This window comes from Chionomys nivalis, chromosome 14 (genome assembly GCF_950005125.1).
Source record: "Chionomys nivalis chromosome 14, mChiNiv1.1, whole genome shotgun sequence".
Lineage (NCBI taxonomy): Eukaryota > Metazoa > Chordata > Mammalia > Rodentia > Cricetidae > Chionomys > Chionomys nivalis.
The window spans coordinates 27010662-27299019 of record NC_080099.1 but is presented as its reverse complement, the minus strand read 5'-3'; the positions used below and the strand labels follow the sequence as shown (position 1 = coordinate 27299019).

Below are 288358 nucleotides of genomic sequence, written 5' to 3'. Positions count from 1 at the left end.
CTCTCTGAACTGCTTCTGGTCATGATGTTTTATCTTAGCAATAACAAGGACAGCTCCTATAATCTATGATGGCAGGTCAATAGTCTGTGTGTGTGTGTGTGTGTGTGAGAGAGAGAGAGAGAGAGAGAGAGAGAGAGAGAGAGAGAGAATGTCTGTGTGTGTGTGTGAGAGAGAGAGAGAGAGAGAGAGAGAGAGAGAGAGAGAGAGAGAGAGAGAGAGAGAAGAGCTAGGTCATTACTACTCAGGAGATTTCATGACACACCTACGTATTTTATTTTTAATACTGAATAAGAAGTCCTCAAGGAGCTAGGTGATAAAGCTGGTCTAGCTGCTACCAGCATAGAAAACTGTGTTTGGACATTCCTATCTTGGCCTTCCGGAAGCAGGCTCTTCTCCACATTTAACAATGCCCTTGAAGGCCAGGCTTCTCCCTAGCTTATTTACAGGAGCATGCCCAGGATTTTCCTGAGAAATGCCCTTCAGCCTGGTTTCTCAGAGGAAGACGGCAGGTGGATCTCTTCTGTGTTATTAACCCATCCTCTCAATTCTGAAAACTGTCACTTTGGTCATTTTCCTCTTCAGACAGTGCCAGTTCCCTGGAGATTTTTCACTCGGCGTCATTTATTGACCTTCCTCCCAGAGGTCATTTCTCATTTCCCCGCCAGCTCGCTACATGGCCCTTTCGCACTTGCTGGTTTTTAGGGGGAGTTCTTCCTTGTGTGAGCTCTGCGCCTCGGGCTGAATTTTACTCTGAGGCCAAGTCTTCCCTGTGAAAGAGCATCTTAAAGCCAGGATAAGATGAAATAATAACCTCCTAGGTTGTACTGCAAGTTCTTGAGTTCTATGATTTGGGTTTTTGTATTTCAAGTCTCACACATTTAACCTTTCAGGACTTCTTTCTGTTTTGCAAGCACTCTCTCTAAAACTGAAGGAATATATATGCTGCACTGAAATTCCTGCAGAAATGTCGATTGGCATTCAGTGTCCTCCTTAGACAGGTCCCTTCCTTTGGTTGGTGCCTTGGAAGCCCTGCATTGATTCTCAAAACTGTGGAGCAATTATGGTTTATTCTCAGTTTGAAAGAGCACTGATCTAAGTGCATAAGACATTAAGGAAGAGTCCTGTTAGTGATGCTGTAAAAATAAGACAGAAAAATAGTGTAGAAGAAAGTTTGACCTTGAAGGTTTGACCTTGAAATTTTAATGCTAGAGGACATTATTTACCAAGTAACAATTTTCGTGGTTTTAGATTTCACTCAAATACTCAGTTCAGCCCAAAGTAAATAACAAACTGTGTATCTGATATGGTAAATAAATACAGTAAATATCTAAACAGGAAGATGGGGAAGCTGAATGAATTCTTTTTTTTTTTTGTTCTAGAAATGTCTATACAAACCAAAGGAAGAAGTAAGAAGGAGAGATCCTGGAAATTAGAATAGCATCCCAAAGGTGCTGGAGGGATGGCTCAGCAGTGAATTACTGCTTGTAGTGGCATTTCATTTGTATTTTAATAAATACAGCTTGCCTGAAGATCAGGAAACCACACTGGACAGCCTTACAGACCAGGCAGTGGTGACACACTCCTTTAATCCCAGTAGCCACACTAGTCTGCCATGGAAACCAGGCAGTAGTGGTGCACGCCCTTAATCCCAGAACTAGAGAGGATTGTAAAACAGGAGACAGCATTCAGTCTCAGTCTCATTCTGAGGATTCGTGGAGGCAGGATCAACATTTTCAGACTGTGGTTGAGGTAATCGCATTGAGGGGACCTACACATGTGAAATGCACATAGATTCGCACAGGCACACACACATATAAACAAACGGACAACTAAATAAAGGTAACATTCCAAGAAGCCTAGGGATTTATAAACTAGCAAGTTGTATGCACCCCGGAGGCTGTGCTACGTGTATGTAGCCACCAGGTTGCGAGTAGTCGCCCATTCTTTAACTGTATCTTTATTATGAAATATTATTCCAAAAAATTTTCATCATGCTAGTTTTCAGATCATTTGAGAAAGTAAGGCACAGTATCAACATCCATTTGGTTTTATTATAAAATGAATATAATTTGACAAGTATGACGGAGTATGATCAAGCTAGGGGATTGGTGTGGAACTCTACCTGTCCTAAGAATGAAACATACTCATCCCAAAACAAAGTGATACCATGGGCTCTGGCCTGTTCTTTGTGAAAAGAGTATGGAAAATGGGTGAGCATTCTCTTACTTCTGTACAAATTGCCAGAAACCATGGTTTAGACAACATGGCTTTGTTCTGTCATTGTTTGGGATACTAGAAGAAAGGAATCCGTCTACTGGTATAGCTCAGGGTGGCAGCCAGGCTGCTGCTGCTGGAGGCTGGAGGGTGGGACAGTCCCTCTTGTTTTCCAGCTTCTATAGGCCACCTCTTTCCTGGGTTCCATCTCCAGAAGCAGGGTCGGCAGCAAAACACAGCTCTCCTGTCTTTCCCCTGAATCAAGCTTCACTTCTGTTTCTTGGACTTTTCCTCTGTCCCTTGTAAAGACATTTACGATAGTCCTCCATCTTAAGTTAATCAGATCTGCCACATAAAGTAACATGTCATAAGATCTACAGATTAGAATGTGGGCACCTTTGGGACTGGTTCTCTGATTACCATAGGAAAAAAATGTTCAATAGTCTTTAAGATTCTTGAAGTTGTGCTTTTTTTTTTTTTTTTAAGCTATAACTTGTAGTTATATTCAACTCAAAAGCCACATGCAACGAAGGATAAATGCCTCCCAACACACAATTATAAACTCAAAACATTGTGAGACTTTTTAAAAAGAATTTTTATTTTTGGAACCTGATTGTGTATTATCCAGTGTGAACTTTTCAGATAACAGCTGGGTGTCACAATGTCAAAAGCATAGACAGGCCCACTAGAGTAGGCAGATTCCATCCTCACACGTGAGGAAGGAGGTTTGAGAGAGAGCATAAAAAGTTTAAGTTGGAGCCACTGCAATCATCCTAATATTTACCACATCCATACCAGAGTGGTCTCTGTCCTAAAAGGTTTATTTATGGAGTTTGGACTTAGGACTTTGGCTTTTAAACTTATACTACTGCTTGCAATGGAAAACGAGGGCAGAAAAATCTAAATGCTGTGGCATAAATCTTAGGAGTGTTTTACTTTTTCTGGACTTCTTCCCAGCAAAAACAACATTTTCCGTTTATAGTCTGTGCCATTTTGTAAATGACTTGTCAAGGTTTCTTGGGGCTGGTCAATGAATTTCAAATATTCTTACGGGTTGACTCGATTAATTTTATGCCTACCTTTTCAAACACATTAAATCAAGATGAAGATAGTTCGGTTCTTACTCAGACCCACATTCTGTACTGATGTTCTATTCGAAGGGAAAGAGAAAGAGAAAAATTAACAATAAAAAAGGGTAACAGGAACAAATGATTTCCTGAAACTGAGGTAAACACTAGTTTGCAAAGAACAAAACAGGCTGCATAGATATGGGCCACTCTGTGTCCCACAAAATGCCTGGGTAAAGGCACTCACCCCTATTATATAAAGTTATTTTACAAAGTAATATTTTTATTATTCTTTCAAAAATTCACATATTTGTGTAATATATTTTGATTATACTCATCCCCTACTACCTCCCTCCGACTTACCCTAGTGCCCTGGCCCTGTCTCCCTCCCAAATCCACTTCCTCAATTGTTTACTTGCTAATAACCTTGAGTCTTATTGGTGCTGCTTACAAGCACATGACAATGGGGCACGGGTAACTACTGGTGCTGTATCCCAGAGGACAGTGACTTTCTCTTCCTCAGCAGCTATTAACTGCCAATTGCCCCTCTGCCAAGGGTGGGGCCTTGGGGACCCATCTTCCATTCATGTTAGAATCTTGACCAGCTCAATCTTATGACGGTCTAGTGCCTTAACGGGTGCAACAGCCACGCCAAGTCCAGAAGTCAGTGTTTCACGGCTCTCCCCCCACCGTCTGACAGTTCTTGTATTCTTTCTGTCCCTGTTCCAAAATGCTCTCTGATCTTGGATTGGGGGAGGTTGTCATAGATGACTTACCTACAGCTAAGCGCTCATTTATACTTAGCATTTTGACCAGTTCTGAATCTCTGTATTAACCACAAATAGAAGCTTCCCTGACTAAAGTTGACAGCAATACAATTTTATGTTCCTAAACAGATTTAGGTGCTTTGACAATGTAGCTACGTAGCAAAACAATACTAATAGGTACAAGGTTGTCTATTTTGTCTAGGAGTGACGTCAAGGAGCCTCAAGAAGCACAATTGGCCATCACTGGCTCCAGAGAGTTCTATGTTGTACCTTTCTAGGTTTCCCATTGGACCCGTTTTTATCTAGACATCATTCCACTTGCGTGTGCCTGAGCTGCTCTCCCTCCACAGCCTGATTATGGAATCATAACAGGTAACCACTGACATCTTCAGAATAGAGATTCAGACTAGAACAGTATCTGCACATTAAATTGCCAAAGTTGCCACCACAACCCCACCCCCAACCCCGATGGTTTATCATGTTTTCTGTCATAATGAAATAAGTCTTGGGAAGGTCTCTTGCAAGAGTTTTAGCTCCTAATACATATGTCAACATTTTCATTCTTATAAACTATCTTCAAATTAGTTATCAAATTACTCATTAAAAATTAAATGTTTCTGAGTCTTAATTTAAAAGTTTAAGGCAAATACGATTTTTATTTTGTATTTCCTTTTTTTCAGCTTGTGAAAGTGGATAGGAATGCATTTTTATAAGTTATTTATTCTTTTATATTGAATGCATATTTAAGGTACTTTGATAATACCTTCCCATTATTCTCTTATTACTCTTCTCTCACTCTAGGCAAATCCTTATTTCTCCCAAGTCCCCTTCGTTTTGTGTATGTGTGTGTGTGTGTGTGTGTGTGAGAGAGAGAGAGAGAGAGAGAGAGAGAGAGAGAGAGAGAGAGAGAGATGGAGAGACACCACTGAGAAATGTTCCTCCTCCCCCTACAATCACTAACTGCCTCTAGATTCTCAAGGAATGGTTGGGCTGAGTGAATTCCTCCTCTCCTCCATGATGGACCCAGTCTTGAACGGGAATGGTACAGGTGACCACCATTTCTGGTATATCACGTGTGTAGCAGGATGTCATGTCTAGGAGATGGGTTTTCATGGCATTCTTCCCTACCTCTGCCTCTTTCTGCTCCCTCCTCCTGCGTGTTCCCCGAGTCTTAGGAGGGGCTGAGAGCTCAACACTCAACAGTCACCGTTCTCTGCACTTTGGAGGAATGTAACTTTTAAGTTGAATTCTGTTATCTTTGTACATTTGTTTCCTAAGAGTCACTGATGTTATTGATTGTCTGCACTGAGTTTACTACATGAATAGAGGTGTTTCCATTTTAGTGAGCCTAAGAATTCTATTTCACCTGATTTCATCAGTGTTTGCTAACTCTTGAAAGTACTTTTATTCAATCAAATGGTATTGATTTTGTGTGAAACTAACAGAAATATACACAATAGATGTATATTTATATGTTTTTCAAACACATTTTAATAAAACTAGTTTTCCTTTCTGTAGCTATAGATTATTGTCTATATCTTTATTGGAGTTTACTAAGAATCTAGTTATTAGGGTGCCAGAGTGATGTATCAATGGCTAAGAATATTTTCAGCCCTTGCGGAGGACCCAGGTTCAGTTCATGGCACTCACATGGCAACTAAAATCTACCTGTGGCTCCAGTTCCAGGGGAGGCTGAGGTCCTCTTCTGACTTCCACTGACACTGAACATATATGGTCCACTTACAAACATGTAGATAAAATCCTCATGCATATTAAATTAGATTAAATAACGCTTTAAAAAGAAGTAACTGCTTATTAGGACTCACTAATTTTATTTCACGACCAGCAGCATGAATAAGTATAACAAATACCATAAAGAGCTGGTCTTATATGGAAAGAGAAAATATGATGCAAAGAGCTAATTTTATTTCAGGTGAGAGAAAGAGCACACAGGCAACCTAAATTAATTGCTTGAACATATTCAATTATAAAAAGATTAAAAGTTAAATCATTGACTCATAAAGATTACAGCTCAAATTTTTGGGAAACTTAATTCTGGTGACTTTACAATGCCTTTTAGATAGACTAATGATGTTTGGTAATTCATTTTATCAGTAAAAATCAGATTTTCTAAAACTGCTGAGATGGTTCATCTTTCCATTGTGGATGAACTTCCCTTGTGTCTGGCACACTGCTTATCCTCCCTGCCCCCCAATACCTACCCTCCACCTTCCCCATCCTTACCCCCATCCCTGTGTCTAGTTAAGGCACACAGAGGTTTACAGCAAGGGCATGTACAGATTTACATCAAGGACACACATAGATTTACATCGAGGGCATCAGCGCAGGCTAAATGCAGGCCAAATATCTATGCCTTTTCGCTTTGCAACCGGAAGAAAAAAGCAGCCTCAAGGACTGAAGAGCTTTGGTTTAGGAGTGTTACATGGGGCTGGCAGAAGCTTCACCAAGTGAGGTGTGCCTGAGTGAGAGGAGAAGACATTAGTGGGAGAGGTAAGGTTTTCCCCAGGGGAAGATGAAGCTTACGTTTGCACGTGTGATGAGAGTCGGCTATAGATGCCTAAGTCCAGACAAGCTAGAGATGCTTCTTACTGCTATAATTCAAATGTCAAACAAGACTACATTATAAACCAGGCAAAAAGATCTAATCTCACTCATCTCTGCCCATAGCCACGTTTGAAAAACAGTGTGGCGAGCAGTGGCTCTCAACCTGTGGGTCGTGACTGTTGGGGCTGCATATCAGATACCCTGCATATCAGATATTTACATTACGATTCATAATAGTAGTAAGATTACAATTAAGAGCAATCTGGGGGTCACCACAACATTAAGAACTGTATTAAGGGGTCACAGCATTAGGAAGGTTGAGGACCACTGGTTTAGAACTTTCCCCTACGACTTTGGTGCCTCTGTTTTGGGAGTGCCTTAGGTATCCTTCATCCACCCACAGCCTGGTCCAGCCACTTGGAAGAAGTGAGTCATGTTGGCTGGCAGTTTGTGCCCATGGGCATTCCTTAACCATGTATAAAGCATTCCTTCTACGGAAACACATTTTTCTTACCTCATTCCTCAACACGTTTTTTCCTGAATATAAATAACTTCAATTCATCTTCACTTTTATACTGCTTTAGTTGCTGCTTCTAAATGCATTTCACTAAACTGAGCAGCATGCTAAGTGGGTGACCTTCACGTCCTTGGACATGAAAAACTCCAGAATGAGAGCTGCAGTTGCCCTTTAAGTGAGAAGCCAAAGCACGAAGACGGCCAGAGTGGTCGTTCATATCCACACTGCAGGCCCGGGGCCCCTCTCAGTGGGGCCCCACTCAGTTTCTTAACAGGTTTTAGATTCTAGGCTTTGGGAAGGAGGTCCCTGAGTATATGAGTGAGGGGTGAACATAACATTTGCTGAGTGTCAGGAACCATGCGTCCTCAGTCCTAAGGACACAATCGACCCCTTTCCTTCACTGACAAATCCCGACTGTGATACACTCTCTCATACATACTTTCCTCTCCTCCAACACATCTGTCTCCCAGGATTCATAGAGAATTGGCTTGGAGACCCCCAACTCCTGAGAATGCAAAATCAGGAGATGTTCAAGTCCCTAATATAAATAGCACCCTGTGCATGAACTCTATATATCTGCTGAGATCCTTAAAATACCTCTAACCCCTCAAATCCGTATTAACTGATACAAGACAAATGCTCCTGAAATACACATTTCTGTATTGTTTAGGGGAAATGAAAAGAGAGAAGCTTTTTATTTCATTCTAAAAAAGTATTTTGACTTATTCTCTGAGAATTTCATACATTTTTGTATTCACAGAGAAAGGCTATTTCCTCTTGGGAAGCATAGGATCACAAAAGGTACAAGACATAAGTTAAAGTAGAAAACCTAGTCATTGGGCTAGGGGAAAACATTTTAATAGCTAGCATTGCGCTAGAGACTCCCTTAGCAGTATAGAGCTTCCGCGAGGCCCTGGGTTGTGCTCTAGTTTAGAGGGAAAGAAAGGTACAAAGAGTGCTAATATAGTATCAGTGCTGATCTTGGAGAAGTCATTGTGTTTTGGCCACTAACGTGTACTAATTAAAGTAAATCTGAAATATTTTTTAGTTAAAAAATATTATTATTATTATTTTGGTTTTTTTTTTTTTTGGGACAGGGTTTTTCTGTGTAACTTTGGAGCCTGTCCTGGCACTTGTTTGATAGACCAGTCTGGCCTCGAACTTACAGAGATCCACCTGATTCTACATCCCAAGTGCTGAGATTAAAGGAATGGGCCAGCAATACCCAGCTTGCCAAAGAACTATTCTTTTTTTTTTTTTTTTGGTTTTTCGAGACAGGGTTTCTCTGTGGTTTTGGAGCCTGTCCTGGAACTAGCTCTTGTAGACCAGGCTGGTCTCGAACTCACAGAGATCCGCCTGCCTCTGCCTCCCAAGTGCTGGGATTAAAGGCGTGCGCCACCACCGCCCGGCCAAAGAACTATTCTTAACTCCCATTAATATACTCTTTCAGTTTGAAACAATCCCAAGAAAATATCATCTTTTAGACATAATCTTTAGTTATATATGGAAACTAAGAGTCACAACTTAGAAATTATTATAATTAATTAATTAAATATTTTCCAGTTATGACTACATTTAAAAAAATAATTCAACTCCCTGGGCTTTCCAGTAATATTCCATAACTTCTCTAAGTTGCTTTCAGTTCAAGAGAATCTAGAAGATTGCTTTGTAATCTATTTTTCATTATTTCCTCTGCTTGGATATTATTCACCAAAAGCTCTGTGTCCTGGTGTGGGAAACACCTTCATAAATTACACCTGAAATGCTCTGAGCATCTATAGGAAGCTCTATGGGAAGCAAATTACTTCAAATCTTCCTCCCTTAGATTGATGCCGTTGTCATTTCTTGGTAGCTTCTGTTGCTAGCATCCGTGGCAACTTTTGGAATTAGAACGCAGCATCCAACATGACTACCCAACAAATGACCTGAACCGAGTTCACTTTGCTTGGGGACATCAGGCTGAAATGATGGCTGTGGCAATTTAACTTTTATCTACGAGGTTTTAACACATTTTAAGGTATGAGATTGGTTTGCCCAGGAGGGTGACACCGTGTGCTTGGATAAAGTTGTGAAGGTGATGACATTTGTGCGTGAGAGACAGAAAAAAGGCACAGACACTAAAAAGTGAGACATAACTCACAGAAAATAGCCAGTGTTGGTCTCGCAGGATTCAGCCTGTGAGGGGCTAATTGGTCCTCTGTTTGTTTGCCTGTGGAGCACTATCTCCTGTATCCTAGACTGGCCCTGAGCTCTGAGTGGAGCCAATGCTGAGGATCACCTTGGACTGCTGGTCATCCTCCTGCCGTCACCTCCTTAGGGCCAGGGTAAGAGTTGTGTGCCACCATGCCCGGTTTATGAGGTTCTGGAGAGAAACCTAGGGCATTCTTTGTGCATACTGGGCAAGATCTCTACCCAATGACCACACTCCCAGATCCACTAATTAGTCCTTATTACTAATACAAGTATAGAGGAAAATATTAAAAAGATAACTCCTAAATATAAGCATAGGCTACTCCCTCCTCTCAGTCAGTGGGACCCTCATCTGGGGAAGCATTACTGCTCTGCTTCATCCAAGGCCTAGGCTTTCTTTACCCCACATCACCTCAAAATGGCGCCAGTTTGGAAGCAGAGGCTCGCAGATAGGACTGAAGAAAAACTGCTGACAACATGCATTGGCATGTCTTCCTTTCTCTGATATGCAAAAGAGAAGTGTGCCTCTTAAGCCCTTGGGTAATTCTTACAGATTCTGATAACTAAACCTGGCTGCATGGGATATTGGTTGCACTAGCCCTGGCCATCACAGGATCTGCATACCACACTCTCCAAATTAGTGGTTCTTGGGTGTCAGGCCTCCCCTGCCTAAGATTTTCTCCTGTGGCACTGGCTCTGCTGTCCTTCCTCACTCACTAGGTTTTGTGGGAAGGTCTTTCATGGTTGGTAGACAATTAGTCTGGCACATCTAGGAACACATAAGAGCGAAACTACCTTTGTACCTCTTGCTTGTTAGCTTCCTTGTTTTAAAAAACAGGCACTGAGGAGTCCAGCCTTAGGCTGTGAAGGGTGAGCATCAAGCTATTAAATCAGAGAGAGAGAGAGAGAGAGGGAGGGAGGGAGAGAGGGAGGGAGGGAGCAAGGAAGAGAGGAAGGGAGGGAGAGAGAGACAAAAAGAGAGAGATTGTGCCATGTACCCTACACCATAGTTTTGGGTTATAATTTAGATGTCGTTCAGGTATGTCCCCAAAAGTTTTGTATGTTTAAATCTAATTCCTATTGTGTTTCTAAAAGGTAGAAAAGGGGGACTTTGACAATTAAGTAGAGTTCAAGTTCAGTGAGGTCATTTGGAGAGAAGCGGGGGTGAGGGGAGAGAAAGAAGACAGCCAGTCATATGCTCTATCACTTGCTGTGTGGTGCCTTGTGCCACCTCAGGACTCCGTCAGTAAAAAGATCACTATCAGATGTTGTTCTTTGGCCTTGGACCTCCTTAATTATGAGTCAAAAGAAACCATAATTTATGAAGTTACTGTCTCAGGCACTTAATTATAGTGAAACAATAAGAACAATGCAGGCTCTGTTTAGTTGTCGTATGTTTTGAAAGGATCCATAGCAATCACTAGAACTATAACATGGGTGTTTATGGTGGTGAGTTCTGGGGAACACAACACAAGACCCTGAGGGCCTTCTTAAGACAATACATGTATAGTTAGGAGAGAAAAGGACCTACTCTCCACCTTGATATCTGTCATCACTGTCCCCACATCCCTAAATGGTGTGTGGCATCAGGAATTCAAGTCCTTGCTTTATGGATGGATTTAACAATGTGAAAATAAGCACTGACTGTTTAACTGAGGACAAATAAGTATATCTATCCAGAACTTGCTGCAGTGAGGGACTGGGTGCATTATTTGCATTTGCCAAACAGGCTGATGCAGGCCAAAGGTTTTCAGTGGGAGAAAATGGGAAGACTCAGGTGTGTCCCGTTGGAGGCTGTTGACGTGGGAGAAGCTGTGGGTGACCTCACTGTAACTAGGATGTCTTCTGTCACCCATGAGGGCTGTGTATCTGGTCTGCTCTGATTAGTTTAAACCAGGGCAGCTATGAGCTGCTAAGTAGTGGAAGTTTGGACAGTAATGCTACAGGGCCTTTGCTGATTGTTTAGGCTGGTTGTTGGGTGTTACAGGTCAGGGTTTTATTTTTATATGTGGCCTGATCATTTAGGTTGAAATATTCAGGCCCTCACCAAAGGCAATTATTTATTTACGGACTTTTTGCAGGACCCGAATAAGATCCTATTTGCCATTTCATACTGCAGAGTGGCTTTTCCTAGTCTGTAATATTTCATGTTGAAGTTTTATAGTTTTACACGGTCAAGTCTGTTTTTCTTTGTGATTTCAAGGATTTGGAGTTTTCCTTTAAAAAAAAAAAGACAGTCTCCTTTATGACATTATAAAACATGTCTCCTAAGTTTTCTCTTAATATCATTGCAGTTAAGCCTAGAATTTCAGTCTAGATACATTTCTACAGGGAGTGTGAAAGGAGCTGCAGTCTCGCTTCCTTTTCCAGACGGTCTGCTGCTGACGACCATATGTTCTTCCTGATTGACTTAAAGGGCCATCTTCAACACTCAGCTGTAGTAAGCACCTGTGCTTGCTCTGACCTCTGCTCCATGATGTGTTTTTCTGCTTTAATCACCAGAGCACATAGCTGTCTTGAGAGCAACAGTGCCTCTGCTTCCATCTTTAGTCTTTGTATCATTGAGAAAACGGTTCTCAAAGTTTGGTGTTCATAGACACAAGAGAAACTGTCCTATGTGGTTGTTGTGTCATTGGATAAGAGTATGATCTGTATAGTTTGTGCTTTTTGATTATTGAGAATTTTTAAAAAATTATCTGTTTAAGCATGTTTCATTAAACTTCAAGTCTCCCATGTTTCATACCTTATTTTAGACAGTAAAAAAAAAATCATGTTAAGTTCTCTTGGCATGATTTTAGTTTCTCCTGTGTTCTTTGTCTTCTAACCTTCTTTGTTTTTATTAAAAGAATGCTATTGGTTATGTAACTGTTCATGACTATTAAAATTGGCTTGGTGGATGTAATATCTAACATTCTGGAAGCCTCCTTCCTAGTATTGGGAGGAAAATCCACAAATATGAGGCTATTGGAAATCAAAATATATACCTACTAAACAAGCAATTTGTTCTGAAAGTCAAGTCATCCAGTTTTGGAGAAGCAACCACCCTTTTCAGAACAGATTTGAATCAATAGTGTGGAACCACAACTCTGTGCAATTTCTTCGGCCCTCCTGGCCATAGGGAACATAGTCATTATGTATGAGATACTGATGTGCATTTAGTGAAGACCATCTTGCTCCCAGGGCTTTTTGCCATAGTGATGGTCTTTGTTTTATGTTCTTATGACTGTACTGATAACTGGGTGAGGCTGTTATGGGTTGAGTACTTCTCTCCTATGCACTGCTTGCCCTGGCTCTCTAGGAGAAGGCTAAGATTGAAAAAAAAAAAAAAAAAAACACAAAAAACCCAACAAAACAAAACAAAAAAAAACAAACAAGGCTTATCAAATCGCTGTTAAATTCCTCTTTGAGTTAAAATTCCTTGAAGATTATTTTATTGAATTATCTTTTTGACAATCAAGCATTGTGTAAAAAGAAGAAAAAAAGGAGTGTTGGTTGCTAGGTGCTGATTAAAATGGGAACTTTCAGGAACTGGGCAAGAGCTAACCATGAATTTTATCCCTGACCCTAAAGATCTCTAGTGGCCAAATCTTTCAGGTAACTGTCTAACAACAATCGTTTCTTCTCCCTGGCATAAGGTCTTAGACAACACAAGAAAGAGGAGGGAACACGGACCATGTAGCGAGCTCCAATTTTTTTTATTTCCTAAACCGATTACAGGAGGCATCTTGTCATTTCCACACTGACTTTATTATGCTACAGAGTGATGTGTGTAATTTCAATTTGTAATGGCTGGCTGGTTAATGAGAAGACGCAAAAAATCAATCTTGAGAATTTGCTGAGATTCTCCACCTAACTAGGGGTAATTATACATGGAATGATGGACAGATTCGTTGCCAAGGTTGCTATGATGAGGGATGGGACTTTGCCTGTGGTTTTCAAACATAAAGTAAAACCGTTGAACATTTATTTTTAAGGACAAAACACTCTGTTGCCAATAGATTCTGGATGTTCTAGGAAGCATAAGTCATGAGAAAACATGAAGCGGGTCAGACACTAATAAAAGAGAATGAAGGTCTCTCTAACAGGCCCAAGCATTGTAATCACTAAGCGCTGTGCTGGCAGGTCTTCCCCTCTCCTTGCTAAACCATTAAGTGACATTCCTAAAGCTAGCCCCAAGGTCTATTCCCTTTTCTGACCACCCCATTATGCCTGACTAAAACTCCAAGGTCCAGCTAGCAAAACATGAAGGTCCAGCAATCATTATTTGGTTACACCAGCTATCCTGTCCAATCAAGACTCAGCAACTCATTCTACCACAGACTTCCCCTTTCTTTCCTTGAAACCCACTCCCGCAGACACACTTGCTGCTTGTTGTCTTTGCCTGAACTAAAGCTCCCCCCCTCCACACACACACACCGCACTTGTTCCTCTGGGTAATAAATCTCCTTTGTGCTGAGAATTTGGTGTCTGGTATGTTCTGTGCCAACTCAGAGGCCGCTCCAGAAAAGCCTTCAATTTTGGTCAAGATGTGCGTGTGCAAAACTATGTGCATTCCATCTACTGGGTGGCAAGTTTTCACTGTGCCCTGGACCCGTTTCTTCATCTTTAGCTAGCGTCACATATTTAACCAGTTGTTCCCTAGGAAGAATGTCAAGCTGATGGAAACCCTCCCTCCCTTTCTCTCTCCCTTCCTTAATCATTATTATTTTATGACCCAAAGTCTCACTCTGTATCAGACTGGGCTGGAACTCCAGGCTGGCATCAAGCTAATAGTAATCTTCCTGCCTCAGCTTCCAAGTACTGGGCTGACCGTGTGAGCCATTATGCCTGGGTTGACTTCTATATTTCTCATGTGTGGTCATCTTTTCTTAACAAAATAATACTCAGGGGACTCATTTAATTATCACCTTAAGTTTTCAGTAGACTAATTTATTAATTACAATTTTTTTTTTTTTTTTGGTTTTTCGAGACAGGGTTTCTCTGTGGTTTTGGAGCCTGTCCTGGAACTAGCTCTTGTAGGCCAGGCTGGTCTCGAACTCACAGAGATCCGCCTGCCTCTGCCTCCCAAGTGCTGGGATTAAAGGCGTGCGTCACCACCGCCCGGCTACAAATTTAAAATGAACTCTATTACTTAAAAAGTCTGACAAATAAAAATAAAATGGGTACAGATAACAGACATGAATTATGAAAGAAGTTATAGAATTAATGATTGTTCTAGTTCTGATTCTGTCACAGATTTTTTGGGGGTTGTGGTGTACAGGTGCATAAAATAGATACTGCATACAATTTAGTGTGAACTACAGCTTCTGTTGTGAATGCTTGTCTTAACTGTATGGAGGTTGGTAGAGTTATATAGACTTTGGGTCTGCTTAATTTTGGTGTGCCATGTTTTTATTTATTTGGACTAAGTTTTAAAGGTATTTACTCAATATTGAGGATAATAAAACAGAACACGGGCCCTGGAGTCATGAAAATAGATAGTACCGTTTTCCAGCCGTGTGCCTTTGGGCACAATATTAATCGGAAATCCAATTTTCCCATTTGTAAAATATGCAGAGTAATCATAAGCACTTCACAGAGATTGAAGAGATGAAAAATGATAATGCGTGTTCCTTATGCATTGCATGGCATGCAGTGGCTGCCCAATAAATATCAGCTATTACTGACATGCTTACAGTTTCAAAAGTATGTCTGTTCTGATTACATTCAAAATGGAAATTTGGCAGTTAAAAGGCAGAAGCTCAAACCCAAACCTATCCAGCATTATAACTGTTAATGATATTAATAGCATTAGGATGACATTGTATTCAGTAACACGCTGATGCTGTGAACTTGGGTGTCATGGGAAGCTAATCATCCCGAACAACGGCAATGTCACGACGAAGCACCAGCTGGAGGAACGTTAATCAGGGAAGCATCTTCCACTTTTTTTTTTTTTTTTTGGTTTTTTGAGACAGGGTTTCTCTGTAGTTTTTGGAGCCTGTTCTGGAACTAGCACTTGTAGACCAGGCTGGCCTTGAACTCACAGAGATCCGCCTGCCTCCCTTGTGCTAGGCATGCGCCACCACCACACAGCACATCTTTCACTCTTAAATGTTGTGTTTTATGTATATTTAAAGTGTATTGTATGGGAAAATATGGCAATCATAGAATATTCATGAAGGTGGCTTTTTGTATTTCTCATGCTGTATTTCCTGCATTTGTCCATTCTTCCATTATACTCCGACACACCCACACATGCCCACATAGGCACAATCACACATGCATACTCAGTCTCCTCAAAGGTTGAGTTACTATTAAATAGCAAATTCTTCAAATATTTGGATCTTCAGGTTCCATGTAAATAGGGATGGAATTTTATAGAAAAATAGTTTGGAAAGTAACAGACAAAAAACATTAAATATCACTAATAAAAAATTCCAAAGAGAGAAGAAAAATTGTAATAAATGAAGACTTGCAGAGCCGACCAAATCATAAGAAAACAAACATTTTTTGTGGAAAGGAAACAGAGCACAGACTCTTCAAGGATGGTCATTTACTTATGAGATCTCCCAAGCTCTCCAGCTACCTTTTATATTGCATCGTACTTCCTATAGGTCATTTCTTTAGGGATGAAAAGGCTACTGTTACGTAAGAACACTGAGAAGAAGTAGAAGTTTAGCTTAAATATTTACTGTGAACTTGTGCTAAATTTTACATCCACAAGCTTAATTCTAGTTTCTTAGCTCCAATTTTTGGGACATTGGAATCATAAAAGGGTTATATTTTGAATGGCAGGTTGCTTGCTTCAATTCCCAGAATTAAAGGAAGCTTGTTACTTAAGAGACTCTAAAATATCAATAAGACTAGGAATTTTCATCTAAATATAGAAATAATAGCATGTATCTTTTACCATATGTGAACATTGAATCAATGACTTCTCTAGCAAGTCAGTAGTATTTAGTGTACAGATGATGGTAGAGGCAGTAGAAAGGGAGGAGGATGAATAAGAACAAGTATACTGATACATATATATTCATATGCATATATAAATGTGGGTGTTGTTATAAATCCCAATAATTTGTATGCTAACTTTAAATATGAAACATTATTGTGTAGCACAGTCCTCTGAACTGAAATATTCCCTCCTAGAAATTGGCCCATTAATACTAATACACAGGAAGTAAATGAAACTCACAAGTCTCAGGAATCTCCTGAAATTTAGGAGCTTAACAAGTCTTCTCTCTGGGAGTAGACAAACAGTAAGTCATTGCTGTAGAGAAGAGCCCCAATTCATTGAGTAGCCTGCAGTTTGTACAGAGAGCTCCAAGGATGCTCTCTTGAGAGGACATTCATGTTAGGGTGAATTGTCTGGGGATGCAACTGTTTTGAAGTTATTCATACTTCAGTAAGAACCCCTTACTTATGCTTCTGTAAGTTGACCCAGGTCTCAGGTAGGGTTTCTATTGCTGTGATAAAATACTATGACCAAAAGCATCTTGGGGAGGAAAAAGTTTTTTTTTTTTCATTTTCTATGTCTCAACCATAATTCATCATGGAGGAAAGTCAGGACAGAAACTTGAGGCAGATACTTAAAAGCAAGAACTGATGTGGAGGATATGGAAAATTGCTGTTTATAGACTTGCTCATTATGGCTTGCTCAGCCCGATTTTTAATATAATCTGGAGCCACAAGTACAGAGGTGGTTCCACCCTTAATGGGCTGGGTCCATCAATCATTAATTAAGAAAAGAGTCTTAGAAACTTGCCTACAGATGGAGCTTTTGAGACATTTTTTCAGTTGAGTTTCCCTCCTCTTGGATGACTCTAGCTTGTGTCAAGTTGACATAAAAGTAGCCTGCACACTCCTTGACACTCATAGGTTCATTAAGTTAGACATACATGTAATGGTTAGTTCAGTTTGCTATTGGTTCCCTGTCTGGGGTGAGTAGATGTTTGTTTGTGTCGCCCCAGGAAAAGTCATACGATAATAACCATAACTTAAAAAGAAATTTCCAGTGGATTTTACAACATAGTGAGGAAACCAGGGAGAGGGCAGACATGAGCATCCCTATCAGGTTCCTGACGGAGATGACACCAAGAACAATGACAACATGCTCAAGTGAGTTCATGCTTGTCCTGGTTATTTGTTGACTTGATACACACAGACAGGACAATTGGAAAGAAGAAACCTCAACTGAGCAAATGTCTATATCAGATTGACTTGTAGACAAGACTATGGGAGCATTTTTTTGATTAATGATTGTTGTGGGAGGTTCCGCCCTTTGTGGGTAGTGCCACCCCAGGCAGAAGATTCAGGAGTATAAGAATGCAAGCTGAGAGAGCCACAAAGAGCAAACCAGTAACAAGTATTCCTTCAGTTCTTGCATCCGGGTTCCTGCTTGGACTTTTCTTCATAATGGATTACAACTGTAAGCTGAAATTAGCCATTTTCTCCCTAAGTTTCTTTTTGTCATGTTGCTTTATCACAGCAACAGAAAGCAAACTAAGATACTTATTGAATACTAAGTGATTAGACACCCACATGGGCTGCTGTATCACTCATGAGGAAGATTAGAGGATTCTCCTTTGGGGACTGGAGTAGACGGCAAGGTGAGAAGAGAATGTAATAACTGGCCCCAGGGCTGGAGAGATGGCTCAGCGGTTAAGAGAATTGCCTGCTCTTCCAAAGGTCCTGAGTTCAATTCGCAGCAACCACATGGTGGCTCACAACCATCTGTAATAAGGTCTGTTGTCCTCTTCTGGCCTTCAGGAATACATGTAGACAGAATATTGTATACATAATAAAAACATAATTTAAAAAAAAAAATAACTGGCCCCAGCAAACAGCCTATGTAGATCACCATGGTGAAGCTCAGTGCTGACCAGACTCATGTATGTATTCAGGTGCTTCAACCATGAAAGACCTTAGCATTGGAAAAAGATAGAACTATAAAACACAGGAAAAGGATGAGGCTGGCAAAGACACCTCAGATGAAAGAGAAATTTTCCAATGCTCATCACGAATATCTAGCAAGTCTAGGAAAAGACTGTACCCATGACCTGAGAATAGGAATCTGTAGGGAAGTCATTCAAAAACACTGAAGAATAAAGTAGAACAAAAAGATGTAAGAAAAAAATAGGGCAGAGGAGATAAGAAGCTTGAGAAATAGCCTGAAAAAAATTAATACATAATAGAAGTTCAAAAAGAGCAAGAACAGAGAAAATTGAGTATAGGAACTCATCAGGTAGGTAATTTTTAAGACATTTCCTCAGACTGAAGGCCATGAGTTTTTAGATTGAAAGGGCTCACAGGAAACATAAACAATGAATGAAAATAGACTCCTGGAGGGCAGAACTTCAGAGCTGGGTTACAAAGAGATGATTCTGAAAGCTTCTGGATGGAAGGACAAAGTCACACACAAAGCACTGAAAATCAAAGTCACTCTGTAAGCCAGGGCAACAGAGGATTCCTTTAAAATTAAAGGGAAAGAATCTATGTAAAATTCCATATAGATCCAAATCATCAGTCAAATAGGAAGGTAAAATGTCAATATTATTAAGTGAGCAAGATCCCCCTCACCCCCAGAGCACTCCTGACATATATAACCCACTAGGCTGGATAGTTTTGTGCCAACTTGACACATGCTAGAGTCATCTTGACCCTCAGTTGAGAAAATGTTCCTACCAGATTGACCTGTGAATGTTTTCTTAATTAATGATTGATGTTCATTAACTGGATTAATGACTCAGTTAATTATAGGTGGTGCCACCCTTTGGCTGGTGGTCCTGGATGCTATAAGAAAGCAGGCTGAGAAGCTTTGGGGAGTCAGACAGCAAGCAGTTTTCTCCATGGTTTCTGCTTCAGTTCCTGTCCCTAGTTGTGAGTTCCTGTGTGATTTAACTTGTTGATGGAGTGTGACCTGAGAGATGTAAGCAGAATCCCTTTGCTCCACAAGTTGCATTTAGTTGTGATGTTTTATCACGGAAATAGAAACACCAAGACACCTTCCAAACTGATGGGACAAACCAAGAAGGAGAAACACGTGGGGCACGGGAAAACAGAAGTCCAATTCGGGAGAGAGACAAAAAGAATTCCTCTAATTATAGCAGCTTGGAATTCACGATGACTGGCCTTCATGACCACAGAGGCCAAACAATCCATGGTGTAAGCAAGAAAATATGTAGCTAAGGCAGCATAAGGGTTCCTCTGCGGTCTGCCTCCTCCCCAGAATGAATAGAAAGGTTTTGTGTAAGTCAAAAAACCGTCGCATTTGTTGATGAAGGACAGTGACATATGGCCGAGAACAGATGATAAGAGTTTAAAAACAGAGTTATAGTCAAGACCTATTCTTTCTTTGTCTGTCTGTCGGTCTTTCTTACTTTCATTCCTTCAAGAGTGAAGAAACCATGAATCTGCCCATGGGAAAGTAAGTCTGCTTTTCTTTGTAAACATTCATTCAGGCTCTCTTCTTTCTACTAGTGGAAATGTGTGTATTGTATTAGTTACCCTTTATTTTTACAAAAGGTCTCAATAATTATCTTTCATTGATGCTTGAAATGCTAGCGGTTCAGTCAGAAATTGTCCTCTTTCTCCCTCCTTGAGTAGGGGATGGGAACAGATGCCTTGTAGGACAAATGGGTTGTTGGGTTGGCTTCACTGGGCAAAAGCAGGGTGGTCCTGATGTTGGATGAGATCAGCTCCTCAGTTTTGCTGTAAGGAATCCTCCGTCTCATATGCAGAGCTTTGTGGAAGAGCACCGAACTTCTGTTTTACACTGACTGTAACAGCCCAGAGCCTTGTATGTGAATCTATGATTCTCAGTCCAGTCATTGGAGTTCTGTGCAATGGAACCTCTCTATACAAGGGAATTTATACATGCCGGAGCATGCGCCTATTATGTGTGAATCCTCTTCAGTAGTTTCATGACTATAAAAGAAATACACAGTCACTAGATTGGTTTTGTAATGATTTTGATATAAATCAATGCTGCTTAGCTTAACTATGGCCAATTATTTAGAGAACATAAGTACTTAAATGGTAGCAGCATTGAGGAATGCCTTTTAGAATGTCATGGGCAGCATACTCTGTCTCCACACGTGAGAAAACATTGGTGCATCCATTCTGAGTAGGTCGATGTAGCTCCATCCCACCCACATGGGTATCTCCTCTCCTCCCCTAATTTTGATATCTGCCATCCCTCAAGAAAATTTGCACATTACTGTCAAAGTAAATCTTGTGTATTCACATATGTATAGGTGTGTGTGTGTGTGTGTGTGTCTGTGTGCGCGCGCGTGCATGAGCATATGTGTATATGTAGAAGCCAGAGCCCTACCTCAGGTATAGTTTCTAAGATTGTATTAATCTTATTTGTGGAGACATTGACCTGGGGTTTGTCAACACAGCTAAATTAGCTGGACAGCAAGTCTCATCTAGCTCCCACTCCACAGAACTTGTATTGCAACAACACCAGCATGTCCAGCTTCTTATGTAGGTGGTGGGGTTTAAAGTGAGGCCCGCATGGTTGCACATCACACTTTACTGACCAAGCAGTCTTTCTAGCACACAAAGTTCATCTTTTAGTCTATTAACATCATCTTATATCAGTTTTACAATGAGATTGGATAGATAAATGATAACAACCAGTGAAAAGGAAACCATTTCCTCTACTTCAGAAATATTTCATTTTACCAGAATTAATTGCTTTGGCAGAGAAGATGCATTTTCCCTATGACAAAGTAATTCCTGTTTTTTTTTGTTGTTGTTGTTTTGTTTTGTTTATATTTTCCTGTATGTCCCAAATCCCAATATCAATTTAAAAAGATGAATTTCTTAACTGGTGTTACTTGTGGAATATCCTTAAAAAAATTATTTGTCAGAAATGTTCCATATTGTCTTGTTGAATTGTCTAGAAACATATCTCCTAATTCTTTATTTTATTTTTTTACTCATAAATAAACAATACAGGCATGACCATTATGGCGATACCAGACAGGAACTTATCCAAGCACATGAATTAAAATACACACCTAACTTTGATTTAAAAGACATAAGCAATTTTAATGCAGTCTGCTTTACATTAAAAGGTTGTTCAGTTTTTCTTTTAGGAATAAATTATCCTAGAAAAAAAAAAACCTACACTAAAAGCAACACAGTAATTTTAGTATCATTTTATATTCCCAGTTTTTTTTTAATTATATGCTGTAAATGATAGTAGAATTCACAGAGTTGGCTATGTAATTAATAGTCAGAAGTCCAGGATATGCAAAATAACTGCTATTTTTATTTAGTTTCCAACTCTGAAGTCAGAGTACAATGACTTCTGTTTTGTATTCTAATAGCGGGAAGAAGCTAGTCACTACTAACAGTCTATGGTTCTTGGAAATTGACCACCACTCTCTTCTTTTTCGGATCAACAGTACAACCTGGGCTTTTCATGTCATCCTTCATCCTTCTCCGTCTCATGCCCTTCTTTCAGGTGGAGCTGCTCTCAGTAGTAGAACTGAAAGCAGTGGGGTTTTTTTCTGCCAGCGTGGGAAGGCCCTCCCGTGAGCATGCTCCCAATTGAGTGAGTATCAGTATTTTCACCTGAGTTTCTGCACCCACTGGGCGGGGGTGTTTCAGATGGAGGCTGCACTGTGAAGTGTGACTTCTGGGTCCTTCCAGCTGTCCTTCGCAGCAACACCCCCACCCTTGGCATCCTTTAAGAGCCCACAGCGCACCAGCTCACTGTGTCTTCATTTGCAGGAACACATTTTCGTGGTTTTTCTCTACTTTCGTGTGTGTGTGCCAAAGGAGCAACAGAAGCCCGAGTGACCCAAGCACAATGCGAGGATGACAGTCGGCGGCAGTGGAAAATTCCCTGCATCGCAGAGTCTCCCTTTTCTTCAGACCTAAGCAGAGCTTCAGGTGTGTGGAGAGCTGACCCGCTCTCCCCAGGCTCTGTGGCGTCTATGATCTTCTATAGTCAGGAGAAGCAGCACTGCAGACCACCCTATCTTTGTGGGCATTTCAAATATCAAATCCAGACTGGTAGCCGGCTTACAAGCTTACGTGTGACCGGAAGTGCCTTCCGCAGACTGTCTACTAGCGTTCTCCGGAGGGCAGGCTGACTTCCAGCTGTGTGTAATTCACAGGTACTCTGTGTGAGCAGGACTTTTGCTCTTCCCACTTTAAAAATCTAATAGGAGTCATTTGCTCTTATTAAAACAATATGGCTTTGGACATTTAATCAAGTCCACCAGTTGTTCTCGCTAATACAAGGGGTTTCACAGCGCTCTACTCCGGGTTTCTGTACCCCAAGAAAACACGGCCCCGTCTGATATGTATGCCGGGTTGCCCATGTGCACGGTCCTTCAAGGCATCTGTGTGCCAAAGCTGCGTGTCAGTTCCAACCTTGGTTCCCTCAGTGATGCACGGCCTTCTGAGGAGGAGTCTTAGAACATGACGGCTATGTTCAAGTCGGAACTTCTCTGATCTCTATGCACTTGGTTTTCCATCTGCAATTGCTAGCCACTGACAAGAAACAGCACATTTAAGTTGACACAAGGACCCCAAGAATGGGGCACAAGTCAATATCTGCTTCCTGGCAGATTTCAACAAGCCAGGGTTTCCTTCTTTGTTTTGCCCATTGTTTTGCTTTGTTACAGAGAGAAGGAGGGAGAGAGGAAGGCAGGGAGGGAAGGCGGAGGGAGGGAAGGAGGGAGAGAGGTACAGTGAACTTTTTTAGTTCCAGTATGTTGAATTATAAAATGATTACTAAGACAATTACTTCCTAAATTAATCTGAAAATGAATGAAAAAATAGTGAATTCTGGCAGAAATAGCTTCGCCAATCAGAGTGTTATTAAAAATGTGAGGCATTGTCTTCTTTAAATATTGTGGAGATATTGAAATGCGTGTATAGTTATAATTGCACTTTTTCCAAAGACATCTCTATGTCTTTTCTTAAAGATAGATACTAATAACTATAAGTTTATGTCAAGGGAGAAAGAAAATAGGCTCTTTTACTTGAATCTAAAAAACACTTTCTGCATTTGGGTTGATTTAATGCCTATATTTTTACTGCTAATCATTTGTTTATTTAATGAATTCACTAAAATATTCTGCATTCTTTAATCTTGAATGCTCACGGTGATTTAACAGTAGTGACCCAAGCAAGGCTAATACTCTGAAATCCTTATTCCTATAATGAAAGCATTCGGTTTCATCAACCTGAGCATGCTTCAGTCTTTGGACCACAGAAAGACACACTGGACACTGATTTATGAATCACTGGCTGTGTTTCCCTCGCAGGGTCCTGGCTCCTGGCTTTTTAAGCTTCAGCACGTATTTCAAAACATTTGTTTCTGCTTTTACTAGAGCTCAAGGGCAGACACCCATTGGTGAAGTTATCAGCTGCTGGAACCGCAAACATTCCTTTTCTTTTCTCATTGTGTCTAGTGGCATAATCAAGGTTAAGCTGGTGGGGTAAGAAAAATGATCTTAAATTGTTTTGATATTGGCAGAATAAATAGGCTGCAATTCACAAGTTGACTAATTACATTACTAAACCTGCAACCAACAAGATGAAATCGGAGCATGATATTGTTTAAATAAATTCCGTGTGGATTATAGATTTCTGATTATCTAACATCACGATTTAAGTCCCTTTCTAATCATACTCCTAAACATTTTGCCACCTACTTTCTATAACATTGATGATCAGTATGTGTAACTGTCTACACTGCCGGGGTTCTGTATCTAGTAGCTCTTTTGCCTATGCTGTTGAAGTACCTCTGGTGGGAGGGAATTCTTTGAGTGCTGGCATAGCTGTCAGGTCAAAAAAAAATCTGCAGCTGGAAATTATAGCGCTGATATAAATTAATTCCTGATATTCTGTTTTGTCGCCCTACTATCTTGATTAAAGTACAGTATTCCAGAAAAAGTGGCTTTTGTCATTAATGATGTTCATTAATGTCACTGAACTCAACCGTACCTCTTTCTGAACTGAGTTTGGGAGAAATAGGACTTAAGGTGCTACATTTTGTTGCAGAGAAATATAGAAGCATCTCCTTGGAAGGGTCATCCCCGAGGACAATGCCTAAGGACGACTCAGGAACACAAAATAAATTAAATGCAAGCCCTGCCTTATGCTAAGATATAAAAACTCTATCCAGATAAACACATTTAACATTTCCATAAAATGAATGGTTCGCATTTCTCAACAGATGGGAGCTAATGTACCCACTTCAGCAGATACCTGCCTGCTGCTGGGAGTCAACTGAAGACCCGGACAAAGAGCCTTCAGAGCCTGCAGCCCCACCCACCGCTCCCCCCCCCCCCCACCAAACAGCAGGCAGAGCTGATCAGAGCAGGTGTCCTCTTAAAGGGGCTATTTGTTAGGAAAGAGGAAATAGAGTTGTTTGGTTTAGGGCTGGGAAAATAAGAGCTATCTTTTTGTGAGAGGACAAACAGGAGCCGTGATGAACAAAACGCCAGAGGTACAAAATGACACGGAGCAAACAAAATCTGTTTTTCTTTTTAATGAGTAGATTAAAGGAGCATCTGGGAACCAGGTTTTCTGATTGGTTCTTGATGAGTCATCTTTATGACTTTCCTTAGACCGCCCCTTCCCCCAGCCTTTTGGTAATTACAAGAGCAGGAGGTACACAATTTCTACAAACACACCCATGTTTCCAGTCCCTCGGTGACTGGAATTGTAAACTGGCGTAATTATCAGTGGGGTTCCTGAGAAATGGGAAGTGATAACAGGTGGACAGCCTCTCAAGATGTAGATTAGACATAGAGATGAACTGGAGGGGCAGGGATCTGAGAGTTTGCCCCCACTCCTGGATGATGCCAGGTTATTCCAACATGCTGATCCTAAGAGCCCTGTCCTCACTGGAATGAACAACTACTTGACAGTTTATACCTTTTTTTGGGTGTTGCTCAAGATCTGGAGGCCTGAAGAATCGCAAATAGATACTCATTTTTCTTAATATCTTCTTTCTACTGTGCTCTGACGGGATCTATATTTTGCATTAGCTTTCCCAGGGATTTCTCCATTTGAGAAGAAAGTGGCTCCGGTGACATGGATGATGTAACATGCTGGAAACTTTCAGACCTGCCGCTGAGACTCTTTCTCCCTGGGGTACCAGAAACACTCAGCAGTGGTTATTAGCACATCACTGCTTGTGGTTAGAGTTATGCAACCGGACCTTGGTTCCAAGGTGTTTCTTAGGTTACAGAAGATGCAGCATTTTAGGAACGACTCTGAAAATCTTCCTCATCACTAAGGCTTAGATCAAAACCATAGAAGACATGAGATCTCTTTCCCTTTCTGTTTGGAGTCATCTCTGTTTGCCTGGACAGCATCAGCAGAAGGAAGCCCTTGCTTCCATTCACAATCATGGTTCATGGCTCCTGCTTTTTGTTCCTGATGCTAATCTCAGAAACGTCCCAGCATCTTTTTGAAGCACTGCTGAGCAATCCCTGCTCAACTGTGACCCAAACTGGAAAAGTGAAAATTGAAGGTAGTGTTGCCAAACAATTTGCCAAGAAATGTTTCTGCAGATAGTAGAGACCAATTTCAGAAAATTCTGAGAACACGACATGTTAGCTATTTCTTCATTCTTCCTCCCTTTCTCCTTTCTTGTACTTATCCATGGTCTCATAGCCCCATGGACCTGAGAACTGACATAGTTTACTGATGTTAAAAGTGTCCATTTGGTACTCACGGTTTCAATGAGCGAACATGCTTCTCCTCAAATATCTTCTAGATGGATGAACACAAAGAGACTTATGACCCATGGGCACTCTCTCAGCCCACCTCTTTTCAAATGGTCCATGATCAGCAGATGCTCTGTCTTCTTAAATAGAAGAAAAAAGAGGGAATTGTTGAGTAATACATAAAAAAGCGTATTTCATATGAAATCTAAGCAGACTGTGGTGGCATAAGACTGATACCTCTCAACTTGAGAGGTGGAGGTGGGAGAATTGTAAGTTTGAGGCTAGCCTGGGTAATATTGTTCCCCAAATCATGTTTAACATAATTTCATATATATATACAATTATGCATTCATGTCCATAAAAAAAGCTTCATTGGAACACAAACACCAGCTTGTTCATTTGCTTATATATTATTTATGACTTTCACGCCCTAGCAAAGCTGAGTAGAACACCAAGGTTACTTAGCTACAAAGCCTTTTACAAGAAACATTTATTGATCTCTGAATAGGAATCATACATTTTTAAATGTATATGTGAAGAAAGAATCATCCTGAGTTACTGCCTGGGGCAGTTACATTTTATCCAATCTATTATTAGTACTTAATACTTTGAAGATCTCTTGTATTGGTAGAGTTCTTTTCCACTGCTGGTATTTAACTATCACAAGCAGAGCAAGCTAAGGTTATTCCACAATTACAGAGAGTCAGATGGAAATTGCTATTCCCACGCTGAACAAGGCTTCAGAAGAGAACAGAATCCAGTGAAGAGGAAAAAATTGCTTTATGTGTAAAGCTCTTTTCCAAGTTTCAATGGTTATAAACACTTTGCAAATAGGATAGGGGAGCTGGCCCCTTAGGTATGGGTAAACATGGGAAGTCTATGAGATGGAAGAGCCTGGGCCTAGGGCTCCCATCTGTAAAGGAACAATAGGCGGGGAGAAAATCCTTTCCTGAGGCTCCTCCATATGGTAAGCTCCCAAATGCTCAGTCTTGTCCTCGGCTACTTCAGCCATCTAGAGTACAAGCCTCACCTATGGTCCACGCTGCCTCACATAGGGTCCAAGATGCCTCACCCATGGTTCAAGTGGCCTCACATAGGTACCAAATGCCTCACCTAAGGTTCAAGCTACCTCACCTAAGGTCTAAGTTGCCTCACATAGGGTCCGTGGCTGCCTTACCTAGGGTCCAACCCTGCTTTACCCAGGGTCCTGCTGGCTTACCCAGGGTACAAGCCTTACTCACCTAGGGTCCAAGGGACCTCATCTCAGGTTCAAGCTGCCTCACTTGGGGTCCAAGCTACCTCACCTAGGGTACAAACCTGCCTTACCTAGGGTCCAAGGCTGCCTCACCTAGGATACAAGCTGCCTCATCTCTGAGACTGTGGACACTGTTGATTATTGATATTATTCCTATTGTGTTATCCTCATTGATAGGGTTCTGAGCATCTAGGATTGCATGATTTTAGAAGAGAATGTCCCAAGATCTATGTTTTGTAAAGTTCCTAACTTTTCAGTCTCTCATGAGGGAAAATGCAGAGAAGGGTCGTTTTCCTCATGGCACTCTGACTCTCCATTCTTTCCTCACACTACTGTGTGCCTTTTAAGAGGAACGCAGAGTGTTAAAGTGCTTCCTGAACAGAAACATACACATACACACACACACACACACACACACACATACGTGGAGCAGGTATGGAAAGAGGGATAGTGCACTTACCTTCATTTTATACCTGAACTCAGGAAGGCTCACAGAAATTTATAGAAACTCAAGTTTATAAAATGAAAAATAAGGCAACATTGGAATTTCACTATTCAGTAGAAATCCTGGGCTTGTCAGCTGATTTTTTGGCTGCCCCTGTGAATATAATATAAGCTTCATGTTTTGCTGTGGAATAATCTTTGTACATTGTAAATCTGTATTACTCTCATTGGTTAATAAGGAGCTGACTGGCATAGCTGGCAGGAAAAGATTAGGTAGGAGAACCAGTCTCGGAGGGTGCTGGGAAGAAGAAAGGTGGAGCCAGACACAGAGGAAGTAGGATGTGTAGAAAATGAGGTAACAAGCCATGAGCCATGTGGTAGCACTTAGATTAGAAATATGGGTTAATTTAAGATGTAAGAGCTAGTTAAGCCTAAGCTATTGGCTGAGCATGTATAGCTAACATTAAGTCTCTGTGTGGCTATTTGGGAGCTGGCCAGTGGTCCTAATGAAAAACTCCACCTACAATGCTTTGATTTAGTTAGACTTGTTTAAATACATTAAACTTGGTGATTGTGTCCCAACAAGGAAGTGCCTTGAGACCCTAGGGTGACCCACATCACTCACAAAAGGATTCCTTGCAAGTTCATATCATCTTGTACTTGATTTTGATTCTTGTACTGAAATTGTCTGGAGATTCCCAGCTTATGTAAAAAGTGAGAGATGACTTTTGAAGGTAAGATAAAGGCAGATGACTCTGAGAAAGTGTTAGACAAATCCTTGCCAGGTGCGGTGCTTCAGCAGATTCAGGGAAGACTTGTTCACATGTGTGGGGCAGGAAGATACTGAAGTAGGGGGGAAAAGTGTTAGATCAGAGTAAAACAAATCTCATTCCAACTGAATCCTCTGATGTTTCTCATCCGACAGGGCAGTGTTGCCCACATCCAAGAACTTAGGTAAACTTTCTACACGCTATAATCAGTTGTGAACTTTTGGGCTGGTATAGGAGGTCAGAAAAATGGGAAATAGAACATATGTTCTGTGAAAGGTTATTTGTTGAGTAAAATCATGCTCCTTGCAAAAAATCTAAACTTGGGTGTTTTTTCTGAACTAGAGATGGCAATAATTTAATAGCGACTTGTCCATCATTGGGAAATGGTAGCTGCCAGCTCAAGAATTTAAACGTGGACTTTTCTGTCTGTAGCATGGAGAGTAAACCAGTGGTCTCTGGGTTCTGCCTCTCCCCTTCCAGTCTTACATTCGTCCCTTTCTGTCTGTATGATACCAGGAAAGGGTTCTTTGTTTCATTTTGTTTTCGTGCTTTGAGACAACGTCTTTCTGTATAGCCATGGCTGGCCTGGAACTCTGTGTAAACCAAGCTTGCCTCGAATTCACAAGAGATACATGTGCGTCTGCCTCAGGAATGCTCAATTAAAGGTGTGTGCCTCCAGTCTCAGGAAAGTCTTGTAAGCAAACTTTGTCTCAGTTTTGATAGTTATAAAATTATGAAAATAGTATGTAATATATTTATGAGACTTATTCAAATTGTATGTCAAATATCATAAGGTTTGTTGGAATATAGATAGAAGTTCAGTGAAAGTTATGATAATTCATACATGATGTATGATCCAAAACAGGCATTTGTTCACAACTCCAATCCTACTTCTAGCAGAGGCAGTAGACTTCAGGATTATATTTTCTCAACAAACAACAGTAAGTTCTAGTGAGGATGTGGGGTGCACTTACTATAACACTGTTCACAGCAGTCAATTCATGAGATCAGACAGGGTGTCCATCAGCAGGTGAACAGACCCAGAAACCATGGTATATGCACATAGTGGGACATTCACTCTCAAAGAATGAAGTACACATAGTGGGGCATCCACTCTCAGAGAATGAAGTGCACACAGTGGGGCATTCACTCTCATAGGATAAATTATGCCACTTGCTGGAGGAGCATGCAGCTGGAGATCACCACAGTATACAGACTGAGTCAGACATAGGAAGATAAATGCCACATGTGCTCTCTCATTTATAGGTTCTAAAATCCTTTATAGACACAAAAGCGTTCATGTGTGTATATGTATATTTCTTATATGAATCTATATTATATATGTTCATGCATGTGGATATAACAGAAACAGAAGAGAAACGGGAAGGGAAGAGACTGGTGCCAGGGGATGAAAGGGTAGAAAACTAAAGGGAGGGAACAGGAGGTGATGGATGTATGCAAAGTTGATGGTGTACTCAACTCTGTATGATAGTTACATATCAATACAAATATTAAAATATATTTTCTTTAGAAATTTTGCTGGATTTACGTAGAATTCAAAAAGTACAATTCTCTTTGTTACGGGAAGATATGCTGTGATTATTGGTGCCATAGGAATGAAAACTATAAGTAAGATACATGGTTTTAAAGTAATGTATAATTTGATACAAGAGGAATGGATCGAAGACCTCTGTAGGAATTTAACTAAACCCCTACAGCCCTAGGGCATCAGTAAATGCCATTATGCTCCTTGGTCTCATTTCACATATGCAAGAATACAGATACAGAGATTCTAGGGGGGAAAGGAATACAGATTTTTATGTTGTTTTATGTCTTCTATTGATGGTAATTATGGACTCCTGGCCTTCCATTAAATCTCATCCTTTTACATGTGTATAACCTAGTCACTTCATTTTAAAAGAAATTTTCTTATATGAATTATTTATATTAAGTTTTTGCTGATTGTGTATTCCATGGAGGGTCATTCTGGGACAGGGCCAAGCAGGTTGAGGACTGGCTGCAGTGGCTGAGTGGTTTCTGGATGTAGTAAGAGTAGGGTCAGTGAGCTAGCTATCACAAGTGACACTTGCTGACAATAGGCATACTTTAGAAATTACATTATCATTGAGTATGAAGCAAATCCAAATGCTGAATTTTAGCCTTTAGTCAGCTGTTGTCTGGTGAAACCCTAATGGTGAAAACCTCATGCAGCAAAACACAATGAGGAACTTTCCATTGGAAGCCCCCAGGAAAGTTGCCTGAAATGATTCACTATATAGATCTTCATGTATGCCTTGAAACCCATCAAACTCATTTCCAAACAAGGAAAATAATGATTCCTATTCCCACCACTGTATTTTAATTGAACCAGTTACTTAGATCACAGCGGGTCTGAATTAGGGTTTTATTTGTGTGTATGTTCTTAGGGAAACACGCCTGTGGGACTGTGCTTGTCATTCCTATCACTCACCAGCACGAAGATGCTCAAGTATTTGAGGATAGCAGCATAATTCCCCATGATCGGCATACAGACCAATGGAAGCAGCAGGACTGTGGATAAAAGACGATAGGAATTTCCTTACACGATCCTATCTTCCATCTTTCAAACTGAAAACCATCAACTACTAAGAAATACTTTCCATCATCCATGTATCAAAATAGCTCCACGTTGTCTACCCTGACAAGGTGGAGTCCTTAGAGGGAGTGGGTTCGCTCTCATTATCCTGATGGACACAGTGGGCGTTTTGGAAGACATGTTCAAGCATGGGTAGAGAAGGGAGATTGCAGGCATATTCCAGGAGTGAAATTATAGAATGTTAGATTTATTCAAGGTTTTCTTTCTTGTGTTGACGGGTGGGGGAAAGGGTCCCCAAAGTCAACTTTCTTAGGATGGGGTTGTCTCACCACCAGTGGGAGAATTCAGATCTCCAGGCTCCTTCTGCCACTTTGCTTCCCATGGAGTGTATTCCCAAGGTCCTAGAAATACTTGTTACTCCCAGTCCTCTTACTAAGCTGATGCCCCAAATGGGTTATGGGCAATACTGTGTATTTCCTCCAGATTTTGGCTAGCATGCCTTTCAGTTATAACTGGAGACTCCATAATATCCCCAATAAAGGAACTCATATTTTTCAAGTAGCCAAACACTGATTGCCTTGTTTATCAATGCCCCCTACAGTTGAGCATCATAGCGAGGGAATGTAAGTCTCTCCGGGTTCCACGCTAATTAGAGTACAGTTCAGAGAAGTGATTTTATAATTGAAAACATGAACATGGAGAATGTTGATGGAATTCTCTCTTATCACGTTACATTGATTTTTGTGGACTTAAAAGTTAGACAACTTATTTCCCAAGCCGCCGCTGACCCAGCATTAGGCTCAGTTAAGAATGATCTAGAAGCTGCTTGTGTAGCACTTTTATTCAAGAGAAGCTTCAACTGTCATATTGTAAGGGGTAGGTAGTAAGGGACCAAGGACAGATAATTGCCCATTGTGGTGTTAGTGAGTTTTGTCCAATAGTGGCCACCTCAAGATAGGCAATGACCTTAAGATGCTTAAGTCTTTGTAGCACCAAGGGAAGGCAGGTCCTGTTCTAACTTTTGTGCAGAGGTTTGTCCTTTTTATTTTTTTACTTATTTATTTTTATTTGCTTTGGTGTAGATATATTTTTCCTCTCTGTCCCAAGGAAAGCTTTAGCATATGTTCTCAGAGGACAGTGAAGAAGGAGAAACCCAAACAATGTTTATGTCCCTTGGATCCCACAGGAGTCTACATTTGTACTCACATCTTATTAGGGATGTTGCTCTTTGGATATCTGGCTTTTACATGTGTCTAGGGGAGTTGGCTAAGGTCACAACAGAAAAGAGTTCAGAGTCACTGCCTTATCAAATTAACAAGGCAGAAAAAAAACCAATAAAATATGACAAGAGAGAAAAGGCAAAAACAAACGGAAATAATGCAATCAAGACAAAAGTTATTCTCCAGTCCTTGCGAGCAGGTCAGAATCTGGGGGATGTTCTTTAAGATCACACAATGAGGGAGGGCTGGTTGCCTCCCTGTGGAGACCTGGTTCCCTTCCAGCCACCCACTCACTTTTCAGTTCTCAGACTCTATGCTTTGACCACCCTGGAGCAAGATGGTCTGGCATCTTAAACTCCACATCTGATGTGGTCCCTTTCAGTATTTGCAGTCACATTTTCTTCCAGAGGTCCTTATCAACCAATTTTTTTCGACATCCTGCTATGCTTATTATCTTAAACCCTGCAGAGAAATGAGAAGCGGGCAGAAATGTTTTGAATGTGATCATTGTGTTCCTAAGCAAATAGCTCAGTCTCCTCAAGCCTCGTCTATGTGATTACAAAGTTGGAATAATAATATTATGAGTTCTAGCATGGTATGTCTTCTGTGAGACACTGGACATGATAACTTATTATGGTTGTACCCAAGCTTTTGGAGCGCATCCAGAAATGTGCAACTGTGTTCTCCCCATAAGAAAAGCCTAGAGTTCTGGGGCAATGCCAGACGGTCAACAGCAGTTACGGCTGAACTACAAAGGTAGAAAGATAGACTTCAAGGGCGGACCTTAGTAGGAATAGGACTAAAGAAATCAAGTAAATCAGAGGATCCACAGCCAAGATGAAGTGAGAGACTGATGCAAGAGATCCAGCCAAGGGAAAGATGGAGCAAGGGCTTGATGTTGGACACGAGGAAGCTCAAGGATGCCTAGATGGGGGTTGTGCTAAAGAAATATCTTGTGAGACATTGTTTAGAGCTGGGCTCCCTGCAGTGAGTGGAACACTTGTCAAATGCAGTGGTAGACTGTGTGGCTGGCTGGTCGGCAGCATTCCATCCATGCCTTGTCTTTCTAGGGAACAATCATCATTCTCTCCATAACATTCAGATAAGGTCTCAAGCCTCGCTCTGTTGGGGACGGTCTGAACTACTTGAGAAGTACTCTCGTTTCGGTTTATAGCCATATCTGGCAGTGTCTAGCCTCTCGGTCTGGATGTGCCCGAGAATGAGGATGCTGATGACAGAGGAGCAGAGTCTCCAAAGGGCCTTCAAGAAGCACAAAGCAAGAAGTAAACGTTGGCTATTTTCTGCCACTAAAGTTTGCTATTTAAAAAAAAAATTACAAAATTGTGTAGCTTATTTTGTTTGACACAGATAAAGATTGCTGGTTAGAAGTTCGTAATTAACGGCTACGCCTCCTTAGACTGTTTTTACTATGACAGGCAAAGTATGACGATGATGTTGCAAGAGGGAAAAAAATGGGAGAAAATCCAATTACAGGGTTCATTTAGGAGAATTTATAACAGAGACTGGAGACTGCAGATACGTTTGCTACCTCTCCTAAAACCATTACCAGTGAAGTGAAAAAATAAATTAATAGGAGACCCAATCTTTTATTCTCATTCATTTCTGTAGCCAAACTGGAGGTCGGAACAAATGGAACCCACAGACAACTTTTGCTGAATACATCATGTAAGAGTCTCATTTTTGCCATTGTAAGAGCTTAAAGCCTGAGCAGAACAGAGATCTGTGAGCTTTGTCATTAGGCTATTAGACTTGTTTATCTATCAGAAAGCTGTAAAAAGAATAGCTGTTTATTGGAGCTGCAAAACTGTGCTTCATTTTTTTTGTTTGTTTGTTTGTTCTGATTACTCAGCCAGGTAGGTTTTGAATGAATAATCCTTGAAGAGAGAAAGACAATTCATTATTTTGATCAAACCAATGGCTTGGGGGGGACATTGCGATTCTGGGATGATGAGAAAAAGGAAATTTTGCTTTTGTTTTTATTTTTCAAGATGCAAGGGATTGTATTTATATTGGCAGATGCAGTTTCCATCCAGGGACCATTCATCATACTTCTGTTGATCACGTTTCCTCCGCCTCCTCTCCCACCATTTTTACAAGTTGGAGAATCAGAAGCGTAGCTTTTTGGTTCCTGTCCTGGAACTAGCTCTTCTAAACCAGGCTGGCCTCGAACTCACAAAGATCCGCCCGCCTTTGCCTCCCGAGTGCTGGGATTAAAGGCATGCGCCACCACGCCTGGCTCACATTTTTTTTTTTTTTAACAAGCATTTTTTTTTTTTTTTTTTTTAGTGCTCCAGCTGAAATTTCACCCTCTGGGTATTTTAAAATTGACTTGTTCAGTGAAACGACTTTCAGTTCTAGATTTTTGTCAGGTATTAAAGGAAAGCTAATCGGTCAGTTACTCCTGGGGTCATGGTATTTCACTTTCTCAGTCATCGTAACGCCCTGGGCTTCTCAGTGTGCTCACTGTTCCAGCAGTAACGCTTCCGTTCCAAAATACAGCTGTTGGACAGAACGGAAGCATGGGTCCAAATGATGGCACGAAAATACAGACGGGGAGAGAGGATAAAACCTTAATTGGCACTTTCTATGACATTTTGGAAGTCATTAAGTATTTCAAAGCCATTAACAAGATTGTTATTATTTTAAAAGTCATTTTAAAGGAATAAAATGGCCCACAATTCTGTTGACTGTGGGACATTTGAACGGTGACGGGTTCATAATGGGAGCCTTGATGCCTAAACTGTTGCGAATATTGTCTGTAAATAGAAGTGCTGCTGCGTCCTTTGTGAAAGTGTCCCTTAGGGTAACAGAACAACTTTTCCATTAGCCCATGGCCGGACCTTTCCATATGAGTTCTTAATTTAATTAATATAGGAGAAAGGAAGGACCAACGTAACATCTCTGGGCATTCAGTCGGTGTTTTATTTCTATCGGATACATTTCCACCAAGTTACAGTGTTGTTTGACCCTCATCTTTGTCGAGACTCCTTGCCAGCACTGGAGGCGTCGACTCCTAACTAAGATTGCACAACACATGTGTTGTGCCCAGAACCACATTCAAGAAAATATCAAACCATAGGACACCAGTGTGAGCTGCTTGCTTTCACTAACGCTCACCTATGGACTACCTAATCCATAAGAATGGAGTGTTATACTCTGAACCTTCCCAGAGTTGTAAAGATAGATGAATGGCTACCTAAACTCACACTAAAACTTGAGCAAATCAATCAGGTTTTAGAAATTACACCAATCTAGCTTTTCAAAAATATTTTTTTTATGTCACACAGTATACTTTTTTTAATTTGTTATTTTTTTAACCAAGGACACATTTATAAACTGGCCTGCATCTCTTGTATGGATTAAAAGAAGAGGAGTTGTGAGGCTGTGTCCCAGACTGCTTGCTTTTCCTTCTTCATGCCTCATTTACTGGTAGCTGCATGAGACACACTTGGCTTGGGTACCAGAAGGCTTAGAGGTTACGAGTAGAGGGATCACCAAAGGAGAAGCTCCCAGGGGCCCAGGCATCCGATCCTGCCAGTCACTTTAGCCCATGTGTTCTGAAATGAGTGGTCAGCCATGTCCAAAGCTACCACGAGCAAAGAAAATGAACACTAACGGAGTTCGTTTGCTTGAGGCAATGACGAACCTTGTGATCCTGTGAAATCGGATCAGTGGAGATGTGAAAACAGAAAGCCAATGTCTGTGGCATCAGCACTGAAGGGCGAGGTTAGAAATGCAATTTAGTGTAAGTGGGCTTGTCAGTGAGGAAGCTCAGTGACCATAGCTAGACATTGGCTTCCTCGGGCTCTGACTAGTTAGCCTCCCTCCCAGAGTTGTCTAGTGTACTCTCTAGTAAGCTTCAATAGGAACCGAGAACCCGCATCACCTCAGCATCCTGAGATCAGTGATTGCACGCATGCACCACCACACTTGGCTGTGCAAACTCTTCTTCGATACAGAATTTAGTAATAAGAACAATGATTATGTTTTAAAGATTTTGAAGAAAAACCAACAATTTACTCAATTTTGTTTTAAAAACATAATCAGAGCCAGGAAGAAGCACAATAATAGCAGTGTATATGAGCGTGCACCTGATGGCTTAGGAAGCTCTTTTTGCACATCCATTGTTTATATGGAGGAAAAACGCTGCACAGGACAGAGAAGAGGACTGAGATGGAAAATCTTCCCGGATGATGTCTGAAATCAGGATGTGGGCCATGTCCTTAAAGCAGATTTTTAACTAACAGGAGCCCATGATCTTTGTGGCCATTGAGGAACTGAATTCAAATCTCAGGCAGAAGTTTTGAAATTCCTGTGGTTATAAATGGAAGTATAAAAGATACAACAATTTGTGCATCTGGAAATCAGATTATCACATCCCAATCCCACAAGGTTGGACAGTCTTCTGAGGACCCTATTTAAAAACTAGACTAGGGGACTTAGAGTTTGGAAAGAATTCAGAGAAGAGCTTAAATAGTAAAGGCAAAAGGCATAGAGCTTACTCTGAACTATTTAAATAGCATTGGATAAACTCTTATTGTTTCAGAATTTATGATGATTCATACAGCATAGCTGCATGGAGAAATGAAGAGCTGATTGCAATCATTCAAATTGTACTTGTCTTGCCAAAGAAACAGTGAACCTTGTCTCTAAGTTAGAAGCCCAAAGCTTGAGCGGTGTTCTTTGGCTAATGCCTAACTTTTTGTAGCAAGAACTGAGGGAAAGAAATGTATCAATCCACTTAGACTAGGGAAGCGGAGAAAGAGTTAGATTACAGGGAGGTTGCCCCAGGGGGTGAGAATTAACTCCCCTGGAGAGTTGCAAACATAGGCCAAGGCTCATGCTCTAACAGAGATGATGGTTTCCACCTGTGGAGCTGCTGAAGGACAGCCCTGGGTCCTTTCAGATTCCACCTCTCAGCCTGTAGGCTATTAGCTATCTGAAGGCTTCTTTGGCAGGGCAAGCTACTGTAAGCAGGCTGTTTCTGGCCCCAGACTCTCTGACCACAAGGGCTGATTAAGTTCATGAGTGAGGGTGGGTCAGAATGTTCCCTGTATCATATTGTTAGCACTGCTGAGACAGGCCACACCCTCATCGCTGGGTGTCAGTGGGCTGAAGCAGAGGAGAAACCTTCAGAATAGAATTGTAGCTGTTGATTTTATCTCCCATATTGTTTCCTGGTGAGGGGAGAAGGGAGGGAGGAAGGGAAGAAGGAATTGAGAAACCATCAGTATGGAATTATAGCTCTCTGTTAGATTTTATCTTTAGTATTGTTTTATGGTGAGAGGAGAAGGGAGGGAGGGAGCGAGATCTGAAAGGGGGGTTAAGTAAAACTAATTGAAAAGAAAAAAAGCTTCAAATCAGGAGAAAGATTTTATGTTTTCTTGAGATGACACAGCCCACACATTGATTCTGGGGTTGAGCCCTAAAACGCTACCAGGATTCTGAGAGCCTTGGGGCCTTGGGCATCCTCAGGTCATTGCCTGATGCTCACAGATAAAGCTGTCTTCCACCGCAGGAGCTCCACCTCGATCTCTGGGGCTGCTTAGTAATGGTGTTGGCTCCCCAGGGATGAGGCAGCAGAACAGACAGGCACAGAGGTGGCTTGCTATTCTGCCATCATCACTTGGTGGTCAGCCGTGAAGCTGCTGACTGTGCCTCCACTTCAACGCGGAAAGGGGTGAGTTATCAAAAAAAAAAAAATTCAACAAGAACAAAAACCCAAAACTAAACAATGTTCCTCCTTAAGGATTATACTGAATGTTAGGAATTTTACACTCAAGTATTTCCAGAGAAGTGGTTTGGGTTTTTTGTTTTTTTTTTTTTTTGTCTGTTTTGTTTTCTCCTTAAAAAACAAGAATTTTGCCTAAAATATCAAGGAAATTAACTTGAGGACTGTGCCATGCATTTAGAGACTAAATTTGACAATTGCCTTCACGGAACCCTGTTTTATTCACCAAGTGTCCTCAGGTGGCCTGCTTGGGGGGGAAGGTGGGGCAGTCAAAGTCACCATTGTCCTGGCCGAAGAGATGTGGAGATGTGATACCTCCACACTAGCAAATTTATGGAGATGGTAAAAATATTATTTGGTCGTTTTAAGTCTTTCTCTCTCTCTCTCTCTCTCTCTCTCTCTCTAAGGCTGTTTTCTGGAAGTCATTTTATTTTCTTTAGGGAAAGGGATCTTAGTCTCTCGAATGCTATGCGATGCCCTTGCCTATGACAGAGTTGGCCTGAAGGTCAGACACCACGATCAATAGGAGGGCTGGTTGCTGCAAGGTGCTAATTGACATCCCCCAAGAGAAACAGTGTCAACAATCAATAGAGGAGACACTGGCGTAGGTAGATTTATGGCTTTGATTTTGAAAGGGTGCGGGAATGCCCAGTGATGCTCTGCCCTGCACTCGTTTTGAATGTTAATGTTTTCTTGAGGATGATTTCAGACTCTCTGCGAGGATACTGCCTCTACTCACTGAAGCAGAATCCTCTGAAGAGTTGCTGAGGCGGAACTGAAATCATGGCTTGCCTCAAAGAAGCAGCTGTAGTGGCCGCTAACCGTGCCTCACACGGGTGGAAGATGCCCCTTTCACTCGGGGTTTTAATGGGATATTTCTAAGCCTGAGACAACAGCTTTGGAGCTGGGGTGTGCCCTCGCTGCTCGCTGCTACCTCTGTCTACTGCTCGCACTCAGCCGGGCAGGAACGAATGGAAACGAGACAGGCTTCTAACTACCTGTAACTGTTTTCACCACGGAATGGATCAAGCGTCTGCCCAGCCAGATCCAGGTACTTGATCATAACTGTGTCTTTGAGCTAATTAGGCAATTTTTCTGTAACTTTGTAATTTATGCATGAGCCATAATCACAGACACCTTTTGGGTCTAAGTTCTGCATTTAAATTGAACTGTTAAAGTCTGTTTAATCACCAGCTAGGGAAAGTTAGTCCAGGAGGGTAGAATGTAACAGCGACTCTCTTCTGAAAGCATGTTTGAGTTTATCATAGTTCTGAGACTGCATAAAAAGTAGGAAAATAAGCTTTCCCCCTTTTCTAAGCTGCAGTAAATTATTCTGCAAAACTGTTTGCTCATTATTACAGTTTCTGCCTTCATTTGAAACACTCAGCCTTCTGAAAGGTAATAAGAATATTTTGATTTGTTTACAAAAGCTCACAACTCAGTAAAAAGTACTCAGCGCTGACTGCTCCCAGACAGTCTTTTGAGGTGCCCCTTCCGTACTTCTTTTCTACTCCAAAACACACAAGGAAAGAGACAGGAGGGCTCATTACTTGAAGTTTACAGTGCCCCTTTGCTAATGACGCCTTCAGGTTGCCCAGTTCTGGGCTGGAAACTGCATGGTCGACCTCTGATGTTCTCAACTGGGCTGCCCCCTTGCCTGGCAGTCTCTTCCAAACTCTCTCAGCTGGGTGTTAGGAGGAAGATGATGTTGAGAAAGAGCTACAAAGGAGACTGGGGCTCTGGCTAAAGAGTCGTATCCCCTGATGACCCAGAGGTGACAGCAGCAGTGACAGAGTCCACTCCCGAATCCAAACAGCCGTGTCTGCAGATCGGCTTTGCAGGGACAAGCAGAGAAGAAGCCTTCCAGTACAGCAGCGTGGACAGCCACTCTGCAGAAACTGCCTGTTGACATTCGGAGCTGACCAGTTTTGCATGCCTTAAAAAAAAAATACTGCTGCGAGCTCTCTAGTATGCTTGAGCATATTTTTCCAGAGTATAAAATAATATTCACCCTCAGCTGTCCTGTGAATTTTGAAGTTGGTAGGGATTGTGCTGGAACAGGAGGGTTATATTTAGAAAAAAAATACGTTGTCATGTATTTATGTCAACCAAAAATAAAGATGGATTGAGAGGATTTAAAACATATAACACACTCAGAAGTCCCAGGACATGTTTACCTGGCCTTCTCAGGTGATCACCTGGACCAGGAATTACTTGAACTTATAGGAAACACTTTGAATCCTTGTGTGTACACACAAGTGTGTGGGCCCTCTTCACTGGGATGCTATGCAGGGTTTCTGGAAGATTCACAGAACAGTGACTGGATCACACCCTCATAGTTACAGATCTCAGCACTTGAAAAACTGTTAGCCGTTCGGTCTTACTGAGTTAACAAGGAGTCCCTTATAGAATTTAGCTCACAGTTGTAGGAGGTGATAGACAGTAGACTCACCAGGGAGGTTCATGGATATGGAGTAAGTGCATGTGTCAGAGAGAGATGGAGGGGAGAAACTTCAGCTCTGAGAGTAAGAATGTGGCTGAGAGTTTAGCACAAAATATGGGCATTGAGTTTACTGAGCCTCAATCTTTGCAAAATCATGGCCCTGTTTCAGTAGTTAGCTCTGGTGCTATTGTGGAATACAGCAACACTTCAGGTAGTCTCTGCCAGACACTACAAATAAAGTCAGCCCTGCCTATCTAGCCAGCTCCCTTCCTGTTTGTCTAAACAGCTGTCTCTCAGCTCTGCCAGGTAAATATAAATGAAGTACATATGATCTTTTCATAGGACAGAGTGTCCTGTGAGCACAAACTGGACAAGCCAACCATTGCTCTTGTTTCAATGGATGGACTGTTTACACCAGCTTTTAAAAACATGTCAACCCACGAAATTAGATTTCTGGCCTAAGAAGTTTTAAAAACTAGTCACGGCAATTATGTGGTTTAGGAGTACCTAAAACACAGACAACCTTGCTTAACTATGAGACCGTTCCCAGAAGGGGATGAGGCTTTCAACTCATTCTAACACAGCCTCTGGAGGAAGGGGAGATGCTACTCTTTGGGTAACTGGACAGTTTATTCATTCTGCTCCATGCCTTTGTGTGCTATATTTACATAACAGAAACTAGAAATAAAACGCAATTTACTCAAAAATAGTAAAGAGAGAAAACACGATTCCCCTACTGCTTATTCACTGAACCCCTGGAACTTGCCAAGAAGAGCTGCCAAGGGGCCACAGCTGCCGTACCCACCACCACAGTGCATTCCAGGAGGGAAGGCATTTGGGCCCCAAGTCTGAGGCTCTAGAATCAAGGGTCTATGCATTTCTACACAGTGAGGTAACAAATGCACTTGGCTATGTGTGTCTCTGACACTTTAAAAATAAGTCACAGCTCTAAGCTATACTTTGCTCATAAAAAAGTATTTTTCCTTTTTGTGAAATTGCATAATGAGATGCAAATTGGATAGAATGTCCAAGGGCTTCCAGTCTTAGAAAGGTGCCTGTTGACATTAATAGTCCCTGTGTAAGACATTAAGGATTCAGGATATTGTAACAGGCTGGCTGAAATACTTCTTTAAGAGGAAGATTATGTAAGAATGACCTTTTCAGTGGAAGGGTAGTTGCCTATGCTTGGCTGAATGTTTTACTATGTTTTGGACCCCACCCATCAACACTGAAGCCAAGAAACTACCAGCTTTTCAAATTGTAAGATCTACAACTATGAATGTGTCATGGTGACTTGAACTGTCTGTGATTCTTTGAAACAAGACCTGTTTTTAACACAATGATCTCATATCTTAGCTCAGCTGAATGACATGTGTTTTTTATCTCTTCATTGACTAAGTTAGACAGAACCTTGCGTTTTAAGTTCAGGTTCCTGGACTATAAAGGGGCCAGAAATTTGATCCAATCTGTACTCAAAACAGGCAGAACCCCAGAACTGCGAGGAATTCTTCAGGTGCTTGTTGTATCCTAGGGGAGGAGGCACCCACACCATGCAGACTTGTCCTTGGGACGCATCTGGAGGCAGAATAGGGAGTGCCATCTTTGGGAAAGCAGAGCTGTGAGGGCTCAGCTGATAAAGACCCCGAGAACACGGAGCAATTCCACTGACGGAAAAGGGAGAGGGGTGTGTACTGTGTGCAGAGCCAGGAGGTGTTGTCGAGGACGTCCTAGGAGCTGTTTTAGGGGAGCAGGCAAAATCAGAACGCTGTCCTCAGGGTGCTTCTAGACTCTCCATCACCTGGGACTTTATTTTGACCACTGTGTTGGCCATTTTACTAGAAGTCAAATGTGATGTGATGTTTGTTCCATTTTGAACAGGAGAATAAATCGATATTATAGAAGACTCCATCACTGTAACATTTACTGCTCTGTGGTCCAGGAAGCATCAGAGCATCACATTCCACCCCCCCCCAACACACACCCCAGATCCATGGGCACAAGGGTACCCAGGTCTCTGGGGGGAAGAGTCGCTAGATTAAGAATGAACAGAATGCAGGTCTAAGAAGAGCACATACACAAAGAGAAGGATGCTTTGTGATTACTCAGGTGGGAAAGAGTGACCGACAGTGAGGACAGACCTGATTCCTCTGTCCGTGTCAGAGGCTCCATGGAGACTGACTTGAGAAGAGGGGTGTGTTATATAATTTCCCGTGGCATCTTTGAACTGAGGTTTTGTTTGCTTCGGTATTAAAATTAGACTTTATTTCTCGAGCGCACACAATTGGACCTGGCAGAGGGACGACACAGATGCTCCGAATGCTGGGGACAGCCCACCAGGGCCAGCCACTGCTGTGAGTAACCGTGGTCCTTCTTTCTACTTAAAACAACCGCCGTGTGCTATCAGTTAGACTTAGGATGGCTGTGCCAAAATCTTCCAGGATGATTTGTTTTCTCAGATGTCTTTATTCATCTAAAATAAAGAAAAAAAAGATTTGATTGTTTCTGTTTATAAAAGAAAGGCTTTATTACTTAGCTAAAAATAATGCTAGATATTTTGTAAGAATATTTTTTACTAAAACGGGGACATTTTACGAAGACAGGCTTTTGAAAACTTAGGTGTCTGAATGTTTGCCAGTGGTGGTAGTTAAAGTGATGAAGGTTATGTCTTCCTTCTCTCTCTTCTAGCCCATGTTTCCTTTAATTTACACATTCAGTTGAACATTTTAAATTTGTTAAGTTGCTAATTAGCTGATTGCCAGCTTCAAATTAAGCATCGTCTTTGAGAGATTTCAATCGATTCTAAGTGAGTTTATGAAGTGGTTGGCATTTGTTTCTGAATATCTCCCGGTCCCCCGATCCCTTGGTAATCATCTCTTTTCCACACACCATTTATCTACCTGCTAAGGGCACCCATGGCTGCTCCCCCTCCTCTCACATGGGCACATTGTCCCCTTAGGGAGCTTTACCCCAACCCCTGCATTTTTTGGCACTTTGACCGTGTCTCTTGCTTCTTTTCCTTTTCCTTGTAGGGACAGTCCTCATAGGGAAGTTACTGCTCATGGGGCTAGTGCATCATTTTCCTTACTGAAGTACTTAGTAAGAAGATTCGCTTATTTGAGTAAAATGTGTTATCTTAGTAAGAATTTGCTCACTGTGGTGTGCTGAAAGAGGAGGAGGGTTTTACAGTTCACAATATGCTAAAAAGTTATCAAAATTCTTTCACTTGTTTTTCTTATCGAACTGGTATCAATCTATCTGTCCATTATCATCATCATTGTCTATCTATATGCATGCAGCCTTCCCAAAGAAGGTGTCAGGTTCTAAACAAGGATTAACCAGGTTTTTGCCTCTTGCCTGTTCCTCCTTCCCTCCTTCGTGCTCCCACTTTCTTCCCTCTTTCAGGGGTGTAGGGGGTGAGGTTCTATGGATAGACCTGAGCCTGACTAGGTCACCTACACCTCCAGCTGCCTTTTGCCTTGTGACCAGCAAAGGGTACCAAACCACAAGTTAAAACTGGCTATTAAGCCACTCTAATAAGTTATCTGTGAGAAAACAAAGCACCAGAGTCCTTTACAGAGTGACTCAGGGCAGGGCGGCAGTTGGGGATGAGGGACAGGCAGAGTGAGGAGGAATGAGGCTAGATCCTAGAGGTTCCCATGGGGCTGCTTGTTGCTGCAGACACAATAGTGTGCGTGTTTGTGGTCTTGAGTTACGGGTAAAGCCTAAGGAAGTGAAACACTGATCCAGGGCAAAGGGATGGCCATTTGCCCCATTTGAAGAAGGCCAAAGAAAATGATTTATTGGCGTTAAGATGTCTCTCCCGTTGCTCAGACACCAGTAGTGGGAGAAGAAATGGGGCCTGAAGACAGCTTTTCTGCTCTGGTAAGCCAGCTTCTAGCTTGGGGTTCATCTTCCAGGCCAACGAGTTCTCTCTCTGGCTCTCCCTTGATTTGATTTGACATCACAGATCCCAGATATCTTTAATTTTATAAATTTATATAATTAGTTTTCTTTTCCTGCATTTACTTTTCGGATTGTGTGTTGTTCTCATAAAAGACATTCAAGAAATGCATACTTTGCTCTGTTGAGAACAAAGGAGAAGATGCTGACTTCGTTTGGGCCAGAGGGAAACTAGACACAGAATGGGATTCCGGCAAATAGCAAGGACAGGAGGGGTCACAGGGAGAGGAGCCCATAGGACAGGAAAAGGCGAGAAAGAACATGCCAGGGACAGTTAAACCACCATCAGATGGCTCTCCTTTGTGCCTTTGTGCTCTCCTGCTATTGGATAATTTTATATTTGGAGTGATTAAGTCCAATGTGGCTATAGATGGCCCTAGTCTTTTATGATAAGGAAATTGCATCGGAGGCTCTAGCTACTGTCCTGCCCTCTTCTTCTCCAGACCCAGTGAGAATTAACACCCGATAATGATACTTTAAAAACAAGTGAATTTGACCCAAATCCAACCTAGCAATATCTCCTGTATTTCTAAAGGGGTTATTTCTTTTTACAATACAGTTAAGTTTTATCTCACCCTTTCTTCAAAAGAGGCACGAATCATGAATGAGACTTCCAACTGTTTCAGCATTCAAGACAAAGAAAATTAAAATGTTTGAGCTATAAAAGGGTCCATTACCCCCAAACTGGTAACCACATCCTCCCAGACACTGGTAGCTCTCCCCTTTGTAAGCCTGCTTCTAAATAGAATAGGGATTTTGTTTTATATTTGTTGATGTGTCAAATTACATGCGCTCTGCTATTGTGATGACTAATGGGGCACTCAAGGGATGTGAACTGAAGAAGCTTTGTGTTGATGCTTTAGATCATAATTTTTCTTTTTATTTGGTTGCTTACTCTTATTGAGGATAATTTCTATGGACATGTGTTAATTTCTATAGCCAAACATTCTGTTATGTATTTTGTCTTACAGAAAAAAATCATAAGCAGTGTGTCATATCACTTTTGATATCGTCTTGTCTAGTATGTAGGCTTTTCTTTACAAAATGTAAGTTGATTTAACACAGTACCTGAAGATTTTAATTACCTTTATTCTGTTATTTGCTTTTAAAAGCAAATAGTAATATCTAAATGCCTCAGTTTTTACAGTGAAATGTAATAGCTCTCTCTCTCTCTCTCTCTCTATCTCTCTCTCTCTCTCTCTGCAATGGTGTTAAGTGATAGGAAGCCATCCACAGTTGAGAAAGCTACCCTTTTAGTTGTAGCAGATCAAACTCATTTCCCCTTGCTCAATTCTCTAGGTCCTCCCCAGGGTCAAGTATTGAACCTGGTCTTTGTTCATTGAAGAACAAAGATAAAACACTTTCCTTGATGGTTTAGGAATCTGCTCTACTCCTTCCCCCTCAGCTCGGGCAGCAGAAAGCAGTGTCTCTCTTAGACTTGTCTGAAATGAAGCAGCACTTTGATTTTTCTTCTTCTTGTTATACTTTTCAAATTTCAGACATTCATCTTTGTCCCAGTACTGAGAGATATACAGGGAATTCTGAATGCATTTTCACAACTTACTGACCTCTCTGAGGTCCCATGCTTGTTTAACAGCAAAGAGGAATCCAGACTCTGAAGCCCAGAGCCCAGTGCTTCCCGTGAGAGTTTCTGTACTAAATACCTTTTCTGGTCTCAGTTTCCTTGCCCTGGAGTTGTAGAGGTCCCTGCTTTCATGACTCACGGATGTCACGTGCATCACAGTGCTGGCACATAGGTGCTGCTCAACCGTTGATTGGCAACATTCTCATAACGGTGTGAAAATATCATGACTGTATGAAACTGGAGGAGTCCAGGGCAGAGAGGCTGCACATCTAGTTAACGGCACATGTTGAGCCAACATTGGTTTGCGTATGGATCTTCTTTGTTGTATGTGCACTCACTGCCCATCCCTCCTGGTCCCTGGTGGCCGTTCTAAGGACAATCTGGTAATTTTGTGCGAAAGGGCTATATTATTCTCCGCACTCAGGCAGAATTAAGCCTCCCTGGTGTAAAGGAAAGTTGGCTTATAGACTGTGTCTGAGAAGTATGGCTGTGATTCAAGGACGGGAGGTTCCATTCTGATCGTTACTTCCTCTTCTTTCCTTTCTTTCTCCCCAAAGATAAACGCAGCCTCTCCAGGAAGCAGCCACCATGTTCTCTGCAAACTGAGAATGGAAGAACAGGAAGCCAGGAAAGTCTGTGCTTTGGATTTCCTGGATGATGGATGGGGGACAGCCCATCCCTTCACCTCTGGTACCCCTCGGGAACTTATCAGATTCTAGCATGTCGCTGGAACAGAAAACAACATTTGTTTTTGTGATTTTGTTGTTCATCTTTCTGGGCATCCTCATTGTCAGATGCTTCCGGATTCTTCTAGACCCATATCGGAGCATGCCAACCTCAACCTGGGCTGATGGGCTTGAAGGCCTAGAGAAAGGGCAGTTTGATCATGCCCTTGCCTAGCGGGGACAAAGTAGGCTGCCCTCCTAAAGAGGCAAAGTGTTTTATGTCTGATCGAAGCTTCCTTTTTGTTAACATTCTCAACAAATCAAATTTTAGCCATATCTGACCTTAGGACAATGATTCGTTATTTCATAAACATGCTATTGTATTAAAGGTGTCTTATTTGAGGATAATGGAAAGTTTATATTATGTAGGAAGGTACAGACATTGGTGTTTACTCAATGAAGGGATATTGTTACAGATGTGATTGTAAAACCAAGACTTCTTTGTCAACTGAAGGATCTCTGATCAGAGCAGAGTACAAACAATAAGAGAAAATCTGATCTGTGTCAGAGGACCAAGCTGAGAAGAGACTACCTTGCTCAAATAGTGCCTCTCAGTTTTATTTTGTACACATTTAGGCCCTGGGCAGAGTGATGAAGCTGGGGCAGAGACAACCATAAGCCGGCACCCATTTTCTCCCAAAGCAGGGAGCACTAGGCCGCAGAAAGATAGATATTTACTTGGTAAATTTGGATGAGAAAGCTATCATTTTCATTTTTACATAACATTAAACTCAAAAGTCTACAGAGTCTTGAAATGACCAAGCCAAACCCAATCTCTGTATTCCTATGGCTAACACACGTAGATGCACTGATGTATAATCTGAATTCATTGTCTTTACCTTTCTAATGGAACTCACGGATTACAAGTGTAGCTTCAGGACTTTGTTTTAAAAGAAAGTTCACCGCTTAGCAAGAAGACTGTGGTTATAAGAGGATTATGTGTTTATATCTGTATATAGTTATCAAATAAAAAATTCAAAATGCACAATAGAGCCTCTCATTTTGCTGAGATAAATGCTGGTGGTGTGTGGTACTAAATGGGTTAACATCATCCCAGAAGAGGAGAATGGGAAAAGCCATCCCATTCATGGCGCCCCCCCCCCTTCATGAAGGGTGCCTACAACACAGTGCAGCCTATTCTAAATAGGGTTAGGAGAAAGGAAGGTTATCCAAGAAGGGGAAGGGGGTCCAAGAGAGGGAGATGGATACTATCGGTGTGCATGTGTGAACAGTCACGAGCCTGGAGAGAGAGTTAAGTGGGGAAAGCCTGTGACCCACTGTTGAAATGACACCTCAGAATCGTATGGGGAGCTTCATATGTATTCTGACTTCTCTCATAAATATCTCACAACACCACGGTGAGAATCTGTCTAACAATATGGAAGAACGTAAGAAGTAATAGTCTCGGGTGCGCAGTAAATTTGAAGCCAGTCTGGACTACATGATACCCTATATGAAATAAACAAACAGTAACTCTCAAAATCCTACCCGAGATTCTCCTAACTACTCAGTTTCTCCTCGGGATAGACTGCAGTCTTCCATCCTAGGACTTGAGCCTATAGATTTGAGCTGTTGAACAATGATCCGGAAGATAAAACATGGGTAGTGATGGGTGTGAGCAGAAACCACCAGTGTAGAGAGCGTTCCAAGAGACGGCTGCTCCCGTGCAGTCATTCACATCTGAGCTGTCGGTAAGTTATTGTTTTGACAGAATCTAGAACTTGACCTAGGAGGAGCGGGTGGCACGGATGTATTTAAAGAAGGGGAAGAGCGCAGGCAATATAACGAGTTGATGGTTTGAGTGGGGAATCTGAGCTGGGAGGGCCTGGCTGGAGGAGACAGTGGAGCTATCCTCATGAAAGACAAAATTAGGACTGGAAACCCACTGGTGATAGTGGGAGTCACTGTGGATTTATAATAAGGAAAATGACATGAAGAACCTGATGATAATTCCAGTTTCTGCCTCCTACCTTGGGGCAACCCCAACTTCTACTTCTATAAGGGAAATAAACAGAAATATCCACCCACCCTGTTTAATGCTTCTGAGTCCAGGCCTTGCCTGTAAGCTCACTGGGCCTCCCCAAGTCGGCTCCTCCAGGCTTTCTCCTTTTATTGCCTGTTCTATTTTTTCATTAGATTACAGCTCATTATTCTGTTGCCCTCACCAAGTCCCCATCCCCATCCTCTGTCCAAAGCAAGAGTACCACAACAAGTGATAAAAAGCTTTGAGCTCTTCAGAGTAAACTGACCCCTCACCCCCTGCTGAGACATACTCATAATTACTCTCAACTTTTTGGGGTAAGAAGCACATTCTCAAAATGTCTGGCAAGATGCCCACCCCTACCACCTGCTTTCCGGTTATAGGAGTTACAGGACAGCATTGCCTATCTTACAAGATATTTATAATGAGTCAACCTTTATCATCCTAGATCTGCATCTCAGGATAGGAAAAAAATGCTTCCCAATGTTGCTCCAGCTTTGCTTTTTGATTCAGAAAGAAACATAGCAACGCCATTTGTAGTCTGAGCTCTAAATTACAAGTACATGGTTTATGTCCTTCAAGACACCCCAAGTTTTAGATCAACATCTCTTCCTCCAAGATCCCTCTTTAAATATAAACAGGCATAAAACATGTTTAACTTAGGGTATGAAGGGGATGAACTCAACTCCTGCTGTTGGATTTGTAAGCATACCAGTATGGAGAATGCTATTTTCAAGGCTGAAAGAGATGAGGGAAGATACACAACTTTAGGAGGCAGCAGCTAGATTCTGCAGATATTTATATATGTAGAAAAAATAAATCTATAGAAGTTTCCTTTTTATTGTCCTCACTGCATGGTGTGATACTCAAACGCCTTCATAGTTTAAATATATTGATGCATTTGCTATGCCGAAGAAAATTCTCCATAAGTAATTAAAGCATGAACCTTGTAGTTTTAGGATGTCAGTTTTCACATCTGACAGGTGAAACATATGGAAACCTGGTTATATCAGAGAAGTACTGTAAGCCCCAAAGCAGTGTGAAAAGTCCGAGGTGGATGTCTCATTTGTTGACTTATAATGAAGTTTCCAGAAGTGGAGCCCAAAGCCCTGTGTACACACAATCCGGGCTCAATCTAGTCTGTGCCTGAAGGGATTATTTGCTTGAGAAATAGTCCAAGCTTTGTACATCTTGTTTCTGAAAAAGGAGAGATGAAATTTCCAGGTGAACATCCACGCGGCAGACGGGAGCTTGCCCTATCCTACAGTTACTTTGGCTGGAAGAGCCAGGACCCAGCCAGTCCTGAGGCCCTGTCCAAGGTGATTTTTTATTACTGTTTGTGTGTTTGTTTTTAGTATTAGAGGGCCCTGTTGGATTTATCATAGAGCAGAAATGTGCTCCAGTTTCCTGCTACCAATGAATACTCGTGCCACGTCCCAAAGAGTCACAAAACCCTCTGTGATTCTCTGTTCCACAGGCTTTCACGATGTCCAGACTGAAGGTCCTGGAAAAACACAATTTAGAGAAAGGGGACCTCATTTAAAGTGTGTTTCAAGAGAGATTTCCCCAAGCCCTGTCATCGACCCAGAATGCCCAGCTTATTTCTGTTTTGAAGGAAGCCAATTTCCATGGTTCTTGGGAACTTTAAGAACCACAAAGAAGGATGGTTGTTGCCCATCCTGGGTGTCCCACCTTACAGATAAAGAGGCAGAGGAACAGGTCCTGTGTTAGGACCAGAGGCATAGGATACAACATGCGTCCTTCTCTCCAGTTTCGCTTCCTTCGCCTGTGCTCCTGGATCTTGTTCTGTCCTTCTCCACTGTTTAGCATGCCATTACTGTCTGTATGCTATCCAGGGTCATCCAGACTAAAGGACCAGCTAAGAAATCCATGCATAGAAATATCCATTTGCTGATTAACCTGAAACATTACAGTTTTAGTTTCTTTCCGCAGCACGGAAGCACTTGTTTTGGAAAAAGAAGCCCTTTAGCCGAAGTATTATTTTCAAATATCCTGAAGCTTAGGTGTCAGCATCATTTCCGTTGAGACTGCAAGAGATTCTTTAGCAAAGATTCTTTCTTAAAATGCAACCTAATCAATCTAGGGTAAGGTTCCTTTAATCCAAACAGACTCCTGAGCTGTTTTTCTTAGCAGAAGGGGCATGACAGGCAAGGAAGAATCCCACAGTGTTCACAGAGCCTGTGGCTACTCTCCTGTCCTTGGGTCATCAAAGGCAAGCCTGGGAGCTCTGGGGACCCAGACAGAGCTTCTGAACACTTATCCTTCAAGAGGTCGCTGGAGTCTGAAAGCAGATTTTATCCTTCTCTGTTCTGCCTTTCTTCTTTGCCACAGCAGTCCCTCCCTGGCCACCTCATTTGAAGCTTGCTTTCAGCAGCGGGGTGGCAAGTGATCAACTGCAGTCTGAAAATGTTCTGGAAAATTCAGAAGTAAACAGAGCGATAACATTCACATCGTTTTCTTTTAAAAGCCGTATGTCATTATAACTATTCTACCATTGTTGACCCTTTAGTGGCCATAGTTTGTAAGTTAGAATTCAAGCACAGGAAAAATTTCAGTGTATGTGCGCCTTAAGCTTCTATTGGGGGGGGTCTCTCTTCAATATGGGGTGCTACTGGACTTGCTCTCTCCTCTGCTAATTTGAGTGCAGGAAGAAGCCTATGAAGCGATTAAATTTCTCTGTTACATGTATTTTTCCCCTTAACAACCAGTGACAAAGGACAGGCTGGCTTCTTCCTGACCTCACCTAACTTCTTAGAGCACTCTCATCAGCTAGCGTGTCTCTTCCTGAACTTTTCATCAGTGGATCTTGTTCTGCATCTGGAATGACAGAAATTTCTCTTATGCTTGCACGTGACTGCCCTCCAGCTATAGTTACTTCTGAAAGCCTGCTCCCTTCAGGCCTGTATTTCTGAGTGTTTTCCAGCAAAGGGCAAGATGCCTTTCTTGGGGAATAGCTTTGCTTCGAGATGGTACCTATTCCTCCAAGGAAAATTATTGAGCAGGGTTGCCTGCTGCCCATTATAAAAGACTGGTATTTCCCAAATTGAAGATTCCTCTCTGATTCAGTGACCCACTGTATGTGCATGCATGGTTCCAAACGTCATGGGGTTGTCCTGTGGGAACTGAGCAAGGGACCGAAAGATACTGCTATTGCATGTCCTTTGTGTCTGACCCAGGAGGGACAGCATGTCCACATCTATGAAACCGTGTCAGGCTGACCGAGGAGTCTGTAATTGCTGGAAGTTCTGGTTCTGGTTCCCCAGAACAAATACACCCAGTTTCTTCAATAATACTTCACATTATCAAATATTTTGAAACCATCTCTTGTTCTTATCAAACTTTGGACACTCATCAGATTCACACTGACTCTAGTATCTAGACAGGAAAAGAAAATTCCATACATAATTAATTAGGATGACTCGGATCAAAACAGACGAGCTTTTATTTCCCTAATTGGAGAAGTGATAGTTCATGAGGATGATGTCATCTAGCGTCTATTCTAACAAGCCTCTAAAAAAAACCCAAACAAACAAACAAAAAACAAAACAAAACAAAAAAACCCCACACAGTTAAAATATTACAGGAAAAGACAACTCTCCAAAAGTGGCTATTAAAGTGGTGTCTTTCTCTATTGCAGTTCTGTTTGGAGCTTTTGAGTTTGAAATCTTTGGGTTATTTTCTCTGGTAAGTTGAATTGGGTCTCTTTCTCAATAAAGTGAAAGTATTTTCAAAAATTAACTTTTTTTTTTTTTTACAATTTCATACACACATGCAGTATAATGCACTCAGATTATGCTCATCCATCTTTATGCGCCCCGCCCCGCCCCCCATTTTAGTTCCAAAAATCACTTGTACAATTGCCCAAGATAAAAGAATTCTCTGGGCATGAGCCTTTAATTCCAGCACTTGGGAGGCAGAGGCAGGCAGATCTCTGTGAGTTGGAGGCCAGCCTTTTCTACAAGAGCTAGCTCCAGGACAGGCACCAAAGCTACAGAGAAACCCTGTATAGAAAAAAACAAAACAAAACAAAACAAAAAAGAGGTTCTTTGGATAGTTACATATTGGCTGAATTACATAGAATCCCATAAGACCTTAATCATTTTTTCCTTCTCTGAAGTAGACACTTATGTCCCCAACACACAAGATCATATCAATACCCCACCCTATTCAATAGTTCCACACTGTTCCTCAGCAGACTTGTGTATCCCAGTCCAAGAGCTGAAAGTTCTCTTTCCTAAATTAATTATTTCCCTCTTGCTCCATTGTCTGAAGCTCATCATAACCTGATTGGACATGGTATATTCATTCATTGTGCCCTTATTTATGTATCAGAGAGAGCGAGAGCGAGAGCGAGAGAGAGAGAGAGAGAGAGAGAGGACTCCCTTTGTGGGAAATTCCAAGGAGATGCTCACAGGCAGTCCCAGGGAGCACGAAGACTTAACCGTAAGCTTGCAACAAGCATCAGAAGACAAGGAAACAACCTAAGTGACGCTTGTGTGCTGTCTTAGGGTTTTTATTACTGTGAAGAGACACCATGACCACAGCAGCTCTTATAAAGAAAACATATAACTGCGGAGGCTGGCTTGCTTACGGTTTCAGAGGTTCAGTCCATTATCATCATGACAAGGAGCATGGCAATGTGCAGGCAGATGGGGTGCTGGATCTGAGTGTCCTACACTTGCATGCAAGAGGAAGTCAACTGACTCCTTGGGCACTATCCTGAGCACAGGAAACCTCAAAGCCCACCCCCACAGTGGCATGCTTCCTCCAACAAAGGCCATACCCCCTCCAACAAAGCCACACCTCCTAATAATGCCACTCCTTATAAGATGATGGGGCCAATTACATTCAAATTACCACATGTACTTTTCAGAGGTCAGATAAGATGTTATATAGATTCAAACTGAACAGTGGTAGGCAGTGTGAATGACAGCTGGGAACTCTGCTCACATTGGCTTGGCCTCACTCCCTGTGTGACTCACTGTGACTCTGGTTAAACATGGGGAACATCTGGTAGCAGAGGCTACCCGTCAATTGTGAATCAGCTTGAGCAGTGACTGATGTTACACCTGGAGCTCCTGCACCCTGAGTTCTCCGGGTTGATCAGCATTCCGCGTGGAACTAGGTGGCAGGCTTCCTAAATTCATTTAAGGACTGGGGCGTGTGGTTCAGCGAGGCCCTGAGCTCAATCTGAAAGAAGAAAAATAATCAATTCCTCTCATGCTCACTTTCATAAGCTGTAAATTGAGACGTTTGGGCTCATTTCCAAATTCCTTTTACCTTTTGGTGAAACAGTCATAGTGAGGACTTTGGGGACCATTTACTGAATACGGTGGGAAAGAGGTTTGAAGAATTACACCTATGCCCTTATCAAATCCCGAGTGAAGTCGCATGAGGATTTGAATTTACTTTGCTGCCGATATTTTCGGAGCTGTAGAGTGGCCCTAGAGATACGGCCAATAGAAGACGCCACAGAAATAAGGAAAGCTCAAGAAATCAAAACTAACAAGACGCCACAGAAATAAGGAAAGCTCAAGAAATCAAAACTAATGCCAAGTCGAATCAACATTCTGTGAAAGCTGTTGTCATTGTTGTTATGCTCAATAGACTACCTGAGAGAGAGATTATTTTTTGTAAGAACCTGAAAAGCAGCCTTTGATAAGGATTATGGGGTTGATTAGCATGCGGATCTGTTGTATCTTGTTCTAGACAAGTGCTCAGTTTGTTCATACATAGCTTCTAACCCTCACTATTCTTTGTGACCTTGGGAAATCGATTAACATTTTTATATCAATTTCTTCATATATTCATCTGTATAGAGACTATACAGAGGCCATAGTGGTTAAGAGCCTTTGTTCCTCAAACAGGAGGCCCTGAGACCTCCACCACATTCAAGTAATTAGCTAGGCTTGTCTTCATGTTCACCTGTTGCTCCAGCCTGGGGGCGCAGGGCAGGAAGGTTGTTAGAGCTTGCTGATGCCAGACAGGTGTCAGGTTTAGTGAGAGCCTGTTACAAAGGAACAAGACAAAGGTGGTGGAGGAGGTCCTTCTGTATTTGTGTTGCTTTCATTGGTTAATAAAGAAACCACTTTGGGCCTACTGATAGGGCAGAACTTAAGTAGGTGGGGAGACAGAATTGAATTCTGGGAGGAAGAAAGCAAAGTCAGATACAGAGAGCCACCATGGAAACGCCAGGTCAGACATGCTAAATCTTTCCCCATCAGCCACGACCTCGTGGTGAACACAGATTAATAGAAATGGGTTAAATCAAGATGTGAGAGTTAGCCAATCAGAGGCTAGAGATAATGGGAGGCAGTGATTTAATTAATACAATTTCTGTGTGATTATTTCGAGTGTAAGCTAGCCAGACGGGACAAACAAAGGGCCCACTTGCTTCAACACAAAGGATGATGGAGCAGGACACCCAGCATCATCTCTAGGCCTTTTCATATGTGTGCGAACACATGTGACTTGTGTGTACACCACATACACACCACATACATATATACATACACATACACAGACACACACACACAAACACACACACACACGCATGAACTAAACTGAACCTAATATCAACAGCAATCCACTACCGTGATTTCTAAGGATTAAATGTGATGAGTCTAGCACCTAACAAGCTTACAGTAAATATTGACTGGTTCTGTCAGCGCCATGATGCAGAAGGTGCCTCTTAATGTATATGCCTCAGGAAACACTGCTATTTAAATATACTGTCAAATCAGGGAGCTCCCTTTAACAAATTAGACTCATTCAAGTCAATGTTATAAAAATTGTGCTTCTGTAATTGCCCCGTGTAGTTCTCCACGTTCAGAATGCAACAAGGAAAAAGTGAAGATCATACTTTGAGCTCTGCACCTAAAATAAAATCTTCATCTTTGGAGCTTGCACAAACCTCTAGGCATTGAAAGACAAGGCTTCTCTTTTTCATCCCCAAAGTTATCTTTCATCAGACTATTTTTCCCTTACATGAGCCAACTTTGAAAACACTTGGAAACAGAAAGCGCTCACTCTGAGGCTCCTCACTGCTTCCCTGACAACCTTGGTAATGTCAATTAAATCCCTTCATTTCTCCCACAAAATGTTAATACTACATGGGACTTTTGAGCACATGAATCAGCGACCTTTTGAGTGCTTTAAGCCCTTCAAAAGTATTAAATGCCAGAATCTGAATACTTGAAAGTAGAAAACGTCTGTTTGTTGCTCCAAAAGAGTCAAACTAATCACACCTTTTATTGCTAAAATGAGTCATACTGTCCAAGTAACAAATGCTGCCCCTGAAGTCTGCACCTTCCATGGCAACCCCACAGGCCCTACGGTGACTGCGCGTTAGTGGTTTAATCCCTGCCCCTTATAGCCTCTAGCTTAGGATAAGTAGAGGCGGTTGCTGCTATTTTTAGATGAAATCTCTTTTAAATGGGGAAAATATTCATCTTGAGATTACTCTCCCCAAAGAGTTCTGAGCCTGAGCTTTCATGGAGGTCACATCACTCTTCTGACTAATTTGTAACTGGAGCCTCAAAGAATTCGGAGCCAGAGAGCCCAGGACTGGAACTATGTGTTTATTTAAACCTCTCACCAAGGAGGGCAGGCTGTGAGAATGACATGTCCTCTAACTTTTGCAGAGGAATCTTTGGCCATAAATCCCGTTGACTCTTTGGAATCAGATAGCTCCGCCTGGTACACTGGACAGATTTCCCGGTGTCAAGTTATTGGCCCAAAGCTTTTAGTGGTGAGGTTTCCGTGCAGGAAGGACCTCTGAGGAGCGGCAGAGTCGCTTAAGGTATCACTTGAGTTTTAAGGCGGTAGCCTTATGGGCTGTTGCTCTTCAGAGTTAGCTTTCCATTGCTGTGATAAAGAACCTGAGAAAATAATGCTGTGATAAAGTATCTGAGAAAATAATTTATGAAGAAAAAGGATATCTTTTGGCTCATGATTCTGGAGTTTTTACTCAATGGTGGTTTGGCTGTGTTCCTCCAGGGCTGGGGCAGTATTATAGTACAGTGAGGTAGGGTCCATGTGACAAAGGAGACCTGTAGCCAGAAAGCAAAGACACAGATAAGAGAGGTGAGCGTGTGCATTCTGATAGCCAACTTCTTCTGCGTAGGTCCCACCCCTTAAAGGTCCCATCTCCTCTCAGTAGCTTCACAGGACATTTAAGATCCAAAGCATGACACACCTTCCCTGCAGTGCTTTTCCCTTCAGTCCTGGAAATCACACACTTTTTCCCCCTCTTGGATTCCACGTTACTGGATCATCTCCCAGCTTTGTAGACCGGTTAACAGACAGAAGTTTCTGTATAGGGAGGACATTTTCTTCCACCTCTTCACTCATTCATTCATCAGCATGCATAATTAACTCCTCTTGAGTACCAGGCACCATAAAGTTTATTAAACTTTACCAAGATTAATAAACACACTTCTTCCTCTCCGGGGGTTTGCATTTATGTTAGAGGCAAAAGATGTTCAAATGTCAGCTCTTTGTGACTAATAGCTTTTTGAAGAAGTGAACATTCTGATAAAATTTTACCTAAGATGCCTTCAAGTTTGCCTTGGGGTTCAATTGACCTTCTAGAGAAATAGTTTTTGTTCAGCTAGTTTTATAGTAAGTGTAATGTTAAATAAATGTGGTTGAAACATGTCAACATATTGAACTTGAGCGAGGCATCCGGAGTCCAGAACTATTCATTTCATGTAATGTTTTGAAGATGAATTTAAGGAAAATCCATGCGTTTAGACCTAATTAAAAAACCATAATTTTTAGAAGAATACATTTCAGAAGTGATCCAATTGGAAGGGAAGTGGCTGTGAAGATTCAGACCTTGGCCTCCCTACAGAGGAGCCAGTGCAGAGAGCTGACCAGGAACCATCATGGGCATTGCTCATGGAGAGGACAGGAACTCCCCTCTATTTTCAAGCTAGGATGACATGTCAAATATTTAATAGTTACATTTTACACAACATTAATAAACTGGCTTTTGTTAGATGTCTAGATATCTTCTGATCCCTAAAGCCACACAATGCTGGCTGTGGTAAACATTCGAGTTTGTGAGTCTTTGTGCTAAAAAATGGGAGGCTCATTGTTAAGTTGGGAGCACAGCCCCCAGCCCCAAGGCCTGAGAATTGTAATGGTCTGAACTCCAAATCCCAGGATGACAGGTCCTGACCCCTCCCACAGAGTATTCAAGTGAACTCCCAAAAGAGGATCACACGTCCCTTTTCCTTCCTCCTGGCCTCCCGGTTCCCCCTGGCGCCACCCGAGAGCACAGGAATCCCATTAAACCAGGATATTTCTTCATTTGGCTTGTTTTCATTTGGCTTGATTGGGAATTTGCGTCGGCAGAGAGCTTGCATTAAAAAAATTCCTAACACTCATTACTGTCTTTTTTTTTTTATTATAAAATTTTGGGAGATAGAGGGATGTGTGTGTGTGTGTGTGTGGTGGAAGTGTGTGTGTGTGTGTGTGTGTGTGTGTGTGAAGTATGCACATGTGTTTAAAACCAAAGGAGGACACTGTGTCAAATTTCTCTGTCACTGTCCATACACCTAGGCTGGTAGTCGGCAAGCCCAGGCCGTCTCTCCTGGTGTTACCACCCACAGCGCTGGAGTCACAAGTATGTTTGCTTGTGCCCACATTTTATATGGTGTTGGGATTTGAGTTCGGACTTCACACACACATGTGTTCAGCAAAACTCTTGGAGTCATATGTGAAGATCCCTTTGACTATCCTTTTCTTTTTTCTCACCTACCCTTTCTTGTTTTAAAAATGACTAGTGTTTCTCTGTAGAGGAATTTTCTTTGGATTAATTTTTCTTTCCTTTGGAGTAAATTTTGCTTTCTAATCCTCCTTTGATACACATGTAATTATACTTAAAACAGCAAGGCTTTTGTCGCTTTTAACATAATCCAATATATGAAAGATAAGTGGAAATCTTGGTTTTCCAGAGTCATACCCTTCTCCTTTCTTCTTCTCCAACTTGAAATGGAATTTAGTATAATAAACATTTACTTAATAAGCATACCCAAACAGAAGAATTGGAGTGATGGATTGTTTTACATATAAATATTCACTAACGAAAACTGGGCAACTCTTTGTTAGTTTAACTCACTAGCTCTTCATGGCCAGAAGTCTTTCTGACTCTACTGTATGAACGCTTGTATTTTAAAAAGATACATTGGGTCCCAAACTCAGTTGCTTAAGCCCTAATTCATTGGTCTCTCCTATGACTCAACAAGTCTATGTCCTTAAAGGAAAGACTTCAAAGGGAGAGGTGAAATGGATTTCAAAAAAGGAACAAATCTTGAAATCTAGACACAGGCATTTTGTTCACAAACAGAATGCATTGTACCGTGGATGGTGCTTTTTAGTGCTTGTAGGCAGCTACCTTCACATATTGTGAATTTAATGATGCAGAGTTCAGGTTGCTGCTGCCATCTGCCTACCTGGGGCAACAGGAAATGAAGAAATATATATAGAAAAACTGGGCTTTGGTGGATAGAGGGCTCTGATGGAGACACACCAGCATCCAGGAAACTCAGAAGCGGATGGGCCAGTTAATCTTTATAGGAGGTCTCTGTAGGGAATCCTGCTTGCAGTACAATCATCTTGGAGGAGAAAAGAAATCTAAGGTTGATTCTTTCTGTACATACTGTTTTTAGCTGAAGGCCAATTTAACACCTGTGCTGATCTTGGGGAAGCCTTTGCCTTTTCCTCTCCACCTGAGCAGGGATGGTCTTGCCATTACTATGAATTGGAGGCATTGGGGTACTTGGTGTGGCCATGCTCGTGATGATGATGATGATGATAATAATAATAACAACAACAACAATAATAATAATTTCACTCAGACTTTGCCTGCTCCCAACAGATTGCTTCATCATTCCTTTAGTGTGGTCTGTTACCTCACACCGATGTGCAGAGGGCTTTCTATTGGGAAGGACATTTCCTGAATAGTGTTGCTAGAACTCTGTTACCTTTAGTCTGCTCAACAGGTTACCGCCTGAGAATGGGCAAGCTGCCAGCCTGAGCTACAAGTCGTTGCTGTTTGGGCATCATAAGCAGGTACTATTTGTATTAGATCTTGAAAACTGGGAGGGGTTTTCAATATGTAAAATCAGGGGGTAATGAAAAACCAAGAATTTGGTGGAGAACAGTAGAACTGCATTCTGTCCATTCTCAGAAATTTATTTCATAAGCTCCCAACCTCAGGGTCTCTCTTACATAAGGAGGTGTCAGGATAGGTGGTGTCCAAGTTTCCTCCTAGCCCTGCTCCTGTGTAACTAGTGTAGACAGAGTTTCTGTCTCACCTGGTCCCGCAGCCATTCAATCCCAAAGAAACACACAGAGGCTTATATTAATTATAAACTGTTTGGCTTATTAGCTTAGGCATATTATTAACTAGCTTTTACAACTTAAATTAACCCATAATTCTTGACTATGTTTAGCCACGTGACATGGTACCTATAATCACTGAGGCATTCTCTTCTTGCTTCCTCTGCATCTAGCTGGCAACTGCGTCTCTCTGTCTTTCCTCTTCCCAGAATTCTCTTAGTCTGGTTGCCCCACCAATATTTCCTGCCTGGATACTGGTCAATCAGTGTTTTATCAAACCATTTGAAGCGACAGATCTCTACAGTGTACAAGAGCATTGTCCCATAGCAGACTAGTGTTTCCATTCAGTGGCACTGGCCTGAGCCGAGGCCTGGAAGGGGGAGTAAAGATCTCAGAGAGAGCAGGAACCAAAGGGAAGGGGTGCAGAGTGCACATGGAAAGAAATAGTAAGATTTGGTGCCGCATATCAAGTTTAGTAAATTATTCTATGAGAGCTATTAACAAGTCTAGCAAGGTCTAATAGCAACATATTATTTGAATTGAGTTGGAAGAGCAAAGCCTGTTGAGTTTGCTCTCTACATTGTCCAAAGCTCAGGAAATGCTTTTCAATAGCTGGGTGTGGCAGTTGTTTCTCTTCCATCTGCATTTCTGGTTGCTCCAGGAATTTTCACCAGGAAAGAGTATGTATAGTGACTTACATACTTTTTGATTAGAAAATCAAGTTCCAATGGCGAACACTGGGTTGAAAATGCACAGAAGATGCTTTTTTTTTTGGCTTGTGAGGTCATTGTGAAGAACAACTTTCTCTGAGCCAGACTGGACCAAGTCAAAAATTACTGGGCATGGGGTATGATACCGTCAACACACACACACACACACACACACCAGCATATGTGCACACATCCACACACCTGCACATACATGCACACACTCAAAAACAGGAAAGATTTTTCCACCCAAAATAACTTCATCTTGCTTTTTTTCCCCTCTTCTTAAAGCATTATGGGTAATATGCAAAGGAAAAAATAACCAGGGGCTGTAGCAGTTTGGACTTTTTTCATAAGCAGAGAAAAGTAATTTGCTTTATTTTTGAGGGTCGAGTGGTTTGATTGGAAGCGTTATGTTTTCAGTACTGACAATCAAATCCAGGTCCGGTGTAGGCCAGGCAAGTACTCTGCTAGTGAGCTACATTTGAAGTTCCCAAAATGATTTCTTTTTTTAAATTAAAGCTCTCTAATAAAACTTTCAAATGGTGAGCAAATGATTCCATGCATTTGACTTAAAGATGCCGGTAAAATACCTATAGTGAAATGTGTAGCAGACAGTTGTCACGGAAGAGTCAAATTTAGCACAACAGAACTGAGAATGGGGGCACAGCCTTGGGAGCTGGTTCTAGGGTGCAGTTAGGTGGTAGAACTGAGAATGGGGGCACAGCCTTGGGAGCTGGTTCTAGGGTGAAGTTAGGTGGTAGAACTGAGAATGGGGCACAGCCTTGGGAGCTGGTTCTAGGGTGAAGTTAGGTGGTGGTATTTAAAGAGTTCAAGAGACTAGGGCAGAGAAAGGCGAACACAACACTACAATCTTAGAGTATGAAGCTGAGTGTCACAGTCAGGGAGGAGACAAAGAGCCAGGCCTTGCCATGTTAAGTGGGAGACCATGGAGCTGCTACCAGCCCAGGATTCAGAAGACACAAAAAAAGAAGGGAAGTAGAAGTATAAAAAGGAAAATATGGAAATGAATGGGTAGTTCACTGTAGCCAATAATAGCATCACGTTAAGTGCATGTCACCAGATAAGTGGAATATGGATAGATAGGTAGATAGATAGATAGATAGATAGATAGATAGATAGATAGATAGATGATAGATAGATAGATAGATAGATAGAGATAGATAGATAGATAGATAGATAGATAGATAGATAGATAGATGGAGTAATAATACTTGGTAAGTATTATTCAGCCATTAAAAATGAAATTATGTAGACTGTGGAATAATGTGTGGAACTGAAGATTATCATGCTCAAATAAAGCACACTCAGAAATACAACTATTGCATGTTTATCTTATATAAAGAATCTAGATAAAAATAAAAATTAAACATGAAAACAGATGGGAACTAATTCGAGAGTTCCAACAGGAGGAGAAAGAGAGCAAGAGAGGGTGATGGAGGGGGCACATACTTGAAATATATAAAACCTATGTATAAAATGTCATAATGAATTCCACTTTCCTGTTCAATTAATCATAAAAAACAGAAATGGATAGTTGGATGGTTCAAGTTTGCTTAATTTTGCCATTAACAAAACAGGCTTTAGAAAAATGAGTTCCTAACTTTGAGTCTTCATATTGCAATTGTAAGACTAAAACAGGTGAAGTTAATACATGCTATTAATAACACATGAAGTTAATACAAGCTTGCTCTTATAGCAGATACATGCTAAGTAACCTTTACAATATATTCTTCAGGGGTTATCTTAACATAGAGTATTAAATTGCTATACAGCTCTGAGACATATTTGTAACCTGACCATAAATACCTTGGTTCTTAATGAAGCTCTCAAGAGGTCAATAGATATATAAGGAACACGAGAAATAACAGATATTGTGCCCTTTACATTAACCGGGTCTCTCTCCTGGAACTCCAATTCAGGGTTCTAATAGAAACCTAGGAGTCTTTCTGTTCTTTCTCCAGAGAAGACTGTCTGAGTGGGAGTTAAAGGACTTCACAGAGTGGCAGAATTCAACTTCGAAACAGGCCCATGTGATTCCTCAGCCTCTTAATAGATGAACAAACTCATTCCTTCGCAAGGAACTTGTTCCTGAAAATACTTTATTAGGAAATGGAATTTCTGCTCATGTATTTAGAGTTTAAGAATCCATATTGTGTTGGCTACACTCCACTCCCTGTGATCACTCCATTTCAGCAAAGCAAGCTGGTGTGGTCCGCTAACCCCGATGTCAAAACTTGGAGAGCAATCCCAGTGTGACGCTGCACTGTCTCCAAAAAATATTATTACCGCCACTTCTTGGCCTAGATTTTGCTTTTGTTCTTTTTTCCTAAATTTCAAATATACATGCAGATAATTACCTTTTATAGATCAATAAGTTTATGGCTATACTAATATACAAAATTACACCCTGCGTATAAATGTATACACATAGGCTTACTATTATATGTTTTCCCACTATAAGCTGCATTTCAGTCAGCTTAACAACACAATGCTTTAGGATATTAGGCAAATTAACTCCAGAATACTGGCTTCGATTTCAGGGTGAAAGCTCCTATAATCAATTTGACTTTTGTTAATCTGATATAAACATTACACAGTCAGTATCTGAAAAAAAGTCTATGATTTGGAACTCATATTACATATTAGACTTTTGGCATAGTCTAACTAACTTTAATCACCTTTGCTCGTGTTCAGAGCAAACCTTGTTCCTTTGTGTTCAGGCCTCTCTTCCCAGTTATCTTATACAGATTACACTATTTCTACAAGCTGATCTTAAAAGAACTTTATCTCTTTAAATCAATAGTAGTCAACTTTCTGTGTGAGTTGCCACCTTGGCCACGTAAGCTATGATTTCTATCCATATCAAAATAGTCATCTTCTATAGCCTGGGTTCTATGTGCCAGATATTGGCTATAATATTCACCAATCCCATCCACTTAATTATCACAGGAATCTCTCAATGAGATCTCACAATTGTCCTTGTTTGTTAGATCATAAATCCAGGTGGAAGATATCTGTTCAAAATCGCATGACTGGAGAAGGGGCATCTGGAATTCAGAAAGAGCATGTTGTCAGCCACTAAGCTGTGGGTGTATAACACAGAGAGCTTGGGTGTCTGCAAGGCTCAGAAACATCCCAAGGAATTTAGGCAACCATTTTAGGGCTGAACTAGAATTTTTTTCTTAAAGTGACAATATAAGTGAAAACGCTGTGTCTCAGTTGCTTTTCCATTGTTGTGATAAAACACTATGAGCAAGGCAGCTTAGAAAAAGAAGTGCTTGGGGCTGGAGAGATGGCTCAGAGGTTAAGAGCACTGGCTGCTCTTCCGGAGGTCCTGAGTTCAATTTCCAGCGACCACATGGTAGCTCACAACCATCTGTGCTGAGATCTGGCGCCCTCCTCAGGCGTGCGGGCATACATTGAGGCAGAATGTTGTATACATAATGAATAAATAAATCTTTAAAAAAAAAAAAAAGAAAAAAAGAAAAAAAAGAAAAAGAAGTGCTTGGTTGGGCTCACAGTTTCAGAAAGGTAAGAGTCCATCAGGAAGCCAGCAGCCGTCATGTTGGTTAGGGCAGCTAAGAGCACCTATTTTGGTGCAACAAAAGAAGAGTGTTGGGGGGGGAGGGTGGCATGAGTTTTTTGAAACCTCACAGCTTGCTTCTAGTGACAGACTTCTTCCAACAAGGCCGCATTTCTTAATCTTCCCCTTCCAAACAGTTCCAATGACTGGGGACCAGTATTCAAATCCATTAGTTTTGGGGGTCCTTCTCATTTACACTGCCACACTGTGTTATTTCAATCTCCGGTCGCCCTTTAATTTAGCATCCGTGAGGGAATCAGCAAAGGAAGACACGGTGATGCGTAAGGATAATTGAGAGTCCTTGCCCTTGCATCATTTAGTTAGGAGACAAAACTGACAGGTGGAACATTCAGAGAGCAACAAAAGTGTGTAGCTAAATGCTAAATCATGTGGTGCGTTAAATTACACCCCAGAAGGACACAGAGAACAAGGAGAATGCTGAGGGCTAACAGAGTCACGAGGAGTGGGAAAGGATCTTAAGTGTTAGGTAGAAAATAGACACGAAGTTGGAAAATGAAGATTGTCCAGTTAACATTGTCATGATGAGGATGGCCCGAAGATCAGGGAGGAGATGAATGCCCACTGTTTGGCCACTGTGCCCCTCATTCTTTCTCTCCGGCTCTTCCTTCTCTCTTGCTCTGTCCTTCTCTTCCCTTTATACACACACTTGTTTCTATAGCCTACACTTTCGCGTGCATGCACATGTTTGTGACTGTATAATATAGATATATAGTTACTGCTGCCTGGGGGACCAGCAGCACAGGGTTCTTGGTGAAGCTAAACTTTTCTATCTGGGGGGGGGGACCCCACTCACACTCTCTTGATGTTTTCCTTCTTTATTTCTTCTCTTTTATTCTTCTCTCTCTTTATTCCCTCTCCTTTATCTCATGTTGTTTTACAGTTTTCATACCCCAACAGAATCTTCCAGGCAGTACAGAGTCAAAACAGTTGCATCCCGTTTTCCAAGTAAATGATTATAGGTAAAAACATGTTTTTCATCTCCCTCACATGATTAAACATTTTATGTATTACAGCTGAAAAACAAATCACCCCAAGAAACGACATCCATTCATACCCAAGCAGCTTGCTATAGATTAACCAAGTGGCAAGCGAGGTGTTTGCCAGGTCTTTTACTGGCAGGCTGCATTTTGCAGTTACAAAGAAAGAGCCAATTACTTTATTACTTATCTTAAAAGGTAATCTTATAGGGAATCTTAAAGGAATCAAAAACCTAAACTTTATATGTGAAAAAGAATCAGGCAACTCTACAATAAATCTTTAGGGTACATATCCACTCATTAATCCTTTTGTATATTAAGAGATTGAGGACATAAATGGGTATAAGGAATTAATCATCACCTTTGATCATCAACCAAACCTAACAAGAAGAGCACACCAGCCAGTAATAACTGGGCTGCTTTGTTCTTGTTCCCTGAATTTAGAGAGCTCCGCATTCAACTGTGTGTCTTTCTCAAACTTTAGATTGTCTTCTTGGGTTTTTCATCTCAAAGTAGAATGGGATGTTATCAAGAGATAAACACACTATATTACAGGTGGTGGCGATCTCCCCACATCAACTCACACCATGCTAGATCCCAGAGAAAGAGAGCTGCAGCCAATATGTAAAGGCAGAGCAGAAGCAAAAGACATACCCGAGGTCTGCAGTCCTGTGGCCTTGCCTAAATGAGATTGTCCCATCTGAGGATCCCCTTCTGCTGGGCTGACACCGGAACCTCAATTGCAACTCGCTGCTCCTCTGGCATGGCCCACAGCATATAGTCATAGATTTACTTCCAAATAATGTTTATCTTACATTAATATTAAGTTGTTTCTGTTGGATTAAAAAATGATTGGCAGCTGGGAATTGATGATTCATAACTTTTAAATCTGCAATTACAAATTCATGAGGGAACAAGGTATTAGTTGACTTAGGGCAAGACCCACTAAAATACCCTGATTTTGGAAGCCAAGAATAGGTTAATACTTATTCCATGAAGACATACTGCTTTTATTAGAAAAAAGGAACTCTATAGATTGTAAAGTTGGCTGTTTTTTCGACCGATCCTACCTTCCTCTTGCTTGTCCATATTTTTGGTTTATCATTGGTGTAGGAAGCAGAGAGGAAATTGCTCTGTAATATTGTCCCTCTGCATTTGGCAATAAAATCTAAGAAAAAATAAAGTATTCCTTCAGTGTAGTAAGCTAGTGATTGAAATGAAACTTCCCAGTGTTGCAAGAGAAGGTGTAGCTGTGAATCATGATTGCTGTGATGAGAAAAGCCAGGTTTCTGAAACCATGCTACAGACCCGTACATAAAACAGCATTGTTCTCTGCAGCTTTGGTTGTATAAATAAAAGAAACACAGTTCCTGGGCTTTAAACTTAATTTGAGTCATTGTAAGTTGGATGTATTTCTTACGGGATTTTGTAACTCGCAGAAGGTGTATTCTTTCAGTCCAACTCTCATTTGGCTGGCAACTTCTATAATCCACAAGCTGGGACCAACACTCTCCTTCCTATACCAAGTGAATACAATATTCTTGGCCCATTATTGGATTGTTAATAGTCCACCTTAAGCAACTCATGGATAAATAAGCACAGTTATATTCTGCCGATACATAAAACAGGCAGCATCATATCTAAAGTTTCACTAATGCAGTAAAGCCAGATCTAAAGTTTCTAATCCTCTTCTTTTTCCTACAAGCATCATCACAATCTTATAGCTATTCCTAACAGGCATTAGTAGTTGTATTGTTCATGTTTCTAGCACAGCAAATGTGGATTAGTATGCTTTCTGATACTATAATGAAATATTGAGTTTACATGCTGCATAAATGATGCTCACAGTTCAATTGTATGGTGCCAGCATCAGCTCTGCTCGGGTGAGGTCCAAGGTGGATGACATCCAGTAGCAAGAGTGTGGGATGAGATCACAAGACCACTCCGCCAATCCCTTTCAGGGCACAACCAGAAGAGTCCTCAGTAGAGTCTAACTTTAAAGTTCCTCTTCACATTGCCACATTTGGACCCAGAACACGACACAGGAGCTTTACACTTAAACCACATCCAAATCATAACAAGTGTGTCTGTATACGAGTCGAGTCCGTGGATCTGGGTCTATGAACAAACAGTACTGTGGGGGATTCTTTCCTTTACAAATCTCATACACACTGTTGATTCCTAAAGTTACCTTTCCTTGTCTGTTAAAGCAAAACAGTCTGTTGACCCCTTTTCTCACATATTGTTGGAAGCCCGGCATTTTGACCAATTCTTTGATTCTTGCTGGGGGTAGGGGGTGTTGGGGAGGATGCCACTTCCATTTTGATGAATTCTGGCTTCCCATCCTTGGCCGTTGAGTTCTCAGGTTCTTCTCCGCTTTCACTTCCTATCTGTCAGGCCATTTTTTCTGCACTATTTCACAGTGGTTTATGTTGTTCAAGCTCTTTGCTCCCTAGTAGAGGTTTCTGAAGGACTTGGGGACCTGAAGGAGAGTTATGTAAAATGCACAGCACATTTGATGTCATCTAACCTTCACTGTTGAACAGTTTGCTATTAAAAGTCACTTGGTGTTGATGCACCAATGGTGAATAAACATACACACACACATACACACACACGCACCTGGGGAAGGGTAGAGAGAGGTAGAGATGATGAAGCATTGACCAAAGGTTGTTACATCAGTATTGTTATGTGTATTTAAGGTTGAGTGAAGGGTACGTGGGGCACATGCATTTTCCACGCTATGTTTGTGCACACCCAAAACATTGTAATAAGTTATTTTTTTCTCTTCGCTATGTATGGTATGGGAATACCTAATATAGATTATAATATATTACACAATTAATAATTGTATAAATCATAGCTATATTTACTTTTGACTCATATAGGGGTGAATTGACTAAAATATAGAGAAGTAAATATTAATTAAAAGAACTTAAGGGCACATTGGAGGTACTTTAAGAAGAGACACAGTGACGACAAAAGCCTGAGTTATTATTTGGAGCACAGGAAATGACCCTAGAGCTCAGTGGCCATCCACACCAAACATTCATTATCCCAAAGTCATGAGTCAAAAATCCAGGTGAGGTCAGGTAGATTTTTCTGGATCAAGATTTTTCATAAGGCTGTAATGAAGTTGTTGGCTGGGGCTCAGATCATATCAAGTTTTAAACAGTTGAATATCTGTCTCCAAATCCATTGATGTAGTGGTTGGCAAAACTCTGATCCCCAATGGCTATTAACCAGAGACATCAGTTACTGCCACTTGCTTTTTCCCAATATGTGACTCCACACAATGGAAGAGGTTACCTCAGAGCCACTGTAGGAAAAGCTCAAGACAGGAGCCATGCTCTTCCTGTCACCTAATTTCAGGTAAATGTCAGGTTCATCCTCGTGCAGTTTGTCAGCCTTGTGTCAATAAACCCAGTCATCCAAGGAGAAGGTTATACAGATTTAAGACTCTCGGGCTCAGGAAAGCATTGGCTGCCTACCACAATTTGCTCTCTGAGCCCTGGGAATTTACCTCCCTCCCACATCCCATGTGGGTCCATCGCCTGCTAAAGTCCCCCAAATATTATTCCGTCTTTGTATTAGCTCCAAGATCACAATCTCAGCATCTGAGTAAGGTGTGCATAGATCCTAAGGTTCAGGTTTGCACCCAGGTAACTCAGGTTTCAGGTTCATGTTTTCTCATGTGCCAACCCACAACGGTGGACACAGGAGAAGAACTGTACATGAGTGGGTTTTTTTTTTTTTTTGTCAGAGCATAAGAATGTGAAAGGTGAGGGGTGGTTAAAAAGTACGTAATGCATAGTACTTCTGAAATCTGCTTGTAAATGTTGAATGTTTCTTAATTATTTTTGGAGGCTTATTGATACTTTCTCAGGATTATTGACCCTCTTCGTTGACTTCAGTTGCCTAGGTCAGGCTGCTGGAATGAAACACCATAGGCTAGGCCATTTACAAAACAGACAGAAATTTATCTTATAATTCTGGAGGCCAGAGGTCCCAGATAAAGGTGTCATCAGAAAGACCTTTCCTTCTGGCTTGCAGATGGTTGCCCTCTTTATTTTTCCTTTTTAAATAGAATATCTTTTATGTACTCTTTGACAATTTCACATATGTAAACAATGTAATTCTAAAGATTTGTTTTTATTTTATTTTTATTTGTGTGTGCCTGTATGAGTACATGCCGTGTGTGTGTGTGTGTGTGTGTGTGTGTGCCCGCCCACAGAGGCCAGAAGAGGGCGCTGTGTTTTTCAGAACTAGAATGGGTGCTGGAATTGAAAGCAGGTCCTCTGAAAGAGCAGCAAGCACTGCTAACTGCTGAGCCACCTCTCCAACCCCCTACGCAATGCACCTTGATTACATATAGCCCGTCTCCCCTTTCTACTCACCTCAGACACCTCAACATGCCCCCACTTTGTGTCCTCTCCTATTTTTGGTTTGTTTTTTATAACCCACTCAGTGATTTGTGTTGGAATGTTGACTGATTTGTTGGCTTGATCCTCTGCAGGTCTTTATGCAGTAAGCATAGTTGCAATAAGTTCACGAACCTTTACTATCCAGAGGTCAGAGTTCCACAGCCTTCCTCCCCATCCTCTGGCTCTTACATTCTTCCTAGAACCTCTTCTCTAATGTTCTCTAAGTCCTTGGGTCAGGATAGTTGATGTGGATGTTTCATTTAGGGCTAAAAAATCAATAGTCACTTATTCTCAGCAACTTGACCAGTTAGCTATGAATCTCGTGCACTAACTGCTGGCCACTGCAGAGCGTGACTTCTTTAGCCAGGCTAAGGGCAGCACTAATCTATGGGTACAGAGGTAAATATTTTGTAGGTAGCTTGACAATGTGTCCATTTAGAAGACAGCAGTAGTAGTAGGATTCTCTTTAGGGGTGATGATTGCCTAAGCCATGAACTTTTGATTAGGATAATAGTGCAAGGCATGAATTTCTTCCTGGGGAGCGGGCCTCAAATCCAACCCACAAGTTGTTGGTTACCCACATAAGCTTTGTGCCATGTGACTGGCATGTGCGGGCCCCAACTTTGAAGTTTTAGATTTCTATGTTCAATCTGGAGCACGTATAGAACTGAGGAAACTAGAAAGAGACCATGAGAGGGCAAAGGTCAGTAGAACACATATGACGGTGAAAGTAGAGTCAGAGACGCTTGTGTGCAGGGTTGAATGTTGAAATTGGGAGTCCTCGCCATAGCCTGAAATGCAGGGAATGCAATTATTGAACTGAGAAGCCTACTATGAAATTTTCAGGCAAAAATATTAAGCTGCCTCCTGGTTTCTTCCTGTTATAAAGAGTAAAATTAAAACATAAGATAAACAACAAAGGTGAGGTCTGGGGAGCTGTGCAGAGCTAGAGCTTGTTGGGTTTTAGAATGGCAAATGGTAGAAAACAACTTTAAAGCAAAAGGTCAAATTAACAGCAACGCCAGAAGAACAAGGGCCAGATCTGGGGTGGGGATTGCAAAATCAGTCCTTAATCCTCAGGAAGATCAAAGGGGGGCATCAGAGAGCTGTTCAGTCATAGCAGAGACCCTTTAAGATCAAAGGTGTTCAAAAGGACAGGCAGAAAAGAAGAGAGAGGTGCTGGACTCCCCAAATTTCAGAAAGTGGGCTGCTCAAGCTCCTCATCTGTAAAGTGAGAAAGGAAGGAGAGTTTCACAGGAAGGGTGGGGGTCTTGTGTGGATGTGTTCTTTCTTGAAAGGGGCCTCAGCCTTCCATTGGGCTGTGCTTGGAGCTAGGGACTGTAAGGCATATACACATTTACTCAAAATCCATCCGCCTCCAACCTAGTCCCATTTACAAGGGGACTTCTTTTTATCCCACTTTTCAGGTACTTGTTACAGAAGCATTCAGTTAAAGCACAAAACAATTCTCAACTGGGTAGAGTGGAGGCATAATGTACGTGTACAGAGACATGCATGAGCACATGACTATGCACACACTGTTTGACCCTGAGCAACTGTGAGCACTCACTAGTCCGTGTGAGGTTTGTTGTCTTCACATTGAATACGAGGATTTGTTGTGAATCAGGTTGGAGATAAGGACTAAAGGGACTTTGGGGTAGGGTCGTACATAAACACAGAGATGGAACTTACCTTGAGAGCATGAGTGGTTTACAAAAGCCAGGACTTCTCATCCTAGAGCAAAACACAGACATGCAAACCAGAATGAGCAAAGCTGAAGACTGGTTCATGCACACATCAGCACTGCCTTGCCCTGTGATTGGCTGCACGGTGACAACAGTATGTGAGCTACAAATCAGCTCCCTTCCTTTTGCCTTCAGAATCTCCCACTAGGGTCCTGCCTAGAGCCTCACCTGGCTAGACTGTAGGGCTCCTCAGCAAAGGTAATTCTGAAGCCGTGTTATTCAATCTAGACAAGCTGACACATTCTAGAGCTCCCAGAAGAAAAGTGGCTTCTTGGTTTGTTGTTTTCCTGATATAATAAAGAACTCAGCAGAAGACAGTTTCTGTTGGAGAACAAAACTGAGGAATACTATGACTTTAACCACAGCATGAGAAACAGTAAACACAGACTCATCTGGACCAGACTATAAAGCGATGCAGAATCAAGGTTCATGTCCTCTAGAAGGAATTCTGACTTAGTCTCGGGAACTAATGGGGTGAACCGAAATGATTCCATCTTCCTCCAGAATAAGTGATAGTCAGAAGAGTTTGTTTGGAATAACTAGATAAAAGGAGGAATATCCAATAAATACCTTTAAGTTAGAATGAGAGGTCATCTTGGGGCAAAATTAGAGCCATGGTAATACTTTGTATATCCCCACACTGAATATTCAATACCAACAATGTAATGCTCATAACAAAGGACTATAAACATGTTATAAATGAATGGATTAGAAATAAGATCCAACCCAAGTAACTCTGAAGTGTGGTACCTTTTACTGTGTGCTGTAGCCTAGAGGCAGAAAACCCTGTCCGCAATCATTGTGGCCAGGTGAACTCCTTTCCAAGGGAATAAGCACTCCAGATTCCGAAACTACCCTCATATAAACCATAGGCTTAAGCAAATGAGCAAACCTGCTTGGAATAATGTGAACCAGAGTCTTCTCTGATGGGGAAAAGAATTACAAGCAAGGAGAGCAGGTGAGACATATGTGTGACACTGTGGTATCTACTGAGAATCAGAGATAAGTGTGTGATGTGTGCTGGCAAGTCCACCCAGATAGGTCTGTGTGTGTGTGTGTGTGTGTGTGTGTGTGTATGTAAGGTCTTTGCATGCTTACACTCATGTTTTGCTCCGTTTCCTGAGATGGCACAGAAATAATGCACACGTGGTACCTGGGTTCTGCTTCTTTGATGTAGTTCTCTGATAAGAGGAACCAAGGCTGGGGAAAGTTTAAGAGTAGCGGGGCCTCCACAAGGAAGCCTCTCCCATAAGACCATGTTCAAAAGCTGATGGAGACATGGCAAGAGGGCGCAGAAGTGTGCTGGTCAAATATTGAATGACTTTTAAAGAAAATTCAGAAACATGAGCTATAATCCACAGAATAAAATAAATATCAGCAAGTCCATTTATGAATAAATAAATAAAGGAAAAACCATATTAGAGTTTAGTTCTAATTAACACACGTAGAATGATTCCTGTTGGTTAAATATCATGACAATTAAATTCTGGCAAGGCCCATAATGGGCATTAGAACTGCTAGCTGAAAACCATGATTAAAACAAATCAGGATGTTTTATAAAGAACCAAAGTAACTTCTTTACACACGCCCTTCATTACAAGGTGCAAAGCAGAAGCTCCAGGCTGAAGAATATATCATCCTAGCAAAATGATCAGATTGGGCATCACCTGGAGCAAGATGTATTAATGTACTCAATAACAAGGACACAGAATCGGTATTAGCGACTTTTCTCACTGATGCAACTCAATGCCAGAGATGCAGCAACTTAAGGGAACAGTGTATTTCAGCTCCTGGCCCAACAGTGGACCTGCCCACCATGGTGTGGAGGGTGTGGAGGAGCTGCAACCGGCTGTGTGGTGGGAGTGTGAGCCCGCTTGCTCATACCTCAGGAAACCAGGAAACAGAAACGGGGAAGTAGCCAGGCCAGGCTAGAAATCTAAAGGACAACCCCTGGTAACCCACATATTTTTAGATGGGCCCCATTTCCCAAGCTTTTACAGCTTCCTGAAACATTACCAGTGGCTGGGTACTCAAGCCTGTGAGTTTGTGGGGAACATTTTATATCCAAACCATAACAGTTTCATATCTCTGGCATTTTTGTGAAAAACAAAACAAAAAAGCCACAACTGAATTTATTCAAGTGAGAACATGAGAAAAACCCGAAGTGAGAGACGTTTAAAACCAGCCAGGACTTTCCAGAGTGGATAAAAGTCTTAGGACTCTTCGGAACCATCCAGATGAAGGGAGATGTAACGGCTGAAGACACTGTGGGGCCATGGGTTTGAGTATAGGTCAGAAAGCCTGCATTTCAAAAATGCTGGCAAACTTGAATAAAATATATAGAATACTTAATAGTATAGTAACTGGAGTAATTTGGGAGAAGTTTGGGGAAAGATATGCAGCTATAACATGATGCTGGGATTTTTTATAACTTTTTATAACTGTGAGAATATTTAAAATATTTTAAAGGCTTAAATAATTGGCCAGACGGCAGTATGTGTGAAGCTGAAGAGCCTGGATCAGAGGGAAGGTGATGGCAGAAGAATCATGAAAAGCTGAAGGTAACAGAACATGCTGCACAGCCAATGCCATCTGTCTCAACACTGGGTGCCCATGTTATAGTTCTCGTGATTAGTAAAACATAGTTCATATTGTGCATTGATCATCCACGCTGACTTTCTCATTTTCTTTATTTTTATAGGTAGAAATATAAAGATAAAAATAGGTACCTCAAAGCTGGAACGATGACTCAGCATTTAAAAGCACTTTTCCTAAGGACCCAACACCCACATACAGCTCACAACCATCTATATAACTCTGGTCCCAGGGGCTCTACCATTCTTTTCTGGCTCCCACAGGCACTGTACATACAAGGGGCGCCATTATGCATACAGGCAAAATTCCCATACATGTAAAAATAAATATTGTAAAAGGTACCTCTTTTCAGTTAGATACAAATTGAATATTCCCAGAAGTTTGGGAAAATTAGTCACTTAGAGACCCCTTGGTTTTATTATTTTTAAGTAAGAAGCTGGTAACTATGCAGCATTTCATAGCCCCAAATGCTGTAATAACAGGGCTAATCCCTGTGAGATTGAACACTGGAATGCTGATGTATAAGCAGAGTACCAACACCAAGGTATTCTGTGAAGTCAGATAAAACTTTAAAGTATGGGCATATCTGGTAACAGAAGGTATAATCCAAGTTTAAGTCAGAGCACAGAGAGCAAAAGCCCTTGCAAAGTGTGCTTTGGAGATAAGAATGGGAATTCTCCAATTTAAATTGTCAAGGGAATGTTTAAGCAGGAGTGTAGCTGGGGTTTGGATTGATATCCGAGAATACATTTGTCTTCTATCCTGTTAAGTCTGCAAATACCCAAGTATTTCTGAACAATGCAGATTGAAAACTGGAAATATAGCAGAGGATTTAGAGCAACGTGTGCCATCCAGTTAGGCAATTTGTCAACATTCCTTGGATGAATGAGCAACTAGATGTTTGTTGGCTCTTAGACATTTCAGAGTGCCACTTGGGCATTGAAGCCTTGGCCAAACCTGGAAATATTAATTCAATTCTCCCCTTGGGTGTTAGTGGACCCAGCATGTTTATTTTACAGCAGAAGAAATGAAGCTCATTTGGTTATGATGATGTCCCCCAGCATCAGCATCAGCTGGTGTTCTGGGTGTGAAGTGCATTTGGTTATGGTGATGTCCCTCAGCATCAGCATCTCCCGGTGTTCTGGATCAAACCAATCTGAGTTATGGCCCCAAGAAAATAAATGTATCAGGATTTCTTGTCAAGGATATGGACATGTAAGACTATTTTCTGTAAGAAAAATACATTTATGACCTTAAGTCTTTTGTTCATGCAGAACTTGTTTTATTAGGTATAAACAGTTTACAGTACAATGATTTCTCAGACAGTCCTTGTTTCTAATCCAGGCATTGGGTAGAAAGCTTCCTCACTGGCTGTCTTTCCTCCCTTCTGCTGTGGGTGAGTGTAAGTCTGTAGGAGAAATGAGGTAAGGGATAAAGGTTTAGTCTTGCTGGGAGTGGAACCATTTGTTTTCAGGTTTTGATGCCATTTCAAAGTATGTTGGCATTCTTTGAGCTCTAAGTAACTTCATTTAATTTTTAAACACATCTTCATGTTGTTGTTGTTGTTGTTTAACCAGGACAAACACAGAACCCCACAGGGTCTTCTGGCATCAGCCTTCATCCTGGGATTATCTGCTTACAAGCTTGTCGTGGCACAACAGCCTTGGCTGTCACTCTAAAGTGACGTCACCACAGCCTCTAGCTGTCGCTCTACATTGTCCTTTGTCCAACCTCTAGGCTTCTTTTGGCCTTCTTCATGTCCTCTGTCCTTCCCCTTTGGGCATTCAGATTCAGGGAAGCTTGCAACACTCCTGCCACTCCATCCTGGCCACTCTGATTATTTCACCTGTGAACCTTTTTCCTGAAGGACATTGGCACAGGAGCTAAATAGGCACAGTTCACGCTGGACAACAGAAGCATTCACCAAGCTTCTTTGGTCATGATAGCATCAGGGACTCCTCTGTGTAGGCCATTTATTTATTAACTCTCACCTAGCACCAAGAAATACATCAGAAGACAAATGAAATGAGAATCTCAATGTATCCTTCCCTACCTTCAGATGTGGGATCACTGTGGGGGAGGGACAAGGGACAAGAGTAAACGGGGTGTACTTCACCACACTGCTTTATTCAAATATCTTTGATCATACATTACAGAAGCATCAATAGTCTTGAAATTAAGTGCCAAAAATTGAGTCATTAATCTCCAGTCCCATTGAAGAACATCTGGACAGCAATCCTTCTTCTAGGATGCAGTGAGGAGGATGAGGCCTTCATCTCAAGATGCCCTGTGGAGCAGACATGGGAAGCTGAAAGGGCAAACTGGTATCTCAGCTCAATTCCCTGATAATTGAACATATTTTATATCTAATGTACTTCTAAGGACAATCTGCCCACTCACAGTCCTACTAGAGGTACTCACATGAAGATGTGTTTAAAAATTAAATTATAAAGGAATATGGGGTCAGGTACACACTGGCCAAGCACCGTCTGTTGTTGAGGAATCAGTGACTCATGCCACCTGCACTCCACTCTCTACTCTACTGTGTCACATGTACCCCTCCTCCTCTTCTTCTCCTGGATCCTCCCCCCATAGAATATAAAGTTGGTCTCTCCGGAATGTCATTCCCAAGCATCTTTCTCTTCCTGGATAACCAGCACTCAATACTTTCTGTTTTGAGTTATTAAGTAATTATCCCACAATTGCTGGATATACTTTTCCCTGTTAGAAAACCATAACACTTGAACGTAGTGGTCATAACAGAATCTGTTGAGAATCTGCATGGGTGCTTAATATATGGTAGATATTTAATAGTGGTTCATAAGTATTCTCCATTGGTATGAAAAATACAGAAATTCAAGCATAGTTGTAAATTATTTTCTAAGATTTATAACAGTTTTGAGGCATGAAAGGATTCTGAGAAACAAAGAAGAAATGAAGTTGATTTTTCTAAATTTGTATAAGATGATTTATAATGGAATACTGGTCATGAATATGAGGAATTAATAGGAGTGCCAAGTAAGTGCAGGGCCTCCTCTGTGCATCTGCCATGGCTGCTTCCCAGGGGGACGTACCATTTCAGAGTCAGTTATTCTTCCTCTTCTGGGTTCCCTTCGGATGACACAAGTGTAAAACTTTAATTAAGAAACAAAGGAATGGGTGAATAGGAGTACGCGGGCTTGGAGAAATGGTTCAGTGGGTAGCATGCGGCCAAGCTTGATGAAGTCTAATAATGAATTTCTAGCTTATTAAATGTGTATGCAAAGACGCACAAGCCTGTGACCCCAGCATTGGTAAGTGGAGACACGTGGATCCCAGGAACTGGCAGAAATGGTAAAAAGTGGGTTCGGTGAGTGATCCTGTCTTAAGGGAATAAGGCAAAGGGAGGAGCCTGATTGCTTCATTTTCCACATGTACACAGGCACTCAGAAGGGTGTGTGTGTGTGTGTGTGTGCACATGCGCGTGCACACACATCCACACACATCAATATTACCAATACCACCAACCCCACTAATGACAACAAGGAAATCAAGAGTACAATATGAATACAGAAATCAGAGGAATGGGGCCATTTACTATAACTACTAACCATAAAAATAATTATTTACCAGAATCATGTTAGTGGATGAAGATAAATGTTCCAAGCCTTCCACTGGATAAAACAAAATTACCTTCATCTGCTGATGTAGAATTAAAGAATTCTCTGGTTTTCTTATTCCATTGTTTTCTTTCTTTAGCCAACCAACAAGACGTTGATTTGTTCTTTCCTGCCCACCATTCATGTATCCAGCAAACGTTTATGAGCCACTTAGCATGCTCTAGGTAGTGAGGCTCCAGTGGCCCCCATCATCATTTCCAGGATCCACACATTTGGGGCTGGCTGGATGACTCAGTGAGTGAATGTGTTCGCCACCAAGCCTGACAGGGTGGATTCAGCCCCTGGAGCCCACATAGTGGAAGAGAGAACTGACATTCACAAGTCGCACGAACACGCACACGAAACAAGCAAAAACAATTAAAAAATCTAAGACACCTGAGTTTCTATTTCTAGTTAGGATTTGATTTCCTTATAAGCAGACACTGTCAAATCAAGTAAGAACATTTTGGGGGCAACTCAGAAGCCCCCTAAAGTGACTCTATTTTAGAAACATTTTCAAAAATCATTTTTCCCATAAACACGTTTGAAAAATTTTAAAGGGAATTGGATTTTCTGAACATCTGAGAAATTTATTTAAGTTTTAAATTCCTCTTTGCCTTTTCCCTTGGGGTTGAGGAGGTACTTGTGGTTTATATTGAAAGAAGGAGCTGAGTGATTGGCACCTACAGAGGTGACTGCCCCACGCCAGGCTCTGCAAGAGGAGGGCGGAGCTGAACAACATGTGACTCACGGAGCCAAACTCGGGAGCTGCATTTTAATAGCAGTACTTAGAAGACAGATAAACACAGCGGCCTCCAAGGGAAGTGATCCTTTCTGGATATCATCTGACCACAAGTGTAAGACCAGAGCATCCACTGAGCTGCTGACAGGTGGAGGTCAATAAGTATTTATTCCAGAAACATGCCCAGTTCCCACAGCAGCCCTGTTCTGTTAGGCTGCTCTGCTAGGCAAGTAGAAATGTTAGATTCCTCCCTGGAATACAGTTTGTAGGATGGTCTATTATTTTTTAGCATCTTTCAGGAAGATATTAAAGAGACTCTCTGTGCAGACAAATACACCACATAGTAATCCTTCCTCGGCTAACCTGACAAGGCCACACCCTGTGTTCTCTGCTGTCAGACCGACATTTGAGAAGGCTGAAGTTCAGCCAGCACCTCGGATCTTGCCAGCATGCTCTACTCTGGAAATGGTAGCCTCAGAGTATCGTTCTGCTGAGCTGGGATAAAGTTAGTCCATGTTAGGGGTGACTTGATAGCCGGTGTTCACTTTGACAAATGAGTTACAGTCCTGGAGGAAAGAGTAGGCCTCTGTGCTCCACTTCGCAAGCTGTTTGTGAAGACGGGGCGCACAGAAGCAGTCACCGCCCCCTTCCCTTGCTAGCGACAGAGTATAAATGCGTGGCCAGAATCCCCAAATCCAGAAGCTACCCAACAATTAAAATCTCTCTCTCTCTCTTTTTTTTTTTTCTGAAGGCAAGAGATCTTCATGTCTCAGCAATTTTTCATTTCAAAATTGCCTTTGGTCCTTTTTACTCTGTAAGGCCTGGTCAGGATAGTTTAGTTTGTTTAGTAAAGCCCACATTATCGTTTTCCTGCTACAGAGAAAATGTCCTAGTTAATTAACTGCGTCCAGGAAACACATTCATTTCAATTATTTTTGAGATGTGATAAAATAGCAAATCCTCATTTTAAAATTACATGAAAGGCGCCAGACCCGAATGCTAAACCACTTTCAACAAAGCTCACTTCAGTGAATACACGCTGCCGGATGGAGGCTGAGGAATTGATTTCCTTGAATTGATAATCACTTACTAGGTTGCTTCTTGGGGAGTTCTAAGGTATCAAACTATGAGCGTCTCAGTGTGGCTACAACTTCTAAGAATCTTTCACCAAAATCTCAAGAACAAGTATGATGCTTGTGTGTGTCAAGTACTTGTTCATGTGTGTGTGCACATGTTTGTGTAGGGTTAGAGGCTTTTCCTGGGGAGAAGCAACATTTGCACAACTCTACTTGACCCTGACAGGAATACATGCAGATCTAAGTAAGCATTGCACTGAAGTTCTCCTGATGAACCAGTGAGTTTTATTGGCCTTACTAACAGGTAACTCCGATACAGGTAAGAGGCTACTTACAGGAATGAGGATAACTCAGAAGCTGCTGTGTCACCAAAACTCCACCCATATCTGGGTGGCAGCTGGAACTTGAAGTCAGCTCGACAGGCCCACAAATCTCCTCTCAGAAGCTTGGCTGGTGAGCTTCCTCCCCCAGCAGCTGTTTAAATGTCTATAAATCTGTGGAAGGGCCCTAGGGAGTCTTGTATGCGTTCACTTTCGCAGACATAAGACTCTGGAGTCTCACAAGCCGTCATCTCCTGAGTAGTTTTGCTGAGTTCTTAGAAAATAAGAAGACACAGAAATCTCAATTCAGAGGATACTGAAACACGGCAGCATACGCCTGTGCCTGTGAAGGCTAGAGAGAGTTCTGCTTCCTATTTAGGGGGGACAAGGCATCTTACTGAGCCCAGAGCTCATTGCTGGGACTAGGCTGGGGTTGTCCAATGAGCCTTGGGGATCTGCTTATCCATAGCACTGGGATTACAGCAACACCTTTAAGGCTTAATGTTCAATGTAGGTACTGGACATTCAAACTCAAGTTCTCATGTTTGCCCAGCAGCTATGTACAGGCTGAGCCATGCCTCTGGTTTCCAAAGGTGATTCTCTTTTAAATAAAAATGAGAACTTTGTACATGAACAATATATCTATATTGCTTCCACCCCTTGCTCCTTCATCAGACTCCTCCTTGAGTTCCTATTACCTCTTTTCCCCTTCCAACTCTTCCCATTCACACTCACAACTCATTGTCTCTTCATTATTATTGTTCTACACACACATACATACACACACACTCACAAATGCACACACACACATTTATACAACCAACAAAGTCTGTTTAGCACTGCTCATATGTGCACAAGTCCAGAGCTGCCCACTTGGACTTGGACATCTTATGCAAGAGCTCATTCCTGGAAGAATTTAATTTTCCCTCTCTCAGGAGCCATTGATCCCTGGAGTTCTTTATCTGGGATGGGACCCTGTGAAATTACCACTTTCCATGTTATCGTGGTAACTGCTGTTGTCACTATGCTAGCCTTATTCAAGCAATTTATATTGTTGAGATTTCACGGATACATTTTCCTTGTCATACCTAGGAGATACTATCTAGTGGCAAACATCCTGGGCCTCTGGCTCTTACAAGCTCTCTGCCCTCTCTTCCCTGATCTTGTCTCCAAAACCAATATGGTTGGTTACCATTCCATTGGTAGCCTTTCAAAACATGCAGGTAAGACCCTACTGCTGAAGAAAATGCACATTTCAGAGATAGAACTTGGAGGAATCAAAATGGAACTGACCTAAAAGCCTCCACCCCGAGGACTGACCCTCATAGCATACAAAGGTCTCAGCAATCTGCCAGTGACCAATGGAGAGGAGCAATCAATAGTCCTACCAAACTGTAGAGCCAATAAACCATAGCAATGACCCAGGAACAGCAAGATCTACTCAGTGCTGCAATAGTGAGACTTTTATTTTAGAGGTAACCAATAGTTCTCTAATTTGACACAAAATTCAGTAGAATTTGTGCCTGGTACTGAAGCATGATTAATAAAAACTCAGAAACAGAAATTGGGGTTCAACCTGAAGGTCAGAAAAGCAAAGCAGCCAGTCACTGGCTCTTAATTCTACCTCAGGGCAAAATGGCAATACTGCCTCCAGGAGTCTCAGAATAAGACTGAGACTGTGAACTGTCTCCTCCCGTCTTATATTCTTCTCTAGTTCTGGGAATAAGGACATGACCTACTACCGCCCGGTTTCTGTGGCAAGCTAGTGTGGCTACTGGGATTAAAGTGGTGTGTCACCACTGCCTGGTCTGTAAGACTGGCCAGTGTGACTATTTTACTTTTCTGGTCCTCAGGCAAATTTTATTTATGAAAATACAAATGAAATGCCACTCCATTGTACCGTAAATCTTACCAACTACCCACAGTTGGAGAGGTCACAGACCCAAGAAGAGAACCTAGTGCTTCCATTTTTCCAAACCAATATAATTTCTAACTGTGGTCTAAATACTCTTTGTACCCATAGGTAAGGATAGCTCTCACCCTTCATCAAGGAAGCTTCTTTTTGCACCAAATGGAGACCATTACAGAGATCCACAACTAAGCGATGCAGAGAATATGAGACTGTGGGTACCCAATCCCAACTGAGGCAGCTGCTATTCATGCTACTCAACACCTAATTAGCATGCGATGTTGACTTACCCTCCTCATCTTATTGAATAGGAAGTATTTTAGTTTTCCTTCAACCTCGTCTTCTCTTTTGTGAGATATCTGAGAACAAAAGAATAGTGCTCTGCAAGTTCAGGGGAAGAAGAATTTTTGAATAATAATTTTTTACATATAAATTGCTATGATATATATAACGATGGGAAGATTACAAGTTTGTCAGAAATTGTAAGCAAGGCAAAGTTTTTGGAAAGCTCTTCCAATACCTCAAATCATTTCAACTACTTTGTAACGAGTCAAAGTTCAATAATCAGCTGTTTCAAATGATGCCGAAAGAGCCACCGCTCCCAGGCACAGGGACCTCAGTTACAGAGAAGGAGAGGCCAACACCAAGCCTGTCTTTGCTGAGTGTCAGTCTAGCTTAATGCCAGAGAAAATCTGGGAAAGCATCAAGTTCAGAAGACAGTTGTGATGTCTAGTTTGTAGAGACGCTGGTGGGACTAGTAGATGTTCAGAGCATTTCAAGCTACTTTCTCATTTCTCTGTCGTAAATTCCCCTCCTGAAACTTTGAGAGAAACTCGTATTCAAGGACAAGGCACTGTGTAAAAACAAGATTTAATTAAGGACCCAGGAGGTGGTGAGGATTTGGCGTTATGCAATCAAATGAAATATTCTTCTGCAGTGTTTTGTTTTCTTAACAAATTACCAAAGTTACTCGGGAACAAATCTAATGGAGAATAAACCCAAGTGATTAAATCAAAGGTGGCAAAGTCTAAGTCTATGACCTTTTCAGAGGGCACCCACGTTTCTGTTGTTTTCTGAATCCATTTCAAGTACAACGAACTTCAAAAATAACACAGAGGGGGCTGGGTGTGGTGGCATTCAGGCGGCAGAAGCAGGTAGATCTCCCTGAATTCTATGTCAGCCTGGTCTACATGGCAAGCTCCTGGACAGCCAGGACTACACAGTAACACCCTGTCTCAAAGGAGGAGGAAGAAGAGCCCAGAGTTGCTAGTACATGCCTGTAATCCCCACTCTTGGGAGACCAAGGCAGGGAGATTTCAAGTTCAGTTCAGCCTGAGCTACATACTTTTTTTTTTTTTTTAAAGTGGAAATTGATTCAGAACAAAATTCAGAGTTCTTCCGAGGGTCGAATCTTGCTAATGTTTGCTAACCCAGCAAACATTACTCTGACTCTAATCTGGACATCTCTTCTGACTTCTGTGTGCATGCAGGCTCCTCCATCAATGCACACATGCAATGCACATATGCCCGCATACATAAATAAATCATATCCTTAAGAAAAAATAGAGCAAAGGGCTAACAGGACTAAAAACTTGGATTTCCCCGCCTGAATGAGAAGGGCTGAGCAGCAGTGCCCCAGTTAGAATTTAGTGTGATAATAGTCCCTGGGAGTGATATACAAATGACAGAGAATATAAGTTAATTTTCGTGGCTGTGTAATAGAGGACTAAAACATTGTTAGGTGAAATATCACAAATTGTCATCTTGCAATATCTAGACTGGAGGTTGGAGACTGTGTGAGGGAGTTCTCTGAAGAAGGCTGGGATGTCAGCTCGCTGTGTTCTACTCTAATAATCCAAAGTCCTCCTCAAGCTCACTCCTGCCAGAGGTGGAGTTCAGTTCTGTGTAACTCAGGACCAAAGCCATTCTAGCCTCTCTGGCTCTCAAAGGGGACAGCTCTTGGCCAGAGATATTATTACCCATAGTGCCTCCGTCACAGTACAGAGACCTTCCTTCACGTCTACTCCTCATGTTTTGAATCTTTCTCATCTGATAACATCTACAGAAACCTCTAGCTTTTATGTGAGGTAATGTGATTAGGGAAGGCCATCCCCAAAATACCTGCATTCTGTCTTTACTGGAGATTGACCCCAGGCCTCCTGTCCGGCAAGCATTCTACCAATGAATACTATTCCCGACCCAAATCCCCTTACTGTAAAGATGAACTTGATTAGTACATTAGTAATCTTAACTGCATTGCAACTACCCCCACTCCTCCTGCCCTCGTCATAGAACACGATCATGGAAGTCACGCTTTACAAAGGTAGTGAGACTGGCTCAGAAATGTCCCTACCACAGCCAGGAGAGGTGATTTGGAGTCCACAGTCAAACAAGGCAGGTGACAAATCATGACAGTCTGTCTCTTAGATCCCTGATGTAGAAGTTTAGGCATTTACAGTTTTGGTTTGAGACCGCCAATAGTGTCTAGCCCTGGCTTAGCTCTACTAAGCTACAGGCACAGTCAGAGAGCTTCTGGCTTACTCTGCATCTCTACTGCAGAGCCTATCACACTGTGAGGCTCAAAAGAGAAGGCGTGGGCAATGAGTAGCCAGTGACTGATTACATACAGCAGCCAAAGGCTTATTTCTCAGTCAAGTAATCAAAATCCCAGGGCTGGTCTCTCTGAGCCATTCTCCTAGAATAAGGCGGGTTAGGGTAGAAAACTGACAGTTAATTTCCAGTTCCCTTTTGATTAATGATATTACTGTATTTATAGAACCCAGAAGCACAATTTTAGGGCATAATTTTCCAAGACGGCTTAGAAAAGAGCCTTTTATTAGTAGAGGCGGTTAAAACGTTTAGCACAAAATATTTTACAGGGGTCTGCTGCTACAGTTAGCAGATTATGATGAGCCTAAGGCAGCATCTGCAAGAGGAGGGAATGTTTTGAAAATCATTCTATCAGTAGCTCTGTTGCTTTCTACATAAAATTAGAATCTGCCCATTCTGGTTTGTGTGTGTGGCTGTGATAAGCACGCAGACTAACAGCAACTCAAGGGAAAGAGTTTAATTGGCTCACAGGTTACAGTTCATCATCCAGGGAAGCCAAGACAGGAACGCCAGGTAGGGGCGTGGAGCAGAAATCATGGAGGAACACTGCTTCCTGGTTTCCTCTCTGGCTTGTCAAGATACCTCCCTGGTAGAATACAAGCCTCACCCCCTATGTAAGGAAGGCACCACCGACAGAGGACTGAGCCCTCTCATATAAACCAGCAACCAAGAAAACATTGCACAGCCATGCCCACAGGCCAGTCTGATGGAGGCAGGTACTCAATTGAGACTCCTTCTTCCTTGGTACATCTAGATTTGTAACAAGTCTGCAGAAAACTATGACAATGACAGTTTTTATTTTTTTTAAAAATGAAGCCTTCATTAGAAAACAAAAGATGGTCCATGATCCTATAAATTAAAAGTGATCATATTCTGAAAGATGTCTGTGCATTTAGCTTCTGTCACCTCAGCTGGTGACACACCAGTCCATGCACAAACAGCTCTATGTAGACAACACACAGTTCTGGGGCTTCCCTGCTTTATTTTAAACTACATCACAGGCATCTTTTTCATACCAATAAATGTAAATAGGAATTATCATTCGCGGAGCTGCATGGTGCCTTCTACCGTGTTGTTCACAAGGTATTTTGTTCAGGCAGCCTTTCCTGGGGAACCGCTACTGAATAATTCCCAGTCACCCTAGCAGGACACGCATCATGTTGGCCAGCATTCTGTTATGTCAGCCTTTGAATATTTTATATTTTCCAAATACATTAAATGTATGTTGCTTTATTTGCATATATTTTATATAGTATTATGCATCTTTATGTCTCTGAATTTTAAAATCTCTTTGAAGATGAGTTTATTAAAATGGCTTATAGACATTATTTTCTTTCTCATCCTGCCAAGAAAGGAGCTGTCCACTCTAGAATAAAAATACTTGTCTCTAAATATTCTGTGTAAATAAAGACTTAAGTTGTCTTACTAATATAAGGAAATCATGTATGTCTGGCTTGACCCCTCCTTTGATATGATCAAGGATGTAAAATTATAATTTGGGAAGAAAAAAGAGCCCTTTCCTCCCTTCCATTACCCTTCTACTGTTTTAAGTCTTGGGCTCCTGCCCCTCCTGGGTTAAGTACCATCTCAGGAGAAAATGAAGTACTTATATATGATGAAATATTATTTAGCCATAAGGAAGAATGGAATCCTGTCATTTGTAGCAAGATTGGTGGAAATGTTGAGAATTATATTCAATGAAATAAACCAGACATGGAAAGGTAAGTAATTCTTGTTTTCTTCTTATGTATGGAAACTTAAAAAAGGAAAGAAAATTCTACCTGTTATGTGGAGTGGATGAAGTACTGAGGAAATGTGTACTATTGGCATGGGCACGGCCATGTCAAATACCCCAGTGCCTATGTCAAATCCCCAATGCCTCATACCCATGCTAGGGTAAACCCTCCCTCACCATGAGGTTCAGAGAAACGGCAAAGCCTTCTTCTAGTTCAAGTATTGGTGTTTGCAAACAATTGACCACTGCATGCACAGGCTAAGAACCACAGCTTCCTCCTCCAGGAAGACTGCAGCTTGAGGCAACTCCCCTGCAGTGACCCTCTGCTGAGAGAGAGCAGCTAAATGCACCTCCTTGCTGCTACACTAGAAACTGGCCTGTTAATTGAGATGAATCAATGCACTAAGTCTTTCTATTTGCATAGTTGGTGCCCATCAAATAAGCACAACCTGCCCAATTCCAGGTTTTCTGTCCTTGTGGTGCCCTTTCTTCATTCTCTGGTCTCCTGAGTCAGGCTTCCAGGACCAAGCCATACACATAGCAGCAAACCTGGATATAAAATGGTGACTAACAGAGCCTGGGAAGGGGTGTGTGTAGATATGGTCAGGCTCAATTTGATCGGTGCATCCCGTGTGCATGCATTGCAGTGTCACACTGAGCACCATCAATATGTGTGCTTAATACGTGTTAATGAGAAACTTTAAGACATTTAAAACATTACTGCATTGCTGTTACAAACTTTTACTGTCACCTTTTCATTAAGAGAAGTCTCAATGTCAGTAGTAAAGGTCAAGAAAGTCCCAGCTTGGACAATTCCAACAAAATCAAGCATAAGATGCCTTCTGTGGGGGCCAGTCTACTCCAGACTAACCCCCTTCTGTGACTATGAAGAGGAACACTGTCTCCAACAAAGACTAACCATCTGCACTCCGGGAAGATGCCGGCTGTCCTACTTAGAGAAGCCGCACACTGCATGTGCAGAGTGGCAATAGGAAATTCAATGTCAGACCACCTTCCGGGATGGTCCCTGAGTGGAAGGTAAAGCTCAAGAAGGGACAGCTTAGGAGTTCTACCTCAGCCTTCTCTTTTTGAGCTATCAGAGTGACCAGGTTTATTGTGTTGCACCATGAAGAGAGGACACAGATAATTTGTAATCTGAACCTTTGGACGTCAGCCAGATCTGACACCTGTGTGAGCGCCAGTTAGTTACATCTGTTTCAACCTGGATTTCCTTGTAACACTCTCATGAGGCTGTTTGAAATCCCCTGAGATCAAAAGTGTAAACTACATCTTGCCACACTGTACTTGAGATTTTTATTGCCATATGTGCTTGTAAATTTCAGAACATTTTGAGAGTGGCAGCATGACATAATTGCCCAAACACAGATGCTCTGACGGAAATGTAGCTCTGTGACTGCTAAGTACCACTAGGAGCTGTCTCTTCATTCCACCCCTTTAGGGCACATCAAAGGTATGTCTCTATGTCCAGAGTGTCAGTGGAGAGTTGCTTTTCATTGGCATAAAGTTTTCTGTTTTCTTTTGGTTCTTGAGATTAGTTAAATTGTAGACTTCAACCAAAAATAATAAATACATGCATTTACCCACAGTAAAATATCTGGAGCCAGTCTTGCGACATAAGTGACAGTTTAATAACAGAAAGAGAAACCTATTCTTGAATCTTACTTGCAGATTAAGTAGCTATCCCTTTCTCATTCCTCTGACAGACAATGCAAGATGAACCACAGCAAAGATGGAGTGGCTACTGCTGATGTGTGTTCTGGAAAGAAATGAGGAAGTGGCTTGGGATGGATGGCACACTTTCCAGAAGGACAGATTCTGCCCTTTGATCCCAGGGGTGAACCTGAGTTCTGTGGCTTGAGAAAATCAAATACTATTTTGGGTGATGATGCGATATAGGGAACCGATGTAGCCCAGTAGTAAAAAGTATGGGTTTTAGTTTCCAAAGGACATGTGCCTGAATATTGGACTACGACTACTTCCTAGCTGTATGATCACATGAAAATGGTTTACCTTATATAGTCAGAGGAGGTAGTGATGAAGAACAGTTGTCAGAGTTATGAGTTAAACAAAACAATATGGACAGCACATGGAGGCTGGCATTGCTTGGCTCTCAGGAGATCACAGCTCTGTCTGTGTCTCTGTTTTCCACAAGCTCATATATATATATATATATATATATATATATATATATATATATATGCAGCCACATCCCTCACGGTGTTTCTCAGGCTCCGCATCCATTCTTCCTCACGTTCATCGCATCTATGTTTTTTTGCTTCTATGGTTTATCTTTTCTAATTCTTTCCTTTGATGTCCAACATTTTCTGACAAATTAAGCGGTCTTTGGACTTCAAAGCCTATTAGATAGGGAGTAGTGGGTATTATTCTTGAGAAATGAGAATTCTTCTAGTAGAATAATGTTTCAGTGTTTTGCAGTATGTATTTTGTTTAACAAGCTGATGGGAGGCGTTTATCTTCTGTCCAAATATACAATCTTTACATGTTCCAAACTTCATTTCTAAAAAAGTTCATCAGTCTTAAAATGTTTTTAATTAATGAAATGAATACATTTTTAATATGGAAAGGTAATCCAATCATTACCATTAACACATATATGTAGTGGGTTTTAATGCCAGATTCTATATAGAATTTGATATTTCATGCAATCTGATGCATTCATATGACACAGGGTTTTCTATTACAATTATTTTTAGCCTAAACTTAGGAACGCTGACGTCTCTAACAGTTGTAGATCCAAAGAGCAAACTGTCACTGGCGTCCCACAAACACTGGTGCTAGACCGTAACATCTAATTACACCATCTAACTAATTAACTTACGCTTTTTCTGCACCAAAGAACTATCAAACACGATGTCCCCCCCCCAGGACACACCTCTTTCAAATTCCAACTTCTCATAAGCATCTTTTGGACATTTCTACAAAGTACTCAATTTCTCATCAAGATCTTCTGGAAGTAAATAGATGTTTACATCTTAAAATGAGCCAGTAGGGTAGTAAGTTTGCCACTGGGTGTCCAGTCTCATCCCTGTAGGAGCTACTGCTACTGCATATAGTAGACGGACTGTAATAGTATGAATTTAGAATAACAAATGGCCAATAGACTCTAAAGGTTTCCCTGCTGGCTAAATTTGATATTTGTGCTAATAAAAATAAATCACACTGCCTTTTACATATATATTTAAAGATCAGTTTCTAAAGGCATGAAAAGTCTGAAGGCAATGACAGCTTTGGCATTTAATTAAAACTATAAATTGTTCGGGGAAGTAGCTGTTTCAAGGGAAAGCAGACGACCTGGAGAAAAGTACGCCACCCTTTCAGTTGTGACTTTCACCTGTGTGTCATCAACGTTCAGCTAATTGAGACTGCTTCTTTGATTCCCCCTTTCAAGCGGTGGGATTGTAAGAATCCATTTCCCGTGATCTCTCCATATGAGGCGGATGTCTGCTGTTGGTTTTAATGCCATGAGGTGAATCGCAGTCAAAAGGAAACGGTTCTGCTAGTGGAAGCAAGAAATAGTCTGTGCTGGTTGTTTGGTTGCCATGCTGATGCATCTGCTATGTGCAAAATGGCAGCAGGATCATTGAGGAAATTCAATATCCTCCCAGCGAGAAGCCGAATGAGATGGCTTATTTTGGGAACATTCTGACATGAGGATGTGTGTGTTCTTGGAACATCCTCAGAGAGCCTTTTATTGAACTTTCTCTTGATTAAAGGGACAGCTGATACGGATACATAGAGAATGAGAAGCTGCCTTTATTATTGTCAATATTTCTCTTACTGCCAGGAAGGTATTTTATTGCTAAGCATTTGCTGATCATCTGTTTTGAGCAGCACACGTTTGGTCCTTGAAGGCTGGGTACTTTGCAGGGAAACTGCCTACAGCACTGTTCACAATGGTCCACATAGACAACAGGCTTCGGAAGGAGCTCCGGCACTGTACCTAATATGTCACTTACATCCTTCATGTTTTAAGATCTGTATTTTTGGTACTTGTATCCTAGCTCACTAAATGTTTTCAATAATGAAAATTTAAAAATTAAGCTCCAATGTCATTGTGTGTTGTTAGCCAGAATATTTAGGTGGTAGCAAATAACAGCCTATTAACTGTTATTATCAATCACGCGTGGCATTTGTTAGGATGTAGTATCATGATTTGTGGTTTTTCTTCCCTTGAATTATGCTCTTTCCTTTAAGTGTAATTTCTGTTCAGGACTAGGGTTTGCTGCTCACGTAACTTGCTTTGCTAATGAGAGTCAGGATGGTCGGGACAATCATCTGGGGTGACAGATGACAGTGGTGATATATCGAAAGTCAATGCTGCCTCTACCGTCCTACTTCCCAGGGCTTCATGCCTGTGTTGCTTTTGGATTCAGTAAGCATCTCACTAACCTTGTGGAATAATAAAATCAAGATCAATAGTAATCATAGAACTATTAAATGATAAAATAGTGGTTGTCGGCTTGCAACGGTGAGTAATGACTAACGGGTCGAGCCGTGCTGGGGAAGCTGCGGGCAGCTTTTCCCAGTGTGTTGTAGGTTGAACACGCCTAATGAACACCAAGGACTCCAACAGTTGCTATCTCTTTGAGTGAACTCTCTAAAAAGCAATAAACTTTTAAAAATAAAAACTAATGAAACCATGTTTTAATAAATATTTGTGGACATTTTAGTATTTATTATAAAATAAAAATAAAGTAAAATAAATAATAAAAAGTTTTTAAATGAAAATCTTTTTTTTTCTTCTTTCTAGTCTGGCACACATTAAACCTTTCTGAGATCAGATTTCACTCCTTTTGGTTAATTATGGGTACTAATTCATTTCCTTCCCTAAATTAAAATAACTACCGAAATAATATTTCTAAATTAAAGCTACCGAAATAATATTTCTTTGCACCTTGCAGTTGTTTAGAACAAAGTCATTCTAATAGTTTCCACGTATTAGCTAAGAAGGCTGAGATGAGAGAGACTGCTTCTCTGAACTATGCCAATGAGCTCACTGTGGCTCAACACGGCTAACACTTTCAGAGCTCTGGAACATTCTCTGTAGTGAGAGATGCTGGCCAGTCATCTTTTCTACCTCTCTTAGCTTAGATTCACTTTGAGTCCTGAAGTGGTATCACCTAGGCCAAGGGTTCTCATCCTGCAGGTCACGACCCATTGGAGTGAACAAGCCTTTCACAGGGGTGGCCTGAAGCCGTCAGAAAACACTGATATTTACATTTTGATTCATGACATTAACAAAATTACAGTTATGAAGTAGCAATGAAAATAATTTTTATGGCTAGGATTCATCACAACATGAGGGGCTGTATTAAAGGCTTGCAGCATTGGGAAAGTTGGGAACTCACTGTCCCAAGTTAAGGATACAGGGCGTGACCTCCATGTTAAAGACGTGACTTGTCAGCTGTCTTCAGACTCCAGAGCTTCAAGCTGAGCTCTCTTCCCACTGCTCAGTCGGCTGGTGTGAGCATCTTTATAACATCACTCTTCTCCCTGAACTTCAGACATTGTCTTCATGGTATGCCCAAGAGACAGGATCTCGCCCATTCAGTCTGAAGATTTGGTAGAGGTAAAAAGTCTCCTTAGTGCTTGGCTGCTTTGCTTTTCTGATCTTCACCTTGAACCCCAATGTCTGTCTCTAGGTTTTTATTATTCATGCTCCGTTTATGATACCAGGTACTAAATTACATCATTTCTGAGCATCATGGCTTCCTCAGCTGCTGCTACCTGTTGCTGTGAATATCATCCTTATAGCTGGCAGGCATGTCCTAGTTCATAACCAAAGACATTTGCTTCATGTAGATGCCACAAGTCAGCAAGTCAGCAGAGATGGTTTGAAAACACTGTTCACTGCTGCCTCATAGACAATCACAACCTGCCCTGTGTACTAGAATCTTGTGTCAATGCTCTTAACAGACAGTAACTGCAGGCTTTGACACTGTGCCTTTAGCACTGAGTTCTTGAAGAAAGTCCCTGGTTTTATCCTTTTTTATAGACAGACTGTTGAAGTGGGTATAAAAGATAGGGGCTGGAAAATCTGTCTTTAGAAATGTATTACCTAGTTATGTAGAAACGATTATATTAGATGTTCCCTATCATTTAATAACATGTTGTTAACTAAAAGATGTGTCAACTATGATAAATTAGCATATCTATACTTATTGTGTTTATCACTACCCAGATGGAAAGGCCTTTAAAACCAGTTACTTTGGGCCAGAGGGTGGTGGCGCACGCCTTTAATCCCAGCACTTGGGAGGCAGAGGCAGGCGGATCTCTGTGAGTTCGAGACCAGCCTGGTCTACAAGAGCTAGTTCCAGACAGGCTCCAAAACCACAGAGAAATCCTGTCTCGAAAAACCAAAAAAAAAAAAAAAAAAAAAAAAAAAAACAGTTACTTTGGAAAGTATGTTTCCCTGTCCACCCTGAGTATACCCAGTCTCCCTTAGTAAGCATTTGAATGCATCATGTCGAGTATTTATTTTTTAAAGTATTGGTGTAACATAAAGATTATATATGTGTCAATACTCTATTATATTATATAGTCCCTGACTATATAAGCAACTGAAAAATATAAAGTATATACAGATTCTGTGAAAATGGTATCCTTTGCTGGACTGTGGTTAGATCTTCCTCAGTGTATTTCAGCCTTCCCCACTGAATGTTGGTCACATAACTTAAGTGAAATTGATCCTACTGATAATTCTAAAGCTGAATTCTGTGGGTCTTTCCCCCACCTATATATATATTTGGGGTAGGCATATATTTCAGGTTAAAGACAATGAACATTGACCTAGTGGTAGGGTTCTAGCTATTTCAGATTGCCAGATTAGAATACAATATAAGGCTTCAGTTCTAAGATTATGGGAGACAATCTTCTCTCCATCTTGGGCTATGAACAAAATCACTTCTAGTCCTAGACACTGCTAGAAGCTAGCTGCTAGCCCTGAGGAACCCAAGCCTTCAGAATAAGACACTGTTCTTCTCAGAACAGCAGCATGGAACAATGCTGCTTGATCATAACTTCAACAAGGCCTAGAAAACCTAAGCATTTTTAATGCCTGAGCCTTCCAGCTATGTGATTAGGCAAATTTCTTTGTGAGTTACTTACCATTAGCTGTCTTTTCTGTTACTTGTGAATTACAAGCATCATTCATGGTACACAAGTCCATTACAGACAGCATCTTTGTCCATCTGGCTGTGAGCCACGAGAAAACTCTGGAAGGAAAGATGACTTTTCTGAGGCTTCTTGGGTTTCCCTACTGTTAACGAGTTTGTCTTTACTTATCCGACACTAGATTCTCTACTGAAAGTTCATGGAAATTATCAAAGTGCACTATTTGGAGATATTAACATTGAATTATTCAGCTAATGAATCTCCGAGACACTTACTAAAGGCATAATTAGGGAACAAGGTTTCTACAGAGACTGAAGTAGCAAAGCATTGGAGATTTAAACAGTATCGCAGCAGGAACAACCTGGAGGATGTCTTCATAAAGTGTTTCCAAGTACCTTTCAGACTCACGAAGGTTTTGTTTGGGGGATTTTTTTTTTTGTTTTCTTTGTGTGTGTGTGTGTGTGTGTGTGTGTGTAGTTATGTAGGTAGGTCAGTCTTGCAAGGTTGGGGACCATCTCAGACAGAGTGGCCCATTAGGCTAAAAAAAAAATGACATCAGAATCATAAGTCTTCACCCCCTCCCCCTTTGTCATTGGCTAGCTCTTTAGGGAGGTACAGTCTTTCCTGTATGTTCCTTGCTTTTTTTTTTCCACCTCATCCCTTTTCGTCATGAACACTTAGTTACATAACACACTGCCTCTCCCATTCTGGGATAAACTTTTGGTTCGATTAAACAAGAGAGTAGCCAACAGACTCTGACAAGCAGGTGTCGGTGTGGGGGCAGGGTGCTCTGTGCCTCCTGCTCCTCTCCAACCTAAAGCCAACAGAAGGCTAATGAGGGTTCGGAGTGCACAGAACCAAGCCTCCTGGGTCAGAGCACTGTTCAGGGAGCCGGCAAGATGAGGCAGGTGAGGAGTTGACAAAGGGCATGCTAGTGGACTCTGTGGAGCAAGAGGAACGTGCAAGATGAACTCTTCTTTTATACAGATTTTGAATTAATTAACACAAGAAGATATGAGGTCAAGAGAGTAGTGCATGCCTGTGCCCCTGATGCTGGGACTGATGGAGTCCCAGGTCTGTTTACCTCCCCTACTCCATGCTCCAAATCATGTCACCTCCTGGTCCTGTTCTTCGCCCATTATTTTATGATCTTTCTAGTGCTTTTCCCTTTCTGAATGACTCAGTCTATAGGTATGCACTTGCCTCTATCAAGAAAAGTAAGGACTTCTGGATGGTAGCAACTTTGTCTTGCATAAACCCCTAGAAAACTAGCCCAGGTCCACGAATCGGTGCCAGTCCCATCCAGGGCCTCTGGACTTTCAAAACAAAAAGAGAACAAACGACTGTTAATCTAGGACTTCAAGAGTTTGGAGGCTTCAGATTCCGTCCTTGGATTCAGCGATGAACGCCGCCGTTCGCATGAGTGCGTGTGGTCGTCTTCTCCTGTTTTCTCTTAGCTTGTGTGATGAGGACCAGGTACCTGAACTTATTATCCCTGTAAAGCTACAGCATAGGGCATGAGGAAAAGATTATCGCTAGGGGCTTCTAACAACCAAGGCTCGCTTCAGTGCAGGGGCAGGGGTGGATGAACTCGCCTTCTCTGCCACAAACAAACCACACAGGGAAGGTTTACATCTTTGTTCCATAATAAAGGCTTTTATGTTTATTGTTGTTTTCTCCAGGCAAAGAGTTTAGGAACAAAATGGGTAGAGAAAAGTCTCTTCTCACACAGATAAACATTCCTCTCTATGAAAACAGATGGGAGCCTGGAGGTAATTAGACCCACTGTGTCAAGCAATCAGCTTCATGGGGAAGAGGGCCAAACAATGCTGACAAGGGAGCCAGCTCTCACCGGGACAGACAGTAAGCCTTTTAGTCAGTGGGCGATGTCTCCATTGTGCTGGCACGCATCTGGTCCTCTTTATGGGCTGTCACTCTGGTTTCTCTATCATATTTCCCTCCTCCCTCATCCTCCCCAAACACAAATACACGGACCTGAGTGCAGCCTCCAATCTCTAGACATGCCGTGAACATCACGAGAACTCGGAGAACATCTCCAGAACTGTTTCTAGAAATGGGACCACTCTGCAGGATTCTACCTATACAGGAGGTACCCCTCGAACAACTTCGGTGTGCGCCTTTCCTAGTTACTCCTACCTCTGCTGAGTGAGAACATACCTGGAATCCCAAACCCACTTTATTTATTTATGTTATAACAAGCTGGTTGTTGCTAGCTGACTGAGTCATCAGCTCTATGAGAGCTAGGGCAGGCCTGATTTTGTTCACAGTACCGCTACGTACAGCACACAGGGCTTTCAGTAAATATTTGGTAAATAACAAGTAAACAAATGAAAGATGAATGGCCACATGAGTGTAGCAGACTCCAAAGACTGCTACTGTAATATTCCTATTATAAAATAGAGTGTCAATGTCACCTCATCAAAATTTATTCTTGCTCGGCCTTGCTATTTTCTCAACCATTACTTTGTTCCTTCCCACCTGTCTTTTCGGTCCCTATTAAAACCGACTCATTTAACTCTAATTGGCAATAGTATATATGAAGCATATGTACTCCACAAGCACCTGTGCACACATATGTGAGTTCTGATTGCCAGAAAAGATACATATTTGAGGGCCAGCAAGATGGTCCAGTGGTTAAAGGTGCTTGCTGCCAACTCTGACATCCTGAGTTTGATCCCCTGGGCCCGTGATGGTAGAAGGAGAGAACTGAGTCTTGCAAGTTGTCCTCTGACCTGACCATGGCATGTGCTCATTCTTCTCCCACAGCTTAAAGTATTTTTTTAAAAAAACAAGAAAAAGAATAGGTATTTGACAGGCTATGAGGTAAGATTATATATGTATATATATCATATTCATATATATATATCAGTCTTTAACAGTTGTTCTGAGCTTACATTGATTTTGGCTTCAAGCAATAGTAATGATAACAATAGATGTCAGTTATGTCTTTAGACTTCAGAGAAAACGTGGATTTCCTTGAAATGTAGTTCAGATTTTCAAAATAGAAGTATTTTCATGATTTTAACTTAACTATGACAAGGAATATGATTGATCCTATTAGCCTGGCTAGTCTCGAGTTCTGTGTATAAATGTCTTCAGTGAACTCAAGCACTTCTTAACCATCTTGCCACGACCTTCCCGTATAGTGTTCTTTGGAGGAGCAAGAACGTAAAACTCAGGTTTCTTGTCAAGGACTTTTAAAGTTGCTTTGCACTGGCCACATTTTTTTCTGCCTTTCTTTTTGATCAGTGAGATAGATGCATTGAGATTAATAAGCATTATAAATAATTAATGCTCACAGTGCCTCTCACAAGTGACTCTGAGTTGACCCCCCTTTCTAAACTATTAGGGACTATCTACATGTAAGCATCTGCCCATGTCTACAGTGCATGGAAATACAACCCATTCTGTGGGCTTCGATGAGATGGGAGAAGGGAACAGCGGGTTGTTAGCTCTGGAAGACACCCAAACAATTCACATGGTCCCTTTAAAAAGAAGAAAGTCAAAATATGGGGGAAGGTGATGTATTTCTGATTCCCCCAAATGTTGTGAACCAGCTGTTTGTCCTCGACACTCATACACACCCAGTGTTGACTTCTTAGCCGGGCCCACCAAGTGCTCAACTCATTTTACTTTATTCATACCATTAGAAAAACTGTCCTATTAACCTGGTATGTTTTGGTATGAGCTGTGTGAGTAGTTTGTAGGCAGAATATATAGATCAAGACCTCAGGGCTCTTTTGTGGAATCTATCAAAGCAGGAGGTGGGGGCTGCAAACTCCTTGGTGGGAAGGTACAGTGACTGGCTGGGAGAAAGTAACTGCTAACTTCTGAGAAGCAGCGGGAACTGCAGGTACGCTGTGGCAGTGACCTGATGTAGCAGAATGTGCTACCTGCTTCAGCTTGTTAGGAAAGGACCGTGAAGATGCCCCTCAGCCAGATGGGACTCCCTGTGGGAAGGCATGGGGACAGCAGGCCAGCATGGCTTAAGCCAGTCTGTTTCTGAGTGTGTGCCTCTGCCAGACAGCAGAGTGACAACCGCGTCCTTGGCATTACACATCCTCTACTTTGAGTATTAATCCAGTGCTCCTCTTCTGCTTAGGGTAGGTTCGCAGAAATGGTGGCTCTGCGATGGTCCTCCATCTGTTCTCATGCCTGGATGGTTTGTGGGAAGTTTGTAGGGAAGTTAGTGACTTTGTAACTGTTTTTTTTCCATCCAAATTCTTCTTCTTCTCTTCTTCTTCTTCTTCTTCTTCTTCTTCTTCTTCTTCTTCTTCTTCTTCTTCTTCTTCTTCTTCTTCTTCTTCTTCTTCTTCTTCTTCTTCTTTCTCCTCCTCCTCCTCCTCCTCCTCCTCCTCCTCCTCCTCCTCCTCCTCCTCCTCCTCCTTCTTCTTCTTCTTCGTTTTGGGCAGTTAACTGTCCTTACCACAGTCATTGTGGTTGCCTAGCAACAATGGGCAGCAAAGCCGTGCCAGGGATTCCAAATCTCTAAGGAATGAGGTTGGTTGGTGTCTGTCCATGGACAGAGGATCCCAATGGGCTTGGCTTAAGATGGGAGGATGTCACAGTAAGAAAGTTGTAATCCCAGACTTTGAAACCCCAGGGAGATGCAGGTGAGTCTTCAGTTCCTTCTGTCCAAAAATAATCCATGGAAATTTCTGGATGAAGTAACCTTCACTCCAGACTTCAAAGGTAACCTTTCTTTAAAGTCTGGGGGGAAACATCAAAGAAACTTTTTTTCCTTTTCTGAGGAATGACCTTTTTCTATGTCCAACTCTGTCTTCCCAGATGCCAGAGCAAGGCCTGATGTAGGATGTGTTTCAATAAGTGCTCTTGTCAAATGAGTAAAAACGTTCTTCAGGTGCATTTGTCAGAATTAAAACTTGCCCATCCCTAGGATACTGAAGCAGCCAGCCTTCTTTTCAGAAACATAGAGAAACAGCAGTACTCTCCCCACGTTCCAGCTAGGATGCTCACAGATATGCCTGGGTGCTCCTTCTCAACCTGTTTCCTAAGTAGAAATTACCAACCAACTTTGAATACAGGAATGAACATAGAGATGGCCTCTTTCATTGATCTGCAGTCAATCACTGGAAAATTTACATATGGGCTCTCTACGCATAGCTTCTGCTTAGAATTGTCTTTTTTTTTTTTTTTTTTTTTTTTTTGGTTTTTCTAGACAGGGTTTCTCTGTGGTTTTGGAGCCTGTCCTGGAACTAGCTCTGTAAACCAGGCTGGTCTCGAACTCACAGAGATCCGCCTGCCTCTGTCTCCCGAGGGCTGGGATTAAAGGCATGCGCTTTTTATTTTTCGAGACAGGGTTTCTCTGTGTAGCTTTGGAGTCAGTCCTGGAGCTCACTCTGTAGACCAGGCTGGTCTTGAACTCACAGAGATCTGCCTGCCTCTGCCTGGCAAGTGCTGGGATTAAAGGCGTGCGCCACCACTGTCCAGCTTTGTCTTTCAAACCTCGAAGGAGACAATTGTGCCCTTTTTGTGGGAGTTGTCTCCTGAAGGGTAGTTTCCTGTGTGGGGTGTACAACTGTAGCCTTGGCTTCTCCCTCATTTGGCTTTAGACTGTGTCTTCCTTTTAGTGACTGTGAAAAGTGAGCTTTGCTTTTTCACTTTAGACTGAGGTTCCTGACTAGAATGGAGAACTCACTGCATTCCTGTATTTTTATGTAAAAAGTCTTGTTTCAATGTGTAATCTACAAACCTCCAAAGATACACCTCCTCATTTTATTTTCCACTTTGAAACAATAAAACGTAGCAAGCGTTCATTTTCTCTTCATTTCCCTGAAGAAATCACCTAATGGATTGATATTTTGAGGTGCAGACAATTAGCAGGGTGGACAACATGTCCAGTGGTTATCAGCTGTGACACGAACAAGCCAGTGTGAAGCAACAGTGATGCCCAGGGCAGAGCAGGAGCTGCTCTCATTGGCAGGTGCCCTGTGGGCTCTTGTTCTCTTATACAGAGCCAACTGTGGGGTGCAGGGGCCATCAGGGCTTCTGGGGTGAAGATAGGGAAGTGTTCTGCTGCCATCCTCGATCCTCACGCAGGTGGGTTCAATTTAGCAGTTTCTCTTCTGAGCTGATATGAACTGGTCTCCTGATTTTGCTTGCCATTCTCCTTTCCCCTCTTCCCATTCCCTGGAGAGAGACCCTCTCCTGCATTTTTTCAAACCAAATAGGAAACTTGATTCTAACTTCTCTAAACAAAGGAGGGTGAGACCCGGGGTGGCTACAAATCCAAGGACCAGAAAAGCATCTTTCGAGGACCTCCTGTGAGAACGGGGTGATCGCCTGCTGTCCTGATAAACCAGTTGTGCTGAAACCATGGATTCACATAGCCACCAATTACTGCTCCAATTTAAAAAGCATGGAGGAAAAGCCTAGCAATCAGACACGTTGTATTAAATGGAAAGAGATATTTATGCTCCGGTAAGGCATTGAGAAAAAATGAACTACTTCCAGCCTCGCGTGATATCACTAGACTCCATGCCATGCATATTTAATGAAGCTTTTCAGTTTTCTTGTGAATCCTGAAACAAGAAAAAAATGGAGACGAGAACGGACTCAAAAATATATTTGTTAATTCTACCTTGTTTTATCTCAAGGCTAATAGACTTGCTGGAGCTTTGTTTAATTATTATACATGTCTCCGGTGTGTATGCTGAGTTACTATGGTTACTCCGAGGCTATGACTCATGACCTTTAAATGTTATTGTCAGGTGGCCAAGGCTTTCTTGTTTTGAAGTCAGTAGTCTGGTTTCAATGCTTTATGAAATTAGGGTGGGTTTTGTTGTACATGCATGGCTCATCAGAGTAAACCCATTGAGTATGTTCTGCTCAAAAAAGCTTAACATGCTATTGGGTAAATAGAGCTTGGTACTTGCTTCCTATAAAGATGTCACTGAGAAATTAAGAAAACACAGGCACACAATTATATACATCTTTAAATGTAATGAGGGCTATAAGAGAACTATCTAAAAACTGCTTGTGGAACACGAAGGGTCCAAGAGGCTCCTGGAAGAGGGAGTGTTGAGTGTGGTGTAAAGAAGTGACATCCTTCAACAAGACAAGAGAACTCAAACATCTCTTAAGAAGAAATGGTGGAAGCTCGTACTCTGGAATCGTATGATACAGTTCCCAGGCCCCTCAGCTGGCTGAGGCACACTGCTCAAGGATGAGGAGAAATGAAAAGTGAAAATGCCTCCATCCTTAAGTTCATGCAATGCTACGTGTTGATGTTCCCAACGGCTGTAAAGAAGAGGCTACTCTCCACTCTGCCAGATAGGAAACACCCAAATACCATGGTTTACTGGTGTTTGCATCATTCAAGAGAAGTAATTACATTTTGTAGAACTCATGTCTTCTCCCATTAGGTGAAAATTGGATTAATTTCACCCATTAGTCATTGATTGCTTTGTGGACCTTTTTTAAATGGTGCTAATATCTTAGAAATGTTAGACAAGCAAGCAGTAAACATTCACACAAAGGTGAAAATGGAAAAAGATTTACTTCTTAAGGCAGAAACTGAGTAGGCTGGCATTCTAGAGGAAGGCTTGCCAGCTGGCAACTGTGCCATTGAATGTGCTAACAGCCGAAGCCTGTTGAAGTGCTCATCTGCCCATTGATTCTTCCCATCCGTGTTAACCAACCGTTCAGTCTCAGTGACTCATCAATAGGTTAGCACGTGCAAGATGCTAAATTTGATCCCCCAACACTTGAACATGAGAAGTTGCCAAGGACAGAATAACAAAGATAAGAAGAAATGATATCCTATACGTTTAAGGAATATACCCGGTCCATTGTTATGTAGGACACATAATAAGGAAGTAAGCCATGTACAATGTCGGGAAGTGGTGACATCAGCAGGGGACAGTCAAGTGCAGTGAGGTGAGACCTTGACTGTAAATCGGATGCACATGGCCGATCCAGGAAGAAGATGGTATTTGGGCAGAGACAGGAAAGAAAGGGCTATAAGGCACACGGATTTCGAAGGGTGAGAGATGCCTTGGGATCCAGGTGAAGAAAATGTTTCTAAGAAGAGGCGATGAATCGCATGAAAAGCTGTTAAGGTGATTTGCCACAGGAACACAGTGTAGATAGCAACGAGGGCAACTCTGGTGACATGCCACATTACCATGGATTGGTGCCAGGAGAAGCCTGATGGGAGTGGCTTTAGCGAAAGAATATGAAGAAAGGAATTGGGGGCAATGGAAAAAGAATATTTGCATTGAAGAAGGTTAGAAGTATGGAGTAGAAACTCAAGGCTCAAGCTAAAGCAAGTTATACATTTGTAAGCCCTGCGTTAGATGGTCAAGAGAGAGGAGATGAAAGGAAGAGAAGAGAGGAAGGGAGGGGCAACCACCCTGCCTGCTTTCCCACAGGGAGAATGCGCCTTCCTCCCTTTTCTTTTTTTAGTCGAAATAGGAGATTTGCAGGTTTTCAGAACAGATTGTACCGCTGTTCAGTCTGCTTATTCTCAAGGGAGCCTTTAAAGGCTGTTTTATCTTACAAGTAAAGTTTACATTTTGCTACTTTTACTTCCTTCTGAAATGGTCAGAACATTCAGGGGAAAATACTCTCTATTTTTTTTATTTTACATGTTACAGTGTAAAGACCTAGTCAGTGTGATCTCTCTCTCTCTCTCTCTCTCTCTCTCTCTCTCTCTCTCTCTCTCTCTCTCTCTCTCTCTCAATGTGTGTGTGTGTGTGTGTGTGTGGGTGTAGCTGCCCAAAATAAGATTTTGGAATTCTAAACTCCTACTCTCTTTCAGCATGTCATCCAGGTCGGTATGTAGGCCGATGTTTGGAAGTTGTCAGTCAGATACACGGCCACAAACCAGAACATCGGTAAGAAATAAACCTTGCCTGGTTTCTTTTCTGTTAAAAAAAAAAAGTAATTTAATTTAATATTGAAGTTTCTTGATAAAGTTCAGTTTTCATATCTTACTAGTAAATATTTTTAAACAAATGGTAGAATGGTCTTTCCCAAATGGGATACTGAAGGAAAGGGAATGGGACATTTCTGGACAAGCAGATGGGAGGAGAGATGGCAGCTAAAAGGGATGCGGTATGGCCTTTCCCATTTTAACGCATCATTGATGTCACATTGTCTTTGTGGCTCTCCGATAGCTTAAATGTCCTGGGCTATTTCAAGCATGTGTTTATATATGAGGAAGTCCTGAGTTGAGACATGAGATAAATTCAACTGAGCATATTATTTGGTTTAGTTAAGCTTGGGTTTAAAACACATTCAGTTCCAGTTTGGGTCTCGTTTGAAGCTATTGAAATCGCTGTTTCTGGCCTCTGAGGTCTTCCATGGTTTTGTCATATACTGGGTACACTGGCCCTTTCTTCCCCAACCCCATTATGTCACTCTCTGGTCTTTGAATAAATCTAGGTGGTCACTGAGAAGTGGAAGCTGGGTGAGGCTTGGGGTTGGAGGTTAGAATGACGCTATTTTTATGCAAGCGTAAGAGTTTTTCTGAAATTTCCTTCAGTCTCTCCTGGTTCATTTTTAAAACTTTCCAGACTCTACTCAAAGGCCTTCCTCAAACTATCTGAGCTCTGAGTTAGAGAGGGTGGTGTAGTGTAAAACTTCTTAAAACTGGGATTCAAAACATAGATCCAGGTTTAGTTTTCACCTCTAAGCTGTATGACTGCAGCCAATTCCTTTCGTCTCTGTGAGCCTTACCTTTCACCCACAGCACTGATGACAGCGTGGCTTGAGCAGTCAACTTCCGGTGAGATGGGTGGGATATGAAAGCAGCTCGGCAAGGACCTAGAAAACCACGTGTACCGCGGGGGCACATTCTGCTCCTTCAGCCAATAGCCTTTAAGATGCCAGCCCACTTGGGCGTGGTCTCTTATACTGTAAAAGCAGCTGTAAACGTGCCCCGCTCTCTCTTGCTTCTGGCTCCCGCTTCTGACTGCTAGACTCTGTTCCTGTTTGCACAGAGGACAGTGATCTGTAAGTTTTCCCGTTAAGTAAATAATCTTTTTATTATTAATAGTTCTGAACTGGTGTGTGATTGTTTTCTGACTTATGTCATCGTCTGACGCCCCAACACACGAGGATTCTGCCGAACTGACAGCACTCAGCATGCTGCAGTGCAGATCAGGAGGCTGTCTCCTTCCTACCATCTGCGCTCTTAGGACTCTCCCTGTGGTCCTGCTCTCTCTCTAGCACCATGTCTTAGAACAGACAATTCCCTTGAGGGATCCACATCCAGGACATCACCTTTGCACAAGTGGTTAAGTTCATAAAATGCTGACCTCTGTGCCTGGAGAGATGATTCAGTGGTTAAGAACACTTTCTACTATTGTAGAGGACTCTGGTTCAGTTTCCAGCACCCACATGGTGGCTCACAACCATCTGCAGTTCCAAAGAATCTGATGTTCTTTTCTGGACTATATAGGTACCAGGAATGTACATTGTACACAGACATGCATATAGACTCTGCACTCATACACATTAAATAATAGTAAAGGTATCTTTACAAAAACAGAATTAGCACACCTCTATTCTCTAGTGTTATAGTCCCAGACAAACTGAGCCTAGCTCTTAAATTTATAAACCATTGTCAGAAAGAAGGAGGTTGTTAGAAAAAAATGTTAAGTGAAAACCCAACTCAACTCATTAAATGATTTTAATTAAAAATATAGTCTATCTACATTGTCTTTTTCAGCTAGGTAGAAGAAACCTAATAATGAATTTTGATTTTAGTTAATGCAACAGTTTATGAATATATGACCAAAAATGTCTCCCCTATTGCCTTTCTGTTTGAAGGCAACCTCTGAGTCTGAGAAATGGGATACTTCATGGCCCCAATGTCTGTGAACACTGCCCTTCCCTCTAACTGTGTACATCCATCAGTATCTCTTTGGTTAGCATCCACACTAATAAAGACAATGACCACATTAGAATTCTGCCTGGGGCTCCCAATTAAGTTCCCAGAGTTCAGAATCTATTCCTTTCCAATTTAAAGTTGACATGATTGGGATGTCTAGGACTTGGAAGAGCCTGCTCTGCTTTCCTTCCTGTCTTTTTACATCTCTAGAAGGTTACACCTTTAGCTGGAGGAAGTTGGGCTCAGAGACCACAGAGGCCATGGCATATCCAGAGTTACTGCTGCCCCTTCTACTGCAGTGTTCTGTTAAGTCATGGAAAGTTTAGGACAGAATACCTCAGAACACATATGTAGCATGAGGCACAAAAAACACGGGTGACATTCAGATGCATCTATTATGTCATTCGTTTTAGTTTGGGCAGGGAAGAAGGTGGTAAGAAGGATGAAATCTTCCAGTTGTGTGAGGTCCTCTTGGCCATGTAGGCATATCGGCACATACTCTACCTGTCAGTCACACTGACATGGACATGTTGCTCTTCTTTGCTTTTAGGGGACTGTCCTTTCAAAGATTTTAAGTTCCACATCCTTTGGTGAGCCGTGAATTCAGAAAAGTATGGACTCTATTTATTAGTCTCCACAAATCTGTAACCCAGTTTCAGACATCTAAACTACTCTCTGTCGATTATCATTTGAAATGACAGTTGAGGGCTAAGGTGCAGGCCTAGAGCTGGGTGTGCCCCTCATACTGCTACGGCAGCACACGAACAGAGTCCAAGAATCATTGCCATTACAGTGGTGATTTTCTTTTTTATGCTGTTAACTCTTAAGAAATGGTGATTTGGGGAGGCTCAAGGAGCTTACAGGTGTGAACGGTGAAGTAGAATGTGTTCACATTTGATAGGGACATTACAGGACAATTCACTTCTAAGCTACCAGGAGGCCACCATGTATCTCAAACTATTCCTTTGAGCCAGTTAGACAATCAAGATGTTATAGAAAAGCAAGAGAAGAGAAGTAAAATGTCTTTGCTCCATTTTATCACCTGACAGAAAACACCGGAGTATGTAAAATATCTTGTTTGAAGCTGTTTAGGAAATAAGAATTCTATTGTACAGAGGGTTGGCCTAAAAATGATGGAGATTGTTCTCCTCCAGTTAGTCTTGAGAATCCTGGCAGTGGGGAATACTAACAGAGAGGCACACCCAGAAGCCAGAATATGACTGTGGGTTTAGGCACACTAAGATTATCATAGAGCTATTCACTTCCCAGCTGTAATTTAGTGACAACTTCGTTAAAGAATCATTAGTTTAGTGTCAAAGACACAAAAGATCTTTGGGGTTGGGTTTACAAGATGACCTAAAGTTATCTAAAGGAACCTGCATTGAGTGAAGACAGGAAGAGATGCTGTAAGTCATGTCAAGTCGTTGGCTCTGGGCTTCCTGTAACAGTTGGTCTGAGAGAGGCAGCAGCCAGTTTTCCAGTTCCTCCAAAATTTCACATTCTACAATGAGCTTTTATAAGATCCCTCCCTTTGATGAGCAGAAGTTCAAATCATTAACGAATCGAGGTGTCAACAGGACCCTGCACTTTGAAGGTACATTGTTCAAGGGATTTCAAGGCCCTTTCATTCTTCAAATGAGAGCAATACAGACCTGTAGTTCTATGTATATTAAAATAGAAAGATTTGCCAGGATTCTAGAAAATGGGCTAGATTTCAAAGTTTGCCACTTTAATAAGGAAAAAGTAATAGCTCAGGACACTTGCTCTGCCTGCTTCCTTCCTCCCTTTCTTTCTCCCTTCTGGTTTCTCTTCCAGAGTCATAATGGAGAAATGTAAAGAGCACAGGTTTTGGTGCATAGTTGGCCATGTGAGTTAGGATGATAGAGCTGTCCACCAACCCTAAAACCCCCCCTCCACCTCCAGCATTTCCCCAAGCTTCATATACAGGAAGCTGCACAGTAGGTACCTTTTCCAGCAAACTCTTTGACTCAGAAAAAAAAAAAAAGAAGTTACCTTGTGGTCCATTAGTGTTTCAGTATGTCAGCAGGACATTCTTACTGTGGACTCAGATTCCTTTGTGTGGGATGTGCATCTGTGTTTATCTTTTTGCCTGTCGACTGATGTTTGAGTTATTTCTAGGTTTGGGTTCTTGCAAATGACGCTAGGGATGGTCATGGCTGGTTCTTTGTATGCACATATGGTTTCATTTCTTTTGGGTGAACTCCTAGGACAGGAATGGTTGAATCATATGGTGAGCATTCCAGTCTTTGTACAGAAATGATTCCCCGCCCCCCTCTTGGGCAAATACCTAGGAGTGGAATAATTGAGTCAGATGATGTAGCTCTTGCTTATTTTGCTTAGCTGCTAAATTGTTTTGCAAAGTGGTTGCTGGCATTTTTGCACCTTCACGAGAGCCATGAGAAATTTCTATGCCTGTACATTGTTTCCAAACCCAGTAAAGTTAGCCCTTTTAATTTTTGTTTTTTAGATATTGAAATTATACTTCATTGTGGTTTTGAACTTGCATCTCCTTAAGTAACAAGTGATATTAATCATTTTATGTATCATTTTTCTATCTGGCACTTAAATATTTTGTTCACTTGTATATTGTATTGCTTGCTTCTCATCATTTGGTATTGAGAATTCTTTATTTTGTCATTCTGACAACTCTTTCTCCAGTCTTGGCTCATTCTCTTTGTTCAATTAACAGTGTTTTCAGAGGAGCAGAAGTTTTCAATTTGGTGAATTCTAATTTAATAATGGCTACTTTCATGGTTCATGCTTTTGGTATCTCATCTAAGGAATCTTTGCCCAAAGGCACAGATATTTGTTCCCAAGATTTTGTCTAAGGGTTTCATAGTTTGGGGTTTTATAATTAGGTCTAAGATCCATTATGAGTTCATCTGTCTGATAGCTGAGTTTCTCTTCAGGAATTCCCTTCCATTGGAAGCAGTTGCTTTAAGTTTAGAGACAGGTTTTCCATGACAACTTTATGCGGGGCCTCTGAGCTGTGGCTTCCACTCAGTCGTGATGGCTGACTTGCCAAGCTGCCCTTTGAAATGAGCTGGGACTCCATTGCCTTCCTTCCATCAGCACCATCTTCTATCAGACCTCTGTGGACAGATCTCTCTCTCTCTCTCTCTCTCTCTCTCTCTCTCTCTCTCTCTCTCTCCTCTCTCTATCTCTCCCTCTTCAGCTCAGTTTCTTTTGACCCTAACTTAACAAGGTCACAAAATCAAATTTAGTGGTCAGCTAATGATGGAGATTTTGTGAGTGAAAATTCATAAGAAGAGTTAATGTCTTTTTAAAACTTAATTTTTACATACCAACCCCAGTTCCTCCTTCCTCTCCTCCTGCTCCTCCCCTTTCCCCCACCCTACCCCTATCTGTTCCTCAGAGAGGTTAAGACCTCCCCTGGGAAGTCAACTAAGTCTGTCCCATCACCTTGTTGAAGCAGGACCAAGTCTGTGGTCCCCCCATGCCTAGGCTGAGCAAGGTATCTCCCCATAGAGAACAGGCTCCATGAAGTCAGTTCATGCAGTAGAGTTAGATCCTGGTCCCACTGCCAGTGGCCCCATACACTGCCCAAGCCACACCACTGTCACCTGTACTCAGGGGGCCTAGTTCGGTCCTATGCAGGCTTCCCAGTTGTCAGTCAGGAGTCAGTGACCTTCTACAAGTTTGGGTCAGCTGATTCGGTGGGTTTCCTCATCATGGTATCATGGTCTTGACTCCTTTGTTCATATTATCGCCTGTCCCTCTCTGCCTGGAGCTGGGCCTGGTGGTTAGTTGTGGATCTCTGCATCTGCTTCCATCTGTTTCTGGAAGAGGGTTCTAGCTTTTCTGGGGTCATGGACTGTAGGCTGGTTACCCTTGTCTAGGTGTGTGTGTGTGTGTGTCTGGTTTCCACTTATGACATACTATAGTTGTCTTTTCTGGTCTGGGTTACCTCACTCAGGATTTTTTTTCTGGTTCCATCCATTTGCCTTTTTTTTTTTTTTTTGCCACCAAATAGTTTTCTGCTGTGTAAATGTACCACATTTTCTTTATCCACTTTTCCCTCGAGAGGCATTTGGATTGTTTCTGGATTGTGGGCAAGAGGGAAATCAGGAAGAGGAACAAACTCTTGTTAACCATTTAGAGAAGTCTTTTTTAATGTTTTAATGAATACCTTTGTAAACTTGAAGCAAATAAGATATTTTATTAAAACAAACCATGGTGATATTCCTATATTTGATCCAAAACATTTTCCCACAGAAAGAACACAAATACACAGGGGAGTGAAAAAGGAGAGGTGTATTAGTTAGTTTTTATCAAAAGACACAAGCTAGAGTTACCTGAAAAGAGGGATCCTCAGTTGAGGGGTTGCCGCCATCGGATTGGCCTGAATAATGATTGATGGGAGGGCCCAACTCACTTTGAGCAGAGTCAGCCTGAGCAGGAGCTGGTTCTATGTTATCCTAGAGGGGTAGCCAAGGAAACAAGTAAACAGTGTTCCTCCATGGTCTGTGCTTGAGTTCCTCCGCCTAGGTTCCTGCTTGCAGGTACTCATTCCCTGGCATCCTTCACCGAGAGACTATGGTTGGGACATGATAGCCAAGTGGCTTCTGCTCACAGCAACAGAAAAGCAAGCAGGCAGAGAGTTAAGAATCATGATGGGGAATGCTTGGCATGGATGCTGTATCCATGTAGCCAGCAGAGGGTTAAGAAGCATGGTAGGGAATGATTGACATGGATGCTGTATCCACGTAGTCAGCAGAGGGTTAAGAAGCATGGTGGGGAATGCTTGGCATGGATCCTCTATCTCTGTAGAACAGTACTCCTACGTAATATGCAACTGTGTACAATAAATAGATACAAGGAAAACTTTCAAAGAATTCTTTAAAATCAACAAATAGCACATAAAATTCAACTTCCACTGCGAGAGACAATTGGTGTAGACAAGTATTATTTCCTCCCCAGATCCTGGAATTGGGATGTTAGTTAGAGTTTCCAGTCATTGTTCCGTCTTCTGCATACTGGTTTGCCCTCTGAGCTCTTGTCATCTGGAAGCAGCTGGTTCACAACATTCTCTCCTATCCCTAGCTCCAGCCCTGCCCCCACACTCGTCTCACTTCACTGGGTCTAGATTCTGTAGTCTGGATTCTATACAGAATGCACTATACAGCAATTTTGAATTCAGTGATGCATAGAAAAGCAAGCAGTACCTTTCGAATTGGTAGCTTCATCTTTGAGTTACTATGAATCAAGATTGAAATGCTAATTCGTTTTCATTTAATTTAACATTAAAGTTTTGAAAGTTATCTATTGCAAATTATTGATGTTTTAGTATTTTGTTTATCTAAGTAATGGTATTTTCTCACCACAAAACCCATCCAAAGTCCTGGACAGAGGGGTTCAGAAGAGCGCTAAAGGCCCCCTGGGCTGATGCTTCAGCTGAGCACACACTTCCAATAGCCACAGAAAAGAGGGGATAGATTGTCCATGAGAAGTGCTTCATCCAGCAGTCAGCATTGCTTCTGCCACTGGGCTGGAGAATAAAATCACGTGGTCCAAAACTACATCACAGGGTGAAGACCTAAGATCGTGTGAGGAGCCTGGGAGACATTTCAGCCATGTTTAGATGGACAGGAACTTCAACTCAAAACCAAGATAGATTTTTAGGACCAGAATTAAGCCTGAGAAAAGAAATATTGTTGAGAGACAAAGGAAAGAAGGAAGAAGAAAAGAAAAAGGAAAGCATTAGCTTTCTTATTAGCATTTCATCTTAATAATAAGTTCTGTTTAATTTGGGAATCATGGCTGTGAAAAAGACAGTTTAAAATGAAGGCAGACAAAGAACTGGAAAGGAAATGATCCTTCCTAGGCCTTTGTTAATTTCTTTGGTAGAGTAAATGTATAAGAACCAGAAGGTTCTGTCTTCACGCAAATATGTTTTCATTTTTTTAAAATGTCAACAAGCAAAGAAATTTAGAAAACATGTGTCTTTGGAACAGACTGTTTACACATAGATGTTTTTCAGAGTTCCCCCAGGAGGGTTCAGTGGAGCAAAGGACCTTTATAAACGGCAGCAGTGGATTGGCTGAGAAATTGTTCCGTCAGGTGCCCAGGCCATATTTTTCCATCATTTGCTTCCTTCAAATGACAAAATGTTCCAAATAACTGGTATTATTTGGGGGTGAAGGACACTAGTGTTGTGAAGTGCAGACGTGTTATTTTCTGTGAAAGTGGCAATGTTGAGACAGTTATACAGACAGAAGCAGGAGAGAAGTTGCTTCTGGGAGACTCAGGGTTCCTCTGTGTTAATGTTTTAGATAAGACCCAACTCCACATCTAACTTGCTCCTCTTCTGAAGCAGGCTGAGTAAGGGGAAGTGTCTTTGGGGACCGCAGAATCAGTCAACCTGATTTGAGAACACACTTCTGTTGCTGAAGAAAATTGAAAGTTGGCAAAGATTTTCTCAAGAGAGCCAGTCCTCCCGAAGCAGAAGCATTAGGACGTTATCCAACCCTGCTCTCCCGAAGGGGGAAAGTGGCCTTTGGTGAGGAGTGCTGCAATCTTGAGAGGTTGTGAGAAAGCTGGGGAGCCCTGAGGCAGGCAGTTAAGGATAAGAGACTTCAAGGGAAGGCACAGACAGGGTCACCCTCAGCCTCTGCAGGCAGATGGGAGCTCATCGGTCTAATTTATCTTAATAAGTTAGTTAAATTGAAACTAGCCGCTGGTGATAAGAGCCAGGACCTCTCAATGAGAGCTGAGGTGTTTATGTTCAATCAGCTAACAGAGAAAATTGGCTAATTTAAAGCATGTTTAATAATTCTGATTAGTGAGCCGTTATCTCTACTCAGTGAGGACTAAAGAAACGAAAGGATTCTCCAAGGTTGTCTAGTTGGTGGTCTCAAAGAGCTGACTTCTCAAAGCTGTGCGTGAATGAACACACATGATGACAAGATAAGTTAGTTTCTGGAAATTCCACTCTTACTAAAGAAGAACCTCATCACCTTCCACCCGCTCAATCCATTTAAGGAGCAGTTAGAAATATTCAAAATAAGTGACAGAAAAATTATTTGTGCTATTTATTGCAACATAATATCTTTAAATCTGAAGTTTTTATATACAGGGCTAGAGAGATGGCTTAATGCTTAGGTGCAATTGCTGCTGTTGCAGAGGATCGGGTTGGGTTCCCAGCACCCAGGTGAGGTGGCTCCTTGTACCTTCAGCTCCAGGGCATCCACAGAGAAATGATACCAAGAGTGTACTCTCTTTCCGCCTCTCCCATCCTCACAGTACTGACAACGGTTTTCTAAGAGTCTAGACTCCCATCCTCAACTTCCACCATTCTGTGGGAAATTCTGTTAGTTCATTTTTAGCCTCTGGGACTTTGTTCTAGGCCTTATAAACTAAATACGCTTGATAAACACCAGAACTATTCTTCTGAGTATGTTATTCAGTACCTGCATCCCTGTTTCTCTTCAGTTAGGAAAAAGAAAGAAAACTTTTCTTGATTGAGTCATAACTTCATACAAAGGGAAATTAAACTGGAAGGCGTTTTTAAATTAAATGTGATCTGAAAACATTTTTGGGATTAAAACATTAATGGAATTAAGTCCTGTTTGCTCTTTGTTGCTTGGTTGCTTTTACTTGCCTCAAATGCTGTGACTCTGTAACAGCCTTCTTCCTGTAGGGGCCAGAACTACCTACAATCAATCATCTTGCAGTAGGTCCCTGTGGACCATGACCTGAACCCCAGTGGGTCTCCCCTTCTGTGGAGAGTGGGTTGACTTCCACGGGTGTTCTGGCTGTCCTTTCCTGTTAAAAAAGACTGGAGAAAGAAAGTTATCCACAGTAATTTTCCTTGTTAAAGTGCCACGTGTCCTTCTGATATCTCAAAGGTCCAAGTGGTAGAACTGGTTTGTGATTCAGAGCAAATGAAGAAAGCAAACTGTGGAGTGCATGCAGATTTTCAAACCACTCAAGTCCTCATCCAGAGAGCTGTGACGCCATCACCATTCTACCTGAATCACATCAATCCTCCTCCTCCTTCTTCTTGTTTTTCCTCCTCCTCTTCCTTTTTTTTTAAAAAAAAGATTTATTTATTATGTATACAGTATTCTCAGTATTCTGTCTGCATGTATGCCTGCAAGCCAGAAGAGGGCACCAGACCCCTTTATAGATGGTTGTAAGCCACCATGTGGTTGCTGGGAATTGAACTCAGGACCTTTGGAAGAACAGGCAGTGCTCTTAACCACTGAGCCATCTCTCCAGCCCCACCCTCTTCCTCTTCCTCTTCCTTTTCTTCTTCTTCCTCCTCTTCCTCCTTCTTCTCCTCCTCCTCCTCCTTGTTATTCAGTCACTTCCAGTAGAATCTAGGAAAAAAATAAATAATTTGATAAAGTAAAATTTAAACTTAGAACATCTCTGTGTCAATGAAAATTTTGGCATCCATTCATTATCAAAGATGGGGAAACTCTGTTACACACCCTCTTGACAAAACAGAAAAATCTACATTCTTGTCCCCAAACAGCATGTGACATGTCTTTCTTTATTGCTTTTGGTTGGATTCTTGAGTTGAGAACATCCATAGAAAGCTGTGATCTGGAGACTCGATGCATTTCATGCATATGGGTAATTCCACTCTTGGCATTATTTTCTAAGCTTACCACCATCCAAGAGAAACAAACTGTAAGCTGTTCACGAAATTCAAACTCTTCTAGTTTAAATTTCCTGTTAACCAATTTCAAGTCTTAAAAGTTTAATTTAAATACATGATTCATTTTATTTAGCCTAATATAGTCAAATTCCCTTCACTTTGACACATAATCAATAAAAAAATATTTACAAGACACATTGCATTCTTGTGTGATGGACTAAGTTGCCAGAATCTGGAGAATATTTTCTACTTAAAACACATCTCAGGAAACAAAAAGAAAAAAAGAAAAAAGAAACAAGCAGTTTCAAGAATTGGAGAGCTGCGTTTGGTCAGGGCATCTTTTGGGAAATGGTGGCTGGTGTCAGGTGACCTCTGCTTCCACATGCATCTTCTGGTGTTTCTAAAACTTTGGAGATGTTTCCTCTGGGTAAGTGTTCTTCTTTTGTGCACAACTTTTGGGAAAGTTCTGGATTTAAAAAAAAAAAAAAAAAACGGAACTGACTTCAACAGAATCTGAAGCAGATCAATAGAGTGGTGGCTCCCCGTTAATGCCTTTCTGGAGATGCCACACACTGTTGGCAATAGAGAGGAGCTGAAGATGAAGATGGTTTTAAACCCATTTCGATGAACTGCCTGTTTAGACTTCTCTATCATTTACATTTCTGTTTTCTTCCTGGTATATTTTAAAAGTCATATCGTTTACTTGTTGAGTATCTGGCTATAGTTCAAAAAGTTACTTTCTTAAAAATTGCACCTGGTAATCTTCCAAAATTGCTTTTAAATAGAATTCTTAAACTGTAGGAATAAACAATACAGAAGGTGTACTTAAACACTTAAATAATACCATAGTTTATCAAAAACACATAAGAAATTTCAACTCTTATTCCTTGCCTTATTAGAACATATGTTTTTGCTACATTATAAACATGTTTTTCATGTAATTATTTACACAACTTTAGTAATGCAATTTAGTGGCTGTAGGATCAGAACTGATTCTTTTTTTAAAAAAAAAAAAACAACTTGAGTTCTATTTTATTTCATGTGTATGGGTGGTTTGCGTATGTGTGTATATGTGCACCACCTGTGTGTCCGGTGCCTGTGGAGGCAGAAGAGCATGAGTTTCCCTGAAGTGGAGTTTTGGGTGGTTGTGAGCCACCATGTGGTGCTTGTGACTAAATACCAGTTCTCTGCAGGAACAGCAAGTGTTTCTCCAGCCCCAAACTAATTCTTTTTTTTTTTAAATATTTATTTATTATGTATACAATATTCTTTCTGCATGTATGCCTGAAGGCCAGAAGAGGGCACCAGACCTCATTACAGATGGTTGTGAGCCACCATGTGGTTGCTGGGAATTGAACTCAGGACCTTTGGAAGAGCAGGCAATGCTCTTAACCACTGAGCCATCTCTCCAGCCCCCCCCCCCCAAACTAATTCTTTAGAAACACGAAAAGCACAGAAATATCTCTGTTTGTCTTTCCCTGTAGACTGTGTTAATTTTTGCTTGCAGTTCAGTAGTTGCTGCATCACTTACAATTTTAAAAATCACATCCAAAGGATGTAGCAAAACCCAGACAATTTGTCATGACCATTTATATTTTTCAACTTGTGAAATGCCCTTCATTTGTTGATGCTGCATAGGAGATAATCTGCTCTGCAATTCACGTCACAGCTCAGCTTCATACAGGCTACACGCTGTGCCTGAAAAATGTCTGACTGAGCTTCAAGTCTGAAATGCTGGAAAAGGAACAGTTTGCTACAGTTTATCTTATGTAACAATCGAGGCAATTGGGAGCCCTCAAGAGTTCCAAGGCAATTTCAGCAGCAGTTGGGATAGATAGCAGGAATGAGGTAGAGCTCTTCTTCAGTGTGCTTGAAACAATATTAAAATAAAGTTTTATACACACATATACTTAAGAGTATATAGATGAACATAAAAAAAAATATTTCTTCCTGTCTTTCTTGAGCACACATTTCCATCTCCCAGGATAGCTTCCCCCAAGTTGTCTCTGCACAATTTCCTGTGAAACCTGATTCTTTGGCCCTGGCCCGCTGTTCACTGTCTCTTCTCTCTACCTCCTCCCTTTCCTTAGTTGGCCCAGAGAACATGTCAATCAATCAATCAATCAATCAATCAATCAATCAATAAATGAAGAAATGGGTTGAGGCTACTGGGTGATGGGAGAAGAGACAGGCTGTGTGTCCATCAGGTCCTCACCCTACCCTCCAGCTGCAGTTCTAAACATTTGCTCATTCATGGTGCTTTCTTTTGCTGTCTGGAGAAGGTCAGATCACACAGGTCCATGGTACCATAATCACCACAGTCTGCGAGCCTTGTGTCCTTATAACCATCCCCTAGCCTCTGCTGGAGCTGTGAGCTCCAGAAGCTACATCCTAGAAATGCCAGCTTCAGAGCTTTCATTATTAATGGTTACCATCTTGCTTTCCACTGTGGGTCACCATGGAAGTCCTGGCCTGGAGGTATGGCCTCTCTTTTCACAGATGAGAAATGGGAGTTCAAAACAATCAGTGATGTGAAGTCACACAAATGAATGACACTTATTTCAAAGACCTCACACCAGTCATATTTATCCTTGATAGCAACAGGCTCCTTTTTGCTATAATGAAGAGGAAATGGGTTATTGAAGATAATCGGGTATTCTGAAGGTTCTTTAGGAAAGTCAGAAAATCCAGCCTGGAAACTGTGTCCATGACTCTGCAGTCTCATGACAAGCCTGGGACTTCTGCCTCTAGGCAGGACCTCAGCATTGCTTGTCACTTTGCCTGAGTATAGAATATACCCCCAATGCTGATGACGCTGCCACCTCTGGAAGCAGCATGCCCCTGCCTGGCTGACCATCTTCTAGTCCGCTTGCCATCTTTTCTCAACATCCCATCCACACTGGAGTCTCAAGAGGATGTGTCTGACGGCGTGGGTCCGTGTCACTCCGCTAAACCTTGCTGCAAAGGAAATTTGAGAGACCTTAGCTTCTCCTTCGGAGACCTAGAATTAGTGAGATGAGAAACTCTCCAAATACATGGGGAGACAAAAGGTGACCGAGCAGTATGGGGGATGGCCGCCCTGGGCTAAAGATGAAGGGATGCTAGAGCTTCGTTCCTCAAGCGAGGAAATTGAGGCTCACTCAGAAGCTGCATTTGTGTGAGCTGTATTTCCTGTTAGTATTCGTCTGCCTGTCTCTTAGAAGTAGTGGACTGGAAGACTTTGATAGAAGTGGAAATTTACAGTGAAAAAAAATGAGCTTTTGTGCCTGTCCTCTGCCTGCCTTATCAGCCTGGAATGCTCTATGGAAATTGTTGCTGAGCTTTTATCTGATACAAAAGGGTGCATAGCCCATTTCTCCTTCTGATCTCGGTTTTGAAAAGGAGAGAGAGTCTGTTCAGATGCCAGGCTTGGGAGAAAATCTTTCTCATTATTCACCAAGTTCAACTAAGGATTTCCTTTATGGGTTTGGGGAACAGCATCGTTGGAGTGTGGGCATTCTTATCAGTGCAGTTCACTTTCTTGAACATTTTTAAAATGTTTATATATTTATAATCTAAACACCATTGGCAGAAAAACATTTGTCACCCTCTGAACACTGTCAGTATACAGAATATAGTAATTTATACAACAAAACGAACTGGAAAGTTACAGGCATCTTGGGCACACAGTTGTATGACCTCACCTGCATAGTGACCTGACAACTGTCCTTTCTATAGGCACGTCTATTTCCTCAAATAGTGACGTTTAGTAGGGGGATGAATTGCTGGTTAATATGCCCATTTACTCAAAATGTAAACTTTTGTGTAATGTGTGAAAAAGTTTCTGTCTCCCAAATATCTTAACCATTCAAGGTGAATGATGTGTTTTGGATAATTTTAATTAGAGAAATCAAAATCCCCCTTCCCCCAAGAATATTTGAATTTTTTCCCTTTTAATCTTTTGTAGCTTTTATTGTGTTGCAGCTTCTTTTTCTCTACTCGATTCTGACAGCAGTCTTTCGAAGTAGGTATAGGACAGTTGAATTTATTTTAAAACAGACGTCTCATGTTTTATGGGCTGGTGTTAGAGGTCTGCTTTCATTTTCTTCCTGAATTTTGTTAGATACGTACAGATGTTACCATTGGGATTAGCTTTGAATTGACTAGCTTACCGTGTTAATCAAAACTCTCACTGTCGCAAGCACCCTGAACTTTCTCATCATATAAAGTCAAAACTCCAGGGTCAGGAGGTGATGGCGCACACCTTTAATCCCAGCACTTGGGAGGCAGAGGGAGGTGGATCTCTGAGAGTTCGAGGCTACCCTCATTTAAAGAGTGAGTTCCAGGACAGCCAAAGCTACATAAAGAAACCCTGCCTTGAAAGTAGAAACTCCACACTCATTTAACAGCTACCCATTTGTCTCTGTGTCCTTCATATTTTAAAGAAATGAAGTTTTCAGTAGCAGGATATTTTGCTGTTTTATTCCTTGCCTTATTGTGAAGAGAACATAGCCTCAGTAGGAAAGTCTTCAGTCTATGGACAACAAGCTTGACATGGGTGATTGGCAAGTTTTAGTTTTAAAAACCAAGCGTGGTTTGGAAGGTGTGCTGTTTACTGAGCAGAAAGTGAAAATAATTTTCTTCTTTTGCGTGTGGGCCATTTCCTGCAGAAGATTGTTTGTTTACTCACCTGTATAATTTATGATTATATTACCCAAATCATATTGATATGTTTGTCCAGAACTGCGTTTATTTTACATAAAAATTCAAAGCATATAAAATATAATATTCCTTTCGAACAAAGGATTTACAATTAGCTCTGACACTGTAACGGAACTCATCCTAAAATTATATGCAAAAGTGTGCATACATGTGATTCGAGTAGGTGGAATCTTGAGGTTCATCAAACACTTAAAGAAGTTTGTCAGGAGCAGGCTCCTTGGTGCTGTGGCGGTGTGGTTGACTAGGGTGCTACTTGGAGTCGTGTGGCCCTTGAAAACCCCGCGTATCCACCACTGCCTCCTCTGGTCCTCGCCATGTTCCTCACTCGGTCCGAGTACGACAGGGGTGTGAATACTTTTTCTCCGGAAGGAAGATTGTTTCAAGTGGAATATGCCATTGAGGCTATCAAGCTTGGTTCTACGGCCATTGGCATCCAGACATCAGAGGGTGTGTGTCTAGCTGTGGAGAAGAGAATTACCTCCCCACTAATGGAGCCTAGCAGCATCGAGAAAATTGTAGAGATTGATGCTCATATAGGTTGTGCCATGAGTGGGCTAATTGCTGATGCTAAAACTTTAATTGATAAAGCCAGAGTGGAGACACAGAACCATTGGTTCACCTATAATGAGACAATGACGGTGGAAAGTGTCACTCAGGCTGTGTCCAATCTGGCTTTGCAGTTTGGAGAAGAAGATGCAGATCCAGGTGCCATGTCTCGTCCCTTTGGAGTAGCATTGTTGTTTGGAGGAGTTGATGAGAAAGGACCTCAGCTGTTCCATATGGACCCATCTGGGACCTTTGTACAGTGTGATGCTCGAGCAATTGGCTCTGCTTCAGAGGGTGCCCAGAGCTCCTTGCAAGAAGTTTACCACAAGTCTATGACACTGAAAGAAGCCATTAAGTCCTCGCTCATCATTCTCAAACAAGTAATGGAGGAGAAGCTGAACGCCACGAACATAGAGCTAGCCACGGTGCAGCCTGGTCAGAATTTCCACATGTTCACAAAGGAAGAACTGGAGGAGGTGATCAAGGACATTTAAGGAGGAGCTATCCTCAGACATCTGTGGGACAATTTCAGTTCTCTTGATTGCCCTTAAACTTTATTTCCAGCTCTTATGTCATGGAAAATATCCAGTATATGTGTGTTTTTTTATGATGTCTGTACATTACAGCAATTCTGAAATAAAAGAATTTTAAAATAAAAAAAAAAGAAGTTTGTCAGTGTTTTAAATCAAAATGGCAGAGCACTGTGTTAGACCACAGATGTAACTGTGAAATAGACCTAATGAAACACAATGTGAATCCAGGTGTCCTTGCGGCCAGACCCTGTTTGTAGCAAAGTAAAGCATGGGAGGTAGGGACTTTATACAATCCCTCCTGCTTTCGTTTGAGGTCAACGTTATTTGAGAGCAAACAGGAACAGATTAGGGTGGCCGCTTATTGATTTAAATTTTTATAACTTTTCAAATTTTTTTTGAGCTTACGATTATATTTCTCTCTTCTCTTTCTCCTCTTCAAATTCCCCCATAGTACTCTCTCATAGATCGCCTTCAAATTCATGGTCTCGTCTTTCATTAATTGTTATTGCGTGTATGTATGTGTTCACATATTCAAGTATATTCCTACACAGAACCCTTGCTCAGTCCATATGGTGTTACTTGTATGTATGTTTTCAAGGTGGGTGATTTGTTATTGGATAACCAATTGGTGTGCTCTTCCCTGGGGAAAGCAAGTCTTAATCAAAGAAAAGAAAAAATAGCCCAAAGGTACAGAATGATATATTATGAATCAACATAAAAGTGTTAGAGTAACTACTAACTTTTTTTTATTGTTATGTACAACCAAAGCCCAGAATTTATGTATGGACAGAACTTCCAAAGTAACAAGTTCGGTGTGAGTATCAACCATGCCTGACTTAGCAATTTCCCAACCGCTCAATACGTAATCTAAAGTGGATGGGTTTTTGGGTAGAATTGAAATAAGAATGAGCATACAAAGAATTTGGTGCAGGCCATTGTACTACTGGCTGGTTTTGTGCGCCAACTAGACACAAGCTAGAGTCATCAGAGAGACAGGAGCCTCAGCTGAGGAAATGCCCCCATGAGATCCAACTGGAAGGCATTTTCTCAATTCTCTCCATTCCTCAGCGGGGGAGGGTCCAGCCCACAGTGGGTGGTGCCATCCCTGGGCTGATGGTCCTGGGTTCTATAAGAAAGCATGCTGAGCAGGCCGTGCGAAGCAAGCCAGTAAGCAGCACTGCTCCATGGCCTCTGCATCAGCTCCTGCCTCCAGGTTTCTGCCAGGCTTGAGTTCCTGTCCTGACTTCCTTCAGTGATGAACAGCAATGCTGGCCCTTTTCTCCCCAACTTGATTTTGGCCATGCTGTTTTGTTGCAGCAATAGAAACCTTAAGACAAATTGGTACCAGTGTAGTGGGGATGTTGCTGTGACAGACCTGACCATGTCTTTGGGAGATTGTGGAAGGACTTTGGGCTAGAAAAGCCAGCGAGCATTAAGAGCTCTGTGGGGTGTTCCATGGGAGCTTGGGGGAAAAGAATATTGAGAGCAGTGCAGGGGATGGATTCCTGGCTTGGGAAGTTTAAAGAGTCTATCAGGGCCATTTGTTATTTTGAATTAAGAGTTTGTGGTTCTGGTCGGCTGGGGCTGAAGAATCAGCTGTGAATGACAAGTATGATAACTACTAAAGCAAAAATTTGTTTTCCTGGGACACTGGATGCTGCGCAGCTGGAGCTAAGAAATTGGTGGTGATTAAGAAGAGACCGGCTTCGCTGAGGTGAAATCTTCTGAGAAGCTATATTCCAGAGGTGACCAAGGTTGCCCCTCATGTTGGCAGCTGGACTTGATAATGTGTAGGAATCATCCAGGTAGTACTGGTTTTGAAGGCATGAAGGGGTCATGGAGAGCAGCTGAAGCTTGGCACTGTGAGAGGTCAGGAGAGGCCATTGGTGAAGATGCAGCTTCAGTGGCAGTTGAAGGCCCAGGTCATAGAAAGAAGTTGAGGCTTGGCACCGTGAAGAGAGCCTATGAGAGGCTTTTGGTGAAAGTGCAGCTCAGGTACAGCAGAAGACCCAGCGTTTTGGAGATGCCAGCACCATGGGGTGACCACCATGATCGGCAGCTGCGGTGGAGTGGAGCCAGCTGGAGCCTAGAAGACAAGCTGTGTATGCCGAGGAGAGCAGAGCTGGAGAAGTGACCCCAGACCGTTGGAGGACCCAGAAGATGGTGAGAAGATCCCAGACATTGGACGGCTGGAATTTTGTTTTGCTTTGGTTTGATCGTGACTGTGCCTAGATTGTTCCCTCTCAAAGAAAGTATTTTCCTGGAGCCCACAGTGGAGAGACCTGGATTTTAAAGACTTTGGATTTTGTTTGTCTTTTTGAGACAGGGTTTTTATGTAGGTTTGGAGCCTGTACTGGAACTAGCTCTTGTAGACCAGGCTGTCCTCGAACTCACAGAGATTCACCTGCCTCTGCCTCCTGAGTGCTGGAATTAAGTGTGAGCCACCACCGCCCGGCTAGGACTAAGACTTTGGATTTTTAGAGATTGGCTTTTTTTTTTTTTTTTTTTTTTGGAACTGGAATTTTAATGTATTTGAATTTGTAAAGGCTGCGGGACCTTTAACATGATTTAAAATCTTGGGAATGGATAAGAATGGAACGGTTGTGACTTAATAGTATTGTTTGTGTGTCAAGTTGATGAGGGGTCAGTTGTACTGGCTGGCTTTGTATGTCAGCTTGACACAAGCTAGAATCATCAGAGAGGAAGGAGCCTCAGCTGAGAAAATGCTCCATGAGATCCAACTCTAAGGCATTTTCTCAATTTAGTGAGCACTGGCGGGGAGGAACCAGTCCAGGTGGGTGATGCCATCCTTGGACTGATGGTTCTATAACAAATCAGACTGAGCATGGGAAGCAAGCCAGTAAACAGCACCCCTACATGGCCTCTGCTTCAGCTCCTGCCCTGTTTGACTTCCCTCCATGATAAATAGCAATGCTGAGGTGTAAGCCAAGTTAACCCTTTCCTTTCCAACTTGCTTGTTGGTCATGGTGTTTCATTGCAGCAATAGAAAGTCTGAGACAGTCATTATTTAAAAGTTACTAATGAGGCTTCCAAATGATGCCATCTTCCATGGTAACAGTCTTCTTTAAATTGAAACATGAGCCCACAATTCCCTTATGACATCACTCTCCTCTGTTGGTGATGCTGTAGACTAGAACCACAGTCAAACCTGATACAGAACGCAAGGCTAATTAATCCTTAGAAATGGGTTTGGTTTGATTTATGAGAAACCAAGCATCCCACACACTCTGTCAGACAGATGTCCTCCAGAGAGGACAGGACCTCCCAGATGAGAAGAGCACCCCCTAGGTAGTGCCCTCCTAGCTGCTCCCTAGCCCACCCCAGCACCTGGAGCTCAGTCATGTTGATGAAGCTTCATGCGGCCTCCAGCTGTGTTCGCTGCGGGTTTGAACTTTAATATCTTATTGATTAGTTATAAGGCAACCCCAACACAGATGAACACTGCTTCACGGGAGACAGTGATGAAATTTCCACTGTGAGGGAATCCTGATCATGAAAAATGTGAGTGAAAGAGTGATTGAAAAGTGTCTGTAATGTAGGGCTCAGAAAAAGGGGCGGGTTAGGAAGGCAATGTCAGCAGGGGCAGACCTGAACCTGCAGGAATCTGAGCAGATGACAGATCGGTGAAGACATAGAAGCCCAGGGTGTCTACCAGGCAGAGAGAAAAAGAACCGATGGCATCAGTGAAGAGATGAGATGCCAGACTGGAGGCTCAAGCCCTGCAAACTTTGCTGAAACAGTTACTAATATGGAGGGAAGTGGCTGTACCTCCAAGCAGGAGCTCTGCCGGGCACCTGGCCTGTTAGACTTCTCAAATCTTAGGGACACTGTCTCTAAAACTGACCTGTATCAGAATACCTCTCTACAGAGGAGGAGTCTATGACCACTTACTTTTCAAGGACTGTGCATGCATGTGTTGGCTGCACTAGACAGCTTAATCCCATACCTGACAGAATTTTCCACCACTCTTGTAATAGCACAAAATGTACTGGTGAGAATTCTTTTTTAATGTTTTTCTTTTAAATCAACTAGAAGTTTTTAATACCAAACTGTTCTTTTTTCTTTATTTTATTTTTTATTACTTTAAAAATAACACCTATCAAAATTCCCACTTCCTCCCCTCCTCCTACTTCCCTCCTGCTCCCCCCCAACACCCTCCCCCCTCTCCCCTCCAGTCCTAAGAGAGGGCAAGGCACCCTGCCCTGTGGGAAGTCCAAGGCCCTCCCCACTACATCCAGGCTGAGCAAGGTATGCATCCAAATAGAATAAGATCCCCAAAAACCAGTACATGCAGTAGAGACAAATCCCAGTGCCATTGTCATTGGCCCCTCAGTCTGTGGCAACTGTCAACCACATTTAGAGGGTCCAGTTTGATCCCAGACTTGTTCACTCCCAGTCCAGTTGGAGCTGGTGAGCTCCTGTTAGCTCAGGCACACTGTCTCAGTGTGTGGACCAACCCCTCGTGGTCCTGACTTCCTTGCTCATATTCTCCCTCCTCCTGCTCTTCAACTGGACCTTGGGAGCTTAGTTCAGTGCTCCGATGTGAGTCTCTGTCTCTATCTCCATCCGTTGCCTGACGAAGGTTCCATGGTGATATTCAAGATCATCATCAGTCTGATTACAAGGATGGTTGAGATGGAGGAAGGACTGATATGGGAGCAGGGAAGGAGATATCTTGAGGGAGCCATTTTGGGGTTGACAAGAGGCTTGGCTCTGGAGGGCTTCCCAGGAGTCCAAGGGGATGACTCCAGCTAGGACCCTGAGCAGTGGAGGAGAGGGTGCCAAAACTATTAATATTTATTGAAGGTGTCATCTGTTGAAATGCTTGCCTATTTTACTTGATTAAAGCTTTTTCTTTCTAAAAGCCCCACCATCACCTAACCCCCAAGGCCATAACCTTGCCCTCTTCTACCTCCTCCCACCCCTGACCCCGGCAAGCAGAACTTCCTGGGGCCATGAACTGTGTTAGTGCCAGAGGCAGCATACATGGAAAGTATTGCTAAAAGAAGCCATCGTCAACACTCAGCATGAAGGACAGCTTGCTCTGGTATAGCCGTCTTTGAGCTGCTGAGCCTCTGTTCAATCAACAGTTATTTATTTGGCTTCGGTTAAGGGCTCAGCAAAGCCGTGTGACCTCTGCACACACAGCCAGGCTCGGAGTAGAAAAACCAAGTTGTGTCCAGGACCTTGAACCAGCTCTCAAGGTTTGAAGAAGTTTGACGGACAACACAGAGTTAAGTCATCTGAGGACACAGAAATAAAGTCAGTAAGAACTAGTGAGAGCGTAGAAAGTACCCAGATAGATTAGAGAAAACAAGGACAGACAGGGAGAGAAATTATAGATTTTCCTCTACTAAACTCAAGTGAGAAGCTTCTACAACCCCAAACAAGTCTCTACTCAGTTTCTGTATGTTTGTTCCATTAATAAACTTATCAATCCAAATACATGCTTACTTGTGTAATTGCTTGGCACTTGACTGTAATCAAAGAACATGTTTGATGATGAAAATTATTTACTAGTATTTTAGTTTAGTCATAACTCTATGTGTTTAGAGTGACTTGGCATTTATGTAGAGATATTTAAGACCTAAAATTAGAAATAGGAACTACTGAGTTGTTGGAACTTCTCCATTAGGAAATCGCACCGTCTTATGTAAACGGTGTTATAACTTGCAGTTTTGCAGTATGGAGTCATGCAGTCATCTCCTTTTTAATTGTCATTTCCATGCTTATTTATAACATGCTTTGATCACTTTCATCCCGTTACCTTTTTTTGTTCCCCCTCCAACTCCCCCTTTCCCCTTTCACAGCCCTAATGCCCCCTTTACTTTCAAGTCTCCCCTCCTTCCTCCACACGTGAGAGACAATGTGTCACACTTTGAGAAGGCCTTATGTGACATAATAAAATGATCTTCTTCCATTAATTTTCTATCGATGGCATGATTTCATTCTCCTTTATGGGAAAATAAAGCTCCACTGTGTATATATGCCACATTTTCTTTATTCGCTCATTCATTGATGACGTCTAAGCTGATTTAGTAGCATGGGTGTTGTGAACATCATTGCAATGAGCATGGATATGCAGGTCTCTCTGCGGTATGCTGACTTGGACTCTGGGTATCTACGCAAACTGGATGATGTGATAGTTCTAATTTTGTTTTGAGGACCCTCCATGCTGACTTTCCCAGTGTCTGGGCTAATTCCCATTTCTACTAGCAGGGTCTAAGTGTCCTCTTTTACTGCATTTTTGTCAGTTTTTTGTCTTCATAAAACAGATTGGTAATTAGTGTCATTCACCTGTCGGTTTTATGAGTAGTTCAGATGTATAGTGTTTACAAGGGCTTATCCTTGTAACTTAAGCCCCATCTCTGCTTTTCTGCCTTCCTAACCTATGAAATGAACAGCGACTAACTGCATCTTACCTTTGCAGGGCTTCTGAAACTCAGGGTGCCCCTCCAGTCAAATCTCATAACTTCATATAACTTCTCATAATTCTCCCCCTCTTCTCTCTCTGTCTCTCTGTCTCTCTCTCTGTCTCTCTCTCTGTCTCTCTCTCTCTGTCTCTCTCTGTCTCTCTCTCTCTGTCTCTCTCTCTCTGTCTCTCTCTCTGTCTCTCTGTCTCTGTCTCTCTCTGTCTCTCTCTCTGTCTCTCTGTCTCTGTCTCTCTCTGTCTCTCTCTCTGTCTCTCTGTCTCTGTCTCTCTCTGTCTCTCTCTGTCTCTCTCTCTCTCTCTGTCTCTCTCTCTGTCTCTCTCTCTCTGTCTCTCTCTGTCTCTCTCTCCTCTCCCTGAGTCTGTTTCCTGAGACTTAGATGGGGGTCTTGTAAAATGCACCCACTGTGACTAGGCCCCACACAATCAGTTCTTCTCTGTAGCTTGATCATTCATGAACCCATTCTTGAAAATAACTGAACCACCCTGGTGTAAGAGGGCCTGGTGACTCAGATGGCCTACACTATCACCATGCTAGCCTAAGATGGTCCCCCCCCCCCCCAGCTACAGGCAAATGGAGAGAGCTATGCAGCCGTGTACAGCAGACTTTGGTCTAGAAGACAGAGCTGTTGTATCCTGGAAACATTTTCTTGTCCTGTATCCTATGGTGGTCCCTTGATTTCACTAGGCCAGTGGCAGAGCCTCAAGATTCTATATCCAAACAGAATGGTTTTCTCTTAAATGACTGGTTCCATTTGCCACCAGATGGCACTATAGTATTACCAGGAAATGCACACATATTAAACCGATGGCGTCATCAACCAGAGGGAAAAACAAAGCCGCTATCTTTAGAATGTATAGGACCACAGTTTACCCTTTGTAAGCTTGATCCAAAACAGCTGTGCAGCCAGAGCATCAGCAGGAAAACAACACAGACCCCAAGAGGTCAGAGTGCTTGCTCCCATTGTGCTTTCTGTTCTAAGTTTTCAAATTGACCTGTGAATAGTGTTGCCACATTAGCTAGAGGATGGCTAGGACATTTCTCAAGGCTCAGTGTCCAGTCTATAACTGATTCTATACAAACTCTCTACTCATCCCATAGCTGGTAGAAAGTAACTTTGGAGTAATTTTTGAAAGGTTTGTGTCTGCTGGTTTGGATCTTATTAGCTAGGCTGTGTGTGGGAAGAGTGAGCTCATTCTCAACTGTGATAGCCCTTGCTCGTGCCTCTTGGAACAGACAGGCAAAATTCAAAGGGCACGCATATCCCTGAGTTCAAATGACCTTCCCGAAAGATGAGTGTTCAACACACAGCATGTAGGTGATGCTTCCCATCAGATGTGACAACACACAGCATTTAGATGACACTTCCCATCAGATGTGAAACTTTGATCCCAACCTCTTGGAGAACAAAAGTTGCAAATGAACCAAATTCTACCATGGGCAGTTTTATTCCCACGCTCTGAAGTTGTTCCTTGTTCCTTATTTTTTTTGCCTTCCCTTTAGAATGAGTTGTTGCTCATAACAATCTGTACTTTGTTAGTAATAAGAAAAGATTGGTATGAGTCTACAAACAAAACTTGTCCTTAGTTCAAAAAATTGTTCAAAAACGTTCTCAGGAAATTATTCCTACCAAAAACAAAAACAAAACAAAACAAAAAACTTGCTTCTTGCTTCTTGTTTTGAAGGAAGACTTACCAGTCAATAGACAGGCGGCGTTTACCTTGGAACAACTGGAACACTTGGAGACTTGCCTGAAGGAAGCAGAAGAGAAGGCTAGCGCTCTATTGGAACAGGTAATACCTGCCATGGGGACTGGAAAGATCTGCTGCTTGGGCTTCCAGACAGCAAGTTAAATGCTTTAGCCTCTGTCCCATTGACCCAACACAAGTACATACACACACACACACACACACACACACACACGTACATATATAAATCTACGCATAGACATACACACACAGGCAAACACATACATACAAATACAGTCACACACACAGACACGCACACACAGACACACACACAGACACACATGCACACACACAGACACGCACACCCACAGACATGCACACACAGACACAGACATGCACGCACACACACAGACACCACACACACACACACACACACACATCTCCTTTGTTTTAGTCTAACAACACTTCCTTTAATCTGTAGAGAGCTTTTTCAGCCTCTAAAGCCTTTTCATTTTCTGCACTTTTGTGCTTTATTTGGTTTTTCATTCACTGCAAGCCCCTCTGGGAACTGGGTGGGCTTTTCTTAAATAAGTGGTTTTCCTGAATAAGTAATGGATGTTCGCATTATAAATAGATAAACTCAGAGGTGAATGAAAACCTAGCAGAACCACACATTTTTTTTTTTTTGAATCGTTCTAGGAAAGTTTGCTCTGGAGAGAGGTCTTCAGGTAATGGCTTCCCTCTTGGGTTTTGTGGAATTAAGCAAAGCAGGTCATACGTGGTGTTTAGCTTATGTTGACTGGACATTGTAGAGCAGGTGTTCCCTGTATATGGCAGGCCTTGATTTTAGGCACAGTGGATGTGGCTATCATAAATTCTAAGTCCAGGGCTGGTACCATTTCCTAATGTATCACATTTTGAAAACAAACAAATAAATAAACAATGTAATGTTTGTTGTTGTAAACTTAGAATGCAAATCTTCCCAGAGCTGGGTCTCCCCACTTGGCACAAGTGACTGGAGAGAAAAGGACAGGGGACCCTGGAGGCTGGAAATCTGTATTAATTCTCATGGCTTGATGGACTTCAATAGACTTGGGGAGACGTTATTTCATGAGACTTCTAGGTTAACACAAGTACTTACACATCTAATTCTTACCGGGATGTTTCCAGGGGCTTGTAGGAAAGCGTGTCATTTCTTCTCAACCTACAAAGCAAATGTAGTGTCTGGGGGCTGCTCATGGAGCAGTGACTCAGTGTGATGGAAGCTGTGGTTCTTACAGGACTTTGGTCAATCAGGAGTGAAACTGTGGTACTCTTTAGGGAAAGTGTCCATCACAGATCCATGCCTTGTCAACTGCTGTTCCCCTAAAACAAACCTCAAACAACAGCAAAGTTATGAATTATATACATAGTAATGACGGACATGAAAGACTATTTCTAACTCCTCCCCAAGGAAGACCAGGATTCCAGAGACGTTTTGAATGAGTAACTAATGAAGAATTCCCTGCACTAAGATGTATGTGTATTTTACAATCAATTGCTTTCTATGAATAACTCCCTGTACTCTTCAAGACAAGTTGCTGCTATATAGTCCAAGTGGCCTCAAACTCACAATTTATCCAAGGCTGACCTCAAGTTCATGGTAATCCTTCTGTCTCAGTCTCCCGAATCCTGGGATTAAAAACGTGTCTCAACACATTCATCTCTGCTTTTTTATTATTAAAATAAGTGAGATTTGATTTATTCATAAAATGTGTTTTATAAAGTATTTTTATTGGACACAAATGACTCCTCATGCTTGAGCTGGTAACTGGAACATTCCCTTGATACAACACCAAATAATTAGCTGTAGTTTTTCAGCATCTAGAAATTTAAATGGAAGCTAAAATAGACATGATTTCATCTAAATTCTTTTTTCTACTCAGTAAGAGGCTAGTGAGCTACTTGGGGAAGAAATGTGTACAAGCCTGGTTCTGAAGTAGCTCACAGACAATAGAATCAGTGGACAGGTAGTGAGGGGAAATGGGTCCTCTTAGGACTCCGGGTGAGACGCAGGGCAGCATTAACTGTTGCTGTCCTAACATAGCTCTTGACATTTTAGACTTGTATGACAAAGTAGACTTAGCTAGAGTCTGGCAACACTGTGGGGAAAGGAAAGAATGATGTGTAAAATACATTACAGGGATATGCAATATTACATTTTTAATTAAGTTGAACATTTTATTGCATTTGGCTGCCTCTACTACTGCTGTTGAAACAGATCAATCAAATATAAACACGGCTCTCAAAGGGTTTAATCTGACATTTTTGGCTTTCTGCTCTAACTTTATCTTTGCAAAGAGAGAGAACTGTAGTTATCTGAATCTAGTAATAACCTAGTTGAAGTTGGAATTAGTTTTGGGTGACTTTTAGGTACTGTAACTTGAAACATGGGAGTTATGGTAATTAAGCGTACCATACACACTGGCTGTGGAAGAATAGTCATGATCCCATGCAACAGTTAGCTCAAAGGAAGGCAAACTGATGGCTCAACTTTTCCCAGTTATTGCTTCTGTCCAATAGAGATGAGGCATAGACAAGACACAGTCAGGGGCCTACAATGGCTTCCATAAAACAAGGCTTTTGGTAGAAGAAATGGAGAATGACAGAAACTGGAAGGAAGAAGCACGAATGATGCTTTCACTTTTTCCTTCCTTCCTTTATTTATTTATCCATTTATTTATTATCCAGTTCCGCCTCCCTCCACTCCTCCCACTACCCCCCCCCCATCTCACCTTTCATTTGCACCTCAGAGAGGTTAAGGCCTCCCCTTGGCAGAAAGCAGTGTGAGCTTTCAAACTTCCTGGTCCAGGTAGGCATCACTTTCCTTTAGCTGATGACATGGATGTTTTATAAGGCCCCGGATGACATTCCTAACCGCCACCCGGTAGCTTGTCAGACAGTTACAATACATGCAAAGAGAAGTATTCTCCTTTTTCTCCTGGAGTCTCCCTGCATGAAAATCTCTCATTGCAGAGAATAAAAGAGGCAATAATGAGGATGAAGCAGAAAGTGAATGCGAGGAGACCTAAGCTTGTGTGTACATCCAAGAGTGTGACAAGCTCTGCACCACACTGTAAACACTAGTCAGTGAGTGAACACAGCCTCTTCTCCTTTTTTATAATTAGACTTATTTTATTCATTTGTTATTCCTTTATTGTGGATGTGTATGCATGTATGTGTGTATATGTGTATGTATGTATATGTGCACATACATATGTGTATATACTTTTATGTGCATATGTGTGTATGTGTTTATATATGTGTGTGTGTTGGTCAGAGGACAGTTTGCAGATGTTTCTCTGCTTCCACTATGTGGGTCTCAAGATAAAACTTGTGTGATCAGCTTGGCTGTAAGCACCCTTACTCCTGAGCCATCTTTCTAGGTGGGAGTTAACTTCTTTCTTAATGTCCTTCCAGTATTTCAAGTGCAGAGCTTAGATTTGTAGCTATTTTCTTTGACGGACATAGTAGTCCTGTAAGGGACACTGTTATTATAATCCCCACTTATTAGTGAGGGCAATGAAACTCACAAATATCATTGCTTCCCCAATGTCATGTGGTCAGAAAACAGTGAATCTGGCGTTGAAACTCAAATATGTTTAACTGACCCTCAGTTTTTTTTTTTACTTGTTTGTAAGTTTTCTTCATACAATGCATTTGATCTTGTCCACTCTCTCTCAACAACTCCTCCCAGGTCCTCGTCACCTTCCTGCCCATCCTACTTTATACTCTCTTTCTTTCTAGCTCTTTCTCAAAAAGAAAACAAAAATGAAAAACTGAAATCAAGATGAATAAAAATCAATAAGACAAAAAAATATCAAAACAAAACAATCTTTACTCCTCCACACACACAGAATCCCACAGAGTTAGTGTTCTGTTGGGTGTGGGGTCTGCCTGGAGTGCGGTTGATATACCGAGTGATGCTCCATAAGAAAACTGATTTTCCCATTGGAGAAAACTCTTTTCCCTTTTCCAGATGGTATTGATTGCAAGTAGTTTCTTGGTTGGTGGTGGGATCCTGTATCTATCTCCTGTTCAGTGCTGAGCCCCATCTGACTTGAACCTGTGCAGTTATATGTGTGCTGCCGTAGTCTCTGAGAGTTCATGTGCGCATCAGTTCTCTTGAATTGCTGGCCAAAGGGGGACCAGAAGCCCACCCCACCACAAAAAGAAAAGAAAAACAAAACAAAACAAAACAAACAAACAAAACACCATCATGGGCTATTGCCAAGGCTGCTGGTTGCCCTCCAAAGCTTGATGTTGAGGTCCTTTTGCCGAAAATAGCCCTCCCAGTTCATAAGAGTATGTAGGTACAGTCCAATGACACTGAGATGATTCTCTACCCTGCAACACTGAATAAGAAGAATTTCTCTTGATTCCTTAGCCGGGGTTTCTAACTTGGAGGCCAGATTGGCAGGCCCTTCTTCCAGGGTTTCTGATTTGCTAGATATGGTGCAGGCCTTAATCATTTACATTTCTATCCAGACCCCATCTAGTTTCAAGGCAGCTGCTAACCCAGAACTCAAAAAGATTTTCTTCAGTGTTATCTTGCACTCTGCAGCTGTGTGGATTGACGCTGTGGCTTTGGATTCAGTTTGAGCGCACTAAAGAGACAACCTGGATAAAGTTGGCTTTTCCTCACATAAAATGTGGTGTCAGGTTCTCTAGGACCAAGAGGTCCTGCAACTGTGCTGAGGCAACTGCAAGGCAGGGATGGTTGTTCTATTTATTTATTTATTCATTCATTTATTTATTTATTTATTTATTTATTTAAGATTTCTGCCTCCTCCCCGCCACCGCCTCCCATTTCCCTCCCCCTCCCCCAATCAAGTCCCCCTCCCTCGTCAGCCCTAAGAGCAATCAGGGTTCTTTGCCCTGTGGGAAGTCCAAGGACCACCCAACTCCATCCAAGTCTAGTAAGGTGAGCATCCAAACTGCCTAGGCTCCCACAAAGCCAGTATGTGCAGTAGGATCAAAAACCCAGTGCCATTGTTTTTGACTTCTCAGTAGACCTCATTGTCAGCTATGTTCAGCGAGTCTGGTTTTATCCCATACTTTTTCAGACCCAGGCCAGCTGGCCTTGGTGAGTTCCCGACAGAACATCCCCCATTGTCTCAGTGTGTGGGTGCACCCCTCGCAGTCCTGAGTTCCTTGCTTGTGCTCTCTCTCCTTCTGCTCCTGATTTGGATCTTGAGATTTGTTGCTCTTGAGATATCTGTTAATCCTCCCGCGTCCTTCATGCTTGTATTTGCTTTAGAGAGGAGAAACACGAGTAATTAGCTGGATACATTGTCTCCACCACAATCGCTGGGATCCTTTCATTAAGAAAGGGAAAATGAATATCAGCACTCTCCGCCTCTGTATCTGACCCATCGACAGCACTGGCACATGCAGAGTTTTGTCCTGGTGGACTCTGCGCTTTTCTGGATAGAGACGCGGCGTTCCCAGCATCTCTTGTTGATGAGCGGACTCTTATCACTCGCTCATCTTGACACCACTGATAGAATCACTAGTTGTCCTAGATGTATTGATTAATTCCTGAACTCTAAATGCTGTCCCTTGGGCGCTACCTATGTGACATGAAGCAGGTGCTTCTCCCTGGAAGTCTTAGTCATCAAATTGTTCTGGGAAGATATTTATGCTCTTGGGGCATATTTGGGATATACGATGGTAGCTCACAGAAGAGTCATGTTTAGGATATGCTACAATAGCTCACAGTGGGGACACATTTGGGATGTGATAGCTCACAGCATAGACACATTTGGAACGTAGTATGATAGTTCACAGAATAGGCACATTTGGGACATGGTATGCTGAGTTATGCTACGGTAGTTCAGACTAAGACAAGTGAAGCTTTCTGTTTGCTGTTGGACGCACATACCTGACATAATAACTGCCCTGCAAAGACACGTTAGCCACTGGATGTCTCTTAAGCATAGAAAAGACTAGGGAGTATAACCAGAAAAAATATTGTCCTGGGAACTCTGTATGCCAGTGTTCAGAGGAAATGTCAGCAAAACAGAGCACTGTGTCTCTAGCCAGCAGAGAGAGAGTGACACAAACTGAACTCTAGAATACCCAACTTGTTGGCGTTGTGTGACAGCGAAGAGGTAGGCACAGATTCACTGCAATCTTAGTATAGTGTTTTCTTAGACTGAATAAGAAAGTTGAAAGTAACCTAAGAGGAGGCAAAATGGTAAAGGCAAAAAAGTCCAGTGTCTGCCCTGCTGCCTCTATATTCCTTCTCCCTGTGAACTCACCCTGATTTTATTTTTTTGCAAGATCCCAATGTGGACTCTAATGGCTTTGAAATATGCTAAAGTTAAATCACAACAAATTTAGTTAGCTAGTGTGCAGGCTTACTCGCTTTGGGTTTCCTGTTCGCTGCTGTTCTGCATAGCACTCGACTTCACAGATATTTACTGAGCACTTTGCTGAAAAGTGGAAACACCGCTTTGAACAGACTGGCAAATTCTCTCACTCAAAGAAGACAGGCAGGGAGAACACAGGCACTGAAGCACAGGACTTCCCCTGCTCTTGGGAATTTGCTGGGCCACACTAAAGAAACCTGAGGGGGCAGTGCTGGGTCTTAATTCTGCCTGGGAAGCCTACATGCTGAGATTAACCAGGAGTCTCCTGCCCTTGAGAAAATGGAGAGTGTAGTTCTTTCTCACTCTGTGTGTGTTTCTGCTGTCTCTGTGTCTGTCTGTCTGCCTCTCTCTCTCTCTCTCTCTGTCTCTCTCTCTCTCTCTCTCTCTCTCTCTCTCTCTCTCTGTGTGTGTGTGTGTGTGTGTGTATGTGTTATTCTTATGGTAGAACATGAACAATGAGAGCTACAGCCAAGTTAATGTCTTAGGCCATTGTTGGGGGCCTCAGGTTTTGTTTTCAGTGTGAGGCTTCTGAAGCAAAGCAGATGGGACATTTTCTTTCAGGACACCTTTGACAGAAGTGTGCAATAAACAAGGGAAAGGAGCTCAAGTGTAGGCTGTGAGTGGAAGGAAATAGATCGCAGGGGAATAGGGAGGATCCTGCAGTTTACTCTCTCTGGGGAGTTTCATCGACTTGACTAATTATTATTCTTGGTTCTCCAGGCATTTGTATGTGTGTTGTTATTTAGCTTGGACAAGAAAGAAATAGAAACCCAAAGGATTAGGTATGTCATGTTTGACTAATACCCAAGAAGTACTTAAGCATTTCACATCAAAGGCTCTTAATATCGTCCCATTATTTTTCCTCATCTTATACCTCAGTGTTGGATTTATATTTTCTTTCAGGGATAGAGGGAAGGTTGATCTCTAGCAAAGTTTTAGACAGTGAGATGTGTATTGGATGGCTAAAAATATCTTGATGTGTGCTGGATTATTCCCAAATAAAATAGTCCAAGTTCATCTTTACCGTTCAGATACAACAGCAGATCCCCTGATGCAGGCTTATTTGAAAAAAGCCATGCCAGCATGGTAGGAGTATTCATTCTGGAAGTGCTCAGAAGTCATGCTCCGTGTGCCAGTAGAAAGGCAGGAGGTTCTATGAATGAGTTTCTGTTTTCTGATCTAGTTTGAAGTCTACTTTTAATGTCACAAAGGCACACGCAGCCAGTTTGGCTTGGAATGGGTTCCTTAGCCACTAGGAAGTCTTGTTATATGGAGCCTCGTTGGGTCAGTCTGGGCTAATCAAAGTCCTGATTGATTTTAGAACCAGAGTTCCCTCTTTAATTATACAACCCAGACCCCTCCTTTCTAGGTGGATATTAATCTTCACTCTGTGACTGGGTTGTTGGGTATGAATTTGGACAATGTCCGGGCAAAATTTCAAGTCCCTGAAGAGATTTTGTTTTGTTTTGTTTTGTTTTGAATAGAATCAGGCACAGGACAGACTGGCTTCTGTTATTGTTGCAGGCTGGCTGAGGGGACTGCTAGCTTGTTACATAACTGAAGACTTCCTTTTGCTTGTAAATGTCAAGATCAAACTGAGGTCAGTTTTAAATAGCTGACTGGGTGCTAATTAATGCGATTTTCCTATACAAGGGAAAGCAAAAGGCCTTGTGCCCATAAGAGTCATGGCTTTGTCAATTGTAAACGGAGCCTGTGCTCTTGTTTCCTGGCCGCCCAGACCCAAACAATCACACAAAAACTATATTAATTATAACACTGTTGGGCCTATTAGCTCAGGTATCTTATTAATTAACTCTTACATCTTAAATTAACCCATTTCTATTATTTTATATTTTTACCACGAGGCTCGTGGTTTGTTACCAATTGCTTCTTGGGTAGTTACAAGGTGTCTGCCTGACTCTGCCTTCTTTCTCATTGCATTCAGTTTAGTTTTCCCACCTAGCTCTATTCTGCCCTGCCATAGACCAAAGCAACTGCTTTATTAACCAATGGTAATAAAACATATCCGTAGCATACAGAGGGGAATCCCATATCAGTTGATAAGATGGGGTGTCATTGGTACGGGCTTCATCTGCATTTTCTTTATATTGTTTCCTCTTAGTGTTTTCAAGTAAAATAGGAAGTGAATATCTTATTCTGCTACAATAAAATACTGGGGTGGGGTACTTTGCATACAGAAAGGATTATTTGGTTCCTAGTTTCAGGTGATCAGAAGCTTTGTATCAACATTTTTTAGCCCTGGTGAGACTCATGGTGGATGCTATCACAACAGCAAGAACTCATGGGAGAGCAGTGAGTGATGTTTACACTAGAGGGTTTGTGAGCAAATGCTTTGGCTGCTTATCACAACATTCTTGCAGGAATTCTCCACTTCTGCAGGACCTAAGCGCTAGTGTGAGGCAGGGTTAATGCAATCCCATCAGGAGATGTGGCTCCCAGACCCCAACTTTATAGTACCAGACCCCACTGCTGAACGGTCTCATTTCTCAGCACCCACTTTGGGGTCTGAGCTCCCAGAACATAGCTCTGTCAGGACCAAATCATATCTAAGCCATAACATTTAGGTCCATGATTTTATTTACTTATTTATTCTTTCAGGGAATATTTATTGAACCTGTGAGCTGGCATTCTTCTAAGAATCCCCATGAATAGCTCATGCACTTGTCCAAAGAGTCCTACACAGCTATATGCCATTTTGCTAATGCAAGAACCTCAATGGACTTGCAGGCCTTTTGTCTGTTCTTTTCCACTTTTGCTTGGTGACCTGACTTCAGGATACACGCTGCTGAGACTGTCCCAAGTCTTCACTGTCCCAGATCTTCTTCCTGTCCCTAAACATGACACCTGCTAAACAGCTTCACCAAGGTTACCAGAGTCAACTCAAGAGCCCCCTCTCTAGTATATCAGCTTCCCACCACAGACCTGTCCTTGTTCCACATCCCCTAGCGGTAAGAGCTACTAGATACCTCATGACTGTAATGAGAAGGCTCTGTCCTCTCTCTGTTCTGCTTCCTTCCCCTACACATCCAGTCAAATACTTTGAATGACCTTTTCCTCAGGAGACGCGAGCAAACCCTTCCTCATCTCAAACAGGGCACCAACAAAAGACTCGAAGAAACAATTCCATCCGGTGTACCTTTGTGAACCAATGAGTGAGGGATTCCTTACACAGGCAACTTGGAGGTGGTTGTGAACCAAAGAACAAGAAATCCCACCTCTTCAGGAACTTGAATTTTTGCCCTTACATTGTCCAATTTCTTCCTAACAAGCCAGTCCCAGAATGAAGATTGATAGCTTGGCGAAGGAAGAGGTTGTCAGGTTTTATAAATAAAAGGAGGCCTTGTAAGTCCCTCCTCCAGGAAAAGACTGTAACTGTCCATCAGTCTTGTAGAAGGAATGGAGCCCCCCCCACCCCCCCAGCGTGAAAGACAGTGAATGGTCCCAACCTTGTTTAGGTCACCAGTGAGGATTCTCGCCATTGACAGCTGAAGGGAGTAGGTAGCCATGTCAAGTCTGGAAAATTGCTGGTTCACATGCCTCCCTTATGGTTTCTGGATCCATCCTCCTTCTGTTTTCACCATCAATACCCTTTTCAGGCCGCCTTCTGTAGCAGGAACTCCTGACTTATCCATTATGGTCCTTGCTTAATGGCTTCACCAATACTACAGCTGGACTAAAACCTTTCACCACTTACCCCGCGTTTCAGGTTAAAACCCCCAATTTAGCACCCTCTGCTGTCAGAGTCAACTCTATTTCTTAACATACCTCACTTTTGTTTCTCCAGGTCTTACACCATTCCCTGCAAACTATTCTTAGCATTTTCTTTTCTTTTCCTATGGTCTTAGTTTTTCACGTGTATGAGTGCTTTGCCTGCATGTGTGTAAGTGTAGCATGTGTGCCTGGTACCTGGAAACATCAGAAGAGGACATCAGATCTCCTAGAACTAGAGTTACAGATGTTTCTGAACCACTGTGTGGCTGTTGGTAACCAAACCCGAGTCCTCTTCATAAGCAACAAGTTTGCTGAGTTGAGGAATTACACCATTTATACTTTCTTAAATAAAGAGAATGAACTGTTCTTTTTATTTAAGGGAAAAATCAAATGTTAATATACTCCTTCCCTTTGGCCCTGTTTAGAAGTTCTCTGCTCTGCTCCTATGTTTTTTTTCTCACCCTTACGTCTGATCTAAAAAGCCTCAAGAAAGTCCTCATTTCCAGATCTTTCAGATACCATTTCCTCCAAAATAAGAACATGAGCATTGGTATCAGGCAACCCTGACTGTTTCTTTCGGTCACAACAGTTGATGTTGACATGCATTACTCGGGATGGATGGAGAGGTGCAGGATAAAAGCAGTTACACAAATTCAGATCTGTATCCAAGAGTCAAGAGTGAGGCTCCTGAGAAGAACCAGTCAATGTATGGATACTTATTAAACTCTAGTTTTAAAATGGTTAAGGTTCTAAGATGGTGATAAAGAGAAGAAAGTGGAGACAAGAAGTACTAAGCAGTTGTGATTAAGAATTGGTGAAGTAGAAGCATGGTTCCAGTCTGGTCTCCTAGTTGCAGATGGCTGTATCTGAAGTTATCTATTGTAGATTTGAATTTTTACATGCTGAAGATTTTGTGCTTCCCAAGGAAGGCTCCATGGAGGCTTATTACCACTCATGCTAAGAGCTTTCTGTCTAACAAAGCTTGTAAGTTGGCTTACTTAGATCTTAGGAATTTCAGCCTTTGAAGTTATATGGTAGCCATAACCCATTCTTAGAAATTGTTCTTCTTCATCTTTTTTTTTTTCACGGTATAAGTTGTTACTTATTTTTATTTTATTTTATTTTTTATTTTTTTATTTTTTTGAAATTGTTCTTCTTATACTCATGTTCAGCCCCCAGAGTTCCAGGGCAAACATTTTGGATGAATTTGTGTTTTCTGTGTAAAGATCCCATTTCCTAGCCATGGAATCATTCAATGTTTACATCTGGAATTAAAGAAAGTCAATCATTTGAGGTTATTTAAGTGGATGCACAGTGACCAACAGTAGCCTAGAGTAGGCTTTTCAGAATGAGCTTCCAAGGACCCAAGAATGCGGCTATCTTCAAATGTAGAGCTATTGATTTAGCATTATTGATAAGTTATCACCTTTTTAATACTGCCATCTTCTTAGGAGTACCCGAGCGTCCAGTGTCTATACAACATTTCAATATAGAAGGGCATCTGAAAAATCTGTCTTCTGCAAAGAAAGATATTATGCTTTGGAAAATAGAAAACAATACCATTTGTTTAACATTGCTTTTTGTTGGTGGTGGTGCTGATTTTTGTTTTGTTTTGTTGTTTTGTTTGTTTTTGAGTGAGAACCTCACCACTTAGTCCTGGCTAGCAGGAAACTCTACTAAGTAGACCAGGTTGGTATTGAACTTGTAGTGAGCATCCTGCCTCTGAGAAATGAGATCAGAGGTACAAGCCACCATGCCCAGCTGTAAAAGCCTTTTTAAATTAAGGTATGTTATTATGTTAGCATATGTGAAATTTATTATTTTTAAATTAACTAATAGAAATGCCTTTTAAAAATGTTCTCACTCTTCATAGTAAACATCAATAGATACAACCAATATAGCAAAAGATCCTTATGGTCCTCAATACTTACATAGAATATTAAAAGTTCCAAGATTTTTTTTTAAAAAAATTTAAATTTATTTTAAGTTAAAATATAGTTACACTATTTACCACCCTTCCCCTTTTTTCCTACAGCCCTTTCCATGACTCCTTCCTCAATCTCTCCCATGTTCACCCCTCACTCTTCTCAAGTTCATGATCTCCTTTTCTTTATTATTGCTATACACCACACACACACACAAATACATCCTGGCAAGTCCACTTTTGTTACTTGTAGTATATGATTTCAGGCCTGATCACTTGTGTTAGATAACCAGTTAAGGGGCTCACCCTTGGAGAAGAGCAATTCTTTTCCATCTGTCCTTACTTGTCTGTAGAGGTGAGGTCCTGTGAGATTGCCCCCTTGATGATGGATGCTAAAAAGAAATCCCATACTAGCTCAGAATTGAGTATAATAAAGGGTTATTTATTTAGGGGTAGACTCACAGATTACAGTCCTCTGCTCGACCAGGGAACAGCAACCGAATCAGGCAGCTGAAGAAAGGCCGGACCACGCTTTACATCAGCATTTATAGTATAAGAGACTATGCCCAAGTAGGCAGATAACTTAAAGGCTACCGGCGTTGAGTACCTATTGGTGCTACCATTGTTCAGGTCTTGTGTAGGCTGCCTTATCATCTAGGTATTATGAGTGTAGCTTCTCTGTCACTTCTAGGAGAATCAATCTCAGGACAGCAGACTTCTTGTACTCTGGCTGTTACAATCTTTCTTGAGGTCTTCTGTGATGTTCTCTGAACCTTAAGTGCAAAAATTTGTGTTGAAGATGTAGCCAGTGGGACGGAGCAACTTCTGATACTTGGCCTCTGCATTCGGACCAGTTGTGGTTTTCTGTCATGGTTTGTCTGTGGCAAAGAGAGGTGTCTTTGATGATGGGTGAGAATTACATTTGGCTGGATAATGATAAGTTTTAGAATGTGGTTAGGAAATATGCTGGTCTAGTAAAGGGACAGTAATAGGTTCTTTTCTAAGATTCAGGACCTTACTAGCCCCAGGTAGTTGTTTTGATTTGCAAAACAAAACAAAAAAGATCTTCAGGTTAAAACATGTAAAAGCTGCTAGTTTTGTGACTCTGTAGCATAAAATTTAAGAATTTGTCTTGTTCAAGAACAAGACCCGTGATTGAAATCACTTTATGTAAAATGAAAAGTAAATTCAAGTAGGTTTTATGGATTTGCCAAATAATGCTAATCAGGACCCTTAAGTGATTGAATCCCCTCCACTGCTAATAAACATGGGTTCGTGATTACCATATCACAGGACAAGAAACACCCCTTCAATTAGGAGGAGAATAATGAGATGAAAAGGTTCCTATTCATTGTGCATGGACCACACATCTTAAAAGAACCGCCCACATTGGGAGACTATGCTCTCCCAAGCTGCTCTCCATCCCACGAGTGCTTGTGCATCTAAGTTTTCCCAGAGGCGGTTTTGTCTTCCCGCTTCAGAGAATTCTCCTCTCCCACTGCCTGTCTTCAGCTTCTTTTTTTTTTTCTTGCTGATTTTTTTTATTAATTAATTAATTTAATTATTAAAGATTTCTGCCTCTTCCCCGCCACCACCTCCCATTCCCTCCCCCTCCCCCAATCAAGTCTTCCTTCCTCCTCAGCCCAAAGAGCAAGCAGGTTTCTCTGCCCTGTGGGAGGTCCAAGGACCACCCACCTCCATCCAGGTCTATTAAGGTGAGCATCCAAACTACCTGGGCTCCCACAAAGCCATTACGTGCAATAGGATCAAGAACCCATTGCCATTGTTCTTCAGTTCTCAGTAGTCCTCATTGTCCATTATGTGGATTCAGCTTCTTAAGCACAGTTTCACAACCCTGGCCCACTCAGATCTGCCCTTAGTTGATACTGCACTGTTGAAACCGATGGAAGCATTTTCAGTTCAGAGATGACCTGTACCTCTTTCAGAATTGTGTGAGGTAAGAGGAGGTCAGGGCCATTCTGATTTAGCTGAAGATAACTGCCAGAGTCTTGGTTTCAATGGTGGTGGGGGAGGCTGTTCAAGGATAACGATCTCCATGAGATGTCCTTAATGCACCCCTGAAAAGATGGGGCGCTTGGTGAGAATGACTGACCGCAGACTGCTGTGCACAGGAGCCAAGGGTGAAAACTCCCGAGAGTACACACAGAGTATAAGATGAGGAAACAACAGAAAACCTTCGCCTGGTCATGCTAAGGCAGAAATGTTGGTCAGGTCTGTACTTTTATTTCAGGTCCTGGAACTTCTGTCTGCTCCATATTGTCTGTGTCCTCTGTCATCCAGGTTGGGATGTCTTCCCATTGCTTCCGTGCCTTTGCTATTTGTGTCTGTGTTTGTATCTGGTATCCAATAACAAAGGAACAAGCCCCCACAGACTGTCCTTTCCCGACTTTGTCTCCTCTTAATCTGTACCACCCCTGGTAACAAAAGCGCTGTGTCATCCTAAGACTATACAGAGGCTTCCCTACCTCATTCCTCACCTTTTATTAGTCAATCTTGGTTGTTCCCTTTTCTTAGATTCTCACAGACTCTGAGGAAGCAGTGAGTTGAACTTAAAGTCCATTCCAGGGGAAACAGTCCCTCCCAGCTTTAAAAATCATCCAGGACAGTTACCTTCTTCATTCAAAGAAGCCCACTCTGCATTTCTTGCCCCCGGAAGATATTTTTGAAATTATATAACTTTTATTTAAATCACTCAAGTCGGCTAACGGACTTTAGAGCACTGACTACTCCCCTTGGGGAGGGGACAGGACACATGTCAGACATAGCAAAAGACATTTTTCTCAATCTGGAGATCAGGGAGCCAAATCCATGAGCACCATTGGCAGAGAATGCCTGCTGCTTTATGCTCCATGAAATTGCTTTGAGAATGTGTCCAGCTTAGGGAGACTCTCTGTGCCCTAGAAATGGGCTCTTGGTCTCTGCAGTGAATCTGCAATCAGTTCACTTGTGGTGTATTGGCTTGGGGACAGGAGGTTTCTGAGTCATGGCCAGGGTGGGACCTGAGTGTCTTCCTTCTCCAATGCCTTGAAGTTTTTCAAGCTGCCAGATGGATGACTAGTCCTGGAGGTGGTGGATGTCCCTAGGGAACACATACATACATACATATGTCAGAAACATACATATATTTGTGTCTTTCCACAGTGTCCAAGTCTATTGAATAACAAGTTTACAAAGTATGGAATTTTCATTGGCGGTGATATGCCAAGTACCCCTAGTTTCATATTTGGCCACAACAAACACAGGTTTATTCCAGTCTTAATTGTTAGTATTAATTCTCAGATCACATAATATATAGCATACACTGATTTTATCTTTCTCTCTATATATATCACCTGTCATCTATCCATCTATCATCTATCAATCATCATCTATCTACCTATTTATCATCTGTCCATCTATCTACTTGTATCTATCTATCTATCTATCTATCTATCTATCTATCTATCTATCTATCTATCCTCTATCTATGTTACAGGATGGTTGCAAGGGGGTTAAAAAGGCTACAACAGAATTCAAGGAGTTTCAAAGAAGCCTGAGAGGCAGAAGCTTGTAGAGATGCAAAGGTAGTCTCTTCAGGGCCAGGATAACAAGCCGAGTCTGGGCTTTTCTTTGCTGCCTAAGAGTTGGATCACAGCATCAGAACTGAGTTGCAGATGCATGGTGTGAAGGAAACTGTAGAGGCAAATGGTGGGTCCAGGTCCAGATGATTGATTAGGCAGACATGAGAATGGCAGGTCCAAACAGATAAACAAGTAGGTAGATGGATGGATGGCGATTGAATAAACCATGACAGTGGCAGAGTGAATCAAGTTGAGCAGTTTTTATGAGGTGGTCAGAGATTGGTCAGTGGAAGGGTCGCCATCTTAGTAAGAGGTTCCCCTTCTTTGTGGGGTCCAAGTGAGGGTATCATTCTCTTTCCTTAATCTTGTGTGTCTGACAATTTAGTTGGCCTAATTTTCCCAATACGATTTTAATATGCTCATGTGCTTCTACACTTCCAATTTTCTTTGATCAATTTATAGGGTAGGGCCTCCTACTTTTCAGACTAAGTTATGTATCATTCTGTACTGCATGGGTGATGCCAGACATGTAGTACTTGCTGTTTGCAGGTCCACCCAGGTACAGAGCCATCTTCTGTTCTCAAAATGGAGTCCCTGTGGGCAAGGCAGAGCCTACGGACAAATCACTGTATTATAGTGCGGAGTTATAGGTAGGGCACACCCAGTTCTCAACAGAGGATCTTAAGAATTATTTGCCCAAAGGTGAGAATCTGTGGGTTGAAATAAATAGTAAGGTTTACAGGGGAAAAATGTTATTTCTAGTACATTCAAGTTGGTGTATTGGGCACTTTTTCCCTGGCAAGAGTAGCTTTGTGTTGTTGTTTTGTTGTTGTTGTTTTGAATTATGCCATGTCTAATATCGTGCTGACTTCAGTGTCCTACAACTCAATGCCACTTTTTTTTTAACTTTTGCTCCCAAGTACTGACCTTCATAGCTAAGTTGATGATTATTCTCCTCACCTTTTCCTGCATCTCTTCATTTCTGTCTAGTATCTGCACACACGAACATGCCTGTATGCATGTGCATGTGCACACACGTTAAATGAAAACTTGGAAGCTCTGCTCCTGGACCTCTATATTTCAATTATTAATTACCCTTTAAGTGACTATTTCATTATGTTTTCACCTAGGGCGTAAGCTTTCCTGTGTTGTGCAGGGATTCCATTCTCAGATAATTTGGGTGTGCTATGGGTTTCATTGTGCCCCCCCCAAAATTCATCTTCTGCTGGCATTCTCACTCTGTGTAGCTGAACACATGACTACCTGGAAATGGTCTCACTATTGTTATAATCAGTTGAGGCAAGGTTGTGCTTTAGTGGAGTGAGCAAGCTCCATTTCCAAGATGATGGGATCCTAATTAAAAATGGAAACGGTTGATATAGACACCCATGCTGGAAGGAAGCTACACAAAGATGATTCTGTCAGCTAAAGAGCCACAGAAATTGACAACAAACCACCAGCAGGAACACAGAATCAAGCCTTCCTCATAGGCTAAAGGAGGAATCGATCCAGCTCATACCTAGGTACAACTCACAGACTATATAAACAGGAGACAATAGAGCTCTGATGTTCATGTCACCCAATGTGGGGCCCTTTTTGGAGCAGTCCTGGCAGGCTAACACAGAAATAACTCTAATTCTGAAATGTGCCCTAAAATATTATTTTAAATGTACATGAGCATAGAAGTGCCGGAAAATATCCTGTTAAAATTAAAAAAAAATATTTAATCCACTGCATGATTTGCAATGGTCTAAGACAAGGGGCAGAATGGGGAATTTTTTATTTCATTGAAAGTAAGTTTTAAGTTGGATAAAATCACTTTTGTGAGTCAAAATGGATTTTTAGACACCAGGTCCCCCACCCAGGTAAGATAATACTTATTAAGGTTTTTGCATGTCTTATTTATTGCTTCAGAGACTCAGAATGTGTCATAATAGTCCAGACCAGCACATAAAGCACTTAGCACTTGGGAAGGCTTTGTTTTCAAAACGCTTTCCTTTATACAGAACTCTGCAAGACTTGGCTAGAGTTTGGTTTTGAGCAATTTTGTGAAAATCTAGCTTAGATAATTAGCTTAGACAATTACTTGCTGCAATTTGTAGGTGGTGGAGCAGAAAATCTAGGAATGCAGACAAAAAGAGATAAAAGAACCCGTAATTCCACATTACTTAATAGGATGGTTTTAACAATTGCACTTGATGGCTGGATGAATGTCCAGTTTTAAATTGCTCCGTGGCTTCAGCTCTATTTATTGAGAGAGGGAAAGGCACTGATTATAAGTAGATTCACTTCGAGCTTAGTAATTCTAACATGCCTAGTATATAAGCAACTAACATATTAAGCAAAATTCTCAGTATGTGTGTTTATGCATGAGTGAAAAATGAGTGGCAATATATATAAATATTGAGTTGGCATGTGACTAGGATTAAAACCACAACTGTCAACAGGATCACTTAGAGGTCACTATGTGCCTTGCATAAAGCAGAGAGCAGGGCCCAAGACCAAGCCCTTAGATTTCTACTATCAGAAGACTGGAAGGCCAGAAAAAGCCTAGCCAAAGCTATAGGAGAAATTCAGAAAAATGCCCTGAGGCATGGAGTTCCCGGATGTGTAATAATTTACTGTGAGGTTGAATGCAATGCCCAGAAAGGGTGCATTGTGTTTGTTGAGGTGAGAATGGTAGAACCTTGACACCCTAAGTACCAGCAGGGCAGAAGCCAGGCTGAAAGAGACGTGGAATTGAGACGGTTGGTTGCTCTCTTACCAAGGACCGAAAAAATTTTCCATAGTGATATGTATGTCTGTAAGCAAGGAAGAAAGGAGGGCAAGAGAGAGGGAGGGGAAGGAGAGGAGAGTAAAAGGAGTTCTGAAGAGCCAATGACAGCAGAGGGAGAAATCTCTGAAAATCTAATGTACGACTCTGTGTCCAGGAGTGCCTCTACTTCCTGGTGAAAGGAGCCAGCAAATATTAAAGCCCATATTAAAGCTAATATTTGCTTTGAGTCTCTGTTGCAGATGAAGTAGTCTGGGGAAATCAGTGGTATGGCTGAGGCTGGAACTTCGTGCATCACTTTTGTGAAGGAACCCTCTAGTTCTTTTCTTGGATATGCCCATAAGAAAGAGGAGAAGGGGGAGTTTCCAGTGGTCAGTTAGGGCAGAGCCAAGTAGTTTTTCCACCTCCACTCATTGCACTGCCAGGATAGTACATGGGCAGCCTTTCACATACCAGGGGTGGAATACAATGATTGCAGTGGCTGTGACCACTACAGATTCTGTACCCTTGCTCAGAGTGCCCTATCTTCTTTTGTATATTGGGCACATTAGGAACGATACATTTTGCAATTGGTTTTGAAATGCCATATCTTGAGGATTCTCATGTGACTATGATTCCATGGGGATTGAAAGTAGCTTGGAGATTTGATTGTGAAGCTTCAAGTAAGTTGGTATGATTTTGTCCTGCCTCCTTTTGGGGGAGGGTGGGTGCATTTTGTAATATGCATCATATTATGTGGGAACATCTTGGGCAATATGCATGCACACATATACGCATGCGCACACACACACACACATATATGTATATATATATATATATGCATACCTGTGTGTATGTTTGAATAAGAATGGATTCTGTGGGCTAATATGTTTGAGTACTTGATCAACAACTAAATGAACTGCTTAGAAATGATTGGGAGGTGTGGTCTTGTGTAGGAGGAGGTATGTCACTTTTAGTTTTCAAAAACTCACACCATTCACAGGGTCTCTCTCTGAATGGCCTCCTGCTTGTGGATCAGACTATCAGCTCTCAGTTAACTATTTCAGCACCGTGCCTGCCTGCTGCCATGATCCCTGACATGATTCTCATGGACTGAACTCTAGAACTGTAAACCCCAATAAATTCTCTTCTATGAGTGGCCTCCCTCAGTCATGATGTCTCATGAAAAGGAAGGGAGTGTGTAATGTGCACATGGGCATAAAGTTAAGATTGTGCTTCTGCCACTTTCTTACTCCAGACTCATAGTGACCCATGACTGTGAATCACAGTGTTCATGGCTTAGAAGAAACAACCTTAGAACACCGGACTTAGGTGCAATTCATGACAGCGCATCTTCTTGACCATAAAGACTAATCCAGTAGAGAAATATAGAGAAATATAGCATAGAATATGGTCTACTATAGAGAAAGTTCCAGAGGGTGCTGGGAAGAATGCCTGTTCCATTTGTACTGGGTGAAACACTGTCTTTATGTCCGCCGGTACAGTGTAGCTCGATGTCTCTTGGTTGGTCTGTTTTGATGACTGTTTTGGAAATGAGAACAGCATATTGAAATCCTCTATCCCTGGATACCAGGACCACCCTGACATCTTGTGTCCATCAGTGTTTGTTTATGAAAGTGGACATTTGAAATTTGCTGCGTATGCATTTGCAGCTGTTATAACTTCTCGGTGAACTGTTCACCTCCTTATCGTAGAGTGGTCCTTCTTAATCTCTTGTGACTCATTTTGGTTTGAGGTTGTTTTATCAGATGTCAGGATAGCCATGCAAACTGGTTTTCAGCTACTACTCATCCGAAGATTGCTTTCCACCATTTGACTATCAGCCACTGAGTTTCCAGATCAGTGAGATCTGTTTCTTGGAGATAACAGATAGTTGGATTTAGTTTTTAGTTTTGTTTTTAATCCAGTCGCCAATCTGCTTATTTTTCCTGGTGACTTCAGGCCATTTACATTTATTATTGAGAGATGCTTGTTGATTACTGCAGTGTTTGCTTGCTTCCTTGTTAGATTATTGTTTGTTTCTTAATTCTTTTCTATTAATGAGGGTTTGTTGGACTTGATGGAGTCCTATTTGTCCTTCCCTTGTTTTCAAGGGTGAGCGAGGAATATTTATTGAGAGGCAGAGTAACTGCACCATGCTCTCTTTGTCCACCTATTCCTCTCCTTTCCTGCATCCATGGGATTAGCACTGCCCCTTCCTCTGTACAGCATCCTTTTAAGTAGCTTCTGGTTACTGCTGTGTTGGCTTAGTTTGTGCTTCTATTGACATGACTTTGTGTTTTCATCAATTCTAAAAGATAGCTTTGCTTGATAAAACAACCATGGTTGACTAATTTATATTCAGGGCTCAATACACACACACACACACACACACATATACACATTCAGGGCTTGAAATTATATACATATATATGTATGTATGTATTTATCATTCCATGCTTGCATGCTTTTTAGAGTTGTGAGGAGAGTTCTGATTTTTTTGAGAAATGTTTCACTGCACTGGTTATTTTTGGTCAACTTTACACAGGTAAGAGTCTTGCGGGAAGAGGTAACCTCAGTTAAAGAACTGTTTTCACCAGACTGGTCTGTAGGTAAGCCTGTGAGGCATTTTTGGATTAATGATTGATGTGGGAAGACCTAGCTTACTGTAGACAGTGTCTCCCCTGGGCTGGTGGTCTTGGGTTCTATAAGAAAGAAGACTGAGTAAGCCATGGGCAGTAAGCCAGTAATCTGCTTTCCTCCATAGTGAACCATTTGATTCTCTCTTATAGTTTGTTATTCTCTTATATATGCTCATTTTATCACCAAAATAGGAAAATTTAGTTAGTCCACCTGATAGCATCACATAGGCCTCTAAAATTTTTTTCTCTCTCCCTCCCTCCCTCTCTCCCTTTCCCTCTCCCTCTTTTTCTCTCCCTCCCCCCACCCTCTCTCTCTCTCTTTCTCTCTGTTCTTTTGCCAGATAATCCTAATGCCGTATTACACACAATTATCATAGAATGTAGGCCCTTCACCCATAGAATCCATATGTAAAATCCTGAAACTCTAATTTTATAGTATCTGTGGGGTATGCCCTTTGGGATGCAATTAAGTTTAATGATGTCATTGGAATGCCCATGGTGGCATTACTACTCCTATAAGGGGAGAAAGAGACAAGAAATCTTTCCCTCTCACCATGTGAGTCTCTAGCAAAAAGATGGCAGAGGAAGAATGTCTTTACCACTGAATAAACTGGGACCTTGATCTTAGACTCCACAACAGTGACAGAGAAATGCTTAAGACACTCAGTCTACAGTATGTGCTACCACAATCTGAAAGAATGACTGACAGAAGTTGGTGTCATGAAATAGAGAGTGGAACAGGTTGACAGCTCCGTAGGTAAAAGTGCCACCAAGCCTGATGACTGTAAGTTTGTTCTCTCGAACTTACATGGTGGAGAGAGAAAAGGGAATTCTACTGGTCTCCTTCTAAGCTCTATGTGCATACTGTGGTTGTTTGAAAACAAAATGGCCATAAGCGGGAGAGGCACTATTAGGAACTGTGACTTTGTTGGAGTAGCTGTGGAGGCAAGCTTTGAGGTCTCATATATACTCAAGCCATGTTAGTGTCTCAGACATCTTCCTGTTTCTGCAAGATATAGGACTCTCAGCTACATCCCCAGAATGATGTCTTCTTGCATGCTTCCATGTCCCACTATGATGATAATGGACTGAACCTCTAAACTGTTAGCAAGTCAACCCGTTAAATTTGTAAGAGTTGCTATAGTCATGGTGTCTCTTCACATCAACAGAAACCCTACTAACTAAATGTTTTTATTTATTTTTGCTTTATGTATATGGGAGTTTTGCCTTTATCTATATCTGTGCACTGCATGGATGTAGTGCCCATAGAGTCCAAAAGAATGTGTGAGGCCTCTGGAGTTATGGAGAGTTGTGAGCTGCCATATGAGTGCTTAAAATTGAACTTGGGTCATCTGGAAGTGCAGCCAGTGCTTTTAATTGCTGAGTCATTGCTCGTGCTCCTAAAAATGTTTAAAGAAAAACAATGGGATGCTGTTATAATAGGTACCTAAAACATAGAAAAGATTTGGAACTCAGTAATAAGTAGAGGCTTGGAAATCTGTAGGGAAATGCTTATTGAGTGGGCATTACATTGGAAGGGCATAGATCAGGGATCAAGCACTTGCCTAATGTATACAAGGTTCAATAAGATCCCTGTCCTGGAGGGAGTGTAGTTATTACTGTGAAATAGTTACCAGGGGTAATCTGATGAGAACTGAGAAAGAAAGGCAGGGAGCCAAAGAGAAAGCCTCCATCTTCCCAGAGAAGATACATCCTATGAATATTACAAGGAGTCTTACATGCTCACAGGAAGAAGAAAAGATGGACACGGTATTTACACTGAAGGAAAGATGATCCTGGCTGAATGTGTTCACAGCCTGATGTGAGAAACATAAGACATGTCAGTGATGAAGCTGGACATTTGGCTGAAAAGAGTTCCAAATATTTAAGGAGCAAATAAGAAGATAAGCAAGTTGAAAAATATAATTACTAAGCAAATAACAGAAAGTTCTCAGCTTATTTATATTGAAGAGAATGCCAAGGGTATTGCCACAGAACTGTCTTTTAAGGAGATAGTTGTATGTGTGAGCCACAGACCTACTCAGCACCCTTATCAGGAACACCAAGAATTTCCACTACAAGAGCTGGAGATGGGATGGGATGAAGGGAGGGTCTCTGGTTTCTTAGGTTCCAGAAGACAGTTATTCATTATTTATTCATCTGTACAATTCCCTCTTGAGTTGTAGTTATCTTTAAATTCTCTACCTTTCTAGTTAAAATGTGAAGGATTTTTTTGAAGGTAAGAATAATGCTTTCAATTTTAATCTATTTCTTTTTAATTCTCTCTCTCTCTCTCTCTCTCTCTCTCTCTCTCTTTGTTTTGGCTTTTCAAGACAGGGTTTCTCTGTAGCTTTGGAGCATGTCCTGGACCTAACTATTGTATACCAGGCTGGTCTTGAATTCACAGAGATTCATCTGCTTCTGCCTCCCCCCTCCCACCGAGTGCTGGGATTAAAGGTGTGTGCCACCACCACCTGCCTATCTTCTATTTCTTACATATAACAACAAACTTTTTTCTGCAGCAAATGAGTAAATAAATACTTGTTGAATAAACTCTCTAAATAGAAAATAGGTTAACAAGAAAAGCAATCAAGCAGTAACAAGATATTTTACAGATCAGAAAGGATATAGAAATAAAATGCACCCAACTGAGAAAAAATAGTTCCATAAATAAAGGTTTTCTCTGATAATGGAGATAAATTAACAAGTCAAATGCAATTTAGAGAGAGAGAGAGAGAGAGAGAGAGAGAGCTCACACCCTTCCTTCTAAGACTCAGATTATTATAGAAGAAGGGACAGAAAGAATGTTAAGGGCCAGTGGCAAGTGAGGACCACAGGGAAGCTATGTTTTCTAGATACAATAAGGCAGTTACACATATGAACTCCCAACAGCTAAGATTACATGAACAAAATGTGTCCAAGCTCAAGCCAGATGAAATCCCAGCATGTTGGGGGTGGGACATGAAATCCCATCGCTACCTAAGGAACTAGCTTCTAGGGAGGGAGAGCTAGTTGTCCTTAAGGGTGTGGCCCATTGTATGTCCAGCAAGCTCTCTCGGAGGGCCACATCCCCAAAAGTATATCAACACACCAGCTGGATTTGATGGATATTTTAAGAAATAATGAACGAGGACACAAAATTGCACAGGGCCTAGAAACAGGTATGGATCTAGGAGGAGATGGGGAGGAAATAAATAGGATCAAAATCCAGTGTGAGAAATTCTCAAAGAATAATAAAAGTGTTCTTAAAACTCAAACGAATGCTTATTGTGATTAGAGGCAAATGAACAATGAAAATAATAATACTCAGTCCTTAATATCTTGCAGATGTCCTTCTGAGTGTTGCTCTTTTATAAATGAATATAATTTTCAAACCCTGCATATTAAGGAATATTCCCCTACCGTCGGTCTAAAAGGAAATGAAGCCCAGAGAGGCTGAACAAGTTGCCCAAGTCACTTAGCAGAGCTGAGATTTTGCCCTACAGGCTTTGCCTCAGAGTCTACGTGATGAGCTAATCTACTCTAGTAAGACAGAAGTGGGTCCAGAGAAGCTGGACAACATTCACAAGACAGCATGTGCCCAAGACTTGACTGTGCTAGTGGCCATAAAAGCATATTGCGTCTCCCCAAACACTTTGAATGGAGAGGTATTGCCAACAATTATTGGGGTGTGCATTTCCTCTGGTCCTGGGTATACACTTAGGGGACTCCAACACGTGGCATGGTGACTGCATTGAGTGACAGCTAGTAGACTTCTTAAATGAATGATTGTGTAGATAGACTGGGGCGGGGACCAGTGCGTGGTGTAAGGTGTGCTAGAATTTGCTTTCAGACTGCCTTCTTCATACCATGAACTATCCCAAAACACCGATTTTCAAGACAAAAATAAAAAAGAGCAACTTTTGCAGAAACATCCAGGGTAATGTGAAAGAGATTCTCTGAGGTGATCTATGCTTTGAAGATCACCAGGGAGTGGCAGTGAACACAAAATTCTCCAAACCTTCCAGTGACCCTCGGGAGTGCTGCTGAGCTCAGAGACTGCACAACGAGCTGTGTGAGAGAAATGAAGATGTAGTCAGGGGACTGCCGAGGGACTAGGGCCATCACAGCCCCTCCTTCAAGAGGGATCCGAAGAGTAGAACAAACACAAAGGGATGTCATGGTTGTGCTTTTGCATAGATCTGACTTTAATCAGAGTTTCACTAGAAACACTTAACTTCCAACATTTCCTTCTGCTTCCAACACTGTTAGTCTTATGGTAAGTGTTAAAGTGAGTGAGAACCCACACACTTTGTGAGGTGCTATAGAATCTCAAGAGTTAAGTTTCAAGAATTATACATGACTACAAGTTGGGTTTCAGGGATAGTTGTGCCAGCCATGGGCCCTCAGAACACAGCAGAGGTGAGCGCTGAGACCCTGACAGACAGAAATGTCTCCTTTCATTGTTCCTGTGCTCTTACCTCTCTTACCCATGTTAGACATGGTGAAGTCACCAATATTCCCTTCTTCCTCCCATTTTTCATGTGTAGAGAATACAACAGAAGCTCTCGACAGGAAAGTGTAGCAGACATTAGTGGGAGACAATTCCTTCCTAAATTGACGTTTTAAAGGAAGCCTTTAAAGTACCACTGAACTCGGCATCCTTACAAAAACATGTCTTTAGCTTACAGCCTCCGAAGAAGCAAAACTGCAGCTGCTTGAGAAAGTTTCCTTGCTGGAAAAACGACTGCAGGCTGTGAGCCAGAGGAGTGCTGGAGGAGAGTCCTATGAAAACATGGTGCTTGAGAAAGACAAGGTACGTGGAGGAAAGGTCGCGTTTGGGGAGTGACTTAACCACATGTGACAAGTCTGGAAGCCATTGCTGGGTTGAAGGTCCCCATGTAATGGGCCGGGGCTGTCACTCGGTGGTGATGAAACAGACACTTAGAAGCTGGTTTTACGAAAAGTGTTGACTGACTAAAAGCATAGGGGGAACCTGACACCTGCCTTCTTCATTCTCTGCCTGTTTCTGGCTGGAGACACGGAGATAGGACATTGTCTAAACCTAGAGTCACCTAAGATTCCAGAAGACCAAACCCTGGGAGGAAAAGCACCTCCAACCCAGATGAGGGCAATTGTCCGCAAGGGTGAAGCTGCATTCTACAATGAACAAGTTAATGTAGTAAAGAACCACCATGCGGGGCGGAGCCAGCTGAGAGCTGAGGAAATGATGGACCAGCGCCCTTCGGGTCACATCTTGACCCAGTGCTTAACTGTGCAGAGTTCTTGCCTTCTAGTTTCATGTTAGTGATCCAAAGATTGGACTTGGGGGCCACTGGGCCCCTATATTTGTTCCTCTTCCCAATAAGGTCATATTAAGTAAACATCTCTTTTCTCTTTTCTTTACCAATATTTCTCTAAATTGTTTTATTGGAATAGGGGCCTGGCCTCGCTTATTGGGAGCTCCAGAGCTCAAGCCTTTAACCTAAAATCTCTGGTAGCAGTTGAGATTTTCTTAGCATGTACACGGGTCTGAGTTCCATCCTTAACACTGCAAAAAGAAATTAAGCTCACATTTGAGTTTATGGGGGTGAATACAACATTTACATTTGGTGAAGGTAACTTCTTTTCCTGATTCACATTCACAGATTAAAAGTTTTGTTACACTTGAAGATTTTATAAAATTTTTGATAATGTATCTTTTGGGGAAATGTTAACTGCATGCTCTATTTATTTTGTACATGGTGTCAACTGTACACATATTTCTTGGTTTTCAGGGTTGGAATTGATGGACTTATTTCTGTTTAGTTAACAATAGATTTTAAAATTTGACATATTGTCTTAGTTAGGGTCACTATTGCTGTAATAAACACCATGACCGAAAGCAAGTTGGGGAGGGAAGGATTAATATGCCTTTCACTTCAGCATTGCTGTTCATCACTGAAGGAAGTCAGGACAGGAACTCAAACAAGGCAAGATTCTGGAGGCAGGAGTCAACACAGAGGCCATGGAGGAGTATTTGCTTACTGGCTTGCTCCCCATGCCTTTCTCAACCTGCTTTTATAACCCATAGCTGCCAACCCAGGGATGACACTACCCAGAATGCTACTGGGCCTTCCTCCATCAATCATGAATTAAGAAAATGTTCGACAGTTAATTCTTAGGGAGACATTTTCTCAGCTGAGGGTTCCTCCTTTCAAATAACTCTAGCTTGTGTCAAGTGGACACAAAACTATCCAGCACACATATTTTTAATTTATAAAGTGATGGACACACACACACACACTGTCTCTCTCTCTCTCTCTCTCTCTCTCTCTCTCTCACACACACACACACATACACAAGCTCACTAACATTAACCTCATCACCTCAAGCTATCATTTTTTTCCTGACCATTTCCTGGCAGTTAACATATTTGTGCTTTGGCCTCAGGCTTTCTCATAGACAGAGAAATGACCTCTTTAGTACAGATGGCCTCCACACCTAGCTAAGACCTGGATGCTATCAGGATGAGAGCAGGCACACATTTGCCTCTGGGATACTTGGAAGAGTTGGGCATTGCTCTCTAAATCCTTCTCTCTTTTTTAAAATTGTTTTTGTTGAGTTATATGTTTTTCTCTGCTCCCCTACCTTCCTCCCCCTCCCCTTCTACCGTTTCCCATGATCCCCATGCTCCCAATTTACTTAGGTGATCTTGTCTTTTTCTACCTCTCAGGTAGATTGGATCCATGTATATCTCTCTTAGGGTCCTCTTGGTTGTCTAGGCTCTAGGGTTATGAATTCTAAGCAGGTTTTTCTTTGCTTTATGTCTAAAAGCCACTTATGAGTGAGTACATATGATATAAGTCTTTCTGGGTCTGGCTAACCCCTTCTCTTTTCCAGTGCATTGAGAAGCTGCAGGCTGAGGTAAAAGCTTCCCAGGAGAAACTTACAGCCCATGTAAGTGTTCCCCTCCTTTTTTGATCCCATGATTCATAGCACTGTAATCCTGAAGATGAACAGAAATTTGTCAGAAGTCATAAATGAGGTTTATCCACTGTAAAGTTAAAAGGCAGTATTTTTAGAAATTCTCCATAAGTAAAGTTCATGTTCTTACAGATACTTAAAATGAAAAAGAAAATGTGCTTTTCTATATTGTCAGATGGTATAACCATCTGATGGCTCATCTAAAGAGCATTGAACATAGAAAAGGATGCCAGGAAAGCCAGAGAAGAGACTGGAGTGGCCGTCAGTGATGACACATAGAACTTGGATCTGAGACAAAGATCCTAAAACTTTAGTTCATGCCAGAGACCCCTGGAAAGTTTCAAAGGCAAGCTGCTAAGAGACACTCTTTGCTGGGTGCTTAGGCCTCAGGTGAGTATAGAAGTCTTTGATACCAATGCTCCCAGCCTCTGAGCCAGTCTTGAGCAGCACATGCTATGTATACTCATTTGCCCCAGTCTTGTGCTGTTTGGGAAAGCAACCCTACATTAGAGTGCATGGCTTCCAATTGCTCCCTTAACGTCTTGATGAAGATCTCATGAATTTCTGGAGCAAATTCATTTGCCCTTTAACCCATGTCTCTGCTGAGAAGCAATGAGCACCAACAGACAGGATACCCTTGTTCGCTTGTGCCCATGAATCATGCACCTGGCTGCTCCTGAGAATATTAATGCTCCTGATACCTTCAGCATGTCTCCAGAGCTTGTTGCCATACTTCTAGCCATTTTCACATCCATCTGGGCCCAAAGGGCTAACCTTGATAAGGATTTTGGCCAGCCCTGCCAAATGACCCTTGTCAATAGCACCAAGTTCCTCAGACCAGCTCAGAATGCAAGCAGAAAAGACTGTAAGATAATAAATTCTCGTGACCACCCACTGACTGTGTGAGGAGGAGCTGACTTTGAAAAATCTTTTTAATTGTCTCATCTTTCTGTGCTGAAGAAAAAAAAAGTCTTATGTGTTAGGACAGACCTTTTAATCCTTAAAGTCCGTCTTTTTCTGATTTTGGGTCCTGATTTGACCCACACTGGAAATGAATGTGCCGGCATTTGTGGTGTTGTGACCATTCTAACAGAAGCCTGGCAGAACAGCTCAACAGTCTGTCGCAGATGTTCCTCCGACGGCCTGCCCTGAGGGTGCCAGATAATGACTGTAGAGGGAGGAAGAAGGTTCCTATTAATCTGTCACCTACATCCCTGTGCAAGGAGGAAGACAGATGCACTCCCCAGATTCTGATACTATCTTCCAAGTCTCCCCACGATGGGCTGATTTTAAAGCTCCCTGCAGCTGGTGTCTTGGGGAAACCCCTGTGCTATCTACTTCTGTCTCCTAACTCCAGAGTGTCTGCCCCCACAGTGCTGCTATTGTCCTAGGCTCCTCTGAACTGGGGCTGGTCTTTTGTATAGGGTTTCTAGATTTTTCTAAAGTAAGTTGTCTGGTAGCTAGGATTCAACATCCCGGTTTGTATTCATCAAGACTTTTCTTTAATTCCTCAAGAAAGTTTAAATGGAAACTATTAATAACAGTATTTATTGAGTTGGTCGTGTGTCTTCCTATCATATCAGTTTCAAATTCTTATATAACCTAACAAGTCAGACATTATTTCTCAGGTTAAAAGACTGAATCTTTAAAAGGTTATATTACTTTTTATACTTCATGATTTTGCCATCACAACTGAGTATCTTTCCAGATTCCTTTCTCTGTACTATCTCTGTCTCTGAGGTGTCAGAGGTCCTGTAAAACGTGACTTCACCATCCCTTCCTCTTTCCATGCCCCGGAAGTGGATGATCCCTGAGCAGCGCTTCAACTCACAGTCCTAGCATCTCCTATGCAGATGACAACCACCTCCACCTCCTTCAATTTCCTTCCGTCTCAATCATCCTGTGATGATAACCCCTAAACGATTTTCATATGCATTTCTTCAAACATTATCCCTGGAGAAAACCACCTCCTCAGAAAAGAAAGAAAAGAGTGTATGTTGGGGCAGAGGGTACAACGGGGGCTGGAAATAACACAGAGCGGGTTTGTTTGCTTTAGAAATAAGCCATGCACAGCTAGTCTCTTGATGTGTTCATCCATAAGGACCATTTTACATCATGTAACTGTGGAGATGCTGGCATCTAACATCAAATTAAAGCAGTGCTTCCTTGTGACCTAGCATCATGCTGCTCTCCCCAGATCAGCAAGCCAGATTTGTCATCTTCCTTGTCTGTACTTTGAATACATCCCTCTCTTTCATTCCTCAGACGGGGTGGCTAATGGACACTACTAGACTGTTCTAGAGATCAACTAAAAAGCAGTCTTAAAACCCTAGCCATCTCTACCTTCATCCCTATGTAGTCAGCTGTGATGCTCTGTGCCTAGATCTGTGTTTCCTGACTTCTACACCTGCTACTTCACTATGTACCACCTCTCTATCCTTTTCTGATCATTATATAGTTTAGTTATTGTAAATGGTCCCAAATAATTAACATGAAAATTTAGAGCATTCTATTGTCCCTCTCCTGGGACAAAGTAGCCCATTTGTTTTAGGTGCATAAGGTTTAGTTAGCTGAGAAGAGAAAGGATAAAATCTATGCATAAATACTTAAGTGAGGGCTACATGCATAGTTTAGAGTACTTGCTTGGTATGCTTGAAGCATGAGGTTTAAGCTCTAGGATAATAAGGGGTAAAGAGACAGAGGAAAGGGAAGGGAAGGGAAGGGAAGGGAAGGGAAGGGAAGGGAAGGGTAGGGTGACTGATTTAAATCGAGCATAGAAAAGAAAATTAAATGGAAGAGACTCTGACGGTGAGAGTGAGATCTATGAGCAAAAAGAAGGGCTTAAGGAACTAAGATTGTGGTAACAGAGCTTTGTAGATAGAGTGAAGGTTCTTCTGGGAGGAAAATGGAAAGATCTTGAGATTTCTGAGAACTCTGAAGATTAAGAAATAAATAATAGGGAGAGATAAGAAGAGTTTCTCTGTGTTATCAACTTCAGCCTCTTTAGGCATTTGAGGGTCCCATTAAAGACTAGGCTTCCTATTGTACTGTAACTTTCTTAAATGTACACTTGTATAAATTAGCCACTGTGGTAGGCAATTTTATGTCAACTTGATACAGGCTGAAGTTATCCGAGAGGAGGAAACCTTAATTGAGAAATATCTCCATAAGATCTGGTTATCTGCAAGCCGGCAGTGTATTTTCTTAATCAGTGATTGATGAAGAAGGGCCCAGTCCATTGTGGGTGATAACACCCCTGGGCTTGTGATCCTGAGTCCTATAAGAAAACAGGTTGAGCAAGCTGTAAGGAGCAAGCCAGTAAGCAGCACTCCTCCATTGCCTCTGCATCAGCTCCTGCCTCCAGTTCCCTGCCCTGTTTGAGTTCCTGTTCTGACTTCCTTGGATGATGAACAACAATGTGGAGCCAAATAACCCTTTTCTCTCCACGTTTCCTTTGGCCATGGTGTTTCATTGCAGCAATAGTGACTCTAACAAAGTCAACTACCTAATGATTTTCTGGTTTCCCAAAGACCATCCTGAATGGTGCTTGCAAACACAGCCCTTGTCCTATCTCATCTCTTCTTTACTCTTCTTAGTTTCTGACTGATTCTACTAACAAAATGAAACTCCCATTTTTACTTATATTTACAGTACCAGGTGGTGTTGGACAGTGTCATTAATGGGGGCTTGGGCAACAAGTTGTCAGACATTAGCATATCAAAATCTATAGTACAGGAAAGGAACCACTCAGACCATGTGTAGCCGTGTGAAACCCTTTCCTACCTCACCTCCATTATGTACCTGTGAGCTTCCTTGGAAGTGTGCCATACTGTTTTGTCCCTAGTAACTTTGCTTATTATTCCTTTGCACATGGAACACCTGTTGGCCATATTTTTCTCATTCTTGATCAAGATAGCTAGTTGGAGGAAGTTTTCTCTCACTGAAAAGTAATCTGTCTTTTATTGGTATTTTCATATTTCTGTGTTCTTTTCACTCCATGGCACTGTGACCCCATGATGGAATAGCCTCGTGTGGTGAGCCTTTTTTCCAAACCTGGGTTCTCGGGGAGCGGAGAACAGGCCTGCCTTTGTCTCCCTCAATATCTCCTTGGTGCCTTGTGCAGATTTGAATGAAATGGCTTAAGGCAGAGAGAGGGAAACAAGAGAAGCAGTGGTGGGAAGCAAGGTGACCCATTGCATGTATTATTTCGTGCGTACAGTGCAGCTTTAGCTATGTGTGTTTCCCTATGTGTGAATACAGAGGGGGTCTACTTCAAGGAAGAGGAACACCAGTGACAGAGATAAAGGGGAGTGGCGCAGGGGGAGGGAGCAGGCACAGTGACAAGTGTGAAGATGTCACTATAAAAGCCATTATTTTGCATTCTCATTCAAAAACAATAAAGCAAGGAATGGCAATAGTCAAATTAAAGTGAAGTTTACTTTGACGTTTACAGCTACAGACTTTGTGTTTCGAGATAAACAATTTGTGGAGACAGCTGTATTCCTTAAAGATGCCAGTTATATACCGTGCTAGTTCAGTCTGAGGCTAGTCCTGTCAGGTAAAATGTCTGCTGGTCACGTTTCTGTTGATGTGATGAAACACCACGAGCAAGGAGACTTAGAGAGGTTTGTGTGAGCTTATGGTTCCAGAGGGATAAGAGTTCATGATGGCAGAAGGAGGCATGGCAACTGGAACAGGCAGAGTGGCAGGATCAGAAGCTGAGGGCTCACACCTTCAACTTGCTTCAAGTACCAAGCAGGGAAAGCAAACTAAAAATGCAGGATTTTTTAAACTCTCAGAATCTGCCCCCAGTGACATATTTCCTCCAGCGAGGCCGCATCTCCTTAAACTACCCACAGTGCCACCATCTGGAGACCAAGTATTCAAATGCCCAGGACTATGGGGGAGGACGTTTATCATTCAAACCACCATAAAAGACAAAGGAGAAAAGATAATAATTGCCTGAAGTGGAAGTGTGAATTAAAAACAAACAAAACATAGTTAAGATAAATTCCTACTGCAGGTGGAGAAATACACTTAATGAGTGATCTTAATATGAACTATAACAACTTATTGTCTGGACTTACTCAGATCAGTCAGAAAGAAACCAATAGGGGAATTACATTTTTATATAACTAAACTGACACCTATAAAGTAGAAAACTATACAAACCTTGATATTCCTCTTACCACTTGTAATATTTTGAAGTTGAAAATCTTACCCCACTAACTTTACAGTTCCTCAAAACAGCTTACATTTTAAAATGTTTTTAAAGATTATTTTTTCCCCCAGTACACATGTGAGGACTGGGCCACCCACAGAACTAAGCTGCCCTGGCCAGTCTTTTCCCTTTCTATTCCGTGGTTACTTAACAGCTTAGAGACCTACACAAGCTAAAACAAATCCTTGAAGTGAATGTTTATAGTCACGTGAAGATAGTTGTTTAAGTTATAATAACTGGAATTAAGACTAGATATTTTAAGAGGGGGAAAACCCTTTATAAATGAATACCTTCCAAGTGGTTGAATCCACTTTTTGTTGAACTTTAGTATTTGGAGGTATAGTGCTTTGTTTGCCTGCCTGTACAATAGCCTTTGTGTCTTCTACCCCACTACCGCCATCCCAGTGGTCTTCTTTTTGCTGGTGTCTAGTTATCCACAAGGCCTTCCCAGGACTCAGCATCCTGCTAATCTTCAATGGAGCCTTTCAAAGTAGATATATGGATAATTGAGTGGTAGGCATTCAAGTATTTCTATTTTTTATAGTATTATGTATGTCTAAAATACTTCAGAATAAGCCTGTCAAAACCATCCCAATGAAGAAATCATTCAAATGAAACATGAAACCCTTTTCAATCTGTAGGATAGGTGATTGTGTGCTGAAACCAGAGTCTCAGAAGCCAGTTTTATAGGATGCTCAGAGTCAGCATCTGAGGGCAGGGGACCCGTCACATGGGCAGGTCCAACCTTGGCACTCCTGAAAGTTTTCCCTAGGAGTTTGGTTGAAGTTATTTCCCTAAAGAAAAACTGTTGGTGTGTTAAACTTTTGGAATTAAAGCTTTATGGAAGCTCCAGTTTGTTCATGTGTAGTTTCTTCCTACGCCAAAGCTCTAGCCCACCTGTTGATTGCTCTTTCCCCATCCTGGTCACTTTCTTAGGGTTTGTTTTGTTTTTCTTTGACCTTAGACATCCATGAACACACTTTCCCCAGTCATACCCAGATTTCCTTTATGGTTGAGTCTTCTTCGCCGTATGCAGTCTGGAGGGGTGGGGGTGGTCTGTCAGTCAGGGCATTTTCTATTTGCTTCTAACTTGAGATGAGCCTACCGTGAAACTGCAAGGAATCTGCATTTTGATTTGGATGACGCAGAAGGATAACAGTGGATGGATTCCGACTGTGGTATCCAGGCCTTATGCCAGCAGTTGATACTGCCTGGACTAGAAGAACTGTTCTTTGACCTTTTTCTCTGAACCAGGTTCTTGCTGATTTCAGGAGCCTCCAGGACCTCCCCCCCAGCTCCCTCAGGCACAATCTCACTTTATTTAATTTGGTCAGAGTCAGATTAAATCAGCTGAAACAGAATCATATTGCTTACATTAGCGCAGTGATTTTCGCAGTGAGTGGGAAGTATTAGCATCACATTGGGAGTTGTTTGAAAAGCGTATTTTGAGGTCCGGATTCCATATCCCGATTCAGAAGTTTTTAGAGGTGGAAATACCACAGTGGAAGGTTGTAGAAGCCCCCTAGGTAGTTCTGGTGCTGGTAACCCTGACCAAGCTATGGTCAGCCAGAGTTCTCCATCCTGACCAGCACTGTCCTTGACGACACAGCGCTGCTGACTCTCCTGCCACTGAGAATCTGCTCCAAGGCCCGAGTCCTAACATGGCAGGCACCAAGGCTGCAGCACAGCTCAGAACAAAGCATCGATTTGTTCAGGTGATAAACCAAAAAAGGCATATCTTCCTGCCCCTCCCCTGCACCCCACACTTCTGCCTGCTCTTGTATCATCCCTGCATTCCCGGAGCTTGTCATGACTAATTCTGCTGTCACGTGACAGTAATGAACCCTTTGGAGTCACTAACAGCATGGTTTCCTAGTGCTGCTACCCACATTATGTCATGTCTTTCCCACAACAGTCCTGGGAGGTGTTCCTCCTCCATCAGATAAGGCAAGTGAGAGCCGAAGATGCTAGGATCCCTTCTCTCAAAGACTCCCCGGTAGCTGTTCTGTGTCTAGGGTACCGATTTCTAAGATGGGTCCCATTCCATTTTAGAACTTCTGCTGCACGTGCCGCCAATAAAGCGCTGCTTATGATGTCTATGCTTTACATATTCGGGAGATCTCACTGTGGAATTAATCAGTCTGAGAGAGCTGGGCAGATGTCTCTTAGCGTGTCTTGGAGCCAATGAGGGAGGATAAAATTCCTTTCCAATAGAGCATCTGAGGCCCTTTTTAAATATATATATATATATATATATATATATATATATATATATATCCTAATGGAATATATATATATATCCTAATGGAAAATTCCTCCGCAGCTATTTATGGGCAGAACCACATAATACTGACAGTTTGCACCTAGAATAAATGGAGGAAATAGTGCTGCCTGTGCTGGGTGTAGGGTAATCATTCTCCACTAGGCTTTCCTTGGCTGGATTGTCTATACTGCATCATAAGTCAGCCAGCCATTTTAAACATTGTATGGTTAGTCCACGGCTTGTCTTCATTATACTTGATTTGGAGAATCTGGAAATGAGGTACTAGTAGAGGTCTTCCAGCTGGTGAGAGTTGTTGCCAGGTAACCTCCGAGGGCTTGGAAAGGAAGTGTGTCTGAACTGTTGCTGCACCCACCACCATCTCCCGACACCCTCCCCATGCCGGCTGACACCCAGGGGTTGGAAGGTTTGGAATTGACTAAGGATTTCCCCTGGGTTCAGAACAAGACTTTCCTCTACTCCCCTCTCATTTTTCTGCCCCTCCTTCAGGAAGGAGCTGTTTCTGTCTGAGTTTCTCCTTTAGCTTTTGGGTTTTTCTTTAGGTTTTATTCTAAACCACTAGCTGAATTCTCCAGGGTCTAGATCACCGCCATAGTCATGTGTTATATTTAATATGAACTTGAAAATGACAATAATAAATAAACAAGTATTTCTGTAAATTATCCAGGAAAGAGTAAAAATATGTATTGTTTTATCCCATTTCCAAAGGAAAGAAATAAATATCTGGATTTAAATCTAACATAGCCTGGTACTTTATGACCATTTAGTTTCAACTGCTCTCTTGATATAATTTTATAGTTGGTAAATCTAGCTGCAATGTTTAACTGTATTTACTCATTTTTACTCTAATTTCACAAAGGATTTGAGATGACCCATAAAAGCATATGTGAAGTAACTGTTCTTTAAAAGTCAGCAAATAATAATAATTGAAACCATACATTAAAGGGCCACATCATAGGAAAGTAGAATATGTGTGGGGAAGTCATAACTTACCACATAGTGTAGTTGTTATGAAAATGTGGATTAGATATTTCTCATAGCCAAAATCAAGGCAAAGAAAATGGTTCCACAAGCAATTCTTATTGTATTAGGGAGGGGACGATATTATCGTTTATTTTCTAGTAAGGTAGTTCTGAAATGAGATTTGGGCAAACTATCCTACAGACAATAGTGAGAGAGAAACAAAAAGAACCCATGAACAATATCAGACCAGCAGACATATTAATAGTAGTGGATTTTGGATGGCTGCTCATGCAGTTTCCAACAACAGAAGGCCAGCTTACAGTATGTGAATAAAGTTCTTTCTTTATGGTAATTACAGTGTAGCTTCTTTGTGTATGATTTTAATCCACAGTCATTTGTGATAATCCAGCAGGCAAGCTTTCCTGCAGTCCAAACTCAAGCAAATAATGTACAAGATAGAAGGCAGCCAGAGAGTCATGTTTGTTGAGAAGGCGCCTGACTTACACACACACACACACACACACACACACACACACACACACACACAGAATAAAGCCAGGCAGCTAGGTCATCCAGTTTTTCAGAAGATGAAAATCCAGCCCTCTGCATGAAGTCTCCTCATTAGTAAATGTCGGTAACTAATTCAAACAAAACAGAGCGGCGTGTGTGGTAAGCAAAGCCTACTAGGTGAACTAGGTAGCAGCCGTAGCTCAGATTTTACATCCAGGCAGGTACTTTAGTGCATCTGCTCCATTGTTGGAAAGATGCTCTTTGCAGGCAGCAAGAATATGTGGTACTTGCAGCTGAGGGCTCAGTGTATTTTATCACAGTCTTTTCAGGTACTCATTTGTTAGTTGGGATAATGGATATCACTACTCAGTGGTAGACTGAAGAATCCTCCCTTCAACCTGCAGGATCCAAGGTCACTTTGGGGTCATCTTCTTTGGGGTCCAGACAGTCAGGCCTAATGTCTAATTAGACCTTTCAGAAAGTGGAACCTCTCACCTCTGCTTACAGCCCCCATTGTTAGAGCTCAGTCATAAGGTACCATGACTACAGGGAATTCTGGGAAAGACCAGAAAGTAGACCAGGAAGAGAGTGAGGTTATACATGTCAATGAACAACTGCCCTGTCTGCATTTTAGTCATTCTCTAAATGAGGACTGATAGTTCTTCACATCTTTGGTCCATGATAAAGTGCATTAAAATTGCATTATTATTATGAAACCAAGTAAGAATTAAGATAGAAATTTATGCAATAAATGCCATACAATCAAGAGCTATGCATGAGACTATACACAATACCTCCAAATATCTATTTTGATTCCAAGGGACAAGAACGCTAAATGCTTTTTTTGCATTGGTGTGTGTGTATGTGTGTGCAGGAGTGCTCGTGAGTGTGAAAGTAAGAGGCTGGTATCAGATTGATTACTCTCTAACCTGATTTTTCAGACAGGGTCTCCATCTAAACCTGAGGCTCACTGATACAGCCAGACTGGTAGGCCAGTGAGCTCCAGGGATCCTCCTGCCTCTGCCTCCCAGTGCTGGGTTGATTGGTGTGCACCACCACACTGAGTTCTTTCATATGGATGCTGGGGACTGAACTCTGCCTGTCTGGATGCCAAGCTGGATGCCAAGCTTGTGTGGTGGACACTTTACCAACTGAGCTGTCTCTACAGTCCTCTCTTTTCTTGTTTAAGACAAGATAAAATTCAGCTCAGCCCCACTATTAGCTGAAAGTTTGGTCTGAGTCATTTAATTAGAAGAATGCTCCTCTCTCATCTCCATGATGGGTCTATCATCCCTTGGCCTAGGAGAAGGCAGCTTCCATAAGAGAAGAGCTTGTTGTTACCAATAAGTGCTTAGTACCAGTTAGTCCTTAACCCCAATAGCCATGATGCTAACAGTCATTGACAACATCTGGAGACAACAGAGGTGAGCATAATATGCTCCCAAAACTTCCCCTCACACTGCCCGTATACTTCATACAGTCTTGGTCCACCCCAGTTAACTAAGGACTTTCTGAAATTATTTATTATCACTGTGTATACATGTTCATGTTTTTTTGTGTGTGTGTGTGGATGTGCACATATTATAACCCATAACATGTGTGCAGAAGCCAGAGAACAACATTTTCATATTGGTTCTTTCTCCCACCTTTATGTGGGCTCTGGGCTCAAACTCAAACCATCACACTGGCACAAGTGCTGTCCAGCTGAGCTATCTCAGCACACCTTGTTTTTTTAAAATGCTACACCATAAATCCCACTTGATAAAACATATCCCCCTCTAAGTACTCAAAGCAAATGCTAGAGTCTAAAGCCCAACTCTTCCCTTTATCAGCTGTGTGTATTTGAGTAGGTATCTCCTCTGGAGGCTTCATTTCCTCCCTGCGAGGTGGCAGTATTGACTATATATCATTCTAGATATGGCCTGGTGATTAAATGAGTTACTTTACGGAAGCCTGCACCAGCGTGTGCAAGACAGGTATGAATGTCTTGCATAAAGATGTGCTAAAAGCAAAAGCAGAGACAACCACCAACTGACCCATGACAACAAGCATGGAAACGACCAGTAAATATTCCCTAATTGGTTCAGTGGCGAGCTTTAATGTATGTGTGACCCTTCAGCAGTGTGAACATCTGCATACTGGAACCCGGATTAAATGAGATGACAGGAGGGAAGGGATTAACAGTAGCACCTGCTTGGGACACGGCCAACACTTGTCGCTATTGGCATTGCTTCTGCTGGGGTGCCCGGCCCTCTTCATCACCACAATATGTGCTTTGACATTGCCTAGCACTTTATAAACATTTTTCAGTATCAGATTCTATTACATGGGGTTTAGCTCTTAATTACTTCACTGTTTTCAAAATAAATCATGTCCCTGTGTTGAGCTCAAGCAATTACTCATGCTTTGTGCGCATGAGGGGATAGTGTAGGAGGCGGCTCCCTGCCTGCCAGAGCCGGCACAGAGGAATTAGCTGGGCGCTTCTGCTCACCTTCACTGGAGTGAGAATAGCTGATTGTGTTAGGCAGTTGCCAGCGCCACAGGGAATGGAAAACTACTGCTGAGGTGGTTTGCAACTGGAAAAGATCATCTTTGATGCTCAGGGGCAGTTCTGGAATGCTCCAAGTCCTTCCTGCCTAGCCTTCCCCAGTCATTGCTTTCTCAGCCCCCTGGAGAATGTCATCCAACCTGTTTCTCTCCCATTCTAACTTGACCCCAATAAACAACTGTCCCTACATGGGAATGTTTATGACGTATATTCCCTCAGCCTGGGGCTAAATGATTGCAGCTGACTTTGCCAAAGTTTCTTTAACTCCACTGTGAGATGTCTGGAGACATCTGAGGGTGAGAAATGCGGATGCCAGGACAGGGTTGGGGTGGCTGGATGGTACCGCTATTTGTGTGATGCTTTTGATGTTACTCTTTACCCTCCTAATTTCAGTACTGAAAAAACTCAGATTAACCTGGTTTTATTATCTATTCTCTCAAATTCTCACCCAGCAATTCCAGAGTGAAAGAACCTGCAATCTACAACCAAGAGACCTCAGAATGGTTGTGAATTAATTTGTTTTTAAAAGTAAATTTTAGAATCTAGAAACCATAGAAGATGTCAAACCCTCATTTTGCCTGGTGAAGCAGGAAGTTGCTTCTAGTTTTAAATATTCATTTAAGCAATTGCTTAAGCGCAGATATTTATTAATTTTAGTGTTTCTAATATAAACAGATCTATCTTTTGTCCAATCTCTTCCCTGGGTTTTATGTGTCATAAAGCCCTACGTTAAGCTCACTGCAGGACGGGAGGGAAACGGAGGGGGCTGGGAGCGTTCTCTTGAACCTTCTAGATAAAGGATTTGCTGTAATCTTGGAATCTATAACAAAAACAAGCAACCAAATAAGTAAATAAGTTAGACTGACTTGTCTTCACCAAGGTGATTTCTCAAATGAGTATGCCCAGGTCACAGAACTGACAAGTAGTTTAGACACAAGTCATCTTCAGATTACCAGATTCAGAAACCTCCACAGTATCTCCACACTTTCCCACTCTTCACCATGTGCCACAGTAGTGCAGGAGGAACTGGGGGGACTTGAACTTCCCCTAGAAAGGACACAAGCAAATCACAGAATTCCAGGAAAAGGCAATGGAATGTGAACCCAAAAGAAATGGTTATTAATTGTTCACGCTTCAGCCATTTCTGCTGATCCTAACAAGACCGTTTCTCTTGCTTCAGGCTTAGTGGGTGCTGGGAGATTTGGCTATGAACTGTTACTGTCTGTCCTCTTGAAAATGCATTTAAGAAGAAGGACTGGGAGGAGGAGCAGGGAGGAGGCCAGACTGATCAAAAGCAAAGCGGCTGGGCTTAGGGCGTAGGGGAGAATGCCGGGCACATGAACTTGGGAGTGGGTGCAGGAACAATGCTCACAGTCAGGCCAGAAGTTCAGCAGAGGGAACAGGCTGGGAGAAGAGGGGTGTTTTTCAGCTTTGTGGATTTGCTAATGAGAACACAGCTTGATGTTTACAGTAGGCATTGAAAACAAGTCATGTCCAGTTGAAGCCCATGGGGATGTTTCCCCTCAACACTCTTCCAGGTGTGGAACACACCCATCCCCAGAGACAGGGCTCAGGAGGTAGCCAGAGTAATTAAGAGCTCTGCTGCAGTAACCCTTGACGGTCTGCAGTGTTCCCTTAAAGCTCTTGCTGTTAATTCACATTTCCTTTCGCTAGTTGGTTGGCATTCTCAGGTTGAGGGGATTTCAGCCTGAACCAGCAGGATGAATACTTACGAGCCAGTGAGAAATCTCTCGGTCCTGCTATTGCTCAAAGTTCATTGGAGGGAGGCTCAGTAATATTTTCGGGGAGAGTCCTCACATCTCTACAGAACCGTGTTGCCTGGGCAGTGGAGTTTTCCTTTCAGACGCAGTCTTAGGACACAAATTTAGACTTTAGAACAGCCTCCTCCCAGATGGTCCCTTACCCACCAGCTTCAATCTGACACCTCTGGGAATCTGTGTCCCTGAAACTGTGTCCTTCCCAGCTCCGCCCCCATCTCCCATTTCTGGCTCATGCACCTGTGTTGTCTCACACATTATTGATGACTAATAATCACTTTCAGAATTTTCTTTAAGAACAGTGATATTTTCTTCTTAAGATTTCTCAGTTTCCTTTTCAAGACTATGTGTTGTGGGAAATTTCTGACCTTAAAAATGTGATTCTCTGCATCCCTTGGGGATAATGTAACAGCAGGAGCTCTCCCTGCAAGCTTTAACCAGGATTAGCCCAGCAATGAGACTCCAGATTCCCTTTCTCAATGTGAAGCCACAGGCCCAGCCATATATGTGGTATGCATGCATACCTACTATGTGCACCCAGTCATACACACAGACACCAAAACCTGCTTCTCTATATAAAGTGTAAAAACGACAGACACATTTCGTCTCTGAGACTTTTCCATCCATCTCCAGTGCACAGATGGAGCAATAAGGGGTAATTTCAAGCTGCCGTAGTGTTTGCAGATGTATTTGAGAAAAGCCACGGGATGGTCAGAGGCTCAAGAAGTACAGCTGACTTAAAACCTGCTGGAATTGACAAAGCATCATTCAGAGTTGGTGCTCTGGACAGAGCACATTAGAAAGCCGTGCTTTGGGGTCCCTGGCTCAGCAGTTAGGAGAACTTACTATTTTTGTAGAAGACCTAGGTTCAGTGCACAGCACCTACATCAGGTGGCTTACAACAATCTCATTCAAATTCCAGGGGTATCTGAACACATCTACACACACATGTTGAGTATGAATTCACATAGGTGTGCACACATACACATAAGAGTAGTATGTTCTAAGAAAGAAAGAAGGAAATACATTACAATATGGGAAATATTTTATCACTGTGTTAAATACCTCAAAGGGTCCAAGTTGCATTACTGATAATTTTACCTTTCATGATCAAAATTGTAGAAAAAAAATTACCAGACTTATGGGAAGTGAGATTTTCCCACAAAGGAAACAGACAGGGCACCGAAGCTGGCATGCAGATTTAAAGCATTCTTACATTAACAATGAGCATCGATAGATAATTCTGAGGTTGGTCAGGATCCCATTTACAGAAATATATTCCATCTGTGTAAGCAGAATTGGTGTTAGTGGAGGTCACAGGCGACTCTCAGACTCTTCAGGAAGCGTCAGACCAGTGCTGGAAACCAGCTGGGAACAAGAGTCAAATCCCAACAGAGGTTTCCCACCAGAGCCTCCCACTACTGCCCAGTTCCAACTGGGATCTCTGGCTCAGGGTCTGGAAAGCCTTCACTAGATCTGCCACTTCTGAATCAGGGGTTTCTCCCGTGAGCACAAGCTCAGGGCAGCTGTCTGATCTCAGTCCTGGTATGAGTCTCACTGGGACTGCAGGCGTGCTCTGAGGGACAAGGGGGTGGCAGGTGTTGTCTTTAGAAGAAGCAGTCTCATGAGGTGGGGCGCTCCTAAGTTGTGGGAAATTTCCCCCCAATGCTGATTGACTGGTAAATCGTTTCATGACACCAAGCTGATGAGCAGGACTGTTCGTTCCCAAGAGTTTGACCGGGACTAGCCTGAGCAACGTGGTGAGGCCATCTCTTAAGTAAAACATCAATCTGTTCTTGCCGTCACAGCACCTTGGGGGCTCAGGAGTTGGCTTGGTGAGTAAAATACTTGCTGTGCCAGCATCAGGACCAGAATTCAGATCTCAGCATTCACAAAAAAAGCTGGGCATGGTGGCACATGCCAGTCACTCCATTGCTGCTAGTGTTGTGGAACATGGGGACAGGAGGATCCCTGGGGCTTGCTGGCCTTCTAGCCTGTGCAAAATGATAACCTCCAAACTCGTGGAGAGACCCAACCTCATAGAGATGAGTTGATATCAGGTGTCTCATCTGATGTCAACCTCTGTTCTGTGCATGTGTATGCAGTCATGAGAGCATGTACCTACATACACACATGAGAGTGCATGCACAAATTCAGACACATGCATGCACACTCAGGCACACACATGCACATACTACCACCACTACTACTTTAAGCAAAATAAGTCAGAAGCCAAAGTTTAAATATGTATGACTGCATTGATACAAATAACCAGAATATAAGTAAACACCAGGAATCTGTTCCCACTCCCTTTGGTCTGTGCAGGGAGAGGAGGCATCACTGCTAATGCGTCTGGGTAGAAACACTCAGGAACTCTGTAATAGTAAAAGCTGTGTGACTTTGTGTAGATACTAAAAATTATTGGACTGTACGCTTAGTGTAGAGGTGAATACTACACCTCCATACGAAAAGGGATAAGCACAATTGGCTCCTGAGCTTTGCCCAAGCAATCTGGGAATACAAGTTTTGTTTCCCTGCAGCTGATCCACAACACTCTGAGAACCACTGCATCTGGTCCTCATGTCCATACGTTGCCTGAGCTATAGCATTGTACTGTGCTTCCAAATGCAAAGTTCCTCTAAGTTTGTCATCCTAGCATGGAAAATACCCACAAAAGCAGTACAAAACTGTTGGAAGAGTCTTCAGAATATGATTAATGAAAGAAAACGATGCTACCTTTCTCTTAAAGTATTGCTATAAAAATCAATGAATTAGTGATTTTAATCATGTTGATAATTGTCTATTTTCTGCTCAAACTACTTGCACCCCAGGATTAATAAAGTTCAACAATTTAATACCGTGCAACACAATTCTAAATCCCTTTCATTTTAACTGCAGAGATTCTTTATAAAAATTTAACACCAGATTAAAACTAGCCTTTAATGCATTGCTACCTAAGTGTTTCTGTCCTTAGCTACATTTTGAGAGTAACTGAGAACTTCCACAAATCCTGAATCTTGAATTCTGTCCCCAGAGACCCCAGTTTCACTGGTTTGAGGTGCAGGTAGGTTATCCAGACTTTATTCTTCCTCAGATTGTTTCAGCATGTTAGTGATGTTGCGAACTACAGCTCTAAGGTACTAACAGATGAGGCCCACTCAAGTGGCATGGTGTGTTTCGCCAAGAACCATGGCAGTAGGCAGATTGGGGAATCTGGCTAGGGGTGGATACTAGCCACTGTAAACATGGGGACTTGAGTTGAACAATAGATTAGAGGAAGAAAGGAGTGTGAGTGGGGGTGGTCTAGGTAGAGAAGGTGGCCTGTGAGACAAGAAGAGGTGACAACACCTGACCCTTAGCTAGAGCACAGGGCTGTGAACTAAAACCCAACAACTGATCATGTGTTTTATAGCAGACTGTATTTGAAGGTTCCTCTGAAGCCACATGAAATGACAGGGGAAGTGACAGTGATGGAGCTTCTGCCCATGACATCTTGTTTTTTGTTTGTTTGTGGGTTTTTGGGTTTGTTTTTAATTGAAGAAATAACTCGGTCTCCCGAACGATGGGTTCACAGTTGAAGACAGTCTAGCCAAGCTCGCTTTTGCTGTGAGCATTTCCAGTGTTGAATGAGCCCTATAGTCACTATTTTGTAATGTATTTAAATGTGTCTTCTCGCAGCAAGCTCTGACCCACTTTTCCAGAGGTGTCCAATCCCAGGTGACAATCCTTTATTGCCCTTAAACTTTGTAGCCACCGAGAGCAGGGGCAACACAAGCTTGGTGAGTTCTAGGAAGTGAGTGAACACATGTGGTCCTTAGGGCGGAACAGACGTCTAGCTCTCTCTTAGCCTTGGAAGGATTTTAGCAATTGGGTAGTGGTCCCTACCTCCCTGTCAGCAGGTCCTGCATTAGGCTGTCGCCTGTGCTCTTCTTATCTTTACAATCAGATGGCCCTGTGAGGCAGGTGGTTCCCATGCAGAGCAAACAGGCCGAGGCATTCCCACAGCCCTGTTTGAGCTGTAGGCAGATTGCCTTCATCTGACCTGGTAGAGACAGTTGTGCAATTACACATGATCTTTATGTTGAATCCGGGTGGGCACCACAACCATATGTGTTAAAAGATTTGAAATGAAAGACGCTTGTATATCCACAAACGTTTAATACTCTAGTATAAGTTATCTTGAGAGCCAATGCCGCTGATGGTCACAAGGTCTGCACTGTTAAAAATGTATTAAATGTATCGATTCACACTTGCAGTTCCCTTTCAAGAGTTCAGATACCCAATATCGATCATGGCCTGAAATCATTAGACAGAAAATTCTAGAAAGAAACACTCATAAGCTTTAAAGCTCAGGCTGTCTGAACAGGGTGACAAACTCTCACTTGCCCTGGATATTCAGACTTTATGTGCCACCTTCCTGAGCAGTCACTTTAGCTGCTGTCTCCGTTCTCACATTATGACAGGACCCACGCTGCTGGTGCCTGGTAAATCTATGTGGAAGCCCCATGCAAGGTCACCTTCCCCTCTTTACTTCCTCTTGTCAGATAGGTCCTAAATCCTAGCACACCGTCACAAGAAAGATGAAAACAGCAAAATAGAGTTTGGAGAAAGAAAGGGGCACCGTTCACAGTTAATTTTTTATTACCATGCATTGTCATAGCCAATTTTTGTTTCTGGTGCTGTTGTTAATCTTACCATAGCTAGCTTATCAGTTAGACTTTATCATGTCTGTGTAGGAAAAACCATGGTGTTCTATTTATGTTGCTGTGATAAGCTGTTCTAACCAAAGGCAACCCGAGAGAAAGAGTTTTCTTTGGTTTATCCTTCCAGGCCACGTCTGTCATAGGGAAGTCAGGCAGGAACTCAGGAATTGTTATTGTCGTTTGGAGATGTGGTGTCTCACTAGATGTTGGCAGATGGCCTTCTACCCGTGGGAGTCCTCCTGGTTCCAGCTTCCAAGCACAGTGCAGCTGTATGATACATACCCAGCTTGCTTTGTTTGGGGGATGGTTCACTTAGCAAAAACCAACCAGAACCTTCCTTACCTGGGAGATAGCAAGGTCAGCAGAAGATCTATAGAACACACCATGGTATTTATTTTTCATTACTCTTTAATATTATTACCATATGCATGTGTGTGCATGATGTGTGCGGTGTGTGCTTGCACCAAGGTATGTGTGTGGAGGTCAGAGAACATCTTAGTGGAGTTGATTTTCTACTTCAACCTTTATGTGGGTTCTGGGGATGGAATTCAGTTCGTCAGACTTATACAGCCAACACCACTACCCACTGAGTCCCCTTGCATGACTTTTTGTCTTAGTTACTGTTCTTGGCTGTGAAAAAATCCATGACTGCAGCAACTTATAAAAGAAATAGCTTAATTTGGCTCATGATTTCAGAGGGTTCGAGTCCAGGATGGCAGAGCAAAGGAACAGCTGACAGCTCACATCTTGGTCCCCAGCCAGCAGGCAGAGACTGTGTGTGTGTTTACTGGATTATTCATTTGTTTCTCAGATATCTGACTTATCTGATGCTTATGAGAAACATGCTGGGATATAAGAGTAAACAAAGTAGACCAAATCTTTGCCCTGGTGGATCTTATTGTGTGGGTGGGAAAACCAGGAAGACAAATAAAAACTTCTGTGTTGAAAAGACTGAAAAGAATAAAATAGGGAAGGAGCTGGCGATTCTGGGATTGGACTGTAGGATCTCTTAGAGAGAGTGATGGGGAGCTGGCTTGAGCAAAAACATACAGGGAACTCGGGTTTATCTCTGAAAGGACATTCTACTAGCAGCTCCAGGGAGGATGACATGCACATAGCTGGTTTCTGAGGACAGCTTGACACCTTAAGTGTCCTGAAGCACAAGTGTCCCTTGGGCATAAGGTGCGATTGTGGCACCTGAGGCTGTGCCCCACACATCAGGCCTCTGAGGCACAGTGGATGATGCCTGTCTTCAGAAGCATCCTGCATTTACACCGCAGGTTGGATACCTTCCCATAGTGCCATGCTTTGGGGCAAGATTTCCAGGGGAAGCAGGAAGCAACAGTCCCTCCAGGATGCCCCAGAGGTACCCCTCATCTATCTTAGTTCCCCATTCATCACCAGAGAAGATCACACAGCCAAGACTCTGCATCAAGAGAGAACAATACAGGTCAACCCGGCCTCTCCCTAAATAGTCCCCTCCTGCGAGATAATTGATTTTCTGAGTCAGAGTAGTTACTGACAACAGTGTGGTGACAAGAGTCTATCTCATTCTTCAGGTTTGTCCCCACACACTGTATGGGTAAATTCTATGTTCTCACATCTGTGGGTACAGCTGATATTGACAGTGCCACCGGCTTTGTAATCTTGCCTCTCCTCTCCGCCATTTGCCCTGTCTTTTTGTTTTTGATTGCTAAGTTCTGTATGAATCCATTTGCCCTTAGAACAACCCAGAGGTCTCCTGCAAGCCACGTGATTAATAATCACATTGTAATATGTTCTTGCATCCCCCTTTCCTCACTCTACTGATTGGGCTAGCTCAATTCCCAAAGATTCTTTCATCAGTGAGCAACTCTTCCCTGGTGGCACAGCTGCTGTTATCTGTGTGAGGCCAATATGCCCCCATGCTAGCCAATGTATTTCTATTTTTCAGCGTTGTGGTCTCTGCCTTACTTCTAAAAAACCCACTGAGAAACTAAAGGACCACTTGCATTAGAAAGAGTATTTCCCAAGGCTCCGTGCCTTCTCTAAGCTCCACGGTCACCTTGAGAGCCCTTATGTGTTCTAGAAGAGGTCATGGGATTTTCCTCAGCACCTCTGTGTAATCATGTTTCAGAGGTTCTGTTATAACCGGTGAAAGGTTTACTGTCCCAGCTGTGTCCAGACACAAAAGAGTCATTGTTGATGTGACCTTTAGCTGTCAATTGGCCAATTTTTTTTTCTGCTGATAGAAATCATGACTATCTCCAAAATGCCAGATTGGCATGCCACCCTGTGTCACGGGCCAACCAGGTTGCAGCGTGGTCCGTACACTAAAGCACATCCACGAAAGAAACGAGAGTAGGGGAAGACCACCAGAGACGTTTCTTCTCTCCCCTTATCCCTGGGGAAATGGTAGCTCTACGTAAAAGAACCTGTCTTCAAGGGCATGACCAAGGTTGAACGCTGTGTTTCAACTAAGAAAATGGCCTAACCCTTGTGCTTTTCCTTGAAACAGTCAGTCTCCGTAGCCCCGCCAACTTCTTCCCTGGGCAATAGAAGCGCAAGGGAAGCGATAGAGGGAATAACATAACCTTTGGTTTTGATTGAGAAAGGTACCGGAATTGCTTAATGTCCCATGTAATCAGTTTGAATGGATCCTGTTGAAGTGTGCCAGCTGGAGGAAACATTATTTATAAAAGCAACAAGCAACGCTCAGCAAGGAAGCAGAAACTCTGAAATAATGTGGAAAATTTTGACTTCAAACTCCCGTTCTAAAAACTCCCCTCGCCGGGGTTTCAATATAAATTAAACAGGTTTTGATTGTTCCCAAAAGGCTCCAATTCTTTTACTGAATGGGGCTATTTCTGAGAACTTTTTCCTCCAGCATGGGATTTCACAGACCCAAGTCCAAAAAGAGAGCATGCAGATTCTGGATGTATCATTTAATGTAAAGATTGCCTTGAGATGCAATCAGTCTGTGTTAGCAATCCTCTGCAGGCTGTGGCGGAAGGGAGCCCTGTGTGTTCTCGAGAATGCAATGGCTCCATTTTGCACGCCACACCCACTCTCCTGACCCAGGTTAGAGCGCTGTCCTTCTGTCAGGGTCACCAGCTGGGAAAGGGACTATTCAGGAGGAAGTCACGGGGCTCCTTGGAGTAACCTGTTTTCACCACCTGCGCTAGATTAATGAGGTGATGTTGCTGTCAAACTTTTATTTCCAGAGAAACAATGACAGTTTTTATTAAAAGTTTTTAATATGGCAGAGAACAAGCCCAGGATTTGTTCAAACTCCATGACCTGACCTTTAAGATCATCTGGATACCTTGATGGAAATACAACAGGACCATCAAGGTCTTTGGCCAGCTTCTGATACCCTCTGAAAACCAAAACTCAAGATACCCTCACCAAGTGTTTGTTTGAAGACACTTGTGGAGGATGAAGAATGGTAACATGGAAAGGCATAGATAAGACAGTTACTTATACCTGTATCTATTACAAACCCATTCCTAATTGGTACTTCATATGAAACAAGGCACCCAGAACAGCACGAGAGTAATAGTCCCACAGTGCAGTCTAGAAGATAATACTTCACACTGCTTACATTTTCCCCAGAAAAATCAAGAGTCCAGCCACTGAAATAAAATACATAGCTGAAAATCTGGGCAGAGTATCTACTGTAATCTCCCTTCCAATATAAATGGGGACTCTCGGGGTCATAGGGAGCCTAAAAAACCTTTTTAACAAAGACTGAAGCATACAGGCATCCTAGAACTTAAAAAAATAGCCAGCTGCATTCCATCAGGATGGCCTGTTGTTCCTAAAGGGCCGGCAGCTAGCCTCCAACTGTGACTCTTGGCTTTCCTGGGGGAAATTTCAAAACCCAGGCTTCTGTAGGAGCTTTCTGCTGGATTCTAGCTGCTCTAGCAGGACATAGTGTGACTTTCACTTTTAACCAGCCATGGGTGTTTCTGTATCCATCCACGTTTGAGGAGGACTCGAGACTTCTTACTACTTAAGTTGAAAATGTGCTACAATGAATGCTTGGTTGGTCAGTTCACAAATAACTCAGAACCTTGCTAGAATTTATGGACAGTGATATTCTGCATGGAGCCAGTCCAGCGCTGGCTTGCCAGCACTGGCAACCTCCTATGAGGAGAACCAGCCGTTAGCTTTTTCTCGGGGCTCTGTCAGCCTCAGGAATATGGTTTACATCTGTTGCCATTGTTTTTCTAAATTAAAAAAAAAACTCATAATAATCATGAATAAATGCTGAGTCAGTGCAATCGTTTTCAATTTTGTTTGAGTATTATTTGGTTACTTGTTGGGAGTTATTCATGATTTCTTTGACAACCTGGTCATTGCAGTGTTTCTATCATTTCAACACTCAGTGTTCTCAGGCATGGGGATGACAAGTTCAAGGTAAGAATGTGTGGCAAAGAACACAAAAGGTTAGTGGGTTACTTTGTTGATGAGTATTAGTATTATTGTATTTTTTGATATTTTTCAAATAAGTAGTGATTATAAAATAGTTATTGTGAGCATTAAGGTTTGCTTAGGAATTATTTTTACTATTGCTATGGAGACATACAAAACACCACACACTCACCTCACTGACTTCTGCCAAAAGGCCAGTAGCAGGAAATTTCAGTGAGGAGGTGTCCTAACTGAGTCTGTGGAGACAGGTCAGCAGCGAAAACATGAAGGCTCATGTGTTGCTTATATTGATTAATAGCTTAGCCTGTGTGTAAGTTGAGCTACAAGTCTTAGTATGTGTGTGTGCCTGATACAGTTACTTTCCAGTGGAAATGAGGAAATGAATCAGATGGGTTAGAAACTTCCTTTTCCCTCTTTTATATCACAGACGTGAGCCACAAGAGAAAGGAGGCAAAGGCAGAGACAGAGAAAATATGGAAGGAACACATGAGTTAAAATTACAGATGTGAATGTAATGTCTTGGGTCTCTCTACCGTCATCATCATCACCACAGAATGAGGGCCAGTAGCAGGCGGGGAGATTTATGTAGGGCTGGGAAGGCTTTCCAAAGTAGAAAATTCCACAAAGCCACGAAAAACCCAAAGCCAAGGACCACTCCCCAAGAAGCCCCCCTGTCCTTCATCCCTTCCAGGAAGAGAAATGGGAATACAGGCTGCTCTGTCTGCTGACACCAAATACCTATTTGATCTGTGAAATTTCGAAGGGGAGCTTCCAGGGCTTTCTCTCAACACCTGCTCCTCTTGGACACTGTGGGATCATCCCCTGAGCGCTTGAGAAATAGGGCTAGAGTCGGCCGATTCAGTTCGGAAGGTGGTGCATTGTGTCATCCTAGAGGTGGATGATTGGTCTAAAGTCTTAGAAACGCCTGACATTTTAAAGTCCTTTTGGTTTAGATTGGCAGGGCTTAAGGTGTACCATGTCTTTAAATACGGAACGTCGGTGTTCTTAAATATTTAACCAGCATAAAAGAATTAGGTGTGGCCTGCAGAAGAACGGTGTGTGCTGTGGCCTCTTATGAACTGTCTTGCTGGACACAGCTGTGCGATGGGTGTCTTGAAACAACAAACTAACATGTGAATGTCAAAACAATAAAGGGACGCTGTCGACGGTGTGACCTTTCTGTCAGGTGGTCCCTCCCCACTCCTTGGAGCAGGCCCAGCGGTTCCCAATCAGGAGAGAGAAGTGTAACCACAGAACCTCCTGTGAGAAGTTCTTGACCCAGGATGGCGGTTTCCCTCCTAGTTATTCACTAAGGATTTTCAGTCTTGGCTCATTGAGTCTATATCTACATTTTCTTTTCCAAGAAAGTTAGAGTCATCCATCCATTCCCTGTATATATGAGAAAAAGCTTGACTTCTCTGGCCACTGGGAAAAGGTGTTTACACTCAAGAAGGACACTGAGTCTCGTTACCAATGAAATCTTAGTGAGTGACAGAAATGGGAAAGTGAGTCAATGTCTTGATCGATTTGGAGTATCACTTTATTTTTCTTGCCTACCAGGGAACTGCCCTTGAGGACTGTATGAAGAACAAAATCAGCTTGCCTAAGGGAGCGTCTATATTTTCTTATTACATTTAAGACATCTATGATGCAGGCAAACCATTCATAAGAAAAGACAAAAGAAATCCATCAGATACAGGATCATCTTTGTCTTCTATTTCTTACCGAGAGTCATCTACTGTGCCATGGGCTCTTGTATACTCAACAGTGGATACTAGTGTGACTCTTATCTCTACTTTTCAGTCTCAGACCAGCAGAGACCCAGTCAGGTTAGCGTCCACTGACAATGCAAGAGGAGCTTCCAGGGCTTTCTCTCAACACCTGCTCCTCTTGGACACAGTGTGAACACATCTTTGTGATAATGTCTGGGAATATTGCCTAATTGAGGAGAGGGGGGTAAGGAGTCTTCCCGGAAAAAAATCACAGATACATTAAAACAGGAAGTGTGCTTAGGACTACAGGATAGAACACCAAGTGCTGGGATGTCAGATTGAGCTCCTCCGAAGGGGGCTGAGAAGGCTGCACAAGTAAGATCCAGACAGGAAGCTATTACCACAGAAGCTGATACTGCAATGATTTTTAGATGACATCAGATTTGCATTTTAGAAAGTTTGGACTGGGGACCATGGAGAGCAGCCTAGGAAGATGAACTAAGGATATCCGTTGGAGAAACCCTGGTAGGGTAAGAGTGGCCTTGGGGATGGGGCCAGTATCACCTTGAGGTGGTAGGGTAGGAAGTGCATAGAGGGAGGGATGGTGAGAGAACCCAGGACACTACAAGATCTTGGGCAGGCATGGAAGACAGGACCACTCAGAGCAGCCAGCAGGGTGGGAGTGAGGGGAATGTGCCTTGATTTGACTGGTGTGTGTTTAAAACAATTAAGGTTGGGAGGGGGTTGAACAGGCAGATTGGAAGCTGAAAAGTAAGAAGCCATTTGAAAGTTAAAAGTGCTCAAAGAGAAAATTTAGATACCCTTTGACAGGTTTTTGTTTTTTTCCAGCATTGTTTTCTGGTAGTTAACATTATAAACATCTCTCAGGAACTACCAAACAACGCACATTCCGCCACCTTTGTCTTTCCCATGTTTGACAGCACTGTAATTTCCAATGCGTTTATTCATCTATTTTTACCACCATTGCTGATCACAAAGACAAAGCAGAGCAGAGCAAAGAAGTCGCTATAGCTCCAGCTGGGGGAAGATCAGCCACACTGCAAAATGCAGTTTTGTATGTGAACTGCCAAATATGTGTTTTTCGTGTGGTCTTTACCATAACGGCTTCCGCATTTTACCGGGATCTGGTTTTTCGGGTTTCAAAGGTTATTTTTCTTCTTCCAGAATTGGTGCTTTTGTTTCTTAGTTGATTTTGTGGAATCAATGGTAAGGGCAGTGTCCTTCCTTGGGCCAGAACTCCACGCCTGTCCAGCAGTGGCAGCACAGACATGAAACAAGTGTCAAGAGAGGATAACATGCTAGTGATGTCACTAGACTCAGGATGAAATTTAAAATAACTCTTTGTTTGGTAACATCAGTTCTAAAAAATTTCTATATCATGAAATGTATTGAAAAATAAAATATGAACCTATATTTCTTATCTACTCTTCATTCCAAATTTATTTCTAGGATTTAGAACAGTTTCTATTGCCTGGAAACAATACTTCCTATATAGACAGGGCTATTGGGAACCAAAGTAAGGCTCATATGTAAAAGGTATTAGGATGCCTCTTGTGTTCTGGAGAAAATCAAGAACTCAACACTGTCTTCTTTAAATTTAAAGCAGTTTTTCATATAATAGATTTTTGATCATGTTTTTCTCTACCCAGGCTCTTCCCAGATTCTCTCCACCTCCTTACTCACCCAGCTCTGTGATCCCCATCTCTCTTCCCCCTTTCTCTCCAAAAAACAGAACAGTAGTTCACAAAACCCCAAAACAAAATAAAGAGTCCCATTTTGTGTTGGCCAGCTGCTCCCAAATGTAGGGCCTGCCCAGGAATGCGTTTAGCACACACCACTATACTTTACTGAAGAAAATTGATTGTCCTTTTCCTGGCAGATATCAACTGAAAACAGCTTTTTGGTTAGGAATGGGGCTTTGTCCACTTTCCCTTCTCGGTGCTGAGATTTTTGTCTGGTTTTAACCATGCCGGTCTGAGGCACACTTTTCCAGTGTCTATGAGTTCATGTGTGCATTGTTACTCCTTGCGTGTTTAGAAGAAATTCTTTTCTTAGGGTCATCCATGTCTCTGGCTTTTGCAATCTTTCTGTCCCACTCTTCTTTATAGATTCAAGAACCTTGGAGGGGGAAATTTGATAAAGACATCCCCTTTAGGACTGAGTGCTCAAAGTCTCTTACTCTCTTTACTACCAATTCACATCTAATGCAAGGGAAGGCTTCTCTGTTGAGGGTTGAGTAGAGTAATTCTCTGGTCTGTGATTATAGCAATATGTCATTATGGGCCATTTTATTACTATGTTCCTTTAGCACTAGGTTTCCCCCTAGGACCATGATTTATTTGTCTCAGGTTCTCGGTCACTTTAGTAGTATCAAGTACAGATTCCATCTCACAGAGTTGGCTTTAAATTAAAATGAAAGGTAGTGGTTGGTTACTCCCGTAACATATGTACCACTATTGCACCAGTGCATCTTGCAGGCAAGTCATTGTTCTAGGACGTAAGGTTTGTAGCTGGGACATACTGATAATTAGCATCTCTGGTAGCATGCAGAGTATCTTCCAACATCATGAACAATATAATAGTAAATGACTCTTAAACTCAAATTATAATTGCTGTGAGAATAAATCATGCTTTGGAATATTAAAAATATTCTTTGTGTTACTTCTGCAGTCAATGAGTTAGTAAATTGTGCTGCATATTAAACATTTTTATATTCTAAGACTTCTCATATTACTTTCTATCTCTCAATATTTAATGTTTGCATTATACTTTTTTTTCCTGGCAACTATATATTAGAAGATAATTAGATTGTGCCAGTGAGAACCTACTGAGGTGCTACCTGTTGATTGTGATACCCTTCTCTTTAAGAATCTCAAAAAACAAAAAATAAGCATTTAAAAGTCATCCCTAAGTATAAAATTCCAGGATCACAGAGCACTGGTTGAAACCATCTTTGCTATTCTTCCTCAGTGATTAGGGCTTGTCACAGTGCAGATTTCCTGCTTTTCTGGAGATTTCTTGCCACTACAAGAAATATGCAACTAGTCACAATGGTCAGTGTCATTTACATGGATTCTGTCTCATCCCACTGCAAAGCGAAGAACCAGCATGTCATAACAGTGACTCAGAACTTCCAGAAGTGTTAGAAGACACCTAGCACACAGGAACTCCCCTGAGCTGCCACATAGACGTTGAGATATTAGATGATATATTACTCCCTTGTCTCAGAAAAAAAGAAAAGAAAACCTTAAATACATAGTACAGATTAAAACCAGGAAAAGGGAATTCTCCTGTTTCAGGCAGGAAGGCTAACTCAAGAAGAGAGTGCTGAGCTAGAGTTGGTGACAAGAGGTTCATGGCAATCAAGAGTACGTTACTGATCAGGAGGTGGAAGTTTGGAGTATGTGGGAAAACAAAACTAGACAGTAGGATGTGAGGACAGAGGACTTAGAATAGAGCTTCATGAAAATGCTGGGGCTCAGGGAGACTGTGGCACAGAAACAGAAGGTAAAAATACACATGATAACTGGAAGGACATTTTTATCTACCCAGACTGGTGTGTTGAGTTGTAATCAACAAGAAATTAAAATCCTAGGCATATTCTGCTTGGGGACACAAAGTCTGAATCTATGTGATATATAATGTACTATATGCACAAGCTCAGAAATTAATAAGATTCACCAAAGTCCAGTGCTACCACAATGGACCACAGAAAAGAAGGGTGAAGGTCATGAAAGAAAATAAAAGGCTGAGACCTGGTGAGAAAAGCTGCAGCTAGGAGGTAGCTCACTAGGTAAAGCACTTGACTTGCAAGGAACCAAAGTTTGATCTCCAGAGCCAGGTGTAATGAGGTCTTCTGACCTGTGCTGGGGGAGGTGTGGACAGGTAGATTCCTAGGCTAGCAAGCCAGGGTAGCCTATTGGATGAGTGGTGAGTTCCAAGCCAGTGACAGGCTTTGTCTGAAAACGGGGGTGGCGGTAGAAAGCACCCTAGTTTGTCTCTCACTTCCACAGGCAGGTCACACATATGAGCATGCACACATCTGCACATGGAAACACACACACACACACAAGAAAACTGAAGAAATGTTAGGTTGAAATCTAGTATGTGGTCCTTGAGCTGATGGGTTTCAAAAGGAAATCACAAAACCCATTGAAGAGATCAGGTGAGGGCCTCGAGAGTGAACAATGTTCTTGTACTAGACATAATTTCTTGGATGTTATGATGGCATTGTAACATCATAAATAAGGTCATTATTTTTTATAGGTGTGTGCCAATGTGCTTAAGACTTGTGTCATGAGATCCAGTATGCACTCGGGAGAGGGACAGTACAGGTGACAAGCTGTCAGCAGTTGAGGGATGGAAGTAAAGGGTCTCGGGGTGTTCATCCAGATATTCCTTCAACTTCCCTGTGGGTTTAAAGTTCATTGAGGGAAAAATTGGTTACAGATTAACCCCTAACTAATTTAGCCTTTCAGACAGTCTGAACATGAATAGAAATCAAAGACAGTTTTGAGCTGAAAATTATAATGTTCCAGAAACATGTGACGTGATTTAGGATGTAAAGATACTGATTTGTTTTAGACTTGTTCAGATGAACCTTTTGCACTGTAAAAGCAAACAAAAGTACAGAAAATAAGTGCATAACTTCCCAAGAAATAGCAAAAGGAAAAGTATAGTTTAGAGAGAGAGAGAGAACATATATATCCATCTTCCCAAGTAGGAATGCTCATTTCTACCTCACACGGTGTTTGCGCTATTCATGCTGGTTTGGTTTCCCATGGGAATTGAGAAAAGGTCTTTTATGTTTCACAAAATCTTGTGAAAGATTTTACAAAAAAAAAAAGAAGTTTCCTGGGTGTCCTTTGGAGTGTCGCCTTATGGGCTATCTCATTGACTTTGAGCTGCTTTATAGCCATACACTGTAGGAAATGAATGGGAATGCCAATAAAGGCCCACAGAAATGCAAATGAGCCGTCTGGTGGAATGCAATTAGGCCTTGATTCATTTGAACATTCAGCTCTCCTGATCGCCTATATATGTATAGCTCTTTAAATTCTTCTTTGAAAAAAAAATTGTGACTGGATTTGAAATAAACTATGTTGCTCAGAGTGGCTTTGACCTCCTGGTCTTCCTGCTTCAAACCCTGGTAAAGAAGGGCAGACTCAACCTTTCAGAATTTTGTTGCTCAGAGCGTGGCTTGGTATATCTGAGACAAATCAAGCATATTGGCCCCAGCCTAAGTAAAAATCTACATTGTAAAATGTCCAGGCCCTAAACAAATCAAAAGTTATCCTCATGTATCAAACAGGTTGACTCTGTTATGATACCAATATCATCCAAATTTAACAGCATATTCAGCACAACTGCTAGCAAAGTCTCAACTGGTTTCTTAGAAGAAATTGCTAAGGTTATCATAAAATTCACATGGAATCTCAAGGAACCAAGCAATGGCAATATAGGGAAACAAAGTCAGCAGACTGCCACTTCTGTGTCGGTAACTAATAATGAACTAGACAAATATCATGGAATACTTCAGTGGATTTACCAGCACCATTACACTTGGACTTTAGGGCCATTACCCAGTAAAATAAAGGATGCTTGAACCTGTCTGGCACTGTGACAGCAACTCTGGCCACAGTGACAGCTGCTATGTAATTGTGGTGTGTACCCTGCTCACATGGACACAATAGATAGGGCGTGGTGTCCCCCCCCCCCAAGGATGGAATAGGATAGAGTGTGGATTCATCCTGCTACCCAAAATGCCATGCAATTTGAAACTCGAAAACCTTCATTTCTGGAATTTTTGGACAGCAGTTGAGCTCTGGTAACTGTGGAGAATTGAAGCAGAAAAAAATGGAATTGCAGGTAAAGCATGGGCAGGGGCGCTACTGTGGAGAATTCTTTACCAGGAGAACTGTGCCTGAAGATAGTCAGTACTCAGGGCACCGGTGTGAAATTTTCTAAAGTAGTATGAAGGAGGAAAGCCATGAAATGTGCTATGGTAAAGGGACATGAAAAGAACCAATGAGAAAAATGTAGAATGGCAGAATCTTTTTTTGTTTGTTTGTTTTTTGCAAAAGGGAAGAAAGAAGGAAAGAAAGAAAGAAAGAAAGAAAGAAAGAAAGAAAGAAAGAAAGAAAGAAGAAACTGATTACGCAAAAGAATTCAAAATGGTGGTTGCCTCTGAGTAAAAAGGAAATTTGGAGAACATTATGGGAAAGTAATTTTCCCATATAAATTTGTCACAATAAACATTGCCACTTTGTGCAATTGGTGCAAACTGAAAAAGAAGCAAAGGATGCTAAGACTAGAACAAAGTAGATTTCAAATTTATTACTAAATGTATATATTATACATGCATGCTTATGTATCATATACATGTGTGAGTATGTATACACATCCCATGTATGTACATGGCTGTAATCAATATGGCCTTTGAATCAAACCATCAAATCCCAAATTATATGTTTATGTCCTGTTCATATCTAGTAAAACTCAAGTAGGCCAAAATAAAATCCACTGGAGCCTGGGCATCTTTGAATTGTTTAGGTTTTCATCAGGCCTTAGCTAATTTCTGTGGGCTGTGAGAGTTCAAATCTCCCAATTGCCGGAACCGTACAAAACTAAGCATACCATCTATTTTCCAGTAAGGCCAGGAATAGAGTTCATCTGCCAGCTTATGGAATTTCTGCAGGAAACTCTGATTGCAAGCACATTAAAATGTTTGGCCCTCTGCTGAGATAATTTCATTGTTTTCCCTTCCCCTGTTCCGATTTCACATGTGAACACTTTCATGACTTTTTCTGTCCCTCCCGCAGCCATCTGTCTCATTATGGTTCACCAATGAGCTAATAGCATGCTATCGACTGATTAACTTTGCTCTCACGGGTAACCCTTACCTCTGTTCTATTACTTAAATTATTGAATTAAAGTAATTATTATCTTATTAGAATTCTTTTATGTGTTCACCTTCCAGATTAATTTGGCTTCTAGTTCCCTCTCTAATGAGCACACATTAAGAGTTAAGTAAATACATACTGCCTTGAACTCGTTCCAAATGTTTGTTCCTGCTTCTCTTCACACTATGATAGACTTCCTGGGGGCACAGTCCTTACCGCTGCACCCTGTCTGTACAGGTCATATGACCATACACATACCAACTGTGTCAAACTCTTTGGTTCTTTATGTAGAAGGGTTTAACTTGTTTTTTCCCTGTACTAAAGTAAAGCACGACATCTCTAGTCCTTCAAAGAGTCCCAGTGCTGCAAATCCATGTTTCTACAGATTATCTATTGTTTGTGCCTCTGGAGCCAAAACCTAATTTCTTAGTTACGTAAGACCAGCCTACAGAAGAGAGCAACAGTAGTGTAAAGTAAGCAATATAATGATGTTTGAGTCAGGTATGGACACACTCAGGTAATCCCAAAATTCCGGGATTAACAGAAGCCAGTTTAAAAGGACGGAAGTCATGCCGGATTGGAGAGATGGCTCAGCGTTTAGGTGCTTTTGTTGCTGCTCTTACAGATGACCTGAGCTGAGTTCCCTGCACCATGTGGGTGGCTCACAGCCACCTGTAACTCTAGGGGATCCAATGTCACCTTCTGCCTTTTATGGACATGATACTCATGCACTCATATACACACATGAACACACGCACATCCTCCAAATTAGAAATAAGTATTAGTATATAAAGAAAAGTGGAAATCACCATAATGAAAAGAATATTTCATCATGTCCCTTAATGTAAGGATTATTTTATTGAAGAGAATTTAGAAATAGCAGACGAAGAAGAAAAAGCGCCCCATTTTTCTCCCTATTTTCCTAAAAGCAGGCATAAATACGTGAAGGTGCCCTTTCTCCCTCTTTGGAGGAAACCAGGTTAGTCACTGGAGTGCACCTGAGTCAAGCCAAGCCAACGTGAGATGAGTCAACATAACTAACTTTGCCAACTGGACTTTAACTTCCATTACATACAGCTGTGTTTTGAAGAACAGACTCCCAGGCCTTCAGAAGGTAACAAAACCCAAGGGCTGATTGAAGTCCCTTACCTGAAACAGTGTCGTATTTTACATGTAACCTGTACACATTTTCCATACACTTTAAACCCTCACTATGCTATAATGAACACAAGGTGAATGCTATATTGTTATTGTCTGTACTGTTTGGGAGATTGGGGTGAAGAGATCAAATATCCATATATGTTTAGCACTGGTACAGGTGTTTTCCAGATAGTTTTGCTCCAAGGTTGGCTGCATCCACTGGTGTAGAGGCAGAGATCCAATGAGATGACCTTTCTTTCCACAGTTCAGTGCCCCAGAAACTCAAGTTCATTTCCCCTCGGCTGGTAGCTTCTCTAGAAAACACCCCTTTCTTTTGTTCTTTAGCTAAGAAGTAATAGAAGCTCAGGTTGTAGCCATCCCTGGGGGACCTGGTCCCTGAGGACTCCCAGGCACACATATGAGGCAGATGTCAGTCAGATCCTAAGTAGAAGAAAATGAAAAGTTTCCCATCCCTGGGATAAAAAGCAAAACCTCAATCTCAGTTATTGTGGTGCTTAAACAGACTTGATAAAGCATGCAATTTCTACATCATCACAAGTCAACTGTGGTATTTTTTTCAGGCAAGCATTTGAAATTACAGCAACAATATTAATCCTCTCCAGGAGAATTTTTTTAGACGAGTAAGGGTTGCGTGTAAACAAGTGTCCTCCTGGGCAGACCCAGACGCTATTCCTGAGGGTCAATGGCTAATTGCTTACTCTCCAGTACAGACAAAACAGTCGTGTGCTCCTGATCCTGTGAGAACATCGTCACCTGAGGAGGGGAGAGAAGACAGCCGCACAGCAGCAGAACATGGCAAGTGCATTGCTAAGCAAGCCAGGAACTTAAAAGGACACTTTTAAAATATAGAAAACTGTAGATTGTAATTATTGATGAACCTTGACTTGAGAAAGAAAAATATTTAAAATATTTGACTGTTTCTTCCGCCAGAGTTTACCATCTTAGAAAGCATCTGTAAAAGAAATAAAATAACAACCATGCCCTAAAATCCTATATGATAAAAAAAAAAAAAAAAAAAAAAGCAACAAGCTGGCTATTTCTTTTTCTCTCTGGTCCAGTGGTATGTATTCATATAAGTACCATGTCTCCACAGGAAATGCAGAGGGATTCTCAAAGAGATGATAGATTTAATAAAAACTGAAATCTTAAGTAGAAAGTTGATCTGGCTTCCTCATCAGGAGATATTCCAGATGGTTCTGTAATCAACCCAGAATCTTCCAAGTTGCCCAGATTCTGCCTCCGAGTAGTCTCTCAGCATCTTTCTTTCACCCATTTTCTAGAGGTAAATTCCTAACCCACGTTCACGGACAGACATCCCCTGGATATCTAGCCTGTCTCCTTCCTTTGGTTCACAGGGCCCTCATCGGGAGACCTTAGGTTATAGTAAGTGTGGAGGGAGTCACCTATTCCTTTTGGAGTACAAAAGCTGTGTACAAGAACTATACGGCAAAGATGCGTGACAGTCTCCCTGGGAAACTGTCTATTTGTCAACTAGAAGGTGTTCAGCATTTCATAGAGAAGAAAAATAAGAATTGGGCCGTGGTCCGGAGCAAAGTTTCTGTGATGTGCATCTTTAGTATTAGTCTCCCAACTCTGTGCTGCCCACTCAGTGCTCACCCCCAAATACCATAGAAATAAACAGCTAGAGTTACTCTTTTCCTGAATGACTGCACCTTCAGTGGCCTGTAAGTAGGTTGAGACAAGGGCAGGGCGGACAATGGCTACTGTTTGACTAAGCTGTGGCTAGAGAGTTCCAGATCTGTTTTTGGTCGAAACTGAAGATGCTCCTGAAAACTTTTAATTGGCGACTCTGAAAAAATATCTTCTCGTCCTCAAGTCATTAATTTTTAAGACGTTCTAATCACAACAGTAAACATGAATGTACCCAGGAAATAGAAGCCACAGTCAAGAGCGGTTATTTTGGGAAGGTGAACTATGTACACATATCTTTCTGGGGATTAGCAGATGAGCTGTCGGGGATGTGAATAGCCTTCTCACAGGCTCTCCAAAACTTGCTTGTCTTCAGTCCGCGGTACCCTAGTGTACGATTGAGTTCTGCTATGACGGTTACTGCCAGGAAAAAAAAGGAAAATGAGACAAAGAAACTCAAGAGCTGAGAAAGTTTTTAGGTTTTTCAAAGCCGCCAAAGTCCTGGTCTTCCGTTACCACCATTTCTGTGTCAGCATTCTGTAACTCATTACTTAGAAAGTAGCACCCACCTCAAAGGTGTGAGCAGAACTACCGTGCAGAGGATCTCAACTTTAATCATCAGGGCCTTTGCTGGCAAACATAGAAGCGGAGCAGTGCCCAGGAGCAGGCCACAGGAAGCTGCAGTTCCGTCAGGTGAATATTTCCGGTCTGTTATCAGTGGTCTTTCCATGTGGGAGACACTCTTAGTTCTCCTGATGAGCTGGGCCTGGTAGCTTAAAATGGAGGTCAGTCGTTCTTGGAATCCCATCACCTGTGCTGAATGACCACCTGGAAACAGTCTGAGCGTTAGAATGTGTGGCTCACATGGCAGGAAGTTAGATGGGCCTTGAAATCATGTTTTCTCTGAATCTGCAGTATTACAGAGAAGGTAGCAGCAGCACAGGCAGTAAATGAAGAGAGGAAATAAAATCCCCTTTCCACATGCTCCCAATGTTGCTGACATAACAGAATGAATGTGCAGGGACCCCAGAGAGGGAACGCTCCTCTGGGTCCTTATACATTGAGTCCTCAAGTATGAAATGTTGAGAAAAAGACAAGAAAGGGAAAATATATTTTCACCGGAGAGGCTTAAGTCCTATGATATCATAAGGGAAAAAGTTGGGAAGAAAACACAGCAAGGCCTTTGCAATAGTGATAGCTCAGGAAGACTTAAGATGATTTAGATGTTTGTTCTTTCTCGACTCTGTTTTCTAGATCTTTCCAGCGAATGTGCATAAGCTTTTAAGTCACAAGAGAAGATGGTCATTTTCTTTACGCTTCTATACTTGAACGGGAAAAGGAAATTATGGAAGAAAGAACTATTGAGGCTCAAGGCACCAATGTAATGTGGTGCTCAGGAGATGGGCTGTGGAATCCGATGGCATGGCTTCTTCATCTTAGGTTAACAGCTCTTATATTTTGTCCTTGTCAGTTAGAAGAGGTCACCACATCTCATCAACTCCAAGGGTTTGGCTGTAAGGCATGTTTGCCATTATTTTCTCGATTATACAAATACAGTGGGGTTTTTTGTTTGTTTGTTTTTGTCTTTTGATGCTTCCCATGTTCCATCCTAAAGCTCCATTCTTATTTCAGAGATTAAAGAAACATGTCAGGAAATGAATGGAGTGTAGTGATAGTTGTATCTGGTTCATAAGAGTTTCTGCAAACTAAACTTTGACATCTCCATAAAATCCTTAGACGCATACACAACAACACATGCCTAAAAAACATGACTTATTGCTACGGACTTAAGGCCATGGAGGCGAAGCAGGGGGCTGATTTGAGAGGAGTACCAGGAAAAGTGTTTGAACCCTAGGGGAGAGGAACTCTGCACATGAAGACTCCGAGCCAAGCCTGCCCGTTTCATATGAAAACCATCAGGAGAAAAACCGTAAGAAGCAGGGTTACGTGTGGCTCTTACACATAGCATCCTCATAGCTTGCTTAATGAGTCAAGTGTGAGGGTTGCGAGACAACAGCGGAAGAGGAAGAGAGTTTGGAGTTGAGCAGCCCAAGTGTTGCAGCCACTCTATTTGAGCATTTATCCCGAATGCCTACTGAGTAAATACAAGACCCGGAGCTTCACAGCCCAAAGGCTATCATAGAGACAGACCTATGAAGAAGAACTAGGTCTGCAGACTCAGTATGCAGGTTCCGAATGGACAAATAAAGACGCATGCCCAGGGGCTCTGCCTCGCAAACCACAGAACAGATTAGATATGCGGAAACAAAGACAGGCTAAAATTCTTTTCATTGAACAATTTCATATGTCCTGAACTATCATGAGGTTTCAAGGAGTCGATGTCTGTCCTTAAGGACTTTGTTTTTGATCTTTCGTGACTGAGTGACAGCTCACCAGTAATAAAAAGTTAATGGCAAAGACTTAAAGACACTAAAAAGCAGTGCATTCATTATATTATTCCCTTGAAGGGCTAAGTGTATTATGTTTTTATTTACTAAGGTGTGTAGAATCTACCAATTATTTACCATGTGTGTTCTTAAGTTGAAAGCCCTGGCGAAGGCTCCAACTAAGAACTGAGTAAAGAATGTTGACCAAGTGGGAGAAATTTGGTGGAATGAGTCAACCAGAACCCTGATTACTGAACCTTCTCAGGGTTTGTATAGAAACAAGACCTGGCCTGGAAACTGCCCAGGAAAATGAAATAATTCTCTGATGCCAGGAACCACAGCAGGTCAAACAAAGGGGAAAGGGAACTGTTGGCCAAAACGAAGCCTTACATTTGTATGCACTCAAAGCACGAAAGCCAGCTTTGTAGTGTAGCGCATTAGTCACGGGGGGGGGGGAATACATGTCAAGCTCATCATGAGTGTTGACGCTCAACAACACGCAGCAGCATCAGGAGTGGTGTTGCAGCCCTGGAATCCCAGTACTCAGGAGGCTGAGGCAGGGATATCGCTGTGAGTTCAAGGCCAGTGTTGGCTAGTGTCAGGCTTTGGAAAGGGAGAGGAGAAAGGAGGCTATAGGTAAAGACTTTGCGTCTGATCATCCAACTGTTAATGCCAAGTGGCAGGGATCCAAAGCATCATTCCTACCAGACCAAGTAAGGCATCTTTTCTTAAGGCTTTCAGGGAAGAGCACTAACCTACACAACAAGGAAGCAAACTTGATGTTGCTCTATGCTACATGGCAGAGGTAGGGAGCAGGATTTAGGCTCCCTGACTGGGGTCATAGAGTTGCTGGATGGGAAAGGAGGGTTTAGTCAGCCTGCCTTGAAGTCTAGGAGGCAGGGGCTGGATATGCTTCTTGATCTGCTCATAGCGGATCCTATTTGCTTAGGATCTGGTAATCTAAAAGACCCAAGCTCAACAGGCACATGAGTTCCAGGCCAGCCAAAGATATAGGATGAGCCCCTGTCTCTGCAGATTAAACTCAACACATTAAACTCTAAAGATCACAGCTCTTTGGAATATGTCGTTCTCGGGAACAGCTATCTGTGTTTTTTGGGCCTTGCATCCAAACTTCCCCAAAGCATGAGGAAAGTCCTTCACCAAAATAGACCAGAAAGCTTCAAAGAGAATGACTGATACTCAATACCTCACCAAGAGTCTCAGTTTCCTTTCTGGTTATCTTAGTTTTGATGATGTTGTTGTTGCTTCTGTTTTATTTTTGTTTGGTTTGGTGCTTAGTTCTGAGCAATATTCTTTGTTGGAATTGTTGGGTTTGGGTTTTAGAACAGAATTTATTAGTCTTTCACACAATAGGCTTGAATTCTTGAGTGAAGAAGGGCTTTTATCATGTCCTAGTCTTGATCATTCCTGACATTCCCACCACAGAAGGAATGGAGACAACCCTGAAGGTCGTCTAAGCTGCCTATTTAACTAGTGTCCATGCTTAGTGGCGCCATCTTGGAATAAGAAATTAGCGACAAAGCCTAGGAACCTGGTGTGTGTCCCAGTAGGTGATGAAAAAGTGTGCTTTGGTCTGGGCTGTGTTAATTTTTGTCTCAAAGGACACAGCTCTGATTTCTACAGGGGAAGGAAGGTGGTGGAGAGGACCTCAATGAAACAGCAGTGAAAAAAACCAAAAACAAAAACTAGCAAATAGTGTGACAAACGTTGACTGACTCTTGGCCTCAGGAAGGAGAGGGAAGGAGGCTGTACCAACATAGCAGCTACCACTCAGCTTCCACTGAATTCTGTCTGAGTGTGTTAGCCACATTGTCACTTCCTCTTTTATTTCTTGAGCACATGACCTACATAGAGGCACAAGGCTCACACTCAGAAGGTCCCATATTTGATATAATATTCAATGCAAACAACTTGAAATCCCTAGTAATTTTTTATTGATTTTTATTGAGCTTTACATTTTTTTCTGCTTCCCTCCCTGCCTCTCCCCCTCTCCTTCAACCCTCTCCCAAGGTCCCCACGTTCCCAATTTACTCAGAAGATCTTGTCTTTTTCTACTACTCATGTAGATTAGATCTATGTATGTCTCTCTTAGGGTCCTCGTTGTTATCTAGGTTCTCTGAAATTGTGATTTGTGGGCTGGTTTTCTTTGCTTTATGTTTAAAAATCACTTATGAGTGAGTATATGTGATAATTGTCTTTCTGGGTCTGGGTTACCTCACTCAAAATGATATTTTCTAGCACCATCCATTTGCCTGTAAAATTCAAGATATCGTTATTTTTTTCTGCTGTGTAGTACTCCATTGTGTAAATGTATCACATTTTTCTTATCCATCCTTCAGTCAAAGGGCATTTAGGTTGTTTCTAGGTTCTGTCTATGATAAACAATGCTGTTATGAACATAGTTGAGCACATGTCTTTGTGGCACGATTGAGCATCCTTTGGATATATACCCAAAAGTGGTATTACTGGGTCTCGAGGAAGGTTGTTTTCTAATTTTCTGAGAAATCGCCACACTGACATTCCTTCATGATAAAGATCTTGGAGATAGCAGGGATATAAGGAACACACCTAACATAATAAAGATATATATATATATATATATATATATATATATGCACTATACAGCAAGCCAACAGCCAATATCAAACTAAATGGAGAGAAACTCCCAGTGATCTTACTGAAATCAGGAACAAGACAAGGTTGTCCACTCTCTCCATATCTATTCAATATAGTACTTGAGGTTCTCTCTAGAGCAATAAGGAACCAAAAGAAGATCAAGGGGACACAAATCGAAAAAGAAGAAGTCAAACTCTCACTATTTGCTGATGTGACCCCAAAAAATCCTAGTAATATTTTTTAAGACAAGGTGGTTGAAATTTTTATTTTTGTACCAGGTCTCTTCCCTTACAAAATACACAGTGAAACCCATCCTATTTTTAAGAATAGTAACTCATGGCTTTCTTTAGAATGTTTTTAGATATTGGCCAGTCGTTCAAAAGTTTAAGTTTAGTGAGTGTTAGGCAGCTGCAAGCCAGCTGATCAAGGAATGCGCCAACAGATTTGAACTTGACAAGGTCTCCCAGTCTAGACAAGTCTTCAAACTTGGGCTATATCTTAAGTGCAACCTGGCTGGCCCCTTATTCTGCAGGTAAGAAACAGAGGCATCCATTTATGACTCTTAATGTTTGGGGTCCATTGACATCCATTCTTCCTGGACACGCTGTCCCCACCCACAAATACGATGATTTGAGTCTCGTGCCATCTGTGACAGAGTGCATTCTCTGCTTCATTACTTTAATTTCTTGGGCTGCGTTTTAGCCAAGAAACCGTCTTTCATCTTTCGCTGGCATGGTTTTTTTCCCAGAGAGTTTAAACCACTGTTGGCATGACTATCATTTTTACACAGCTGGGGCTGGAGTGATGCTGTGGCTGACTCTGCTGCAGAAAGCATGTCACCTGATCCTACTCAAGCGCTCTTCTTCCTCTTCCTTTTCAAGGTCTTAGAGTTTGTTTCTTTTTGACGTGTGTCTGTGTGTCTGCCACATGTGTGCCCAGTGCCTGTGGGAGCCAGGAGGGGGCATTGGATCCCCTGGAGCTGGAGCTGGGGGGAGCCACCCAGGGTGAGTGTGGGAACTGAATTTGGGACTGCTGGAAAAGCACTCTTGGCTGCTTAGTCATTTCTCCAGCCCTTCTTTTACCATTTTTGCTTTTGTGATGCCTCCAGCTTTGCAAAAACTCTGTGTTTGCTAAGAGGTTAAAAATACAGCGTATGAAAATACATAATGACTCTCTCATGCTTATCATAATGTATGCATTTTTAGCGCATTAGAGATGCGTTTATTATACATTAGGCGGAGTGAGAGCCCAAATTGGAGATCTCTATCGGGCCCCTCACTTCAGAGCTCAGAACTCTGTGGAAGAGGAGGAGGAAGAACTGTAGGAGCCGGGGGGTTGAGGACACCAGGAGAACATGGCCCACAGAATCAACTAAGCGGAGTTCAATGGCGCTCACAGAGACCAAAGTCGCAATCATGGACCCTGCGTGGGTCTGCACTAAGCCCTCTGCAAATATGTTGTTATTGTTAGCTTGGTGTTTTGTGGCACTCCTAACAGTGGAAGTGGGGGTGGGGATGTCTCTGGCTCTTTTGCCTGCTTTTGGGACCCTTTCCCTCCTACTGGATTGCCTTGCCCAATCCTGATTTGAATGTTTGTGCCTAGTTTTATTGTAATTTGTTATGCCATGTTTAGTTGATCTTCCTGGAAGGCTGGTCTTTTCCGATGGGAAACAGAGGAGTGGATCTAAGGGACCAAGTAGGTGGAGATGGGTACTGGGAGGAGAGGAGGAAGGGTAAACTGAAGGCAGGATGTATTGTATGAGTGAAGAATCAGAAAAAAAACTGTTAATGGGTTATTGGTCATATTAAGGACTCTTGGTTTATATGAATTTATATTTTTATCAGAGCTAGTTCTACTTCTGAAAAATACAAAACAAAAATATCTTTCCAGGAATATAATATTTTGTTTTCTGAGATAAGACCAGCCTTGAATTTGAGATCTTACAGTCTTAGCCTCCCAAGGGCTGGGTTTATAGGTGGATGGTACCTTGTACAGCTGTGGTAGACACATTTGTCTTCAAGGCTGTATCTCTGCATCCTTCTGTTTACCCTGCTCCATGGCACCCTGAGTAAGGAAAACTCTGGTAAACCATGAGTGGCCTGCGTTTGTGCTTTGACAGCTCTAGGCGAGGCAATGGGTGTACTTCTAACAGTGAAATGCCTCAAAATCGCCTCTTGAATCATTTTAACCCTGTGTATCTCAAAGTCTCATTTTCAAAATTGGGTGAACTTTTTATTTGGAGATTATATTGTAATGGGAAAGACAGGCATTCTCGGGGATAAATATGACAAAGACTATAAAGGAAAAATATCAAAAACAAACAAGTAATCAACTGGTCACTTGACTGAAAAAGAGTTCTAGTTGCTGGGCTAGGGGTCTAGTTTAATTTCAACTGTCTTTCTTTGGGATGTTCATGCCCACCTTCTGAGGGTGTCTGCACTCTCCCAGGTCAGGCTGTACCACCCAGATCATGTCTGGTGCTAGACTGGATTTCCCTCTAGCAGAGGCACGGCTTGAGGAGGAAGGGCTGTGTGGCAGATGAGCACAATCTTTTGGGGACACAGCAGTCTGTAGATGGTGTGGCTGCTCTTTGTGCATTCATGGTGGCAGCCTGCCTGGTGGCCCTGCCAACAGTGCCCTGTGCTTGCTCTTTTGTTGTTTTGTGCCATGTGGTGCCAGCAGTATTCTGGCAGCTGAACCGTCAGCAGGTGCCCCTAAAATACCAAGTGACTGTGGTAAGACAGGAGGAGGAAGTTCTGTTTGTGGACACCTGGGGCCCTGTGCCACCATTTCACAAGACACTGGCTTTTGTTAGTTGTTATGTGTTTATTATTTTTTTTAAGCCGAAGGGTGCCACCCTTCTCTTTGTGGTTCTTTGAAGACAGCAGCAGTGCACTGCTACCCTCCAAGCTTAGGAAGGATCATGTGTGAAAGAATAAATAACCTCGGATAATAAGGAGGAGTTGGACTGACTTGAAAAGGCCCCATTTGGCATTAAGCAAGTCAATTCCACTGTCCAAGCATAGCAAGAAGGGTGAAGCTTTCTTTTGAGAATGAGATAGGAAATATGTGGGGCTCCCTAACAAACCCAGTGTGTTCTTCCTCAGGATGCGTGATGTTCACAAACACGGGGACCACAGGAAAGATGCTTTCTGGGTTCATCCAGTTTAAATAGAGCTGAGTTGTCATTTATAGGTGCAGCAAAGCCTTCCTATTTACCCCAGATTTCAGAGGAGAGAGAGAGAGCGAGCGAGAGAGAGAGAGAGAATATTACAGATGTATCTGAATAATCAAAGCCACTCTACTTGGAAAGGCTTGCTTTCAGCACCTCCTCCCAAGCAGGGTTCAACACTTATCTCCAAATGGTTTCCAATCACTGGGTCTGTGGAATGAAGTCAGTTTTTCAGCCAAAACCATATCTATTAAAAATTTCTATTCTCCACATTTTTTTTTTACATCATCCAGAATTATTTATTCCAGGTTTTCTCCAGAAGTCATAGTGTTATCCCGGGTCATAGGGAAAATTCCTATTTGTTTAGAATCTTATAGATAACAAAAAAGTTGAAAGTGGCCTTGCATATTTAATTTCATGTTATCATTCAACAATATTTCCATCTTCACAATACTTTGAGGTCACCTGTGACGATGAGAGCTGCCCTGGAGAGGGTTGATCAGTGAGTGTGAGATGGACAGTCGAACCGAGAGGGGCTTCGGCAGAAGTAGAGCATGGTGACCCAGAAAGTGAGGATGAGAGAGTGTACTTGTCTTTTGTATTGCTTTGTTTGGGTTTTGGTTTTTTGAGACAGGGATTCTCTGTGAAACAGTCCTGGCTATCGGGGAACTAGCTTTGTAGACCAGGCTGGTTTTGAACTCACAGAGATCCTCCTGCCTCTGCCTCCTGAGTGCTGAGGAGTAAAGGCGTGCACCATCACTGCTCAGCAATAGTTTATTTTTAAGGAAGGACAATCTTGGGCATTTTCATTTCTATTATGATGAACCTAGAAAGGGCAGTCAAAGACATGGGTAAGAAGAAATAGAAGAAAGACCTTGGACATCTGCGGAAGGAGATAGGACCTGAAACAGAAGAAGGCAATGCAACCTTCTAGACCTTGTCCATTGGGAGCAGCTTCAGAAAAATGGGGAGAAAAACACCAAAGCAAGCTGCTCCACAGAATGTATCTCTAGCGCTGAGAGAGCTCCTGTCTGAGTTGTTCAGTTGAGTGTGTCTCTCAGGGACGGGGGTTGCAAGGTCACGTGTAAGGAGGCAGGGAGGTTTGTGAAGTGAAGCAAGGGTTCCATGGGTAAGCCACCCCAGTTAAATGTTTTCCTCTATAAGAGTTGTTGTGACCATGGTGTCTCTTCACAACAATAGAAACCCTAAGACAGAAGTTGGTACCAGGGATGGGGATGTTGTTGTGATAGGCCTGACCAAGCTTTTGTTTGAAAGACTATGAACCTTGGGACTGTGGACCAGAGAAGCAGTTGAACACTTTAAGTGCCGCTTAATGGGCAATACCAGTAAAAGCACAGAAGACTGTGTGGCTAAGTGTGATTTGATGGACTGTGGGATCCTGGCTCAAGAGGTTTCAAAGGAGAATACTTTTAGTATGTTGCCTAGAGATTATTCTTAAAATATTTTGGTGAAGAATGTGGCCGCTTTTTGCCCTTGCCTGAAAAGTTTGCCCGAGGCTAAAAAGTGAAAAGTTTTGGATTAATTGGATTGACTAAGGAAATCTCGAAACAGCCTAGTATAGACTGGTTACTATTGATTGCTAGTGTAAACTCTGATAAAGATTTATAATGAAAAGGAGAAAGTTGAGCAAGAAAAAATATGAAATGTAAAATCTGAGGAGAAAAGGAGCACCCAGAAGTAGAATAGAGTTAAGTCCTATATTCAAGGAGATAGATTAAGAAATGGAATAACATAATGATGACTTCAAGGAAAGATCCCTCCCAGGTAAGTTTTCAACTAGTGAAAAGGAATTCAAAAATATCTTAGAGCCAGTGTGGTGGTACATGCCTATAATCCCAGCACTCCAGAGGCAGAAGCAGATAGATCTCTGAGTTTGAGGCCAGCCTGGTCTACAGATTCAATTTCAGGGCAGTCAAGCTTAGGCAGTAAAGGAAACCATCAAAAAAAGAGATTTGGTAAAGATGTAATTGAACGAGGAGCCATGTCATGTTCCAGCTCCAGCAAGTAGCAGAACTTGGTAGCTTTATCTACATGCTTCTGCTTAGTGTCAAGACTAGAAGAAAGGGGTTATGGAATCTTCGTCCATGCCTAAGGAAAGCTTCTGAGGCATATCAGGGGTGTCCTTGAGAGAGGTCATTTCATGAAGCTGTGAAGGTGAAGCCTGAATTGCCTTGGAGACCACAAGATGTTGGAGATGCCAGAGCCATGGGATGTCTGCTAAGAAAAGCTACTACAGGGAGTAGGACCAGCCCAAGAGAAAGATGTGTGTTGCAGTCTACAAAGCTGGAAGCAGTTGGATATTTGAAGAGCATTTTAACATCAGACATGGAGATGTAGAATTTGTAGTTTGTCCTGTTGGTTTTTGGTCTTGCTGTGGTCCAATACTTCTTTACTATGCACCCACCCTTCCCCGTGTTTTAGAATGGTAACACGTATCCTGTGCCATTATATGTTGGAAGTATGTGGTCTGTTTTTTTTATTTCATAAGGATACAGTTCAGAGATTGCATGAATTTCAAAAGAGAGTTTGAACTTTGGATTTTTAAACATTGTTGAAATTATGATAGAATATGGAGACTTTTGACGTTGGACTAAATGCATTTTACATTATAATATTGTTAGAAATTTATGGGGGCCAGGGAATGGAATGTGGTAGTTTGAATATAATTGCCCCCATAAGTTCATACAGAGTGGCATTATTAGAAGGTGTGTATGAAATGTGTCACTGTGGGGGTGGGCTTGAAGTCTCCTGTGCTCAAGCTGTTCTCAGTATAGACACAGACTCCTTCCTGTTACCTGTGGATTAACTCCTTTTTCTGTATCATGCCTGCCCCCATGCTACCATGTCCCCATGATGGTAATAAACTAACCTCTGAACTGTAAGCCATTCCAGTTAAATGTTTTTCTTTTTAAGAGTTGCTGTGTTCTTGGTATTACTTAACAGCAATAGAGACCCTAAATAAAACACCATAATATATAATTATGAAACTTCCTGATATGTAAATTCGGATAGGCTATGGTATAGGCACTCTTAAATAACAGGAGAATTCAACCAACTATCCTGGTTATGAAGAAAATTTTAACTAATATCCACCAGACTTTTAGACTCAGATGCAAAACAGTGGTTATGAAATTATAACTTTCATGAGTCTATTGTTTCCGACTTCTCAGTTGTTCCATTGTTAAAAGTTTTAAATATTATTTTAAGTGTCTAGATATTATTCCTGCATATGTCTATGTTCTTCATGAACACAGTGCTCAGAGGGCATTGTATCTCCCGGAACTGGAGTTGAATTACCATGTGGGTGCTGGGAATCGAACCCAGGTCTTCTGAAAAAACAACCAGTGCTCTTCACCACTGAGCCATCTCTCCAGCCCTCAGCTATTAGTCTCATTAGAAACTGAGATTCAGACAGGAATCCGGTTCTAACAGGCATCGACAGGTGCTTCAGTGAGTAAATCTTGTCCGCTTTTGTTATGGGCCATGGACAGTTTACTCCTGCACAATGCCATTTTTGAGGTGCATTTAAGCAAATTCTGCACAACTAAACTATTTGAGACAGCTGCTCTGGAAATATGACTGGTGTATGCTGTCTTTAGGCTGTGCTATCCGGTCTTTGAAACAATTTGGGGGCAGTGGTCAGAAATCTAAAAATGTCCTTCTGCTGTTGCTAATCAGGGTAGCAACAAGGATAGCTTGGGAAGTAAAAGTTCCTCATCCCCAAACTGTCTCCAATAATAACATGATTGCACTTAATTCAAACAGTGCACTTCCTCTGCAAACAGATCCCTGGACCAGTGCCCTGTGCATTCCTCTATCTGCAGCAATTGTTCTTCAGAAGTCTCTTCCCTAGAAATTCTGTAACCCCTTTGCTGAGGCTCATCTAGACCTGAGTTTGATGTTAATAAAAGTATCATCTAAAGGTCAAATCATAAACAGTAACGAGAAGAGATAGGATACCCAACTCATTGAATTATTTGATGTTTCACCCCTGCTTTGCTTCGAAGTCACATGTATTTCTAAAATTGGTTTACCTTTCATAATTTCACTATCAAAGAACAATTTTAGCTACTCTTTTGCAAGTCAGGCTGACTCTCCTTTTCCATGTGTCGATGGCTAAGATACAGTGTGACTTCTATTCTCTTATCTTTGATGTCCCTAAGCATGAACCTGGTTATTTGCATAGTTGGAGCCTAGGAAGCATTTCTGAGTCCTCATAGAATTGTTTTTTTTCACATGCATTTTAACATGGCCACACCTTCCCATCCTTTCATTCTGAGGCTTATTAACTATTGCACAAGGAATGTAATACCGAAGAGTTTAGCCTCTCCTGAGCTTGAGAATAAAATCTGCCATTTCCTGGGTCTTTTTCCATGTCTGCATTTCTCCATGTTTCTTGCCACATTAACTTCCCATCCTTGTTGTCCAATTCCTGACCTCACTTCTTCTAGCCTTTGTCCCTGCTTCTTTGAAAGTCTGGGTTGCTTTCTTAGTGATGTCAGGCTGGCATAGCACTTAAGAGCCCAGGCCAAAGTTAGCTTTTTGACCTGAAAACCCTAGAGCTAGCTTTCTGCCACTGTTGGGTGTGGCCTCTGTAAGTCTCATAGACAATTTTCCAGGCCTGTTTTCTTTAGCTGCAAAATAAGGATGCTACTAAGAGTCTCTATCACATTTATTTGTTGTGAAGATCTCATGAGTTAATGCATATAAAATGTATACCAAAATGACTTAGTGTTGGCTCTTGCTAACTCTCCAGAGACATGCAACTCATTCTGGAAAGAAAAAGAAGCATTCGTTACATAAATTTTAGTAGCTCTAGTTCTGTCAGAAAAGTAATATATAGTGAAAATAAAGTCTTGGGACTGTGGAGATGGCCCAGTTTATAAAGTGCTTGCTTTGCAAGCTCGAGGACTTGAGTTTGAGCCCCAGAAGCCACACCCATGAGGTGACACATGCTTGTAATTCCCAGCACTAAAGAGGAGGTAGGTAGACTGCTGGCCGGCCAGACTAGCCTAGGGGTGCTCCAAGCGAGTGAGAATCCTGTATAAAAAAATAGTGGACAGCATCTGAGTAATAACACCCAGGGTTGACCCTGACCTCTTCACATGTACCCACATGCACTCACATGCAAAAACATACAAGAACAGACAAAGACCAAGCAAACAATTCAAAACCCCAAATACAGTACAAATGTCTATGTAAACATTAAAAATTCTTATCTCCATTCTACTCTGAGTTTAGTCTAAGTTAGCATATGTAGTCTGCCTTATTCTGCTCCTAGAATCCTATTTAGTTTTATGTTCACAGTCCTACCATCCCATTTACTTCCTGCAGCTTCCAGGGGCTGACTGCTGACTGCTTTTGGCCACTTTGGTCTAGGGATGCTTCAAGAGAACTGGCGAATATAGCTCATTTCTGCTCAAGAGCTTCTCTAACACTCCAGGTTGTAGATGGAGTTGGCATTGCTCCTGTAGGGACATAAATACCATGTGAGGTTTGTTAACGGACCCCTATGCTTCTACAACATGTAAAGGCCAACATGTTGCTGTCTGGGTGATTTGTGTGTGCTGGGGGGGTTAGACATCTGAAGAGATGGGGAGATATATCATGTGACCAGAGAGGATGCAAATTATCAGCTTCTCACCGAAGCCTTTTCCCAGGCCTCCTCCTGATCCTAAAGTGACTCAAGACAGGATTTTCTAGCTGCGGAACTTTACTTTGAACAAGATTCTCTTGTGACCTAAGACTGAGAAGACCTAAACAGGACCTGTTTATCTTGAGTGAAAACTAGACCACTATACTCTGTTCTGATCCATCACTAACACTGCCTGCCACATACTTGGATCCCTATCTAAAGAATAACAGCAGAAGAGTTTTAAACGGTTCAGCTGATAACATCTGCCAATTGGATACAAGGCAATAGTTTATGGCTTTAGGATTAGCTATAAAATAGAATAAAAAGCCTCATAGATTACAGAGTCTGAGATCAGTGCAGCCGCCTGCATCTGTCATTTCTTCACAAGTGGTTTTATGATCGCATCTAAGTCCCTTATCATGCAGGTGAAGTCATCACGGACATGGCATAGAATTGGACAAGGGCTCCTGGTGGGGGAGGAAGGGAGGGCTAAAATGTAGCTACATTCTAACACTTGTTTAACTGAGCATTTTGGCTCAGGAAAGGATTTCCCCTAGAGAAAGGGCACTTAGGGGGAAGGAACCTCACTAGGCGTTCATTTCTGCTGTTGGGGCATTTGCCTAGCAACGCTCCATCATCAGCACCCTCAGCGCCACAAAACAAGAACCTCTCTCAGACAGCCCCCTATGACTGATGCCCAAAGGCACACCTGCCGTGATGGGTCACCTTGACTGATTCTCACACAGGTGCTTTGTGGGAAACCAAAGAACTCTTGGACATTTTTACTACCTAAGACTCTGAACTACTCGCCTGTGAAAGGGAGGTCTCTATTATGCAGGCCTTCAGTGGAAGCAGAGACCACTCGATGAGACAACCAGCTTATCACTTTCCAACTTCGCTTACAACCAAGGGGGAAGAATAAGACCTGGCTGGTGTCCATTCCTGAGGCTGTGAGTTGGAAATTGGAGATGCAGTGAGAGCAACACAGAGATTTCTTTAAGGAAGCAGCAAATTGCAACTTTCTGGGCAGAAGAGGCCACGGGAGCCCTAGAAAGCTCCTCTCGCAGGTTGCCTCGGTGACTGCTTTCCACGGTGGGTTGTATGTCTAGGAGCTGCCCAACTCCTTTCATGTGGTCCTGTGCTACCATCGCATCCTGGGAGTTTTTCTGCAGTAAATCATTTCTATTGTGTTGGTTTCTGATTTACAATCGTGAACACTTATCAGGGAGCAGAAAACGTTCCTGAGAAATGTTTTCAGGTGGGACTATTTGTCCTCCTGTCACCACACAGACAGGTGTGCCGATGCCTTCTGAGACAATATCCGCCTAGCTTTGAGTCCAGTCCTCTCCCACTATCTCAGGAATCTTAGATTACCAACTATTCATTTCTTGCTCGTATATTTAAATTGCATCCTTTCAACTTGATCCTTCCTGTCAATATTTGAGCAAGATGGCAGAGCTCAGGCTAACTGAAAGGCTTTGCTGAGAGCCCACATATCCATGTCGCTGTGTCTCTATGTCAAGGTTTACCCACCAGTGTGCCAGAGAACTTGATGTTCCAGGACTCAGTTCTAGACGGGTTGGGATATGCTGAGGGTTGTAAATATTTATGGTCATAAAAAATTAAACCAGTTTTATGACCACTCAAAACTTAACAGTTGAAATTACATCTGAACCCTCGTTTTGTGTTTCCTCCTCTATGTCTTGAAGTCAGGAATCACTACTTTGTGTGCAAAATGTTTTGCATAGCAACCAACCCCAGATGGCAAGCATCCCTGGTTCATCCCCTCGACTTTGCCCTTCACGTGTTAGTGACAGCATGATTTACCCAAAACTAACCATCCTTTTGCAGCTAGCACTTGCTTTTGCATTTTGGTTTAGTTACTCTGATCTTTGCAATTTGGGGGGCACAAAGAGTATATGTAACTAACTATTCCTTTACTTTTAATCATGATGGACTGAGAAGAATGTGGCATTAGTTCCTGAGAGGGGCACCTGTTCAGACTCATGAAAGAGATATTTCTACGAAAAACTTCCAACACAGGGAAAAGATGGGTATAAGAAGGAAAACCTAGCCACACATGCACGTTCCCAGGAAACACTGTAGTCTTGAGAGCCACACACTTCAGTGGCATCTGACCCTATGTCACCATTCCCTAGTGTTTTATCCTGAGTAACCAACACTAGAGAACCTCATTAAGGCTTTAGTCCTTGGAGATCAGGGTTAAGCTTTAGTCTTCACGGGTCTTCTGCCACTTTGCAAGCTGGGGCTCTCTCACCTGGCTCTGACCTGTTTATTAACCGTCCCTTGGCTTCACCTTGTCTTCACCTTCCACTAGAATAGTCTCCCAGTTTGCAACCAATGGAAGATCCATGGCTGCCACCTAATTCCATGGGCTCTCTATGCCCCCAATACCATCTAGGGTGCCACTCTCTCTGCCCCCTTAACAACTGTTATTTTCATGTATGCAACATGAACAATATTCATAGTCTCTGTCTTTTCAAGCTCTTTTCTCATCCAAGCACTCAACAAGTTGTACAGACAGTGGTTCCCATTTTTAGATTTTAAGAATTTTAGTTGGCAATATATTCCCAAATGTATAGTAGACAAAATATCAAAAGTAGAGTGAATGAGAATCCCTCTCAAAGCCCTCTCCGTCGGCTTCACAGTCGGCACTCAGAGACAACCTTCCCGAAGGTGTGCATCTCCCAGAGATCCTCTGCTTTCATATCTATGTCCCGTTCACTTTTCAATGCACCGTTTCTCTTAACCCACTCAGCTCCCAGATACCAGAGCATCTCCCCCATCTAACTCTATGAATGCTTTAGACTGCATTACCTTTAAGCTCTCAATGTCAGGCGCTACCATAGTCTCCTTCTCTTCCTTTGAGTTCATCCTAACACCTTCTACCTTCCTTCACCCTTCTGTCAATTTATTCTTAAGAGCTTCATCCTCCTTTTCTCCTTCACCAACGTTTGAGTTCTTCAATGCTCAGTCCTCTGCCTTTTCCACCTTTGTTTCTACATCCTCATTGGCAAACTCACCAATACAATGTCACAATGCCATTCTTTGTAGATTACTCACTCAGTTACATTGTCCATCTCTGACCTTCTTAATGGAATAGCATATTCATCAAGTTAGATTCCTAATTATGTTCTTATGGGAATCTCACATCTTAAGTCAACTTAATATTCTTCATCTCGCAGTTCTAGCTTTATGATATTAATGCCATCCCACCACACACAAGAACATTATTATCTTACAGGCTTCTCAACTGACTGAGCACCATTGTAATTCTCCCACATACATAAGTGAGAACTAGGACTCATCTTTCATACCTCCTACCCCTCTGCCTCCCTCTTTTATTTTATTTATTTATTTATTTGGATTTTTGAGACAGGGTTTCTCCGTAGTTTTTGGTTCCTGTCCTGGAACTAGCTCTTGTAGACCAGGCAGGCCTCGAACTCGCCTCCCTCTTTTAAATCAGTTTCTGAATCCATTTCCTTTTTACTGTGGTTCCATTCTGCCTTGGCTTGCTTGAATCTTTACTGAGACTTTCAGGGTTTGTATGAACATCAATATGATAGAAGGGAGGGAGGGAGAGAGAGAGAGAGAGAGAGAGAGAGAGAGAGAGAGAGAGAGAGAGAGAGAGAGAGAGAGAATGATGAATTGATTGACTCATGCAATGCTGGGACCTGTTACAGTTGGAATGTGCAGGTCTGTTGTGCCGGCTGGTAGACTGGAAATTTAAGGAAGAGTTGACGTTGTAGCTTTTGAGTTCTAAGTCTTCAGTTTGAAGTAGTGAACTGGAAGCTCAGACAGGCTTTCTATGGTAGTGTCTAGAGGCATGGCTGCTTTTTCTTCAAGAAACTCATATCTTCTCTTGTGAGGGCCTCACATGATTGCTAAGGGCCCACGCACATTATAATCTTCTTTACTTAAAGTTGACTGATTGTAAATGTTAATCATATCCACAGGTACATTTACATCATCATTATCCAAGCTAGTATTTGGCCAAACAACTGGACACTATAGTCTGGTAAAGTTTGCACACCCAGTTAACCCTCTACATGACAACTACACGTCTATTTGCTTGTATGTGTGAGACTATCAATAGTATATTTCCCATGGGGTGTTGCGTGTGTGAATGAGAAGATACATGACAAACATCCATAATGATGCCTAGAATATAGTATATGCTGGATAAATGATAGCTGCTGGACTTATTAAATTATAAATATTATCATATTGATTGCATGCATAAATTATTTCAGTTCCCTCTTACTGCTTTCCATGAGGCTCCTGTCTGGCTCCACAGCCTCACTCTTTTGACTGGAGGCCCCCTGGGTTTTTTCCAGACCCCTCTGCTCGTCTTTTCCCTTTCCATCACAAGACTTTACCCATTCTGCTTAATTCATCTTTTTATACTTTTGTATTATTTAGACCCATTCGGATCTTTTCTTTTATATTTCATCAACCTATGAAGGATTTCCCCACTATCCTTGACAAAGTCACTTCTTTTATGAAAATCCATCTGGATACATGTCGCTCCTTTCATGATTATTATGACACTTGTCAGCAGGATGTGTAAGTACTGTTCTGAGTTTGTTTTTCATAACTAGGTTTTATTTTTTTTATTAATTAATTTATTTAATTATTAAAGATTTCTGCCTCTTCCCCGCCACCACCTCCCATTCCCTCCCCCTCCCCCAATCAAGTCTTCCTTCCTCCTCAGCCCAAAGAGCAAGCAGGTTTCTCTGCCCTGTGGGAGGTCCAAGGACCACCCACCTCCATCCAGGTCTATTAAGGTGAGCATCCAAACTACCTGGGCTCCCACAAAGCCATTACGTGCAATAGGATCAAGAACCCATTGCCATTGTTCTTCAGTTCTCAGTAGTCCTCATTGTCCATTATGTTCAGCGAGACCGGTTTTGTCCCATGCTTTTTCAGACCCCGGCCAGCTGGCCTTGGTGAGTTCCCGATAGAACATCCCCATTGCCTCAGTGTGTGGGTGCACCCCTCACAGTCCTGAGTTCCTTGCTCGTGCTATCAAAGGACTGTGATTGTCCCGATCACGCCAGTATTCTATTTACAGAGTCTCTCTTCGACAAACGAAGGTACGCTTCCTCTATCTGTGTACAAAGCATTTGCCTACTCCTAGCTTCAGCCTGCAAAGGCTGCAGAGACTGATGGGAGGCTCACTTACTCTGTGCATTCACAGTGATCCTCCTCCAGCTGGAAAGAAAGGGAAACCAGCCAGATCCAAGATCTGCAACTGCGTTTAGAAATCCCTGTGCCACTCCAATTTTAGAGTGTTCTTACATAGCCTATACATTCTTCCTCGTGTCTCTACAGCTTTGCATGAGGTCCTCCACACCCTCCCTGATCACATGCCAGCTTATTAAGTCTGTTCCACCAACCTGACAGTTTTACAGATGTGATATATATATATATATATGTATATATACACATATATTGTATAATATATACCATTATCATGGTTTGGATTCTTTCTCAATTTTTTTTACTTCATTATTTCAGACCTGTTCTATATATTTTTCCAAATGCCTTTTTCCCACCAGTCCTAAGGATTGATGCCAGGGCCTCATGAATGCCAGGAAAGCACTCTACCAACTGAGCTATGTCCCTGTATACATATTTAAAATGAATTTACATGTGTGCTATAATTGTAGCCCAGCAGTAGAGAACTCACCTAGCAGGCCTGTGGCTTTAGGTTCAATTCATAGTATACATGCACAAACACTTAAATGCATTTATATATATACACACACACATGTACTCACACATATGCATCTATATATGCAAGTATTCATACAAACATTTGAATATGCAAAGTACTTTCAGACTCTTATTACTAATAATCTTGTAATTTCTTGGTAGGAATTATGTTTTTGTTTTGATTCTCTCTCTCTCTCTCTCTCTCTCTCTCTCTATATATATATATATATATATATATATATATATATATATATATTTTTTTTTTGAGGGAGAATCCTTATATATCAAGCCAGACCTTAAACTTTCTATGTAGCTGAGGTGACTTTAAACTCCCCATCCTCCTACCTCTGCCTCCCAAAAGCTAGGATTATAACCCTGGGACTTCTCAGCCAGCTCTTGGGTTACTTTTTAAGTAAGAAAAATCAATCATCATCTTAAAGCTTTTAAAAGGAGAGTGTCTTAAAAGATTCTTCAAGTGACTGCTTTCAACCTCCCTTTGAGTTGGAAGCACACAGAGTTTAATCCACATGAGTTTGCTCATCCATTTAGAAACCCCAAGGTGCTTTCAGAATTTCCATTTGGCACTCTAAAAAAAAAATAATAAGAGACACACTTGTCTTAGATCTCTCTGTTGCTGTCAGAGTTAAGGAAAGTACTTAGAATTCTCCTGGTAGGTCTCTTTGAAGCTTGTGGAAGTCACTAGCATGGCTCTGAGCAAGGCAGTGAGTATGATGACAGACATAGAGACTTTCTTTAGCTAGTGTGATCCAGGAAGGAGTTATGGGTGGGAACTGAGAATCCAAAGACAGAGGCGCATTGCTCAAAGGGAGGGGAGAGGCGCTGGAATTCCTCGTGACTTAGTGCGGGCTGGTATTCAAGACTGTGTTCATCTTTACACTACGAGGTTTAACTCCTGAAGTTATGACTTCTAAAACCAGCGATCCCTTTTCTGTAATCTTTTTCTGTCTAAAGCTGAAATTGGCCACCCACATTACTTGGACCCCATTCCTATGGGAATGTCCCATATGCAAATTAGTGAGTTGGTCCTACATTCTGAGAAGCACTCCTGGCTGCTTACCTGTTCTCAGGTGTGCAAGCACACTGCTGTTCATGGAGGAACTCCTGCAGCTGCTGTGGCCAGCATCTGGATCTTCCCCACAGATTCCCCTCTAGTCTGCCTCCCTAAGACTAACCAGGAAGCCTACAATTTGCAGATTAATATCCCATCCAACTTGAGTTGAAGCTGACTTGGAGAGAAACCTGAGCCTATGGGTTTTTTTAAGCCTCCCCACTACTTGGGTAGAGGATAGAAGAGGGGGAAATCTTGTCATTTCTATTTTGAAACAGTAGCTGAGAGGAAGATTACCACGGAATGTTTGCCTCATAGCAATCTCCTATGTCTTTCTAACTGCCTCTGGACGGTTAGAACATTTTACCAATTTTCTAGCCTAGTGCATTGATTATGGCTTCACGACGACCCCAGCCTTCCCCTGTCATTAGGTTTTATGTTCCCGAATAAAACAAGTATCAAGCACAATGGCAGCCTAAAGCCATTCCTTCTTAAGACTGGGGAAAGTTCTTGATCAATGACAGCCTGCAGCTGTTCCTTATTAAGACTGGGGCAGGCTCTAGGTCAGACTTGCAAGGAAAAGCTAATTCATAAATCTGTGATTTAACAATAACTGTTAAACTACTAGATAAAATGTAAGAGAAACACTCCAAGCCACTGATATAAGATATTATTGAGACAAAAGTAAAACCAGGCAAAGAGCATTTGTTACAGTTTGGGTGTGATTTGTTCCAAACCACAGAATCTGAGCAGTTGAGACACTGTCCTGCATTCCAATGTTGGGAGATGATTGGTGCACCAATGTGGGTAACTACATCCCCATAAAAACCTCGAGATGGGGGAATCTTTAAAGCATGTTCCTCAAAGGAGTTGGCATAGATCTCTTAGGACAGTAAATTAATCCTTGTGAGAAGTTTGTCCTAAAGCAACAAGCCTGAACGCTCCTCTTTGACTTTCTGTCTAGTGACGCCGTTGCTCCTTCTAACAGATTCCTGCCCTTATGACACCGTCCACCGGGAACTTCTCACCAGAACTAATCCTGTGGCTGTAGTGCCATACCCTCAACCTTCCAGAACCGAGCTGAATAAGCCTCTCTTCTTTATAAAGGGTCTAGCCTTAGTCACCGAGCTATAGTTCAGTTACTGAAAATAGGATTAATTCAAATTAACAAATGTCTTCATAGCAAAGAAAAGAGTTAACCCACTGAAGAGTCAAGCAAAAGAAAGGGAAAAAAATATCTAAACTCTTCATCAGATGAAGGGAATAATCTTCTCCAGGGAAGAGCACACACAATCTGATACCAAACGGTCAGCTCTGAAAACATATACAACTGACATTATGCAGATTGAGCAGGTTATATTTAGGAACATATGCATATATATATATACATATACAATGCACATCTATATACACATACATCTGCGTATATATGGGAACAATTAATGAAATATAGGACATTAATAGTGTGGAGGGAGGAAAAAGAAGGAAGAAATATCACAATTATATAATAATCTCAAAAAATTTAAAATATATATAAATAAATATCTGCTGCACAGTGCAAGAAGTGAGATCAAACCATATGATTAGATGAATCAATGGATAAACAAAATGGGACCTAGTGCCAGACGGCTCAATGTACAAAGGTTGTTTATAAGCCTGATGACCTGAGTTTGATCCTTAGGACCCACAAAGAAGTGAAAGGAGAAAACCAGCTACACAAAATTATCCTCTTATATCCATGCATGTGGCATGCACACCTTGCAGCACACACGCACACACACACACACACATACACACACCCCACATATGTATAGACATTAAAACATACTCACAATAAAAATATTAAAAGAAAACATATGACCTATTTATGCCATAGAATTTTATTCCTTAAAGGTGAAGGAAAATCTAACCCAAGTTTCAGTATGAACAAGCCTCGAAGATAATGTGCTCAATAATAATCTTATTTACATGAGGTTCCCAAAATAGTCAAATTCATGGAAACAGAGAAATTATGGCTACCCAGAGGAGACGAGAAGAGAAAAGGGCGAGTTCTAGGTTTTGGCAAGCTTGGAAATTGGTAGGCCGGCAGCAACGTCTCTGTACTTGGCAGCACTGCTGCACCATAGACTTCCAAGTGTTAAGATTATGAGCATGTTGTTCTCCAATGGAAAGTGATACACACTGGTGACTCAGAAAACTGACATCAGTTTACATAAAGCTTTATGGAACTGAGTTAGAGCAAAAAGAAGTTAATGTCAACTTTGACATGTGACATTTGAACTAAATAAAGAGGCATCTATTTCATCTATTCATTCTTTTACACAATAAATGTATTTCTTGGGCATACCCTGAATTTTGAGTTCATCGATGCTTGATTGGCTGGCCCTGTGTCAGCCTTACTTCTCATACTAGAGTTTCAGAATCAGTCTTGGGTCCCTCAGGGATGTATTCCTGGGCACCAGGCAGTTCCATTTCTGATGATTTGGAAGTTCAAGTTCAAATCAAACTCAGCCAATATGGTTCCCGTGGTATTCTATTTTGCTTTCTGTTGATGTTATTATAAACACCGTGACCAAAAAGCAACCTGGAGAAGAAAGGATGTATTTCAATGTACAGCCTACCCTCCATCATCTTGCAGAAGAGTAACAACAGAAAGAAACCTGGAGCAGAAGTTGAAGCAGAGGCCATGAGGAACACTGTTTACTAGTTTGCTCCTCATGCCTTGCTCAACCAGCTTTCTTATATAATCCAGGGTCACCTGCCTAGGTGTGGCACTTTTCACAGTGGGCAGAGCCCTCCCACCTCAATCATTAATCATGAAAATGCGCATAAGCTTTCCCATAGGCCAATCTGTTGGAAGCAAGTTCTTCAACTGACGTTCCCTCTTCCTAGGTGGTTATAGTTGTACTAAGATAACCAAGATGTAACAGCACATTTTTCTGGGTCAAGAAAAAAAAACAGACAATTTATCATGAGTCTGTTGTGACATCGTCAACCTTTTATTGACAAACAGCTGGCATATGTATCCCTAAATCTCAGACTCTGGGAAACTTTGACACAAGAGAGATGTGGCAAGTGGTACTTAGCCAAGTCCACATTTTCCCCTCCCTACTGGTTTCCTGGCACATTTGAGAGGACGTTGTGCTGATGAGAACAAGCATTGAGACCTACTGGCCATGATTCCTACAGTTAGTTACAGATCTTTACCAGGAAGATCAGATTTATGTACAATCAGCTCTCTGTTAGAGTTATAATGAAATTAGCGAAGGGGCTTTGTAGAGAGTGGAGTAACAAGTGAGGCAGACCCTTGAGACCCACAGATCCGAGGAATAATTTCTATCTGACGAACTGTTTTCTAGCAAGGGCATTTGTTTAGACTTGTTAAAATATGCAATCTGAAACTTGCTAATACCTCCAAAGCAGAAGTTTACATCACCACCACACCTTACCTCCCCTCCATTCCTCACACTCAATCCAGAGATTTTTATCAGGTCATGGTGTGCAAACCAATACGTATACAGAGAAGATTCTGAAAGTAATTTGTTTCGAGCACTATTTTCAAGCAACTATGCATAAATCCCAATATTTTGGTCTCAATGCCAAGAAATGTGGTTTCATGATATGAACCAGAGAGTTTCTCTAAACAGTATGGAAAGATATATATGCAACTAGGGACATAGCTGGGATGTTGAAGATAAGGAATAAAGGAATAAAACAACTTAGGGTTGTAGTTATTGCTGCATGTTGAGACCTTTTTCCCAAGTGCTGAGCTGTTTTTACAGAGAAGAGATAACAAATTTCCATCGACGTAATGAATGATAAGCGGGGGTGATTTCTTCCATATTCATTCTCTCTCTCTCTCTCTCTCTGTCCCTCTCTCTCTCTCTCTCTCTCTATCTATCTCTCTGTCCCTCTCTTTCTCTCTCTCTCTCTCCCTCCCTCCCTCCTTTAAAGTTAGGATATTTCTGCATTCCCCAGGCTGGCCCTGAACTCAAGACTCATTTCATTTTCCTTACTGAGTCTTCTAAGAAGATGGAATTCTAGATGTGCATTACACCACCCATGGTCATTTCCATGTACTGCAGATGTGCATTCATCTCCAGGTACTCCACATATGCATTACACCACCCATGATCATCTCTAGGTACTTCAGATGTGCATTACATCATCTATGATCATCTCCAGGTACTCCACATGTGCATTACACCACCCACGATCATCTCTAGGTACTCCAGATGTGCATTACACCACCCATGATCATCTCCAGGTACTCCACATGTGCATTACACCACCCATGGTCATCTCCATGTACTGCAGATGTGCATTCATCTCCAGGTACTCCACATGTGCGTTACACCACCCATGGTCATCTCTAGGTACTCCAGTTGTGCATTACATCACCTATGATCATCTCTAGGCACTCCAGATGTGCATTACATCACTTACGATCTTCTCTAGGTACTCCAGTTGTGCATTACATCACCTATGATCTTCTCTAGGTACTCCAGATGTGCATTACATCACCTATGATCTTCTCTAGGTACTCCAGTTGTGCATTACAGTGCCCACAATTATCTCTTGGGTTAGGCCACTCTACTTTCAAAGAGCACTTATAATGAAATGTAAGTTTTTAGTTCATTAGGGGAAATCTTAATAGTTGTCCCCTGTACAACTATTTTTGTTCCAGACACATCAGATTAGAGCAATTGAAAAATTAAGGAATTGATAAATTACTGATTTAATTGTGGCTACTAAGCAGATTTTACTCTAAAATCATGTACCAGGATGACTCATTGCCAAGAATTGATTAGGATCTCAGAAATTGTGCTTTGCAAAAAATCAAAATTCAAAATAATAATGCAGTCAGTTATACTCTCAATTCATATACTTCTCAGCACTTTTAAACCATTAAGCCCTACACACTTTTAACATAAAACATTTCTCACATGAGAGCCTGGAGGATTTCTGTGGTAAACGTTTTGAAATATTTCTTTGCATGGGGAAACAATATATACTGCACAAAATGCCCCCCCCCTTAGTTTCTCTCTCTTGTGTAGTATTTGCAGGTGTTTTGTGCTGCACAGGTGCTGTTCCCATCCTAAGACTGCTTTCCCCTTGCTACTTGACTTTCTTAATCATTGTAGAATTGTTTTAGGGTCACCACTTGCACGCAATGTGCAGGTGCCATCTGTTGCTTACCACTTTGGGGACAAAGCGAGGCTTGGCAAAAAAAAAAAAAAGCTGTTGACTGGGAATATTAACTTAATTACACTGTCTGAATTACAGGAAGAAGCCTTAAAAGTCATTGAAGCAGCTCGATGCTTAGGATCTTGATTTTTCCAGCCCTTGAATGTACCCCTTGGCTTTAGGAGTCAAGATGGGTTGCAGGTGATCAATAGTATTCATTCCCTTCTAGAAAGACACCTTTCCTCAAGTTCAAATGGAGAGTTGAATCCAGAAAAAAGATAAAACAGAATCTGCCCAATTATGAAGTAATCACATAGCAAAGTGCTTTGTTGTTTTGTAATCGTGTTAGAGGAACTTAGCATCTCTCTCACAGGCAGATAAGGGAATTCATTTTCACCGTGTGTATAATCACTTCGGGTTTCTGTTCTTTTCCACCCACGTCACTTGGGGCTGTTTGCTAATGATCCCAGCACCTGTAGAGGTGGGGCTGAGAAAATGAAATTGCTTCATGTACATCTGGGGCTCTTTGGGCTCTCTCTATCCCCGGGGAGAATTGGACTGGGAAACAGTTTCCTACCAGGCTCTGTTAGGTGTGACAATGCACTTCTCTCTGTTGAGAGGGTGTGGTTTGAAATGCTGAGACCAAGTAGACTTGGCATTTGTGGTACTGCCCACATTTTTCTTTGGGCAAGATTCCCTTAAATACTTTGCTTTCTTCTTGCTGGGATCAGCCAAAATCAGAGTTATCATTCAGTAGATTCTTTCTCACAAATCCTGTCAGTTTGATTGATCTTTTCTAGGTAGGAAAACTGAGGCTGTATCACACAGTGAAAGAACAGACAAACCTACCTCTTGGTCTCAGAACATCTTTAACAGGACAGCATAGCATATAGCTGAGCGCTGTAAGAGCAAGTTTGCTGGTGGAGACTGACCCTGTTTGGTTTCTGTGGTGAAGAGTCTACAGTCTGGGATCTGAATCTAGGGCCCTCAGCATAATAGGCAAACAGTCTATCACTGAACTACATTCCCATCCCAGAGCCATTTCTTCCAGGCTACCAAAAAGTCACTTGCCTAGACTCCTTTCTGTCATGAGTAAACTCTGTGTGTGTATATAGGTGTGTGCGTGTTTGTGTGTGTGTGTGTGTGTGTGTGTGCATGCAGCATAGCCCACTGGCTAACTATATAAAGAATGCTTTGAGAGAAGGCTAACTGCCTGAAGTCCCACTGTTTCTGATACTGGACCCATAGACTCGAGGGATTTTAGGTACAGCTCTGAGTGTCGATCATATACCTATTCAATGGTTCTTAAGCTCTTCTGGCCAGAAAGCAACATAAGACTAACATAGGCAGAGGGACAGAGATGAAAAGTCAGGCCCTCTGGCTTTGAAAAGTCCAAGTCTATGTTATTCTAGGATTTGAGGGTCCAATATGACTTCCTAGGTCTCACTCTCAGGTCAAGTTCGCAGTGTCAGAATTCTACAGTCAGGAGCTACTCACCGCTTCCATTCCCACTAGAAAGGTGTAGACCGTGAAATGTTCCATGCTAGGCAGAACTCAGAGGACTGTGTCCCAGTCTTCCCCAGTGATAGACAGGAGAGTGTGAATTGTCCACATGCATTTGGATCTGCACACTTTGAGCAACCTACTTTAACCTCTCTGTGACTCAGTACTCGTGTCTAAAATGAGAATAACAATAGTCTAATTTCACAGGGTGCCTATAAATATGAAATGAGCCAATGAGTATGAAATTCCACGAGCTATGTCTGGTGTGCTGCAGAGGGTCAATACGTGTTCATTTCTCTCTAGAAAATTCCCGGCAATGGGCTGCATGCCACAGGAAGGGAACGGCAGCTTATTGTCTTTAGTGCAAAGATTTAATACAATTCATTGGTTAGAAAATATTCCCTTGCTATGGAAATGCTCTCCAAAGTGCACAATACTGCTTTGGTTTCTATTCATCTGTAATTTCTATTAAACGGACACTTTTATTGGGATTCTGGAAGCCAAGATACCAAGTGGAAATCCTCTCGTATCTCTAATAGTTGTTTTTCTCACAAAGAAAAAGAATTGCGACCTGGTTCTTACTATAGGGCAGCCCTTCCTCCTCTGCACAGTTCAGGTGTTTTCAGAATTCTCAAGGTTGCTTTGTCCCCGGAAATCTCAGCCTTACTAAGTTTGGGGAGCAATTAAAATGCACTGTGTAGATTTTCCGCCATCAAATGAGATGAGTAAAAGTAACGGAATGGGAGGGAGGGATATGGAAAGAGCTAGACACAAATGTTGGTTCTGATTTTTGAATCTGTCTCTCTTGGCATCTACCAGAGTCCGTACAGGCAGAGATGCATGGTGACAGCCTTGCTGAGCCCTAAGACTTTGGGTATCAACTCTTCCTTGATACCTGGCCAAATGGAGCAAGACTAATCAGCTTTTCTTTGTGTTTTCACTTTGAAATGCTTTGTAGGAAAGTTTTGTTTGATTAACCTTCTCTAGTATGCCATTTGACTCAGAAATGCATGGTGTTTGCCTGCAAACAAACAAATAACTAAGTAAATAAAGGTGATGATAATCCCCTGAGCAACAGAGAGAAATTAAAAACACCTTGCCTGTATTGCTATTAGCTGGGTTTATCAAATATTTCATTTAATTTCTAGGTTCTCTAGGAGTGACCACAGCAGCCACCTTATAAATGCCTCCCCATACTACTTCAAAGCCACTGATTTATATATGTCTGTTAAATTACACTTAATTAACTTATAAAAATATTAATGACACTCTTATCTAACAATGGCTCCCACTGCTATTGAAAAAAATCATGAAGGACCTTGCTTCAAGTCCTTCTTAGTACTTCAACAGCATAGCTATCTCATCTACCTTGAGAGACATGAGTTGAGTGACAAGTAGGTTTCACCAATGAGCAGTGGGGATGTGGGTAAAGGGCTGGAGTGTGGCACGATTAACAACAACCCAGAGACAGAAATCAGGCTTCAACCTGAAAGTCAGAAAAGCAAAACAGCCAGCCACTGGCTCTTACTTCTACTTCACTCTGAAATGGCAATACTGACTCCAGGTATCTCAGAATAAGACTGTGTGTGAGAGCTGTCTCCTCCTGTCTTATATTCCTCTCTAGGGCTGAGATTAAAGGCATGTACCACTACTGCCCTGTTTCTTGGCAAACTAGTGTGGTTACTGGGATTAAAGCTGTGTGTCCCCACTGCCTGGTCTGTAAGGCTGACCAGTGTGGCTGTTTAACTCTCTGAACTTCAGGCAAGCTTTATTTATTAAAATACAAATGAAATATCACCACACTGGAGGGCATGTTTGCAAGGAGGCATAAAAGAGTCTCTAAACATGGCTTGCGTGGGTTGGGAAGAACCATACACAGGGTACATAGTTGCTATCCCTAGACTTTGAGATGGTCTCCTGGGGCCCTGACGAGTAAAGACACACGAGAAGAGGCACTGTTGACTTTTAAGCCAAGCGCTACTATACTTTCACTGCTTTATGAACTGAGAAAGGACTGAGGGGAGAAATGTGGCTCTGCATTCAAATCCAATTCCGTCCTACACCCTCGGCAGTGAGTATGTTATTAGTGGTCAACTGTAGACAACATTTTCATCTTTGGGATGTAAGAAATGAAGGTGGGATGAGCCAGGCAGGTTTCAAACATGGGAAAAATATTCGTCGTCATAGAGACAAGGGTGTTGCCCTGGGAATATGGACTAGACCCTTAGAACACTCCTTAGCTCCTTTCACACAGGCAGCCACTGACTTTACCCCAGCATCAGGCCAACACTGGCTGAAGAGAGGATCAAGTGATTCACATGTCAGGGCATTTAAGTTAAATTTAGTCTATCCACAAGGAAATCAAGGCAACCATGCAGAAAATTATAAAGAGGAAAGTCTTACTTCCAAATAAGGACAGATTCATTTGTTATAAAGGATAAAAAAGACATCTTTTACAAAGATGTGGTCATATATGTTCGTGAAGGGCAAGCATGTGTCCTACATGTTTCAAGGGATAATGATAAAAACACATTACTGCAAACATAGAGTATGGTGCACATCTACACACCATGTCATTTGATCACCACAGTAGGGATGGAGCTTGTCAATGACATGTGGCCGCCCCAGTTCCTCATGACCATTAAGTGACAAGGCCCAGCTGCATAGTACGAGGCCTCGATTCACAGGATGTAGAAACACCCAGAAATCGACAATACCACTGACAGCTCTGTGTCAAAACTCCCCTATAAATAACTCCCCAGCTATTTCTTGACTTGTTATAAGGCAAGCCATTCAGCAATATGATGCAGATAAATATTTCCTTTTCAAAACATTGCACAAATGCATGATTTCCTCCCTCTTTCCAGCCTTTGGGAGAAATAGGAAAGCAGGAAAGTAATAGAGATTTAGCTCCAAGCAATAGAACCCTTCCTATCCTTTTGGTGATGACTAAAGAGAGTCCCTGGTTACTAGGGAGACCACAACAGACTCCATTAGATTCAAGTACAAAACTTGGGTTGCCTGGCTAGTGAATGCCAAGAAAAGCAAAGGAAAATATTATCATTGTTGAAATCATTTGATGTCCCTGACTAATAAAACACATTGGCAAACTGAATTTTTCAAACTGCCCAAAGGGCTTCGTTAAATCTATGAATTAGTAACACACGTTCTGTCTGGAGATGGAGAAAAAAAGGCAAGGATATTAAACTATTTTAAATACTGTCTAAATTAACCAAAACCTTACCACAGAAATCTAGGCAACCAATCTAGATTTTGTGTGTGTGTGTGTGTGTGACTGTTATTGTTCAATTTTTATTGTAAATTTAACTTCCCCTAACCTTTGTTTCTGCAGCTAATTAACAAAATTAATTTTTGGATCACATCATCCTCACACTCTAAAAGAAGCACAGGCCTTCTTAACCAATTTCTCACAAATAACCAGAATCGTCTTTAAAATGTCCCTGTGGACTCTAATAGCTCCCCAGGCTTCAGAGGCTGGGCTCTTCATATCTGCCCTGTGCCCTTTCTGTGAGTGGGAGGGGCCAGAGAGGGAAGGAACTGGGGGGTGAGCCAAACCCAGAAATACCTCTTGACCCAGCTTACAGAGTTACGGCGGGCCTGCCTGGGGATGTTCCTCCTGCCTCTACTTGATCATTCCCAGGGCGGCAGGTCCTCGCCAGGACCCATCCTATCTTATTATAGAGGCAGCTCTGATTGTTGGGGATGTTTTCTCATGTCCTGCCAAGACCTGCCTCCTCATGTTTTCTCCCCATTGTTCTTCATGGTATCTCTAGAACAGCACGGTTTGACTCAACTTCCTCTCCCCTCCAATAGTCCCTCCGATAGCTCGAGTCAACTGTCATGACTGCCCTTGGATACCGCTGTCTCCAAACAAAACAGCCTCAACTTCCCTATTAGGTCATAAGGCGAGCAGACAAATGTTACAATAATATGAAAAGGTTGACACGTAACTTCCAGAAGAGGAAAACAATATCGTCTTAAAGTTGTATGTCGTTAAAGTTAAATATTTTGAATGAATAGTTGAGGGGTTGGGGGCAGAGCTTAGAGGTGGATGCATTCTTAGTGCATTCAAGGATCTGAATTCAAACACCAAGAAATGAAACTAAAACCAAAGGGAATGGGGGAAGGTTGGAAGTCTGAGTTGCTATTGAGAGGCACTTGTCTACATCTTGGGTTCCTGCATTCTGCAGCCTTGTCAAAATATCAGTGTGACTTTTCTAACTGAGGAATATCATGTCAGCTCCTGGTTATAGTTCACCAACTCTCACACGTTCATTGCCTTTGTTTATGATTTTTGTTTATCTATAAGCAATGCCTACTTTAAGAAGAGTTTCTAGAAAAATACTTAACTTTAAACAGTTTTAACGTGGCTTAAGAAAGTGAATATAGACTATTAAGAATTTTCAGTGTTCACACATCTATAAAGGAAGTAAGATCTTGAATTTGAAGCCACCCTGAGATACACAACAAAGCCTTGTTTCAAAAAAGGAAAAGTTAAAAAAAAAAAAGCATCACGAGGAAAGTAAATTCTCAATTCTTAATTCATTCTCGATATCTTTATTAACTCCAAGCATGCAGAGGGACTGGAGCCTTGTCGCAGTGAACAAATCCAGAGCTCTCGCTCTGCCCCTCAGTGTGTCGCGTGTCTGTTTGTCTCGTGTCTGTTTCTCTCCCAGTTCATCACTCACTCTGCTGTTCTGCCCATGTCCGTGTGGCTGGCCCCATCGGCCCATCTTGTCCTCGGTGCTTTGCCACGTCCCTCTTTATTAGTGTTTCTTCTTCTTTTCCATTATTTCTCTTCTTTTCCCCTCTTGTTGGACATCTCTTCATCATCCCTACTTCTTCGTGTCCATTTTCTTCTGTCTCCAGCGTTCTAAGCTATAAAGGCACGGTGAAAACCCGAGTGGAGAATACTCTTGAGATAGCAACAGGGAAAGGAGCAAAAACCCAGTGCCCCCCCCCCCCACACACACCATTGCTGCGGGCCTGGGGTGGACAAGGTCTTTAGGGACGAACTGGCTCAAGCTAGGTCCTGAGAGGAGATAGCAATCTGCCTGACAATTTAACAACTGTGAGCACGTTTCCTGACACTCTCCCTGCTCAGCGCAGTCTCTTCCGGAACCAATCTGTTTCCCAAGGTGAATCATGAATGGTTTTAGTGACTGGACACTCAGAAGAAGGGGAGAAACTACAGGGCTGGACTGGTCTTGATTTCAGCAGCCAGCCAGCCCAGTGCAGTTTCTGATAATTAGGGAGTGTGTTGTAGTGAGACGAGGAAGGCTGCTGTGAAGTCAGGGTGCCTGGGCCCTGGACCGCCAAGGGCAAGCCCTCTCATATGCCAGCTCTCTGATTCCCTGGAGAAAGGCCCCTTTGCTACCTACCATTCCTTTCAGTTGTTCTTTTGCTTTTAGCCATCGTGATGCTGTTAGTTAAGGTTTTATGGTGTTCGCATCGTATGTTAAGTCTGAAAAGCAGTCCATCTCTGTTTTTGATTTCTCAAGTGATGGTCTCCTGTAGCTCCTCCAACCCACCTTTGATCTCTGATGTGTAGCTAAGAATAACCTTGACCCTGTTGCTGCCCCTCCCTTCATTTCCCAGGGATTGCTGGGGTTGCAGGCATGGGGGACCGTGCCAAGCTTGGTAATCTACTTTTGATTTTGCCTTTCCATGCTAGCTAGGGAACCCTTGCGTTCATGTGTCTGCTTTCCCACTGAGCTGCGCCCCTCTTTAGAACCTGAAACCTGTGCCTCTCTAACCCTGTGTTCGACTAGTTGAGGTCACTGGCGTTTTACACCAAGAGACTGACTCCCTGGCGCCTGAGTGCACACCCTTCAGAGGCCAGACAAGAGTAGGTTCTTTCCTGGTGAGCATTCCTTTCCCTATCTCAAGATTTGTGTCTGACAAGCACTGTTTTTTTGTTCATTCTCTGGGCTTCCTAATTATCAGCCACAAAGACTTGGCAAGGGGAGCTCTCCAGGGGGAAGGCAGCTACCCAAAAGCAACACGAACGTGCGAAAACGGCCCTTGTTCTAACAAACTGGCTCCAACTCTGCAGATGAGGCCACTTCTGACAAATCACATCCACCTTGAGATCCATAAAGGCTCGTTGTGAATCCTTCCGTTGTGGAAATACTTCCTGGTAGAGTTCCCAGAAAGGTGTAGACCTGATCATGCTCCCCCTCTACACAGGCCACAATAAGTATCTGCAAATGTCTACATTTCGGCTCTTCCTGGTAGCCACATGCATTCCAGAGTTTATTTGAATGCAGATAAAATTCAAATGTCAGAGGAGCGAAGACTCCTAATGAGGGCTCCGGTCATCTCTCATGAATCTGCTACAGGTTAGGATAGAAATCTGATACTCGGAGGCATTAGCGTCCTGGTAGTAAATGCTAAATGACAAACAGCATTTTTTCTAGTTGCCTTTTATTCAAGGCATCCAAACCACAGGTGCGTTATAGATCCAGATGAACCTCTCCCCCTCCAGAAAGTAAAGAGAGCTGTTGATGGAGAAAGTGGGCTCAGATGAAGGAAGTGTTTCCACTAATCAGGACTTCAGAAGCAATGCTTGCCCAGCCACCATTAATTCCTTTTATTTCTTTGATGCATCTGCCATCTCAAGTGACAGGAAATTCTTATTTTTTTTTCTAAGAAACTAAAGCACAAAAAGGCAGTGAAAAAGCTACAGACTGACTTGGCAATAGCTAAGCAAGAGGCTGCCATTACTGTCCTGGAACTCAATGAGAAGATAAAGATACTCTGTGAAGGAAGGCCTTGCCCTAGAGGTCAGTATCATTACTCCGTGACAAGCACACATTGGCTCCTCTTTCTGGGTGATGCGTGCAGATTGAATGGCAGCAAAACCAAATGCTAGGTCCTGTGCCTGGCAGCGTCCTGGCCTAGATGCTGGTCTGGCTCAGTTAGACAACACGTGAGCCCAGGATCTGTGAACTCCAGGCTGAATTTCCTTTGCCCTTTTGACAGAGCTAATGAATCAGCGGTTGCAGAAGGGATGTCTCTGTATGTGGAGAGCTGGGCTGACAAGCATTTGAGAAATGTCACTGGCTAAACTGGGTGGCAGAAAGGGAAGGGCAGAGCATGAGAAAGACAGGGCACTTCAAGGCCTTGGACTCTAGAGTAGGACTAGCAGTGCTGGTAGGCCAAGAGGGTACAAGGAATGAAGACATTCTTTTCTTGTCAGCCGACGAATAAAGCCAGAAACAACAGGGAATGGTACTTGGGAATGAAATCTTGGGTAATTTGGAACAGTCTTAACAGCTATATAGATGTGTGGGCGTATGTATATGTACAGGTTCATTTGACAGCCAAGAGTTGATATCAAGAGCTTTTCTCTATTGCTTCCCTCCTTGTTTTTTGAGACAAGGTCTCTCACTGAAACCAAAGTCACAGTTTAGCTACACTGAGTGGCCGGGCAAGTTGGAGGGGTTATAGAAATGTGTCACTTGGCTCAGCTTTTTATGTGGATGGTAAAGCTCCAAATTCAGGTCCTTCTACATTCACTGGTAAAGGGTTTTGTGGTGGTGATATCTGAAACGGGGGGAGTCTCATTACAAAGCCCAAGTTAGCTTTGAACTTTTGAGCCTTTAGATGCTATATAGGGGGCATGGACGACCATGCTTGGCTTTACATTGATTTAGAAAAAAAAAAAAATAGAACAACTACAGAAGCTATAAACACATCAGAGGGGGAGAAACAAAATAAAACCCCTCAAGTTGTCTTCACTGGAATAATTCAAGGAAAATATTCAATAGTATGTGCTAAGCTGTTTACCAAGAATTCAATGTATGTTTCTTCTCAGAACAACGGTCAAGTGTATAGCTAGATTCCAGTAGAGCAAAAGAAGATCAGAGATAGTGACTTAACTCAGCCCTGGGTTAGAAAGACGCAAGCAGTCGTGGGGAGGTAGCATGGTTTACTAAAGCAGGTGCACTTCTTGGCTTTGACAGACCAAGAACATTTTCTCACTGGTATACAGCTGCTCGTCCCTGACTCTGGATCTCAGGCTAAGCTCTGGTCTCCAGGGATCCTTATTTGCTGTGTGCTCTCCCTGCCAGGCCAGGAGCGTGTCATTGCTCTTACTCTGGCTTCCTCTCTTACTCATAATTAATGCTGGAAAAAGAGGAGCAGCTTGGGAACAAATGGAGAAGGAAGCAGTGGGTGACATGGCAGCTTCACAAAAGGGACACTCCCAGCATCCTCACTGCATGGTAAAGCTTTTGTTATGAATTTGGTTTTCTACTTTTTGGTTTTTCCAGACAGGATTTCTCTGTGTCCTGGAACTTGCCTTGTAGACCAGGCTGACCTTGAACTGAGAGACCTTACTACCTCTGCCTCACAAATGCTGGGATGAAAGGTGTGAACCACTACCACCTGGCTGGTTTCCAGTTTCAATTCTGAACATCGATTTCCCAGAATGCAACTGATATGTCAAAACATCACCTTGGAACACATGTCAAAGGACAACTACTTTCTTTTTCATCAAAATGGCATATAAAGAAGTCTTTTAAATTGCCTTTTGACCAACACAAATTCTTACAAAATCCTTTAGAGAATGTTGTCAGCTTAACAGTCTTTACTCGACATTGTCCCAGAGTTCCAATGGTCATGTAGAAGAAGCCATCAGTAATCGTAGAACACAGGAGGAATGGCTCCATCTCACTTGACAAAACATTGCCACCTTTAAGCTGCTTGGCAAAACCTATTGCCAAAGTGTTACTGTAAGCTGTCTACTTTCAAATCTTTCCATTTTGATTAAAATGGTACTTTGTGCCCTTTAGTAATAAATTGGGTTCTTGGATAGTTTATTTTTAATTATTTGTTTTTAATTAGCATTTAAGTTGTTAGACATCATGATGACATTTTCAAACAAAGCACGATTTTTTAAGAATGCGGGGTCTTTCATGAACTTTGCATATCATCCTCATTCAGGGGGCATGCTAATCTTCCATGGACAGTTCCAGTTTTCGTCTGCATGCTTCTGCAGTGAGTGCCTCTTGGATACTCCAATAGGTCAAAATTTTAATAATATTGAAGGGAAGGGAATAAAAAGGTAACCCTTTTTATCTGATACACTGATAAAAAATAAATAAAGATTTAGCAGCCATTGTAAGCCTATTGTGGTCGGGCAAGTTGCTTGTCTTATTTGGTGAGGAAACCGAATCACTGGACTGTCTCCGACTCTTTTTGTTAGATTGATTTATTGTATTTATGTGAATGTGTGTGAGGCTGTATGAATGTTGTATGTACCACATATCTTTGGGAACCTGCAGGTGCCTGATCCCCTGGAACTGGAGTTTTAGGCTGTTGTGAGCTGCCATATGGGTGCTCGAAACCAAATCTGATCAAACCCAGGTTTCCTGGAAGCTCAGTAAATGCTCTTAACCTCTGAGCCAACTCTCTACTCCTTCTTAAGTCAATATTTGCATGTTCTAACTCATCAGTCAGTACCTACTGCGAAGCCTTACCCTGAACTCCACAGTCTAAGAGAAGAATTGTCAAGTTCATGGTGGTCCCAGACTAATATTACTTGGCATTCCCAAACACCTGGTCACCTTGCCACGCCTCTAAATCTCTTCAACATTATGTGAAAGGATATCCAGGAACTTTTAATGCACAATGGCTTATATGTAAGAAATTAATTCTCTCTCTGTCTCTCTCTGTCTCTGTCTCTGTCTCTCTCCCCCCCCACACACACATATGCACACACATATTTTTAGAATCACACTACTATGTCCTCCCCAGTTTTCTTGGGGTCTTTTTTTGTAAAATGTTTATTTGGGGTTTTCAGACCAAGTGGCAGATGCCCCGGGCATAAGAGCTTAAGGAGAAAGGATGACCTGTGATTCTTGGAAACAAATCAAGAAAGAGAAGAGTATTAGCTAATGAAGTGGAGTCTCAGTACCCTCAGGGCACCCTTTATCATTCATCTCTGCTTCTTTCTGCACCCGGTCTTCTGGGTCTTAAGTTAGATGTCAGTAGAGGGTAGAAGCTGACTGTAAGCAGTGAGAAGATGCGCTTATCCCCTCTGATAAGAAGAACACAAACATTTACCTAGCAGTTCTAGTTGAGGAGAAGGCTATCTGGCCTCAGTTGGGACACCCCTCGCTGATATCCCTGTATGGCCTGGGCTGCGGGATGATGGTTGAATAAGCTTAGGTCAGGCACCTTCCACTAGGTAGCAGGGTAGAGGAAAAGCAAGTGGGGAGAGGAAGAATTCTCTGCCTGGCTGCTGTCCCTGGAAAGCTTAGAGCTGGATGTAAGGAGGGGCTATCCCTTACTGGAGTGGAGAAAGATAGCCCAGTATCAACGCACTATCAGCCAGTGGTCAAGTTAAAATAGAATGAAATACTTAGTGAGTCATCAATCCCTGGGACATTTATACTTTAAAAGTAGATTTAAAAAAAAAAATCAATGAGCAGAAGGCCTTTATGGTCCAAGAAAAACTATCCAAATGTATTTCAGACCCCTTTAGAGATGTAGCAAACAGTTTGGGGAAAGGCATCCCCTTCCAGCCTCTGTCAGTGATGGGGTGACCACCCTCAACAGTGGCCTGCTTTTGATAACAATCCCCACTGATGGAAGGGAAAGCGTTGGTTGTAACAGTTCATGTCAGTGGACTACCACGGCACGACTTCTCAGTTAGAAACAAACCCATCCTTACAAGCCTAACAGATTAATGGACTATTTCCAAATAAAACAGACATCTCCACTATCCAAATAACGCCATTTCTCCCCTTGTTTGCTTTTTTTTTTCTAAGCAACCAGGTCACCTTTTGGACCTTCTGATCAGGGAATGTCCCAGAATATTAGGAATATCTTAAGCATATTTATGCTTGACTTGAGAAAACAGTGAGACACCAAACTGTTTTTCTTCATACACAGGAGTTCAGCTGATAATAAAACACCCTTGCTTGAGAGAGAGAGAGAGAGAGAGAGAGAGAGAGAGAGAGAGAGAGAGAGAGAGAAAGAGAGAGAGCCTACTCCAGAGGGCTTCTCACAGCCCTAGTCTTTGCTGGTTTTATTTTGTGCACATAGTCACAACCCAAGAAAATTCCTTCTGTCGTTTCCAGAGCCTGCTCCTGAAGTGCTTACAGCTTTGTTGTCTGTCAGTAGAGCCGGAGTCCCAGTGTGCTAGGTTTTTCAAAGTCTGAGGGAGTCTACTCTTTAAATCGCAGTGTGTGGGAATCGAGCCTTCTTCCCTCTTTGCCTTAGGAAGACAGAAGGATTACTCACTGGTGAAGGAGGGTCAATGTGATGAAAATATCTGACAAGACAACTTTTGAGAAAGTTTTGTTTCAGCTCTCAGTCTCCAAAGACTCAGCCCCATTTGGTACCTTGGTTTTTGAGCCTTTGGTGGAAACATCACGGTGGCAGAATCATGTCTCACGGCTGTTCACTGGATGGCGGACAGGAAGCAAAGCAAAGAAGGGAGTGGCCAGGCCAAGTCAGCCCTCAAAATCACTCTCAGTGACCTAGTTTTTCAAACCAGGCCCCTTCCTTCTACAGTTCCACTTCCCTCTAACGGTCTGTTCCAACTGGATTGCAGCCATGGGTTAAACCATTGATTCAGTTAGCACCCTCATATCTAGCCCTCCCTGGAAACGCATGTAGGTGTGAGCTTTACCAGTTTTCACCTAAGTTACTTTGCAAAACACCTTTCCCACCCAATCCTGTTGCTGATTGGATGCAGTTACTTGATGTCATATAAGGTTTCTCTCTTTAACCAGAACGTGTATTTTTAAGCTTACTTCCTAAAAGGGATATACTCCTTTGTTTTTGTTGTATTTTAATTTTTAATTAATTTTTGTTATGATGTACTACTTGCCTGGATCTGCCCCTCAAGTGAGAATTGTGTCAACTCTTAAGCCATCTTTTAACTTTACTCCCATTTAAAGGACCTTCTTACCAGGTGGTGGTGGTGCCTGTCTTTAATCCTTCGGGAGGCAGGGTCAGGCAGATCTCTGTGAGTTCGAGGCCAGTCTGGTCTACAGTGTTCCAAGATAGCCAGGGCTACCCAGAGAAACCCTGTCTCAACAAACAAAACAAAAACAAACAACAACAAAGAAACCAAACCAACAAACAGAAGGACATTCTCTAGGTGACGTTGCTATATCCCAGTGCAGATGTTGCCAGGATTCAGTATCTGCCTAAAGGCAGCCACATTTGGGGGTGAGGATTTGTAATAGAAGTAGCATTTCAGTTTCTAACACTGGACAAATTACCTTATGGCTTTTGAAAGTCAAACTGCTGCTTTTCTTTCTATGTCCTTCGGGAAGCGGAGAGAAGTTGCTTTGCCACCACCCCAGAACTAAGTGGAAAGTGTTTGAAGGGGAATCGTTTACCCCAAGTGCTTCAAACTGAACTTCCTCTCCAGCGTTCCTCTGTCTTTTGCAAACATCTTCCAGATCAAAGCTCCTGTTGCAAGTGGGAGTGACAGAACTAGGGATTAGCAGATGAAGAAAATGTCCCAAGCCTAGATATGGCCATTCCCCAATACAGTTTATACGTTAGGCCCCTGTAAAATGATTATTATGCTTCATTATAATCTGTTGGTTTAACTTCAATTATAGCCAAACAAATAGCAATTTAAAAACCACCTCCAAGGTATAATAACTACCAACCCTACCAAGTCTACAAGTATATCCCAAAGAAAGAACATTGGGCATAAAGTAAATCTTAACCTGGTAGAATTAAGAGCATTTAGAAAGAGGTCATTTTAAACACACTGGACTGAGCTCCACTTGAGTAACTGCCCGGTGTGTAGAGATTTGGAGCAACGGCACTCTATCCTCCTCCACACCTTTTCCAAAAGCTGTTGTTCCCCGTACCAGAAAACAAGGGCTTGACTAGAAGCCTTACAGACAACCTTCTTTCTGAACACAGGATCCTATCTTACCAGTCTACCTAGAGTTGCGCAAAACGTGACCAGGCCAACCTTGGGATCTCACTGTGTAAACCATTCGCAAATCTTTCAAGAAGCATTGCTGAACACCTGTGTCATTAGATGGCAAGGGACTCGCTCTAAAAGCTACTGAGGATAGTTAGGCAGCCTACATCCCTAGTGACCACATAGGATGTCTTTATCTTGACAAAATAATAATAAAAAAAAAAAAGACTTTAGGGAAAGCAAAAGATGACGATTTCTCTCCCAGAATGTATCAGTCCCCCACACACTTGCCACAGAATTTTCTCAGACAGTAGCTCCTCTGAAATGGGGTCCTTTGTATGTAGAGAAGTAAAATTTAGCACTGGACAGCAGAAAATTTGAGAAAGCAGAGATACAATAACGTCCAGCAAGTGCTTCCCAATACAGGCTTTTCAGGGGTTTAATATGTGCCTCACAGAAACAAGGTTCATTTAGATACTGTCTGATAGGCTGTCTCCTCTGTCCACTAAACTCATCTCCAAACAGACCCATTGAGTCCCAAAGCCAAAGCCTTCTCATTGGTTTTGAAAATCTCCAGGAGATTTAGCACTGCCCCCAGGGTTCCCTTGAAGCTGAGCGATCCATTGCACAAGATCCCAAGAAACAATCGTTGCTCCACCAGCTAAATATTGCAGCACAAATTAAAGTTAGTGTTCCTTTTCAAAATGATGCTCCAGAGACCTCCAGGCCTAAAAAGCGCCGACCTATAAACTAGGTATAGATCAAGATTTTATTGGCTGCAAGTGACAGAAACGGAAATAAAATCAGTTGGAGCAGGAAACAAATTTTCAGCCACCAAAGCAAGCTTGGAGGCTGAGCCAAGGGCCTGGGAACTGCTCAGCAGTTCCTCTGTGGGTGTTGGCCCCATCTATGGCAGGCATAGGCTAGAAACAGGTTCCCAAGTGGTCCTGGCTCACTGTCTGTGTTCACCATCTGCTGTTTCATCCTGAGCTGAACAGCTTTCCCCTCCGTTCTCTAACAGAGTATGGTTCCTCTTGAGGGACCTCTCTCCTATCCTGTTCTCCATAGTTCTGTGAGACTGGCAGGCAAGGTGTCTCTTCCCTTGTGGAGAGCTCGCGTGTAGGTTAGCCAGTCACACTTGCTTTTCCTAGGACCTGGAATCTTGAGCTCAGTTGACAGAAAAACACCAGAGGTAATTCCTCTGGAAGTTGGCCCCTGGCCTCTGAGAAGATTGTCTAAGGGTTTTCGGTACCTGTGTCTCATCTGCGGCTCCAAAGCTCTTTGCCTTCACCGAGGGTTCCCTTCAGTTCTAGCTATCATACATGCCGATCTAAACGGATACTCTCAATTTTCCTAAAGACAGTGAGCATTGGATTGTGATGCTTGTAACCAAAAAGCCTTACTTTGTATCCTTTTCTAGGGAACCCGGTTTCTTTTGAGAGTCTGTATTGAAATGTCCGGGAGGAAATTGACAACACTTTAAACTGCACTGATGTTCCTTGGATCAATTACTGTGGCCGAGGCAACAGGCTGTTGTTGCAGTTGGCACCTGAGCCTTGCACCAGAGGGCAAGGGCCAGGGAAGGGAGTCAGATAAAGAGGGGGAGGGCAGCCTTCCGGTCTGAAGAGAAGCGCATCTGTCATGTCCCCTATGCTTTCCTTTAGTTAAATCTCATAAAAGGAGGGAGGAGAGCCACTCACTGTCCTGTCAGGAAGAAACACCTCGTCTTCTCTTTCTGCTTATCAGTTTCATTGCTGTTTATCTAGGCTCTTCCTCTATGAACATTCTGGAAATCTATTTCTTTTCCTAATGAACAAAAGGTAAGAAGATCCACTCCGAAGCTCTCGGTTGGGGGCTGGTATTTGTAGCTACACCCGCTGTGGGAATTCGGTGATGTCAAGGTCCCCTCCGTCCTTTGTTTGTGAGACTAATTTTGGAAGTACAGCATCATCAGGAAACAGTGCTCCCTTCCTTCTGTCTATCCCTGAGGAATGTTTTATTTCCTTTTTCTTCCTTTTTTTTTTAAAGTCTCTTGGGTTCTATATTCAGAGAGGTTGGATGAAAGGGCAAGCATTAGCTAAATGTCAGACAAGGCACGTGGGAATGGGAATGGGACCGTGATCTCTTGCAGAGGCTTCCAACTTCACTGTGGTCCCTGCTGTGCTGTGCGCAGTGCTGGGGAAGGCTGTTGCTGCTGCTGCTGCTGCTGCTGCTGCTGCTGGCAGAGGAGGAAGGTGCTTTCTTCCAGGAAATGTACCCAGCATGGTCCGACACTCCTTCATTAAATAACAGCAGACGGATGATACAGACACTTTGGGGCTGCAAACAATTGTCCAAATCTGAGGCAGCTGTCCTCCTTTAAACCTCTTGTTGACAAAGCAGAGAACATTAGCCATGTCCTCTTCTTTGGCTCCCCAAGAATGTCTCCGGATTTTTTTTCTTATTCAGGGACTTGCAGCTTCCTGATAGGACACTGAAGGTAGAGATTAATAACATTGACCATGTGGGTAAAGTTGACTTAAAGAGAAGATGTTTTGGGGGGACATGGACTCATCAAATCAAATTTATGAAAGATCAAAAAAGCAAAAACCTGATTTAATGTGGCAAGTGGAAGAGCGTTCTGTATTTCCTTCTGGGATGGAATTGGACGTGCACCCTGATCTATTTATTAAATGTATAGCTAGCCATGTGCATATGTGTCAGTCTAGAAAGAAGTGTTGGTTTGAAAGTCACGTTGTCTGCATCATACTACCCTGCTATTCCTTTGACTTTCCCAATGAAATGCAGTCACACAGAGCGCATACCAAGAAATAAAGAAGATGGAAACACAGGGCTATAGCTCGGGAATAGAGCGCCCACCAAACATGTGTGAGTCTCTGGACTACACACCCAGTACAGGGATTATTTAAGAAAGAGAGGGGCTGAGGAAAGGAGAGGGGAGGGGAAGGGGACAGGAAGGAAGAGGAGGCTAAGAGAAAAAGGACAAGAGAACAAGGAAGGGGGTTGTGAAAGTTGCTTAGGGTGCCACTGAGTCCAGGAAGCCGTATTAGCCCATGCTATCAGGATAGATAGGACCTAGAAGATAAGCCCTTCCCACTGCTCAGCAAATGCTTTCTGTCTTCCCAGACCCACCGGCCACAGAGCAGGGCAACCTTCTGGGCCCACCTGGATGTCCTACATGTGGACTCTACCTCCACTGGGGCCCAGGGGTCGACTGATCCACAAAGCATGGTCCAGATGTGCCCTGGGGACCACACCTTCCACACCTATTCCTAAGAAACAAGGAAGGAGCCCTGTTCACAGTCTAGAGAATTTTAAAAGGAGTCTGTCAGCTAAAGGAAGGAAGGGTCCTTCACCACAGTCTGAACTTGGATTACTATAAATTGTCATTTATAACCGAAGAGAAGAAAATTTCTGAAGCCAAGGAGAAAATGCAAAAGAGAGTAGGGAAGAAAATGTGTATATGTACCACATATATGTACACGCAGAAGAAATACCTGAGTCCTCAAAGACAAAAAAAATACTTTTTATTATGTATGCATGCATACATATGCATGAATAACTTAAATTAGATGTTTAAGAATTTCATAGATACCTAGTGTGATTTTTCTCACATTCAGTTCCCTTTTCCCCACAACTTATCTCCCTTTCATGTTCTCCTTTTTGGGTTTTTATAACTCGCTGTATCCAATCTATGCCACTCAAACACTCCTGGGCGTGGGGTCAATCACTCTCCCTTCTCTAGTTGCTATCAACTATCTACAGTTCCTTAAGCAGAGGTGGGGCCTCAAGAGCCCTTCCCTGCTCCATATTGGAATACTGACTGGTGGCGAGGCCAGAAACCCAGCTTTTGCCTCAAAGTGGGAGAAGAGATAGTTAATTCTGATTTGTTAAATATGAGTGATTACGGCCCTGGAACACAGGTTTAGGTCACCCCAAATTTCATGTTCCAACATGGAAATTGTTTGATGAAGTTTTAGTAACAAAATAAAAGTCAGCTACATTGGTGGGAGGATCAGAGGTTTGCTATAGTGGAGAAATCTCTGACGGCTTCTTAGCTTTTGTGTTGGTGGAAGTTAGTGGTTGCCTGAGTTGACAGGTCTCAAAGTGCTTTTATCTACTAGTTACAGGGTCTTAGGTCCCACACATGGGTAGTAAGGGATGGCTATCCCAAGTAGTTAAGTTTCTTTTGCAAGGCAGCTCATTTGCAACTTACCAGGAGATGTACATTGTATCCCACAATGTGCGGGGATATAATGAAAGCAGTCCTAAGAGGAAAGTTTAGCTCTAAATGTCTATATTTTTAAAAAAAATTAGAACAATCTTAAATAAGTAACTTACTGGGTACCCCCTACACCATGGTAGTTTGATTGAGAATGGCCCCTAGAGTCTCACATATTTGAATGCTTGGACCATTTTGGAATGGTTAGGATGTGTGGGCTTGTTGGAGGAGGTGTATCACTGGGGACGGGGTTTGAGGTTTCAAAAGCCCACACCAGGCCCAGTCTTGCTGTCTCTCTGCCTTCTGTTTTTGGATCTGATGGAAGCTCTCAGCTACTGCGCTAGCTCCAGGCCTGCCTGCTGCTATGCTCCCTGCGATGAGAATCTTGGACTAGCCCTCAGAAACAATACAGTTAAATTCTTCCTTGCATAAGCTGCCCTTGTCCTGGTGTTTCATCACAGCAATAGAACAGTAACTAAGATACCCTAAATCTTATAAACACAAAAACAAGCCAAACCTCAAACCAGGAAATGGAAAAGAGATGACAAATATCAGAAATTAGTGAAATGCAAATGAGAAGAGCAGAAAAAAAATTAATGAAACAAAGTTGACTCGTCGAAAAGATAAGCACAATTAACAAAACCTTAACGTAACTAACCAAAAGAAACATAAGGAAGAAGCAATTTAGTAAAAGTAGAGACAAAAAATAGTCTGATAGCCACCAATCAAATGAGAGGGTTAGAAGAACATGCTTTGACAATTTATGTTCTAAATCTTGTAAACTCTAGAAGAAATGGTTAAAATTCTACACACATATAACTTACCAAATTAAAACAAGAGAATATGAACAACTTAAAAATATCTGCAATAAGCAATAAGATTGAAGCAATAATGAAATGTTCCTAACTAAAAAAGTCTGTGCCCAGACAGATTTACAGCTGAATTCTATCAGAAACTTAAGGAATTAGCAACAAATGCTCCTCAAACTATTCCATAAAATGTAAAGGAAAGAAATCTTCCGAATATCAGTTTTAAAAGGCAAGTTTCACCTAATACCAAAGTCAGATAAAAACATGGAAAAAATAAATCATGGGTCAATCTTTTTGGTGAACATGGGCATAAAAATTCTTGATAAGATATCTGCAAACAAGATCTGTACATCGAAAACATATACGTCAAAAAGGTATCAGATAAGTGACTTTTTGTAACCTTATTCCAGGGTTACAAGGTTGGCTTAACATAAGCAAGTCAAAAATATAATATCACATTAATAGTCTACTGAATAGAAATAACAATTATCTCAATAGATGCTGAATAGACTTTTGGTAAAGGCCAACAACTTTCATCACAAATACCCTGAAGAAATTGAAGGAATTGAAGGAGCAAACCTTAACCAACAGAGACTACCTGTGACAGACTTAGAACCAAGAGAACACTAACTTAGGAGAAGTTAAAGCATCCTCACTACAATCAGAGATGAGGGCCTTCTCCACTCCTACCCAATATTCTCCTTTAAATTTTAAAGAAAGAAATAAGACAAAAAAAAGAAATAAAAAGGGATAAAATATTCATAGAAAAGCAAATGTTTTATTCCTGTTTGCGGATATATGATCTTATGCAAGAGAGATTCGAAAGACTCCACCCACCAGAATACTTTCAAGGCATATAAACACTTTCAATAAAGTATCAGGGTCACAAAATCAACATAGAAAAACCAGTAGCTTTTCCATGTTCTAATAATGATCATACTGAGAAAAAAACAATAAATCAATCAACTCACAATAGTTTCAAATAGATAATAAAATATTTAGGAATAAAAATAATCAGGGAAATGAAAGGCCTACAGTGAAGGCTTTAAAACACTGAAGAAATCCATGACCCCAGAGAAGCTAAGCAACAAGGAGAACCCTAAGAGTAACATATATAGATACCACTGGGAAGGGGAAATAGACAAGATCTCCAGAGAAGAGCACAGGGGTGGGGGGGGAGGGAGAATGGAAGGGAAGAGGGAAGGGAGAAGGGAAGGGAGGAGGAGAACTTGAGGGAGCAGGATAGTCAAGATGAGGGAAAAACAGAGATGGAGAGCAAGGAAAGAGATATCGTGATTAAGGGAGCCATTATGGGGCTATCAAGAAACCTGGCACTAGAGAAATTCCCAGGAATCCACAAGGATGACCCCAGCTAAGACCCTACGCAATAGTGGAGAGGGTGTCCAAACTGGCCTTGCCCTGTAGCCAGATTAACGACTATCTTAAATGTCGCCATAGAACCTTCATCCAGCAACTGATGGAAACAGAGACAGAAACCCACAGCAGAGCACTGGGCTGAGCTCCCAAAGTCTAGTTGAAGAGTGAGAGGAGTGAGAATATGAGCAAAGAGGTCAAGACCATGATGGGGACACCCACTGAAACGGCTCACCTGAGCTAATGGGAGCCCACCAACTCCAGCCGGACAGGGAAGGAACCAGCATAGGAACAAACGAGGCCCTCTGAATGTGGGTGACAGTTGTATGGCTGGGGCAGACTATAGGGCCACTAATAGTGGGACCAGGATTTATCCCTACTGCTTGTGCTGGGTTTTGGAATCCATTCTCTTTGGGGAGATAACTTGCTCAGCCTAGATGTAGTAGAGAGGGCCTTGATCCTTCCTCAGAGCAATGTGAAGAGTGAATGGGGCTGGCGTAAGTGAAGGGAACAGGCGGAGGGGAGGGAGTGGGAACTGGGATTGGTATGTAAAATGAAAAAAGATATGTTTTTTGGTTTTGTTTTTAAATAAAATAAGAAGAAAAAACCCTGAAGAAAGAAATTGAAGATGGTAGGTATAAGATGGGCAGGCCACCTGTTCTTGTGGAGTGAGACACTGACTGTATTACCAGACGTGATCTGCAGATATAACCCAATCCCAACCAACATTCTAAAATTATTCATAGGAAGTAATAAATAAAACAGGAGAAGAAATCCTAACATTTGCATGGAGGCACAAAAGATCCCAAATAGCCAGAACAATTGTGGAGCAAAAGATGTCTCTGGGGATATCACCACTCTTGAATTCAGGTGAACCAAATGCTAGGAACAAAAACCAGGTGGAATTGATCAAAAACAGATACACAGATAAACGGAACAGATGAAGACAGATCCAGAAGTAAACCCACGCAAGCACAGGTGCCTGACTTCAAAAGACGCCAAAAGAGATTTCAAAAACACACATCGCATGGAAGTTGGCCCCTTCGTCAAATGACGCTGGGAACACTGCATATCTCCCTGGAGAAGAATGATGTCACATCGCTGTCTCTGAGCTTGTGGAGAGAAATCCATTCGAAATACACAAAAGGCATTAACATAATACCGGAAGCGAAACTTTTAGAGGACAATATAATCAACGTTCTTCAAGGTCTAGGCGGAGGCGAAGCATGTCTGAGCATGACCCCCGTAGCTCAAGAAATAATACCAAGAACTCACAAGTGGGAGTGCATGAAATTAGAAGACTTACAAAACAAGGAAAGCTGGTAAGAGACGGGCTACAAAGTGGAAGGAAACCTTCACTAACTATACATCTCACAGAATTAATATCCAAAATACACAAGAAAGTCAAAGAACTAAGCTACAAAAACCCCCTTCTTTCAGTCAATAAAGAGGTTAATGAAATAAATATCCAGTATTGAACAGATGAAATACAAATAGTCATGTAAGAGGATGCTCAATATCCTTAAGCGTAAGGTAAATGCAAATTAAGACCATGTTGAGTTTTTATCTCCCCAGTCAGAAGAGATATCGTTAAGAAATAGAAACGGATGCTAAGAAGGATGTGTACAAAGGAGTATTAGGCATTGTTGGTAAACATGTAAATTGGGCCAAACATATAAATATATTTTCTTTCGCTCTCTCTCTCTCTTTCTATACACACACACATATATGTTTTATATATATATATATATATATATATATGCACACATATATATTTATGCACTCTAGACCAGTTACAGCACATTTGAATATTCACCCAAGGGACTGTAATTTAATTTACCTCAGTGACACTTACATACAATGTTTATTATAGTACTACTGACAATGCTGTTACAGAATCAGCCTAAGTGTTCCTCATTAGAAGAATGGAAGTAAAAATAGATTTTGTGTGTGTGTGTGTGTGTGTATGAATTTTATTCAGCCATGAAGAAGAACAAAGTCAGGACATTGTCTGGAAATCAGACAGAACCAGGAATGATACTACTAAGAAAAATAAGTCAGACATTTAAAAATGTCACACTTTCTCTTCTTTATGGACCATGGAATTCTTTATAGGTGTATAAAGAGAGACGGGGGAAGAAAAAGACTGGCATTAGTGGGAGCCTAAGAAAAAGGGACTGGAAGCAGATGAATGTAATCTCGATGCAGAATGTACCTGAAATAATTGTCTTTATGAAGCCTAGCACTGTAACTAACGCTCACACACTAGTGAAAATCCAACTACGGCTTGGGAAGCAGGGCATGCCAATATTCATGCTTCCAAATTCCATGCTTCATTAGTATGACTTCTAAATCAGTGTCGTAAATAAATCTCAAGGATGCCTATGGCTGAAACATGTTTCATCAAAAGAGTAGCAGATTTGGGGGTGCAGTATAGCTCAATGATAGCTCGGGTGTGCTGTTCGGGTTTTGTCAACTTGACACGAAGCGGGTCATCCGGGAAGAGAGAGATGCTTCCAACAGATCGGCTTATAGACAAGTTTGTAGGGGCATTTTCCTGATTAGTGACTGATGTGAGAGGGTCCAGTCCACTGTGGGTGGTACCAGCCCTGGGTAGGTGGTCCTGCGTTATAAAGAAAGCAGGCTGAGCCAGCCATGAGAAAAAGCCCCCAGCAACAGCATTTTTCCATGGCCTCTGCTTCAGCTGCTGCCTCCAGGTTTCTGCCCTGGCTTTACATGAATGCTCTGTCGACTGGGAGTTATAAGATGAAATAAATCCTCTCTTTCCCAAGTTGCTTTAGGCCATGATGTTAATCACAGTAATATAAATCAAAATAAAATGCGGGGTATAAATCACTAAATAAATAGATTATAAATGAAGTTACCATTAGTTTGACAAATATTTTATTTTTGAACACTAGGCTTTACATTTTATATCGTCTAGTTCTTAAAAAAAAATGTGACCACAAATCAGTTTAATGACATGGGGTAAGACTAAAGGAAGATATCTCCTGTCACAATCTAACTTGACTAATGTCATTGCACATTAGATGGAAGCAAAGTCTTGAAGAGTATATCCCTAAATGACCAAGTATAATCGACTATGCTGAGAAATGTGTATAGGAAAGGGGCAGATACAGAGAATTTTCAATTTTATTTGCGAGGAGAAAGGTGATGGGGCAATTGTGAGCAGTATTTATGGAGAAAAAATGTTATAAATAAACCATTTATTGGGCTCTGGGTTGCAGCTCCCGTTCATAGAATGCCTGCTTAGCATGCGTGAGGCTTAGGGATAATATGTGGCTAGGTTGACAGGATGCCTAGTTAGCATGCCCGAAGCTGGGACTGATGCCCAGCACTGAGAAAAACAAAGACTGGAGGTATAGATCTGTAATTCTTAACACTGAAGAGGTGGAAGCAGAGGGGTCATTTCTAGAAGTCCAAGGTCATCCTCAGTTACATACTGAGTAGAAAGGCAGCCTGTTTCAACCAACCTGTTTCAAAGGGGGAAAAACATAATTTTACATGATCACTGAAGATGCTATTAAAATGGAAATCGGTACTCAAAATAGACTTATCATTTATTTGACGACTGACAGTGTGAACCACTGGCATCCACTTCACTGTAGGCCCAGTGTTCTGTTCTTTTATGGGTCAGTGTTTTCAGTTGTGTTTTAAGAATAGCCTAAGTACGTACAGACTTAAATTCATTCAGAAATCTGTATTATTGTTGGCGAGATGTATAAGTAATGATTACTTTAAAGTATAGACAAGAATTTGATTAAATATAAAAGCATAACACAGGGTTAGGAAGAGAAATTGTGCAGAGTGGATTCGTGTGCAAATGAGAGGACAAAGAAAAGAATGCTGCCCTTTGTCAAGTGACAAAGAATTGGCAAGAATCCAAATACCTCAGGAGACAAGATTAATATTAAGTATATCTGTCAACATCCTGTTTCAAAATCCTAGCCAGGATCAGAAACATCTAAAAACATCCAAAGAGGGTTTCGCCCAGGAATGAGTCACATACTACGTATGAGAAAGCCATAAAACCATCATCCAGGGCCATCAGAAGTCAAGCAGACCTTCTTGATCTCCTCCTCTGACTTCTGAGATTTACAGATGAGACAGTGGAAGACCACCAAGACCATCACTCTGCTCTGCTGCCTGGGAAGCACCAGGAGGCAATGCAGAAAATATGGACCACACAAGAAGTTAAGTCCAATCTCCTAAAACATCTTTTTCTTTACCTGTAGAATGGGGCTCAGAATGGCTCCTTTGTGGGCATGGTTGGTAGCTTAAAAGCAATGTACATAACCACCTGGCACACAGAGAATCAACAAATGCCGGGTCTGGTTGCCCAAAGTCCTTGGATTAGTAGCAGTACAAACACCTGCTTCAGTTCGAGGGCGTCCCCATGCATCTTAAAAAAATCCTCTGCCTGTGGGCCTCTTCCCAGGAAGGGGATGAAGCGGGTACTATTGTACTATTCTATAAATACTTAGGCCTTTAATAATCTAGAAATATCAAGTGAGTCACTATTGTATAAAATGCCAAGTGGAACTTTCTAATTTTTCCAGAATAGCAACATGGCAAAAGATAGCTCAACCAAAGGGACAGAATCTAATAACTAAGAAATATGCTAATAAACAGAGCTGAGGGATCTTCTGAAGAGAATCTTTCACACCTAAACATGTGTGGATAGCAATTTTATATACATGTGTGCCAAATTAAATTTTATAAATTATAGTGCCCCCCCCTTTTTTTTAATTCTGCAAGATTCTGTTAGATTTATTTACTCAAAGGACAGGACAAGAATCCAAACATTCAAACATAAAATGAGAGGTAAAGAAAGATTACTTATGTCTTTATAATATGTAGAAAGATGAGAAAATATTTATTTATTTATCCTAGTTATCTATCTCTATTGGTCCATGACATGAAAACACATATCATATCACTCAAAGATGTACTTAGTGAGCTCAGTAATACATATTGCCTAGCATGTTGGAAGCCCTAGATTTGATCTCTAGCACCAGGGATAGATTTTAATGAATAACAAACAATCTTATTATTATTATATTGTAGTGGGTTTTTTTTTTATCTTTGGGGGCCTGTCACCCAACTCCCAAATAAAGGCACAGAGACTATTCTCAATTATGAATGCCCAGTCTTAGCTTGACTTGTTTCTAGCCAGCTTTTCTAACTTAAATTAACCTATTTCTCTTCAACTACATTCTGCCTCTGGGCTTTTTACCTTTCTTAGTTCTATGCCCTTCTTCCCTTCTTACTCAATGGCTTGTTGTGTGTACTCAATGGCTTGTTGTATGTACTCAATGGCTTGTTGTGTGTCTGGGTGGCTGGTCACTGGTGTCTTCATTTCCTCCTTTTCTCACTCTTTCTTTTTCTTCTCTTGAGTCTAGATTTCTCTTCCTATTTATTCTCTCTGCCTGGCAGCCCCCTCTATCCTTCTCCTGCCTAGTTATTGGCTGTTCAACTCTTTATTAGACCAATCAAGTGTTTTAGACAGGCAAAGTAACACAGCTTCACAGAGTTAAACAAATGCAATATAAAAGAATGCAACACACCTCTGCATCATTAAACAAATATTCCACAGCATAAATGAATGTAACACACCTTAAACTAATATTCCACGACATTATATTTTAGCTGCATTTAATTATAATTCAGGTATTTAGACTTAATAACCTTTGGTCAAGATTTATTGAGGATAAGCAATTTATGATTTCACAGCCAGATGCCTGCTCAGTCACTACTCTACTGCACATTTAAGATAGTCCAGGGTTCCCTATGATTAGCATCTTCTGGCTATAACTTGGGTTGTTTCCAGATGGCTGAGAAAGGTGAAAATTATATAGTTTTCAAGGATTTCAAAGACTTAACAATTTAGAGATTTTATATTACAAGTAGCATTTCCACCTTCCCTTGGAAAGCCAGATGATCCAGCAGTCTTGGACATAGATTCTTACCTGACACCCTTTGTTTAGAGCAGAACACTAGCCGCCCACTGCAAAAGTTCTGTTCAGGTGCCCTTCTCCCACCTCTCCATGGGGTAACTTCGAGGCCAGGGCTACACACGTTCTCACCTGCACAGTGCCTGTCTGATATAATACATATTTTACAGAAAAAGGAACCCTAAACCTAGTCGAATCAAAAGACTGAAGGTAGCTCCAGAACCTAGATTTCCCTTTCTCCATTTCAGAAAGCCTCTACTGCTTCTTGTTTCTCAGTTATGTTCTAAAATGGACAGACAGATAAATGCAACCTAAAGAGTTAAAAGGAACGAATAATTAGATAAAAAGTAGTGCGACCTCAGATAAAATATTACCCGTCAGTAGTTGCCTGGCTCAACCTTAGGTTAGAGGTGCACCCATTTTCTTCTCCTCTCCTCTTTTCAGTTTTTAAGCGGGGTCGGCCTTCCAGACCCCAGAATAAGTGGTTCTCTCCCCTTCATCATCCAGGTGATGGGATCACGGTCATGCACTGCCATAACAGCACTATAAACACTCTTGAAGGAAGACTATCAGAAAAATGGATTATATAGTATTTTTCTCATGTTGGGGACCAAACTTGGGGCCTCATGCACGCTAGACAGGGACTTTGTTCCAGACCTACATACAGCCCACCTGCTTTTATATACTTTTTTGTTTTGCTTTTTGAGATTGTCTTACTTTAGATGCAGCTAAGGCTGCCCTTGAACTCATGATATAATAAAGGATGATTTCAATTCTCAATCTTCCTGAGTGCTGGTTTTAGAAATCAGTATTTACCACATTCCCATGTGTGACTATTTTTTTAATCTTTAAATTGGTTTAACTCAGCTCTCAGAGATTAACTAACATACATGAAAACCGCTTATCTGCTTATTCTTTCATTTTTATGTATTTATTTGCTTATTATTTATTTTTCAGTATAAACCTATTGGGGGTAAATTTAGAGTTTGAGGGGGGTAAGCTAGGCCTGGGCTCCACTACCAGCTGTAGCTCCAGTTTGGGAATTTGAATTTTTAATGAGGATGGCTTTATCCCATTTGCCCATCAGAGAAACAACTGCTCTTGTCTTCTCGGTGTTGGTAAGTCCTAGATCCTCACCCTGTCACTCAATTTTTGTTCAGAGAATACAACCTTCCTGTGCTCCCCAAGGCTTCCCTAGCATGACTGTGCTCTGTGCTTATACTCTATTAAATGAAAAATAAATAAAAATTCTATACAATAAAATATATGACTTGTGTAATCCAAAGGAGAGAAACCTATATGTAACCACCAAATAACAATGTCTGAGCCATGGTGAAATGGCTGAATGAGGGTGCCCGGCTCCAGACTTGGTATCTTGGATATTTTTGCTGACTTGAAAGAAATTCCTTTATGAATCTAATCTACCCAACTCTAGCTTGAATCTTCCATTAAGTCTGTTGTGTTTCTTCCCTAAAACTTGTCTTCAGAAAAGTTTTATATCTTTCCTTTTCTGTTCCTTTCAAGCTGCTTTTTATTATAACCCAAAGGCAAATGAGTATGTTTTGAGATTCCTTACCTGTGACCAAAAACTGAGGTCACACACTCTCTGTTATATCCAAATGCATTCTGGATGATTTTACTTAAAACCATGAGGAAGGACTTTGCAAGATTTTGTTTTACAGTATCTAATGAAAAAGAAATGTAGGCACCAATGGTATTACATAATTTCATTAAAATTGCTATATTTTATTTCTGTGCAAAGTTTTATCTAACTTTTGTATTAGAATGGGTGTTCTACTGTAAGAATTGCTTTTGAAGAAAAAGTCATTGGCAAGAGTAAAAAGGATTTTAGAAGTTTTCAATTTCTGATGTGCTTTATCTCAAAAATAGCTTTAGTGATACGAGAGCATAAATATGCTTCAGGAGTAATTACTGGGCAAGATTTCATCCAGTAAGCCTGTTCCCAGTATCAGGTAAGAAACAAGACAGGAATGGCTTGAAAGAGCTATATTCAGCTTCATGATGAATATGGGGACTTAGGAACCAGATAGCTTAAAATCGCACTAGAGTACATGTTTATGGCCTCGAAGAGACCCTAACATCGTCCAATATTAGTTACCAGAGGAGAAGGGCTGATTGTGTTATTTGATTCCGCTCTCAAATAATAGAAATCTTGTTTGCAGGTACAGTAACTAAAGAAAAGAAAAAAAAAGTAGCCCTGAAAGGATGCGTCGCCAATCAGTAATGATTGTGCAGTTTTGCAGGTAAAAAAAGAAGGAGGGAGTAACTGGCAGAAACATAGCAAGCCAAAAAATATAAAATGCTGAGATACGGAAGGAGCAGACCCAAAGGAAAGAGACCTTTGAGCTTGGTGTTGCACTCTGCAGCTTAGGTTGTCCCAAAGCAACCTTGCTAAGGAGGTCAGGAAAAGCAGAGGTCATGCCAGACAGGATGGCTCTAGGAAAAATCTGCCATGGCTTTCAATTTAGAGGGACTAGTGGGCTTCCTCAGTCACCCATGCTGATCTGAGGCACATAGGCCATATCCGAGGATGTTGTTGTGGTCAAAGGTTCTATGGAGACTGTTCTGAATTCTAAGGTAGTGGTAGTATCTAGAATATGGGTTTCTTAGAATCAATGCACTGTTTCGGAAGAAGAAATGAAATACAGACTCGCTTTGAAATTTAGTTTTCAGTTTTATAGGAAACTAATTTTAAACTGTGGAATAAAACTTGGGAATGAGGTCTTTATTTTGCTTTTTATTAGGTGAGGGAGAGGGAGCCAGCGAATTTACTTTCAATAAAACAGAAAAACCACCCACCCAACCACCAAGCAGAGACTGAATCCCGAGGGGAAAGAGAGGACCCAATAGCAGTGATTCTGGACCAGTGGTTCTCAGCCTTCCTGACGCTGCAACCCTAGTACAGTTCCTCATGTTGTAGTGAACCCCCACCCTTAAAATTATTTTGTTGCTACTACATAACTGTAATTTTGTTACTGTTATGAATCATAATGTAAATATCTGATATGCCAAATATCTGATCTGTGATAGCGTCTCTAGGGGTCGTGACCCACAGGTTGAGAACCACTGCTGTAAACAGCCAAAGATAGACAAGAAAAACAGGAGAACGATTCATTCCTTCCAAAGGGACAGGGTTCTGGGCATGTGGCTCCTGACTGAGCTTCCCAGCAGTACAGGCCAAGAAAGTAAAGAAGAGAAAATGTTGGGCCAGCTTCTGGAATAGTATAGGGACTAGCTTAGTCGTACAACTCCAATGTCAATAAGCCCAACAGCTTACTCCTAAACTTAAGGTAAACACTGCCTTTCAGCCACCAGCCCCAAAGGCAAAAGAAAAAAGATTATCACGTGTTTCACATGAAAATGAGGAAAAAAGTGGACGAGAACAAATTGTGCACTCAAGATCATGCATTTTACAGTCTGCTTGCCTGACGGCTTGCTAAGGCTCAGTGTTAGGAGCCAGTCCTGACCTTGACCTTGTAAGAGCAAAACCAGTGCTCACAAAATTACATTGCATTCTCATTGCAGCGTGCACGTTCATCTCCCGATGTTTGTCTGTATGCCCTGATGTGTAGCTCATTCTTTGGTATGACAACTGGCAATATCAAGGAGGCCTGGGCTCTGACTTGGGCGTAGTAAATTAGGTCCCTCTGAGGATGCCCCCAAGTTGATGTTTTCATTGACATTTAAGCAATGGCGTAAGATCCCCAGAGGAAACTGACTAGTCAGTTTTAAAAATTACCTGTCAGCATAGGTTGAGCATTGTGTGCAGACCAAATCACCATTTGCCGAAGAGATTCTAACATTTATTGCATTTGGGTCTCAGGGGAAAAGAATGCAGAATGAGGAGAAGCAGAAAAATTGACATCTGATCCTAATTTCTCTTCTATGCCTTCGTTTCCTTGTTGCTCTAAAACTGAAAGAGAATTATACAATTTTATTGAAAAAAAGTATGGAAACTCTCTCGAGCACAAGTGTTCCTTTTCCCGGAGGTATCCGTTCCTCCTAGGGGTGGAGGTCACAAGTTTCCATTTACCCCAAGGTTGGATGCACATGTGACATGGAAATGTGTTCATTCAATTAGTTACAGGAGAATGTCATCGAAATCAGTGCAGATGTTAGGGGAGAGGACTCGGTTTGGCCTCCTCACAGGGTGGGGCAAGCCCATTGCAGCAGCACATGTGGGGTGCAACACTGCTGTGGCCATCTTTGGAAAATACCATCCGCCACATGTGGTTTGCTTCATAACCCAGTTTTGAAGGTCAGGAGCCGAGTATAGCCTTGTTGGTGTTTCCTTTGTAATAAATTCCATTTCTTCTCGGGCCAACAGATTCTTAGAGTAGATTAGAAGGAAACATCAATATAGGAGAGCATATTGAATGCTATGACATTTACAAACATACCTGCGATTAGAGGGAAGTGCCATTTTCTCGGCCGAATTTTCATGGTTAGAAATGGATGACTTTCTAATAAAGAGAGACGATACAGCAACTTTTCTCTTTGGTTGGGATTTCTTTCAAAATGTTTTTATTAGAGGGATGTTGTATCAAAGAGATACCGGTATGTCTATGCTACACAGCTTACTGTCCAGTCCCTCTTTTGAAAAAGGACAGAGAGTTGCTAGGCTCAAAAGAAAATTGTGTTCCCTGAAGCACATGAAGCTGTGTCTAAACTGTTTAAATCTGTTAGTTGATTTTTTAAAAATTTTAAAATATGTGTATGAATGTTTTGCTTACCTGTATATATGCCCATCATGTACACCAGGTGGGTGCTGGGAATTGAGCCCAGATTCTCTTTAAGAACAGCAAGTGACCTTAAATGCTAAGCCATCTCTCCTTTCTTCAGTTTTTAGATGTAAATATAAATTTGACCAAACTGTAGAGCATCTCATAAATTTTACATAACAAATTGAGTATCAATGTATGGCAGCCAAATAAGGTAGATTCCCTGTTTGCCTGACACTTGGGTAAGGAAGCTTATTCCATGTTGTTTTACTAAAATATTCGTGAAAACAGCAAGTTCTTTATTAAGCAGTGTTGCTAGTATAGGCAATGCCACAGAAAACCATCCCTAATGAAACACCAAACACTTAAATTATTTTAGTAGATATTGGCCAAAGAATGAATGCTTAATGGGTTTTTGATAAGTCAATCTATTATCTTTCATTTGCATTTCTCTTACTGATTAATAAGGATTTTTTTCTTGAGGAAGACGTGAAGTGATGTGGACTTTGCAAAACATTTTTCAAGTCCTTATGGAGTTTGATTGATTTAGAATTCTAAACTTATATACAAAGAAAACCCAAGAAGGGACAAACACAATTAAAAATAGAAATAAGAATAATTATTTCCCAAAGAACTGAAATAAATGAAGAACATCCCTTTTGCTGCAGTGTCAGAGGAAACCCAGAGGAAGTGTGTGGCCTCTGCCACGATGTTCCCTTCACGCTCTCCATCAGTCTGCTCCTAGCCTTTCATCTGGTCTCATTCCTCACATTTTTAATGGTTCATCTCAAACCTCAGCATCCCCCAAGCTATTGAAACCAGTACTGTCTGACCTGTTCCCTTCTGACCAACTATAGATTCAATTATCTGTCTTTCCTATTTAGAATGATACTTATGCCCTATTTTGTATCAGTTCCTAGTGGTCTTGTTTGATTTTTTTTTATTATTTTCTTTTGTGATTATTTGCAATGCCAGGGGTTGAAACTTTATCAAACAGACCCCAAGTTCCAGAAGTAACCAGTGTACTTACTATACTGCACAGAAAGATGAATTGATAGCCTTGTTTTATTGAGATGAAATATGTCAGGTGTAGTGAGGGATAACCAAGAATGTTGACAGGGTCAGTGTGGAATCTCTACAGGCTCCTAAGGGTCTCTCTTATTCACATCCTTGTGGCCTGTGGGTGTCTTTGAAAACCAATAAGACCTAGTCACACAGGGCTGTCTTCACGCATGGTGGAGTATGGCTAGAGCTATGTAGCAGCCTCCTTGAGACACAGCCTAGGTGGAAGAGTTCATTTGTACCCACCTGACTGAGTCATGCAGAATTGTGCATTTTAACCCGTAGCTGAGAGCCTTATGAACAATGTAATAAAGAATACTCTGAAAACAAAGCTCAGGCTTGTTTCTAGAAACTTCTTCTAATTACTTAATTACCTCAGTTTAGAATAAAGTGTAAGGTAGAAATGTAGGGACTCAAATATGAGAGGTGGCTGGAGCCTTGCAGAAGCTGAGGAAAGTCTGGGTCCTTCTAATTACAGAGCTGTTGTCAGCAAAGCGAAGGGAAGAGCGGGTCTCCATGCCTTCATACGGGAGCAGGGAAATCAACACTAATCTTTATGTTAGCTCCCCTGCAGCCATGAGGGAGTTTAAGAAGGGAAACCAGACAGGTATCTCTTGGGACCACGTTGTTCCCCACGTAGGAAGCAAAGGTCAGGAGCTGAGTGAACACCTAGGTGCACACTCCGAGAGGTGAGCAAACGTCTACGTGCAGAATCAGAGCATAGTCTGGAAATATTTCCAAAAGCCAAGTGTGGACGGACATGACCATTGTCCCATCAGTGAGGGGACTCAGGGAATGAGAATGATGGGTGGCGCACGAGCCTGAGACCCTGTGTCAAAATCCAAAACGAAATCTTTACCAAACATGGAACATCGAGCAAGAATTTCATCAACTGTAGCCTTTATTTTTTTTAAAATAAGATACAAATTATCCATGATTTTGTGCTAGTGATATCTTGGGTTTTGTGTACTAGTGCTCCATAGAAACACATTTACCAGACACATGTTCATAATTAAAACACCATGCATTATGTTTAATAAGATCTTTTGAATTTCAATGAAATTTCCATTCATGGGGATCCCAAATAGGATGTGTAAACTTCATGTGTAAGGAAATAATTGTTGAGGAATGTCATTTTTTTCAACAAAACTAATCAAGTGATTTGGGGAAAACATAACAGCCAGAAGGTACAAAATTATGTTTTCCATTCTTGGGTCTGGGCCCTGACATTCACAACATGCTTGTTTAAAACAAATCAAAACAAAAAGGAACGAAAGAAGGAACGATGGAAGAAAGGAAGGAAGGAAGAAAGGAAGGAGGGAGGGAGGGAGGGAGGGAGGGAGGGAGGGAGGGAGGGAGGGAGGGAGGGAGGGAGGGAGGGATGGAGGGAGGGAGGGAAGGAAGAAAGCTTTCTTCCTGCCTTCAAAGAGTTTACTAAGTGCTCTTCAATTTATTTTCAAAACCATTCCTTATTTGGTCATCACCCCCGGTTTTCACATAGTTCCTTACCTGTGTTCCTTTAAGATGAGTACATCTTAAATAGCAGTGAAAACTGAACCAGGTGTCTCATGTTAAACTCCTCCAGCCAAGCACTCAGTAATGTGCATGGCTTTAGAGTGTGAATGAAGTAAAATGCCTGCCCAATGTCTTGCTCTCTTCTGCGTGTCTCTAAAGCAGTAACCAGCTATTGATATTAAAGTTAAATGAGATTAAATTTCATTATGACAAAAAGTGACTATTACAGGCAGAATTTTAACCACACATATACATATACATGCACACACAGAGATGGACAGACAGGCAGGCAGGCAGACCAACTAGCAGACACATTTTTCTTATTCTAAACCTTGCAGTCTGTAAATCTTCCATGACAAAAGAGATTTTGGAGATAAGGGTCAAGCTACAGATCTTGAGCTGGAAGATGGGACTGGATTTTGCTAAGTAGGCGTGTGTACACAGGAGCTCCTAAATACAGAGGACATTGTGGGACTGTGGCCAGAGGGGAGTGAACAGGCTCTGAGAGATGGAATCTTACTCACTTGGGAGAAGGGGAAAGGGAACTGGATACCGAGGAAGGCGGACAGTCTTTGGAAAATAGGAAAGTCAAGAAATGGGACCTGTCCTAACTCTTCCTAGGGTGTGTAGCCCTGGTGTCCTCATTTGGTTTCTGTTGCTGTGATAATCACCATGACCCCAAGCAACTTGAGGAAGAAAGGATTTATTTCATTTATTGCTTCCAGTACGTCATGAAAGGAAGTTGGGGCAGGAACTCAAGCAGACACGGAACCTAGAGGAACACTGCTTTCTAACCTCCCTCCAAGGCTGGCTCATCCTGCTTTCTTAACCCACTCAGAACCACCTGCTGTGGAGTGGCAACACCCACAGTGAGCTGGGTCTTCCCACATCGATCATTAATTATGAAAAGTCCCTATAGACTCACCTATAGGCTGACCTGAGAGGATTTTTCTCAATTGGGGTTCCTCTTCCCAGATAATTCTAGCTATGTGAAGTTGACAAAAATTAACCCAGACACCTGGCCTCCCTGGAGGTGGAGCCTCCTGAGACTGTGGTGGACCTCTGGACTGTGATAAGATAAGGAACAGATGTTCTTTAAGCAGTGGTTTGTAGTATCTTGCTATACAGAGGAAAAGAAAGCTATCTTGAAGGCTTCCTATATCCTAATATGACCTGAATTCTTAGACTACAGTCGTTTCACACCATATAGACTGTTCAGACTATAGAATTTCACTTTTCCAGTAACTATAATTCTTCACTGAATTTGGGCGGCAGTGGTGCTCACTTTTAATCCCAGCACTTGGGAGGCAGTGGCAGGTGGAGCTCTGTGAGTTCAAGGTCAGCCTGGTCTTCAGAGCAAGTTCCAGGACAGCCAAAACTATACACAGAGAAGTTAAAAAAAAAAATAACAAATCCTCACTGAATCTAGGTATCACTCACCTTCTCATCCTCTGTACAGTGATGAAGGTCATATGTCATGTGATCTTCTCTGGCCAATGGACTATGAGTTTAAGTAGCCTGGGCTATACTGCAGGTTGAGAGGATGAGAGAGAATGAGAGCGTCCATGCAACCTTCTGGTTCTTTGTCTTCTCTGTACAGGCAAAGTGGAAGCTTCTTAGGGAGACAGTTGGTAGAATAGGGTTTCATATCCAGCTCCCTGACTGATGAAAAGGGGAGTGGGGCTGCCTGGAGGGCCACTGAATTTGTATGAGGGAAAAAGACATTTTGATGTTTTTGTCACGGAAATTTCTAGGTGTATTTGTAAAAACCAGCTTAGTCACTACTTATTAGAAACTATACTCAAGATATGGGTATCCTGGGAGAGAGAGGATACAATCTATTAAGTATGACATAAAAACTAATTGTCGTGTTATGTAACTGATCTTTCTTTGAACAGCCAGCTCCTGAACAATGACATGGAGACTTTTTATTAATTATGAAAGCTTGGCCTTAGCTTAGGCTTCTTCCCAATTAGCGCTTAAAACTTAAATTAACCCACTTATATCAATCTATGCTCTGTCACGGGGTTTATTACCTCTCCTCAGTACCACTCATCCAACTTCCTCTGAGTCTGACTGGCAAATCTCGCCTGCCTCAGATTCTTTCCCAGAGTTCCTATCTCATCCCAGAAGTCCCGCCTATCCTCTTCTGCCTTGCTATTGGCCATTCAACTCCTTATTAAACCAATTAGAAGGTGCCTTAGGCAAGTGAGGTTAAAAGGATACATCTTCACACAGTGTACACAAAGATTATCCCAACAGGGTTGGACTCTCTTTCAGCCAAGGAAATCTATGAGAATGTAATCATTTTGTAATCACTTAAATGAATGCAAATTGATAGCCCAACCATGTGACTCAGTAATCCAGAAGATTCTACCTATCTTAACTCAATAAGAATGGTGGGATAATGGTGTGATAACTCTGTAGCCAATATAAACAGGTTATGCAGAATGAACATGAACAGGATGCTTGTGAAGTAAATCAGGCCATTATCTCCTCAAACTGGGGCCTTAGATCTAAGCATGAAGCCGCAGTTCCTAATGGCTCCATAGCATCCTTTGGTTCATGACAAAGGAGACAATGCCACCAGTTACCTTGTCCTGCACACTCACCGACAATGCACCTCTCGTAGCATGTTCAGTCCCGGGACTGGCAATTTCGTATGTACATCTTTCCCAGGACAAAAGTCTAGTTTGGAGCAAGACATATTGTAAACATGCTGATACTCTACCAGGTCTGCCCAACCTCCTGGCATTGTGACTTGATGTCTGAATGAAAAAGAGGAAGTGAAAAGGGAAAGAACATGATTGTTCCTAGGTGTGGTGAGGAAAGTTTATTGGAGACATGTGGGAGAGCATAGCCAGAGGCTGGGACATCTGGAAGAATCCAGAGTAGACATGACCCTGAGCCAAGTAGAAGAGGGGGAAGGGAGAGAGGAACAGGTGCAGGAGGCTCAAAGGAACAAAAAGAGTGGGTGACCAAGACGTTTGAATTATATAAGGGAGGGCAGCTGAAAGAAGGAAAGATCAGATCCTGGGCTGGAGAAACTTAGGGTAGGGCATGGGTTATGCCAGTCAGGAGAGCCCTGTAACAAGTGAGGACTGAGGGACACAGGGAAAACCTGGTGTCCAGTGTCTACTCTGATACCTTAAACAGGCACCTCAGCCATTTGTCCCAGGTTTGAAACCTAACAATGTCTTCTACAAAGTTCACAGTAGAGAACTATAAAACCAAGTTACAGCCAAAACACAGCCAGCACATAACAAACTCAATGGTCTCTCTAAAGGTGTTGTCTCACAATGTTGTGTAGGGCTGCCTTTTAACCTTACATGGCCTTTTCATTGATATTATGGCTTTTGGTTTTGTGTTTTATGGGGTTCTTGTGTGTGTACATGTATATGTCTATGTGTCTATATTTGTTTACATGTATGTGTCTCTGTATCTATATGTGTTTCTTGTGCTTTTCCTTTGGCTCTTTTTCTTCTGTTTGTTTTGACCTCTCGTTTTTTGTTTTTGTTTTTGTTTTGTTTTGTTCTATAGTATTATTAGTCTCTAGATGCCTGTTTGTTTTTTTAAGGAGAGGCAGAAAAGGTATGAATTTACATAGGGGGGGGGGAAGATCTCAGAAGAATTGGGAGAAGGGAAACAATTATCAGAATATATTATATGGGGAAGATCTATTTTCAATAAAAGAAAAAATAAAGTGTACAAAAAAGAAAAAAAGTCACTCTAGTTTTATCTTTTCTTGTTTTCTTTTTCTTTCTTCCTTCTTTCCTTCCTTCCTTCCTTCCTTCCTCATTCCCTCCCTCCCTCCTTCCATCCTTCCATCCCTACCTTCCTTACTTCCTTTCATTCTGTTTAGATAGACTCTTACTATGCTGCCCTGACTAGCGTGGAATTCACCTTGTAGATCAGATTAGCCTGAAGCATGCCTGTTTCAGCCTCCCAACTACTGGGATGAAATGGTGTGCCACGTCCCCATTTTCTCCACATCTATTTTGTTGTCATTAAGTTAGACCTTGAGGCTGAGAAACTCTCAGGATCTAGGACGCAGAAACTGTTTCACACAAAGAATAGCTGTTCACTTTGGCATCCAAACTGAAGAACCTCAAAGATGGAGGGCAAGTGGCTAAGCAATCGTTTAGATTTGGATAATGGTTTTACCCAACAGGATAAGTAAATGATAAAATTGCTGGGATCCCAAGAGGCCCAAGGTTGCGATAAGGAGACAATACTGAAACCAGGATAAAATGGGCTGAGTGAGAAATTAAGACCTTCAGTGTCCAGTTCTAGCACAACACAGGAAAAGCAGGTGAAATCATCTATGGCCTAGGAAGAACCAAGTAGCAGAGGACACTGGAGGGTACAAAGCAAGACATGGTCTAAAGCAAGGACCATGCAAGGAGTGGACATCTTTCTGTCATACCAAAGCAAGAGGATATGTGAATGTCTTAAAGACTTCATTGTGGAAAAGAGTAAGGAAGGTGCATGCAGAACCCCTGAGCTGAGTCATGTCTTAGTCATGTCTTAATCATGTTTTGTCAGAACAGTTATCCTGAATTGACAAGTGGAAGCCTGCTTTCTTCCTCAGCTACCAACCAACATCGGGTAGAATAAACCAAGGAAAAGCTTTCGATACATTAGACTGAATACCCATAATCATGTACTTCAAAGGGGACTTGTTTGTAGGATGGAAACAAGCTTCTGTTTTTAATATGCTTGCAATTTCTGAAATTGACTATGTGGTCTGTAGTCCTTGGTGGCTGTGCCATGACCCCAAGCTCAGTAGCTAAGAAAGCAATGAAGCTCAGCAGTTTGCCCATTGTCCTATTGACAACACGAACCTTACGTTTTGTCACATCAGATTCTGGGCACGCCTAGTAAAGAGAATTAGCTTGTGTGATACTTTACGTAAGCATCACAGAGACAGTGGCTTACTAAAGTTTACCGACTGAAGTTTTTTTTTTTTTCCTGATTGAGATAGAGAAACAGAAAAGTTTACAATTTGAAAGATAGTTTCTATATTTCGTTATTGTTAAAGAAAAACCAGAAATTCAATTTGTTTCTAAGATATTTTTATGAAAAAGAACCAATGTAAATATCAATTTCAGGACTTTGAAAATACTTTCATTTTAAATGGGCACTTTCTTCACTGCCCCTGTGTTTGCCAAGATAAGTATCCTAGTTAGGGCTTATATCGTTGTTAGGAGACACCATGACCATAGCAGCTCTTATGAAGGAAAACATTTAATTGAGAATGACTTAGAGTTAAAAGGTTTAGTCCATTGTCATCATGGCCAGAAGCATGGCAGTGTGCAAGCCGATGTGCTGCTGGAGAAAGAGCTGAGAATTCTACATCTGGATCCACAGACAGCAGGAAGTGACTGTGACTTACTGGTCAGGTTTGAGCTTCTGAGACCTCAAAGCCCACCCCCGAGTGACACACCTCCTCCAACAAGTCACACCTAGTCCAACAAGGCTGCACGTCCTAATAGTGCTACTCACTATGGGCCTATGGGGGCCATCTTTAGTCAAACCACCACAATAAGGATCCATGTAAAAACAATTTAGACTCAGGAGAAGATGTTCCCTTAGAATATACAGAGAAGGAAATGCCAGTCTTTCTGGACTCCTAGAAGCAACTGAAGTAGCATCTCGGGTCTAAAGCCGGACACTAGACACATCCGGTCTTGTCTTCACATCTGCAAGATGTCATATAACCTTATGGCTACCTTTTGAAACTTAAGTAAATATCTTATTAACTAGCTTTACAAGTTTTGAGTAAGTATGTAGTGTACGCTAAGCATCCTCCCACTCTCCCCTGACCCTTGCCCTCCTTCCTCTTGGCTCTCCCTACTGCTCTCAGTCTCTTTGTTCTCTTAGATAGCTTCATTTCTATGCTCGTGGCATAAACATTACTGACTTTATGTAACTATATAAAATCTACAGCCACAAAGGAGAAAAAAATGTGACTGGCTGACTTGAGAGAATATTATCTCTAGTCCCATCCATTTTCCTGTAAATAACAGATTTCATTCTTCTTAAAGCCTTTCATTTGTGTTTTGTGTGCACATGTGGTGGGGTGGCATGTACCGTGGCACACATGTGGTGGTTGGTCAGAGGATAAGCTGTGTAAGTCAGTTCTCTCCTTCTTCTAAGATGTGGGTCCTAGGGGTTGAATCAAGGTCCTCAGGGAGCAGGTGCCTCGGAAGCAGGTGCCTACACCTGCTAAACTATCTCACTGACCCAACTTTGTTCTTCATAGCTGAGGAAAAAAAAACCATTGTATGTATATAATATCTTCTCCTTATCCATCTCTCTGTAGCTGGACATCTAGATGGGTTCTATAATTTAGCTATTGTGAATAATGCTATAAAAACATTAATGTGCAAATACCACTTGTGTTGTGTTGACTTGATATCTGGGTCATATAAAAGATCTAATGAGGTACTAGAAAATTCTCTGTTTTTAAACTAAACCACTATATAGACTCTGGAGAAGGTTTTGGCCTCCTCACTCATTCTGAGGCTGAGTGACAGTTCTTTATACTGGTTTCCTAAGTAAGTTTACCAAGAATGCAGGCTCCAATTAAACCAACGCTTTCCCCTTCGCTCACGGCTTTCTGTCTTTGTTAGCAAAGGACGGGTAGGGTACAGCATTCAAGGAAACTTCTAGCTAAGCTTGTCAAGGGTGTGTAATAAGGAAATCCACAGAACAATAGAGTCGCTGTGTTGAAGTAGGCATTGCTTGGAATGAGATAAGATTATTGGAGTTTGAATAATTGTGTGGCAAGTGATTCTCCCAGACAGTCCCATTGCAGGAACGGAACTTCCTTTTCCCATGCAGGAGTCCTATGGAAGGTGGTATCTATTAGTGAAGCGTGGACCACTGGCGGTCCAGATCACAGGCTTTCACACGACCCCGTGCACAGACTGACGGCAGTGTTCTGCCAAAGTACAGCCCGTGGGGAATAGGCCTTTGAGGTTGTTTAAAAGTGGTAGGCTGTGAGAGAGCAGCAGATTTCCTTCTTGGAGCTTAATTTAGCTGGAAAAAAGGAGATAGGCAGAATGTGCTTCCTGTAGTCTCATGTATTGTGTAATTTCATTAGATATAAACAAACTTGCTCTGAGTCATTTAATCAACTGACATATTTACTTCGATGTAAAATGTGACCTTCAAGCTATATATAGCACATAACCCAACAGAACACTTTTTAAATAGCTCCCCAAGTGTTCCATTAACCACCGGTCCAGTCATCAGATCCTACAACAAAGGCCAACTTCAAGGCGTATGTTCTACTATACCATTGCACAGACATTGGACTACTCAGTGTAGGCCATAGAGCTGTTTAACCCCTAAAAAATGTGAACCTGGTAACATTGTCAAGGAGCTCATATGTCAGTGGACAGGACAAAGGTGTAGGTAAAAGCAAAACAAAATAACAGTAATCCAGGGTCTGGGGAGATGGCTCTGTGGGTAAGAACCATTTGTTATGAGAGCCCCATAACCTAAATTCGGATCTCCAGGAAACACATGGAGCCAAGGGTGTGAATGATTCCTGACTTGACCCAACAAGGAGCTGGAAAGGGAGACAAAGGAACCTCAGAAGCTAGCCAGCTAACTTGGCGTGCGCGGCACTGAAGAGAGCCCTTCGCAAGCAAGGTGAAGATGCAAAGACCGACACCCAAAAGTTGTCCCCTGATTTTTACATGTGTGCCATGGTATGGCAACCTCCATGTACTCACATGTTGAACACATATATATATATATATACACACAAAGAAAAAGGTAATCTCATGTGTAATTGGCTGATGGCTATAAAGAAATGGGAGAAACAGTCACTGCTGTGGATTCTAGTATGTCCTCCTGATTCTGGAGATGGGGCCATTTACCCAAATCCAAACGAACTTGTCCCCTGTCTTTTCTCTAACCAATTAGCAGGAACAAAAAAAAAAAAAAAAAAAAAAAAAAAAAAAAAAAAGACATATCTTACTTTCCCTAGCAGTACAAGTTGGTGGCCTCTGTAATGTGTAGGCATCCAGTGATAGATAGGCCCACAGATAAAACAAGATTCAAAATTAAAAAGAAAAGTGTAAATCCTACAACTCAATTTTCTCTTATTTTCGGTGTCATTCCTCAGTTTGCTGAAGCATTTATTTGTTCGTTTGCCTTTATCCTCTTTATCCTCTCCTCCATGATGCTGTTTGTCAGTTAACATCAAGTAAGGGAATGCTCCTGGTCTGCGACAGGTCTTGTGGCACTCATTCCCATGGCCTCCTTTAAAGGCATCATCCATGGGTCCTCATTACATGGTGGGACAATGGTTGTGTGATGGTTAATCTCGATTGTCAGTATGATGAGATCTACAGTCACCTAGGAGACGGGCCTTTGGGTACGGCTCGTGGTAGATTAGCTTGATTAGAATTAATTGACATAGGGAAAACTTGCCTACTTGTGGGTGGCACCATTCATTTCTATGCTGTAATCCGGGCCAGTATATAAAGAAGAGAGCCTTTCTGAGCAGAGCGTGAACATTCTAATCCAGACTGTGGACACCATGTGACCAGCTGCTTCAGACGCCTCCTGCCACGACAGCCCCGCCAAGATGGATCGTACCACCAGCTGAGAACCAAATGTAAATCTTCAGCCTGCTTTCATCAGAATATTTTGCTGCAAGAGGAAGAGCAACTTAGGTTGAGTAGATGTGAATAGATGTTTTCTCCTAGTCCCCACTAAACAGAATCTTGAGGGGGAGGGCAGGGGATTATACACTGTGTTTCTAAAGAAGTATGATATTTTAGAGAGTATGTCAGGGAGAGTGAGATTTTAAAGTCCTCTAGGAAGCCAAACATGTTAGAATATTGAACGATTCTGCTGAGTAGGCTTCTCAGCAAGGAATCCATTCAGTCTCTTATCCCTTATATACATATGAACCTAGGGCCTCACACATGCTATGTATGTATTTGTTTACCAAACTATACCCCTAGCTTTTCCTTGAGACAGGGGTCTCACTAAATTGCCCAGGTTGGTGTTACTCCCTCTGCAGAGCAGGCAGGCCTTGAACTTGCATCCTTCTTCTTCAGCCTCCTAAATGGCTGTGTGTACAGGTCCATGGTATCCTGTCATCTATTGAGGATGGAGTCTTTCTGATGACAAGGGAGAGTCGCTGAAGATTCATAGCAGTGCCCGGGATTGCCCTGGAAAGAATGCTTTTTCACGTGGTTTCTCCAAAGCAAGCAGACCTTTCTGCTATAATTTTTCCACTTTTACATTTTAGGATTTATCTTATTTTTATTTTTTTATGTGTGTGTGTATGTGTGTGTGTGTGTGTGTGTGTGTGTGTGTGTGTATGATTGGATATATGGCCAAGTACATACAAGTGGCCTTGGTAGCTAAGAGATGCCATTTGCATCCCCTGGAGCTGAAGTTACAGGCTGCAATGAGCCACCCAGTGTGTAGTCTGAGAACAAACTCTGGCCCTGTGCAAAAGCAGCAAGTGCTCTCTCTCTTCAGGCCATTTCCCCATTTTCTGCCCAGCTCTCATGGAGTTCTGGTGCTTTCAGTGTGGCTTCCTAAGGAAATCAAACAATGCAAAAGCCTTCCCTTGCCAGAGTAATAGCTCGCTGGCATTTTCAACAGCAAAGGGACTGTGTGCAATTTCCAGAGATGGCATGATTTGAGGACAAAGATTAATAGTTTGAGAGTCTAACAAAAGTCAAGCTGAGTCTCAGCGATTGTTAGCTCGTGGCCTGGGCTAATTGTGTAAAAGCAGAGTTTCTAACGCTTATTTTAAAGAACTTAAAACCCAAAGAAGCTCCGGGATCCACAGTGCTGTTGAGGAAAGGGCCTAAGGAGAACTTGCATGCTGGCAATGCCATTTGCTCTGTGTGTGTGTGTATGCGTGTGTATGTGTGTGTGTATGTGTATGTGTGTGTGTGTGTTGTGTGTTTAAAATGGCATCTCTACCTTCCTGTGATCTAACTGTACCTCTTGTTTGGATTAACATATTAACATGAAAAAAATTTGCCTCTTCCCTGTTGGTCCCATGGGGACTAGCAGTCCTACATCCTGAGGCCTCCACTCTTACCACATCAAAGACAGAAACCACCCAGAGTTCCCTGCAAGGGAGATCTTCAACTTCATTTCTCCCCACACTTGTGCCTGGGTTAAAAAGAGAGGTGAGATCAGATTTTCAAAGCCAGATGTCATTACCCTAGTGAGCTCTGATGTGGTTGCTGTCTGTTCTGAGAGGTTTAAAATGCATGCAAAGACTTTAGACACTCTAGAGACACCGCAGAAGGTGAACAGTTAGAAGAATTTTCTCCTAGATCTCCGGAGATCTGGAGTAGTTAACAAGAACAAGCTGCTGAGATTGTGATCTGTTGTCCCTTCCTGAAGCAGAACCAGATGGACAGACCGAAGACGACACATGTCTTCAGCCAATAGTTCTCCCGTAATGGGAAGGACAGAATAGAGTTATCACTGACAGGCTTCTTGATGTCTTCACTCAGCTCAGGTGGAGTTGGGAGGGAACGCCTTCCAGGCGTGAGACTGAGTGGGACAGAGGTACAATCCTTCTGCCAGATGTTCCTAGGGCTTTGACATCTGCTTAACTTTGTACTTATACAGACACGCATAGAGATGAAGGTAGGAAGTAAAATAATGGGTGAGGGGAATAATTCCAACTTGAAAATTGTTCCCAAACCAAAATAAGTGGTCCTTGGCAGTTAGAGCAGAGAGAGCAAGTGGGAGGGGAGATTGACCTTGATAGTGAATGTCCTGGAGGAAACAAGGCTCACATTTCTCAGATCCGGAAAGCTGATTGGATCAGTGTGTTTATAAATGGAGCGATACGCTTGCTTGTTTAATAAATCTTGACTCACAGAGCCACAGATGGAAATCACTTCTCCACTGCCTACCCAACCACTACGGGTCTACAACCTTTGTCTAAATCTGAGAGGCCCCATGCTTCTCAGAACGTAGAGTTTCTCAGGTTGGGAAGGCAATCAGGTAGGGCCTGGGACAACATTCCATCCTGGAATATACCAATATTTACACTGGATGGGATGTTTAAGCACTGTAAATAGACTCCCTGTTTAGATCAGGTTTTATTGCCAAATGTATTGCGATCATATAGATTGGGTTTTGCCTCCAGATGAACCATGGGAAACTTTGATCCCCAGAGCTTTGGGGACTGGGAATCTGCGAACTAGGATTAGGGGTTGGGGACTCACAGAAAGGAGAGCTGAGTGACTGTCCTCACAGAACATCAGCTGATCCACAGAAACGTGGGGAAATTTAGAAAATGGTTTAGAAGCCTACAGGGGGATTAACAGTATTTAACATCTCTTGAGCAATTAGTATGTGCCAAACACTAAGATATTTTTGTTTGTTTCTTACCTACAAAGTATTATGTATTATTGTGGTATTTTAAAGAAACATTGTTTTAGTTGATTATAGTCTCCCCTTATTCCTTAGACCCCCTAAACTTACCTTTTCTCTAGAGTCCCCTTCCTGCTTTAATTTTACATGTATCATTTATCCTCTCCCATATTCCTCAACATCATTTTTTTGCCACATCTTGGGCTCCCTTCTAGTTGTTAGTCTTTGCTTGCATCTATTCCTATCTGTATTCAGGTATATATGTAATATATATATATTAAAAATGTATATATGTGTGTGTTATAATCTATGGTTCAAAAATGAAAGAGAATGTATAATTTTCATCTTCATGAATTTGGATCACTTTGCTTGATAAAATGTTTTCCAGATCCACCTATTTTCCTAAAATTTGTATAATTTTATTATTACTTATGGCTCAGTAAAATTCTGTGATGTCTACATACCACATTTTTATTACCCATTTATCTGCTGGTGGGATTCTTGACTGGTTCTGCATACTGGGGACTGTGAACACAGCAGCAGTAAACACGGGTATGTTAAGTGTCCTTGAGGGAGTACATGGAGTCCTTGCAATGTGTCCCCAGGAATGGGATAACTGAGTCATATTGGGCTCTACTTTGTTTTTCTAGAGTTGTAATAAAGCACTGACCAAAAACAGCTCAGGGAGAAAAGGGTTTATCTCACTTTACAGCTTAGCGGAACAAGAACTTAAAGTAGGAACCTGGAGGCAGGAACCGAAGCACAGGCCAAGGAGAAACACTGTTTACTGGCTTACTCCCCTAGCTTGCTCAGCCTGCTTTTTTCTACAATACAGGACCACCAGCTCAGGGCAGAACACCCCTCGGTGGGCTTGGCCCTCCCACATTAATCATCAATCATGAAAATACCCCTACATATTTGTCTTTTGCCCAATTTGAAGGAGACACTTTCTCAACTGAGGTTTCTTCTTCCCAGAAGACCCTAACTTGCATAAGTTGACAAAAAAACTGACCAGCACATATGGTAGTTCTTTATCTTTTAATTAATGTATACATTTTGATAATTACATACATATATAGTATGTATTATGATCATATTTCCACTCCCTCTTACCTTCTCTCATCCTTCTTCTTTGGCTCATGTCTTCCCAATTAGTTCCCTAGGAAGCTCTAGGTCTTTTATTCTTAAATATATTTGAGAATATATTCAACATTATTAACTATATTTAAGAGTATATTGTATTTAATACCCATACGTGCATAATGTGTTTTGTCCTTATTCAACTGCTATTCCCTCCCCTCCAGTTCCCCCGCTATCCCCACCATAACTTCCCCTTCTAAACTGCATGTGGTCTCTTTTCTTTAAACCCACCAAATTCAGGTAATGCTACCAGTGTTCTATCAGTGACCACGTGCAAAGAAAATCAACTCTCTCTTCTTCAGCAGGCACTGTGTGCTAATAGTTCCTCAGATAAGGGTGGGACTTCCTGAGTTCCTCCCCATTTATGCTGACTTGATCTTAACCAAGCAGTCCCAGCCAATGTGAGTTCATGTGTGAAACGATACTATCACGTCTAGCAAATACCATTTCACTATAGGTGTCTATTCCCTTTAACTCTTACCGTCTTTCTGCCCCTCCCTACATAGACAGTGGTCTGAGCTTTGGGAGAAGGTGTGATGTGAATTTCCCATTTAGGGATAAACGCTCCCTGGTCTCTTATTGTCTGTATATTGACCAGTTATGGATCTTGTTATTAATTCCCATCTATTGCAAGAAGTTGAGAGCGGCACTAATCTCTCGGTATAAAGAGAAAGTGAGAGAAGTTGATTGTTATATCACATGGAAGATAGTACACATCCAGACTGGATTGTTCTAGCACTGCCTAGAAAATGATGCTGCCCATTTAATTTTACCACTCTAAAAGTTTTGACTTACCAGGGCTTGGTCTATAGTTGAAACATTCTTCACTCAGAACTTTGACTTGGGTGAGTGCTTATACCCACACTGTAGGTTAAAACAGATCATACTTCTAAGTTTACCTTGACTCGAATGTGTAGTTGCAACACCAATTTCCTATTATTATTCCTATTATTCCTTAACTTATTCATTAAGCAGTTGGTGGCTGAGTCAAGTCTCCTCTCCAGCCTCATTCCTATTTTGTATGCCTGTCATACCTCCGCAGTCTTTGCAGTTTTCTCCTGGGTCCTGTGCTATCCATGGTGCACGTGAACGTGGTACCTCACAGTCTTGGATTGTAGTTTCTATAACTAAGACAGGTTCTTCCTTTCCCTGCCTATAGCTGTTCAAAGATCTACAGCTGAGCATGGGTTTTCCAGGAGAGCTTCTGCAGAAGATTGTGCCTTGCATTAGGACAGTCCTGTCACATGAAAGAGTCCCTCCAACCCGAAGCAGCCTCAGCTAAATTATCTGATGATGTATGTTCATTCCTACAGCTTTCCCTCTCTCGGTTTTATTTCTCTGTGGCCTTATCTGTTCTCTACTATATTGACAGAATGGATGACTTCCACAGAATACAACTCTCAGGGGAGCTAAGGCCAGCTACGAAGACTGCTGCTTGGCCAAGAACCGGTTATCCTGTTAACTTGAGGGTCACATTATTATACTTCCTCCCTGCACACAGATACACTTATCCTCAGACATTGTTGCCCATTGAAATGTATATGTTACTAAATATTTCTTGTTCATTTTGATATTTTAATATCTTCTAATCATAGCTATTAAAGTCAAATATGAACTGAACTAACTAGATTTTGCATAAAATTTTACAATAGTTAATCGAATTACTCCAACATCAGTATCTAGCATGAATAGCTTCTTCATCTTTTTCAAAATAATTTGACTATAACTGAAATCTCTGCTCATTCCACCAGGGTTTTATTTACTGCTTTAGATTTTATTATACATTTCCTACAATGTTGAATTTCAAGTCTTTATTTTAAGCCATCTTCTAGAAACAATTATTCAGTTTATTGAAATTCTTATAGGGAAAATGCCTACGATATAGGACTTATGATCACTGGGGGCATGCTCATTCATTTATCCATGCTGCTGCTTCCTGGTTCCTTCCACTTCTGTCAGGCCAGTATTGGTACACATTACATCCCTTAAACACTTAACAGTAAGCCTTAAGCTGCAACAAGAACTACATGGGTCCTTCACTGATGCCAAGATAATCTCATAAACTAAATGAAACAATGAAATATGAGATCATGTCTGTGGCTTATAGGAAAGATAAGTCCCTGATTTCCTGTGACCAGTGCAGTAATAGATTCTCTTTGACACTGGACTGGAAGAGGTCTGTCCCTAGAAGATGGTGGCTACCATCCGGCTCTCAAAATAGTACAGGGTTACAGAAGAATCTGGCCTTGTAAAGAACGAGCAGGGAGACCAGAAGCAGACAAATTTCGCTTACATTCATGACACCATGAGTTCAAGCCTTGCCTGGAGCTACCACTGTCTCTGGAGCCAGTACATTCTCTTCATTGCTTACACCGGTTAGGAAGGGGCTTTCAGATTTCTTGAACAAAAATAATCCTGAAGGATACACTATTATTGGCTTTTAAATAAAACAGTTTTGTTCAGTGGCAGACACTGCTAGTCACCTACACAAAAGATGCTATTCTTCTTCGTTAACAGAACCCCGATGGTGCTCATGAGTTAGGCAAATAATATGCTTTCGGAATTTCCCCCCACACAACACAGAACTTGAATATTCATTAGCCACACCAAACATGGGGAATCTTTCTTTTCAAAACTTCTTTAGAAATGTGTTAGAATTAAAAAGGTATATCTGGACTAATTCTCTGCGAGCAAACAGAAATAGAGAAGGTGGGGGAGGGGAAGGAGAGTGTGGTGATATTTTGTTTGTGCTTTAACAAGTAAAGCTGCCTGAAGATCAGAGAAGCAGAGGAGCCAGCTGCTAGTTCTCACTTCTACTAAATCCTTGGCCCCAGTGGGTTATCCTGTCTCTACAAGTCCTCAGACTAAATGCCGTCTCTATGAAACCTCAGACTGAATCTTGAGCTCCTGTCTCCTCCTGCCTTATATTCCACTCTCCACTCAACCATATCATTTCGGTCTCCACCTCCCTAGTGCTGGAATTAAAGGTGTGAGCCTCCACTGTTTAGTTCTGTTTCTATTTTTAGACTGGTTTAACATCTTGTAAACCAGGGTGGTCTTGAACTCGCAGAGATTTGTTTGCCTCTGTCTCCTGGCTGCTGGAATAAAAGGTGTATGCCAGCACTGCCTGGCCTCTATGGCTAACTACTATGTCTGGCTCCACACTCTCATCTTTGTGCAAACTTTATTTGTTATAGCATGAATAAAACATCACCACAGGGGAGAGACTGTACAAACATGCCAGCATCATAGAAGTTTACCACCCCTTATATGGGAGATAAGACAGGATTTTTCTTTCTCATCCAACTTTTAGACAAAGATCTTTGAAGACTGTAGTAATCTTGCAAATAGGTCAGAAACAAAGGAAGCCACAAAATGAACTAACCCTGGAATTCTCCAGATTCACCTACGTAAAATGATAACCTTCCTTTGTCCAAGTTGCTGATAGATGGGCCATATTATATGTGGCTGAGTCACTCTGACTGTTAAAGTCACAAACAGTATTGATTCCCTGAGACTAATCCTAAGTATAAAATCAACTTACTCAATTGATTAAAGATGACTTAAATCCGAAAAAGAAATGCATTTCCTCAATTCTAGGCAAACTTTGCCATTTAAAGGTGTTATTTATTTGGCTCTAAGAATTGTATTGGCCCATTACTACATGATGTAAATTAAATTTACATCTCTTAAGTGAGAAATAAAAGGCTGAGATGTTGAAATGAAGGCATGCTCTAAGTCTTTGTTTATTCAAGTGGTTAAAATCAAAAGACACTGGGAGGGCCATCTTGGGAAAGTAGTCAGAGAAATACCCACAAGTCTTCATGATAACCCTGCTGCCAATACCTAAAATTCTTACATTTGCTGGATCATGAATGAGTAATAGATGAAAACATAAAAATTAGTGATGTGGGATTCCCCTCTGTATGTTGTGAATATCATTGGCTAATAATGGAACTGCATTGGCCCTATAGCACAGGTGTAGGGAAACAGAACTGGGGGGGAGGGACTAAAGAGAATGCTGGGAGAAAGGAGGAGGAGTCAGAGAGAAACTATGTAGCAAATAAGAAGATAGCACTAATGGGACAAGCAGTGATTTAAAAAATATAGTTTCTGTGTGATTGTTTCGGGACTGAGCAGCCAGGAAATGAACAAGTGGCCTCCTTGCAACAAATGAGACATGTGACCTATTGTGTGACCCTTTTTGCTTTTTAAAATTATAACATCTTATTAAGAAGTGAATACACAGATATAATGTATTATAATCCTATTAATTCCCTATCTCCTCTTAGATTCCCTTCTGCTCTCTACCCCCCCACACACACTTCATGTACTCTTTCTTTTATAATTCATGGAGTCTGGTATACGTCTCCCACATACTCATGGGAGTAGGGCCATTCACTGGAACATTTTTGAGCTACCAGCGGCCATACTATTTAACGAAGTGACTGTCCCTTTCCCAGTATCTATCAATTGTCAATAGCTCCTCAGCTGGGATGCAGGGAGTAGGGAATCTTAAGCCCCTTCTTCTTCCACGCTGTAATGTTGACTGGCTTGATCTTGTGCAGACAAACCCAGCCACGATGAGCTCATGAGTTCAGTGGCTCTGTAATAACTACAAGACCCTGTCTCACTGCCGTGATTTGATTAAGAATGAACCCCAGAGGCTCATTTATTTGAATGCTTAATCATCAGGGAATGGCACTATTTGAGAAGGATTTGGAGATGTGGCCATGCTGGGGGAAATATGTCACTAAGGGTGGGTGCTGCGGTTTCAAAAGCCCATGCCAAGCCCAGTCTCTCTTTCAGCCTATGGATCAGGATGTAGCTTTTACATCCACCACATCAACCACCACACCTGCCTGCTGTCATGCTCCCTGCTAGCATGCTCCCTGCCATGATGATAATGTACTAAGCCTCTGGCCCTCTAAGCCAATCCCTAATTAAACCCGTTTAAGAGTTGCCTTGGCCATGACATCTCTTCACCGCCACACGACAGTGACTGAAACACTCTCATCTCCCCTGACCTTTGTCTCCTGTAACATTTCTTCATCCTCTTCTTGAGCCTCACTGAACCTTGCGAGGAGGTGGTGAGATGCAGGAGCCCTGTTTGTTGCTGAGCACTCTCTAGACACCTAGTCTCCATACTTTGACCAGTTCTGAGTTACTGCATTTAACTACCCTCCATTGCACAAAGAAACCTCTCTTATGAAGTCTAAGGAGCTGCACAGATCGAAGAGCAGAGATGTGTACTTAGAGGGCAACTTAATACTGTGTCCAATTAGCAAAATAACAGTAGTGGGTTTACCCCCAGAACCTAAGGCTTCCTGAGCCATGTGTTCTTGGCCAGATTTATAGTACCAGCCATGTTTTGTTCCTCTGCAGAGCTTGCCTTACATTCAACTACAAAGTGGTCCATTACCCCCCATATCATTCATGGCACTTTTGGAGCAATGGGCATATCTTGCCATGCTGATTGCTATTGCCGCTCACAGAGTTCATAGCTTAGTAAGACTGTTATTCCAATTTGCTTTCTATTGCTGTGATAAACTGTATAACCAAAATTTCTTGTGGTGTCTCAGGACAACTAGCATAAGTAGTGGCATCCAAAGAGACCCTGTCACAAGGTAGAAGGCAATGACAGTCACAAAGAGGCTGTCTTCTAATCCTGGCCTTCACAAGCCTGTCATGGTGTGCACTCACTTGTGTACACACATGCACCATACACGCAAAGATTGAAGGGAACAGTAAATAAAATAAAATATATAAGGGACACAAACAAATGATTTCACTTATATAAATTGTTTGATATGTCTAAGTATTATATTGTTTTCCTGTTTTAATGCACAGTTTATTTCAAACACAGACAATGAAGTTTCCTATACCAATACAGAAGTGTTTTGCTAAGTATTTCATCAATCCTCTAAATAGTTTTTGTACTTTTGTAAAGTGCTTTGTATTTAGGTGTTGCTTTTCCCTCTGGCACAACACCTGTACCTGAACCTACTGCGGTTTCTGCCGGTAATTAGGGCTTCACAGTTGCTGACCCACTTCTCAGGCAGGGCCCCAGTGGGACTTTGATGTCCTGCTAGAACTGCCTCCTGCCACTGCCACCAAATGTAGTTCTTAACTAAATCTCTATCATTCTGTTTATCAGCAAGACTTGGAAGTAGGAGGCTGGGGTGAAAACCGGCTAGCTCAGAGAGTTGAGGAACAACTACCTGACCTTACCTCTTTGCTGGTGTCTCAGCAAGATGCTCTGCCAAACCAAAAACGACCACCAAGCTCAAAGTCCCTACCTGCTGCTTCCCGTGTGTCTCTCTATCCATCTTCCAGACTCCCTCTGACTCTCTATGATTACTTCCTGTCAACTAGTTGCTGTCTCCACCTCCTGATCTAAGGTTGATTTTATTCAATTAAGACAAACAGAACCTTGGGGTTCACACTATGATCAAATATCCTGCAACATTTCAGCCAAAACTGAAAATGATTAGCTGTGATAATGTTCTCAAAAAATATAATTTTTCTAATAAAGTAGATATCTAGCGAGGAAAATGTCTAAGAGAGTTACCATTTGTACTGAACATGAGGAGGTTTTGTAGAGAAAGAAAAGCTCATTTGAGCTTCCTCTGGGAGAGTTTCTCTACCACTTTTGAATTATCTCTTGTAATTTCAAGATGAAATTACATCTTGACGCTGAAAAAAATAAAATCGAGTTGATAAAATTGGAATAGCATTTCACAGGCAGTGGGAATTGGAACAACTGCAGTCTGCAAGCTTCCCTCGAAAGCAGGGCAGTTTCTGTTTTATTTGAAATACTTTATGCTGTGAAAGTTTCACACATTTATACAGTGTATATTGGCCATATTCATCCACCACTGCTTCCCTCCACCTCCCCCAGTGTTTCCTGCCCTGTCTCCCACTCAGCTTTTTCTTCTATAACCTCAGTGCTGGAGAAGTAGAGTCAGGAGTATCAGAAGTTCAAGGGCATCAATAACTCAGTAAGTTCAAGATCAGCCTGGACTATATAAGACAGTAATAATAATAATAATAATAATAATAATAATAATAATAATAATGATAGAACAAGGTGTTTTATGCCACCAGTTGAATGTGGAAATAGACATCTCTGGCTCTAGCTTCATCCCTGGGTCTGTTTTATTTTTTTTATTTTATTTTATGATCAGTAAAGCTTCACAGAATAAAAGTGGAACACAGTGTTAATTAAAATAAAGTTAAACTGGTGTGTTGGTGTAAATCTGTAATCCTAGCACTTAGAATGTATGGAGGTAGAAGGATTGCTCATTCAAAGGCAGCGTGGACTGCATAGGGAATTTCAGACTAGCCTGAGCCACATGATTTCAAAATCATAAAGGAAGAAAAGAGGAGGAAGGAAGGAAAGGAAGGAAGGAAGAAAAGAAGGAAGAAAAGAAGGAAGGAAGGAAGGAAGGAAGGAAGGAAGGAAGGAAGGAAGGAAGGAAGGAAGAATTGCTTACATTGGAGGGAGGACTGAGAAACAGTACTGGTTTATCTGAGCCTTTCCTCTGCAGTGGGCAAGGTCCTCATACTTTACTCTATTGCTGCTTCTCATACATTTGAGAACTTTGTTACTTTTCTCCCCCCCTTCTGAATTGGTCCCTGTATGTTCCAAGAATAAATGTCCAAGGGCTCAAGCATACCACTCGAAGTCCATTGCTGTCATCTGATTCGTGAACCCCACCAGTGTGCAGCATACAGATGTCTATTTTCATAAAGTAATGTAAACAGGAGGAAAGACAGAGTTCAGAAACTATAGTTCAGTAGCTGTAGAGATTGAGATCCAGTCTTCAAGCTCATAGGATTTGAATGAAAATTATATAGACATGTGAAACATTTAGATTTTTTTTGTTGTTAAAAGGCACATTTTGTGAAAAGCATTGCTGCCTTTGTTCTGTCTATCTGATCTCTTTACTCTGGACAAAAGGTCAGAGATAGTAATCCCCAAAGTGCAGTTCCCTTGGGTTGTTGGAAGAACAAAACCTTGAGGGTTAGGATCAGCCCTGAGATAAAGAACATTACCCATGACGGCAAGAGGCTCCCCAGAGCATAAATGAGCAATGTGATCTTTTAAGCAATGAAAGAATGTCAGTCGTGTGGACTTCTAGAAACCACCTTGCGGAACCAGAAGTGTGACTGCGTTGAGTGGAAGCATACCTTAACCAAGTCTGCTTCCCTAAGTTATACCCCTTGGCCTCTATTTAAACCCAAGACTCCTTTACTACCCTAACGAAGGACTTGTGGTCACTGGTCCTCTCTTAATGGAGACACAATGTGTGACTCACCTTTCTCTGCTTTTCACTATGATTTGGTTCTTTAGTTGGTGGTTAGGACTCGTGGCTGAACCTAGTAAAATAGGGCTGCCAGAGCCCAAGATTTTGCCTTAAAAATTCCAGTTATTCATAGCAGGGAGTTGCAGAAGTACATTTTAGGACCTAACTGGGGAAAAGATAGACAACTAGGAAACATTTAAAAGTGTGAACCAATGGGACTGTATAATAAAGCAATAGAATAGCCAGCACTGGCGGGTGTAACTCAATGCATGGCAAGATCCTGGGTCCAATCTCCAACACACACACACACACACACACACACACACACACACACACATACTGTAGCTGGAAGAGGGTAGGAATAAGGGAGAAATCCAAAATAACTCTAAGATTCTACCTTAAGCAAATAGGTACATGATGGGATCTCTGTTGTTGGAGGGCCCACTTGTTCATCCCAGCATCCTGGCTAGCTTAGCCCCGAAATAACCACACAGAAAGTGTATTAATCAAATCACTGCTTGGCCCATTAGCTCTAACTTCTTATTGACTAACTCTTACATCTTAGTTTAAACCTATTTAAACTATTAATCTGTGTTTCTGCACATGGAAGTGGCTTACCGGCTAAGTTTCGGTAGGATGTCTTACTCTGGTGGCAGATTCATGGTGCCTCTGACTCCGCCTTCTTCCTCCCAGCATTCATTTCTGTCTTCCCCACCTACTAAGTTTGAAAGAGGAGTCCTGTCATGCTATGAAAGCCAATGAAAGAATGTGTTGTCAATAGGTGGAGGGTTTAGGGGTCAACTACGTTGAATGAGAAGCAAACTCAAGTTTAGTGGCACTGGAAATTCACATGGCCAAGTTTAGCGTGTCAACTAAAAGAAAAATTGAGGGTTTCAGCATGGTGATGCATGCCTGTGACTCAGCACTGGGGAGGTTGAAGCCTGTGTGGTCACATAGAAAGAGTCTGTTTCCGATAAATAAAATCCCAAAACAAAAATGAAAATCTAGATTGCACTGGGTTAATGTGAGACGAGTATCAGGAAAGCCATTCCAGACATAGACAATTGGAGGAGAGCCGTCTGGAAACCTCCCTGGAGTGACTAAATAATGAAGGATTCTCTGTCCTTTTAAAGATAGCAGGAGGAAGTCTGAATGCTGTGTGAAACCATTAACATCTACAGAAGTCAGGGGTGACAGTGTCTTAAGACTCCACTGGAGACGACACCTTGGGATCCAAAACTTTCTGGATTGAGCGAAGTCTCCAACACCCTTCAGTTAAAATGCATGAGCCTGAGTGGCACTGTGCCAGTCCGGGTGAGCTCTTGGGCTCGATTCCCACTACTCTGGGGTGCGCGAGTTTGTACTCTATTGATTTCCTATTGCAGTCACGACAAATGAACCAAACCTAGTAACTTAAAACAGCCCAGTTGTATTGGTTTATCGTTCTGGAGGTCAAAAGTTCAAAACAACTGTGTCTGGCCTACCATCAGGGTGCCAGCAGGCAATGGGGCTGGATCCTCACTAGCAGTCCCGAGCAACATGATCCTTGGTACTTTCTAGTTTCTATAGGTCAATGACGCGTCTTGGCTCTGGGTACCTTTCTTATCTCCAAAGCCGGCAGCACAGCGTTATCAGATGTTTTCTCAGCATTGTGACCAAATATCTGACAAGGAGCCACTTAGGAAAAGCAGGCTTTGTTTGCCTCAGTTGCATGATGGGGAAGGCATGGCAGGTGGGGTTTCAGCTGGAGTCACAGGAGCCTGCACCTAAGCTTGTTACATTTTCACAAATCATGGCGGGGAGGGGGGGGGGAGCACAGAAGAGGGGAAGGAAGGGGAGGGGAGACTGACTCAGGTCAGAACCAGAACCAGGCTATATATAACTCATAACTCACAAGCTTGTACTGAGTGATCAAGTCTGCCAGCTAGGCCTTACCTCTTAAGGATGCCATAAAATCTCAAAGCTGCGCCATCAGCTGGGAACCAAGTGTTCGAACACCTGAGCCTGTGTGGGGCATTTTTGCAGTTAAATAACGTGCAGCATCTCCAGATAGTTCTTTCTGGATGACCACACCCCTCCCTCCAGTGATTACCTTCTCTACCACGGTAATGCAGGGTGACTCTTCCATCCAAAGATCCCCAGTTACTTTTGCAAAGGAGCTCTGCCACATAAAGTCACCTACTCTCTGGGATGGGAGTATCCTTTAGGAGTGTTATTTTCCACATCTTAGTAGACATCTCTGAGAGGGATATTAGTCTGCAAACCCTGTACCTCTATTTCAAAGCCGTCTGCTAAGAATTATGGGTGAAACCTGCATGTCTTCCTCTGCTCCATGTTTCACATAAACAAAAGTCTCGGTAACAAATGTCAGCAGTATCGCGCTGCAGAGATGGGATGCTCACAGCCGGGAGGATTTGCTCTGAGTTATGTGATGATGTTAGTAGGCAGGTACAAGTCACAATGGATTTAGTGTTTAGGACAAAAAAAAAACTGAATCACTCAAATAAATTCTTTGTTATTCTTCAGCTACTAGAGTAGTTACTGCAGTTTATCATGTCTTATGCCCAGTTTTAAGAAGAAAAATACTTCCGCCAAGATCTGTTGATTCTAGACTGTACACTACATCTGGGGGGCTGTAAAGGTCATGGCAGTGCTGTCATCTCAGGGCTAATCCAAGGACGGAGAGCAGCAAATGAGGGTTAGTGGGTGAGGAGAAGAGCTTCACGGTGTGAGGTAGAGTCTTTAGTGCACGTCCTTCAAACTTGTGCACAGAATATGGCAGTGTCACACGGCTGGGCCCTGGAGTAGTGTCAAGTCCGCTTAATCACCTGGGTGTCACGTTTGGGAATCATTTTCGTAGCTTCCAGAATCTAACCCACAGATCTCAAGGAGGACTGAGATCTCCTAGGCATTGCTTGCCTCTTTTTAAAGAGAATATTAGATATTCTCTTTAAATATCTAAAGATATAGATAATATAGATAATATTCAGAGATACTAGATTCAGTGTACAGGATCATGACAGTATGTTTTTATTGTTGTAGAATTAATGTGCAGTCCCAGAATTCAGGAGACAGAGGGAAGTGGAAGAATTTGAGGCTGTCCTGGTCTTTATAGACAGTTCCAGTACAGTAAGGGCTACATAGAAAGACCCTGCCTCAAAATGAAATATATAAAACAAACAAAGAGAATTACTATGACTTCCCAGTGAGAAATCACGCCCCCACTTAGAGATTAACAAAGGAAAACCTCTTGCATTATACCACGTGACTCCTGGCTAATGCACAAAGGGAACCAGCCCTGGACAGGAATTCCCACCAACTCATTTAGTGCCGCAGCTCCAAGTTACACTTTGAGCAATTAAACCCATTTCATGGAGAAATGCGAAGATGGTTGTTGAGACAAATTAGGTTTATAATGTAAAGATATTGTCATAGCTAACTGCAGACAGATGGGGCTGCTTTGACCAGCAGCTGTTAACCAGGATCATCCTGCCTGTAGATAGAATTATGTTCTTCCTGATAAGCAAACCCAGACTTAATGACAGACTAGGACTCAATGGTGGCCCTGTCCCAATGATCTGTAGAAGCATTTGTGTGTTGGGGATGGGGCATAAGGACAAACTGTGACCAGAGCTGTCTCCTTTTGTAATGGAAACAGGGCTTCACTGGTGGCAATCTTAGTGGACAAATCTAACAGAAACATGCTCTCAGCAAACTAAACTTGATCATGTTAGATGTCCAGTATTTTTTTTTCCCTATAGTTTCTACTAAATCTGATTAGTGTATTGTGTATCCTCGGGTGCCCCCTCTCTAGATTCTACTTTATGGAACTTAGTTTCCTAGGCAAGTTTTGTAGATCCTTTATGACATCAAATTATTACTCTGAGTTTCTCCTATCATCATTACTACTTTAATTTCACAGTTCAAAGATTTACTAGAAGGGGGAAAATGTGCCCAGGAAGAAATCTAAGTGCCATCTTTTAAACTTCATTTTAACTTTACTGTTTTGAAATTAAAACACAATTGCATTGTTTTCCCTCTTCCTTTTCTTCCCATCAACTCCTTCCATGGGACTCCTCGCTCTCTCTCAAATTCGTGTCAGCTTTTCTTTAACTATTAAGGAATGTACGTGCATGCGTGTGTGTGTGTGTGTGTGTGTGTACAACCTAATCTGCCCATACAATGTTACTTGTTTGTATATGACTTCAGAGATGACCACTTGCCATTTGATAACCATGCTGTGCTGCTGGATAGCCATCAATGTACTCTTCCCTGAGGAAGACTATGCCCCATCCCTGCTCTCAATTCTCCTTCGTTGCCTGTAGTTCTTTGTCTAGGGATGGCCCATAGGATTTCCCCCTTTCATGTTAGCATGTCTATTGGCGTTGCCATATTTTGACAGCCATGCAATCGAGATTTCATGAGTCTAGTTTCCCTGACATTCTAGGAGATACAATCTCTCATTGGATTTCCTGTTTCTCTGATTTTTAGAATTTTTCTGCCCCTTCTTCCATTTTTTTTTCCACTTCTCAGTTTCCTGAGCCTTATGTGCAGGATTTGTGGTGTAAATCTACCAGTGGGGGCTGATTATCACATGATACCTTGTTCTCTGTGTTTTGATATCCTGTGGTTTTCTGAAGCAGTCTCCATCTGTTTCAAAAGAATTTTCTTTGACAAGGAGTAAGAATTACACTTTTCTGTGGGTATAAGAATACACATTTAGGATGCAGTTAAGAATTATGCTGGCTTAGTAAACTGGAGGTCATAGGTTCTCCACAAAGACCCACAACCTCACAGGCTCTGGATAGTTAGCTAGGTTTCCAGTACCAGGCATGATTTCCCTCTTATTGAGCAGGCCTTAAGTCCTAACAGAGAGATGTTGGTTACCACCAAGACATGTGCGCCACTATTGCACACAGAGTTGTTGTGCCATGGTGGCCATTGTTGAAGTTCATAGGTGTCATATAACAGAACAGGGCTATTAGTTGTTTTCCTCCTCTGGAACCTGCATGGTACCTTTTGATATCATGAATGCTAAACCTCAGGAAGGAGACTGTCAGGTCTGCTCTAGCTCAAATTCTTCAGATTCTGTGTCTGAAGTATATGTTTCAGCAATGAGAAATTATCTTCAACCCCTGGTAGGCAGCCAAGGCAACAGCAATAACCTATCATGTTTTGGGAGTCTTCTGGACAGTCCTGACCAACAACTCAAGAAGGACTTCTCATGCTTGGGGACCTATTCCAAGGGAGTTTCTGTTGTATTCAGGCTACAACCTGCAGTCTTGCTGTGGATGCTTGGGTCACACGGGCATTACATCTGCCTAGGGCTCTATTGCACACGAGAACAATGACCTCCAGCTCAGTCTCTGGCCCCTGGTTTTCCTTCCTGCTATCCTTGCGGTGTTCTCAGACTTCCTCCAAATGATTCAGGAGGTAAAATAGTCACATCCTTGGGGCTGCAGGGTCCTGCTGTGCTTTCAACTAGGCATTCCTTATCTTCCAAGGCACTTGGGGAAAGAGGCAGATTTTTATAAGCTCTCCATTCTCTTTAGTCTGCTACTTTGTCTAACATTTCATTCGAAAATGCAGTCCTATTGTATCTCTGATCATCATTACAATGCATCAAAACCTGATAACAAATAACGCCCCATATTTCAATTTTTTTAAGTAACCAGACCTATCTAATAATCACATCTATTTGTACAGTGTTTCTTATTTTTGCCAAGCCAGTTAACAAGTGCCAACTTTAGAAGTGTTCTAAGTGTGCACAGCTTGGTAGAAGGAAATTGAAAAGCCTCTGAAGTCATATGTCTGGCACCGTAGAGACCAGTCTTTGTGAGCAAAAGAAAACACGGAAGCCACAGGAGAGAGTGAGCTTCAAGACAATAGCAATCTGTGTGTTTGCCGGTAAAGTACAATAATGGGTGGGGGGGTGCAGGGTTACCATTTCTTTCGGAGAATTTCCATTCACAAATGATTAGTAAGAATAGTAAAGTTTCTGTTTCTTCATTTTTTTATTTAAGTTGGAGAGGTATATGCCTACGGGCGTGCCAATTGAAAGGCCCAAGAATGACCAGGGGTGAACCCTGGACTCTCCGGCAGTTGTTGACGAGCGTACACAGCTTTTAAAACCAGCCCCAAGTGACTCAGAGTGATGGGCATTTGTTCAGAGGAGGATGCTGGCACAGTCTTGGAGGCTGAACAGTAATCCTGGGTGGCTCTAGGATGAGGTATTTAATCACCTCAATGCTAAGAGTCTTTCTTATTGAGTAAATACTTGGCAGCCTCAGCATCCGCTTGGAAAACAAAGAGAAAAATAAACGGCTGTAGTGAGGACCTGGTGAGGTGCTTGTTCATGCTAATCCTGACTGTCCTTTAGGGCTTCATAGGACTGCCTTTCCCCTGTCCTTTAGGGCTTCATAGGGCTGCCTGTCCCTTGTCCTTTAGGGCTTCATAGGGCCGCCTGTCCCCTGTCCTTTAGGGCTTCATAGGACCGCCTGTCCCCTGTCCTTTAGGGCTTCATAGGACCGCCTGTCCCCTGCCCCATAGCATGGCTGCAGGAGTCAACATCACATCATCTTCATGATCCGTGTGCAGAGACCCAATCATTAATTGCTAGAAAAAGCAAAAATGAGGGGCTGAGAATTGAGTCCGTGGCTTTGTGCATGCAGGCAAGAATTCTCTCTATCAAGGAGCTACAGCCCAGCCCATTCACCTCTATTTTAAATGTAGGTAAAAACAGGGGTGATAATGAAAGTGGTTGTATGCTCACAGAAACTCCTGCGTGAGTGGTAGGTTCATACTCCAGCTGTAGCTAGTCAGGTTTGTGCCTTTCTCACAGGTAGACATGCTCTTGCCTGTGGCTGTCTCTGTCTTGGAAACTCTCGGTATGGAATGAAACCTTAGTTACCTGGTCAGATGGCAGACCCTCCATGTCCAAGCAGCCATGACTTTGTAGGTGGGCCTATCTGTCCGCCAGCAGAAGTCTGGGGAAGTGGCAAGAGTTTGAAATTTGGGACATGTAAGCTTTTGGGACCCTGGAGAAAATTGTCCCTTCCTGTTACAAAGGAGAGATTACTGTTGAGCGGAAGGAAAAGCAATGATTAATAGCTGAGTTCAAAAATTAACCCAGGGCGGCTGAGACAATCTTCAAGACAGCTAGGGTATACGTTCCCTCACTCTGGGGAAGTTTGCAAAGTTTTTGCCATTTTGAACAAGTAGGGGACTGGGAGAATGGCTCAGTGGGTAGAGCGCTTCCCAGAACCCCTGGAGAGCAAACATGGGTAATCCCAGCACTCCTGCCATTAGATGGGAGGCAAAGACATGACAGTCTCTGGAAGCTCCCTAGTGTGGATTACACAGCATTTTGGCAAAAAATGAGACCCTGGCTCAAACAGTAGATGGCAAGCAACTGCAGCTGAGGTCCTCTTTCCTTCACATATATGGAGCATGGATGTAGTAATATGAGCGGCGGGTCTGTGCATCCCCGGCACCCGACCGCCCACATGGCTAGCTTATGCCCTCAAATAATTACACGGAAACTGTATTTTTTTAATCATTGTCTGGCCCATTAGTTTCAGCCTCTTATTGGCTAGCTCTTACATATTGATCTAACCCATTTCTAATATTCTGTGTAGCACCACGAGCTGGCTTACCAGGAAAGATCTTAACCTGTGTCTGTCTGGAGTGGGAGAATCATGGCGACTCCTGACTCGGCTTCTTTCTCCCAGCGTTTTGTTTTGTTTACTCCACCCACCTAAAGGGCTGGCCAATCAAATGGGCCAAGGCAGTTTCTTTATTAGCCAATGACCTTCCTCCATCACATGGATAATAAAAACCCAGAGACAGATATTGGGGTTCAACCTGAAGATCAGAAAAGCAAAGCAGCCTGCCAGTAGAGAGCTCTTACCTCTAAGAAATCCTCAGACTAAAAGAAAGTGGGCTCCTGTCTTGTCCCAATTTATATTCCTCTCTAGTGCCGAGATTAAAGGCATGTGACTCCCTAGTACTGGGATAAAAGGTGAGTCACCACCTCCTGGATCTGTTTCCGCATCGACCTAGTGTAGCCCATCGTGGCATTGAACTCACAGAGATCCATCTGCCTTGTTTCCCACATCCTGGGATTAAAGGTGTGGGACACCACTGCCTGGCCTCTAGTAGCTTAGTTTTACCTTCTGATCGTCAGGCAAGCTTTATTTATAAAACACAAATAAAATATCACTATCCATGTACACCATAGCATATGCTTATCCCAACCAAGAAACGGAGCAGATATTTTTCTGTTATATGTCTAACGAGATTGCCTAACCATGAAATTACTCATGTGAGAAATTCTCCTTTTGGCAAACATACCCAGTAGCTTGTCTCCGCATCAGCATCTTCGTTTCATTCTGAGAGACAGCAGAGAGCGGATCTTAAGGGGTCTTGCCGGCTCCCCTTTTCTCAGCTTTCTAGTGCTTGTCTCCTCTTTCTCTAAGCGTCAGCTTCCTGGGTCACAGATCCCATTATGCCTTTCCAAAAACTCAATGTTGAAGGCCGCCTTCCAGCAGGACAATAAAACGAAATGAACGTGGTGGAAATTGGGCTGGGATGAGGTTATGAAATTAGGGCCCTGTGGTGGTATTACTGCCCTTAGGAACAGACACTGGTGGCTGGAGAGATGGCTCAGCAGTTAAGAGAGCGGATTGCTCTTCCAGAAGACCAGGGCTCAATTCCCACCGCCCACATGGCAGCTCACAATGATTTGCAACCGTAGTCTTAGGGGACCCTCTTCTTACCTCTGCAGAGACTATAGGTACATAGTACACAGACACGCATGCAGTTAAAATATCCATACACAGGCCAGGCAGTGGTGGCACACGCCTTTAATCCCAGCACTCCGTGAGTTCAAGGCCAGCCTGGTCTACAAGAGCTAGTTCCAGGACAGGCACCAAAAACTACAGAGAAGCCCTGTCTTGAAAATCAAAATAAATAAATAAAAATGTGAAGCCAAGATGAAAACCTTGGCTTATGGGTATGTTAAAAAAAATACCCATACACATAAAATAAATACTTTTTGGATGTGATTGCACATGCCTGTAATTCCAGAACTTTGGAAGCAGAGGCAGGAGAATCACATGTTTTATTACAGCCTGAGCTACATATAAGACCCTGTGTCAAAGACAATGAGGAGGAAGAGATTCTGCTGAACTTATAGTCTCTCACCTCATCACAGGGACATAGAAAGAGACCATTTATAGCCAAGAAGGCTTCCGCAGAGCCCAACCATCCTGATCTAGAATGTCCCACCTTGGAAGCTATGAGAAACAATGCCCATTGCCTGAGACACCTAGTGTGTGATGCAACATCTGAGGCCCACTGTTCCCCTCCATTTCTCTCCTCTCTCTCTCTCTCTCTCTCTCTCTCTCTCTCTCTCTCTCTCTCTCTCTCTCTCTCTGAGCAAGAATACAGATATACTATCTAGTGTCACCAAGGTAAGGCATCCCATTATTGCAGTTTTGCCCCTTTATCCTTAGAAGCAGGCAGCCAAGGTATCCATCTATACACAATGCTGCGTACTCCGGTTCTCTTCAGACTGTCTAAACTTTTCACTGTATCTGCTTTAATTTATCTTAGAAAGAAAGAAAGAAAGGGTGAGGGGAGCAGGAAAGGAAAGAGAGTGAGCTAGACCCACATACCCTCTGGACTGATCCTGCACTCTGGTTTTTCATTTCACTTACCAGTTTAAAGGCAAGGTGGGGAGAAAAGTTTGACAGAGGGGTCAAAGTGGAAAGTGGTAGCGGCCAACCTAATCCAAGGGCCACTGTCTGGAGCTCTAGAGACACCTCTATGCCCCAGGATGCCAAGCTTGGCTTCTCCACCCCAGGCTGCTGCCGCTCTTCCTCACAACCTCTGCCACCCACTTCCCTGCTGCCCATTCCCAGCTCCTTCTCTCCACTATTACTGAACCTTCCTTCAGCCCGTAAGAGCCCATAGCAAACCTGTATTTCCCTGCCTCAACCTGCAGGGGACACGGAAAAATGATCCATTGAGAGTGACCAATCCTCCCTCCCAAATAACGACTGTGAGGGCTGAGCAGAGAAGCACAGTCTGCAAGTTCCACAGCCACCCGGATTTCACCTGCAGGAAATGCCTGCCCAGCAGTAATCCACAAGAATAGGAGGGTTTCACACACTCAAGCCGTGTGATCGCCACTTTTAAAGTTAGAGTCCGTGAATGAAAGAAATCTCAATATCATGCTTTTTTTTTCTGTTGCAAGATAGCCAAAATATTACTACTTTAATAATAAACAAAAGTTAATGAGACAGTTCACATTTTTCCAAGCTAAGTGTTCCCAAATTAATGACTTTCACATTGATAGCATATCTCAACTCATAATAGCGGCATTCAGTTGCTTATTGGGCATGTGTAGTTGCTGTCGTTGCCAGCACAGCTCTGGCTAGATGTAAAAGGGAGGGCCCTGGTATGTCAGCAAGTAAGAAAAGCCCCCTGCTGTGTGGACAGCTTCTCCTGGGCTGGAGGGTATATGCCTTCTACAGAGACCATGAACCAAATAATTCTTTAAACTGTAATACTTTTTAACTATTCTTTTTTAAAAATATATATACATTATTTTTATTTTTTGTTTGTGTGTGTTACCCATCTCTGTGTGCGAATCTACGTTATATGTGTGCCAGTGCCCGTGTAGGCTGGAAGACAGTGTTAGACCTTCTAGAAGCTGGAGCTGCAGGGGGTTTTGAGCCCCCCGACACATATGCAGATGAGTACTATGAGCTCTGGACCACTGAGTGTCTCTCCAGCTCTCTTTGCTGCTCTTTAACTTAAGAGAGATGAACAAGTTATCACACTCTTCGATACTAGCATTAGGTTTTCTCATAATGAGAACTAAAGTTTCCCAGATAGTCTTAAAATTTTAGCAATCTGACAATCATAATTTCTAAGATTAGAGAATGGATTGGTGTCTCCTTGTCACTTTTGTGACCCACTAGGATGCTGCACATCCTTGTGTCTTAGGTGTTCAAGTTTTCACCTGAGTCCACCTGAGACCCTTTAAGGAAGTGCCAATGGTCAATAACAGGTATGGGTTTACAGGAGTAGTAGGTGTGTGTGTGTGTGTGTGTGTGTGTGTGTGTGTGTAGTTAGTCTCACTCTATATGCTCGACTGGCCTAGAACTCATGGCACTGCTCCTGTCCTATCCCCTGAATGCTAGAAAGACAGGCATGAGTCATCATTACTCCTGGCTTGTGTAGAAAGTCTATTTATCCATGGCTGTAGTATAGCAGATGCAGTCCTTGGGCTTGTCTCCACTGGAGGATGGAGAAAACCGTGGGCTCTCAGTTATATCAACCATTCTTCACCCTTAGCTCAGAGATTCACCAAGGGCCATGACACCGGATAAACTTTGATGTCCTAGAGGATGCTCAGTTTTATTTTAAAATTCTGGCCAGCCTAAAAGAACTGAACCCCTGTGATGGATCCCATGCAAAGAGTTCCATGCCTGGGCTCAAGTTATACTCCTAGCAACTCTGAAGCTTGGCCTGGGAAGACAGTCTTTCTCTAAGACCATCTCCCCGAAAAGGAGAAATGGCAAGGTTTGTTGTTCCTGTTCAGACACATAAACATCTGATTTCAAGCACATTTTCCTTTATCTAAATCATTCCTCTTATGAATGATTCTTTGGGAAAAGGAACAAATGAAGCTTGGCGTGGCTCTTGCTGGGGTTTGTCTTTCAAGGTCGGCTTATTCCCACAGTTGTCTGAAAGTTAAATGCACATAAAGAAGTAAAATTAAGAGTTGACGAGGAGTGATTCTGGTCCCTCTCCGGAGACTTCCAAGCTCTTTCACGAGCACCCTGAATCGTTCTCCTCACGGGATCTAGACTGTTTTCAGTGTGTCTAACTGGATGACGTAACATCTGGTCTGCCTCTCAAGAACATGAGAAACGAAACACTTTCGTCTTCCCTCTCCGATTTCTGGAAATGATGATGAAAATGACTTTCCTCTTTTGTTTGTTTGTTCTTTGCTTCAGCATCCGGCTCAGTAGAAGTGCCCTATGGAGGTCTCCCGCCTGTGGAAGAAGGGGACAGAAAGATCAGCCTGATCATGGAGCTGTCCACCCAGCTTTCCCTGCAAACTGAGAAGATCACTCAGCTCGAAGAAGTGTTAGCAGAAAAGGAGCAGAAGATTGAGGCGCTGGTTGCTAAACGCAGTGACCAGCTCTCCCAAGAAGACACAAACCTTACAGAAGATTTCCAAGAACTCCCCGTTGTATGTGATGATAAGAGCGTTCCCGTGGCCTCTGATGAGGAGTTGTAGATTTCTTATATGACAATAATTAAAGTTTAGTGTCATCAAGGTGGAGTCCAAAGCCTAAATAACTGGTCAAGTTCAAGTTTACAGATTTGAGTATCACCTACAGTGTTCATGCTAGGAGAAAACCATAAAAAGGGGAAAAGTAGACCCTGAAAGTGTCCACAACTCAACAGTGGTCACATTGCCACAGGGTGGTAGAATGTTGTGTCTTTAGACACTCCTGGTTAACAGTGAGTGAAGGAAGAACACAAAACCAGGCAGCTGGCAAAAGGGCTTGGTACTGTCCTCACAGTTTGATAGAAGGATGGTATGTATCCCTTTGCGCAGTGCAGTTGGTAAATGAAAGCTGTGTTGAAGGGCCAGCTTCAAACTGGGCATGGTGAGAGGATGGGGGAGCAAAATCCTTGCCAAGAGAGTAAACAGCCATGAAGGCTATCCTTTCATATCCTCTCAGTGATTTTTACAGCAGTAGCAAGGATAGAAACCAAATAATGCTGAAGCAATTTTAAAAAATGAATCAGAGCTGTGGTCCTTTGGGAAAAGATTCTGGACAGTATCTTCCTGGGAAAAGACACAACACTGATGGTTTTCCCTAAGGAGAGCTACTAAAGATAAAAGAAAAATGCACACTTCTCTTAGGATGACCACATAGTTGTGAGCCCTGTAAGATAGCAGCATAGAACATGGCAGCCTGGCAAATGGGGGGCAACCTGCAATTAATGGACTGCACAGAATCCTGTCATGTCCCTCTCCCACCCTTCCCACTCAGATGGTCCACGTCCTACCCAAAGGACACTAACGAGAAGATTTCTGAACTTAACTCTCACAGCGAACCTCATGGCAAGCTGCAGTATTGGCGGGCTTCTGAGTGTGGCCAGATTGCTGCAAGTCAAAGCAGTTCATCCAGTTTGACAAATTCTGTCCCCAAGCACAGCGCTGGATGTCAGAAGCAGAGCAGACCTGAGAATCAGCTTTTTCAGCAATGCCTTCGTAGACACAGAGGAGTCCCCTTAAACATGGTGATTTTGTAGATGGGTGGATAAGACTGGGGTCAGGGAGCCTGTCTGCTTGCTATAAAGGAGGGCCTCACATTGGCTGAGTGGTTGTTGTAAATTCATAGCCCTGGCCTCTGGTGTTGGACCTGAAATACACACCTTAATAAGTCATAGATTTCCCTGTGAATACAATCCAAGAAGACAGTTGTAGGCAGGCTTCAAACACAGGTTTTTTACATTTACTCCCTGATTCATGGACAATTGCTCTTTGCACGCTGGGATGGGACCAGGGTTATTAAAAGAGTGCTGATCGTATGCCTTGACCACTGACAAGACAGTGTATAAGCCTGAGTGCTGCCCCGCCTTTCCCTCTTTCCCTTACCCCTTTCCTCCTTTCCTCTCCTCTCTCCTCTTTCCCTTCCTTTCTCTTTTCCTTTCTCTTTGAAGGAGCTAATGGAGTCTTGTATGGGCTATGACAACTTTGAGATTCTAGATATTCATTTAAAAAAAACACACAAAATAATTCATTTTTTAAAAAAAGTGTTCCATGGGTAATTTAGTTTTTTATGCTGAGCTATGATCCCTCTGTATTTGAACATAACCTCAGCTTCATATGTGTGTGTGTGTTTGTGTGTGTGTATCTGTGCCTGTGTTGTTTAGTGTCAGAGATGAGACTAACTCAGAACTTATTGGTCATGAGTACTGACCCCCAAAGCAGTTCAAAGCACTTTTTACCTTTTCTGAGGTGTCTATGTCAGCCCTACAGAATGGACTAAAGACATCCCTTCTCTCTAGCTAGCACCTTCTTATCATCCTATGCGACATGGTACCCTTGGTTTGACTTCACAATGTTTATTAACACCAACTAGCTATTCCAGCTATGACCCTAAAGTTCTGCTTACTGCCCCTGACACAACAGTGCTGCTGAAGGCTGGTGTCTCCTCGCTGTGAGTTTGTGAGAGAAAGCTTTAAGTCTTTACCTTCTGAAAAGAGTGGAGTATTCCTCAGACAAGCCTTCGTCTTCTCATTGTGATGTACTAATGTGCTCACCAAGGTTCCTCCTCTTTATTTTATGAGAGATTGCCTTGAGCCCTTGGGATATTAAGGGAGATAAGGAGGAAAAGAAGGGAGGAAGAGACAAAAAGGAAATCCCACCATATTCCACACAGGCTCCTGTTAACTTCTGCATCAGCTTCCTGGTGAACGCTTACACTAGCCCTCAGCAAGAAAGCAGCCGCGCAGCAGAGATAAGTAACAGGAGGTGCAGACCTGGGATTAATGGTTAACTGAGCCTGCCACCTCTACATAGCCACATGCCAGCCCTTGGAGTTTAACACCAAGAAGAGTCATGTTAGTCTGAAAAGCCATCTTTATAAGAAGCTGATCTTGACTCAGGTCTGGGTCACCTTCAGATGGGAAAGTGGAAGGGGATTTGGTCTAAGCATAAATAGACTAATCTGTGCTGGGGGACATTTTGGTAACAAGAATTCTCTCAATGCCCAGGGCTTATGGATCAGGGGAGGCATTGGCCTCTGAGCAGTTTCTAAGAGAAAAGTTCACGTTCCCGGCTGAATCCCTCAGCTCAAGGGCTAACTAACTAGCCTGACTTTTTAAGCAGTGGGAAAAATAGGCAGCAACAACAACAAACAAACAAGGAGATGGTGCCACACTAAAGGTAGAAATCTGAGACCAGCACCCAAGGGGGTCCTCTGACCCCTGCATGTATGCCACGATACGCCCATGCCCACACTCACACAGAGGATCTTAAACATTGTACAAAAATATAAAAATAAAATAAATAAAAAAAACATTGTACACACATACTCTCGAGGAATAAAATATTTAATGAATAATTGAAGCCATCTTCCAATACTCTAAAAACATTTATAGAAATATGTAGTATTAATTATACCTTTGCCCTAATCATGAGCTTTTTTTAATCCAGAAAGTTAAATTGAATAAGGAGATATATAGTCAATTTAAGTAAATGTTGGCATTAACAATCCTTTCATTTCATTATTATAGTCAAATGCTCCCAGATACAATCATAGCAAGATGAAATTGCTTTAAAGTAACAGACTTTTAAAATGAGCAGAAATCAAATCATTGGCCCAAAAATACAAATGAGGATTCATTTCAATAACTGCAAAGAAACTTTAATTTGAAACAGTCTATTGTGAATGCATTTCTGGGAAAGAATGAATCCGACCAAATTTTAATTATCTGCTACACTGTGCTTTTTTCTCCAAATCTAATTCTTTTCTTCTACATTATGATAATGTAAAGAATTTTTACTTTAGCAAAACGAATAAAGAAATGTTGACAAATTCTGTAAGCCTAAGACAAAATAATACTTACTTGATGATTAACAGTGTAAGGACAGCTGGGCAGTGGGTGGAGCATCCCAGTATTGGGGAGACAGAAGCAGGCAGATCTCTATGCGTTCAAGGCCAGCTTGGTCTACACATTGAGTTTCCGCATGGCCAGAGCTATTACACAGTGAAACCCTGTCTCAAAAAGACAAACCAAAAGAACAACCAAGTTCAAGGATACATGGGTGAAACCATCCAAAATACTTTGTTTATGCGGGGAACAGATGAGGTCCCGAGTCACTGTGTATTATTGACACAAGCACTACTATGTTAAGGATCCAGTGCCTTGGATCCATGAGATTGGCAAGGCCTTCCCCAGGTCAGGCTCTGAAGAACAGCAAGGCCTTAACCTGGTCCCTGGTCCTAGCAGTGCCTGGAAAATATCAAGGAAACGTCGTCCTTCAGCTTGACTGTAACCTGAGACTGCTCCCCTAGAGAGACCCTACTGAGATGGGCTAGCCTGCCTCCTACCTCAGCTGTGAACAGTGAGCCCAGAGATTCGATTCCAGCTGCTGGTGCTTATTCATTAGCGCACACGACCCGCCCAACCCCAGCATCTTTCCTCATTCCCCATCATCCCAGAAAGGTCAACCTCAGAGCCATGCAGGTCCAAGAAATGTTATTGTTTTATTTTTATTCCATGTTTATAGGTGTTTTGCCTGCATGTATGCCTATGTACCACATGTGTGCCTACTGCCCACAGAGGCCAGGAGAGGGCATCAGATCTCTTGGAACTAGAGTTACCGACAGATGTGAACCACACTGTAGGAGCTGGGAATTAAACTCGGGTCCTCTGGAAGAGCAGCCAGTGCTCTTAACCACTGAATCATTCTCCAGTGAACTCCACCAAGTAGTTAAAAAATTTAAAGATGCATTTTTCACCTTTAATTATATGTAGGTGTGGGTGGTCAGTGTGTGGGTATGTGTACGTGAAGGTGTCTCAGGGTCCAAAAGAGGCATGCATATACCTCAGTCATAGGCCAAAAGCTCAAGACACTGGCATTTATGGCGGTACCAGTACCAGTTTACAACACACTATACAACCGTATTTCATCAGGGGCGACATAACCATTTACATACAGGGACAGGTAGGGAAGAGAGCTATCTTAAGCAGGCAAGGCTGAAACAATAGGGGGTGGTGGCACCCTGTGTAAACTGTAGAGTGCACCATGCACTCTTCATACAAATATTTATTTTAGAACAAAACAGAAGCTCAATGAATAAACGGAAACCAATCCTTCACTTCCCCCTTCCCTCCCTTCCTCCCTCCTTCCTTCTTTTCTCTCCCACTTCCTCCTTTCCACTCTCCTTTCCTGCATTAGGATCCACTGAGCCTAGGGCCTTCATGCCCCATACGACTCACCACCTAGCTCACTCTGCACCTCCCAAACATGGTCATCACTGAACCAAACAAGTTGGTCAATCACCTGAATGGGAGAAGCTTTTCATCTTTATGCCATTGTCATGGAACAAGTTTGATAAGGAAGGCTCCCATGGAAAATCCTTTTCCTTTTGTTGTATGATAAGGCATCTCTTGGGTATATTCCCACGAGTGGTTTGTAATAGCCAGAACCTGGAAACAACCTAGATGCCCTTCAATGGAAGAATGGATGAAGAAAGAAATCTTTAATAAATAAGTACATATTAGAGTACTACTCAGCAGTAAAAAACAATGACTTCTTGAATTTTGCATGCAAATGGATAGAAACAGAAAACACTATCCTGAGTGAGGTAAGCCAGACCCAAAAAGAGGAACATGGGATGTACTCACTCATATTTGGTTTCTAGCCATAAATAAAGAACATTGAGCCTATAATTCGTGATCCTAGAGAAGCTAAATAAGAAGGTGAACCCAAAGAAAAACATATAGGCATCCTCCTGAATATTAAACTTCATCAGGCGATGAAAGGAGAGAGACCCACATTGGAGCACTGGACTGAAATCTCAAGGTCCAAATCAGGAGCAGAAGGAGAGAGAGCACGAGCAAGGTACTCAGGACTGCGAGGGGTGCACCCACACACTGAGACATTGGGGATGTTCTATCGGGAACTCACCAAGGCCAGCTGGCCTGGGTCTGAAAAAGCATGGGATAAAACCGGACTCGCTGAACATAGTGGACAATGAGGACTACTGAGAACTCAAGAACAATGGCAATGGGTTTTTGATCCTACTGCACGTATTGGCTTTTGTGGGAGCCTAGGCAGTTTGGATGCTCACCTTACTAGACCGGGATGGAGGTGGGTGGTCCTTGGACTTCTCACAGGGCAGGGAACCCTGATTGCTCTTTGGGCTGATGAGGGAGGGTGACTTGATTGGGGGAGGGGGAGGGAAATGGGAGGTGGTGGTGGGGAGGAGGCAGAAATCTTTAATAGATAAATTAATTAATTAAAAAAATAAAAAAACAAAAACCTAAATAAATAAATAAATAAATAATTCATGATGAAAAAAAAAAAAAAAGAAAATCCTTTTCCTGAAGGTGGAATAGAGATTGATTTGAGAAAGAAGAGAGACAAGGAAGATCTTTGGGCTAGAGCTGCATGGTGGTAGGGGCATGAGGAGCGTGAGGGATGCAAGGTGCCATTGCCCGGGGTTGGACATCTTGGTCCTGACATTTTGGAGTAAGAAACTTGGGATTCATTCTCTAACTGGATCTGTCTTTGTAAGAATAAAATAAAGCAATTCGATTTGAAAATATTTCTATTAATTGTAAAGTGCTCTGAAAATATCAATTACATTTTCATAATCAGTTGATTCTTTTCAGTGCAGGTCCCTAACAAGGTCATGAGCTTCCGCTGCTGTTGCTTTTTTTTCCCAGCAGCAACTAAGCCTTGAGGTGTCCCTTTTAGAAAGTATATGATAAGAATAAGGCTGAGGTGGCATCGACATTTGGATTAGAACTGTAACTTGCTACCCAGGCCTCACAGAGCAAATAGCCAAAAGTAGACTGTTCTTTCCTCACTCAGTTGCCATCATTGTTGAGATAGCTTCATTCCATGGAAAAAAGCTGGCGCCAGATAGCAAGCCCATAGTCCAATGGTGGGGAGGTTGAGACAATGGAATCATAAATCGGAGTCTAGCCTGAGCTACATAGCAACTCTCTCTATATATAAAAATGTTACCAGAACACTTGTTATGTGGTTTTCCATTCAAGAATAGGACTTGGAATTATTGGATTTGAATGTTAAGGGTCACTCTTTGCTAAATAAACAAACAAACACCA

At 42.0% G+C, this 288358-nt stretch overlaps 3 protein-coding genes, 1 long non-coding RNA gene and 1 pseudogene across 4 annotated transcripts; 3 read left to right on the top strand and 2 right to left on the bottom strand.

Annotated features, from left to right (window-relative positions):
• Positions 1–38484: 38484 nt before the first annotated feature.
• Ctxn3 (cortexin 3) lies at positions 38485–47666 on the top strand. The gene is made up of 3 exons (XM_057789360.1): positions 38485–39075; positions 42740–42818; positions 46570–47666. The coding sequence occupies exon 3, from the start codon at positions 46667–46669 to the stop codon at positions 46910–46912; it is 246 nt and encodes an 81-aa protein (XP_057645343.1). The 5' UTR covers positions 38485–39075; positions 42740–42818; positions 46570–46666; the 3' UTR covers positions 46913–47666.
• Positions 47667–76047: 28381 nt separating this feature from the next.
• On the bottom strand, positions 76048–78412 carry LOC130887073 (uncharacterized). Its single transcript, XR_009058323.1, has 3 exons — positions 77837–78412; positions 77239–77298; positions 76048–76451 (listed from the first exon to the last, which is right to left on the bottom strand). It is a non-coding gene; the product is annotated as an uncharacterized LOC130887073 (long non-coding RNA).
• Positions 78413–97921: 19509 nt separating this feature from the next.
• Ccdc192 (coiled-coil domain containing 192) lies at positions 97922–281774 on the top strand. The gene is made up of 7 exons (XM_057789268.1): positions 97922–97983; positions 102177–102228; positions 126793–126900; positions 152503–152634; positions 154701–154757; positions 222674–222806; positions 281488–281774. The coding sequence occupies exons 1-7, from the start codon at positions 97922–97924 to the stop codon at positions 281772–281774; spliced, it is 831 nt and encodes a 276-aa protein (XP_057645251.1).
• On the top strand, positions 117789–118775 carry LOC130887071 (proteasome subunit alpha type-5). Its single transcript, XM_057789359.1, has one exon. It carries the CDS (start codon positions 117891–117893, stop codon positions 118614–118616), a length of 726 nt encoding a protein of 241 aa, XP_057645342.1. The 5' UTR covers positions 117789–117890; the 3' UTR covers positions 118617–118775.
• Positions 224925–225025, bottom strand: LOC130887101 (U6 spliceosomal RNA; annotated as a pseudogene).
• Positions 281775–288358: the final 6584 nt, after the last annotated feature.

Bases quoted from the DNA above. Each gene is read 5' to 3' on its own strand.
- Ctxn3 (XM_057789360.1), top strand. From the start codon at position 46,667: ATGATGGATGGGGGACAGCCCATCCCTTCACCTCTGGTACCCCTCGGG.
- Ccdc192 (XM_057789268.1), top strand. From the start codon at position 97,922: ATGGGAGGATGTCACAGTAAGAAAGTTGTAATCCCAGACTTTGAAACC. The intron at 154,758-222,673 runs GTAAGTGTTCCC...TTTTTTTCTAAG, and splicing joins AGGAGAAACTTACAGCCCAT to AAACTAAAGCACAAAAAGGC. The intron at 222,807-281,487 runs GTCAGTATCATT...TCTTTGCTTCAG, and splicing joins AGGAAGGCCTTGCCCTAGAG to CATCCGGCTCAGTAGAAGTG.
- LOC130887071 (XM_057789359.1), top strand. From the start codon at position 117,891: ATGTTCCTCACTCGGTCCGAGTACGACAGGGGTGTGAATACTTTTTCT.